This window comes from Eubalaena glacialis, chromosome 6, assembly GCF_028564815.1.
Source record: "Eubalaena glacialis isolate mEubGla1 chromosome 6, mEubGla1.1.hap2.+ XY, whole genome shotgun sequence".
Lineage (NCBI taxonomy): Eukaryota > Metazoa > Chordata > Mammalia > Artiodactyla > Balaenidae > Eubalaena > Eubalaena glacialis.
The window spans coordinates 119,054,366-119,339,033 of NC_083721.1; the positions used below are offsets into that span (position 1 = coordinate 119,054,366).

The following is a 284,668-nucleotide window of genomic DNA, read 5'->3' on the forward strand; positions in this document are numbered from 1 at the left end:
TTCCTGTTTGCCCAATGGATCATTTGTATGTTAACCACTGTATGTAACCAACCTTATCTGGCAACATAATTGCAGCACAGTAATGATTTGCATGATACCTTGAAATTTGGGGGGAGGGGGCATGCCAAGTTGGGCATCACTTTGTCTTAGCAATTAATGGGATATTGATTACTAAAATAAGTTAATATTAAGCAAGGTGCCGGTTGTACAATCTCTAATTTGATCAGTGTCTTTCAGCACTTTGAGCATTTACTTAGCTCATTTAGTCTTCCTTTTGTAGCGCATGGTTGGGAGGAAAAAGTGCATGCGTCTTTCCTTCACTCCTCTTTTCCCACCCCCTCCCTTCGCACATAGGTATTTGGTTTGCTTCCATCTTCTTTTATGCAGTGCCTGGTTTATTTAACCAATTAATATTCCTTTTGTTGATGAGCTATTGAGAGCTGCAGTAGTTTGCTTTTAGTATTGCTGTTGCACTTGAGTAAAGACAAATCTTTTTTCATAGTGTCTACAGGACATATGACAAGTGCAACTGCAAAACAAGAGCAAAGGCACTTCCTCCCATGACCTTATAGTAACCATACTGATTGAATCCCCAGGGACATTCCATCATTGCAATAGCTCACGTTTTTGTTCCTCTTTTTCTTTGCACACCAGCTCTACTCTTTAGTAAAATTGTAAAAGGCTGCCATTATGGACATTTGGTATCCCAACATAACCATCTGGAGTGTGTCCAGTTTGTTCTTCACAGGACCAATTTTTATTTGCAGCTTGAGTTTTTATATGAAGTTGCATTATTGTGGACTTGGCTGTCTTGTGATGAATTTTTTTCATATGTATTCTGTGCCATACAATTGTTAAAATGAACTGTTGCTATTGTGAGATGGATTTTAACTGACCTCTTAAAGGTTTCTTTCGAATGGCACTACTTTAGGGACATTCTAGTATTTGCTTCTATTGTTTGGGCCTTGTGGATAATGTACAGATTTAAAAACAAATCTTGTTGCTGATTTGTCCATTTCTTTCCCTGCACTTTGTTACATCTGGGATACAGTCTAACTCATCTGATTTAATATGCATTTAAAAAAATGCCATAACTATTAAACACCTTGTTTACAGACAGATGAAATAAATTTATTCCAACCAAATATTCTAGACTCCTGTTGTTTATATAAATTGTTAGCTTACTGTTACAGTTGATTTTTGATACAATGGCAATATACTCTGCTACAAGCATAAAATTAAAAAAAAAATTCAACTGATGGCCTACTCCATTTCCTTTAGTATTTATCATAAAATGAGTGCCTGGGAATTTATTTTCAATAGGCTTTGCTCTATTAAAAATGGCTTGTAGTCATTTCAGGCTCATTTTCAGGCTTATGAGGCAAAAATTGACTTATCCACTAGAAATTAAATATTTTTGTCTTGTTGCTGGTCTCTTGATGTGAAATCTAATGAGCAGTAAGGGGCCCAATACCAAGAAGGGTTTCTGCATTGTGGATTCTTCTGTGTTGAACTGTCATGTGACTTCTTTCAATTTGGAGGCTATGTTGGCAGGCTGAAGTCAGCCAGCTGGGACTCTCATATAAGGGAAGACATTCCTTAAAAAGCATAAAAGATAATTGGGATGTCTTGCAGTTTCTGGCTTTGGAGTGACATGTTAACTATGACTAGGTAATAGTTTAATCCCAGATGTCATAAGGTCCCTGAGATGTACTGAAGTTTAGTAAATATGTTTAATACTATTCAGATAAGTGATTATCACGAACTGTCAAGCGGAAGCTCCAAGTTCAAAAGTTGGTGGGTCTAAGCAAAACTGGGGAGCTGGTTATAATGCAGATTCTGGGCTCTGGATTTCTACCCTGGTGATGAAGATTCCAGAAGTCCCTTTAGAAACAGTAGGTCGGTCTTGATTCATTTTAAGTGAACTGTATGCTACCTCTTTGAGAAAGGGTGGGTTTAGGGAATGGGAGTTAATCTCTTTGCCTTACTTAAAATATACTGTGCATAATTAAATTTTTTTTCTTTGACATTGTTGTCAATTCTGAATTTGATTGTCCATACAGGGATGTAAAGATATGGAGGATATGGATTTGGGGCTACTTTGATAGCTGGGTATACCTTAGAATTGTAAAACAACAATAAAACTTCTTGACCTGTTAAGATCCTTGTTAGGAACAGGAGGTGGGGCAAATGAAAATCTGGTGGTTGGGTTGTGATGATTTATGATTTTATGGTAATATATACATTTATACTTTAGTTGTAAAGAACTGTTAGGGTAACTAATTAGAAAGCAGTAACCAGACTTGTGAAACCCTTACTGTGAATGAACCTGTAGTAAGTAGGTGAGGGGACTGTGTATATGCTGGAGGTGTGGGTAGGGGAGTAGAGGATGGTAGAGGGCAACTGTATCATTAATGAATGAAACTAGTCATTGGCCCCCTTCCCACAATTTCACTTGAAGAACACTTATGAAAATATATACATGTGTCTTTGTGTACTTAGTTCTAGGAATTTAACCTAAGGAAGTGGAGCTATATAAATTCGTATAGCAGAATGTCGCTACCACAGCATTACTTAGAATAACTAAACTTGGAAAACTACAAGATTTAACTTGCAGGGTTATGGGTCGAATAAAATGACTGTATGTCCAAAAGATAAAACAGTCATTGAAGAATTACGTAAGAAAATGCTCACCAATGAATTTTATATAATAGGATAAATATATGCAGTATATAATGTATTTTACATATGTATTTCTGAAGGCAAAATATAAACTTTTCTCTCAGGTAAGTTTCCAGGTGACTACTAAAATCAGAAAAATTTTAAATTAGGAATATATTTTTTAATAGAAGTGGGATTTTAATTTTATTCAACGTCTTAATTAAAAAAGCTGTATAGTTATACCATAGAGAAATTATAAGAGATTTCAAATGACTATTAAGAGAACTAGTAACAGTCCTAGACAGTGCTGTTAAGTATATATATTTTTAACAACTAAGAGTTTGGAGTTGCAAAAAAAAAAATTTATTTTTGCCTCAGAAAAACTCATTACTTAAATTTGAAGGAACCAAGTCCTTGATTTGAACTGTGGATTAAAGACTGAGGGAATAGAACATCTGATACACGTTACACTGACTTTTAACTTCTTCCCTCTTAAAAAAAAAATAGTATGATGTTTTTATTATTTACTTCAATAATTATAAAAACTATTACTTATTTTATATTTATGTGCCAGGCACTGAGCTCAGTGTTTTGTCCTCACATCCTACTTTACTTTAGGATAAATGAAATTAACACAAATTACCAAACAGGTTTAGAAAAGTTAGGATCATACAAGTGTGTCAAATTCCATAGCTTTGGCTTAACTACCATAGTAAACTAATACTCTGTTTCTCAGGCGTGTTTTTATTCCTGTGGGGCAGGGTGGGTGTGGGAGTATGATGAAGAATTCAACTTTTGATTTTCCTAAGTGGAAATAACTCATTTTTTGTTGTTGTTTATAAGAATTAAAAAAAAAAAAGTTCAAAAAAGTGAAATTTCCCCAAATAGTGTTACATTTAAAAAAAAATGTATTAAAAATTTTCTTTTTACAACAAAAGGCTAATATAACTAGTATACTTAACTATTCTCTAATATGCTTTTGTTCACTATCAATCAATCAATTTCCCATGTCAATACAGATACATCTAGATGTTTACCTTTTCAAGGCTGTACAGCAGTCTACTGTAAGGGATGTATCATAATTGCAAGAAGGTACCATAATACACACTATTGTTGGAATGATTTTGGCTGCAGTTTTAACTTTTGGGGGGATTACCTAATTGCTTGTGAGCAGTTCCTTTGTAGAAAATTCTAAGGTGATGTGCATTTATCTAACCTAAGTTACCTTAATCATTATACCGTTAAAAAGTGCTGTGCATATAAATACGGTTAATGTAGGTAATACTATAGCAGAACAAATATTTGCCAGTTCTTAAAGTGGAAAACGTGTTTATTAACATTCAAACTCCCTTCATACAAGGCCATATAAAAATTCTTAACATTTTGATTATACATAAGTCTGTATTTTCTACATAGTTACAATAATGTATAATTTAGCTTTTCATAATACATTGTTTAAATACATCATTAGTTCTGTTAAACATAAGCAATATTTGCAAATCCAATACTTGAACAATTTCCCCTGTACATAGTTTAGCAGGGCTAATTAGCATAAGATGCTCTTTATTAAGAGGTATATGATCTGAGTATTAACAATTACTGAAGTCTGGTATTTTTATACAGCATTTTCTTTTTCCTTTGATCACAACAACACAAAATCCTTAAGGATACTGAAATTCAGTAAGTAAAGTCCAGAGACATTAGCCAATAAGTCAAGTTCATACATAACACTATATAGTATTAAAAACCTTAAAAAAAAAAAAAAACCTTTTGCAATCTGCCCTAGTACAGACTGTTCCTATCAGGATAAGACTACTTGGCAATAGAAAGGAAAAAGATAGCTTTGAGTCTCTGTGGTGCTGATAGGAAGAAAAATGCTAACTTACCTTGTCGCCTCTCACTAATGATGGCAGAAATACCAGAACAAGCATATTCCAGCTCAACAACTCTAGGTAACTTTATGGAGATGGGAGTTGGCTTAGCTCATGCTAGGTGGCCACAGCACTGACCTTGTGTGTAAAAACAGGAAACATTTGCATACTGTGATCTAGGTTTTAATTGTAAGCTATACCGAGGAATTTTTTTTTTAAATGTTTTGGCTATATTTCATTCCAAAAGAAGAGCTGATTTGATGCCTGAGTTACAGCACCAGTCTATATTAGTTATTAGTGAAACGAAGTACACTCCTGCAGATAAATACCAGATCAAAAAAACCTGTTTCAGTAATCTGATTAACCTGTAGAATACTAAAAAATAAGTTATTTCTACAGAAATCTCTGAAGGGAGCAAAAAAACTATATGCCTAAATAAACATTTTAAAGGGAAATAACCCAGTACCCTCTGAAGGTCAAACAGTGTTTGCTATGTTGTAATCCTGTTCACCATCAGGCTGCAGTTGGACCACAACACTATGTTCATTAATTTCGTTTTCTGCATCACTACTGTCGGTATCTTCATTGTCCTCTTCCTCATAGTCTGAAGATTCTGTCATGTTCTGATGTGAGCGGGATTCCGACAAAGCCCCAAATGACTGGGTGCTGACAGAAGCCAAAGGTCTGAGTAAAGGGGTATGTTCTGACACTTCATTTTCTTCTTGACTACTATCTGTGTCAGAGTCTGAATCGCCTTGAGAAGGAACAACTTTTTGCTTGCAGACTGGACAGGTTTTTTTGGTTTTAGTTAGCCAAGGATCTACACACTTGCAATGATAAGCTGTTGAAGCAAAATATACATCTTTTAGGTAGTATACTGTAGTTGAGAACATTATTTTTAATGTTTATTCATGTTCTGATCTATATGTATCATATAGGAACAAGAGAAGAAAAGCTTGTAAATTTTTATAAACACAGCTCCATCCCTTAATGAGATCACTGATTAGTACAGGGCCTGGCTTATGGTGTGCTAATAACTATCTTCTGTCTCTCTAATACTGAACCTAAGTATAAATTACTCTCTACAGAAATTCAAAGCAGTATGTAATTATTCATACCATGGGAACACGGAAGGATTCTGAGCTTGTCTCCATCTTCATATTCATCCAAACAAATGGCACATACATCATACTCATCTCCTATGACAGAAAATAGTAAAACTAATTAAAACATGTAGAGGAGTATTCTTAACTTTTTAAACTTTTCAAGTTCTTCCTCAGTCAGTTATTTTAAATGCCTTCTGGTTTATCTTTTAAATGATACCTCTTTGTTTTCTCTCAGATCAGGGAGCTGCTTCAAGTTGAAGTTCAGGAACCTGAAGTTTTAAATTAAATAATTAACCTTTTACCTACAATAAGAAATTAAAAATGGATGTCAAATTTGTTTACCTTGATTACCTTTGCAAAAGATTTTAATGTAATAATTCATTACTGTTTTACATAACTATTCAAATGCTAGTTTTGAAATATTTTATGCTAAAGATGACAAAATTTCACTATTTAGATATCTTAAGGTCTCTGAGTCGTTTAAGTAAAAATGGAAACATGTTAGAACATACTCAAATTTTAAAAAATATATTAGTGAATAAAAACGTTTAGAATGAGATATACTGAGCTTCAAATCTCTTCCAACATTTATTAGTTTTGTGGTGCTTGGCAAGTTACTTAGCCTCTAACATACAGTTCTTTTATTGGTAGAAAGATTCCATCTACCTCGCAGAATTGTGAGGATAAAATGAGATAAAGGGCCAAGCACAGACGTATTCACTAAATGGTGTTTGTTATTAATATCACTGCCTTTTTAATTCCTTATTGTTGAGCTGATCACCTTTATAAACAAAAGACAGTTAAAGTCATTGCCTGTCCCACACTCAGGGCAACCACATTGGGAGGCTTGTCAGAAATAAAGCCATTGTCTGGATAGATAGGCTGGATGAACATAACGCAAAAAAAAGAAAAGAACAGGGACTTCCCTGGTGGTGCAGTGGTTAAGAATGTGCCTGCCAGTGCAGGGGACACAGGTTCCAGCCCTGGTCCAGGAAGATCCCACGTGCCGCGGAGCAACTAAGCCCATGCGCCACACCTACTGAGCCTGCGCTCTAGATCCCGCGAGCCACAACTACTGAGCCCACGTGCCACAACTACTGAGCCCATGTGCCACAACTACTGAAGCCTGTGCGCTTAGAGCCCGTGCTCTGCAACAAGAGAAGCCACCGCAAGGAGAAGCCTGCACAGCTGCTCGCCGCACCTAGAGAAAGCCCATGCACAGCAACGAAGACCCAACGCAGTCAAAAATAAAATAAATAATTTTTTTAAAAAGAAAAGAATAATAGTTCTAATTGAAACAATCCCTTTAACATCCATAGTCATTTAAAATAGCACATTCAGGAGAAGTCCTAAATAGAAAGCTTTAATGAAGATTACTAATTTTTGTTCAGTATCTTGAATTTGGTTACTGTAGTATCACCTATCAAATACATTCTATAACAAATGCAGGGTTCTCTTAGAACCTCCTGTGTGGGATTTGGTGAGTGATTATACCCACCTCAAACTATTAAAATACTAAAGGACTCCCACATATCTATAATTATCTGTAATTACACAGTTGATCCATTTACCTGGGCTTTGAGGACAGTTTTAATATATTAAGCAATTCAATCATGTTGATTTCTCACACAAATCAAACTTTCAGTCTCAGACTTTGTGAAAATGCCCATTCAAAACAGATTCCGTTAAAGTAACTGATCAGGACCAAACTGGTCCAAAGCTGTGCCACAGCTCTAAGCCTCATTTTATTAAAGTAGGGAGGTTATCCTGCATTATCCAAGTGGGCCCAGTGTAACCACAAGGTCCTTAAAACTGTGAGGAGGAGGCAGAAAAGTTCAGAGTCAGAGGGAGATGTGGAAGGTGTCAGGAAGATACAGTGTTACTGGCTTTGAAGACAGAAGCGGGGAGTCACAAGCCAAGGAACATGGAGGCCTCTAGAAGCTGGAAAAGGCAAAGAAATGGATTCTTTCCCCTAGAGCCTCCAGAAAAGAACGTTTGATTTTAGCTCAGTGAGACCTGTTGGACTTCTAACCTACAGAACTGTAAGATAAACTTGTGTTGTTTTAAGCTGCTACGTTTGTGGTAATCTGTCACCACAGCAATAGGAAATGAATACAAGTAGTATTTGGGTTAGCCTACACATATGGAATTGATGCTTTACTGTCAATCCTTTGAATTGTTTCAAGTGATAGATTTATGTGGATCTCCCGTGTTTTCTAGCCACAGCACTTACTTTGAAGATTGAAAGGTGTGATTTGTGATCATGGACCAGACTGGAGCCTAGTGCTCTGTAGAGAACTAACCCCCATGGCCTTGGACTTGTGATGAAATGGTAAAGCATATGTTAGAATGCCTGATCATTTTATTTATTAGCTATGTAACCTTGGGCAAGACACCATCTTTATGTTTCAGTATTCTCAAAGGCAAAACAAAAATATTAACATATCTATGTTTTAGGAATGTTGTGGATTAAAAGAGAATCGAGTAGAGTACTTTACATAGTGTTTGGCACATACAGTACCTCTTAGCCAATCTCCACCTGATCAAACTGGCTCTGTAGGCATACTGGCTTATGAAGGCTGTGGCTAGGAGGCTGCTCTCTAATACCTCATGTGCTTGTTAGTGGCAAAGATCTAGTGGCAATGGTCAGTGAACCTGTTGGCTGTACTTAGGGTAATTAAGTATTCAGCAGCCCTTGAACTGTGAGTGTAAAAGACTTTCGCTTTTATCTGAAAGGTTGACAGACACTTAATAAAGCTAGTTCCCCCAACCCCTCTCCAGCCAAAATGTGATTAAATGAGGTATGGGTGAGAAATCTAAAAGACCAGACAAACTTATGTATCAATAAAAAGCAAGAATGAAAGCAGAATCAAATTTTTGTCCCATTTTAAAATACACAAAACTCAGAATGGTAGAAAGTGCATCATGTAACATGACAACTTGGAAATCCAGTCAATAGATTCATATTCAAGACAGTGGCCCAACATCAAACAATTGTTAAGTGGTTTTATATTTAAGTTAAAAACAAATTTAAGGCATTTATATATCTTTAAAAATAATTTTCAAATTTAGCAGATTTTTAAAATTAACCAATTTGTCCAGTGGTTCTGGTAGCATAAGATAAAGTGGCTATAACAAGTGCTAATAGATGTTAGTTTTGTTACGATCAGCACCATGCTAGAAAGTTCTGTTGCTTATTATAAACCAGTGGTTCTCAAATGGGGAGGATTTTGCCCCCCAGGGACATTTGGTGATATCTGGAGACATTTTTGGTTTTCACAACTGGGAGTTGGTACTGCTGGCATCTAGTAAGCCAGGGATGCTATTAAATATCTTATAATGCTCTAGACAGCCCCTCAAACAAAGAATTTTCCTATATAAAATGCCAATAGTGATTAGCTTGAGATAACCTGATATAAAAACCCCTTCCAGGCTTTCTCAAACAAAGACTTAGCTAATTCACTAGTGGACAGATGTTCAGAAGCTGCAGGAAGGGTGAGATTCATGTCTGTTATGTGCAACAATATGGAATGCTTCTGTCTGGAATGTTATTCATATTATTGTTATTTGAATACTGTTTCAGAAAATTTTCATCCAGACACTTAAGTCTCATCAATCTAGGAATATTATAATATGTAAGTGGGCAGAACTCTTGATATTCCCCTGTAAACCTGCTCCTCCCTAGTTTTTCCCCAAAACCTTGAGTCATCAGATACAGCAAAGGCACTGACCCATCAGAATAGGAAGCACACAAGACTTAAGGCAGCCACTGCAGTAGCATGAACTGATTATCAGGCCTGGGCATGTCCTTGATGCTTCTTTCCCTTAGAGCTTACATTCAGCGTCACCAAGTCCTGTAAACTTTTATCTGTAAAACATCCTCAATCTGTCCCCTTTTCTCTTGTTTCCTCAATTACGCTGGTCCAGTAGCCTGGATTACTGTTAAGAGCCTCTTCTGTTCCTACCCTTCTATTCCTGCCCCATATGGTTTTTCTCCATAGCAGCCAGGGTGATTTTTTTAAAACTTCAGTCACATCACATCAGTCCTACTTAAATGGTCCCCCATCTCACTTAGAATAAAATCTGAGCTCCTTGTCATGGCCTTCATATAGCTGAATATGATCTGATATACAGATCACCCATCTCATCTCACACCACTCTTACCCCCCCTTCACTCATGCTTCAGCCACACTGGCCTTCTTTCAGTCTTGAACAAACTAATACGAAAGTCAGGTGTGCACCTGCATTTAGCCATGTTATGACAAAAAATTTGCACATAAAAATAGGTATAGAAAGAGAAATCACTATTTCTAAAGATGACTTAAAAAAGGAACTAGACTTCAAAAATGAACAAAATGAAAAGACAACTACTGAATGGGAGAAAATATGTGCAAATGTTATGAGTGATAAGGGGTTGATATCCAAAATATATAAACAGCTCATATAACTCAGCATCAAAAAAACAAACAACACGATTAAAAAAAAATGGGCAGAAGACCTGAATAGACGTTTTTCCAAAGAAGACATACAGATGACCAACAGGCACGTGAAAAGATGCTCAATATCGCTAATCATCAGAGAAATGCAAATGAAAACCACAATTAGCTATCACTTCACACCTGTCAGCATGGCTATCATCAAAAAGTACACAAATAACAAATGTTGGCAAGGATGTGGAGAAAAAAACCCTCCTACACTGTTGGTGGGAATGTAAGTTGGTGCAGCCACTGTGAAAAACAGTACGAAAGTTTCTCAAAAAACTAAAAATAGAACTACCAAATGATCTAGCAGTTCCAGTCCTGGGTATACATCCAAAGAAAACAAAAACATTAACTCAAGAAGATATATGCACCCCAATGTTCATAGCAGCATTATTTACAATGGCCAGGATATGGAAGCAACCTAACTGTTCATCAAGAGATGAATGGATTAAGAAGATGCAGTACATATATACAATGGAATACTACTCAGTCACAAAGAATGAAATTTTGCCATTTGCAACAACACGGATGGACTTGGAGGATATTATACTTAGTGAACTAAGTCAGAGAAAGGCAAATACTGTGTGATATCACTTATATGTAGAATCTAAAAAATTAAAACAAACTAATAAATAACAAAAAAGGAAACAGACTCATGGATATAGAGAACAAACTAGTGGTTACCAGTGGGGAGAGGGAAGGAGAGAGGGGAAGATAGGGGTAGAGGATTAAGAGGTACACTACTAGGTATAAAATAAATAAGCTACAAGGATATATTGTACAGCACAGGGAATATAGCCAATATTTTATAGTAACTTAAATGGAGTATAACCTTTAAAAAGTGTGAGTCACTGTATTGTACACCTGAAAATTATATAATATTGTAAATCAAATATACCTCAATTAAAAAAATAAGCTAGTTTGCAATAATCTAGTAATAGTGTATACAAATTGATGTAAAGCTTAATTGTTCAATTTAATAACAAACTAGTCTGCCTTAAGTCAACCAGAATAGGTTTCCTCAAAGTAAAAGAGAATGAACATTCAGGGCTAAACACATACCATTTTCATGAGAGAAAAGGACTTAATATACATTTTAAATAATGTGCCCAGGGAAGATACAGTATTGGATTCATGAGCTTCAAATCACAAATAACTGTTCTTGTAGAGACAATGCCTTGCCACTCATTCCCCGCTTTGCCAGTAAAGAAAACAATGGCAGCTCTTTCTAGCAAATAAAAATAAATCTTATCTTTTGTTTTCCCCTCCTCCATACCAATTCCCAAGAAATCTGAACAAAAGACAACAGGATAAACTATTTTGTAAGCCAGATTTGCTTGAGAATTATTCCTGATTATTTTTAAGCCCTGAGCAAAGGAACTAATATTTACTTTTAAGGTTAAAGGCAGTTAAATGCAGTAATAAAAATTAGGCATGTCTTCATAGATAGATTTAAGAAATAAAAAATTATAAAAATTAAATATTGCCCCATTTTTCTGTAATCTGCTGTAAAATGTTATATTCCTTTTTTTCAATCTCTGAAATAAAAATCTTTCTCCTTCTATACATATTATCTTGGAAAACCTCAATGATTAAGCTATAAAAGAAAAAAGCTGGTAACTTAAAACTTCAAATATAAAACCCACTTTTTTATCATTTACATCTCAGGGATCTGGCTCCTTCACATACTAATGGGGTAGAGAGACAGCTCCCACAGAGACTACCTTAAATACTTAGTTGGGGGACTATTAAGTGAAAACATAAGGATTTTTCATCTGCTATGAAACATGGTGTGTGGTAACCAGTCCTTACGGTTATAGACTTGGAGAAATGCGTTAGCTGGTACAGGAAACTCAGGAAACCACAATTTCAACTGAAGAGCTATTTTTGAGGACCATAACGAGTAATGAAGAAATTTATAAGAAAGTTGGTGGCTTCAAAAGCAAGAAAATAACTAAAAGGCTATTACTATTTTATATGTGCTAGAAATGGCTAAATCAGTATTTAAAACATTTAAGTGTTAATCAGCACAAACATTTCTGAACAAGTTGCAAAGATGAAGATCACTAAGACGGGAAGATTTAAGATGATCATGTTCCCACAGTACGGTAAATGAGTAAGAGCGCCAGCTAAACTTTACAGATATTTTACTTGTGCCAGGGCCTCAAGTTGCTGATTTCTGTGGGTCTGATTACAGACTATGCCTATGAAAGACTTCCAAATGCCAGATTCTTTTTGGTTTGTTGGTAAATATTTCCAAAATGTTACAGATTCCCCTAACATAAACATTAACATTTCCACTATATTCTAAACCTGTAAGAATTCTTTTAGGACTTCACGGTTTGGTGCTATGACTCACTGGGAGTGATGAGTACCCACAGAAATATTCTACACTTCCCTTCATGTTTTCAATCATAGTTGTGTCTACAACTATGAAAAACTGCAATAATTAATTGGGATTTTTTTTTTCTTTCTAACATCTATGCATACTTTGTCAAAACCATTAGAGTACACTAAAATGCATAACAAATATACCTCTTTCTTTTTACTTTAGATGTCAAGTCTCACGATAACCAAAATACTCTAAAACAAAAATACAAGTGGCTCAAATTCATGGTTACTGGGAAGAAATTTCAAGAGTAATATTTATAAAGTTCCATACTTTTAAGCTGCTTCATGATTTTGGCAATCTTCTATTTTTTCATCATAAAGAAATGTTTATGGACTAAATATTGATGGCACTAATATTTAATTTATGATTGTTGCTTAAGGGGTGGTTTTGTTTTGTATAGTAATTGCTACCATTTGTCGAGCTGTTGCTATGTGCCAGGCACTGTTATAAGCATATTTCACATATTGATTTAAATCTCCCCACCCACCTTATGAAGAAAGTTTTTAGTCACATTTACACGTGAAGGGATGTATGGAGAGGTTAAGTAACTTGTACTAGGTCACACAGCCAATAAAATGGATGATCTAGAATTCCAGCCCAGGTCTGTCAGACTCTACTGCTGGTAGACCTGAAACTTTAGGAAATTAGTTTTTTCTCAAAAATGTTCTTTCTCTTTGACATAGTGAATTGAGGAGGAGAGGGTAAGTGCAGGTGGCGGTGGGGAGAGGAGGATTAGAAAAGGGGAATGGTAAGGATTAAATCTAGGAGGCAACTGATTTCATTTTGAAATGGTAGTGACTGAAGAGGAAAGACAGGGTTGGGTAGTATTTACAAGCCCAATGTTTGGAGTCAAGAGCCCTGCTACTTACCTAGCTATGCACCCTCAGGTAATTTACTTGACTTTTTTTTTTTTTTGGTCGTGCCCCATGCATGGGATCTTAGTTCCCAAACCAGTGATCGAACCCACACCCCCTGCATTGGAAGCGCAGAGTCTTAACCAATGGACCACCAGGGAAGTCCCTACTTGACATTTCTGAGTCTCATTTTCTTTTTCTATAAAATGGTCATGACAATACTTTTCTAATTGTGCTTCTCTGAGAACTAAATGAGATCATTTATGCAAGGTACATGGTTTGCTTTTATACTAAATAATAGGTGTGTTATATGCTTATAAGATTATCAATTTTTTTAGTTGGGTGCAACGTCCATTCCAATCCAATCTAATACCGATAAATTCATTTAGTATAAATTACACTGACTTCTTCAGTGAGAAGTTAGTTAGGAGACTGAAGGTACAGTTCTCTATAGAAATCACAGCTACAGGCAAATGATAAAGGTCAAGAGTGCCATGATACAAACCAACCTAAGGATCAACTCTCTCAATCCCCTTCAGTCCATCTCAAGACTACAGTGCAGACCTTGGGCATGAAATAATAAAATAGTTCATCTTCAAGTAACTCAGGAATACAGTGATCTCACAGGAGCCATAGCCATAACAGTAACTTCTACCCAACTTGGAACCTCATTTTACTGCTTTGTGGCCATTATAAAAAAGTATTCCTTTAGAGGAACTGAGGATGGTCCCTTTTCTGATTTGCTTTTTAAGAGTAAACTCAGAACATTTTCCCTTGAAATAGTTCAACAAAGAACAAATATCAACTACCACTGGTTGGACTGAACTCTGGTTATAGATTCTTAGTGTATGAGGAGATGGACGATGTCTTTTACTCACCATTATGTCCCTAGTATTTAATACTGTGCCCGGTACAGAGTAGGCTCCCAATAAATATACGCAGAATAACAAATGCCGCAAAGCATCTGTTCATTTCCTGATGGAGAGTTAACAAGCATCCACCTCTCACATGGACCCTGCCCCATGGACTCTCCCTGCTTCACTGTCAACCCCTAGTCTGCTCCCCATTCACCAGCGTGAGGGATCCGTTTCCACAGTAATCTTAGCATGTCATTCTTCTGCTCAAAACCCATCCAAGTTTTACCATGGCACGATCTAGCTCCCCATGTGTCTCTCTGATCTCATCTCTAACCACTCTCCCTCTAGACCACTACATATATTCTAGTTATGTGCTCTTTTTACTGTTCCCTGAATAAATCAAACACACTGTTGCCTTCAGGCCTCTGTACTTGCGGTTCCCTTCTCTGCCTGCAGCGTTCTCCCCTCCCCCTTCCCCCCACTGTTTAGTCTCTCACTTCATTTGGATCTCTGTTCAGAGTGTCCTTCTCAGAGAGGTCTTCTTCCTGGTCTTATCTAAAACAGCATCCTGCCCCTCCCCTGTCACTCATCATTTGTTTTCCTCGTTGCACTTACTGCTGTGTGACGTTACTGCTTTCCTTGTCTGTCTGCCCCCCCCAAAGCTCCACAAAGGCACGAGGTCTTTTTCCGTTTTATTTACTGCTGTTTCCCTACCACCTAGAACAGTGCCTAGCACATAGTAAAAGTATTCAGTAAATATTTGTTGAAGTAATGTATGAATAACTACATAAGTTATTCCCAGGAAATCCTGACTTCTGCCTCCAACTGCTAATCAGAGGACCTAATCAGACAGATCTAAGTACAAAAAGCTAATAATGTAGATAAAGTCTATATAGATCATGACTGATTGAGTTAAACTGGCCTCAGTCTTCCTACTTCAATGTTGAATATTCTGGCCAACTCTCAGGACAACAGAAGACCATATACAACAAAGTACTATAAGGAGTATAATGTTTGCACAGTGGCAATATTCGATACTGTGTCTACTGATAATCAGAAGATATCCAAGAAAAGAAGAGTTCACTGTACCAGGAGATATTGGAGAAGAGTGCTTAGAGAAGAACTAGGATCAAGTCTTAAACTGAATTTAGAAAAACTAAGGAGGAAAAGACACTATTGGGAAAGTAAACGGCTGAAAGACTTTTGCAAAGGGAAAATAAACATGGCAAAATCAAAGTTATGCAAAGCTAGAAATACAGAGCAGTGGAAAGTAAGGGTGGATGAGTTGGGTGGAGCCAAATTATGAAAAGCTTTGAATACCAAGATGCAGACTCTGATCTTGGAATAACTGATGTATGAAAACAACATCTTAGAAATTCTTCATCAGGTGCTGAAGGGACCCGGGCCTGTGATGTAGAGGTGAGCCTGGAGACGGTTAAACCGACCTAATGTTTAGCACTCCCAAAAATCAAGTAATACACTGATGTTGGCTTGCATGATAAAGTGACCACAAGAATGGAAAGAAATGATTAGATCCAATAATCATTTTGAAAGAACAACTCACTGCATTTGGAGACTAGATACTGGTAATAAAAGAGAAAGGGTGAATCAAAGATAATGCATGTAATCTTAAGTGATGGCTATTTTCATTTAACAAAAGTTTAAAAACTTTTAAGTGTTTTGCTTGACATTATTAAGATACAACATGTAAAAGGAGCAGGAAAGGGACTGGGAGCAAATGAACTGTATACAAGCTGCGGATTTTTTTTTTTAACTAAGAATTGGTAAGTTAATTCTAAATGTTCAAGAGATGGTTAGTGTTTTGTGACTATATTTTATCCTGAAATAATGTAACTATTACCAAAGACTGATTATAGTCTGAACAATATGTGCAGTTTATTTAGACTACAGTGTGTCAGAATGTAATATCTCTGCAAAGATGGAGTACTCTTTCTGGACCACACACTTTATTGTAATGCAAGAAATACAGTACAGGTTTCCCCTGCTACCTGAAAGTAGAGTTTTATGAAAACTTTCATAAGCCAAAATGGCACAAAGAAGCAGTTACCTTAGGACACATTTTGCTAACGGATGCATGTAAGCTGAGATAAAGCGCAGATGCTCACAGCGGCAGTTCACACTGGCTTGATGCTGAGATGCTGAGTGTAGTTCCCGGGGAAGGAGCTGGGGGTGCCACTCTCAATGCTCGGAGTGCATGCAGCCTTCTGCAACAGCTCGTTGCAAAACAAAGGCTGAACACTAGTTTTGCTTTTCACCCTTTTTTTATAAAAGCGAAAATCCTCTTTGGATTTCTTTCAGTTAGCAAAAACAGGTACTAACATAGGTCTTTCAAAAAAGAAAAGTGGCATTAAGCAAACTTTCAAAAAGCGGGGTATACCTGTTTTGTGGTGGAAAGTCATACTTTCTACGGAAATATATATAAATTACATTTGCCCTATCTCCACTGGATTGGAAATTCCTTGAGAATGAGGGTCACATTTCTTTCTAAGTTTTCTAAAATGTCCATTACAACAACAGGTACATATTGACATTTACTTGGCAAATACCATGAACTATACTAAGGCAGAGCTTAGAGGAAGAACCGGGACTTCAAGGTTAACAAAGCAGGGAAAGGAATTAAAACTCCAAAAAAGCTACACAGAAGTATGTGGGTGGGGGAACAGGAGGCAGTTCCTCAGGCTAGAATGTAAGATGCAAGGAAGCGAACAGGGGGTGAGGCTGGGGGTGGAAGCAGGGGTCAGACCATGAGGTCCCTAGGCCATGCTAAAGTGTAAGTCTGACTTTATTCTTACATATAAATGAGGCTCAGAATAAACCACAGAAGTTCTCTTACTGTATATAATTATGGACAGTAAGCTGCTATCTCTAACGCCAAGCACAATGGCTGGTCAAATACATGCTGACGAAATGCGAAAGGAAAAGCAGTTCTGGACATACTGAATTTGAAGACTGTGTATCCAGGCAGAGATGTCTATTAGTTAACTGGATATGTGGAACTGGAGCTTAGGAGAAAGGTCTAGGCGGGAGATAAAGTATGCAAGCCGCCAGGAAATAGCTCACTAGGAAAAGGCAAGGGCTAAGGAGATAATAACCTGAGATAAAACCCATAGATCTGTGCCTGACACACAGAAAGCTCTCAAAAGTGTGCTATCATTTTAAGCAAGCAGTGACCCAAAGGGTAAACGGCAGCAAAGGAGATTCCTACTTCACAGAAGAAGAGGACTAAAAAGACTGGTGACTGACTGCAGCAGCGCTCCTGAGTGCCTACCCCACCCACAGGCATCCAGGGTTGGAAACACGGCGCAGAAGAAGACGGGTTACTGAGGGCAGTGAGTTGCACGTGTCAGTTCCAGGGAGGCAGAAAGCAGAAAAAAGCTGAGACTATCTGAACCACAAAAAAGTTGAGACTATCTGAACCACAACATACCTTTTTTTTTGAGGGCAGAGACTGTAACCTAACTTTATAAAATAATTCTTTATTGCTTCTTTCAGAGCGTAGCCACCATGAAACCGTTTAATAAACATTTCTAAATTAGTAAAATAAGTCTTAGAGGATGATCAGCCTATGAAAATTTGCTAATATAATACCATTTGGGAGAAAACATCTTTAAATAAAAAGTCATACAATAGGTCATGGATAAAGAAGCCAAATGAGGCAATATATGTGAAAACATTTCCCATAACACGGAGTATTAAAAAAATGTAATTTTACAGTTAGAAAAAGTATAATTCAGAGTAACTGTAAGAAATAATCCAGTAGGACACAAAGGAGACACTTATATAACAACTTCAGATTTCTTTTTCTTCAGAAGCTAAGGCATCCTGAACATCTAAGCTGGCCGGTGAAATTGCATAGATTTTATAGCTAGCATGAGACTAAACTTGCTTAGTTTGGGTCCATAATAATTTGTATTTGAAAAGACATGATTTTGCATTACTTTCTTCTCATATCTTAGTGAGGTACTTTCAGCAGGTATTATCAGAGAGGTAGGTTAAGTGCTCAAGTCATACATTTAATCACCAACAGAACCAGGTCTTTTGGTTCCATATCCTGTATTCTTTCCACTGTATCATTTTGCTGATCCTCTAAAAGTTAACTGCTAACTTCCTCACTGCTATGGGGTTCATAAGAACTACTTACATTACTTACATAAACCCACCCCTCCAACTAGTATAGCTTTGATACGAATTGCTAAAGTTTACCTGTGGTAGAAGGAAGCCTAGGAACCAGCTATAGGGAAGGAAATGACTTGTGATTCTAGTGGAGTTTTAGAGCTGTCTATAATTCCTAAAATGGAATGACTTCTACCGGGAGAAGAGGTAAAATAATTAACATTCCTCACTGACTTCTACTGGATTTCCCTTTGGACATAAGATCCAGTGAGAGTAGGTAGTTTCTTTCTTACTTTACTTTTTTTAAATTAGAAAAGTTTCAAACATACACAAAAGTATAATGATATATACCATTATACCACCTCATGTACCATCACTGAGTTTCAACAGTTTTCAATATTCTACTATTTTTGTTAGATCTGATAACTTCCTCTACTTTTTTCCCTGAAGTATCAATATTTAAAGCAAATTCTGAGACATATCATTTTACCAACACATGCTTTAGTATGTATCTCTAAAAGATAAGGATTTTTAGAATTTGTAATCACAATACTATTACACACCTAACAAAATGAACAGTAATTTCTTAATATCATCCAATACCCAAGGCATATTCAAATGTCCTCAGTTGTCTTAAAACTGTCCTTTTGCAGATAATTTATTCAAACTAGGATCCAAACAGGGTCCAAACATTGCATCTGCTGATGACTTGTAAGTCTCTTTTAATCTAAAACTGCCCTGCCCTCTTTGTACACCTTATTTGTTAAAGAAATGGATCATTTGTCCTGTAAATGTGTCTGCATTTGGGATCTGGGTGATCGCATAGCAGATTGTTAAGATGGCTACAGCACTGCATCAATCATTCTATGTTCACACCAAAAATTCTACTGGCTCAATGACACCCTGAAGCAAATCAGAAAAAAAGCAACACTTCCTCAAGGTACTTTATTGCTCTTTGCCCCCCAAATAATTGTTATCACAAATATAAAAATCTCTGATAACGAAGAACGAATGAAAACCTCCCAGAGTTGTGCAATGTACAACCTGTACAATCGTATGTTGCAGCCTGGATTGAGAGTTCTTGGTGAGATAACTTCCCACAAGTAAGAAAAAGTGGGTGGGATTTCTTTTGGATAAACTGGATTATTTCAGTCTTTACACTTGAAAGGCATAGAGAACATCAGTTTTCAACACTATCATTATCCTTTGACAGTGATGAACTTGACAGGCTTTTCATACTTTCAAACTGTGTAGCGCCAAGCATCTGGACTAAGAAAAAAATTCAAGGTTAAGGCTTTTGGCAAAGGATTAACTTTTTAAAAAAATTTAAATGGTCTCCAATGCTATGTTCATGTGGAAACCATCTTGATTCTATCCTTTTCATAATTATGACAGAACAGTTTGACTTTTTCACAGACAATAACAACTATCAAAATGTGTTTAGTCTGCCACTTCTAAAAAATTCATCCAGTGATTGGTTCTAAATTTCTCATAATTTGGCTTACAATGAAATGATCATAGGTATGCTGAGAACAAAGTTTTACACTGTCAAATCTTTTGTGCAAATTGAAAACTACTGTCAGTGGATACAAAAGAGGGCATATTAGCAAAGGTTTGGAACTCTACCAGCTGCTGGAAAGTTTAATATTTTTAGGACTAGGATAACTGAATTTAAATGGTTTGTGACTTAATTATAATTTGGAGCAAGTAGCAAATATCTGAATTCCTACTAAGTAAGTGCCGTGCTAGGTATGAATGTTTCTTAAAAGTTAAAAAATAATAACAACCTATGCGAAGAAAAATATCTTCAAGATGTAGACTAATAACAAATAATTTAAAAATGTGAGACCCAACTCATTTATGTATTAGGAATTCACAAAAAGATGCATTAAGTCAAAATGTTTTCTAAACTAGTAATTCAATAGTTAAAGAAACCAGTGTGAGATCTTTTGTTAAAACTTGGAATGACAGTTCCTTTTTGACTTATACTCACTACTGCATCCCCAATGTTTAGGTAGAACAGTGTGTCCAGAGCACAGCAAGTGCCCAGTATATATTTATTGAATGCATGAATAGATATTTAAATCTGGAATTTACCATACAAGTTAAGGTATAAGTTACTTAAGGGCAGTATTTCTTAAAATACTTAAAAAGTATTAATACTTTAATACTTAAAAGTATTTCTTCAAAGCAGCTTTATATATCAAAAATAATATTAACAAATAATTTTGTTGGCACTAAACTAAATGAAGACCTCATGAAAGACAGGTAGATCTCATCAGGCCTAAACCTTTCTAAGAATACTGGACTGACCTGGAAATGTGTAAAGTAACAGGAATTCTCATTTACCTCTTGTAGGATGGCAAATTGGTATAAACACTTTGGAAATTAACTTGGCACTATGCAGTAAATTTGATGATATACATACTCTATGACTCAGCTGTTTCACTCCTAGGTAAATAAATGATCTAGAAAAACACCTACAACCAAGGTGGTATGAAGCAGAAGTAGTAGTAGAACTAGAAGGGCAAAGGGGAGACTTCCAGTTTCTGGTGTGGCACATAAGGATCTTGGAAAAAGCTCACAACAAGGAAAAAGCTAAAAAAACCTGAAAATCAACAACTCTTTTTAGATCTATTGAAGGACTAAGGTCACAGAGAAAACTGCCTCCCCCCGAATTGGACAGACAGATTAGCAGATATAGAGAATCACAACCTACTAGAGCAGAAGCCCAGAAGCAAAAGACTGTGGAAAACAGCACCAGGTAGAAAATCATAAACTGTAACTGATAAATTGCTGGAGGCTCAGTGTAGATGAGTTTGAGAGTCTAAAACTCTAGGGGAAGTTTTCTGGTCTTGCACGTAAGAAGCAGAAGTCATGATTCTGCCATAACAAGTAAAAAACTGAGCAAACTGAAAAATCAATAATTCTTCTTAGATCCATCAGAGAAATGAATTCACAGGGCAAACTGCTGCCCCCCACACTGGAGATACAGACAGGTAGATACAGAGAATCACAACTTATCAGAGCAGAAACCCCTGAGCAGAAACTTCCACAGGAACCAGTACCAGGGTAGGAAAAACTGAACTGTAATTGATGAACTGCTAGAGGCTCAGTGTGTACAAGTCTGAGAGTTTAAAACTCCAGCGGAGCCTGAACATTTTTTGTGAGTTTTATCTTGTGGCACTCTACCAGGTTCTCACAGTGAATGGTGGAGAAAAATCCCCTTGGGCTTCTGGAAGGGGAGGGGAAAAGCAGCCACTTTAAATTATGCCAGGGCATTCTGTTCTTAACAAGCCTGCCCTCAAGGATAAACTATCGTAACCTATTAGGGTTTTTATCAGAGTCTAACCAACATGGAGGAAGGGAAAAACCCAACTCCAACCTCTCCAGCCATCAGGTCACACTAAAGGCTGGGAAAAAACCAAGAGGCACTTGTGAAGTTCACAGCCCAAAGCTGACAGGCTCACAAAAAGATTGAGACCTACTCATAGGATTATAGAATGCTTCCTGTCCCCCACATCTCACCACCACACCACCAATGGCCTACTTAATGGAATTCCTTTCACTCAGAATATCATGTCCCACTTTTCCAACAAAAAATTACAAGGGATACTAAAAGGCAAAAAAAAACACAGTTTGAAGAGAAAGAGCAAGCATCAGAACCAACCTCAGATTCGGCAGGGATGTCAGGATTATCAATCAGATCATAAATTTAAAACAACTCTGATTAATACGATAAGGACTTGAATGAATAAAGCAGACAATATGCAAGAACAGATGTAGGTAATGTAAACAGAGAGATGGAAAATCTAAGAAAGAATTAAAAAGAAATGCTACAGATCAAAAACATAAACAGAAATGAAACATGCCTTTGATGGGCTCATTAGTAGACTGGACACAGCTGAGTAAAGAATCACTGAGCTTGAAGATATGTCAATAGAAACCTCCAAAACTGAAAAGCAAAAGACTGGAACAAAACAAAACCCAATATACCCAAGAACCGTAGAACAACTAAAAAAGAAAGGTGTAGCATGTGTGTAATGGGAATACCAGAAGGAGAAGAAAGAGAGAAAGGAACAGAAGCAATATTTGAAGAAATGATTGAGAATTTCCCCCTGTTAACGTAGGACAAAAAACCACAAATCCAGGAAGATGAGAGAGCACCAAGCAGGAAAATGCCAAAAAACATGAAACCTAAGCATATCATATTTAAACTGTAGAAAATCAAAGATAAAAAAAAAATTATCTTGAAAGAAGCCAGAGGGAAAAAAATACCTTACCTTTACAGGAACAAAGATAAGAATTACACCTGACTCTCCTCAGAAACCAGGCAAACAAGAAGACAGTGAAGTAAAATATTTAATGTATTGAGGGGAAAAAAACCCCACCAACCTAGAATCCTGTACCCTGCAAAATTATCCTTCAAAAGTGAAGGAGAGGAGTGATGTCAGCAAGATGGCAGAACAGGAAGCCTGCCCTGGGTCTGCCTGCCACCATGGAGACTTAACATTAACAAACAGACCAAATGCCTCTCTGAGAAATCCAGAAAACAGTTAAAAGGTTCCTGCAACAAAGGCAAGGGTGAAGCCAACAACATCAAAGCCCGCTAAGAAAATTCATTATACTGTCCACTCTCTTGCACCAGAACCTCTCTCCCCTGGGAGGAAACCCCCAACTCCTGTGTTCTACCTGGGAAGGGAAAGGTATAGAATGTATGTCCAATGTCAGAATTTTAGAAGGGCTGCCCAAGGGAGCGGTTTCTATCTTGATGTATCCAAGTACTGACAAGAATGGGGTGCCAGACTGGGGATCTCTGAGAACAAAGATGATAAACTATGCACTAGGATCTGCAGTACCACAGACACACACTAGATAGAAGCTCCAGTATCACAATTTACTACAGCTCCAGAGAGGCTGCAGTCTTACATGCAGACACCGGGGGAGCTCCTGAGTAGACCCTATCCTCACTTGAAGACTTAACTATAAGGCTACCACAATCACAATATGGAATTGGTGAAAAACATACAGATAAATGGGGCAGAATAAAAAGCCCAGAAATAGAGCCACATAAATGTAGTCAACTGCTCTTTGACAACAGAGCACGAGAGAAAGGATAATCTTTTTAAAAATGGTGCCAGAACAACGAGGCATACCAAAAAATTCATCTAGATAAAAGAGAACTTTATCAGGGACTTCCCTGGTGGTGCAGTGGTTCAGAATCCACCTGCCAATGCAGGGGGCACAGGTTCAATCCCTGGTCTGGGAAGATCCCACATGCCGTGGAACAACTAAGCCCGTGCGCCACAACTACTGAGCCTGAGCTCTAGAGCCCATGAGCCACAACTACTGAAGCCCGCATGCCACAACTACTGAAGCCCGTGCACCTAGAGCCCATGCTCTGCAACAAGAGAAGCCACGGCAATGAGAAGTCCGTGCACCGCAACGAAGAGTAGCCTCCGCTCGCCGCAACTAGAGAAAGCCTGCACGCAGCAACAAGGACCCAACACAGCCAAAAAAAATAAATAAACAAAATTTTAAAAATTCACCTTTAAAAAAAAAAGAGAGAACTTTATCATTGTGATAAATGGCATTTTTTTCATTTTTCTGATACTGAATATAGTTCCCTATGTTATACAGTAAATCCTTGTTGCTTATCTATTTTATGTACAGTAGTTTGTATCTGATAATCCCATACTCCTAATTCCCTCCCTCCTCTCCCTTTGGTAACCATAAGTATGCTTTTTATGTCTGTGACTCTGTTTTGTATATAGATTCATTTGTATTATTTTTTAGGTTCCACATATAAGTGATATCATATGATATTTGTCTTTCTCTGCCTTACTTCACTTAGTATGATATTCTCTAGGTTCATACATGTTGCTGCAAATGGCAATAGTTCATTGTATTTTCATGGCTGAGTAATATTCCATTGTATACATACACCACATCTTCTTTATCCATTCATCTGCTGAAGGACACGTAAGTTACTTCCACATCTTGGTTATTGTAAATAGTGCTGCTATGAACACTGAGGTACATGTACCTTTTTGAATTAGAGTCTTCGTCTTTTCTAGATATATGCCCAGGAGTGGGATTGCTGGATCATATGGTAGCTCTATTTTTAGTTTTTTAAGGAATCTCCATACTGTTTTCCATAGTGGTTGTACCAATTTACCTTCCCACCAACAGTGTAGGAGGGTTCCTTTTTCTCCCCTGCCAGCATTTATTATTTGTAGACTTTTTGATGATAGCCATTCTGACTGGTGTGAGGTGATGACTCATTGTGGTTTTGATTTGCATTTCTCTAATAATCAGCGATGTTGAGCATCTTTTCATGTGCCTCTTGGCCATCTGTTATACCTTCTTTGGAGAGATGTCTATTTAGGTCTTCTGCCCATTTTTTCATTGGATAAATGGCATTTTTGAAAATCATACAACTAACATCATACTCAATGGTGAAAAACTGAAAGCTTTCCTACTAAGATCTGGAACAAGATAAGGGTGCATGATTTCACCACTGCTATTCAACACTGTACTGGAGGTTGTACCCAGAGCAATTCACAATGAAAGGAAATAAAAGGAATCCAAAATTGGAAAGGAAAAAGTAAAACTATGTATATTAGCAGATGACATGATCCTATGTATAGAAAATCCCAATGAATCCACAAGAAACCTACTAGAGCTAATAAATTCAGCTAAGTTGCAGGTTACAAAATCAACATATCAGTTGGGTTTCTATACATCAGCAATATACAATCCAAAAAGAAAATTAAGAAATTAATTCTATTTGCAATAGCATCTAAAAGAATAAAATACGTAGGAAAAAAATCTAGTAACAAAGGAGGTGATAAGACTTGTATACTGAAAACTGTAAGACATTGATGGAAGACACTAAAGAAGACCTAAATAAATAGAAAGACATCCCATTTTCATGGATTGGAAGACGTAATATTGTTAAAGTTTCAATCCTACCCTAAGCAATCTACAAGTTCAACACAATCCCTGTCAAAATTCCTACAGCCTTTTCTGCAGAAATGGAAAACTCAAACCTCAAATTCAGATGGAATTCGCAAGGGATCCTAAATAGCCAAAACAATCTTGGAAAATAAAGAACAAAGTTGGAAAACTCACACTTCCCAATTTCAAAATGTAGTGCAAATCCAGAGTAATCAAAACAGTGTGGTACTGGCATAAGGACAGACATAGAGATCAATGGAATAGACTTGAGAGTCTAGAAATAAACCCATTCATCTATGGCCAATATTTCTGACAAGGGTAAAAGACCATTCAATGAAGAAAGAATGGTCATTTCAACAAATGGTGCTCGGACAATTGCATTTCCACATGCAAAAGAATAAAGTTGGAGCCCTACCTCACACTATATATAAAAATTAACTCAAAACTGATCAAAGACCTAGTATGGGCTAAAACCATAAAATTCTTAAAAGAAAACATAGGGGTAAATCTTCATGAGCTTGGAATTGGCAATGTATTTTTTTTTTGATTTGATTTGATTTTTTTTTATACAGCAGGTTCTTATTAGTTATCTATTTTATGGCAATGTCTTTTTTTTTTAACGGATCTTTATCGGAGTATAATTGCTTCACAATACTGTGTTAGTTTCTGTTGCACAACAAAGCGAATCAGCCATATGCATGTCCCCATATCACCTTGCTCTTGAGCCTCCCTGCCATCCTCCCTATCCCACTCCTCTAGGTCATCACACAGCACCGAGCTGATCTCCCTGTGCTATGCTGCTGCTTCCCACCAGCCAACTATTTTACATTCGGTAGTGTATATATGTCGATGCTACTCTCACTTTGCCCCAGCTTTCCCCTCCCACCCCGTGTCAGGTCCATTTTCTATGTCTATCTCTTTATTCCTGCCCTGCAACTAGGTTCATCAGTACCATGTTTTTTGTTTTGTTTTTAGATTCCATGTATATGTGTTAGCATACGGTATTTGTTTTCTCTTTCTGACTTACTTCACTCTGTAAGACAGACTCTAGGTCCATCCACGTCACTACAAATAACTCAATTACGTTTCTTTTTATGGCTGAGTAATATTCCACTGTATATATGTGCCACATCTTCTTTATCCATTCATCTGTCGATGGACACTTAGGTTGCTTCCATGTCCTGGCTACTGTAAATAGTGCTGCAATGAACATTGTGGTACATGACTCTTTTTGAATTATGGTTTTCTCAGGGTATATGCCCAGTAGTGAGATTGCTGGGTCATACGGTAGTTCTATTTTTAGTTTTTGTTTTTTTTTTAATTTTTATTTATTTATTTATTTATTTATTTATGGCTGTGTTGGGTCTTTGTTTCTGTGCGAGGGCTTTCTCTAGTTGTGGCAAGTGGGGGCCACTCTTCATTGCGGTGCGCAGGCCTCTCTCTGTCGCGGCCTCTCTTGTTGTGGAGCACAGGCTCCAGACGCGCAGGCTCAGCAACTGTGGCTCACGGCCTAGTCGCTCTGCGGCATGTGGGATCTTCCCAGACCAGGGCTGGAACCCGTGTCCCCTGCATTGGCAGGCAGATTCTCAACCACTGCGCCACCAGGGAAGCCCCTATTTTTAGTTTTTTAAGGAACCTCCATACTGTTTTCCACTGTTCACAGCCACTGCACTGTTTCACATTCCCAGCAACAATGCACAAGGGTTCTTATTCTTCCACATCGTTGCCAATGTTCTTTGAAGCACAAAACCTTTTAATTATGATGAAGTCCAAATTCTCTATTCTTTTTTTGTTCATGCTCTTGGTGTCATAATTAAGAATACACTGTGGAACAGTATGGCAGTTTCTCAAAAAGTTAAACGCAAAATTGCCATATGATCCAGCAATACCTCTCTTAGGTACTTACTCAAAAACTGAATGCAGGAACTCAAATATACTTTTACACCAATTTTCAGTGTTATTCACAATGGCCAAAAGGTGGAAGTAACTCAAGCGTCCATCAGCAGATAAATGGATATACAAAATGTGGTAAATTCATACAATGGAATATTATTCAGTCATAAAAAGCAATGAAGTTCTGATACATGCTACAACATGGGTAATCCTTGAAAACATTATGCTAAATGATATAAACTAGACACAAAAGGACAAATATTGTATGATTCCACTTACAAGAAATATCTAGAATAGGCAAATTTGTAGTGACAGAAAGTAGACTAGAGGTTATCAGAGACTGGTGGGAGGTGGGAATAGGAAGTAATTGTTTCAGAGGTACAGAGTTTCCAGAATGATGAAAAAGTTTTAGAAACAGATAGTGGTGATATCTGCAAAAACATTGTGAATGTAATTAATACCACTGAATTGTACCCTTAAGATGGTTAAAATGACAAATTTTATGTTATATACATACTTTACCAGAATAAAAAGAAATATTAAAAAAAAGAATCTGGACATAGATGTTACACCATTCCCAAAAATTAACTCAAAATGGATCATAGACCTAAATGGAAAAGGCAAAACTCTAAAACTTCTAGAAGATAACATAGAAAATCTAGGTGACCTTGAATTTGACAGTGAGTTTTTAGGTACAACACCAGAAGAATGAACCATGAAAGAAAAAAGCCGATAGGAGGGACTTCATTAAAATTAAAAACTTCTTCTTTGAGAAAGACATTGTTAGAGAATGAAAAGACAAGCCACACACTGGGAAAAAATGTTTGCAAAATACATATCGGATAAAGGCTTGGTATCCAAAATATACAAAGAATTCTTAAAACCCAAATAAGAAAACAACCTGTCTTAGTCCACTTGGGCTGCCATAACAGACACCATAGACTGGGTGGTTCAAACAACAAACATTTACTCCCCACAGTTCTGAAGGCTAGGAAATCCAAGACTAAGGGGCTGGCCAATTTGGTTCCTGGTGATCGCTCTCTTCCTGATTTGCAGATGTCTGCCTTCTTGCTGTATCCTCACATGAGAGAGAGATCATCTCTCTTGTGTCTCTTCAAGTATGAAGGCACTTAATCCCATGCATGAGGGCCTCATCCTCATGACCTAATCACTTCTCAAAGGCCCTACCTCCAAATATCACCACATTGGGGATTATGGCTCTAACATATGAATCTTGGAGGAATACAAACATTCAGTCAAGTGTACAACCCAATTAAAACATGAGTAAAAGATCTCATCAAAGAAGATACACAGATGGCAAACACAAATAAGCATATAAAAAGCTGCACAACATCATATGTATGAGATACCACTACACACCTACTAGAATGGCTACAATACAAAACACTGACCACACCAAACGCTGGGGAGGGTGTGCAGCAACAGAACTCTCAGTTATTTCTGGTGGGAAAGCAAAATGGTACAGCTACTTCGGAAGACAGTTTAGTGTTTTCTTACACAGCCACACAGTGTCTTACCTCATGATCCAGCTATCATGCTCCTTGTTGTTGACCCAAATGTGTTGAAAACTGATGTCCACACAAAAACATGCACACAGAAGTTTACCGCAGCTTGATTCTTAACAGCCAAAACTTGGAAGCAACTAAGATGTTCTTCAATAGACAATATGGATAAACATACTTTGGTACAGACATACAATGGAGTATTATTCAGCAACAAAAAGAAATAACCTATCAAGCTACAAAAAGTCATGGAGGAACCTTAGATGCATATTTTCTATTCCAACTATATGACAGTCTGCAACAGGTAAAACTATAGAGACAGTAAAAGATCAGTGGTTGCCAGTGGTTTGTGGGAAGGAAAGAGAAAGGGATGAATAGATGGAGCACAGGGGATTTTTAGAGCAGTGAAACTATTCTATATGATATGGTAGATACATGACATTACACATTTGTCAAAATGCACAGAATTGTACAATGCAAAGAGTGAACTCTAATGCAAACTATGTACTTTAGTTAATAATATTTCAACATTTATTCATCATTTGTAACAAATGTACCACACAAATGAAAGATGATAATATTAGGAGTATTTTAAGAGGGGAGGGGCATATAAGAGCTCTCTATACTTTCTGCTCAATTTTTCTGTAAACCTAAAACTGCTCTAAAAATAAAATCTATTAAAAAACAAAAATATTTTTTAACAAAAGGCAGGGGCACTGTGTTATTCTAAATGTCAATGTCACAAAAGACAAAGGCTGAATAACAAGTCCAGATTAAAGAAACCCAAAGAAATATGATAACTACATGCAATAAGTGATACTAGATTGGATACTATACTGGAAGAAAAATTATTATAAAGGAACCTACTGGAACAAATGACAAAACTAGAAAAAGGAATGAATTAGATTAAAATAGTCCATCAACGAATTTCCTGGAGTTGGTGACTTAAATGCAGTACCACAAAAGAATCTCCTTATTCTTAAGAAATACACATGAAAATATTTAGACATAAAGGATCATGATGCATATAACTTACTCTCAAATTATTTAGATGAAAAATTTTATATACATACATACATATGTAAAGAAGGAGAGCAAAAATGATAAAGCAATAGGTTGCCTCCAAAGACTCATGTCCACTTGGAACCTGTGAATGTACCTTATTTGGATATAGGTTCCTTCCAGATGTAATCAAGTTAAGATGAGGTTACAATGGATTTGGGTGTTCTTATAAGAAATTGAAATTTAGACACACATACACACACAGGGGAAAAAGCCATGTGAAGATGGAGGCAGAGATTGGAGTTATGCTGCCACAAGTCAAGGAAAGCCAAGGATTGCCAGCAACCACCAGAAACAAGGAAGAGGCAAGGAAGACTCCTTCCCTAGATTAGGAACAAAACAACCCTGCCAACACCTTGAGTTTGGAATTCTAGCTTCCAGAACTATGAGAAAATAAATCTCTATTGTTTTAAGCCACCTAGTTTGTGGTACTTTGTTATAGCAACCCTATGGAAGCTAATATAGTAAGTAATAGGTAAATCTGGGTAAAGGGTATATGGGTGTTTTTGGACAATTCATGCAAAGTTTTTTTGTCCTCTTAACAGACTCTTTCTCAGAACAAAAGTTTTTTAACTTTGAAGCAAAGTTTTTCTAAGTTTGAAATTATTTCCCAAAAGGTTAAAGACAAATACAACCAAGGACTTGAACAGACATTTCTACAAAGAAGATAGACAAATGGCCAATAAGCACATGAAAACATGCTTAACATCACGAATCATTAGGGAGATTTAAAGCAAAATCACAATGAGATACCATGTCACATCCATTAGCAGATGACTATGATCAAAAAAACCCTGGAAAATGACAGCGTTGGCAAGGATGTAGAAAAACTGGAACTCTTGTGCAGTGCTGGTGGGAATGTAAAATGATGCAGCCACTATGGAAAATGGTATGGTGTTCCTCAAAAAATTAAACAGAGAATTACCATTTAATCCAGCAATTCCACTTCTGGATATATACCCAAAAGAACTGAAAGCAGAGACTCAGACAGATATTTGTACCTCTATGTTTATAGCAGCATTATTCACAATAGCACCCAGGTATCTAGCAACACATGAATGGATAAACAGTATGTGGTATATACATAGAATATTATGAATATTACTCAGCCTTAAGGAAAGAAATTCTGACACATACTACAACATGGATAAACCTTGAGGACACTATGCTAAGCGAAATAAGCCAATCACTTACTATTTTACTTACATGACGTACCTATAAAAGTCAAATTCATAGAGATAGAAAGCAGAATGATAGTTGCCATGGGCTGATGGGAGGGGAAAATGGAGAGTTATTGTTTACTGGGTGCAGAGTTTCAGTTTGGGAGGGTGGAAAAGTTCTGGAGATGGATGGTGGTGATGACTGCACAACAATGTGAATATAGTTAATGTCACTGAACTATACACTTAAAAATGGTTACAATAGTAACTTTTATGTTATGTCTATTTTACTACAACAAATACAATAGTTGTATGTATATGTTTAGAGGTAGGGTGGCCTTGACAAGCTGATTTTAAATTTACATGGAAATTCAAAGTGTCAAAAACAACTAAAAATTGTTGAAGAAGAGCAAGGTGGGAGGACTAACTCGATCAGATATCAAGACTTACCATAAACCTATAGTAACTGAGATAGTGTGGTATTGGTATTAGGACAAACAATAAGACCAACAGAAGTCCAGAAACAAACTCACACACACGGACACTTGATTGTGTCAGAGGTGACCAACACTGTGAACAGTGTATTTTTCATACTTAGCTCTGGGACAACTGGATATCCTTATACAAAATATCAAATTGGAAATAACTTAAATTGGGCCCCCATTTTACATAATCAATTTAGGTAGACTAAATACCCAAACATGAAAGGCAAAACTATAAAGCTTTCAGAAGATAATATAATATCTATATGACCTTAGAGTATGGAAGAAGTTCTTTTAAAACATGCAAAAACACTACCATAAAAGAACTTTAGGGGACTTCCCTGGTCATGCAGTGGTTAAGAATCTGCCTGCCATTGCAGGGGACAAGGGTTCGATCCCTGGTCCGGGAAGATCCCACATGCCGCAAAGCAACTAAGCCCGTGCACCACAACTACTGAGCCTGCACTCTAGACCCCGCGAGCCACAACTACTGAGCCCACATGCCACAACTACTGAAGCCCGCGCACCTAGAGCCCGTGCTCCGCAACAAGAGAAGCCACCGCAACGAGAAGCCCGCGCACACCAACGAAGAGTAGCCCCCACTCGCCACAGCTAGAGAAAGCCTGCACACAGCAACAAAGACCCTACACAGCCAAAAATAAATAAATATATTAAAAAAGAACTAAAAAAGAACTTTAGTCCTGTGAAAACATAAGCGACAAACTAGAAGACAGTTAAGACACAAAAAATCAGTGAAGAACTGATTCACCACACACCACAACTCCAGGGTAGGGTTGTGAGAACATCTGAAGAATTCCTCCTACATGTAAAAAGCAGGGGAGGATAACCCAACAGGAAAATGACATGAAAGGTGCTTCACGGAAGTGAAAATCTAACTAGTAAATAAAAATATAAACAGGCACTTAACCTCAATGACGAGGAGGGAAATGTAAATTAAAACCACTATGAGCTATCTTTATAAACCCATTGGATTGGCTAAAATTTAAAAGGCTGTCAGTATAAAATATTGGTACATATGTGGGACAACAGGAACTCCTATACACTATTGATGGGAATATAAACTGGTACCATCATCACTTTGGAAAAAACTTGGTATTATCCAATAAAATTGAAGACATGTATATCCTAAGCCAGCTAATCTACTTCTAGGTATATACTCTAAAGAAATTCATGCTCTCCCTCTTGCGAGAGCACCAGAATCACAACTGGCTGCTGGACAATCATCGACAGGAAGACACTGGACTTCACCAAGGAGGATACCCCACGTCCAAGGACAGAGGAGAAGCCACAGTGAGACGGTAGGAGGGGCGCAATCAGAGTAAAATCAAATCCCATAACTGCTGGGTGGGTGACTCACAGACTGGCGAGCACTTATACCACAGAAGTCCACCCACTGGAGTGAAAGTTCTGAGCCCCACGTCAGGCTTCCCAACCTGGGGGTCCGGCAACGGGAGGAGGAATTCATAGAGAATCAGACTTTGAAGCCTAGTGGGAATTGATTGCAGGACTTCGACAGGACTGGGGGAAACAGAGAACCCACTCTTGGAGGGCGTACACAAAATAGTGTGTGCATCGGGACCCAGGGGAAGGAGCAGTGACCCTGGGGGAGACTGAACCAGACATAACTGCTGGTGTTGGGGGGTCTCCTGCAGAGGCGGGGGCTGGCTCTCTTTCACCGTGGGGACAAGGACACTGGCAGCGGAGGTTCTGGGAAGTACTCCTTGGCGTGAGCCCTCCCAGAGTCTGCCATTAGCCCCACCAAAGAGCCCGGGTAGGCTCCAGTGTTGGGTTGCCTCAGGCAAAACAACCAACAGGGAGGGAACCCAGCCCCACCCAGCAACAGCCAAGTGGATTAAAGTTTTACAGAGCTCTGACCGCCACAGCAACAGTCAGCTCTACCCACCTCCAGAGCCTCCCATCAAGCCTCTTAGATAGCCTCAACCACCAGAGGGCAGAGAGCAGAAGCAAGAAAAACTACACTCCTGCAGCCTGTGGAACAGAAACCACATTTACAGAAAGATAGACAAGATGAAAAGGCAGAGGGCTATATACCAGATGAAGGAACAAGAAAAAACCCCAGAAAAACAACTAAATGAAGTGGAGATAGGCAACCTTCCAGAAAAAGAATTCAGAATAATGACAGTGAAGATGATCCAGGACCTCGGAATAAGAATGGAGGCAAAGATCGAGAAGATGCAAGAAATGTTCAACAAAGACCTAGAAGAATTAAGTAACAAACAAACAGATGAACAATACAATAACTGAAATGAAAACTACACTAGAAGGAATCAATAGCAGAATAACTGAGGCAGAAGAACAGATAAGTGACCTGGAAGACAGAATACTGCTGACTGGATACAAAAACAAGACCCATATATATGCTGTCTACAAGAGACCCACTTCAGACCTAGGGACACATACAGACAGGAAGTGAGGGGATGGAAAAAGATATTCCATGCAAATGGAAATCAAAAGAAAGCTGGAGTAGCAGTACTCATATCAGATAAAATAGACTTTAAAGAATGTTACAAGAGACAAGGAAGGACACTACATAATGATCAAGGGATCAATCCAAGAAGAAGATATAACAATTATAAATATATATGCACCCAACATAGGAGCACCTCATTACATAAGGCAATTGCTAACAGCTATAAAAGAGGAAATTGATAGTAACACAATAATAGTGGGGGACTTTAACACCTCACTTACACCAATGGACAGATCATCCAAAATGAAAATAAATAAGGAAACAGAAGCTTTAAATGACACAATAGACCAGATAGATTTAATTGATATTTATAGGACATTCCATCCAAAAACAGCAGATTACACGTTCTTCTCAAGTGCGCACGGAACATTCTCCAGGATAGATCACATCTTGGGTCACAAATCAAGCCTCAGTAAATTTAAGAAAATTGAAATCATATCAAGCATCTTTTCTGACCACAACGCTATGAGATTAGAAATGAATTACAGGGGAAAAAGCATAAAAAACACAAACACATGGAGGCTAAACAATACGTTACAAAATAACCAAGAGATTACTGAAGAAATCAAAGAGGAAATCAAAAAATACCTAGAGACAAATGACAATGAAAACACGACAACCCAAAACCTATGGGATGCTGCAAAAGCAGTTCTAAGAGGGAAGTTTATAGCTATACAAGCCTACCTAAAGAAACAAGAAAAATCTCAAGTAAACAATCTAACCTTACACCTAAAGAAACTAGAGAAAGAAGAACAAACAAAACCCAAAGTTAGCAGAAGGAAAGAAATCATAAAGATCAGAGCAGAAATAAATGAAATAGAAACAAAGAAAACAATAGCAAAGATCAATAAAACTAAAAGCTGGTTCTTTGAGAAGATAAACAAAATTGATAAGCCATTAGCCAGACTCATCAAGAAAAAGAGGGAGAGGACTCAAATCAATAAAATCAGAAATGAAAAAGGAGAAGTTACAACAGACACCGCAGAAATACAAAGCATCCTAAGAGACTACTACAAGCAACTTTATGCCAATAAAATGGACAACCTGGAAGAAATGGACAAATTCTTAGAAAGGTATAACCTTCCAAGACTGAACCAGGAAGAAGCAGAAAATATGAACAGACCAATCACAAGTAATGAAATTGAAACTGTGATTAAAAATCTTCCAACAAACAAAAGTCCAGGACCAGATGGCTTCACAGGTGAATTCTATCAAACATTTAGAGAAGAGCTAACACCTATCCTTCTCAAACTCTTCCAAAAAATTGCAGAGGAAGGAACACGCCCAAACTCATTCTATGAGGCCACCATCACCCTGATACCAAAACCAGACAAAGACACTACAAAAAAAGAAAATTACAGACCAATATCACTGATGAATATAGATGCAAAAATCCTCAACAAAATACTAGCAAACAGAATCCAACAACACATTAAAAGGATCATACACCACGATCAAGTGGGATTTATCCCAGCGATGCAAGGATTCTTCAATATACGCAAATCAATCAATGTGATACACCATATTAACAAATTGAAGAATAAAAACCATATGATCATCTCAATAGATGCAGAAAAAGCTTTTGACAAAATTCAACACCCATTTATGATAAAAACTCTCCAGAAAGTAGGCATAGAGGGAACCTACCTCAACATAATGAAGGCCATATATGACAAACCCACAGCAAACATCATTCTCAACGGTGAAAAACTGAAAGCATTTCCTTTAAGATCAGGAACGAGACAAGGATGTCCACTCTCACCACTATTATTCAACATAGTTCTGGAAGTCCTAGCCACGGCAATCAGAGAAGAAAAAGAAATAAAAGGAATACAAATTGGAAAAGAAGAAGTAAAACTGTCACTGTTTGCAGATGACATGATACTATACATAGAGAATCCTAAAACTGCCACCAGAAAACTGCTAAAGCTAATTAATGAATATGGTAAAGTTGCAGGATACAAAATTAATGCACAGAAATCACTTGCATTCCTATACACTAATGATGAAAAATCTGAAAGAGAAATTATGGAAACGCTCCCATTTACCATTGCAACAAAAAGAATAAAATACCTAGGAATAAACCTACCTAGGGAGACAAAAGACCTGTATGCAGAAAACTATAAGACACTGATGAAAGAAATTAAAGATGATACCAACAGATGGAGAGATATACCATGTTCTTGGATTGGAAGAATCAACATTGTGAAAATGACTATACTACCCAAAGCAATCTACAGATTCAATGCAATCCCTATCAAATTACCAATGGCAATTTTTACGGAGCTAGAACAAATCATCTTAAAATTTGTATGGAGACACAAAAGACCCCGAATAGCCAAAGCAGTCTTGAGGGAAAAAAACGGAGCTGGAGGAATCAGACTCCCTGACTTCAGACTATACTACAAAGCTACAGTAATCAAGACAATATGGTACTGGCACAAAAACAGAAACATAGATCAATGGAACAAGATAGAAAGCCCAGAGATAAACCCACGCACCTATGGTCAACTAATCTATGACAAAGGAGGCAAAGATATACGATGGAGAAAAGACAGTCTCTTCAATAAGTGGTGCTGGGAAAACTGGACAGCTACATGTAAAAGAATGAAATTAGAATACTCCCTAACACCATACACAAAAATAAACTCAAAATGGATTACAGACCTAAATGTAAGACTGGACACTATAAAACTCTTAGAGGAAAACATAGGAAGAACACTCTTTGACATAAATCACAGCAAGATCTTTTTTGATCCACCTCCTAGAGTAATGGAAATAAAACAAAAATAAACAAATGGGACCTAATGAAACTTCAAAGCTTTTGCACAGCAAAGGAAACCATAAACAAGACGAAAAGACAACCCTCAGAATGGGAGAAAATATTTGCAAACGAATCAACGGACAAAGGATTAATCTCCAAAATATATAAACAGCTCATGCAGCTCAATATTAAAGAAACAAACACCCCAATCCAAAAATGGGCAGAAGACCTAAATAGACATTTCTCCAAAGAAGACATACAGACGGCCACGAAGCACATGAAAAGATGCTCAACATCACTAATCATTAGAGAAATGCAAATCAAAACTACAATGAGGTATCACCTCACACCAATTAGAATGGGCATCATCAGAAAATCTACAAACAACAAATGCTGGAGAGTGTGTGGAGAAAAGGGAACCCTCTTGCACTGTTGGTGGGAATGTAAATTGATACAGCCACTATGGAGAACAGTATGGAGGTTCCTTAAAAAACTAAAACTAGAATTACCATATGACCCAGCAATCTCACTACTGGGCATATACCCAGAGAAAACCGTAATTCAAAAAGACACATGCACCCTAATGTTCATTGCAGCACTATTTACAATAGCCAGGTCATGGAAGCAACCTAAATGCCCATCAACAGACGAATGGATAAAGAAGTTGTGGTACATATATACAATGGAATATTACTCAGCCATAAAAAGGAACGAAATTGAGTCATTTGTTGAGACGTGGATGAATCTAGAGACTGTCATACAGAGTGAAGTAAGTCAGAAAGAGAAAAACAAATATTGTATATTAACGCATGTATGTGGAACCTAGAAAAATGGTACAGATGAGCCGGTTTGCAGGGCAGAAGTTGAGACACAGATGTAGAGAACAGACATATGGACACCAAGGGGGGAAAACAGCGGTGGGGTGGGGATAGTGGTGTGCTGAATTGGGCGATTGGGATTGACATGTATACACTGATGTGTATAAAATTGATGACTAATAAGAACCTGCAGTATAAACAAACAAACAAAACAACTAATACTAAACTTTCATTGGGTTATTTGTATGGAAATATGTTAATATAAATGTTTCAGACATTACATGAAATTTCTAAAAATCTTATATGTTCTGGTACAATGTTATAAGTCATAATCCTAGTTATTACTTTAAAATGTATATCTCAGAAATAAAAAAAAAAAAAAAAAAAAAAGAAATTCATGCTTATATACACCAGGATATATTTACAAGAATGTTCTTAAAAGTATGGTCTGTAATGGTCCCAAACTGGGGAAACAAAACAGAACATTGAATATCAACAATACTTCAATAAAAAATAAATAAAAAACAAAACAAAAAACCCAAATGTCTATTAATAGTAAAATGGATAAATAATATATTTATACAAAGAAATAAAAGTGAATGTGGGCTTCCCTGGTGGCGCAGTGGTTGAGAATCTGCCTGCTAATGCAGGGGACACGGGTTCGACCCCTGGCCTGGGAAGATCCCACATGCCGTGGAGCAACTAGGCCCGTGAGCCACAACTGCTGAGCCTGCGCGTCTGGAGCCTGTGCTCTGCAACAAGAGAGGCCGCGATGGTGAGAGGCCCGCGCACCGCGATGAAGAGTGGCCCCCGCTTGCCGCAACTAGAGAAAGCCCTCACACAGAAACGAAGACCCAGCACAGCCAAAAATAAATTAATTAATTAATTAAAAAAAAAAAAAAAAGTGAATGAACTACATATACATGTAATAAAGTGGGTTAATTTCACCCAAAAAATTGTTAATAAAAGAGGTAGACCAAAAAAACGCAATTCAAAAATAGGAAAAATTAAATCATATTGTTTTGGAATCCATACATAGGTGACAAAACTTAAGATAAAGGCAATGAAATGATTGTCATAAGCCAGCATAGTGATTATTTCCAGTGAGGAGGAAAGGATTACAATCTAGAAGGGGACACAGTAGTTTCTGCGATGCTAGTAATGTTCTGCTTCTTGAACTGGATGGTTCCAGAAAAATGTCTTATATACTTTTCTGTATACATGTTATACTTCACATTTTTTAAAAAATGTGAAGGTATGGTAAGGATAAACACCACTCCATGCAGATGAACATGGCTAGAGAAAAACACACAGTTATGCTGACTGGTTCGTAACTATGAACCTGAAAGGGAGGTTCAGGCTCCCAGGCAATGTTTTATATTTCCCTAGTCCATCTGCCCATCTACTCTCCCAGAATAACATTTTATACTTTTCTGTTCTTAAACCTCCAAAATCTCCTCCCCCATCCTCATCTTTGTTGATGATTGTGTTTCCTACTTCATTGAGAACAATGGAAGTAAAGAATATTTCCACAGTCTGACCACCATAAACACTACCAGGATTTTGCACCCACATATTCTACTTTCCCTTAGCTCAACTCTCCATGCTCCTATGTAAGGCCAATCCACCTATTTGCACACCAGATCCCATGCCTTCTTGCCTTCACAAAGACATTATTATAGCAATTCTCCCATCTATCACCTACGTCATCAATTTCCTTCAGCAATACGCTATTATTTCTTAACGGAACTTCCCCTACCAGCTACTACACTATTTCTTTGCTCCCCTTTGTAGTTAAGTTTCTTGAAAAAGTTGTCTATAGTTACTGTTCCTCTCCTTCCATTCTCAAACCCACCACAATCAGGTTTTTGGACGGACCACTCTGTCAAAACTGTACCTCACGATAATAACTTCTAATGGTCAATTAGTTCTCATCTTACTTATCTATCAGGAACATTTGACACAGGTTATCTATCACTCCTTGCTCCTTAGAGATTTGCATCACTTGGTTTCTGGTAAACCACTCCTTCTGATTTTCCTCTGTATAACTTAGTCATCCCTTCTCAGTCTCCACTGCTGATTCCTCTTCTTCCTTACTCAATGTTGGGATACCCCAATATGTCTTTAGTATTCTGTCCATCCATACTCATTCTCTCGGTAATCTCATCCAGTCTTATGATTTAAACACATCTTTTTATATCAATACTTCCAGTTCAGACCCCTCTCTTAAACTCTAGACTCATTTAAATGTCTAGTGAACATGTGAAATTCCACATGTCCAACACTGATTTCCCAAATCTCCTCCCCAAACCTGCTCCACCATCCTTATTTCTATTTAAGGCAATGCCATCCTTCCAGTCACTGAGACCAAAAAATCTGGAGTCATCCTTGTTTCCTCTCCCCGTAACTAGTCCATCAATAAATCCAGTACATTCCACCTTACAAATGTATCTAGAATCTAAGATTTCTTCACCCCCTCTACTGTTGCCACTCCAGTCCAAGCCACATGCGTCTTTCAGTTGGATTACTGTGACGGCCCCCATCTGGTCTCTGCTTACACCCTGACCCTCTGCATCCTATTCTTAACATAGCAGCAAGAAAGGCCCACTCAACTTTTAATTTAGATCTTATCTTTTCTCTGCTCAAAATCCTACAATGGCTACTTATCTTACTTAGAAGAAAAGCCAACTATGCATGCCCTTTTTTAGCCTAGGACAATATCAACATCATTTTTTTACTCTTTTTTTCCCTCTGGTTTTAGGAAACATAAAAATAAACACACAAAATGGAGCCTCAAAAAGTGATTCCTAAAGCCAGTCCTCAAATTGGTTTATGAAAAACTTCTACTTAATCCACACTGTATGATGATAGCACACTGCATTTTTATGAATGTCGTTATTTATTTTTTAACATGTGATTTTCCTATTTATTTGTTGTTACATTTTATATTTTTCATAAAATATGGCTATTATAAATGGTAGGTTTTTTAAACATTTTGTTACTTGGAAAAATAAAAAATTTGCAGAACTAATTTTTTTTTATTGAAGTATAGTTGACAGAATTAAGTGTTAATGCCTTCTCTATTTCTCCTTTCCACTCTCTATGCATTTTCTCTGAATTAAAAAACACAACATTTTTACTGGTACAGAAATTGAAAATTCTGGGGACTACTGGCCAGAAAGATTTAATAAGCATGGACCTACACTAAAAGCTCACCAAGCATAAGCAGGAGAAACTACATTGGCTAGAGTATTAGACCCATGCCCCTCCCCAGCTCTCTTAGTGCTGGCTGTGAGACATTAAATTTTTTGCCTTTCTGACCCTCTATTTCCTCATCTATAATGCCCATTATAGTACCCATTTCATAGAAATATGAAAATTAAATGAGATGATACATTTACAATATATTGACACATAATAGCTATCTATTGTGTTTAGTTAACACAACACTATAAACTATGTGTTTAGTTACTGCAATGTTAATACAGTGGTGGTGTAGGGTGGGAGAGAGAGTGGGAGGCAGACCAGTGGGAGCAGACCACCCAGGTGGAGGGAAGTTATTTTACCTACTGATGTTTAGAACTTCTGGCACATGGGGATAATAAAAAGCATTTTGGTCAGTTTCATTATTGTTTTTAAATTCTCTGAAGACCATGTACCCCCTTCTTGCCTTCACCAGGATAAACCACAGCAAAAGACCATCTTCCACATTCACTCATTCATTATTAACTGAGTGTTAGGCATAGGGTATGGCAAGGACTCAGAAGGTTGCATTAGAGTATAATCACCATGTATTATTAAATAAACTAAGGGTTTTTATTTAGAAAATAAAAATATCCACTTACCTTTTTTGAATTTATGTATAGGGAGTTTCTTAAGTTGATCTTTACGAAGTCTGTTTCTTCTAGCTCTATGTCTATCCTGGACAAATTTTGTGATCTAAAAATAAAAGAGAAAAAAAGGGAGTCAGATATTAAACATGCAAATAGAAAATAACCATTAAAATAACAAATGTCTTTTATGTTTCTAGATAGCTGCTACAAATCAATTCAATTTATTTAAACCCTAGTCATGAGACTATTAATTAAAATATCCATGATTAGTTATCATTAGTGATTAGTTAGCCCATAAATTATCCTTTGAATTTTTATTCAATGACCGAAATTATCTTTAATTTACTCTGACAAAAACATTATAAATAACATGTAACTATTTGTTTGCAAAAATATAAATGGTAGATTCCAGGTTACAAAGACTCCACTGGATCAAAAATGGGGGGGGGGGGGGTTGGAATTTCTGTAAGTTACAAACTAATAAAATTTTCAAACATAACATGCATTAAACTGCACTTTCAGTGGTTCTAGCAGCAAAATGGACAGAACTAATACAGAACACCTATACTACAAATATTCAGAAATATCAGATAAAATATACAAAATATTTTAAAATATAAATTGCTATGCTTGCAAGAATAAAAAAGAAGTCCATGGGACCAGAACCAAATGCCAAAAACAAAGTCCATAAAAGAAAATTTTGACAAATTTGACTACATCAATGTTAAGGACTTCTGACCCCAAAAGATACTGTTTAAAGATAAAAGACAGTTCACAGACTGGCAGAAAATATCTGCACATTGCACATCTCACAAGGGATTTCTATCCAGAATACATAAAGAATTCAAAATTCAATAATAAGAAAACAAGCAACCCAAGAGAAAAAAATGGGCAGAATATCTGAATATACACTTTGCTACTGAAGATATACAGATGGCAAATAAGCACTTGAAGAGATGTTCAACATAATTAGTCAAGAGAAAAATGAAAATTCAAATCACAAATACCACTATATACCTATTAAAATGATTAAAATGAAAAAGACTGACTATACCAAGTGTTGGCAGGGAAGTAGAACTGGCACTCTGATACACTACTGAAAGGATTGTAAAATGGTACAACCACTTTGGAAAATAGTTTGGTGGTTTCTTATAAATTTAAACACATATTTACCAAATGACCTAATCATCCCACTCCTACTTATATTTAGCCAATAGAAATGAAAGTGTATATCCATATAACAACTTGTATACAAATGTACAAAAAAGTCTATGTCAGCTTTATTTGTAATAGCCAAAAACGAGACACAACCCAAATGTTCATCAGCAGGTATGTGGATAAACAAAACTGTGGTATAGTCATACAATGGACTACAACTTGGCAATAAAAAGTAATGAATATCAATATATTCAATAACATATATGAATCTCAAAATAATTATTCTGAGAGAAAGAAGGCAGACACAAAAGAGTATGTAATTTATGATTCCCTGTATATAAAGTGGTAGAAAATGCACACTAATCTACAGTGACCAAAACCAGACCTGTGGTTGCCCAGGAATGGTGTGGGGGGAGACATGAAGGAAAAATTTGGAAGAGGTGAAAGGGAGTGATTATCACAGAGTATGAGGAAACTTTTCAAGCTGATCTGATATTTTATTATCTTAATTGTGCTGGTGGTTTCTCAGGTATACATACGTATGTCAAAACTTACCAAACTGTACAATTTAAATGTGCAGTTTATTAATATATTAATCAGTAGATGTTTGTTTTAAAATTTTAATAGTAACCAGTAGAAAAAAACAATATAGGCTTTCAAACTAGTAGGAAAAAGGGAAAAAGGGAGAAAGCGAGAGAGAAAGAGGAAAAAAGTTGAGTAATCCAAATCTGTATAGTAGAAAAAAAAACAGAATAAAAAGTAAACAATAGAAATTAGTCCAAATCACAAAAATGCAAATGGGGTAAATTCACCAGTTTTTTTTTTAAAGAGTATATCATATTGGATAAAGAAAAACTTCCAACCATTCACAAGACACAAGATTAAAACTTAATGACACATTAAGACAAAAGTAAAGGTAAAAAATACAGGGATAGCTAAAATTATATCATGACAATACTAAGTAAAAGTTGGCATATAAAGTAGAACAGGATATAAGACAAAAATCATCATTAGGAAATAGTTATCACAATGATAAAAAGGACACTTCACCTAAAAAATGACAAAATTATGGGAGAAATACACAAATTCACAAGCTCAGTAATTTCTAGATCAAGCAGACCAAAAAAAAAAAAAAAGTAAAGACCACAGACCTATGATGCCCAATATGGTAGCCATTATATACATGTAGCTACTGAGCACTTGAAATGCGGCTGGTCTCAATTGAGATTTGCTGTAAAAGTATAAACTACACACCAGTTTGCAAAGACTTAGTACAAAAAGAATGTAAAACATATTTTATAATTATTTATATTAACTGAACGTTGAAATACATTTTAGATTTATTAAGTTAAATAAATACAGTATTTAAGTTAATCTCACTGAAATATTTCCTTTTACCTTTTCCAATTTGGCTACCAGAAAATTTTAAATTACAATAAGTGTGGCTCACAACATCGTTCTATTGCATAACACTGCTTTAGAAAACAGAGGAGTGCAAAAAACCATGGACAACTGCAATGACTGAACAGTTCTGTGAATATACTAAAAACCACTGAACTATATGATTTAAATGGGTCAATTTTATATTATGTGAATTATATCTCAATAAAACTGTCTTTAAAATAATAAAAAAGAAAGAAAGAAAGAAAGAAAAAAAGACTGGACAAGACAAATACCCAAGCTCAAACTAACGGACATATATAAAACTTTGGACCCCACAATTATTTTCACACATGTGGTGGGGAATGTTTACAAAATTTAACCACAATTACCATGTCTCTTCACCACCTGGATTCTAAATAACTTGAAAATAAGATCATGAACTGGCAGATGGAAGCAGGTGGAGCACCTAACTCGGTGAAGAAAGAAATAGAACCTTCTCCTTAACCACTGAATTAGACTGCCTTACCCACCCAGATATAGACAAAGACAATCAGGAATGGAGTAGGCCTTTCCCTCACCCTCCCCTAGAACTGCAGAACCAGTCCTGGAGGAGCTGAAGACAGGTTCACCTCAAGAGAAAGATGAAGCTGAGCCAAGCATGCCTTAATTTATTCTTCCCAAATGTACCACACAGATAAGGTACTTCATCTCTCCTAAGACCAAATGAGTAGAAGAGTAGGGAAGGGCTAGGAGTATTAGTAACTGAGTTTCCCATTCACATGGATGGATACATCAAAAGTGGTAAAGAAATATCCCACATAACAGTGAAAAAATTTTTCTCAATTTAAACCAAATTAAAATAAAAATATTCCTTATCAAAAGTAATGAGTTACATACAGCTAAAGTGATTGTGAAAGAGAAATTTATAACCTAAAGGCATATACTATAAAGAAAAATGAATAAGTATTTAGCTGATCAAGCTAGAAAAAGAAAAGCAACGTATCCAAAACAAGTAGACGAAAGAAAATAATACTGCCAAGAGCAGAAATTCATGAGATAAATTAAAAAGGAGAGTAAAAACATAAGTCCCACTGGAATGTAAAATACTTGACATCAGGAATTTTTACCTATTTTGTTCACTGAGGAAACTTCACACCCTAGAGCAGTGCCTAGGTTCAGGGGTGCAGAATAAATATTTGTTGAATGAAAGAAAAAAAAGAAAATCTCAAAGTCCACTTCTCCGAAAGACAAACTTGTTTTTTGAATTTTTGAATTTTATTTTATTTTATTTTTATACAGCAGTTTATTAGTCATCAATTTTATACACATCAGTGTATACATGTCAATCCCAATTGCCCAATTCATCACACCACCATCCCCACCCCCCGGTGGCTTTCCCCCCTTGGTGTGCATACATTTGTTCTCTACATCTGTGGCTCAACCTCTGCCCTGCAAACCAGTTCATCTGTACCATTTTTCTAGGTTCCACATACATGCGTTAATATACGATATTTGTTTTTCTCTTTCTGACTTACTTCACTCTGTATGACAGTCTCTAGATCCACCCACATCTCTACAAATGACTCAATTTCGTTCCTTTTTATGGCTGAGTAATATTCCATTGTATATATGAACCACATCTTCTTTATCCATTCGTCTGTCAATGTGCATTTAGGTTGCTTCCATGACCCGGCTATTGTAAATAGTGCTGCAATGAACATTGGGGTGCATGTGTCTTTTTGAATTATGGTTTTCTCTGGGTATATGCCCAGTAGTGGGACTGCTGGATCATATGGTAATTCTATTTTCAGTTTTTTAAGAAACCTCCATACTGTTCGCCATAGTGGCTGTATCAATTTACATTCCCAGCAACAGTGCAACAGGGTTCCCTTTTCTCCACACGCTCTCCAGCATTTCTTGTTTGTAGATTTTCTGATGATGCCCACTCTAACTGGTGTGAGGTGATACCTCACTATAGTTTTGATTTGCATTTCTCTAATAATTAGTGATGTTGAGCAGCTTTTCATGTGCTTCTTGGCCATCTGTATGTCTTCTTTGGAGAAATGTCTACTTAGGTCTTCTGCCCATTGTTGGATTGGGTTGTTTGCTTCTTTAATATTGAGCTGCATGAGCTGTTTAAATATTTTGGAGATTAATCCTTTGTCCGTTGATTCGTTTGCAAATATTTTCTCCCACTCTGAGGGTTGTCTTTTCGTATTGTTTATGGTTTCCTTTGCTGTGCAAAAGCTTTGAAATTTCATTAGGTCCCATTTGTTTATCTTTGTTTTTATTTCCATTACTCTAGGAGGTGGATCAAAAAAGATCTTGCTGTGATTTATGTCAAAGAGTGTTCTTCCTATGTTTTCCTCTAAGAGTTTTATAGTGTCTGGTCTTACATTTGGGTCTCAAATCCATTTTGAGTTTATTTTTGTGTATGGTGTTAGGGAGTGTTCTAATTTCATGCTTTTACATGTAGCTGTCCAGTTTTCCCAGCACCACTTATTGAAGAGACTGTCTTTTCTCCATTGTATACCCTTGTCTCCTCTGTCACAGATTAGTTGACCATCGGTGCGTAGGTTTATCTCTGGGCTTTCTATCTTGTTCCATTGATCTATGTTTCTGTTTTTGTGCTAGTACCATATTGTCTTCATTACTGCAGCTTTGTAGTATAGTCTGAAGTCAGGGAGTCTGATTCCTCCAGCTCCGTTTTTTTCCCTCAAGACTGCTTTGGCTATTCGGGGTCTTTTGTGTCTCCATACAAATTTTAAGATTTTTTGTTCTAGTTCTGTAAAAAATGCCATTGGTAATTTGATAGGGATTGCATTGAATCTGTAGATTGCTTTGGGTAGTATAGTCATTTTCACAATATTGATTCTTCCAATCCAAGAACATGGTATATCTCTCCATCTGTTGGTATCATCTTTAATTTCTTTCATCAGTGTCTTATAGTTTTCTGCACACAGGTCTTTTGTCTCCCTAGGTAGGTTTATCCCTAGGTATTTTATTCTTTTTGTTGCAATGGTGAATAGGAGTGTTTCCTTAATTTCTCTTTCAGATTTTTCATCATTAGTGTATAGGAATGCAAGAGATTTCTGTGCATTAATTTTGTAGCCTGCAACTTTACCAAATTCATTGATTAGCTCTAGTAGTTTTCTGGTGGCATCTTTAGGATTCTCTATGTATAGTATCATGTCATCTGCAAACAGTGACAGTTTTACTTCTTCTTTTCCAATTTGTATTCCTTTTATTTCTTTTTCTTCTCTGATTGCCGTGGCTAGGACTTCCAGAACTATGTTGAATAATAGTGGTGAGAGTGGACATCCTTGTCTTGTTCCTGATCTTAGAGGAAATGCTTTCAGTTTTTCACCGAGAATGATGTTTGCTGTGGGTTTGTCGTATAAGGCCTTCATTATGTTGAGGTAGGTTCCCTCTATGCCCACTTTCTGGAGAGCTTTTATCATAAATGGGTGTTGAATTTTGTCAAAAGCTTTTTCTGCATCTATTGAGATGATCATATGGTTTTTATTCTTCAATTTGTTAATATGGTGTATCACATTGATTGATTTGCGTATATTGAAGAATCCTTGCATCCCTGGGATAAATCCCACTTGATCGTGGTGTATGATCCTTTTAATGTGTTGTTGGATTCTACTAGCTAGTATTTTGTTGAGGATTTTTGCATCTATATTCATCAGTGATATTGGTCTGTAATTTTCTTTTTTTGTAGTATCTTTGTCTGGTTTTGGTATCAGGGTGATGGTGGACTCATAGAATGAGTTTGGGAGTGCTCCTTCCTCTGCAAGTTTTTGGAAGAGTTTGAGAAGGATGGGTGTTAGCTCTTCTCTAAATGTTTGATAGAATTCACCTGTGAAGCCATCTGGTCCTGGATTTTTGTTTGTTGGAAGATTTTTAATCACAGTTTCAATTTCATTACTTGTGAGTGGTCTGTTCCTATTTTCTATTTCTTCCTGGTTCAGTCTTGGAAGGTTATACCTTTCTAAGAATTTGTCCATTTCTTCCGGGTTGTCCATTTTATTGGCATAAAATTGCTTGTAGTAGTCTCTTAGGACGCTCTGTATTTCTGCCGTGTCTGTTGTAACTTCTCCTTTTTCATTTCTAATTTTATTGATTTAAGTCCTCTCCCTCTTTTTCTTGATGAGTCTGGCTAATGGTTTACTAATTTTGTTTATCGTCTCAAAGAACCAGCTTTTAGTTTTATTGATCTTTGCTATTGTTTTCTTTGTTTCTATTTCATTTATTTCTGCTCTGATCTTTATGATTTCTTTCCTTCTGCTAACTTTGGGTTTTGTTTGTTCTTCTTTCTCTAGTTCCTTTAGGTGTAAGGTTAGATTGTTTGAGACTTTTCTTGTTTCCTGAGGTAGGCTTGTATAGCTGTACACTTCCCTCTTAGAACTGCTTTTGCTACATCGCATAGGTTTTGGATTGTCGTGTTTTCATTGTCATTTGTCCCTAGGTATTTTTTCATTTCCTATTTGATTTCTTCAGTGATCTCTTGGTTATTTAGTAACATATTGTTTAGCCTCCATGTCCTTGTGTTTTTTACGTTTTTTTCCCTGTAATTCATTTCTAATCTCATAGCGTTGTGGTCAGAAAAGATGCTTGATATGATTTCAATTTTCTTAAATTTACTGAGGCTTGATTTGTGACCCAACATGTGATCTATCCTGGAGAATGTTCCGTGCGCACTTGAGAAGAACGTGTAATCTGCTGTTTTTGGATGGAATGTCCTATAAATATCGATTAAATCTATCTGGTCTATTGTGTCATTTAAAGCTTCTGTTTCCTTATTTATTTTCATTTTGGATGATCTGTCCGCTGGTGTAAGTGAGGTGTTAAAGTCCCCCACTATTATTGTGTTACTGTCGATTTCCTCTTTTAGAGCTGCTACCAGTTGCCTTACGTATTGAGGTCCTCCTATGTTGGGTGCATATATATTTAAATTGTTATATCTTCTTCTTGGATTGATCCCTTGATCATTATGTAGTGTCCTTCCTTGTCTCTTGTAACATTCTTTAAAGTCTATTTTATCTGATATGAGTACTGCTACTCCAGCTTTCTTTTGATTTCCATTTGCATGGAATATCTTTTTCCATCCCCTCACTTCCTGTCTGTATGTGTCCCTAGGTCTGAAGTGGGTCTCTTGTAGACAGCATATAGATGGGTCTTGTTTTTGTATCCAGTCAGCAAGCCTGTGTCTTTTGGTTGGAGCATGTAATCCATTCACGTTTAAGGTAATTATCGATATGTATGTTCCTATGACCATTTTCTTAATTGTTTTGGGTTTGTTTTTGTAGGTCCTTTTCTTGTCTTGTGTTTCCCACTTAGAGAAGTTCCTTTAGCATTTGTTGTAGAGCTGGTTTGGTGGTGCTGAATTCTCTTAGCTTTTGCTTGTCTGTAATGCTTTTGAATTCTCCATCGAATCTGAATGAGACCCTTGCCGGGTAGAGTAATCTTGGTTGTAGGTTCTTCCCTTTCATCACTTTAAGTATATCATGCCACTCCCTTCTGGCTTGTAGAGTTTCTGCTGAGAAATCAGCTGTTAACCTTATGGGAGTTCCCTTGTATGTTATTTGTCGTTTTTCCCTTGCTGCTTTCAATAATTTTTCTCTGTCTTTAATTTTTTCCAATTTGATTACTGTGTGTCTCGGTGTGTTTCTCCTTGGGTTTATCCTGTATGGGACTCGCTGCACTCCCTGGACTTGGGTGGCTATTTCCTTTCCCATGTTAGGGAAGTTTTCGACTATAATCTCTTCAAATATTTTCTCTGGTCTCCTTTCTCTCTCTCTTCTCCTTCTGGGACCCCTATAATGCGAATGTTGTTGCATTTAATGTTGTCCCAGAGGTCTCTTAGGCTGTCTTCATTTCTTTTCATTCTTTTTTCTTTAGTCTGTTCCGCAGCAGTGAATTCCACCATTCTGTCTTCCAGGTCACTTATCTGTTCTTCTGCCTCAGTTATTCTGCTATTGATTCCTTCTAGTGTAGTTTTCATTTCAGTTATTGTATTGTTCATCTGTTTGTTTGTTACTTAATTCTTCTAGGTCTTTGTTGAACATTTCTTGCATCTTCTCGATCTTTGCCTCCATTCTTATTCCGAGGTCCTGGATCATCTTCACTATCATTATTCTGAATTCTTTTTCTGGAAGGTTGCCTATCTCCACTTCATTTAGTTGTTTTTCTGGGGTTTTATCTTGTTCCTTCATCTGGTACATAGCCCTCTGCCTTTTCATCTTGTCTATCTTTCTGTGAATGTGGTTTTTTTCCCACAGACTGCAGGATTGTATTTCTTCTTGCTTCTGCTGTCTGCCCTCTGGTGGATGAGGCTATCTAAGAGAGAGGCTTGTGTAAGTTTCCTGATGGGAGGGACTGGTGGTGCATAGAGCTGAGGTTTGCTCTGGTGGGCAGAGCTCAGTAAAACTTTAATCTGCTTGACTGCTGATGGGTGGGGCTGGCTTCCCTCCCTATTGGTTGTTTGGCCTGAGGCAACCCAACACTGGAGCCTACCTGGGCTCTTTGGTGGGGCTAATGACAGACTCTGGGAGGGCTCACGCCAAGGAGTACTTCCCAGAACTTCTGCTGCCAGTGTCCTTGTCCCCACGGTGAGCCACAGCCACCCCCCGCCTCTGCAGGCGACCCTCCAACACTAGCAGGTAGGTCTGGTTCAGTCTCCCCTGGGGTCACTGCTCCTTCCCCTGGGTCCCAATGCGCACACTACTTTGTGTGTGCCCTCCAAGAGTGGATTCTCTGTTTCCCCCAGTCCTGTCGAAGTCCTGCAATCAAATCCCACTAGGCTTCACAGTCTGATTCTCTAGGAATTCCTCCTCCCGTTGCCGGACCCCCAGGTTGGGAAGCCTGGCGTGGGGCTCAGAACCTTCAGTCCAGTGGGTGGACTTCTGTGGTATAAGTGTTCACCAGTCTGTGAGTCACCCACCCAGCAGTTACGGGATTTGATTTTACTGTGATTGCGCCCCTCCTACCGTCTTATTGTGGCTTCTCCTTGTCTTTGGATGTGGGGTATCTTTTTTGGTGAGTTCCAGTGTCTTCCTGTCGATGATTGTCCAGCACCTAGTTGTGATTCTGGTGTTCTCGCAAGAGGGAGAACACGTCCTTTTAGTCCGCCATCTTGATTCCTCAAGATAAACTTCTGACCACATTGTGCAAGGCATGGATGGATATGAATAAATAGAACTCATCCCACATATAGTAGGAATTCTCTTTGTTATTTGAGTATATAAATATTATAAATCACTTTATACAATACTTGAAACCAGACAAAATAGACAATTTCTTAGAAATATAATTTAGTATGATGAAGTAGACAAGCATTTATAAGTCCAAGTAATTATGAAAAAGATCAGCAGATCTAGATGATTTTACAGGCAACCTTCACCAAAAATTCAAGTAAACGATAATCCCAATTTTATTTAAAAAAAACTATTTTCGATAGTAGAAAATAAAAGAAAGCTTTAGTTTTTTTATGGGGCTAGCTTTATCTTGTCTAATTATTTTAAACTGTGGTAAAATATACATAACATAAAATTTACTATTTAACCATTTTTAAGTACACAGGTATGTGGCAGTAAGTACATTCACGTCGTTGTGCTACCATCACCACCATCCATCCACCAAACTCTTTCCATGTCCCAAAACTGAAACTCTGTACGCATTAAACAGTAATTCCCCATTCTCCCCTCTCCACAGCCCCTGGCAACCACCATTCTACTTTCTGTCTCAATCTGACTACTCTAGGTACCACATAAAAATAGACTCATACAGTATTTGTCCTTTTGTGACTGGTTTATTTCACTTAGCATAATGTCTTCAAGATTCATCCATGTAGTAGCATCTGTCAGAATTCCCTTCCTTTTTAAGGCTGAATAATATTCCATTGCATGTATATGCCACATTTTGTTTATCTACTCATCCATCAATGGACAATTGGGTTGCTTCTACCTTTGGCTTATTGAAAATAATGCTGTTATGAACATAAGCGTACAAATATGTGACTCCCTGCTTTCAATTCTTTTGGGTATATACCCAGAAGTGGAATTGTCAGATCATATGATAAATTTATGTTTAACTTTTTTGAAGAGTTGCTGTACTGTTTTCTATAGTGACTGCTCCATTTAACATTCCTACCAACAGTGCTCAAGGGATTGTCTAGTTTTGATGTCAAGATTATTCTAGCCCCATAAAACTAAAATTTTCCCCTTACCTGGACATTCAGATTGCTAATATTTTATCTAGGATTTTTGCACCTATGTCCAAGTGTAAAACTGGCAGATCATATTAGAGAAATATGAATAACCCAAAATGCAAAGACAAAATTTATATATCATAATCAAAGAGAGTTTATACCCAAAATACAAGGATTTTTAGAATTTACAAAACAAATTCATGTAATCCAATGTAACAATAGAGTAAAAGAAAAAACAATGATTATTACAACAGATAGAAAAAAAGACATATAATGCAGCACCCATTCATTATTTTAAAAGAAAAAAGGCAAATAAAAATTTAGTTTATTTCTAATTCTTATAACATTTTTTCTTGTTTTACCAGAAAATATAGCACAACGTTAAACAGGAGGTACAACAGGCATCCTTTGTTTTTTGTTCCTGACTTTCATGGGAAGGCTTCTAATAATTCACTATTTAATGATGTTCATTTTAAGTTTTCAGTCATTAATCTTTATTGGCTTAAGGGTATTTATTTCTAATTTGCCAAGGGTACTTTTTGTTTGTTGTTTGTTGTTCTAACTTTCCATCCTTGCTTCTACACTGAAAATCCAGGAGAATCAACAAATTGAAATTACCAGAATAGGAGAATTCAGTAAGTTTGCAGAGATAAGATTAATATATAAAAATCAATAATGTCCAGTGTCCAAATGTTGGTCTCTAAATACTACTCTTCAATTAAAAAAAGCAGAGCTCCTTGGAGAAATTGATTCCAGGGCTGGGGCAGAAAAATAAACAATGAGCCTGGAGTTTCTTATAGTACCAAACACTAAAGAAGTACTTACAAAACAAAAGGATGGGTCGAATCAAAGGGACCCAAGACCCAGCCTGCAGAGCTCCCAATCGCCAAAGCTCAAACAATTTAAACAGCAAAAATAATGTAGTATTGGATTATTACCCAAAGTATAAAATAAATATACAGAGTACAAACTAATATAAATAAATGAACAAATAAATGCCAAGAAGAGACAAATCTTCCTTACAAAAGAATTCTAAATAATAAATGTAGATACTTCCCTACTTCCAGGAAGTGGAGCTTAATTCCTGCCCCTCCCCACTTTTAGGACAGGCTATACTTAGTGCCTCACTTCCAAAGGAAGAATAGAATAGAGAAAGAGAAAAAATATTAACTTTATAGTGGAAAAACCTGGCAAACATTACCTAAACCAAGGGATGAAGGTTATCATCATCGGTGATGTCATGCAAATATCATGTACCCCCCTGGCATGTTAGGATGAGAAGGGCACTTGACTTTGCTGATACTCTTTTTAAAAACCCATAACCAACCCAGTCTAATCATAAGAAAAATATCAGATCAAGGGACATTCTACAGGATACCTGGCCAAGACTCTTCAAGGCTGTCAAGGTCATGAAAAACAAGGATAGATTAAGAAACTGTTCAGAGATCAGAGGAGACTGGGAATACATGATAATTTAAAACAATGTAGTAACCTGGACTGGGTCCTGGAACAGAAAGAAAACATTAATGGAAAAACGTAAAATCTATCCAGTCTGGAATTTAGTAATAGTAATGTTACCACTGTCAGTTTCTTAGTTTTGACAAATGTATCATGGTAAAGTAAAATGTTAACGATGGGGGCAACTAGGTAAGGAATGTACAGGAACTCTCTTCTTTGCAATTTTTCTGCAAATCTTAACATTATTCCAAAATTAAAAGTTTATTTTAAAAAATCAACAATGTTCTTATACCCTAGTAATAACCAATTAGAAAATGAAATTCCAAAAAGGTCTAACAAAATACATGCAAAATGTTTACAGAAAAAAATTATTAAACTGATGTATATGAAAGACCAAAATAAATTAAAAGAAAGACCACAACATCATAGGAAGACTGAATATTTCAAAGACAGTGTTTAATCTTTAATCTATGAATTCAATACAATAATAAACTCACTGGATGTTAATATAAATACTCTTTATGAAAAATAAAAAGGTTAGAGACAATAATGGGATTGTTTTATATCTTTGTAAATCTCTTTTAATATCTATCTTAATAGAATACAGAGGGATTCTCATATCTGCTTCTGCATTCAATTTGTTTTGATATCACACACCATGTAGCCTCTAGAAACCTCTTCTATAAACCCTAAGAGAATCCCACTATCTACCCATCAATACATCTTTTTCTCTTTATTTTTTACAATGCATTTCAAAGTAAGCTGCAGATATCAGTATAATTCTCCTCAAATACTTCAGCACATAAACTCATTACTTAGAGTTTAGCATTTTTTTATTAGTTCTTTTTCTCTCTTTATGTAAAATTTACATACAATGAAATGCACAAAATTTAAGTATGAATTTGGTGATTTGGGCATTGCGCAACCCAAACGTCTCTCAAGATACAGAACGTGACTCTCACTCCCCAGGAAATTCCCTTATACCCTTCTGAGTAAATTCCCCATCCCTCTCTAGCCCCCCAGAAGCAATCACTGTTTTGATTTTTTTTCTACCCAGATTATCTTTGCCTTTTCCAGAACCGGTCATATAAATGGACTCATACAATACGTACTCTTTTATGTAAGGCTTCTCTCACTCAATACAGTGTGTTTTAGAGCCATTCATACTATTTTTTAAAAAGTATTTAAAATTATTTTACCTACCATGAAAATGACTATCAAGATGAGACAGATGCCCACTATGATAAGGAAGGGGATTAAGTAGTATTCCAGAGGAAGGCTAAATTCTGGAACTAAGATAATGTGGCCCCTGGAAGAAAAGAAAAATTAATAGTTGGGAAGTATTAAAAGTTGCCAAATTATGATATTAATTGAAAACAAAAATATTTTTAAAAGGCATTTAGACATTACAATTCAATCCACTAGACACATCTCATTTTCTAACATATGATTTCTAATAAGTTAAGGGATGCTTTTTCCAATGTTAAGTCAATTTTACATACCGGCCAAAATAATTTGCCTATACAATTAAAAGAAACTTTTAGACTGGGTAGAGGAAATCAGCCAATCAATACTTACTGTGTCCATCCTGGAAACACGTATTTACTGAATTTAGTAACCTGGGTAAAAGTTAGCATATTTTACATGCAAAATCAGCATTTAAAAAATGGCAGTGCCTCGGGCAGCATGTCAACAAGAACCCCCTCCCCAACCAAATCACTGTTCATAAATTCCTCCCATGAAAAAAATCTCTGGAGCCACTGTTGATGAAAATATACTCCCCGTTCCCTTTATGCTTCACATGAGCTTGCTGTACCAAGTACAACAGATATAACCCCTGTACTCCACATTCATCTGTGAGATATGGAATGAAAGAACCGGCAACAGAATTCACAGGAGTTGTAGCTTCTCTCTTCTCAACCTTCTCCACAGCTTGAATGAAAAAAAAAAACGCTACAAAAAAGTGTATGTTGCGCGTGGGGACGGGGGGTAGAGAGTACCACAGGATTTATTCTCCTCTGTTACTAACCATGGTTAATACGTTATATGGTTATTAACCATACAATACTGCTATTATAAAAATTCACTGGGACTCATGAAATGAAACGGAACAGAATAAGCACACTATCTGTGTTGCGTGAGCAAATTTTACATGGCAGCAAAATCCTGCAATAGAAAATACCCTCAGTCTAGGGAAGGGTCTGTATAATGGTCAGTGAGATGACTGATTTCTCCATAATATTCCTGTGCTACTCAACTAGTATGGTGCCAGCAACACTACTTTGTTACCCACTGCTGGCTGGTTTTTTAAGTAGTGACTCCAGGTACTTCGTAACACAAGGGTTAAATGCAAAACAAAAATTCTCCACGTAAAAGGAAATGAAAACAGGTTGACTCGTTCCCCCATGTAGAAATGCTTAGGATGCCCTAGTACTCAAGAAAAATAACATGAAAACAAATTATTTCTATTCCCAAGCGATTTTTAAGTCTTCATGCTATTAACAATTTTATTCACATCCAAAGAGCTCTATCAATCTTTAACAAAAAGAAGAACAAAAAAGATAATACCAGGAATTTCCCCCAATAATTTAAATATTTTCCAAAAACTGCTAAGATTGCTAAAAGTAGCTTTTTACTTCACTTTCCAGCAGAATGACAAAAAATTTATATGCATTTTTGTAACTTAATATAAAATACTGAAGTGACTGATACATCATCCGTATAAAAAAGAGAAAAGCAAGCCTGGGCTCCTCTATTTGATACCATCTCTTCCAGCATGAGGCCAGCTCTGTAAACAATGTCCCTGTTCTTGGTACAAACCCTCTGAAACTGCCCCAGGGCCACGGCTGAGATACAGTAACAAATGGTGCCACTTTTAAGTAGAAGAGCCTTTCAATGAGATGCTGATCCTCTGCAACCTCCCTAACTACTTCCACCAAACTGCTATAAATTAACTGTTAGGGTTTAGAAGCCAGATTAAACTATATATAGATAGAGATACGGACACTGAGCTTTTAAGATACTTAGAGCCGTCTATCAACTGTAGACCCTTTAAAGATCTTCACAATATATCTTGACAGTAAACTAAAATGGTTTGAGATATAGCAGGCTATATAAACGAGATAGCTTATAGTTTACTGCGTTTTCTTAACCAAATTGCTAATGGTGAAGGTGGTGATGGCGATGATATAGGGTGGACAACTACAACAGAATATCAGTCCCCCAGCTTTATTTCTATTCCCTCTGCCCAGGTTCCCACAGCTGAGGCTGCAGACTCATCCCTGTCCTAACCCCAGATCAATCTGTATTTGAACGAGGAGATATTTAAACAGCTTTTAGTAAGAATCTTCCCATACTACCTCCATGTCCACCCCTCAATATAGTACAATATAGTATAGTATTCCATGTGCTCTGCAGCTAAGACTCCATCATTGAAGCAGAGTCCTAATCAACCTAGGAAATAGTGTCTCATTCTCCTTTGCATGAGTTCCCAGGCTACTTTCAAACCAGGTGTTAGGCCTAAACTCTAACTTCAATAATAATCTAACAGTAACAGTAATCTCTAATTTCCCAACCCCTCTGTTGACACAGGAGGTCTTGCCTTGTCTGTTTCGTTATCCAACCCCCATCATGAATTGGGAGATTGGGATTGACATATATACACTAATATGTATAAAATGGATAACTAATAAGAACCTGCTGTATAAAAAAATAAATAAAATTCAAAAATTCAAAAAAAATACTTTAAATATATATATTCAATCATCTTTGGCAGATGCTAGAAAACCAAATCATTTTAAAAACAGTAAATAAAGGGAAAGAATCAAATGTTTATCCTATCTTTCCTAAGCAGACTGTACATCAAGGTAATCAAATAATTGATAAGGTGTGAGTCCTCTTTATAGAAGTATTTCAGCTAATAAATGAAGAAGGAATTACAAAATTAGATTACTTGCAAATCCTAAAGAACTAATGGATCTAGACAATGATCATTAATGATTGCTGCCCTCGCAAAGACAGAACCAAATATTATGTCTCCTGATGGAAATACATAATAACACACATAAATTACTCTTGCCTCACCTATCCTCCTGGCCCTCCAAGCACACTTGAATTTGAACAAACCTCTAGGTCTAATGAGCAATTTACAGGGAAAATAAGTAACAAAGGAATACTCTAGGCAATACACCAAGGATGCAGTCAGGAAAGTCTGGACTGTGGTAAAACCTGTACAGGACAAATGACCCTGTTGCTTCAATAAATAAATGACTAGGAAAAAAGAAAAGAGGCATAGCAAGTGTATGGATTAAAAATAGGGTGATCACATGCCCTGATTTGCTCAGAAACAAATCTAAAGACTGAAATATGGGTTGATATTGAATTAATGTTTACTTTAAAAAAAGAAAAAGGTAAAATAATGATAATATCATTATATTTTTTATATATAACCTATCTTCTAGTGATATATTCTGAGATATTTACAGTTGAGATGATAGGATATACAGTACTTGCTTTAAAATAATCATGGTGTGGGGAAGAAAAGTGGCGGGTGGCGCTTCAGAGCGGACAGTCCAAACAAAATTGGCCATGAGTTGATAATTCTGAAACTGAAGGATCAGATTCATTATACTCACCTCCCTACTTTTAAACAGTAGAATAAATTAATGGGTAGGTAGGTAGGCAGGCAGGCAGACCGACCAGCCAGCCAGCCAGCAGATGGATGAGGCAAATCAGTATGTACAGGTCCACAATCCCTTAAGCACAATTCTGAAACCTAAAAAGCTTTAAAAAGTAATGTTTGCAATTCATTTGCTAGTCAACCTGAACCTAACTGACATGATAAAATACTCATACATTTATTGCAGATATATATGTAATGTGATTATGGGATGCTGCCTCAAATGCTATTTGGATGTTACGTAACTTTTAAAAATCTGAAAATGTTACAATTCCATGTTACATCTGTCCCCAAGAGTTGGGATAAGGGATTTTGTGGCCTTGCATTAACATGGGAAGGGTCTAAATATTAAGTAAATAAAGTATGTTACAAAATACTAAGTATTGTATGGTACTATTTTACGAGCACATTATCCCTAATTAATGTCAGCATTCAAACATGTGGAAAAAAATTAAAAGCTTTTTAAAAAACAGTAGCTGTCGTTAGAGAACAGCATCATAGGGACTTTTGTTTAAATGCTTTATATTTCTGAATTTTTCCACATTTTACCAGCAGGTATGTATTACTTTTTTAATGTAAAAAGATATGACTTTACCATTAAAAACAGAAAAAGACTCTTAAAAATACATATTAAAATATACAGACTTTTTCTAAATGAAGCAATAATACTGAGGTAAAAGCAAGTAGTAGTTCTCCACCCCCCATTAACTACATAAATATGGCTGACAAAATAGCATCTTGCCTAACTATTTTTAATACAACATCCAAAATTATATTCCCTAACTTCATAAAAATGTTCTGAGCACAGAATATGTGAACAGTATTTTAAATATCAAAACTGTATAGGGAAAATGACAAAAATAATAAACAAAAAATCCTTCCCTCTCTTTTTTTTATTCATATCCAAACTCAAATATTCCTGGATTTTTTTCCCCCCTAAATAATTAGAATTGCATTTCATTGTGCCAGTTTCCTCTTTTGGCAAATGTAGATAGTAAGAGATAATAATAACCTCTAGAGGGTTGTTTGAGAATTATAAATGTAAAGGCCTTGTTTCATGAGTGCCTGGCACTTGCTAATTCCTCAATAAATACTACTGCTTTTATTATTAATACTGTTGTTATTGTTCCTCTTAGTCAAAAGGCTGTTCCTGTCCACTATGTTTTGGGGAGCTGTTTCATGGAAGAAGCTCTGAAGTGTTAATTTAATTGCACTATTTCTATATAAGATAAGACAGCTGTGCCTTAAGTTAGTTTCACTCTATTTGTTACCATGGTAATGAGATTTTGGGGAGAAATTCCATAAGAAGTTTCTAATTCCAAATCAAACTTTTTACACTTGATAACAAACTTTCTGTGTTTGTAAAAGTTAGTCACTTAACACACTGTGTTTTGGATTCTTTGTTTATAAAATAACATTTCTTTTTAATAAAATACAAACATGTCTTAATGAAAAGTATCATATAAATGTAAATCAGGGACTTCCCTGGTGGTCCAGTGGTTAACAACCTGCCTTCCAATGCAGGGGACAGACGTGGGTTCGATCCCTGGTCGGGAACTAAGATCCCACATGCTGCGGGGCAAATAAGGCCACATGCCGCAACTACAGAGCCCACACGCCCCAATGAAAGGTCCCGCGTGCTGCAGCTAAGACCCAACACAGCCGGAAAAAAAAAAAAGAAAAGTAAATCACATTGCTTCTAAATACCAATGGTTTGATTAAACTATAAAAGGGAAAGTTTTTTTTATCTTTTTAGCAACATGGGTGGCTTAATCTCTCTAGCATAAATGTATTTGCAATATGCAATCATACACAGGACAAACAGTACAATACAGTAAGTCTTAAAATCATGACTTAAGAAGATATCATTTAGCACGATAGAGTACATTCTAAAACAGAACTTTGATTACAACTAATCTTATATAATTCTACCCTAATAAAGAGAATAATTTTAAGTTACATGATTATTTCTTACATCCATTACTTACCCTTTTTCATATGTGAATTCATCTTTCAGGGAATTAGCTGATGATTCGCCAATAAAGACAGATGGAATGTCAATTTTCTTTAGTACCTCAACTGTATAAAACAATAATAAAATTATTCTTCAAAGGCCATACTTAGTGTAAAATCAACTTAACCTTCTTCATAATAACAGCAAATACAACTGGAAATAATTACAATCAACTTGAATTGTATTATTTGATTTTCCAGATTGCATATTTATACCACCATCAAAATGGCTGAGAAACATTATTACATTTACAATAACAAAAGCTAACATTTTGCATATAACATTACCACACTACCTCAGTAGTCCTGAGATTGAAATATAATTCTTATTTTATTTCCATTTGATTTATTTGATTTATTCCTCTACAAACACAATTAACTATTAGAAAAGGAAGAAGAGGAAGAAATGTAAAGTGTTTTTTCCATTCATAACTTAATTCCTAAATGAAAAAGTGAAAAAAGCTTTTTTTTACATACCCATTCCCACGAGAGGTGTAAGCCAAAGAAGGTAAGAAAAGACCACTTTACAACAGTCTGAAAAATGACACCACACATCTAAGGCTTTACAGAGTGAAGGGCTGACAGTTCAGAAAGGGCACAGGATAGGGAAGCTGGGTAAATTTCTACTTCCTCCTAAGCCTGGAGTTCATGATAAAGCACTGTGTTTTGATTCGTGTCTTACGAAAGTTTAATTTTATATCTATGTTAAAAAACCAAAATCAAATGCCAACAAAAAAAGAACTTTGCAAAAATTACCCAGTACTCAAGATGAGAAATAAAAAAAATCATCTTACTCTACCTATAGAAAAAGCAGCCATATTTTTAACTGCGAGTTATTTTAACAGATTTGGCTTTAGAGGAAGTCCATTTGTTTTCTTTTGTTACATTTTTCACAACAACTTTGTTCTACATTTCTTTTAAAAATGTATATTTATTATTTATTTAAAAGAGGGGGGTGGGGGCTTCCCTGGTGGCGCAGTGGTTGAGAATCTGCCTGCCAATGCAGGGGACACGGGTTCAAGCCCTGGTCTGGGAAGATCCCACATGCCGCGGAGCAGCTAGGCCTGTGAGCCACAACTACTGAGCCTGCGCGTCTGGAGCCTGTGCTCCGCAACAAGAGAGGCCACGATAGTGAGAGGCCCGCACACCGCGATGAAGAGTGGCCCCCGCTTGCCGCAACTAGAGAAAGCCCTCGCACAGAAACGAAGACCCAACACAGCCAAAAATCAATCAATCAATCAATCAATAAATTTAAAAAAAAAAAAAAAAAAGAGGGGGGTGGATACAAGTAAAGAAGAACAGAACACAGCCATAATCCTTCCCACCCAAAGACAAGGCTTTCATTTGAAGCAGTATAAACAGTTCTTTAAGTTTCGACAAATGCATACAATTATGTGAGCACCACCACAATCAAGATAAAAAATGTTTTATCATCCCTCCAAATTCCCTCATGCCCCTTTACAGTCAACCCTCACCACAACCTCGGCAACCACTGATGTATTTTTCTTTAATTCTTATAAAGACAAGTTTTAAAGTTTTAAAATCTTGGTATCCTTAGTAGAGTACATTTTTTTTTTCGTTTTCAGATTGTTTGGATATATGCAAATAAAATCATTCATTCCGTACGTTCTCTCTCTTTCTGTCTCTCTCTCACACACACACATACACACATGCCCATATCATATAAACCCTAAGAGGGAAGAAACCAAAATGGTTAGCAGAGGAACACTTAATCACTATCTTTATATTACTAAGATCAATAAATATTTAAATTTTTGTATTAATGGGATCGTATAATAATGGGAAAAAGTATAGGCTTTTTCCACTTAATAGTATACCTCAGATATCCTGTCATGTCAATAAATAAATATCTACCTCATAATTTTTAATAGCTACAGAGGTACTGTTATATAACCATATATATTTTAGGGAGATATTTTCTGTCATGCTAAGAGATCTTTCTCTTTCACGTAACAGTTTAAATTTTAATTTATTTGATAATTAAAACTTGGAATTGTATACCCTTTGTAAAATGCTTTACTCTTTCATGAAGATACTCTGATAAACTCGAGGAGGAATTTTTGGCTTGTAACTACTGGCTTAGAATTATTGGGAGCAACAGAACTTCCCTGAGTTATGATATCTAATGACATGGTGAAAGCTCCTCACTTTAGTCAGAAGATTAAGAAGGGGGAAATGACGTACACAAATATGAACAGCCATCCTGGAGACTTTGCAACATCATTTATCTACTGAAAACAAAACCAAATGTTTTAGTTCACAAAATACTTTAAAAACACGAAATCTTAATTCTGATCCACAAAACAACTCTGTGAAGTATGCGTGCCAAGTAGTATTATCGTATCACAGACAGATTATAATTTAAGCAGCCAGCCCTAACCTCTCCAGACGCATACGTCCAACTGCCGGTTCAGTTTCTCCATTTGACTGCCTAGCAGATGTTTCAGCCTAAAATGTTTCTCAAACGGAATCCTCAATATCTCTTTTCCCTTAATCAGTTCTACTTCTACTCTTTCTCATCTCTGTAACTAACTATTCACCTAGTTTCTCAAGTTAAACATCTTGGAGTTCTCCTTGTCTCCTCTCCTTCTTTTATTCCTTATATCAAACCCTATCAACCTCAAAACAGATCCACAATTCTATCACTTCCCATCACAGTCACCGCTAATACTCCAAACTGCCATCACCTCTTGCCTGGCTGCTGCACCAATGTTCTAACTGGCCTCTCAGTTGGCACTCTTGCCCATCTCTCACCTTCAGTCTATTCTGCAAAGAACAACCAAAGTGATCCTTTAAAATCTGTCAGATCACCTCACACCTCTGCTTAAAACCCATGTAAAATAAATTTCAAAGTCCTACAAGACCCAACATGATCTAGCCCCTGGCTCCCTCTCCAACTTCATCCCCTGCAACTCTCTCTCTCCCTTGTTCACTCTACTCCAGCCACTGTGATTTTCTGCCACACCTTGAAAACACCAAGTATGCTTTATCTTTGAGCATTTGCATTTGCCTGATGTTCCCTTTCCTCGGAATATCCTCCTCCAGAAATCTGCATGGCTCAGCCTCTCACTTTAGACCTATGCTCAAATGTCAAAGCCTCATAGCAACCTTCTCTGATCACCCTATCTAAAATAGCCATCCTCCTCTCATCCCTGTCACTACGTATCCCTTTAACCTGGCATGTTTTTCTTCATAGCACTTACCACTACTTGACATATACCATACCTCTTTGATTATGTGTTCATTTCCTCTCTCTCACCCTAGAATGCAATAATAACAATAATAATAACTGCAGCAATAATAATAGCAGCTAAATAACCATTAAATGATTACTAAGAACCAGGCAGTCTTCTAGATGCTTTATATGTCATAAGCAACAAACCAGTGAGTTGAGTACTATTATCATCCCCATTTAACATATCAGAAAAGTGAGGCATAGAGATGTTAGGTAATGTTCCCAAGGTCACATAGCTGGTAAGTGGTGGAGCTGGGATTCAAACCTTGTAAGGCAATACTCAGAAACCATACTCTTTAACTACTGCATTCTGCTACCTCAATGAAAAGTATGAGCAAAGCCTTAAAAACTGTATCATTTCCTGCTGTAGTCATGATGCCTAAGAGAGTGCTTGATGCAGAGTAGGCTGACAAAAAATATTTGTTGAAGGCAGAAAGCAAGGAAAAAAGGAGAAGAAACAAACCCATACTGGTAACTTGCCCTATTTATACAGCTAGAAATTTGCACAGCCTAGACCCAAACTTGAGGCTCAGACTCCTAATGTAGGCTCTTTCCACTCTGCTATGGCATGGGTTTTCTCATATACCTTCTTTCATATGATCTTCAAAACCTTGTCAGGTCAAATAAAAATTAAAATTATTCACACTTTTACAGACGAAAATAAAGGGCCTGGAAAGGTTAGTAACTTTTCCAGCAGCACAGGTCAGTTCATATATCAACTAACTTGGAATAAACCCACATTTCCTGGTCTTGAAGTTCGTATTCTTCCCCACCACATTCTGCTGCCTCCTGAAGATGACAAATGTGATTGACTCACTGAGCTAATCGATCATTCTATGTCCTAGATGAAATAAGAAACAGATACATTCCTGTGTGAAATGTTGGCAAGAGGCCTTTAAAACTTCCTTTTGGGTCCAGATATTAGAACCTCTGCTCTTAGGAGCACACATGTGGCTATGATCTAAGCCTAAAAAGCGCGAAAGATACATGCTTCTTTTAATAAATCTGTGCTTCCTTTTCCTCTACCAAGTAACAGCAAAGATGAAAATGGTAAAGATCTTTACAACGTGTTGGATATATGAAATGTTCAAACACATACACACTCAAGGACAGAGCGAAATGTCATGGAAAGTAATCCAAGCAATGAAGTCAAGAACCAAAATTCTGAACAATCTCTGAAATATAATAACTCAGTTGGAACATTTCCATAGCAACAACAGGATTATATGGTTATGTGCTACTTCTAATATTTAGCACACTTTCCTTAGGAACTGATATGATAATCACAAAAAGGTTTTAGTACAAAGACAAAACAGGTGTTAAGGGGAACTGACACTTTCATCTTGCAAATTTTTTATTAAAAGCCTGTCAAAAGAGTAAATAGTTTACAAATACTAATCATTTTATTCAACCCAGAACCCTTGAGAAGGTCTTGAGGGTTGCTAAAACCTAGGCCCAGGCCTTCAGCAAAACACACAAAGAGTAGGTAACTTGCTCAAAATTATACATTCAAAACAAGTAGGAGCACACATTTGAATTCAGGCCTATTTTTAGAGTGTGTACACTTTCCGTTTTGCCAGTAATGTATACAGGTCACAAAAGTGACTAGCCTGGGAGGTACTGTGTAGGATAATAATTTTTTTTTATGGGAGGTGATTAAAGGAAGAGAAGACAACTGTGTCAAATCTGTAGTAAAATGGTACTAGTTTATTTGATAAGTAAAATCCCTTCATCAATTCCTCTAATTCCTAAACAGTGGTTATCAAACCTTTTGTGAAATGCTAGAACCTCTTAAGGGTACTTCATGCATTCTACAGTTATGATTTAATCAGCTAGAAGATTAAAATAATAATTTAAAATATAAAGAAATTAACTAATGAACTTAACGCTAAGTTTTACTTTTTATATATTGTAATTTTGCCCCAGATTATATTAGGGGTAAGAAGGAAAAGAGTTCAACTCACCAACAACAAAAAATACTGTCTCATGTTATAAAAAGATTTTTTTGGTCAAGGAATCCAAAATATTTCCTATTAAGGATGCAGTTATTTAAAGTCCTAAATACATTCCAATGGAGTATATCAGTCCATAGCTTTAGGTCTGCTCTTTGCTGAAAACTCTTTCTTGCATATATGACTCAATCCAACTTAATAACAAGAGGTATTATTGTTATATACTAAAAGAAAAAAAAAAACAAAATATTTAATCCTGAATGTTGGCAGTGTATTTATTTAGTGTATTCTGGGTTCTGAACCCAATTGCCAATGTGTGTGGGGATCTTCCCACACCATCAAACAACTCAACTCAATTCTGACATTGTCTACCTGGAGATATAGCATCAGATTCCACAGGGTTAGGGTTCAGTCTCACAAGAATCCCCACCCCCCACTTCAGACACCAGCCACAAGTCCAAGCTGTTACCTGTGCTTCTGACCCACCCACCAGCTACGGACTGGAGGTTCCAACAACCCTTACTCCACAGGTTCAATTAATTTGCGAGAGCAGCTCACAGAACTCAAAGAAACACTTTATTTACTAGACTACCAGTTTGTTATAGAAGGATATAATTCAGGAACAACCAGATGAAAGAGATGTATAGGGCAAGGTATATGGGAAGGGGTGCAGAGGTTCCATGGTCTCTCCAGGAGTGCAACTTTCCCAGCATCTCCACGCTTCCACCAACGCAAAAGCTCTCTGAACCTGTCCTTTCAGGTTTTTACAGAGGCTTCATTACATAGGCATGACTGATTAAACCACTGGCCCCTGAGGTCAGGGGGTGTGACTGAAAGTTTCAACCTTCTAATCACCTGGTTAGTTCTCCTAGCAACCAGCCCCATCCTTTGGTGGAGTCCAAAAGTAGTCTCATTAACATAAAAAAGACACCTTTAACACTCTCACTAAATTAAGTGAAAGGATACAGCTTAAAAATCAGTCTGATTAAAGCCAGTTATTTCATTAAAATTGGCTCATTTTCTGTACGAGCTAATATTTAGTAAAGAATAAGGAAAGACATTCCCATTTTGAATGGAAAGCTATAGGCATGCCAATATACGTTAGGGGGCTAATAATAACCAAGTGGCGTAAGAGAGCACAAGTATGTGGCTTTGAAATTCCACAAGAATACAGTAGCTACTTAGTATTTCTGCATATCCTAAAATTTAACGTTGTGAATCTCTAAATAAATCACAAAAATTCTCCTATGGCATCCTTAACTCAATATGCTTATCTATTTAAAGCTTTGGCTTTCCTTTGGTTTTTTACCATAATATCAATACATCCTCTAAAATGAAACACATAGGTTAAAAAAAAACAGCAACAACGACAAACTGTTCAGAAAAGAACAAGTCAATTCCACTTATATTGTGAACAAAATTATCCCAAGATGATTAAAAATTGGAAATTATCTTTCTGATGGAGAAGAAATTTTGCTTTTTAAACAGAAAATGAAAGAAAAGAAATTCTGGTAAGTTTTAGTTTCGAATGATTGGTCAAACAGGAGAGAAGAAAAGTGATACCTGTACTTACTGTCGTTGGATCCCATGCTAATGAGGTCATCAGAATCAACATTGTGAACTATGGCTGCTTTGTATCCTGCTCTCTGTGCATTTAAAACCTGTAAGTCAGAAAACAGTCATGATATGAGGAAGAAAGTGCTTTGTCATAAGGCCCCTCAACTTCAGCAAACATAAATCAACGAGCCCATAACATACAAATAGAACTAGATTATGTATATATACAAGAACAGATCTCAAGTGTGTTCTTGAAACATAATGTGTTTTATAATTGATTATCAAGGACTTCTTTAGATATCTTCTTGATTTCACTCATGGTACTAAATGAAATGAGAGGCAAATAAAGGACAGAGATACAAGCTACCAAACCAAAAGGATCCAAAGCAATAAACCTGTCTGGCTCTAAAGAGGTAGAGGCCTGTGATCAGGCTCTTGAGTCATGAGCCCTTGAGAAGTCAAATCTACCTCTGCTACTTACGAGTGCATTAAACTTGGGCAAATTCTTTTTCTTCCTTAATCCTCAGTTTCCCCAACTTTAAAATGAGAATGGCAACAATATTTTTCACATATGTAAAATAATTTTTTAAATGCTTAATACCATGCCTGATACATAGAAATGAATCAAATAAAAGCTATTCTCATTATTAGCTTGATCATCAACGATTTTCTTTAAAAATCCTTTCTAAAGCTTTGAAAAAATTAAAAATAACTCCAGCCTGAAGTTGCTTACTTTGGTTCTACTAGCTATATAATCTTTCCTAAAACTAGTCTCCAAAATAGTAAGCTTCGTACCATAAGAATATGGCTAGATGTGTGGAAGAATTTTCGTACATGAAAGATCTGAAAAGTATCCACACATGTTACCACACCTCACTTTTAAAATAACAATCTGTTTTAAATAAAAATAAACCCAGACCTAACTCCTTTGGACTGTTTGGTAAAAATGAAGGATCAGATCATTATTTGCATACTGGTTAAATAAAATGAAAATTGGGTATGCAAACATATATATATAAAAAAAGTTTTGAATACTTGAAATACTTTTGAATACTCTGGATATAATTCTGGATACTTAATACGGTAAGAAACTCTTGAAACACTGTTTTAGTTATCAGCATAATAATGATTCAAAATTCTACCGTAATTCAATAAAGATAAGACCTGAGTCAAGCTCTAAAGAGTAAGGGAAAGCCCAAAAAGTCGGGTTCCTGAGAGTAAAAGGAATGCCCAAGTGTTCAGCAGACTGGATTTGAATGCTAAGTAAGAAAAATGAGGTTCATGTATTCAACCCCAATCAGGTAAGAGTAAAATTCTCTTCTACATTACCACCGACTTCTCTACAACTACCTCACAAATGAAAGCTGGAATTCTGAAAGAGACAATAATGTGCATTAATCAGGATATTTTTATCCTATCATCAAAAAACCCCTGAATCTGCAGTGCCTCAAAGAATTAATATTTTGTTCATCTTTATAGTCTCTACAGAACCTACGAAATAATATCCTGACAGAACAGGCACTCATTACATATTACTAGAATGAGAAAATGTATAAAATATGTGCTTAAATTAATAGCTCATATTATAACATTACAAACACAAGAGAGAAAATAAGGCAGTTTTTTTTTTAATGAATTAAAATAGCATAAATAGTTCAACAACATAGGACCTACTGCTCTAATGTTGGGAATAATGGCAAGAAAACCAACCGGCCAACAAAATTGTTACAAGGAATGTTTTGCAGTCATGCAAAGAAAAGTCAATAATCAAAAAAGTAAGTTTACTATTTTTTGCCTATGTGTGCATGTTTTATTTTTAGGTGGATTTTGTTATACAACTAAAATTTAAGAAAATGCCAGCCTCCACAGCCTCTTCTCCGTAGATTTTACTGCTTTCCAAGGGTAGGGGAAAAAAAATCTCTCAAGAAGAATACAATAGCTTCTAAACTTTATTTCTTATTTATTACTTATATATTAACCTATTATTTATTCATTATATTATCATAGCAGAACAGACTTCACTTAGCTTTTACTGAAACAAAAGTATACTTGGTTGGGGTTGCTATTAGTTTATCTGATGCTTTAATGACCATTTAACTGTTCCCCAAAAAAGCTAACCAAGTAACTAAGGAGAAATGTTTCTTTCACAAATCCAGAAAACAACTGTTTCCAGAGATACAATTTAAGAAATGTAAAATTTATATCAAAAGTTGTTCTCTCCTAATATAAAACTTAAGTTTTACATTTCTTTTTAAAGCCAACTAATACACAAAGTCATTGAAATTACATGATTTAACTTGTTTCCCTGAGAAATATATATTTGTGAGCAAAGATACAACATGTTAAGATACAGAGAAGGTGGTCTCAGGAGCCATGATAAAGTGTATGTAAAGAAACATAGTTCAATTCAGTAAGTGTTTGCTGAATTTACATAACAAGTAAGGTACAGTGTGCTGGGCACCATGCAGAACTCAAAGGTGAATCAGAAACAATCACTATCCTCAGAGATCTGGATACTCATGAATATCCAAACAGATCGGGTGCTTTCTAGCCTATCTGCTCATGCTATCATCTCTGCTTGGAATAGGCTTTGTCTTCTGAATTCCTAATCAGCCCTTTAAATTCCATTACCTCCATGAAGCCTGCCTGTCCTGTTCCATGCCCTGTTCCACATACTGTCCCAAGCACCCATATAACTGCTTCCTGCTTAGTATTTATATCAATTTGTTATCTTATATAGTGCCTTATAGTTGTTAGGGGAAGCACTGACAGAAACCGCCCGCCCTGGTCAGGCAAGGTAATAGCCACTTGCATGAGTTATCTCACAACAGGAGATCCTGGTAAGGAACATGGAACTAACAAGCTACCACCAACCGCAAGAATTCGGGAAGGGTCAGAAGGAGAGAAGAGACGCCAGTCCACATGTCCTACCAACCTCCCAGAATCCTTCTTGATGGAATCCATCTTGGCTGAGCGATGCGTGTGCCACCAGGAAGGACCCTGAGTCAGAATGACTGGCCGGAGACAACCCAGAAACTAACCCCATTAACCATAAAACCCGAGACTGTGAGCCATGTGGCAGAGCAGTTCTCCTGGGTTCCCTGACCCTGCTGCTCTCCACCCAGGCGCTCCCCCCACCGAAAAAGTCTCTTGCTTTGTCAGCACGTGTCTCTTCAGACAATTCATTTCCAAGTGTTAGACAAGAGCCCACTCTTGGTCCCTGGAAGGGGTCCCCCTTCCTACAACATACTTACACATTATATGTACCATCCCATTTACAAAACAAGCCTTCATGGGGTCCTTAAATCTTCTGCAGTTGTCTATGTGTGAGTTTTTCCGGTAAGAAGGGACAAAATAATCATCAATTTTACAAGCGGCTTTCTGAACTGCAAATTGTTAAGAATGTAAATTAATGGATTTACAACAATCTGCTATGTGTGTAACTAAATCTAGTCATTAGATTCTTAAAACTGCATTGAGCAACTGAGGAGAACGGTTTCTTTCACACATCCAAAATGCAATTGGTTCCATAAATACAATATAAAATTATATCAATATCAAAGGCTGTTCTCTAATAAAATAATAAAATTCCTTAAATAGAAAATGACTAAAATAGGAAGGAATTCTGTAAGCACAAATGTGAATTACAAAAAATAGAAACATGTTTTCAAAATTTTAACAAGAAGGCTTCCCCAAGGTTTTTGTTGTTGTTATTGATTTTTAAAATAATGAAATTAAATCAAAGAAACACGTTAACATATGGATCAACAGGCTTATGAATACAAACAAGGAAAATATATCCATGTTATGAACTATAAAAATCATGTGTCAGTCAAATTAAATTACATTTTTAACTAAGCAGCAGCTGGTATTTTCAAAAACACATGAGGCAGAAATAAGACCTAAATCATTCAGTATGCATGTGCAAGGTTTCACATTCATAAAATGCAACGTCAAACATGTTGTCAGATGGAGGCAAAGAATTCAAAGATACATAAATAAAAAGTGGGCACAGGGCTTCCCTGGTGGCGCAGTGGTTGAGAATCTGCCTGCCAATGCAGGGGACACGGGTTCGAGCCCTGGTCTGGGAAGATCCCACATGCCACGGAGCAACTGGGCCCGTGAGCCACAATTACTGAGCCTGCGCGTCTGGAGCTTGTGCTCTGCAACAAGAGAGGCCGCGATAGTGAGAGGCCCGCGCACCACGATGAAGAGTGGCCCCCGCTTGCCACAACTAGAGAAAGCCCTCAAACAGAAACGAAGACCCAACACAGCCAAAAATAAATAAATAAAGTAAACAATGCATTAAAAAAAAAAAAAGTGGGCACAGTTAACAAACCTAAATTCTAAAACAGCCATCAACACTGAAAATTGCATGAAAAGGCCTTCTGAATTGAACTACAAATCTGCCTTTTTAAGGAAACTGATTAGGGAGCCATTAGCTCAAATTGTGGTAAATGTACTAGTTTACATCTAATCAACAAATTAGCTGCAATTAAATTACGTAGACCAGGTAGCACCTAACCAAGAGTTTTAAAGAAATATGGGACTGCTGGCTTGTTATTATAAATAGCCAGTATGCCAGAAGATAGCGGACTGCTAATGGAAGAGGCTTCAATAAGACATGTTCTAAAAGGAACCCTGGGAATGACACAATAATTCATCTTATTTCCAGACTGGATGAATTGGTAAAACACTAATAAAAGAGGCATTGTAAGAAGAAAAAACTGATTGCACTGTCAAGATGTCCATAGTTCATTAATGACATAAATGTATACTAATCTATCCTTGTTCTCAAAAAGATAACAAAACCAAAATCCTGCTGCCTTAATGGAAATCATAATACTAGAAATCTAAATTTATGATATTTATATTTTAAAGTATTACCTTAAAAATTAACCAAAGATAATTTTTTCATGCATCTTAGTAAAAACATTAATTATCAGAAAACTAAGCCTGACATCATTGTGAAAAAAGAGATCTGAAAAATAACATTTAGAGCATTTTGAATGCCAGACTTTATGTTTCTTAAGGAACTACCTTGTTTATTGGTATATATCTCAAGCCTAGAAGAATCTCTCTCATGTAAATACTTGTTTAATCAAACTAAATTACAACTAAGATAACTATTACCCAGTCTTACCCAGAAAGATATATGCCACAAAAATGAAATTGCCTTATATTTATTGCTTAGTTCCCCCTTAAAAACATGCCAAAAATTTTACTTCAGTCATTGTGGATAAAAATTTTTCTAAAGCATTTTCCATTTTCCTAGCTGTCTCAATTAAAAGACACCAAATGTGATTTGACTTTTTCCAGTGACTTGGGGATTATCATGAACATGCTTTACTGGACCCTAGCGGGTTTTTCTCCTTCATGTTAAGTGTCAATGTCACTTCCTCTCTCTCTGTGCTTAGACTACCAGTAGTCATTCTAACCTTGCTCCACCCTTATATTCTTTTCTATAATAGAGAAACAAAGAAGTAAACCTGATAAGAATTCTATGCTTTAAAGAAAAAATTAAGTACATAAAAAGTTCCAAGAAAAATCATCGGGAAAAGTATATGGTTTCAAAGCTGAAATTTTGTGACATTTATTATGGTGGTACAAAGGCATGTTTCCGTCTCTTATTTTAGGTTATGTTCTGAGAGCGTTGACCTTTTGATAAATGGCATATTACAAATGTACATGTTTATTTATTATTTAGGCTTAAAGATAAGTTGTATTTATTTCATTAGAAAATTCTGGTGGTAGGGCTGGTAAAATCTGTGTTTGTATGCAAAGCCATACTTACCTGTTTCAAGTAGAACAGAAAACAGAAGCCAGAATCCTTGGAACTTTAAAAATTAATTAAAGATTTTATGTTATGTCCCAGTGGCAGCATTTTAAAGTCAATCTTAGTACATGGGAAAGCAATTTTTAAATATCGAGGGTATTGAAAACTGTAGGTAATAAAACAATTTAGTGGACCTGGGTGAACTTTTTTAATAAAAGGAAATTTCATTACCAGAGTATCATAGCTAATACAGGTAAGTACTGTTTCATGAAACTTTATTACAGGTCTTTGAATGTGGCTGTTTCTAATGAAGTTTTAATATTATATCTAGCACATGGTTAGTACTAAAGATTAAAACCAAAAATGATCCTTTTTACTTAGTGACATTAAGAAAACCCAAATAAACCTTTATGTGTAGCTATTTCGAATGCTTGCTATTGATTTAAAGATGTTTTTCTTTAAAAAAAAAAAACTTTTACTTTTATATAATGAACTATACCAGTTAAAATAAACTATATCAGTTAAAAGCTGTCTAGAATTTTACTTTTGAGAATTGCAATTTAAATTTAACAAAGGTATCCATAAAATATTCTCTAGTTACCTATGTATTGACTATATTAAAGTACAAATTAAAATGAAGGATCCAACCTAAGTTCATATTTTTGGATACTGATAGGATTCATATTCCAATCAAATCTTAATTATTTCTCATCCTAACACAGCAGAAGCTCCATTTTAACCCACCCACCACTGTTAATAAAGCTTTTTGGAAGAAACTGTGCAACAAAAGGATACATCTAAACTTGCTATCAGCCTACTAGGAATTTCCAAGTAATGACAAGGATTCATACTGAACTTGAAAAACAACTGATGGGGCAATGAGAATGTGATGGTCAGCGCCACCCAGTGACAGATCTCTGACCATACTCCTCCCTTCACTGCCTACTCATTTTGATGTTCTAAGCACTATACTGTAAGCTCAGCACACAGAACTGCATAAAACATAAGTCCTACTCCCAAGAAGCTGAAGTGAGAAAAGATATACCCATGGTGTTTTTTTAGGCTAGAATCAAGCGAGAGAACGAAAATATTACAGGGCAAAAAGAAAGAATCTATAGTAAAGAAATAGGAAATGCATAGTACTGCTGGCTGGGGTTTGCCCTGGCCTCAGCAAAGAATCTTTCCTATCACAAGCTTTTCAAACACAAGACAGAAAATGAGCAGCTTTAGTTAGCGATCACTTTGTGGTACACTTAACATCACTTCATTAAAACATTTGAAATTATTGTAAAAATATTCCAAATAGGAAGCTCCTTCATGAAAATAAGATATTAATACTAGTTTAACACAATCTGTAAATGAAATAAAATCTAAAAGATTTACCTAACAAAGTCTTCAATGAAGTCTGGTTAAAGTAATTAACAACATTAACTAATTAACATTAGTAACAGGTCTCTCTTAAGCTGAAGAGTACTCAGATATTTATTTTACTATTTAAATTGTACATACATACATTATGAATACTTTTTCTGTGAATGCTATGTTTTAAAACACAGAAGGTAAAAAGCCAAAACAAAAAAGCATAACACAGATACTGATGGTTTTGGAGCCTGGCCTCTTCTGTCCATCTTGGCTATACAGTGGGTTTCCGCACTTCCAGCAATCTGAAAACTGGAGGTTCACTTTACTGTCCAACCTCTATGGATCCTCTGCAAAAAATGTAGTATAGCTCTGTTTCTAAATCTTTCCAAATGCCAACTGAAAAAAATTCTCTGGAAAACTAATTTTCTTTTCTTTCAGAACTGGCAACAGAAAGCAACCGTAACTCAACCATCAGCCTGGGCACAAACTACCCTTTTTCCCAACTTGGATATCTAACACAGAAAAAAAGTTGTTTTCCCTATAAGGGAAAGAGATGAAGTAAAGAAATTAATGGAGGACTTAGAGAATAGAGATAATTTTCAAAACCTAGCTATGATCTTCTTTCATCTGAAGAACTAAGAAGAAATTAAGAAGTAAAATCTCTTTCTCAAATGATCAAAGCAAGGCAGATGAGAATGGAATAGTAGAGAATTCAGAGTGTGAATATAAAAACTGTTAATTCTATCTATAGGATAAAAATTCCTGGAAACATTACAGTACAGTAGGGAATAATCAATTGTTGAAATAAGATCCAGAACTGTGGCAAGCAATCCTGCCAAGATTAAATCCAACATAATTCTTTCCTGCACGTTATTTTAGGATCACTACAGGCCATGTTGGGAAGAGCTACTCTATGGAAGACAGTATTAGACCCTAATGACGTTTTCACTCTCATTAATAGGAGTTCAATGACATAAGCCATCTTTCCCTCTTTAGATCCCATCTTTCTTCCTTAACTAGACATTCTTCATTTAATGCGTATCTGAGTAATATGAATAAATTGATTTTGAAGCAAAACAATGTGTGTGGAATCTATGACAAAGGAGGTAAGAATATACAATGGAGAAAAGACAGTCTCATAAATAAATGGTGCTGGGAAAACTGGACAGCTACATGGAAAACAATGAGATTAGAACACTCCCTCATACCATATACTAAAATAAACTCAAAATGTATTTGAGACCTAAATTTAAGAACTGAAACCATAGAACTCCTAGAAGAGCACACAAGCAGAACACTCTTTGACATAAATCAGATCAATATTTTTTGGCTCTGTCTCCTAAGGCAAAAAAATAAAAGCAAAAATAAACAAATGGGACTGAATTAAACTTAAGGCTTTTGTACAGCAAAGGAAATCACTGATAAAACAAAATGACAACTCACTGAGTGAGAGAAAATATTTGCAAATGATATGACTGATAAGGGGTTAATATCCAAAACATATGAACAGCTCATACAACTCAATATCAAAAACAAACAACCCAATTTGAAAGTGGGCAGAAGACCTGAATAGACATTTTTCAAAGAAGACATACAGATGGCTAACAGGTACATGAAAAGATGCTCAACATTGCTAATTATCAGGGAAATGCAAATGAAAACCACAATGAGATATCACCGAACACCTGTCAGAATGGCTATCATCAAAAAGCCTACAAATAACAAATGTTGACAAGGATGTGGAGAAAAGGGAACCCTCCTGCACTGTTGGTGGGAATGTAAATTGGTGCAGTCACTATGGAAAACACTATTGAGGTTCCTCAAAAAACTAAAAACAGAACTACCATATGATCCAGCAATTCCACTCCTGGGAATATACCCGAAGAAAACGAAAACACTAATTTGAAAAGATACATGCATCCTGATGTCCACAGCAGCATTATTTATAATAGCCAAGGTATAGAAGCAACCTAAACGTCCGTCAATAGATGAATGGTTAAAGAAGATGCGGTATATAACTGAATATTATTCAGCCATAAAAAAGGATGAAATTCTGCCATTTGCAACAACATGGATGGACCAAGAAAGTATAAAGCTTAGTGAAATAAGTCAGACAGAGAAAGACAAATACTCTATGTTATCACTTATGCATAGAATCTAAGAAAATAAAACAAATGTATATTACAAAACAGACACAGATTCACAAATATAGAGAACAAACTAGTGGTTACCACTGGGGAGAGGGAAGGGGCAAGATAGGGGTATAGAATTAAAATAGGTAAGCAACAAAGATATATTGTACAGCACAGGGAAACAAAGCCAATGTTTTATAATAACATTAAATGAAGTATAATCCTTAAAAATTTTGAATCACTATGTTGTACACCTGAAACTAATATAATATTGTAAATCAATTATACTTCAAAAAAAAAAAGAATGTGTGTTGCAGAGCTATGTAAATAAAGTTACTGGCATTACATTCTTTCATTAGGTTAGGGTAAAGTACATGTAATTTACTATTTTTCATCTTTATTATTCATTGAATGTTACTTTCCTAGTAAAAGAAGAGAATTTGCTTTGTTGTTTTAATACTGAATAAATCTGTATATAAAGGAATCTAATTATTAAAACACAGATATTTTTATCAAAGGGTGGAAGAAAGGAATAAATGAATAAATTAAAGAACTAGTAGCACAAAGCTGTTTGAACCATATACGGGTAGAAATGTTTCCATCCACCGAGTGTCATTTAATTAGTGAAAACTTTGATACAGGATTCTGAAGTAGATTAGTAACAAATGCTATAAGTTACTTTGTAGAAATATAGAAAAGAGTAAGAAAATTTAAACAATGATATTAGATGACTTTGAGATATTTGAGAGTTTAATTTCTACTCAAGCTCACATCTACTTGCTTAATACCACTGAAGTAAAAGTGCAATTCTGAGAATACCATGTAAATGTATCAGCCTGGAGGCCTGAGACAGAATAATGAAAGGTAAGCCTAGAAAGAAAAGCTGGATGCCTATTTTGTAGGATGATAAAATTTCACTCCAAAAATTTTATTCCTTGTTATTATGATAATAAAGTCACACAAATAATCCAAAAAATGTTTATGTTAACTTTTTAATTCTCATAAAAATTGGGACCTAGAGAAAAATGTTTGTGGGATAAATGAATGTCTATATTTAGAAATACTTCCAAGAGCATTAAGTGAAATGAACGTGAAGCCAATAAAAGGTTCCAATAATACTGTTTATTCCCTAATCCAGTTAAATTTAATTGTAAGCCTTTAGGATTTTCTAAATTAGTTCATTCAGCAAATATTTATTAATCATCTACCAAGGGCCATACAATGTATTAAGCATTTGAGTTGTAGAATCTAAAACACTATCTTTTCCCTCACAGAGACGGACATGGGATTAAATAAGTAATATATAAAAGAAGAAGTGATCTATTCTGCCTTGAAGAAAATCAGGGAAGGTTTCAGATAGGAGATGAAACTTCATCTTAGACCTAAAACAAAGTCAGACTTCCCAGACAGACAAGCAGAGGGAAGATATTCCAGATGAAGGACATGGTAGAAACCAAGACAGACGGGGAGAGACTGCTCAGCACGTATGGGGATTTGTAAAGTCTTGACGATTAAGGTAAGGGGGCAGGCAAAGTACAGATCTGACTTTAGACAGAGACAGAAGTCAGGTCAAGTAGGGGTTTGTACCCCAGCTAAGTTTTGTAAGTGTCACATTCCAACAGAAAATGAGTACCAATATATTCCTTATCATCTTTAATCCAAATGTAACTCCATCTAAGCCCCCCCACCCAAAAATGCAGAGGGAACAATATCTAAGTCCTTTCAGCCTCCTGCAGCTACGTTTTTCAAAAATAATCACTAGAAAATGGTAACATAGAAGTAAAGAGGTCAGTTTGAAATGTTAGTGAGTCACATTGATTAAAGAAAAGGGTCAATTTGCAGACAGTCATACAAAGAGATTATTGAAATGATTACTCAACAGCACATTTACTCTAAAAAGTAATCTCACATGGGTTGAATTTTTAAGATCAGAGTATCATAATTTTGACCAAAATTTTATACCTTAGGTAACTTAGAGCCAGATTTAACATCATGTGGCTTTGTCTCTACTACCAACATGTGGAACTGTAACCAAATATATCACTCTTTAAAAAATAACTTTCGCTTGTTGATTGCAAAATACAGTTCTATAAACAAAACCCATATACATATATATATATAAATGTTAATTTTATTGCAGAAGTTTGGAGATTATAATGATAGCATTTAATTTAAGTTTGAGTCTGTGTTGGACAAATATGCACTATGCTTTTCAAATGATTGGAAAATCAGTTTTATTTGCCTCCTTTTTTGACAGTGGTTTGATTTTTTGTTTGTTTGTTTAAGCAAAAATCACTAAACTTGTGCAATGGTAGCATGGAAATTACCTGAGGTGTCTTGTATGATTGTGCTTTGGCCAGGGTGGACGTAGCTTAAATTATAAAAACTAAAGATTAAAGAAAAAGGAAGTATAAGTTCATGTTGCCTATTTAGAAGAGAACTTTCATTCTTCATAACTATATAACATTATAATGCCACTGATTCATAAGGGGTTTAAATTAATTCTGTGGTGTAGGACACCGGCATTATTAGTGTTCATTTTATATCTCTAACGTTCTTGGTCGTATTGAAACATTTCAGTATACAAAAATACTGCAGTATTAATACCCAAGAGAAAAACCATCATAATGTGTATGCTGGTCATTACGATCAGTGTGGTACAATTTTTTAAAATAAACTATCATGCCCTTCAAAAAAAAATCACTAGAGCATAAAGTGGTAATAAAACTCAGAAGAAGTACATGCATTGCACCATTTCTGTTTACCAAGCTTCCCTTGAGTTCAGTTAAAATAAAGTAAATTGACTATTTGAAGAAGTTGTTGACTTAGCATTAAAACCATAAGGTAGAAATATCTTGGACTGCAATGACAGATTTCTGATAACTAATGTTTATTTCGCTATAAACACAGAACTCTGTATAGTTTAGAAAAGTTCTATTTTAAGTGATTATTTTAATGTTCTTGAAATAACCAGGTATTTTTACAAAATTTTTAAAAATTTTATTTCCCACTGGGATGCCAATTCAAGTCTTCTGAGAACTCTCTGCCTCAGAATGCTATGAAGTCATTTTTCTAACTAAAAGATTTAATGAAGCCTTGACTTATTTACCAAAGAGCCAGCAATGTTTTCTTAATTTCAAATACTCACCAAAAACTAACATTTCCAAACAATTATATTTTGTCACAGTGAAGAACAACTGTACAAAGATAAACAAGATAACATTGTTTTGCTTTTCCTCTAAAGCCAGAGGTCCCCAACCTTTTTGGCACCAGGGACCAGTTTCGTGGAAGACAATTTTTCCATGGCTGGGGAACGGAGGGGTGGAGGGGGCTCAGGCGGCAATGCCAGCGATGACTCAGGTGGTAATGCGAGCGATGGGGAGCGAGCGGCAGATGAAGCTTCACTCCCTCGCCCTCTGATCACCTCTTGCTGTGCGGCCCAGTTCCTAACAGGCCTCGGACCCTGTCCACGGCCCAGGGGTTGGGGACCCCTGCTCTAAAGAGCTGTATTTTTCAGAAGATACAGTTTTTGTCAGTGTGAGTAAAAGTAACTGTTTTCAGATTAAGCAGCTGGCATGCAATCAACAGTTCTTACTGGCCTTCTGGACATTCCACATATCCAAATACTGACTCTGAGTATGAGTTTTGCTGTATCTCTCCAAGGCAAGACAGATTAAAAGGCTCAAATGTGCTTCTCTTGACAAAAGATAAAAAAATTAAACAGTACTCTATCTTAAAATGTTACAAATGATTCAATTTCCTATCCTCCAAAAACTGTTAATTGCATTTCAGCTGTATTATTGGCTACCTTGAGTCACAAACCACTTGGGATAGTTTGTATATAGAAAATCTGCCATTTCCTTTATTGTAACACACAACTTTCACTTCATCATTTACTTCTAAGAAAGAATAAGAGAAGTCTAGGTTTCTTTAATTACAGCATAATATTAGTCTTCAAAAAAATCGAAAGAATTATAAAAAGTAAACCCTGAAATGTCCATCACCATTAATCATTTGAAATATCTTGATACAATTTTATTTCTTACTTCTTTTCTCTTCTGCTATCTACAACGGAAAGAGTTCCCTTCTCCAAGGAAAGCTCTGTAAAATAGAGCCAATTCTCATTTGTCTGAGATAATCTGGGTATCACTTTGGATAGCAGGCATGACAAAAAAACAACCTTGCAACTACTCTCAACTGTAGCACACAGTATGGTGCTGAATTAAGCTTTTCTCAGTACTCAGTCCCAGGACGCTACATCAGGAATAAGAAAATGAGCTGTTTTCTTAAGTCAGTGTATTCACATAAAATTGTGGCTAAATACATGAATGAATCACTATTGATTATCTACAAAGAGCTATTTATTTGCAATTCAGAAGAGAAGTACCATACATAAATTGTAAACAATTAGGTTCTGTAACATACTTAATACAAAACTTAATCATCAATTTAGAAGTCCAAAAAATACAGTCATAGATTTCTGATCTGAAGATTATAGCTAATAAAGCTAAGAGCCAATCCACCAGTGACCACCCTTAGAAAGGAAGTTTTCTTTGGGATGAGACTCCAGATGTTTCTCCAGTAATCATGATGAATTTATCCTTATCCATTCACCCTACCTTGATAGGTGATCCATAATTCTTATCCTTGTATATTTATGAAACTTATTTTTTATACATTACACACTGGCATGATTAAACTGTCCTTTATAAGCTAAATTAAAAATTTTACATATCAACTGACATGAGTTACTATATCACAGGGTGACTTATCAGCCAATGATTTAGTTTCTGAAAGGTTAGAACTAAATTTATGTCTCAATTTGACTGGGCTAAGAGATGTCCAGATAGCTGGTAAAATATTATTTGGGGGTGTGTCTGTGAGGGGGTTTTTGGAAGTGACTGGCATTTCATTCAGTAGACTGAGTAAAGAAGATCCACCCTCACCAACGTGAGTGGGCATCATCAAATTCCTTGAGGTTCCAAACAGAACAAAATGTGAAGGGAGGGCAAATTCCCTCTCTCTCTTCTTGACATCCACCATCTCCCGCCCTTGGACATCAGAGCTCTTGGTTCTTGGGCCTCAGGACTCCAGGACTTAACACCATCAGATACCCCGGTTCTCAGGCCTTCAGACTCTAACTGAATTATACCACTGGCTTTCCTGATTCTCCAGCTTGTAGACAGTAGATTATGGGACTTCTCAGCCTAATACAGTCAGCCATCTTTACCCTTATTCTATTTTACACCAGTAATGAAAAAAATCAATAAAACATTAATGGCTAATACCTACTGCCTACTTACTGTGTGCAAGGCATTGTTTGGTAAGCATTTAACAGTGATTATTTCATTTGATCCTCATAACAATCCTCTGATGTAGGGAACATTTAAAATTCTATTTTACAGATAAAGAAATTGAGGCACACAGAGATAAAACAACTTGCCTAAGATCACACTGCTAATAAATGATAAAGATGGGATTCAAATGTATGCAGCCTGTTTCCAGACCTTGATTAAAACCAATATGTCTCCCTTGTAAATTAATGTCTCGTAAACTTAATATAACTGAGACAAAGACAGAACTCATTAGGAACAACATGAGTATGAAATCTTTAGCCTTAAATGGCTATAACAGACCGTGTTGGATATTTGTGAAGGACAAATAACAAAGTTAAAGAACATGTACAGAATAGAACTTTATCCATTAAGACTACGTCTACATGGTGAGTTATAATAAGAAAATTTTTAACATTTTCCCTTCTAAGATGAGAATCCTCAATCTAAACATTTTAACATATTTTTTACATGTACATACTTTTAAAGAATGCAATATACATGTAAGTAGAAGGCTTACTACACTAGTTTGATTTAACAAACCTTTATTGCTCTCCTATTATGCTCTATGATACAAATTAGATATTTAAATATAATTCAAACATGAACTCTAAACACAGTAAGCTTGCATATAAGTGAAATATATATAATAAAAAATAATATTGTGATAAAGAGATATAAAGGAGGTATTCACAAAGTGGAGGGTGGCACATTGAACTGGAATCATTCATTCTGCCAGAGAGAGGGTAGAAAGAAAAGTAAGGCTTCCAGAAGAGGTAACTTTCTCAGCTAGCACGTAAATGATGAAACAGTCAGAAATATAGGTGATAAAGGTCATCTTGGACAGAGATCTTGGACAGAGAAAATAACGTGTGTAAAGGCACAAAGACACAGCAAGTTGAGAGATTTCAGTAGGTGCTACGGCTACAGCATAAAATTCAAGGCAGGAAGTGGAAAGAGATGAGCTGGAGTAATAGCTAAAAAAGGAAATTCCATTAGAAGTACTCAGACTCATGATGAGGATCCACTAAAGGGATAAGAGGACAAACAAACCCTCCTATTCATTCCTGGGTTGGGTTTTCACCCTCAAAAATAAATATTCAATGACAGTATTTCCCTAAATTTTACAGTGAACCACCTCCTTTCCCCACCTAAAAGAAGAAAGTTATTATAAAAAAAAAAGAGATATATTCTAGTTTCTAGTTACCGAAGACTGGAGACAAAAATTACATACCTTAATGATGCAATAAACCTTGAAATCAGCAGAATTAGCTTACTTTTAGTTTCTTAGTGGCATGAAATTAATGAAATATTACAATAATATTTCATTTTTGTTGGAACAACCTGTAATTATCATAGTTTAGTTCTGGATCAAATCTTAAAATGGTTTAAATTCAAAAGACATAAGAACCCTGAAGAGAAGGAAATCTAATACATTTGACTTCAAGCTCTATTTTCCCATTTAAAGGCAATTGAGAGTTTAAATTTGGAATTAATATACAATAGTAACAACACTTATTATTTACAAAGTGCTCTACATTTTCAAACCCGTTCACAGTTATTACTTTATTCATTTAATAAGTTTATTATGGAGGTGTCATTTCTTTCATGAAATGAAAGGAGCAGAGACAAAACTTCAGGCACAGCAGGAGTCAGGGCAGCCTTTCCTACTTAATAGACAAATCATCTAAGATCAAGCATGGAAGGTACATGAAATAATATCCCACATCTGTTCTCTAAGATACATGCGAGACACTCAGGTTTGAGATAGTCAGGTAAAAGTAACAGGTCTCAATCTGGCTCTCTTAACAAGGCCAATCCAAAAACAGAATTGTAAAGACAGTACTAAAAGTATCAAAAAAAAAACCCCCCAAAACTAAAACCCCATACCTTTAGAGCAGCACTGATGATAGTGAGGGAAGTTGTATGGCAAACTTTGTTCTACTATCTGAAATGCCAGCTGAACCCACTCCATGGAGACAAACTTTATACAAGTGACAGAGTCAGCTTATTACAAGAGAGAAATCCCAATATCAACAAAGATACAGATACAGATGTAGTAGTTATACTGGAAGGGTGAAGGCATGAAACTATAGATTAACATTTCCATTCCTAGGTTAGATCAAGCAAGACCACTATTAAACCACAGTTCAAGATGCCCAACCACCACGTGAAAATTCTTAGAACCAATAGTAATTATTCATGTCCTAGTCAATTTATTTATTTTCAGTCTTACTAAAACTGCGAATCATAAAACTGATGGTGTCTTCCTCTTTGTACTGGCAGCTAAAAGCTTAGAGTAAATTTTATAGCAAATGAATAAGAATTAAGTAAACTCACTGCTGTCTTTCTTGCCTTCACCATCTCCTCATTTTCTTTCTGTCCTTACTGTTTATTTTTTTTAATCTGAATGAATTGTGTAAACTTTCTTAAAGGCCTTCTGAAACAAGGGAGTATTTAAACTAGCTAACTAAACAAACAGTAACAGAAAAATGAAAAAAGAAACATTACCTTTTCATCAAAATTACAATCAAGTCTTCTAATTAACACGATGAAAGTGCCAGATGAATTGTCTCTTAGTGGCGGAGGCACTATGGGTTCACAGGCATTCTCTGGTTTTGAGTTAATCAAAAAGCCCTAAAAAAAAGAATGAGCAATAAGTTTTCTCTCTGTTAAACTCAAAAAAATGAATTCAACTTACTTCTATAAACACCTTTTGAACCTGTTCCATGTGTTTTGCATTATGCTAGATGAATTATCTGGCAACTACAACAGTTCCTACCCTCCAATTGCTCACAATCCCAGAACTTCTAAAGCAGTATTTGGCTTCCTAAGCATTTTGCTTTTTTTTTTTTTAAGTAAGTTCCATTTTTACTATTAAAGTTAAAAAAAAAATCACACATAAGCCCATCACCCCAGAGACAACCACTGTTAGCATGTTGGTATATTTTCCAACAATGACTGACATTTCTAAACCAAGCAAACACTTCTTAAAAATTAACTTTTAAATTTCTTTCCTCAAATAATGAAAATGCACAGCATTTCTAGGAATTTATTATATAGAAACACTAGCCTGGGTATATAAAGGTATATGTAGAAAGATGTCCCCTGCTACATCATTTTTAATAGCAAAAACTGGAAATCATGCACATCGATAAGACAGCTATTTAAAAAATTATAGTATATTCATGCAATAGAAAAATAATAGAATCATTAAAAAGAATAAGATAAATCCTTACATACTAAACTGAAAAGACATCCACAAGATAACTACTAATTTAAAATGAAATAGCAAGCTGCTTTCCCAGAGATATAGGATGGTTTGACATCTGAAAATGTATTAATAGTTTAAAACAGAAAAACCAAATGACTATCTCAATAGGTGTAAAACACTGAATAAACACATAAAAAGATTATCAAAATCATTAAATTCATTTATAAGGAGGAGTGAGCAATTAAAGTTATGACCCAGTGCCCAACAACAGTCCTGTATGGCACATGAATTGGTCACACCAACCGTCTATTCCACAGGATTTGGCAATTTTGGCAAGTTGCATTGCTTGGCTTTTGATAGGGAATGCTTTTGCACACGTTTCAGGAATAAAATGCAGCATATCTTCACTTACTCAAAGAATAGCTCCCATTCTTGATTCCATAAAGCGCTTGGTTTTTACTTTGCAAGGAAACAGAACTGTGGTTATCCTTCCAATAATGAATATTTGCTTCACTCATATTAAATTTACTCCCTGCTGCCTTTTCTGTGCCTTTCTGCACACAAACTAACTTTTTGCCTTAAAGCCAAGTCACATAGTGCAGTTCTTTTCAAGACACTTATAACAGCAATTAAACTCAAGCCATGTAGTACCAACAAGGTATGTAACTCAACTGAAGTGAAGACAATACGAACAGCTATGACCAAATTTCCCACGTCCGGGAGATGACAACTCCATCGTGACTGCCACCTAGCGGATAGCTAGGGAAAGACACATCCCAATTTCAGATATGTTAAAATATGGGATAATAAAATGCATCTTAGAATCAATAAATTTATGGTATGTATAGACACAAAAAAGGGTCTACAAGTGGAACTAGAAAAAGCTTTTTGTTTTTAAATCATTTCTGTATTGATGAATCTGTTATGACAAGCATGTATTATTTTTAGACATAAGAAAATTTATAAAAATTAAATACACATAAGCTAAAAGTTAAAAAAAAATCTATTTGCATTAATGGAAATTGAAGCCTAAAAAAAACAGGTTTTTTTTGTTTTTTTTTTCCCAGCCACGCCGCACAAGTTATAGGATCTCAGTTCCCCGAGCAGGGATCGAACCCGCGTCCTCGGCAGTTGAAAGCGCAGAGTCCTAACCACTGGTCCGCCAGGGAATTCCCAAAAACAGGTCTTAAATTCTTAAATATTATCTTTCCTGTGGACTATGCTAAAAAGAATAACTTGATAAAACAGCCTACTAATTCCTATCCTTCCCCCAAATGTAAGTCACTTAAAACTGCAAATTTACTTTGTTTCATCCACAAAGTCTACAGGGTAGTGTAATGGGTTTTGCCAATTAATTTGCCAGCACTCTCTGGTCCCTTAAATAAGAGTGACCAAGAAGGTGCTGCCTTAAGCCAGGTCCGCATGCCTCATGTCACCCTCCAGGGCCAATCCTTTTTATTAAAAAGGATTTTAAAAGGACTTTTATTAATCCTTTTTATTAAAAGGATGCTTGCTCTGCGATCAAGGATCCTCCTCATCCTTATTTACTGACAGGGGCGATTTATGCCAATATGTAGGAAGCCCAAGAAAACTACCAATGTCCAGGAGACTCAGAAAGGATGCCCACCTTTCTGCCCTTTGTTGTTATAATTCTCTGATGATTAAACAAGGATGCTGGGGACTTCCCTGGTGGTCCAGTGGCTCAGGCTCTGCGCTCCCAATGCAGGGGGCCTGGGTTCGATCCCTGGTCAGGGAACTCACTCCCACATGCTGCAACTAAAGTTCCCGCTTGCTGCAACTAAGACCCGGAGTAGCCAAATAAATAAAAAAAATTAAAGTGTTTAAAAAAATAATAAATAAAATAAACATAACAGATAAATAGGGGTATTGGGAAATTAAGAAAAAAAACCAGCTCATCTAAATTAAGAATTCATCTCTGACTATTAGATTTCCACAACTGTATTCAATTATGTTCAAATCAAATTTATTTAAAAAAAAAAAACAAGGATGCTGGACAAAAATAGTGTATGCAGACTGGCACCTCAATATCATTGAATGTATAATGCAATAGGTTTGTGGTATATATATTTGTGGATATTTTTAAAACTTTTATGACTATACATGAAGCAAAGTACACAAAATATAATTTTTCAGCTTGATGAGTTTTCCCAAACTGAACATACCTGTATCAGGAAACAGAATATTAACAGCACTGCAGGAGTTCCCTTCATCCTCCCTGCCAGTCACTACTCCCCCACCCTATCAGCAATGTCACTACATGGACTTCTAACAGCTTAAATTAGATTTTGCCTAATTTTATAACTGACATAAACAGAACCAGACATACAGCAAATTCTCTTTTAGACTTCTTTCTCTCAATACTGTATTTGTGAGAATCATTCCTACTATTCAGCAACCATACTGTGGAGATATACTTGGCAGATCTTTCATTTTCATTTCTCTGTAGTATTACATTGTGTGAATATACGAAAATTTATTCTACTGTTGGTGAGCATTTGGGTAATTTCTAGTAGGCACTATTACAAATAGTGCTGTTATAAACTTTCCAGTACAAGTCTTTTCATGAACACATGCATGATGTTTATGTACACAGGAGACCCATAGGATATCAAGCTGGATCATAGAGTATCAAGCTTTAGTAAATACCACCAAGCAGTTTTCCAAAGTGGTTTGGGTTACCACTTTTTAACTGGAATATTCAAATAATCTAAACTTAAAAATCATACTGAATATAATTTTGCTTTAATGCTTCCAAAGTATTTAGAACTGCAAAACTGCAGGGTAAACGTTATGAAAAAATTACTCTTGTTGAAAAATTACACTAGTTAATGAAGTCATAAAGAGATAGATCATTCAATAAAGTGGCTTTCTTTAAAAGACTGTTTCAGGCTGAAAAGCCTTAGACTTTCCTCCCTTCAGTTTGAACTGAATGGCAAACTATACAATGAATAAAATTAAGAAGAGTATATGCAGTGATAATGTCAACAAAAATGCTGAAAGCAAGGCAGCAGTGCCTTTTTCCCTTGGTAAGAATATAAAAGTAAAAGCAGGGAGAGAAAAGTGGTAAGTTGTTTTGTTAGTGGATACCTGAAGTTATTAATAATTAATAACTGCAGCAACAGCAAGCAGTTAACATTTGTTGAGCCATAGCACTTAGCACTGTGTGTCAGGCACTATGCCCTTTAAATGCTCTAATTCAGTTAATCTTTGCAATAATCCCACGGTAACTTGCCTAAAGGTATACATAGCAGGCATGTAATCCCAGGAAGTCTAACTCCAGACCCTACATTCTCAACCACTATGCTACACTGCCTCTGCTAGACAAAAAAAAACACAGGTGAAGAACAAAATGGGCAACAAGAAGAGAAGTGGACATTTACAAAAATGAACAAACCAAAATGTTAGTCTAAAAGGCAGTTAAGGTTGATTCCAAAATTTGATACAAATATTTCAAATGATAAGTTGTCAATGGTACCTGTCATTATTTTTACATTCAAACACAGACCAAAAAGAGTTACACTGATCAATCAGACTTTATCAGCTAACATTCTCCTAATGTGTGACAGATTAATTTGTTTATATCAACAACTTTCTAGAATGTTAAAAAATATCCACTGCCCTTTTCTCTAATGCTTTGTTAGATCATTCTTCTAAAATCTACCAGTAACTTTCACATACAGGCCACATTTAATTCCTTTTTCACAAATAGTTGGAGATTACTCTCCTCTTACGCAATAAAACATCCTTACCATTCATTACTCATTATTTTAAGCTCCTTTAACATTCTGCTCTGAATACACTTGTCTCATTTCATGTGGGGTCTATTTAAGTACTAGGATGGATAAATAAGAACTGAGTCCCCACTCAAGTACTTAATATCTGGAAAGAACTAACAGATCCAACTAAGACAAGAGAAAACAAAGTAAAAACAACATGCAGTACAAATGCACAGAACAGAGAAAATTATTCTATGTGAGGCAGTAACAGAAAAGGTGATGTTTGACTTGGTTCTTAAACTTTACTATACTTCACTTTGGTGCCAAAAACTAAATATACGACTGTAAGTGATATGACCAATATAACAACAGAGAGGAACTATCACACTTTAACCTATTCTAGATATTATATGTCTATTGATGCACTGTAAAACTAAATTAGGTTTCTAGTGAACACATTACAGTCATTTCAACAAATTTTTGACATGTTGCTACTAAGCTATATTTCTCCTCTTTTCAGTACCTATCTTTTAAGACTCGAGGGCAAGGGACTTCCCTGGTGGCTCAGTGGTTAAGAATCCGCCTGCCAATGCAGGGGACACGGGTTCAAGCCCTGGTCCGGGAAGATCCCACATGCCGCGGAGCAACTAAGCCTGTGCACCACAACTACTGAGCCCGCGCACCACAGAACCCGTGCTCCGCAACAAGAGAAACCACCGCAATGAGAAGCCCGCGCACCGCAACGAAGAGTAGCCTCCGCTCGCCGCAACTAGAGAAAGCCCGCTCCCAGCAACGAAGACCCGACACAGCCAAAAATTAATTAATTAATTAATTAAAATTTAAAAAAAAAGACTCAAGGACAAAACATTAGTATATTAACCATTCCAAGCTTCAGGACATCTGCCAATTTGATAGCCAAAGCTTGCATGTCTTTCTGTACATCACTGAGAGTTATATACTAATTAAAAGTTAAGCCTTTAACTGGATTAAAAGGAAAGGTTTTTAAAATCCTCCTCACAAATTAGATATTACATCTATAGCATTATTCAGAGCAGTAACTAAATATCCTTCATCTCAAAGTTACATCTCACTTTGTACACTCTGCTAGAATTCTCCCCAGTAACCTTTTCTGGTTATATATTTTATCAGTGACTTAGATTTTAGATTTAATAAACTCTGATTAAAAGATGTCATAAAAATATAATAAGCCCATTAATAACTAAAAACGTTAAAAGAATACTTAAAAGTGCTAAGTCAGCAATGTAATAATTTAGACCAACTTTTTTTTTTTTTTTTTGGCTGCGTTGGGTCTTCGTTGCTGCGCACGGGCTTTCTCTAGTTGCGGCGAGCGGGGGCTACACTTCGTTGCTATGCACGGGCTTCTTACTGCGGTGGCTTTTCTCTAGGCATGCGGGCTACAGTAGTTGTGGTTCGCGGGCTCTAGAGCGCGGTCTCAGTAGTTGTGGCGCATGGGCTTAGTTGCTCTGCGGCATGTGGGATCTTCCCAGACCAGGGCTCGAACCCGTGTCCCCTGCACTGGCAGGCGGATTCTTAACCACTGTGCCACCAGGGAAGTCCCGAGACCAACTATTTTTAAAACATTATTTCTGAAAAAGCTCACAAGCATTAGAAACAAAATTTAACTCATTTTAATATTCTAAAACTGTCAAAGTTTTAATTAAAAAAAGTCCCAGACTACTATACTTGTTTATTAATTGCACTGAGATTAAAAGTGAACAAAAAAAAGAAAGCATATTTACACAATGTTGATACGTAGTTCTAAAATCACTCATCTTAATAATTTCCTCAAATGAGAATTTTTGAGTGATTTGTTTTAATGGATTTGATAATTAACCTTTATCAATTCCCTACTGGATGCTAAGCTGAACTTCCACTTCCCAGCCATGATGGAATAACAAGGGCTAGTTTTAACCTCTTGCTTTAATTAACTAGAGAACCAAAAAAAAAAAAGATATGAAACATCAGCTTTCAAACACTGGACAACAAATAGCACAAAACAGTGATTCTTGAGAAAAGGAAACAAATGAGATGAGCCCTATAAAAACCTTAGCTCACTGCCTGGAGAGATTCCAGGCCTCAGAACAGGGCAGGGGAACCCAACAAGAGTCTGGTAGTCTCAATAAGTTGAGGAGACAATTCATAACCTGGGGAGGTCAACGCAGCTAGATTTTGTGGGACACAGCACTGGGGAGGAGCGAACTGCAAAGAGAGCTCCAGATATATGTAGAGGCATCCACTCAAGTCGTTGGCTGAGTAATAATCTGCATACACATGTGAGGGAACTACCAAAACTAAGAAAGAACCATGAGAAAGGAGTAAACAGAACAATCCCTGGAGTTCACACAGGGCTGGGAATAGTTTTACACATAGCATGAAATAGAGTCCTCAGAAGACTCCTGCCTCAGAAGTAAGCCACATTAGCCCTAAACATTTGAAGCAAATGAAAATAAAGTTACAACTTACCAAAATTTGTGGGACACAGCTAAAATAATACTTAGAGAAAAATTTATAGATCTAAATACCTACATTAGAAAAGAGGAAAGGTTTCAAATTAATGACCTCAATGTTCATCTAAAGAAACTGGAAAAAATAAGAGCAAATTAAACCCAAAATAAGAGAAGGAAGGAAATAATAAATAGCCACTTTCCTCACACTAGTCTACTGGATATGTACTATTACAGACAAATAGGTAGACCTAAAGAAGTTGAATAACTTGCCCAGTGATAGAACCAGAATTTGAAGTCCAGTAACTCTGACCCAAAAGTCCAGCTTCTTCCCATTTTAGTACACTGCTCATCTTCACAAAGATATGAATTAAACCAAAACTAAGTTCAAAGCTTCCCTATTCTCAGCCCAGCACTCTAATAATTTTGGCATTGTGCTAATATTATCACCACTTCTATGACAGAACTTATGTGCTTATTAAAATCATTAGCATTCTGTTTATATTTTTTTCTTCTTCTTCTTATACCTTCCTATTTTCTCCTAAAATCCCAGCATCTTTCATGAGATGGTATAAAAGTCCACAAGGTGGAACACAACTGGTGTTCCAAGTTATTTGTTGCTGTTGTTAACTATCATTACTAAACTGAAGTCCCAGACTACACAGATAGCTTTATAGTTACAACTGAGGATCACAGATCACAAAGGCATTATCATTCCCATTTCAGAGAAGACACTTAAGCGTCAAAGAAGATAACATGCCCAATTAACATTCCACTGTTAATCTGAGTCAAACCTAGAGCTGACGCAAATGATGGTCCTTTTCTTCAAAACATTGTCTTTCAAATTTAATATAAACACAAAAAGAAAATGATTTTGGTGAGATTAGTGGGACTACAAATTATTCCTTAAAGTTATTATTTCCATTATGATATTTGTGCTAAACAAATACACTTGGAAAAGAAAAAAAGCTCAAACTATTTAAAGAGGAAAATACCAGGTGCCAAGAAGGGAAATGGTAGCATCGAACCATTTCGATGTAACTAAAGTACTTGTTACTCTCGAGTACATCCTACTGTAACATTCCCCTTCCTGGTTTTATATTTATCAACTTTTCAATTTATAAATACTGAATATAACTCTTACATCTACTCATATTGGTAAAATTGTTCAGACAGGACTGAGAAAAAATACTCTCACAAAACTGCAATGATTTTGAGTGCACATACTTCCACAATATTTGATATGGTTGGTAATCACTCAATTTTTATAAGGTGAATCACATAAAGAAGGCTCAAATTAGAAATCCTCTTAACTAATGGGACCGAATCAAACTTAAAAGCTTTTGCACAGCAAAGGAAACCATAAACAAAACACAAAAACAACCTACAGAATGGGAGAAAATATTTGCAAATGATGCAACTGACAAAGGATGCAACTCACAAACAGCTCATACAGCTCAATATCAAAAACAAACAACCCAATCAAAAAATGGGCAGAAGACCTATCCTAAACAGACATTTCTCCAAAGAACACATACAGATGGCCAAAAGCCACATGAAAAGATGTTCAACATCGCTAGTTATTAGAGAAATGCAAATGAAAACTACAATGAGGTATCATCTCATACCGGTCAGAATGGCCATCATCAAAAAGTCTACAAATAATAAATGCTAGAGAGGGTGTGGAGAAGAGGGAACCCTCCTACACTGTTGGTGGGAATGTAAATTGGTACAGTCAGTATGTAAACTGAGACACAGTATGGAGGTCCCTTAAAAAACTAAAAATAGAACTACCACATGACCCAGTAATCCCACTCCTGAGCATATACCCAGAGAAAACCATAATTCGAAAAGATGCATGCACCCCAATGTTCATTGCAGCACTATTTACAATAGCCAAGACATGGAAGCAACCTAAATGTCCACCAACAGAGGAATGGATAAAGAAGATGTGGTACATATATAATATACAATGGAGTATTACTCAGCCATAAAAAAGAACAAAATAATGCCACTTGCAGCAAATGGATGGACCTAGAGATTGTCATACTAAGTGAAGTTAGACAGAGAAAGACAAATATCACACGATATCACTTACATGTGGAATCTAAAAAGAAGGGTACAAATGAAACTTACTTACAAAATAAAAACAGAAACAGACTCATAGACATAGAAAACAAACATGGTTACCAAAGGGGAAAGAGGGGGAGGGATAAATTAGGAGTTTGGAATTAACAGATACACACTACTTTCTACAAAATAGATAAACACCAAGGTCCTACTGTATAGCACAGGGAACTATATTCAATATCTTGTAATAACCTATAATGGAAAAGAATCTAGAAAAGAATACACACATACATATGTATGTATCTATGTGTAACTGAATCACTTTGCTGTACACCAGAAACTAACACAACATTGTAAATCAACTATATACTTCAATTAAAAAAAAGTAAAAATACAAAATAAATTTAAAAAATAAAAAACAAAAATGTACTGGCAGTTCTTTTCAGGGCAGTGAGGGGGAAAAAAAGAAAAGGTATCCAAATTGGAAAGGAAGAAGTAAAATTATCTCTATTTGCAGATGGTATGATCTTGCACATAGAAAATCCTAAGAAATCCACTTAAGAATAATTAGAACTAATAATCAAGTTCAGCAAGGTTGCAGAATACAAGATCAATATAAAAAATCCATTTATTTGTATTTCTATATACTTACAATGAGCCATCTGAAAAGCAAACCAGGAACACAATATCATTTATAATAGTAAAAATAATAAAATACATAGTAATAAATTTAATAAAAGAAATGCAAGACCTGTATACTAAAAGCTACAAACCTTGTTAAAAGATATTAAAGAAGATCCAAATAAATGGAAAGGGTTTATGTTCACAGATCAGAAGACAATATTGTTAGGATGACAATACTCCATAAATCTACAATTTCGATGCAATCTGTATCAAAATCCCAGCTGGATTTTTTTTTGCAGAAATTGACAAGGTGATCCTAAAGTTCAAATGGAAATCCAGGGTACCCAGAAAGGCCAAAATAATCTTGAAAAGGAGAACAAATTGGAGGATCCACACTTTCCAGTTTCAAACTTACTAGTATATAGCCATGTAATCAAAACAGTATGGTGCTGGCATATAGACAGACATATAGATGAATGGAGCAGAATACAGATTCCAGAAATAAACCTTCATATTTATGATCAACTGGCTTGTTTTTTTACCACGGTGTCATGATAATTCAATGGAAAAAAATAGTTTTTTAAACAAGTGGTGACGAGGCAACTGGATATACACATGCAAAAGAATTACATTGGATCCCTACCCAATACTATATATAAAAACTAAATCAAAATGAATTAAAGATCTAAATCTGAGAACTAAGACAATAAAAGTCCTGGAAGAAAACATGCATAAATCTTCATGACTTTGGATTAGGCACTGGTTTTTTAGACATGATACTACCAAAAGCATAAACAGTAAGAGAAACAACAGACAAACTGAATTTAATCAAAATTTAAAACTTTTGTACTTCAAAGGCCACCATCAAAAGCCATTGAAACAAACTAAATGGATGAATTTATGGTATGTGAACTATATCTCAATAAAATCGTTACTTACAAAACATGAGGATGTGAGGCTGGTCACTGAATCAGACGGTTTTTAGCATGACTTATGATTGTACCTTAAATACTCCTGTTTTTACTATTAATGTTGTTTGTTAAATTCTTACCCAAAAAAGTAACATCTGTTGAATATATATATCACCTAATACAAGGTCATCTAGAAACACATGTCTCATGAATGCTCTTGAAGTGGACAGTCCCTCTGCACAGGCTCCAGTCCACTGTAACCAGTGATAACTACTGTTTTTGCAGATAACAAGACATTTTTATCTGATGGAGATGCATTCCTCTTTTTTCTTTTTTGTTTCCTAGATCACACTGGGTAAGTAGAAATATATTCCAAACGCTTAATTGATCACCTCTTGGTTTTAGAGTATTGGCCATCCTATCTAAATATAATTTATCTTGCTAAACATCTACAATATCTTTCCTTATGTCATCAAAATAACATTAACTTGATTGCAAATAGAATTTCACATTTAATGTAAATTAACAAATATCTTCTCCCAAAGTTTACTACTTCAAACTAATCTGTAGACATAAATAATTTGCTAGTGATCTTATCGTTAAAAAGAAAAAAAGGAGACGAGGGGCAATAAATCATGGTGTCTAGGATAAAGCTAGGAACTAAGATCAACAATTCCTTTTTCACTCAAATTGATGTTGAAAGATTTAAATAAAGAGAAATCATAAGAGATCTGGTTGACAATCCTTTGGTTTTTCTATTACCAAATTGAAATCTTAAAAATTACAACATAATTGACAAAAATTTAAAGACTGTAGCCTTGAGCTTTACTTAACATAGAAGTAGTTGTTTGTCAGGATTTTGATTTTACGATAGTCAAGCTCTATGAAGAAAAGTCCATCTGGTACATGCTTCTCATTCAGCATATACAGATATTGCTTCACTCAGTGGATATTACCTTGACATTTTAGAAAACAAAATGCGCCCTCTGGTGGACAATACCCTTTAGTTAATATGTTACATACCGCTCCACCAGCATACCCACGGCACACCATTATCATTCTTAAGAAAAAAAAAACAATCAAGAATTCTCACTTCAGTCTGAACCAACAGAGTCGAAATTTAGAAGATCAAAACACTGGTATACTTGTAGGACTTGCTACATCCAACAAGATAGTATCTTTAAAAACAAGAGGAATTTTAAGTGGATTGAGCTTACACTGTAATTACATGTCCTGTAAGATGGCCTTCTAAACTGCCATATAATCAATACACGCCAGTAAGGAATATTTATTAGTATTTTGTATTCTGTAGTGCTTGGCAGATCCTCTAAGAACATAAAAGCTTTAAATGTGTTAATTAGTTACAGAATTCTTAACAAAATCTTTGATAACAAAAAAGTTCAGAAACAAATACAGAAAGTAAATCTGTGAAAACTTAAGAGACAGCAAAGAAATTCTCCTTCAGTTTTGCAAACAAAAGTGAAACCTGAGTAAAAGGAATTCTTTCGTAATGAAGCCAAAAACACACTGTTTTCTAAAAAAAGAAACAAACACCTTCGATCATTCATTACTCACTATATCGTCTGCTGTTTGCAATGTTATCATCATAACTCAGTCATAGTTGAGCACAATCTATTGATAGTTAACTAAAGTTGAATACAGTCTGGTTATGAATCTGATTAAGGGGGTCAGGACTTAAAATTACTGATGGAAATGGTCAGATCCTAACTACAGAAATTATTTCAATATTCGGTATTCAAAGAGAATGGCAAATAGCACAAAGGGGTAGTGCAGGTAAACAGATAAAAGTAGGGAGAACAATACAAAATAATAAGTGTTGGTACTGGTATTAGTTTTTCTGTTAATTTCAAAGGTGATGATCACTGACTTATTTATTAAATGAAATAAGAAATATATTAAATGTGGGAAAAATAAATTATTTCATCACGGCAAACTCTCACTTACAGAAGAAGGAATATACTATCAAAATCTCCAAATTGGTCAGAAACTCATATACCAGCCATACACAAGTTTCCCATTTCCTTGCTAGCCACTGAAAGATTTTTTTTTTCACTAACCTGATGAATGTGAAATGGCATTTAGTTATACTGTACACAAGGAGACATTTTTAAGGACGTTCACTGCAACACTATATAGCAAAAAACTGACATCTTACATATCTACTAACAAAAGAATAAAAAAATAAGTTGTGGCATATTCATTAAACGGAGTACTATTCTTTAAAATGAATTAAGACTATATAATAACATAAATTTCAAATATAGTGTTAGATGAAAAAAGCAAGTTTAAAAGCCTGACCAAACAAAGTTTAAAAGCAGGCACAATAGTGTTTATAGATGCTTATATAAGGTAACATGTTTTATAACATTAAATGGAAAATATATACACAAATTTCAGGGTAATGATTATCTATAAGGGGGAAGATAAGGGAATGGAATTGGAAGAATAAAAATAATGTTCCAATGGAATTGGTAGCATTTTATTTCCTCTTTAAAAAATGGTAAAATATTAACATCTAAGTATCAATAGTAGGTATATTGGATGTTCTATTATTCCCTTACTCTATTCTATGTTTGCAATATTTCATAATTTTTAAAAGTTAAAAGCAATCTAAATGTCCAATGACACAGGGAATTGGTTACATTACGGTATAATTCAAGTGTTACAATAAATTGCAGAATTTCTACTGATGATATGAATACATATATTTTTACACAAAAAGATATCCATGATATTGGATATGTCATGATATTGCCAAATTTTAAAAAGTTGCAAAATAACACATATAAATGCATAAAATAAAGGCATAAATGTATCTATGAAAACTCACATAGTTGGACTATGATCTCTTGGTTGTGGAATTATTTATGATTTTCATATTCTTCTTTATACATGTCCTATATCATCTTAATTTTTATAGTGACCATATATTACTTTTTCAGAAAAATATTCTTTCATGGGCAAAAGAATTAAAAAATTACCTTTTTACCATATCAGATTGAGAAAGCCAGCAAGAAAATCTAATGAAAACTACTAAGTGAACAAACAACAAAAATGCCCAGTAATGAAACAGGGATGTATGCAGGGGAGCTGTGTTGATTTATGGTATCAGATACCTAAGCCTCCGCTGACTTCCAAGGTGGTAGGAGAGTAAACAGAACAAAGCGGGTACGTCCAAGGAGGGTGGAAGAGACTAGGGACCAAACTGTGGAACAAAGGAAAATAACCAAGGTTGGATTTTGGGAATTCCACATAAGACGGGTGGGATACGTGTAGATTTTCCCATGCATGCTTTTCAGGCCTTCCACTTTATGCTCTCTCCCTGCCTCCCCACTTCTAAGTGATAAACTGTCATAATGAAATAATTCTTCATTATTTTCTACATCTCTCATAATAAATGAATGAGCAATCATCACTTTTGAAATTAACAGGAAAAGGTTTATTTTATAAGTTCAAAAGTCACTGAAGAAGCATTCTTTGAATATGATCTAAGTTTGTACATTTGAAAATGTCTTTATATTTTAGAATTCTCATTTTATGTACAGCCAGGTGGTTTTACTCCTTATTTTGATGGTGCTATTTCCTTATTTTTCCTTTGAAAAGGAGACTCTGACCTCTGTTTTAGTCTACAAATAGAAGGTGACACTGCAATAGTTAATAGTTCCTAGGAGTGAGGAAGCCAAGCACATTCACCCTTAACCGAGACTTCTTCCTATCACAAAACTGTCAAGCGTTCTGGGAGGGAAAATACAGTAGCTGGTATTGAACATCTTCCCTACAAAGAATGCAAAGGAAGTCTCACAAATAAGGCATCCAAACAACCACTTTTCCTTGCAATATTTGCATTTTCCTTCATAGCAAAAAAAAAACTCTTCTAATCTCAAGCCTTTGCATTAAACAAAATCATTTCTTATAAAATAATCCTAAAACTAACTAGTAAATTAACTTTCAAAGAATAATATAGTTTGTGAAAAATTAACTGGTGACGATATAGGGTATTAATTTAAGAATAATGATGAGGAAAAATAAATCATTTATCATATAAGGAAACTTTTATTTGTACCTTTGTTCTATATATTAGGAATGATAGTCAAGGACAAATCTGCATGTCATGACCTTTATCCTCTACGCCTTCTCATCCACATGAAGAACTTAGGCTGAGTACCAGATTACAAAAACACTGTATACAATGATCATGGTAAATCTAGCCCAAAAGGTATTTTGCTGAAAACAAGATTTACCATTGATAGGAATACTCAGGAAATCTGATACAAGGCTTACTTATCAGAGATAAACCTTGGTTTGAATTTTTAATAATCATTATTATTCCCTCTACCTATCAAGGCACTTCTTAAAAGTACAGAAACAAGAAACCTAGAAAAGCTTGATCTTCCTGAGACTGGCCTTCAATGTATAACTGAATTATTCCATGATATTGATAATAAACAGAGTCTAGCAAGAAACCTTGCTAGCATTACAAATCTACATGGTAAAATCTTGACTATGCAATAATGATGCTTTAGTAGTTGGTTATTCATTTCAAAAAGGTAAAAATAGAGGCCTATTTTACACTACACAATAAAATAATTCTGGGTACATTAAAGACCTCCTAAGCATGGAGTTGAGGGCATGGGAAAAATTTACAAATTTTGGACTAAACAGAGGAAAGTATTTCAAGACCTCAGGGTAGAGAAGGATTACTTAAGATACAGAAAATGCAAAACATCAAAAAGATGTCCACATTAAAATTTAAACTTAGGCATAATTTTAAAAGGCACAGGGCTTCCCTGGTGGCATACTGGTTAAGAATCCGCCTAGCCAATGCAGGGGACACGGGTTCAATCCCTGGTCCGGGAAGATCCCACATGCCGCGGAGCAATGAAGCCTGTGCACCACAACTACTGAGCCTGTGCTCTAGAGCCCGTGAGCCACAACTACTGAAGCCCACGTGCCGCAACTACTGAAGCCCACGCGCCTAGAGCCCGTGCTCTGCAACAAGAGAAGCCACCGCAATGAGAAGCCTGCGCACCGTAACGAAGAGTAGCCCTGCTAGCCACAACTAAAGCCCATGCACAGCAACGAAGACCCGACGCAGCCAAAAGTAAATAAATAAATAAATAAATTTATTTTTTAAAAAATACATTAACCAATTAAAAAAAAAATGTGAGCTGTTATTAAAAACAAAAAGTTAAAAGGCCCAAAGAAGAAAATATAAAGCAATATAAATAAAGGATTAGTGTCTGGTTTCCTACAAATCAGTACTTTAAAAATTAACAAACCAATACAAAAATGAGTTAAAAAAAAAAAGACAATTTAAACTAAAAGAAACCTGATTGACCAATAATACTATAAAAAGATGCTTGATCTCACTAATAATTCAGGAAATTCCAAGTAAAAGCAGTAAGATACCACTTCATTTCCATCAAGTTGGCAAACATTTAATTTTGACAATACCAAGTCTTGGCAAGGATGTGGCAAAAGAGTAACACTTACATGTAGGTTTTTCCTTTAGTGAGGGAGGAGAGGGAATGGGGTTACAACACCAAACCTAGAGGTTAAAGACCTTCTGAAGTGGACTCTCAGTAATGAACTCCTTGTGAGTATCTAATTCTGGACAATGACCACACCATATGACCATACGGTATTTCATTGCCAGGTCTCTCATAAGGTATTTAGATTTAAAGGAACACACTGATGCCATACATCTTCCCTTTTGATCTGAGCCATTCTCAAAAAAAAAAACAGAAAAAAGAAAAAAAAGGTTTTCTGGAAAAGGTACCTGCCAAAACAGCCAATTAAAATGTATAACTGAAAACAAAGAGCTTCCCTCAGGTAAAAATATCAAATCTTTCTTTTAAAACTTCTACAACACTAACATGCCGTATTTTAATCCTTGCAAGATTCACATTTTTACATTAAAGCTCAAATAGCTAAAATTTTCTTTGGTTACTATTAGCTTAATATTGGGGCATACGTAAATGGAATGTAAACACAGAATTTCAACTGATATGTGTTATACTATATATATCTGATCTCTGATAAATGGTGGAATCCAGTGATACTATAAAATCTACAGAATACAGAACATAAGCCTACAAAAACTATCCCAACTAAACACTCTGGACAAAGTTTAAAAGTAAAAATATTTCTCAGCTATATCTCTTAATAACCATACAATATTTTTAAATTAACTTGGTTATATTTTTTTTTTTTTTTTTTTTTTTTTTGGCTGCGTTGGGTCTTCGTTTCTGCGCGAGGGCTCCCTGTAGTTGCGGCGAGTGGGGGCCACTCTTCATCGCGGTGCGCGGGCCTTTCACTATTGCGGCCTCTCTTGTGGAGCACAGGCTCCAGACGCGCAGGCTCAGTAGTTGTGGCTCACGGGCCCAGTTGCTCCGCGGCATGTGGGATCCTCCCAGACCAGGGCTCGAACCCGTGCCCCCCGCATCGGCAGGCAGACCCTCAACCACTGCGCCACCAGGGAAGCCCTTGGTTATATTTTTAACACAGTCATTTAATTAGTTTTATAGACATTACACTACAGTAAGCCATCCCCACTTTATCATCAAGTCCTCCTTGTAAACAATAAGAAGTAGGCTAGCATTTGTGAATTCTGATTCTGGGCAATGGCAAGCCAGTCACAAAAAATATAAAAGCTACCCATAATGATCCAACAGTTTATTAGAATACTCTCTTTACTATCACTGTATTTTACCTCCTGGGCTCGCCCTATATTGTCACAGTACAAAAGCAGGCAGACATTTAACACTATTTTTTCTCAGGCAGTGAATAAATACAGTTGTCAAAATTCCTTTTAAATGTAAACTAAATTTACAATAACATAGAGGAGCAACAATAAGAATATGGTTATAAGGAGTTTATGGAACTCTTTAAAACAAGCTTACTAAGCAGAAAGGTTCTTCAGTGAAAAGGGATTGTCTGACTCCTTATGCAGAATGGAAGAAAGGATGCCAGCTCAAAATCACTGGTAATCAGAGAAATGCAAATTAAAAGAAGATAATGCTTTTTGCCCATCAGATTGGCAAAAGTTAAAAAGACTGATAATATCCAGTGTTGGCAAGGGTGTAGGGAAATGGGTATTCTCATACCCATTAGTACAGCTTTCTGGAAAAGTAATTTAGTGTATCTAAGAAAATTTTAGATATACATACCCATGGAATCATCAATTAACACTTCCAAACCTCTATCCTAGAGAAATAACTGGACTTTGGATAAGAAACTGAAATATCGGTTAATAGAAAATGACTAATAAACTATGGTCATGCATATTACAGAATACCATGCAGTGCTCAACAAGAACATTCTTTCCACAGCTGTGGAAAACTCCCTAAGACACAATGCTAATGTGGGGAGGGGGGGGTGTCAGATACAAAGTAACACCGTAGTGGATACCTTCCATTCACAGCGCCCGCATCTTTCCCCATGCTAGGAACCCCACCTTCCCAAAGCAGACTAAAACAACAAAAATAAAACAACAACAACAACTACTATGTATTGCCCACCCTCCCTCATAGCCAGGTATTTCACTAAAGTATATGGCTAACTATGGAGAACAGTATGGAGGTTCCTTAAAAAAAAAAAAAAACCTAAAAATAGAACTACCATATGACCCAGCAACCCTACTACTGGCATATACCCTGAGAAAACCATAATTCAAAAAGAGACATGTACCACAATGTTCCCTGCAGCAGTATTTACAATAGCCAGGACATGGAACCAACCTAAATGTCCATGGACAGAAGAATGGATGAAAATGTGGCACATATATACAATGGAATATTACTCAGCCATAAAAAGGAACGAAATTGAGTTACTTGTAATGAGGTGGATGGACCTAGAGTCTATCATACAGAGTGAAGTAAGTCAGAAAGAGAAAAACAAATACTGGATGCTAATGCACATATATGGAATCAAAAAAAAAAAAACGGTACTGATGAACCTAGTGGCAGGGCAGAAATAAAGATGCAGACGTAGAGAACAGACTTGAGGACACAGCAGGGTAAGGGGAAGCTGGGACGAAGTGAGAGAGTAGTACTGACATATATACACTACCAAATGTAAAATGGATGGCTAGTGGGAAGCGGCTGCATTGCACAGGGAGATCAGCTCCGTGCTTTGTGACCTCCTAGAAGGGTGGGATAGGGAGGGTGTGAGCGAGGCTGAAGAAGGAGGGGATATGGGGATATATGTATACATATAGCTGATTCATTCTGTTGTAGAACAGAAACTAACACAACATTGTACAGAAATTATACTCCAATAAAGATATTAAAAAAAAAATGGGTGAAGGAAAGAAAGAAAGAAAGGAAGGGAGGGAGGGAGGGAGGGAGGGAGGGAGGAAGGAAGGAAGGAAAGAAGGAAGGAAGGAAGGAAGGAAGGAAGAATATGGCTAGTAACTATGTGGTCTAGAGTCTGTCAATTAGAAAAATCCAGGTGTTAGATCTGAGGAAAACAGTTTGGCAAAGGGTATCTCTTTGATTAGCTTGGGTAGAAATAGAGGCAGATTGTCTTAAGACCACAGAGGCTTCCTGATCAGAGACAAGGTGATGTGTTTTTCTCTGGGGGTCAGTGGCTGCCATCAATCTTTCATCAAGCCAGTTCTACAAGGTGCTTCTGGGTTTTATTCCTGAAACAGTTTGGAAAATGCTTCTCCAGGCTATGACACTCTGAACATCTTTATCCCTTCATAAATCCCTTTCTAGATAAATTAGCTAGAATGGGTTTCCTTATAAAAATTAAGAAACCTTTCTTATTCACAAATGATAACCATTTATGAACTTTACAAGTTCATAAACTTATGAACTAAAAAGCACTACATATTTAGAAAAGGATCTAAGAGCACATTAACACCCTGATGCTGAACTCTGAAGAGGAAGTGGCATTAATATGTATAGATGAGGAAGGGTCACAGGAAGGTTTTTTCCTTTTTCCTCTGTATACTTCTTTTCTGTTTAAATATTTTTACAGGGGACTTCCCTGGTGGTCCAGTGGTTAGGAATCCGCCTTCCAATGCAGGGGACATGGGTTCGATCCCTGATCAGGGAACTAAGATCCCACATGCCATGGGGCAACTAAGTCCACATGCCACACCTAGAGAGAAGCCCACGCACTGCAACAAAAGATCCCACGTGCTGCAGCAACTAAGACCCGACACAGCCATAAATAAATAAATAAATATTATTTAAAAATTTACAATGACAAATAGTTACACAACGTTGGGAATTTTTTTAATAATTTAAAATGTTAAAAAAATTAAAAACTGATGTGTCCCTCTTGGAGATACCTGCTATCCTGAGAATAACAGTTTTATGCTACTTAAATAAGGAATTTTAAGAAAGTTAGAAGAGGAATCCATCTTGGCTGAGAGATACATGTGCCACCATGAAGGACCCTGAGTCAGACCAAATATGGGCCAAGCAAGATAATTGGCCAGAGACAACCCGAAAACTAACCCCATTACCATAAAACCTGAGACCTCGAGCCAAGTGGCTGAGCAGTTCTCCTGGGTTCCCTTACCCTGCTGCTCTCTACCCGGGCTCCCCTTCCCAATAAAGTCTTTTGCTTTGTCAGTTAAAAAATAAAGAAAGAAAGAACAAACTGAAAACTTTCTGTGGTACATATATATACAATTTCATGTATTCTAACTTACATAACATAAAAATCTTATATTATCTTGGAATAGGGAAGGAACTTCTAAGCATGACTCCAGAGGTAGAAGGGAAAGATAACAATATTTAACTACATAAACAAAACTTCTGACACTTTAAAATTAAAAGATGAAGGACAAACTGAGAAAAACGATCTGAGGCATATATGGCAAACAACAGATTGGCACTTTTAATATATAAAGTATTCTTACAAATCAATAAGAATGGACATCTTAATTTAAAAATGGGCAAAGTGTATTAGCAAAAACTGGACAAGCTAAATATCCACTGTAAAAAAAGTTAAACAAAACAATGTTCAAAAATACACAGTATTTCATGATATGGCAAAACCATGCAGCCACAGCAAATAAAAACGCAGATCCTTGTCTATTAGCATGAAAAGATGTTCTAGATTTACAATAAAGTAAAAAAGGCAGGTAACTAAGTGGTATATTTCTATTAGCATTAAATATAGATTCATTATATATGTACATAAATATATATGCAAATATATTTGTACCTATATATGCACATGTATATCTACAAACACACACATGGCACATATTCTAGAAAACAGGTCTGAAATATATACCAAATGTTAACAGCAGCTAGTTCAGAATAATACAATCATAGGTGATTTTTACTTTCTTCTTCATACCTTTTGAATAATCTTTACGAATAAACATGTATAAGTTTTATGATAAGTAGCAGAAATATTTTCATTCTTTAAACAAATAAAGAGAAATAAAGATCACTTTATTAAATATCCTGTACCTTTAATTATATATTACTATTTTCTTACCTTTAAACCTTCAGCTGGAAGTCTATAACCAAATCTTGCTGGAAGGTCATCAAATGTCTGAGACACGTTTTCAAAATTATACTAAATACAAAATTAAAAACAATCAGGTTACAACCAATGTACACATAACATTAAAAACAAAAAGTCTGTCAAATTATTTAAGTTGTCACTTCCACGATTTTGATTTACTATCACAGCTTATCACAATAAAATCAACTTTGTAAATGCACATCCACTAAAATAGAAAGGAATGTATACAATTTACTACATAAACAACTGCTTAAATGGGATTCTGATTTCATGTAATTATTATTAAACAGAAGCAATAATTGTATAACATTAAACCACCTACTGTTTTTCTGAGTTTTTCCCCATAGACAATTCCCTAACAAGAAATTTTCTAGACAGATTATTTTCCAGCAAGAGTTCCATTTTATTTTCTCTATAAGGGTCTGATTTAATAGAAGAGATTTACAGGATTTCTGACAATAGCTTTGAAAGATGCCTTTCCCCCAGAGAAAGAAGGAGTATCAAATCATACTTTTAAGATACTGCCATTTTTTAAGTAATCTGAACACTTTTATCCAGGGCTGAACAATGAAAGGACTAAACTCAATGAAATACATACATAGAGAGAGCTGAAGGTATTCAAGCTCTTTAACAACTTTCCCCTTCCTTATAGATACAGATTCCTATGCTACAATATTTATCAGTCCTCTACCTGTGCTGTGCTTTTAGAAGATAATAATAATAATTGTGAAGTGAGCTTGCTGTATTATTTAAGATGCTATATTCAATGTGCTTTAAAGAAAACAAGAGAAACAAGGAAGATAGATGAACGAAGCAAAGATAGTAAACAAGTAACTTTTGAAACACAGGTGAAATTTGTATGATATATCAGAAGTTAAGATACTTGTCAGTAAACTATAGGCCAAAGACAGAAAAACTAGAACTCATTTGTTCTGAATATAGATTAAAAGGATGGAACAAAGCAAGAATGTTATGTATAGACAGCAAAAGATGGAAGGATGAAGCAAACCTTAAATATTCACAAAGCATGGATTAGGTCACACATCCAGATTGATAGCTATGTGGTCCTTAAATCAAACACCCACTGGTGATCCTCATTCTAGCCTCATGTGCCATCTGCCTGAGACACCCAGATAAACAGCCCTGTAGGTTAACAGCCAACTACAGCTGTGTTCAGATGTAAAAACCTCAAGTCTCTCCACCAGAGCAAACAAACACTGGATCCAGACACCTTCCATCTGTCAAGTCCCCTTGCAAGTCATCCTCAATTCAGGTCCTGGTAACCACACTGTCACCAGGGAAAACTGATACAGCATAGAGACTAGACAAACTAAAAACAGAAAACACAGGATTCAGGTAGTGTGGCTCTTGCCTCCCACTCGCATCCTAACCTGAGTGTATTAACATACCCATCTTCTACCTATGCTTATCACTGTATGTTTGTAATTAATTCAATAAATTGTGTGATTCAAGCATCTGCATTTGATTGCTGAAACTATCCATTCTTTTACCTCTGGGATAATCAGCCTGGCAGTATACCTGGAGGCCAGCAATGTTTCAGAGTAATTTCCTACTTTAAAAATAATTCATATTTGCAGAGTGCTCTACGGTTTACAAAATGCTTTGGAGTCAAAAAGTGCTTTCATATTCATTATCACAATGTATCATTTAATCTCTTAATTAAAACATCTTTCTTTAATTGATTCAATTAAATTATGATCAGCTTTGAACTTGACAAAGTCATTTAACTCCTCCAAGGCCAAAGACACCACTGTAAAATAAGTAAATAGATCTAGATCAACACAGACAAACCAAAAAAAAAATACAGATGTGTACAGGCAGTACTTTTTTAAAAATGTACTTTTAAAATTTGGAAATGGAGAGGACCTGAGGGTGGAAGGGGAGAGGCAGCACATCCGAAGGGGGTCCTCTGGGGTGTGGAGTTCTGGACTTTGGAAGCTGATAAAGAATTCGTATGGTCTTTGCGGAAACTTCTCCAGGTGACAAACCCAGATTGCACACAAGCAGTCAGTTTGGCTGTGGAAAGCTGTGTGGCTGACAGGGTCTTGGTGCTCTGACCGGGTGTCAGGCCTGAGCCTCTGAGGTAGGAGAGCCGAGTTCAGGACTTTGGACCGCCAGAGACCTCCCGGCCCCATGTAACATCAATCGGTGAGAACTCTCCCAGAGATCTCTGTCTCAATGCTAAGACCCAGCTCTACACAACGGCCAGCAAGCTCCAGTGCTGGACACCCCATGCCAAACAACCAGCAAGACAGGAACACAACCACACCCATTAGGAGAGAGGCTGCCTAAAATCATAATAAGTTCACAGACACCCCAAAACACACCACCAGATGCGGTCCTGCCCACGAGAAAGACAAGATCCAGCCTCATTCACCAGAACACAGGCACCAGTCCCCTCCACCAGGAAGCCTACACAACCCACTGAACCAGCCTTACCCAATGGGGGCAGACACCGAAAACAACGAGAACTGGGAACCTGCAGCCTGTGAAAAGGAAAAAGAGACCCCAAACATAGTAAGTTAAGCAAAATGAGAAGACAGAGAAATACACAGCACATGAAGGAGCAAGGTAAAAACCAACCAGACCAAACAAATGAAGAGGAAGTAGGCAGTCTACCTGAAAAAGAATTCAGAGTAATGATAGTAAATATGATCCAAAATCTTGGAAATAGAATGGAGAAAATGCAAGAAACATATAAGAAGAACATAGAAGAACTAAAGAGCAAACAAACAATGATGAACAACACAATAAATGAAATTTAAAATTCTCTAGAAGGAATCAATAGCAGAATAACTGAGGCAGAAGAATGGATAACTGACCTGGAAGATAAAATAGTGGAAATAACTACTGCAGAGCAGAATAAAGAAAAAAGAATGAAAAGAATTAAGGACAGTCTCAGAGACCTCTGGGACAACATTAAACACACCAACATTCGAATTATAGGGGTCCCAGAAGAAGAAGAGAAGAAGAAAGGGACTGAGAAAATATCTGAAAAGATTATAGTTGAAAACTTCCCTAATATGGGAAACGAAATAATCAAGTCCAGGAAGTACAGAGAGTCCCATACAGGATAAATCCAAGAAGAAACACGCCAAGACACATATTGATCAAAATATCAAAAATTAAATACAAAGAAAAAACATTAAAAGCAGCAAGGGAAAAGCAGCAAAAAACATATAAGGGAATCCCCATATGGTTAACAGCTGATCTTTCAGCAGAAACTCTGCAAGCCAGAAGGGAGGGGCAGGACATATTTAAAGTGATGAAAAGGAAAAAGCTACAACCAGGATTACTCTACCCAGCAAGGATCTCATCCAGATTTGACGGAGAAATTAAAACCTTTACAGACAAGCAAAAGCTAAGAGAATTAAGCACCACCAAACCAGCTTTACAACAAATGCTAAAGAAATTTCTCTAGGCAGGAAACACAAGAGAAGGAAAAGACCTACAATAACAAACCCAAAACAATTAAGAAAATGGTAATAGGAACATACATATCAATAATTACCTTACATGTGAATGCATTAAATGCTCCAACCAAAAGACACAAACTGGCTGAATGGATACAAAAACAAGACCCGTATATATGCTGTCTACAAGAGATCCACTTCAGACCTAGGGATACACAGAGACTGAAACTGAGTGGATGGAAAAAGATATTCCATGCAAATGGAAATCAAAAGAAAGCTGGAGTAGTAATTCTCATATCAGACAAAATAGACTTTAAAATAAAGACTATTACAAGAGACAAAGAAGGACACTACATAATGATCAAGGGATCAATACAAGAAGATATAACAATTGGAAATATTTATGCACTCAACATAGGAGTACCTCAATACATAAGGCAAATGCTAACAGCCATAAAAGGGGAAATCAACAGTAACACAATAATAGTAGGGGATTTAACACCCCACTTTCACCAATGGACAGATCATCCAAAATGTAAATCAATAAGGAAACACAAGCTTTAAATGACACATTAAACAAGATGGAGTTAATTGATATTTACAGAACATACCATCCCACAACAACAGAATACACTTTCTTCTCAAGTGCTCATGGAACATTCTCCAGGATAGATCATATCCTGGGTCACATATCAAGCCTTGGTAAATTTAAGATAATTGAAATCATATTAAGTATCTTTTCCGACCACAACGCTATAACACTAGGTATCAATTACAGGAAAAAAAAACTGTAAAAAATACAAACACATGGAAGCTAAACAATATACTACTAAATAACCAACAGATCACAGAAGAAAGCAAAGAGGAAATAAAAAAACCCTAGAAACAAATGACAATGAAAACACGACTACCCAAAACCTATGGGATGCAGCAAAAGCAGTTCTAAGAGGGATGTTTATAGCAATACAATCCTACCTCAAGAAACAAGAAAACTCTCATAAAAACAACCTAACCTTACACCTAAAACAATTAGAGAAAGAAGAACAAAAAAACCCCAAAGTTAGCAGAAGGAAAGAAATCATAAAGATCAGATCAGAAATAAATGAAACAGAAATGAAGGAAACAATAGCAAAGATCAATAAAACTAAAAGCTGGTTCTTTGAGAAGATAAACAAAATTGATAAACAACTAGCCAGATTCATCAAGAAAAACAGGGAAAAGACTCAAATCAATACAATTACAAATGAAAAAGGAAAAGTAACAACTGACACTGCAGAAATACAAAAGATTGTGAGAGATTACTACAAGCAACTATATGCCAATCAAATGGACAACCTGCAAGAAATGGACAAATTCTTAGAAAAACAAAACCTTCTGAGATTGAACCAGGAAGAAATAAAAAATATAAACAGACCAATCACAAGCACTGAAATAGAAACTGTGATTAAAAATCTTCCAACAAACAAAAGCCCAGGACCAGATGGCTTCACAAGCAAATTCTATCAAACATTTACAGAAGAGCTAACACCTATCCTTCTCAAGCTCTTCCAAAATATAGCAGAGGGAGGAACACTCCCAAACTCATTCTACGAGGCCACCATCACCCTGATACCAAAACCAGACAAAGATGTCACAAAAAGGGACTTCCCTGGTGGCACAGTGGTTAAGAATCCGCCTGCCAATGCAGGGGACACGGGTTCAAGCCTTGGTCCGAGGATCCCACGTGCCGTGGAGCAACTAAGCCTGTGCGCCACAACTACAGAAGCCCACGCACCTAGACCCCGTGCTTCGCAACAAGAGAAGCCACCGCAGTGAGAAGCCCGCGCACCACAACAAAGAGTAACCCTGCTCACCACAACTAGAGGAAGCCCATGCGCAGTAACACAGACCCACTGCAGCCAAAAATAAAATATAAATAAATTAATTAATTAAAAAAAAAAGAAAACTACAGGCCAGTTATCACTGATGAACATAGATGCAAAAATCCTCAACAAAATACTAGCAAACAGAATCCAACAGCACATTAAAAGGATCATACACCATTATCAAGAGGGGTTTATCCCAGGAATGCAAGGGTTCTTCAATATATGCAAATCAATCAATGTAATACACGGTATTAACAAGTTGAAGAATAAAAACCATGTGATCATCTCAATAGATGCAGAAAAAACTTTTGACAAAATTCAACACCCATTTATAATAAAAACTCTCCAGAAAGTAGGCACAGAGGAAACTTACCGCAACATACTAAAGGTCATATATGAAAAACCCACAGCCAACATCATTCTCAGTGGTGAAAAACTGAAACCATTTCCACTAAGATCAGGAGCAAGACAAGGTTGCCCACTCTCACCACTATTATTCAACATAGTTCTGGACGTTTTAGCCACAGTAATCAGAGAAAAAAAGAAATAAAAGGAATCCAAATTGGAAAAGAAGAAGTAAAACTGTCACTGTTTGCAGATGACATGATACTATACATAGAGAATCCTAAAGATGCTACCAGAAAACTACTAGAGTTACTCAATGAATTTGGTAAAGTAGCAAGATACAAAATTAATGCACAGAAATCTCTTGCATTCCTATACACTAATGATGAAAAATCTGAAAGAGAAATTAAGGAAACACTCTCATTTACCATTGCAACAAAAAGAATAAAATACCTAGGAATAAACCTACCTGAGGAGAAAAAAGACCTGTATGCAGAAAACTATAAGACACTGATGAAAGAAATGAGAGATGATACAAACAGATGGAGAGATATACCATGTTCTTGGATTGGAACAATCAACATTGTGAAAATGACTATACTACCCAAAGCAATCTACAGATTAAGTGCAATCCCTATCAAACTACCAATGGCATTTTTCACAGAACTAGAACAAAAAATTTCACAATTTGTATGGAAACGTAAAAGACCCCAAATAGCCAAAGTAATCTTGAGAAAGAAGAACGGAGTTGGAGGAATCAGGCTCCCAGACTTCAGACTATACTACAAAGCTACAGTAATCAAGACAGTATGGTACTGGCACAAAAACAGATATATAGATCAATGGAACAGGATAGAAAGCCCAGAGATAAACCCACACACACATGGTCACCTTATCTTTGAGAAAGGAGGCAAGAATATACAATGGAGAAAAGACAGCCTCTTCAATAAGTGTTGCTGGGAAAACTGGACAGCTACACGTAAAAGAATGAAATTAGAACACTCCCTAATACCATACACAAAAATAAACTCAAAATGGATTAAAGACCGAAATGTAAGGCCAGACACTATAAAACTCTTAAAGGAAAACATAGGAAGAACACTCTTTGACATAAATCACAGCAAGATCTTTTTTGATCCACCTCCTAGAGTAATGGAAATAAAAACAAAAATAAACAAATGGGAACTAATGAAACTTAAAAGCTTTTACACAGCAAAGGAAACCATAAACAAGATGAAAAGACAACCCTCAGAATGGGAGAAAATATTTGCAAACGAAGCAACTGACAAAGCATTAATCTCCAAAATATACAAGCAGTTCATGTAGTTTAATATCAAAAAAACAAACAACCAAATCCAAAAATGGGCAGAAGACCTAAACAGACATTCAAAGAAGATATACAGATTGCCAACAAACACATGAAAGGATGATCCACATCATTAATCATTAGAGAAATGCAAATCAAAACTACAACGAGGTATCACCTCACACCGGTCATACCCAGCAATGCCACTACTGGGCATATACCCGGAGAAAACCATAATTTAAAAAGAGTCATGTACCACAACGTTCACTGCAGCATTATTTACAATAGCCAGGACATGGAAGCAACCTAAGTGTCCATCGACAGATGAATGGATAAAGAAGATGTGGCACATATCTACAATGGAATATTACTCAGCCATAAAAAGAAACAAAGTTGAGTTATTTGTAGTGAGGTGGATGGACCTAGAGTCTGTCATACAGAGTGAAGTAAGTCAGAGAAAAACAAATACTGTATGTTAACACATATATATGGAATCTAAAAAAAAAAAAAAAAAAAATTGGTTCGGAAGAACCTAGGAGCAGGAGAGGAATAAAGACCCAGAGATAGAGAATGGACTTGAGGACACGGGGATGGGGAAGGGTAAGTTGGGACGAAGTGAGAGAGTAGCACTGACATATACACACTACCAAATGTAAAAGAGATAGCTAGTGGGAAGCGGCTGCATTGCGCGGGAAAATCAGCTTGGTGCTTTGTTACCTCCTAGAGGGGTGGGATAGGGAGGGTGGAAGGGAGCCGCAAGAGGGAGGGGATATGGGGATATATGTATACATATAGCTGATTCACTTTGTTACAGAGCAGAAACTAACACAACATTGTAAAGCAATTATACTCCAATAAAGATGTTAAAAAAGAGAAGATTAACCAAGATGGTGGAGTAGAAGGACGTGCTCTCACTCCCTCTTGCGAGAGCACCAGAATCACAACTGGCTGCTGGACAGTCATCGACAGGAAGACACTGGACTTCACCAAGGAGTATACCCCACGTCCAAGGACAGAGGAGAAGTCATGGTAGACGGTGGGAGGGGCGCAATCGGAGTAAAATCAAATCCCGTAACTGCTGGGTGGGTGACTCACAGACTGCAGAACACTTATACCACAGAAGTCCACCCACTGGACTGAAGGTTCTGAGCCCCACATCAGGCTTCCCAACCTGGGGGTCCGGCAAGGGGAGGAGGAATGCATAGAGAATCAGACTTTGAAGCCTAGTGGGAATTGATTGCAGGACTTCGACAGGACTGGGGGAAACAGAGACCCCACTCTTGGAGGGTGCACACGGAATAGTGTGCGCATTGGGACCCGGGAGAATGAGCAGTGACTCTGGGGGAGACTGAACCAGACCTACCTGCTAGTGTTGGAGGGTCTCCTGCAGAGGCGAGGGCTGGCTCTGTTTCACCGTGGGGACAAGGACACGGGCAGTGGAGGTTCTGGGAAGTACTCCTTGGCGTGAGCCCTCCCAGAGTCTGCCATTAGCCTCACCAAAGAGCCCAGGTAGGCTCCAGTGTTGGGTTGCCTCAGGAAAAACAACCAACAGGGAGGGAACCCAGCCCCACCCAGCAACAGTCAAATGGATTAAAGTTTTACAGAGCTCTGACTGCCACAGCAACAGTCAGCTCTACCCACCACCAGAGCCTCCCATCAAGCCTCTTAGATAACCTCAACCACCAGAGGGCAGAGAGCAGAAGCAAGAAAAACTACAATCCTGCAGCCTGTGGAACAGAAACCACATTTACAGAAAGATAGACAACATGAAAAGGCAGAGGGCTATATACCAGATGAAGGAACAAGAAAAAACCCCACAAAAACAACTAAATGAACTGGAGATAGGCAACCTTCCAGAAAAAGATTTCAGAATAATGATAGTGAAGACAATCCAGGACCTCGGAATAAGAATGGAGGCAAAGATTGAGAAGATGCAAGAAATGATTAACAAAGACCTAGAAGAATTAAAGAACAAACAAACAGAGATGACCAATACAATAACTGAAATGAAAACTGCACTAGAAGGAATCAATAGCAGAATAACTGAGGTAGAAAAACAGATAAGTGACCTGGAAGACAGAATGGTGGAATTCACTGCTGCGGAACAGACTAAAGAAAAAAGAATGAAAAGAAATGAACACAGCCTAAGAGACCTCTGGGACAACATTAAACGCAACAACATTCGCATTATAGGGGTCCCAGAAGAAGAGAGAGAGAAAGGACCAGAGAAAATATTTGAAGAGATTATAGTCGAAAACGTCCCTAACATGGGAAAGGAAATAGCCACCCAAGTCCAGGAAGCGCAGAGAGTCCCATACAGGATAAACCCAAGGAGAAGCACGCCGAGACACATAGTAATCAAAGTGGCAAAAATTAAAGACAAAGAAAAATTATTGAAAGCAGCAAGGGAAAAACGACAAATAACATACAAGGGAACTCCCATAAGGTTAACAGCTGATTTCTCAGGAGAAAGTCTACAAGCCAAAAGGGAGTGGCAATGATATACTTAAAGTGATGAAAGGGAAGAACCTACAAGCAAGATTACTCTACCCGGCAAGGGTCTCATTTAGATTTGATGGAGAAATCAAAAGCTTTACAGACAAGCAAAAGCTAAGAGAATTCAGCACCACCAAACCAGCTCTACAACAAATGCTAAAGGAACTTCTATAAGTTGAGAACACAAGAGAAGAAAAGGACCTACAAAAACAAACCCAAAACAATTAAGAAAATGGTCATAGGAACATACATATCGATAATTACCTTAAACGTGAATGGATTAAATGCTCCAGCCAAAAGACACAGGCTTGCTGAATGGATACAAACACAAGACCCATATATATGCTGTCTACAAGAGACCCACTTTAGACCTAGGGACACAGTCAGACTGAAAGTGAGGGGATGGATAAAGATATTCCATGCAAATGGAAATCAACAGAAAGCTGGAGTAGCTATACTCATATCAGATAAAATAGACTTTAAAATAAAGAATGTTACAAGAGACAAGGAAGGACACTACATAATGATCAAGGGATCAATCCAAGAAGAAGATATAACAATTATAAATATATATGCACCCAACATAGGAGCACCTCAATACATAAGGCAACTGCTAAGAGCTATAAAATAGGAAATTGACAGTAACACAATAATAGTGGGGGACTTTAACACCTCACTTACACCAATGGACAGATCATCCAAAATGAAAATAAATAAGGAAACAGAAGCTTTAAATGACACAATAGACCAGATAGATTTAATTGATATTTATAGGACATTCCATCCAAAAACAGCAGATTACACATTCTTCTCAAGTGTGTACGGAACATTCTCCAGGATAGATCACATCTTGGGTCACAAATCAAGCCTCAGTAAATTTAAGAAAATTGAAATCATATCAAGCATCTTTTCTGACCACAACGCTATGAGATTAGAAATGAATTACAGGGGAAAAAACGTGAAAAACACAAACACATGGAGGCTAAACAATACATTACTAAATAACCAAAAGATCACTGAAGAAATCAAAGAGGAAATCAAAAAATACCTAGAGATAAATGACAATGAATACACGATGACCCAAAACCTATGGGACGCAGCAAAAGCAGTTCTAAGAGGGAAGTTTATAGCTATACAAGCCTACCTAAAGAAACAAGAAAGATCTCACGTAAACAATCTAACCTTACACCTAAAGAAACTAGAGAAAGAAGAACAAACAAAACCCAAAGTTAGCAGAAGGAAAGAAATCATAAAGATCAGAGCAGAAATAAATGAAATAGAAACAAAGAAAACAATAGCAAAGATAAATAAAACTAAAAGCTGGTTCTTTGAGAAGATAAAATTGATAAGCCATTAACCAGACTCATCAAGAAAAAGAGGGCGAGGACTCAAATCAATAAAATCAGAAATGAAAAAGGAGAAGTTACAACAGACACCGCAGAAATACAAAGCATCCTAAGAGACTACTACAAGCAACTTTATGCCAATAAAATGGACAACCTGGAAGAAATGGACAAATTCTTAGAAAGGTATAACCTTCCAAGACTGAACCAGGAAGAAACAGAAAATATAAACAGACCAATCACAAGTAATGAAATTGAAACTGTCATTAAAAATCTTCCAACAAACAAAAGTCCAGGACCAGATGGCTTCACAGATGAATTCTATCAAACATTTAGAGAAGAGCTAACACCTATCCTTCTCAAACTCTTCCAAAAAATTGCAGAGGAAGGAACACTCCCAAGCTCATTCTATTAGGCTACCATCACCCTGATACCAAAACCAGACAAAGATACTACAAAAAAAGAAAATTACAGACCAATATCGCTGATGAATATAGATGCAAAAATCCTCAACAAAATACTAGCAAACAGAATCCAACAACACATTAAAAGGATCATACACCACGATCAAGTGGGATTTATCCCAGGGATGCAAGGATTCTTCAATATACACAAGTCAATCAATGTGATACACCATATTAACAAAGTGAAGAATAAAAACCATATGATCATCTCAATAGATGCAGAAAAAGCTTTTGACAAAATTCAACACCCATTTATGATAAAAACTCTCCAGAAAGTGGGCATAGAGGGAATCTACCTCAACATAATAAAGGCCATATATGACAAACCCACAGCAAACATCATTCTCAACAGTGAAAAACTGAAAGCATTTCCTCTAAGATCAGGAACGAGACAAGGATGTCCACTCTCACCACTATTATTCAACATAGTTCTGGAAGTCCTAGCCATGGCAATCAGAGAAAAAAAAGAAATAAAAGGAATACAAATTGGAAAAGAAGAAGTAAAACTGTCACTGTTTGCAGATGACATGATACTATACATAGAGAATCCTAAAACTGCCACCAGAAAACTGCTAGAGCTAATTAATGAATATGGTAAAGTTGCAGGATACAAAATTAATGCACAGAAATCTCTTGCATTCCTATACACTAATGATGAAAAATCTGAAAGAGAAATTATGGAAACACTCCCATTTACCACTGCAACAAAAAGAATAAAATACCTAGGAATAAACCTACCTAGGGAGACAAAAAGACCTGTATGCAGAAAACTATAAGACACTGATGAAAGAAATTAAAGATGATACCAACAGATGGAGAGATATACCATGTTCTTGGATTGGAAGAATCAACATTGTGAAAATGACTATACTACCCAAAGCAATCTACAGATTCAATGCAATCCCTATCAAATTACCAATGGCATTTTTTACGGAGCTAGAACAAATCATCTTAAAATTTGTATGGAGACACAAAAGACCCTGAATAGCTAAAGCAGTCTTGAGGGAAAAAAACGGAGCTGGAGAAATCAGACTCCCTGACTTCAGACTATACTACAAAGCTACAGTAATCAAGACAATATGGTACTGGCACAAAAACAGAAACATAGATCAATGGAACAAGATAGAAAGCCCAGAGATAAACCCACGCACCTATGGTCAACTAATCTATGACAAAGGAGGCAAAGATATACAATGGAGAAAAGACAGTCTCTTCAATAAGTGGTGCTGGGAAAACTGGACAGCTACATGTAAAAGAATGAAATTAGAATACTCCCTAACACCATACACAAAAATAAACTCAAAATGGATTACAGACCTAAATGTAAGACTGGACACTATAAAACTCTTAGAGGAAAACATAGGAAGAACACTCTTTGACATAAATCACAGCAAGATCTTTTTTGATCCACCTCCTAGAGTAATGGAAATAAAAACAAAAATAAACAAATGGGAACTAATGAAACTTCAAAGCTTTTGCACAGCAAAGGAAACCATAAACAAGACGAAAAGACAACCCTCAGAATGGGAGAAAATATTTGCAAGTGAATCAACGGACAAAGGATTAATCTCCAAAATATATAAACAGCTCATTCAGCTCAATATTAAAGAAACAAACACCCCAATCCAAAAATGGGCAGAAGACCTAAATAGACATTTCTCCAAGGAAGACATACAGACGGCCACGAAGCACATGAAAAGATGCTCAACATCACTAATTATTAGAGAAATGCAAATCAAAACTACAATGAGGTATCACCTCACACCAGTTAGAATGGGCATCATCAGAAAATCTACAAACAACAAATGCTGGAGAGGGTGTGGAGAAAAGGGAACCCTCTTGCACTGTTGGTGGGAATGTAAATTGATACAGCCACTATGGAGAACAGTATGGAGGTTCCTTAAAAAACTAAAACTAGAATTACCATATGAACCAGCAATCCCACTACTGGGCATATACACAGAGAAAACCGTAATTCAAAAAGACACATGCACCCGAATGTTCACTGCAGCACTATTTACAATAGCCAGGTCATGGAAGCAACCTAAATGCCCATCAACAGACGAATGGATAAAGAAGATGTGGTACCTATATACAATGGAATATTACTCAGCCATAAAAAGGAACGAAATTGAGTCATTTGTTGAGACGTGGATGGATCTAGAGACTGTCATACAGAGTGAAGTAAGTCAGAAAGAGAAAAACAAATATCGTATATTAACGCATGTATGTGGAACCTAGAAAAATGGTACAGATGAACCGGTTTGCAGGGCAGAAGTTGAGACACAGATGTAGAGAACAAACGTATGGACACCAAGGGGGGAAAACTGCGGTGGGGTGGGGATGGTGGTGTGCTGAATTGGGCGATTGGGATTGACATGTATAAAGTGATGTGTATAAAATTGATGACGGATTTTTAAAAAAAATGTTAAAAAAAAAGGTGTACATAATATTTTTTTAAAAAAATTTAAGTTATTGACAGAGAAAGAATTTATGGGTGCGTTTTATAAACTTATGAGCTTTATGTCTCTTTTTGGTGATGTAACTAACTCCTTTTCCACATCGATGTTTCCCTGAGTTGCTGAATTTGACTGACTTTTTACTGCACCGGAGGATGGATCAAGGGAGGTTGTTTGGTGGGAAGGACAGCCTGTAGATCACAGGACATAGAGCAATGGTTTTACGTGAGTCTACTAGAAACATTTCTAATTGTGTGGGGTAAAGTTATCTTTTTCATTTTGGTTTCAATGGGTTGAATGACTTTTCACACTTATTATTGATTTGAAATTAGGTCTGAGAATGTTAACTAGATTCTTATGTAGATTGCTGGTTTGGATTATATCTCGAGAATTAGTACTAATGCATTTGTTTGATTATCATGATAATTATACTCTTTCTCCCCATTTTCAGAAATTATTCCAGAGATGAGAGCATAATAAATTATGTTTAAGTTGAAAAGTAAAAAAATTAGGAAATGGAAAATCTACAACTGTACTAAAGTACTCTTTTATCACTTCCTATTACTTTTATTATTTCTTATTACTGAGTTCACTTTTTTGGTTAGAATTTCAGAAATAAAATACCTAGCTTTAACTACAGTACTTGTAACACTAACTTGGAATAAGTTTTGTTATTGAGTGAGACTCATTTTGAAACTGCTTTGTCTTTCCTCAGGAAAGCAATTGTTAACTTTGCTCACACTGCTTTTTACAATCACATTGTTTAAATTAAAAAAAACAAAGTTTCTATCATGAACAAGACAAACAGAAACATCTTTAATACAAAAGTGCTTTCTTTTTTAGTATGGTGGGGGGCAGAGGGAACGCTGCTGCTCATGAAATTAAAGCACACTCACTGTTAAAATTTTTGAAACAGAAAAAAAAATTATTCCTCTCTGGAATCCCACTCTCAGTGATTACCATGTTGCGACTTTACTTATTTTGAAGAGGTCTTTTCTTAACCTGTTCTCTTTTTTGACAGCAGCCTTAACAGAAGGTTTAATTCAATTCAGAAAGTAACAAATAGCTAACAATTATGGAGCATTTATGACATCATGCTAAACACCTGACAGGTATTCACTTATTTAATCCTTATGACAATCCTATAAAGTCAGCCACTATTATCATCATCCTCATTTTACAGACTGACTGACTACAGAATAAAAATACTCCGCTTGAAAATAACTTGCTCTAGTAAATAAGAACCAGGATTCTAATCCAGGCAGTCTGGCCTCAGATCCCTGGCTCTTAACCCATTGCCCTACACTGCCTCTCCTCCAATCCCATTTTCATAAGTAAGCTGAAATTTAAGAGATGTTAGGTAATTTGCCCAAGGTCATGGAGCTAAGGAGTGGTAGAACTGGAATTCAACCCAGACTGTAACACCCATTTCTGGAGCTCTTAACTACCTTGCTATATAATCCAATCCATTCACACCACCAACCACTGGGTGCTTCTCTCCTAACTCTGTCCACTGACCCCCACAAACACCTACCAAGCAACGAAGTCTCTAACTAATCCCTACAAGCAACGAAATCTCTAACAAATCTCTACAACAGAATCAAAAGGCAGATTGGGAGTAAACAAAAATTGGATTGTTTGACTCTAAAACTACATAAGACAGATACTACTTCTCAATAAGATCATGGCTCAGCTCAAAGCTAACAAGTCATTGTAGCCTATGGACCTCAGAATATTCAACACTGATCTGGTTATTTCTAAAGTATCATGCCCCTGCCAATTCTAAAGCTCCACGTTTCTAGATATGAACTTATATAATTAATAACTTCATGTTTCCTTTAAGGGTTAAAGAAAAGAGAAACGATGAGATAAGAGATGAAAAGAGAATGAACTGCTAATTAAAAAAACCCAATAATCTAAAGTTCCAAGGAATAAATGCTATTAAAAGAAAATATGAAGGACTTCCCTGGTGGTCCAGTGGTTAAGACTCTGCACTTCCACTGCAGGGTGCACAGGTTCGATCCCTGGTCAAGGAATTAAGATCCTGCATGACGCGAGGTGCAGCCAAAAAAAAATTAAAATTAAAAAAAAAAAAAGAAAGAAAGAAAAAATATGAAAGAACTAAATCTCCAAGGAAAAGCTATTAATCAACTCAAATATTTATTGAATTCCTACTGTGTAACTCTTACTAGGTACCAGAAACATAAAGTTTAGTAAGACACAGTCCTGCCTTCCAGGTACCCATGATCTAAGGGGCTTACTGACTAGTCAGCAACACACTATACAGTAGCATCTCCATATCCTCTTAAAACTCACCAACCAGTTGGACAAATACTGTTGTCAGGGAATTAACAGTCAAGTGGGAGAATTCAACTGCCAAAAATAAAATCATCTGGCATACCAATAGCATGACTGAAACTGACTTTACCTTTTCAAAAGCAACATCCTAATGCCTGTCCAAAATAGAACTAGAATCAACCTGATATCCAACATACTTAAATTTTATTATTACAAACCCAGATTTCAGGGATGTTCTTATTCAGCTAAAAGAGCTAATATTTTCTACCTCTTGAATCACTTCCTTTGAATGATTGTGTTACCACATCTAGTTCTCTGCCTCAATTTTTAGTTCCCCTTTTTCCCAGTTACATGACTCCACAGCCCACTTGCCACCAGCTATCTCTGCATTCCTGTCAGCCTCTATTTTTAGTGTCAACATAAAGACCAGATTTAAGCAGCTCTCAGGGATAGTTCCTTCACTAGATGATAACATACATTCCACACCTACCTGCCTGAGGCACAGGGAACACTGCTGGCAGGGACTGATTGTTCTTCTATATCTTTTTGTTTTGTATCTACATTAAAAAATACAACTTAGGCAGTCACACACACTGCTCAAGGGAGTGAGTGAAAGATGATGAGAATGTTAATTATAAAGAAGATAACAAAGATAAAACATTTATTATGTGTCAGGTACTGTTCTAAGCAGTTTACCTTATTTAATCATCACTACAACACTCCAGTTTACAAATTAAAAAACGGAGGTACTTATAGTGACTAAGAAATTTGATCCATATCACATAGCTAGTCAAGTTCCCAGAGCAGTTCACTGAAAATCATTTAACCCATCACGTAGCTGAACTATAGAATAACAGTTCACTTCAGGTGAAAAAGAAAGAAGACAAGGAGTGGCAGATGTTAGAATCAACAGAGGAAAAAAGAGAGAATGAAAGAAAACAAAGGAGAAAAGAGAGACAAGGAGAACTCCATTCCCTGTTCAGTGTATAAATCCTCTACCTCATTTCAAAAGTCATCCTAAGACGATTCCAAGGACTTCGGGGACCAATTTAGAGAAGAGATTTGAATAGCAATGGACTCAGTCCTTTAAAGGTTCTACTTCCACTCCATCTCAAAAAGATCCAGACTATTCTAGAAAAATCTGATCAACCAGTTTCCTACTAAAGAGGGTAACAGAGGGTGAGAAATCTCATAGGGATTAGATTTGCTATGCCTTCAAAAAGCTATGGTTTAGAAACCAGCCTGGGTCTCTCAAGTTCTACAATGATTCTAGGCCCTTCCACAAGTGCTACAGTATGAAAAAGCATGGCTGAGGACCACATTAAGCTTTGGTCAGCAACAATTCTGGCCCTTCTATTTCTCACCTAATGTCATTAAGCAAATCGCTTGCACCCAGAAAGAAAAACCAGTAAATCCTTTGCATAGTACCTAGAGTATAGGCGTACACATACACACATCACACGTACAGATACAGTTAATTCTTCTTTTCTAGCTTCACATAAATGAGAAATAGGAAATATATACATTTCCTAGTGTAGAGGACAGTAAGACAGTAGCCCAGAAAGGACTACAAAGGTTTTGAGGAGCAACCTTCTTCTCTAAAAACTCTGCTATCCACCATCAAACATAAGGCCATTATGCTGCCTGCATCTGCCTCACAAGATCGGGTGTTGCTCCAGGACCTTGCTTCAGACATACATCATGGGAGACTTACAGAGGAATACCCAAGCCCCAACTCTCCCATCCTTTCCCCAAGTTCAGAGGACTTGGCTTAAGTACCTACTGTTAAGGATTGAATGCTTGTGTCCCCTCAAAATTCATATATTGAAGCCCTAAGGAAATGTGATCGTCCTAGGAAGTGAGGTCTTTGGGAGGTAATTAGGTTTAGGTGAGGTTATGAGGGTGGAGTCACCATGATGGGATTTATGTCCTTATAAGAAGAGGAAGATAGACTAGAGCTTCCTGCTTCTGTCACCACCTGAGGACACAGCAGCAAGGTGGCCATCTGTAAGCCAGGAAGAGGGCCTTCACCAAGAACCAAATCTGCTGGCACCTGGATCTCAGACTTCCCAGGCTCCAGAACTGATCATATGGAGGAAATGTCGGAGGAAATGGTGAAATGAAAGATAATTTGTTAACTTGGCTGAAAGGCTACACAATTGGTCTGCAAGTTTTTTCAAACTGTCACAAATCTAAAAAAAAAAAAAATTCCAATATATCACTGGAAAAAATTTTCATGTAAGTGGACCCACGCAGTTCAAACCTGTGTTGTTCAAGGGTCAACTGTATAAAGAAAACTCCAGGCTCAAAGTGGATCGATGGCAGAAAACCAGAGTGAACAGTCTGGATGGAAACCAAGCTCTCAAGATTAAAAAGTCAAAAAAAAAAAAAAAAAAAAAAAAGTCAAGATGGAAGGAAAAACTCATCAGGTTTTTGGTGACCCTCAGCAGAATTCGTCCAAATGGAAGCCTGTCCAATAAGAAGAGCAAATCCACGGGTCTGTGAGGAACCATTATACCAATTTCCATAGTGGCTGCACCATTTTATATTCACACCAACAATGCCAAGGGTTCCAGTTTCTCCATATTTGTCAATACTTATTTTCTGGTTTTTGATAACAGCCATCCTAATGGCTATGAAATGATATCTCATTGTGGTTTTGATGTGCATTTCTCTAATGATTAGTGATTTGAACATTTTTTCTTGTGCTTACTGGCCATTTGTACATCTTCTTTGGAGAACTGTCTATTCAATTTTTTTGTCCATGTTTAAATCTAGTTGTTTATTTTTTTTTTGTTGTTAAATAGTAGGAGTTCTTTTTATATTCTAGATGTTACCCCCTAATTAGATATATGATTTGCAAATATTTTCTCCCATTCCGTGGGTTTCCTCTTCACTCTCTTGATATGTTGTTCTTTGAATGCACAAACGTTTTAAATTTTGATGTAGTCCAATTTATCTATTTTTTTCTTTTTTTGCCTGTGCTTTTGGTGTTATATCCAAGAAATCATTGCCAAATCCAAACTCATGAAGCTTTTCCCATATGTTTTCTCCTAAATGTTTTTTTAGTATTAGCTCTTAGGTTTAGGTCTTTGATTTACTTTAAGTTAATCTTTTGTATATGGTGTAAGGTAAGAGCTCAACTTCATTCTTTTGCATGTGAATATTCAATTTTCCTGGCACCATTTGCTGAAAAAATATGGAACACTTTACAAATTTCCATGTCATACTTGTGCAGGGGCCATGCTCATCTTCTCTATATCATTCCAATTTTAGTTTATGTGCTGCCAAAATGAGCATTAGATGTCTTTCAAAATTAAAATTATCTTTGGGATTTCTCAAAGAGCCCCTGGAAAATCACAATGATTTATACATTTATCTTATAAAAAGAGAGACGCCAGAAATATTTTAGGTTACTTTGATATACTTCATATTCATGAACTAGCTCATCACTATATAAGGAATTCATGAGAATTATCAAATGAAAAGATAATTTTGTACAGATTAAATGTTATTCATATAAAATTTTCTGAGATTGTACATCGTGCAAAATAAACTGATAAGGTCAAGAGATCTGTTAATGTCTTCGTTGTCCATGATGTAATCTAAACCAAGGAAAAGTATTAATAAAACTCTTAAGAAAGGAAAAGAAAGATAAGACCATTATGTTTCTCTTCTGACTCATTAATGTTAACTTTAGGTTGAAATTTTCTATGGACATCTTGTACAATTTTTTAAAATATCACTATCAGAGTCATTACAGATATACCAATTACCAAGAAAAACAGTAAGATTCTACATAAAACACACAGCATTTAAATATATGTGCTCATCAGCACTCAAGACAGCACACACTCTCAAGAGCAACATTTATCACACACTTATTGTACATGAGATCTTATTAAACATCAAGCAATAAAATAACGAGCAAGGTCCCCCGCTTTCAAGTAACAGCTATGCACGTGCACCTGTGTGTTTGTAAACACTTTGTAAGATTCCATTATTTTGTTATTGTATAACACTCCATCATTTAGGTCTTTTTAAAAACTTTTCTTTTAAGGGATGTTTTTAGACATGAATAAATTTTACTGTTTAAATTTACTTACTGCTAAAATGTCCGCTTCTACAGGCAGTAGGTTTAGGAATGCAAAGAGCTGGACAGTCAAGATGGTATAGACTTGTGTGGCCGACAGCATGAGCATCCCGATGGAGAGCAGCATCTCGCTGTAAAATCACCTGGAAGACAAGTAGATGAGTAACAATAAGTTCTGGTGCACTGTCCCTGAAAATAAGTTATTTGATATATTAGTTCCTGATGTCCAAAAATATCTCTTACATGCTCTTACAAAAATATCTCTTACAGGGCTTCCCTGGTGGCGCAGTGGTTGAGAGTCTGCCTGCCAATGCAGGGCACACGGGTTCGAGCCCTGGTCTGGGAGGATCCCACATGCCGTGGAGCGGCTGGGCCCGTGAGCCACAGTTTCTGAGCCTGCACGTCTGGAGCCTGTGCTCCACAAAAGGAGAGGCCGCGATGGTGAGAGGCCCGCGCACCGCGGTGAAGAGTGGCCCCTGCATGCCACAGCTAGAGAGGGCCCTCGCACAGAAACGAAGACCCAACACAACCATAAATAAATAAATAAATTTTTAAAAAAACTCTTACAAACATGGATTAAGATTAAAATGAAACTTGTACTTCAAAAGCGTAATTGTTTACACAGATTTGGACATTTAGGTAAACACCCAGTGTTAGTCAATACCTACACAACTCATGGTGACTAAGTTCTATGTTTTAGTCACAAAATAAAGATCCTCCCACAGTTCTCAGTTTATAGCACAGCTTGTCTACCAACTCAATTATGGGACAAGCAAGATTTCAATCAAAATAATGATTAAAAAATGCACAAGCACCTTTGATTTAAAATGTTTTACAAAGAATTTTATAATTTGTAAATTTACTTTTTATTTATTCTTGAATATTGTACCCACATTGGAGAATACTTTTTAAAAATGGCCATTTATTATAAAGTAATACTTTTTGCCCTTTTCCTCCTAGCAATATATACACACCTTTTTGCCTCTCTACATCCCAATGGCAATAGTGCAGCTACCTCTCCCAACCTCATCCAATTTTCTACGTGAATCCCTATCTATCTTACAGAAAAAAGATACCATGAAAGAACTCAATGTTAACCAAATAAGTAACAAAATTCTCATTGGTAAGCCTCAACCAATTGTATAACATACTTCTTAAATGGTGAGAATGAAGTTTACAAAGACAAGGGCCTTTATGATGAATTATTTCATTAAATACCACAAATTCATGTAATAGCAATTTGGATGATGATTGCTGTTGGTAAAGCTCTGGACTTAGAGACTACCAGAGAGACTCACACTGACTCTTTGACACACACTGAAAGAGAAATACCCTTGAATAATTTCTGAACTACCATCTTACAAAGCCATTAATAACAGAGATGAAATAAAGGTGAAAATACGTTAAAAATAGATTTATTCCAGAGACAGAAAGTAAATTAGTGGTTGCCTGGGGATTGGAGTAAGAATCAGGGAGAGAGGGGGGACAAATAGAAATGGGAATGACTACTCATGGAAATGGGGTTTCTTTTCGGGATGATGAAAATGTTCTAAAATTAGATTGTGCCAATGATTGCACAACTCTATAAATAAACTAAAAATCACTACACTTTTTACTTTAAATGGGTAAATTTTATGGTGTATATCTCAATAAAGCTGTTTTTAAAATGCACAGATTTGTTGGTATTAGTTTCTTAGGTAAAATACATTTTACAATATAGCTCTGTTGAGAAAAGAGTTAACACAGAAGGCCTGAGACTGCTATCCTTAGAAAGGCCTGCTTGCAAGGTTGGCCCTTCACTGGCATCTGAGAACTTAGATTTCAGGAGGGTTCCCATCATTCTCTGATAAGAACAGCTCATTGTGCCTAAATTCTGCAAACAATGTGGTTTATGTTGAATACTTACTTTCTTTCTGGGAGTCTGAAACTTTGGTATATGCTAGGTGGAGGGCGCCTACCTGAATAGCCCCCAATATAAACCCTGGGCACTGAATCTCTAATGAGCTCCCCTGGTAGACATTCCACATGTGTCATCATAACTCACTGCTGAGAAATTAAGCATATCCCCTGTGACTCCACTGAGAGAGACTCTTAAAAGCTCACACCTGGTTTTCTCTGGATTTTACCCCATACGCCTTTTCCCTTTGCCGACTCTGCTTTGTATCCTTTCACTGTAATAAATCATAGTCATGAGTACAATCATATGCTGAGTCCTGTAAGTCCTTCTAGTGAATCACTGAACTTGGGGGTGGTCTTGGGGACCCCCATCATAACCACATTATACAATTTCTAGGCAGAAATCATACCATAAAAACATATAAATCCTTATAAAATAAGGTATAGTTGCTACTAAATTTTGTTAGAAAAAATAAATACACGGTATATTGACCACTGACCTGTTTGGGAAACTTAACCTGAATAAGAACTATGACTTCCCTTGTAAAGTTTTGGAATTCCCAGCTAACTCTAGGGGAGAGAGATGCACTGAGAGTTTAGAGGTGAAATAACTCTTAAGGATAGGAATGATAATAATCACAATAACTATAATTGACCACTTACTAACCAGGCATTGCTCTAAGCATGTTATTGAATTTAAGTCATCTAATCCTAACAACACCCTATAAGGTATCATTTCATAGTTGGGGAAAACTTAGGCCTTATTAAGTACCTTGTCCAAGATCAAATAATGAATAATAGCAGAGCCAGTATTCAAACCCAGGCAATCTGCCTCTGAAGTCTACATGCTAAAGCCCAAATGAAAATAGCATCAATATCCAAGGTTGATGTCTAAAAGGTAGAGTAATGGACCTATGCTTACACAGGTACTCAAGGGCTTCAAACCAATGTTCATGGCACAGCAGCCACTGGAGTATTTACTTCTTTTGCTGTGTGTGTGTGTGTGTGTGTGTGTGTGTGTGTGTGTGTGTGTGTGTGTGTGTGTGTGTGTACTTAATAATATGCAGTGAGTTTTGGTCATATTTTTTATTGCCTTTTTTAAAATAACACATTCAGGACTTTTTAAAGTCTCTATTTACAAAACTAATTCTTGTTCACTGTAGAAAATGTGTGAAAAATTAAAATCACTCATAATCACCAAAGAAAAGAATAACCAGTGTCCATATTTTGATGTATAACCTCCCATTCTTTTAGTTATGCATAAATTCAAACATATATTTAGCAAAATTGGGATACACTATACATGTTGTTTTGTTAACTATTCTCTTCACTTACTGTATTATGAATATTTTTCTAATTTATTACTATATTTGAAAAAATTAAAACTTTCAAACCCTGTACCATAACATCCCCTCAAGAACCCTTACAGACAGCAGTCCATGAGACCCGCTAGGGCTTCCACCTCTTTCAAACACTACTTTTTAAAAAAATCTATCTCATATACTGGGTTCCCATATATGACTTTGATATACAAAATGAAAACTACTGGTCTAAAACAGGATGTATAATGACCACATGATATTTCGTATAAATGTTCTATACTGGATTTATTGGAATCCCTATTATTGGAGATTGAATTTGCTTCTTCTTATAAACTCTGTAATAAATATTCTTATAGTTAAACCTTACAGGTACATCCTTAATTTTTTTAGATTAAAGTCACAGAAGTGAGTGGTAGTAGTATAACTGTGGTAAGAATTATGAGATCTAGTATTAGACAGACCTAAGTTTATATCTCAGCACTGCCACATGCTAACAGTGTGATTCTGAGGCAAAATTATTAAATTGCTTCATCTGTAAAAGGAGATTATTTAGGATTTAAAAGACAACTGTGGTGAATAAATACAAAAATGCATATAAGGACTTAACACAACAGTGAAATACAGGAGGAAAAGAGTTTGGGTGGTGATGCCAGTAGATGAGAGAAAACACAGAAGGAGAACTACAGTTAGTGGAAGTGAGAGCAATTTGGGAATTTTTTCACTTAATGTTTGTAAAACATTCTAGTGGACATGTAAACAGTGATAAACAGAAGTCAGGAGCTCTACCAAGGCATAAGAGAGATTTAGGAATCATCAACAAATAGGTGATAACTAAAGTGATCTTAATGTAAAAGTAAAAATTAAAAAGAGAAGAGAGTTAAAGAAAACTCTGAATATCTAAATTTAAGTAGAAAGGGAAAGCAGAGAAAAGAAAGAGAGAAAGAGATTGATTTCACAAAAGCCAAGAAAAAAAAAGAACTTTAAAATGAATGTGGGGGAAGGAAGGCAGTTAGTCAACAGAAGTAAATGTTGGAGAAGATGCAAAAAGGTCTACAATTTTCACATTTTAAGAGTCTGTCCAGGGAATTCCCTCGCGGTCCAGTGGTCAGGACTCTGCGCTTTCACTGCTGAGGGCCCGGGTTTGACCACTGGTCGGGGAACTAAGATCCCACATGCCGCGCAGTGTGGCAAAAAAGAAAAATTGTTTAAAAAAAAAAAAAGAGTCTGTCCAAACTAAACAATTTAAATTTCCAGTAATCAAACGGTGCCCTTGCTCTTGCTCTGATCAACTCACTGTTTCAAGAATGCACCCTGCTGTTGCCAGCACTAAATCTTCATTAGTGTATTATCCAGAAAATAAAATATACTCTACCTACAAAGAAAAATTTAGGGAAAAACTATGAATCCTATAAAATTGCATGCAAAATTTTATGTATGTATAGATACATGCAGTTTCTTGAAAAAGGTCCATGGTTGTTAATGCAGTCTCCAAAAAAAGCACAATAGGGTTTTTTTTGTTGTTAAATCTTCCCTTCTCCAAGAAGTTTTCTGGAAGGAAAGGTTAACGAGCTTAAATCCTTTGTTACTTTCTCCCAGCACTTAAACTACTGGGTTGGGATAAATATAGACTGTCAACTGTATCACTAGGCAACATTATTTATTGTAAAAATGACTTTCTAATTGGTGAAAACTGTCAAGACTGTATGTAGGTTAACTGTAAAACTCCTTGAGAGACACCAAGCAGGTTTCTAGAGATGTATCCATTGCCACCATCTCTGATCATATCTAATTTTGCCTTCTATTTGACAAAATTCTACTACTAATTATAAACAAACATTTTATATGAAATTAGCTACTTGACTCTGTCTAAAGGGTTTTCCAACTGGCAAATTCTCATTCTACTTTCCATCAGTCTATATCACCTAAGATGTATTCTTGCCAAAATTATTTTAACCCAGTTCTAACAAGCCTTTAGCTCTAACTTCAAGTTTACAAGAAATACATGGAATAGAATTAAATAAGTAAAATAAGATGGATGTGTTACTTGAGGGCATTGCACCAATTTCTATAAAATTAAATGGAATAAACAAAACAGTGTAGGGGGACAGAATGGGAGAACAGCATGAGACTGTTGTACATTAAAAGAGATAAAAAACATTACATCCAAATGCCAAACACAGGTTCAAGCAAACCAACAATAAAAATACAATTTAGGAACAAGAGGGACAATGTGAATGTAGTCTAGATATTAGATAAATTTTTTAAAATAATTGTTGATTTTCTTAGGTATGATGACAGTTTTGTGGTCATATGAGAAAGTCCCTATTTCTAGAGCTGCCTACTGAAATGCTTAGGAATGAAATGTCATGATATCTGTAATTTACTTTAAAATTCTCCAGCCAAAAAAAAATAAATAAACCAAAACACTAATCAACGTTAAATCTAGGAGAAGATTATATTGAGGTTCATTATACTATTTCTCTACTTTTCTAGATGTTTGATAATTTGTATAATAAGTTTTATTAATTCAGTGAAGAAATAACTGTTTTAACTCTTCAGTGACCTTTTTTTAGAAGGCCTTCAGCCTCATTTTTTTTAATATGGTATAATACACACAACATAAAATTTACCATTTTAAACATTTTTAAGTGTAAAGTTTAGGTTAGTGACATTAACTACATTCAAATTGTTGTGCAACCATCACCACCATCCATCTCCAGAACTTTTTCCTCTTCCCAAAGTGAAACTCTGTACCCATTAAATACTAATGTCCCATTCCCCCTCCCCCTAGCCTCCAAGCAACCACTATTCTACTTTCTATCTCTATGAATTTGACTACTCTATATCAGGTGACTGATATAAGTGGAATCACTTTACGTCTATTTATGTCTGGCTTATTTCACTTAGCATGTCTTTAAGATTCATCCACATTGTAGAATATGTCAGAATTTCCTTCTTTTTTCAGGCTGAATAATATTCCATTATATGTACTTACCACATTTTGTTTATCCACTTATCCATCAATGGATGCTTTGGTTGCTGCCACCTTTTGGCTACTGTGAACAATGCTGCTTTGAACATGGGTGTACAAATATCTGAGTCCCTGCTTCTTTTGGGTATATATCCAGAAGTGAAATTGCTGGATTATATGGTAATTCTATATTCAATTTATTTGAGGAATCACATACCATTTTCCACAACAGCTGCACCATTTTACATTCCCACCAGCAATACACAAGGGTTCCAATTTCTTCATATCCTCAACAGCACTTCTTATTTTCTGTTTGATAACAGCCATAGTAATGGATATAAAGTGGTATCTCATTGTGGCTTTGATTTGCACTTCTCTAATGATTAGTGATGCTGACCTCTTTTCATATGCTTATTAGCCTTTTGTATATCTTCAATGGAGAAATAATTATTCAAATCCATTGCCCATTTTTTAAATTGAAGTATAGTTGATTTACAGTGTTGTGTTAGTTTCTAGTACAGCAAAGTGATTCGGATGTGTGTGTGTGTGTGTGTGTGTGTGTGTATGTATATTCTTTTTTCAGATTATTTTCCATTATAGGTTATTACAAGATAGTGAATATAGTTTGCTGTATAGCCCTATACCATAGGACCTTGTTGTTTATCTATTTTATATATAGTAGTGTGTATATGTTAATCCCAAACTCCTAAGTTATCCCTCCCCCTCTACCTTTCCCTTTTGGTAACCATAAGTTTGTTTTCTATGTCTTTGAGTCTATTTCTGTTTTGTAAATAAGTTCATTTGTATCATTTTTTTTTTTTAGATTCCACATATAAGTGATGTCATATGATATTTGTCTTTCTCTGACTTACTTCACTTAGTATGATAATCTCTAGGTCCATCCATGTTGCTGCAAATGGCATTACTTCATTCTTTTTCTGGCTGAGTAATATTCCATTTGTGTGTGTGTGTGTATATATGTATATATATATATATACACATATATATACACACCACATCTTCATTATCCGTTCATCTGTCGATGACACTTAGGTTGCTTCCATGTCTTGTTCTTTGCCCATTTTTAATCGGGTGGTGGTTATTGTTGAGTTCTGAAAGTTCTTTATATATTCTGCATATATTTCCCTTATGATATATATGATTAAAAAATATTTTCACCAATTCCATGGGTTGTCTTTTCACTCTGCATAGTGTCCTTCAATACCCAAGTTTTTAATTTTGAGGAACCAACTCTTGATTTTGTTAATTTTCTACTGGCCTTGTGAATTTGAGAACCTTTGAACTGGGGCTGGTACATGTGGTTATCCATATGGCTTAAGGGCACAGATGCCAGTTACTCATCTAATGCTGTTTTGGTAATTGCAAAATTTAAAAACTTCCCCAAGCAGCAGAGTAAATCCTAATCTCACATTTAAGTTTGTGACAATACCATGCAACTCATCTACACAAAACTACATTTTAAACTTCATTTTACAGATGGGGATGCATTTAGTAAGTGTTTAAGACCAACATTACTTTCAGGAATTTGCTTTCCAAATAATCTTTAATTCTGAAGATGACTCACATTCTGACATCAGCTAGTTCAGTACCAAATAACACTCATAAAACAGCTAACCATCGCCATAAGAAAGCCTCTGAATAAGCTCATATTCCATTGGTTCTCAAGCTACTCTTGTGTATCACTGGGATTTCAAAAACTTGACCAAAAGGCCCCACTGCTAAAATAATGGTAATCTTTTCCTAATTTGAAAAAAGATTTAATAGGTAGTAATTTCAATTTATTTTTCTCCATAAATGTATCTTATACTACAAAATACATCAAAAAAATATGTACTATAGAAAGCATTAACAGAAAAAATACCTGAACAGCTAGTTAACTATTTTAGTGTAAAATTTATAATAGCCAAATCACATTGCATTTAATAGATGGGTTTTTTTTTTTACAAATGTGCTCATGGTCATGTATGTTTATTACATATATAGGATACTATAAAATTTCCTCCAAAACAGTGTTCTCAATTCATACAAGTGAATATATCAATAACTTCATAGTACTCCTTAAAAAGCATCATGATTTCCAAGAGTTCAACTGAGAACTACTAATATATACTACACTTAAGTTTCCATAAAGCATAGTTTTTTTTTGTTTTTTTTGTTTTTAAGTATTTGTTTATTTATTTATTTATGACTGTGTTGGGTCTTCGCTTCTGTGCGAGGGCTTTCCCTAATTGTGGCAAGCGGGGGCCACTCTTCATCGCGGTGCACGGGCCTCTCACTATCGCAGCCTCTCTTGTTGTGGAGCACAGGCTCCAGACGCGCAGGCTCAGTAATTGTGGCTCACGGGCCCAGCTGCTCCGCGGCACGTGGGATCTTCCCAGACCAGGGCTCGAACCCGTGTCCCCTGCATTGGCAGGCAGACTCTCAACCACTGCGCCACCAGGGAAGCCCAAGCATAGTTTTTAATGCTTTTAAAGAAACGGTTGAGAGACTGTCATGAGGAAAAGTGAAAAAAAAACGACAACAGGGCTTAACTTTTTAAGCAAAAATAAGATACCCAATAGTTCTTTGCAAGGAAACTGAAGGTTGCCCAGCTAATTTCTCTAACATGAAGCCATCTAAACTAAAAAAAAGTCTCATCTAAGATGTTTTACTTTTACTGTCAACCAATTTTTTTCAGATTCCACAATTTGATTTTTCCAACAAATGAAATAAGCAAAATTTTAATTTTAAAAGGTTAGCAAACAGGTTTCTCCAAAACATCAATTCTTTCCAACCTCTGAGACTCATACAAACTATTCCCAATGCTTAGTGTGTACCCTGATCCCAAAACCAGACAAGGAAAACACACACGCAAAAAAAATTATAGGCCAGTATCTCTGATGAACATAGATGCAAAATCCTCAACAAAATACTAGCAAACTGAATACAACAACACTTTAAAGGATAATCATAATCAAGTAGAATTTGTTTCAGGGATGCAAGGATAGTTCAACATTCACAAATCAATGTGATACATGACATTAACAAATGAAGATAAAAACCATTTGATCATTTCAACAAATGCAGAAAAAGCATTTGACAAGATTGAACACCCATTCATGTAAAAACTCTCAATAAAATGGGTATAGAAGCAATGTACCTCAACATAATAAAGGCCATATACAACAAACCCACAACTAACATCACACTCAACAGTGAAAAACTGAAAGCTATCCCTCTAAATTGTGGAATAAGACAAAGATGCCCACTCTTGCCACTCTTATTCAACATAGTACTGGAAGTCCTAGCCAGAGCAATTAGGCAAGAAAAAGAAATAAAAGGCATCCAAATTGGAAGAAGTAAAACTGTCACTAATTGCAGATGACATGATTTTATATATAAAAAACCCTAGGGGACTTCCCTGGCAGTCCAGTGGTTAAGACTTCACCTTCCAATGCAGGGGGTGCAGGTTCGATCCTGGTTGGGGAGCTAAGATCCCACATGCCTCGCGGCCAAAAAACCAAACCATAAAACAGAAGCCATATTGTAACAAATTCAATAAAGACTTAAACAATGGTCCACATCAAAAAAAAAAAAAACAAATCTTAAAAAAAAATCCTAAAGACTCCACCAAAAAACTATTAAAAATAATGAACTAATACAATAAAGTTGCAGAGGACAAAATCAATATGTGAAAATCTACTGCACTTCTATACACTAAAAACAAATTAGCAGAAAGAGAAATTAAGAGAACAATCCAATTTACAAACACAACAAAAAGAATAAAATACCTAGGAATAAATTTAACCAAGAAAGCGAAAGACCTGTACACTGAAAAACACTGTTGAATGAAACTGTAGACACAAAGAAATGAAAATATATTCCATGTTCATGGACTGAAAGAATTAACATTGTTAAAAGATTCATATTATCTAAAGCAGTCTACAGATTCAATGCAATCTCTATCAAATCCCAAGGATATTTTTCATAGAAATAGAACAAAAAAATCCTAAAATTATATGGAACCACAAAAGACTGCAAATAGCCAAAGCAATTCTGAGTAAAAGAACAAAGCTGGAGACGTCACGCTCCCTAATTTCAAATTATAATACAAAGCTATAGTAACCAAACAGCATAGTACTGACAGAAAAACAGACATAGATTAATGGAACAGAGCTGAGAGCCCAAGAACAACTCCATACCTACATGCACAATTAATTTATGACAAAGGAGCAGAGAAACACAATGGAGAAAGGATAGTCTCTTCAATAAATGTTGGGAAAACCAGACAGCCATATGGAAAAAAATGAAACTAGACCACTATCTCATACCATACAAAAAAATCATCTCAAAATAGATTAAAGACTTAATGTAAGACCTAAAACCATAAAACTCAACCGAAGAAAACATAGGCACTGCACTGTTTAATATCACCCTTAGCAATATCTTTCTGAGTATGTCTCCTCAGGCAAACGAAACAAACAAAAACAAATGGTACTACATCAAACTAAAAAGCTTCTGCACAGCAAAGGAAATCACCTATAAAATGAAAAGACAACCTAGTGAATGGGAAAATATATTTGCAAATCATACGTCGGATAAGGGGTTAATATACAGAATATATTAAGAACTCATAAAACTCAATAGCAAAAAACCAAACAACCCAATGTAAAAATGAGCACAGGATCTGAAACGTCAATTTTCCAAAGAAGACACACAGATGGCCAAAAGGCACTGAAAAGATAATCAACATCACTATTAGGGAAGTGCAAATCAAAACCACAATGAGGAGACTACGAACAAAGATGGCGGAGTAGAAGGACGTGCTCTCACTCCCTCTTGAGAGAACACCAGAATCACAACTAGCTGCTGGACAATCATCGACAGGAAGACACTGGAACTCACCAAAAAAGATACCCCACATCCAAAGACAAAGGAGAAACCACAATGAGAAGGTAGGAGGGGCGCAATCACAGTAAAATCAAATCCCGTAACTGCTGGGTGGGTGACTCACAGACTGCAGAACACTTATACCACAGAAGTCCACCCACTGGACTGAAGGTTCTGAGCCCCACATCAGGCTTCCCAATCTGGGGGTCCGGCAACGGGAGGAAGAATTCCTAGAGAATCAGATTTTGAAGCCTAGTAGGATTTGATTGCAGGACTTCGACAGGACTGGGGGAAATAGAGACTCCACTCTTGGAGAGCACACACAAAGTAGTGTGCGCATCGGGACCCAGGGGAAGGAGCAGTGACCCCAGGGGAGACTGAACCAGACCTACCTGCTAGTGTTGGAGGGTTGCCTGCAGAGGGGGGCGGTGGCTGTGGCTCACCGTGGGGACAAGGACACTGGCAGCAGAAGTTTGGAAAGTGCTCCTTGGTGTGAGCCCTCCCAGAGTCTGTCATTAGCCCCACCAAAGAGCCCAGGTAGGCTCCAGGGTTGGGTTGCCTCAGGCCAAACAACCAACAGGGAAGGAAGCCAGTCCCACCCATCAGTAGTCAAGCGGATTAAAGTTTTACTGAGCTCTGCCCACCAGAGCAACAGTAAGCTCTACCCACCACCAGTCTTTCCCATCAGGAAACTGACACAAGCCTCTTAGATAGCCTCATCCACCAGAGGACAGACAGCAGAAGAAAGAAGAACTAAAATCCTGCAGCCTGTGGAACAAAAACCACATTCACAGAAAGATAGACAAGATGAAAAGGCAGAGGGCTATGTACCAGATGAAGGAACAAGATAAAACCCCACAAAAACAACTAAATGAACTGGAGATAGGCAACCTTCCAGAAAAAGAATTCAAAATAATGATAGTGAAGATGATCCAGGACCTCGGAAAAAGAATAGAGGCAAAGATCAAGAAGATGCAAGAAATGTTTAACAAAGACCTAGAAGAATTAAAGAACAAACAAACAGAGATGAACAATACAATAATTGGAATGAAAACTACACTAGAAGGAATCAATAGCAGAATAACTGAGGCAGAAAAATGGATAAGTGACCTGGAAGACAGAATAGTGGAATTCACTGCTGCGCAACAGACTAAAGAAAAAAGAATGAAAAGAAATGAAGACAACCTAAGAGACCTCTGGGACAACATTAAACGCAACAACATTCTCATTAGGGATCCCAGAAGAAGAAGAGAGAGAGAAAGCACCCGAGAAAATATTTGAAGAGATTACAGTTGATAACTTCCCTAACATGGGAAACGAAATAGCCACCCAAGTCCAGGAAGCGCAGCGAGTCCCATACAGGATAAACCCAAGGGGAAACACACCAAGACACACAGTAATCAAATTGGCAAAAATTAAAGACAAAGGAAAATTACTGAAAGCAGCAAAGGAAAAATGACAAATAACATACAAGGGAACTCCTATAAAGTTAACAGCTGATTTCTCAGCAAAAACACTACAAGCCAGAAGGGAGTGGCATGATATACTTAAAGTGATGAAAGGGAAGAACCTACAACCAAGATTACTCTACCCGGCAAGGATCTCATTCAGATTTGATGGAGAAATCAAAAGCTTTACAGACAAACAAAAGCTAAGAGAATTCAGCACCACCAAACCAGCTCTACAACAAATGCTAAAGGAACTTCTCTAAGTGGGAAACACAAGAGAAGAAAAGGACCTACAAAAACAAACCCAAAACAATTAAGAAAATGGTCATAGGAACATACATATCGATAATTACCTTAAACGTGAATGGATTAAATGCTCCAACCAAAAGACAAAGGCTCACCCAATGGATACAAAAACAAGACCCATATATATGCTGTCTACAAGAGACCCACTTCAGACGTAGGGACACTTACAGACTGAAAGTGAGGGGATGGAAAAAGATATTCCATGCAAATGGAAATCAAAAGAAAGCTGGAGTAGCAATACTCATATCAGATAAAATAGACTTGAAACTAAAGAATGTTACAAGAGACAAGGAAGGACACGACATAATGATCACGGGATCAAGCCAAGAAGAAGATATAACAATCATAAATATATATGCACCCAACATAGGAGCACCTCAATACATAAGGCAACTGCTAACAGCTCTAAAAGAGCAAATCGACAGTAACACAATAATACTGGGGGACTTTCACACCTCACTTACAGCAATGGACAGATAATCCAAAATGAAAATAAGTAAGGAAACAGAAGCTTTAAATGACACAATAGACCAGATAGATTTAATTGATATTTATAGGATATTCCATTCAAAAACAGCAGATTACACTTTCTTCTCAAGTGCGCACAGAACATTCTCCAGGATAGATCACATCTTGGGTCATAAATCAAGCCTCAGTAAATTTAAGAAAACTGAAATCATATCAAGCATCTTTTCTGACCACAACGCTATGAGATTAGAAATGAAATACAGGGAAAAAAAGTAAAAAACACAAACACATGGAGGCTAAACAATACGTTACTAAATACCCAAGAGATCACTGAAGAAATCAAAGAGGAAATCAATAAATACCTAGAAACAAATGACAATGAAAACGACGATCCAAAACCTATGGGATGCAGCCAAGCAGTTCTAAGAGGGAAGTTTACAGCAACACAAGCCTACCTCAAGAAACAAGAAAAGTCTCAAATAAACAATCTAACCTTACACCTAAAGGAACTAGAGAAAGAAGAACAAACAAAACCCAAAGTTAGCAGAAGGAAAGAAATCATAAAGATCAGAGCAGAAATAAATGAAATAGAAACAAAGAAAACAATAGCAAAGATCAATAAAACTAAAAGCTGGTTCTTTGAGAAGATAAACAAACTTGATAAACCATTAACCAGACTCATCAAGAAAAAGAGGGAGAGGACTCAAATCAATAAAATCAGAAATGAAAAAGGAGCAGTTACAACAGACACCGCAGAAATACAAAGCATCCTAAGAGACTACTACAAGCAATTCTATGACAATAAAATGGACAACCTGGAGGAAATGGCCAAATTCTTAGGAAGGTATAACCTTCCAAGACTGAACCAGGAAGCAATAGAAAATATGAACAGACCAATCACAAGTAATGAAATTGAAACTGTGATTAAAAATCTTCCAACAAACAAAAGTCCAGGACCAGACGGCTTCACAGGTGAATTCTATCAAACATTTAGAGAAGAGCTAACACCCATCCTTCTCAAACTCTTCCAAAAAATTGCAGAGGAAGGAACACTCCCAAACTCATTCTACGAGGCCACCATCACCCTGATACCAAAACCAGACAAAGATACTACAAAAAAAGAAAATTACAGACCAATATCACTGATGAATATAGATGCAGAAATCCTCAACAAAATACTAGCAAACAGAATCCAACAACACATTAAAAGGATGATACACCATGATCAAGTGGGATTTATCCCAGGGATGCGAGGATTCTTCAATATACACAAATCAATCAATGTGATACACCATATTAACAAAGTGAAGAATAAAAACCATACAATCATCTCAATAGATGCAGAAAAAGCTTTTGACAAAATTCAACACCCACTTATATAAAAACTCTCCAGAAAGTGGGCATAGAGGGAACCTACCTCAACATAATAAAGGCCATATACGACAAACACACAGCACACATCATTCTCAATGGTGAAAAACTGAAATCATTTTCTCTAAGATCAGGAACAAGACAAGGATGTCCACTCTCACCACTATTATTCAACATAGTTTAGGAAGTCCTAGCCACGGCAATCAGAGAAGAAAAATAAATAAAAGGAATCCAAATTGGAAAAGAAGAAGTAAAACTGTCACTGTTTGCAGATGACATCATACTATACATAGAGAATCCTAAAGATACCACCAGAAAACTACTAGAGCTAATCAATGAATTTGGTAAAGTTGCAGGATACAAAATTAATGCACAGAAATCTCTTGCATTCCTATACACAAATGATGAAAAATCTGAAAGAGAAATTAAGGAAACACTCTCATTTACCATTGCAACAAAAAGAATAAAATACCTAGGAATAATCCTACTTAGGGAGACAAAAGACCTGTATGCAGAAAACTATAAGACACTGATGAAAGAAATTAAAGATGATATCAACAGATGGAGAGATATACCATGTTTTTGGATTGGAAGAATCAATATTGTGAAAATGACTATACTACCCAAAGCAATCTACAGATTCAATGCAATCCCTATCAAATTACCAATGGCATTTTTTACAGAACTAGAACAAAAAATCTTAGAATTTGTATGGAGACACAAAAGACCCCAAATAGCCAAAGCAGTCTTGAGGGAAAAAAACGGAGCTAGAGGAATCAGACTCCCTGACTTCAGACTATACTACAAAGCTGCAGTAATCAAGACAATATGGTACTGGCACAAAAACAGAAATATAGATCAATGGAACAAGATAGAAAGCCCAGAGATAAACCAACGCACCTATGGTCAACTAATCTATGACAGAGGAGGCAAGGATATACAATGGAGAAAAGACGGTCTCTTCAATAAGTGGTGCTGGGAAAATTGGACAGCTACATGTAAAAGCATGAAATTAGAACACTCCCTAACACCATACACAAAAATAAACTTAAAATGGATTCGAGATCTAAATGTAAGACCGGACACTATAAAACTCTTAGAGGAAAACATAGGAAGAACAGTCTTTGACATAAATTTCAGCAAGATCTTTTTTGATCCACCTCCTAGAGTAATGGAAATAAAAACAAAAATAAACAAATGGGACCTAATGAAACTTCAAAGCTTTTGCACAGCAAAGGAAACCATAAACAAGACGAAAAGACAACCCTCAGAATGGGAGAAAATATTTGCAAACGAATCAATGGACAAAGGATTAATCTCCAAAATATTTAAACAGCTCATGCAGCTCAATATTAAAGAAACAAACAACCCAATCCAAAAATGGGCAGAAGACCTAACTAGACATTTCTCCAAAGAAGATGTACAGATGGCCAAGAAACACATGAAAAGCTGCTCAACATCACTAATAATTAGAGAAATGCAAATCCAAACTACAATGAGGTATCACCTCACACCAGTTAGAATGGGCATCATCAGAAAATCTACAAACAACAAATGCTGGAGAGGGTATGGAGAAAAGGGAACTCTCTTGCACTGTTGGTGGGAATGTAAATTGATACAGCCACTATGGAGAACAATATGGAGATTCCTTAAATAACTAAAAATAGAATTACCATATGACCCAGCAATCCCACTACTGGGCATATACACAGAGAAAACCATAATTCAAAAAGACGCATGCACCCCAATGTTCACTGTAGCACTATTTACAATAGCCAAGTCATGGAAACAACCTAAATGCACATCGACAGACGAATGGATAAAGAAGATGTGGTACATATATACAATGGAATATTACTCAGCCATAAAAAGAAACGAAATTGGGTCATTTGTTGAGACGGGGATGAATCTAGAGACTGTCATACAGAGTGAAGTAAGTCAGAAAGAGAAAAACAAATATCGTATATTAACGCATGTATGTGGAACCTAGAAAAATGGTACAGATGAACCGGTATGCAGGGCAGAAGTTGAGACACAGATGTAGAGAACAAACGTATGGACACCAAGGAGGGAAAGCCGCGGGGTGGTGGGGATGGTGGCGTGATGAATTGGGCGACTGGGATTGACATGTAAACACTGATATGTATAAAATTGATGACTAATAAGAACCTGCTGTATAAAAAAATAAATAAAATTAAATTAAAAAATTTAAAAAAAAACTAATACTAAACTTTCTTTGGGTTATTTGCATGGAAATATGTTAATATAAATGTTTTAGACATTACATGAAATTCCTAAAAGTCTTATATGTTCTGGTATAATGTTATAAGTCATAATTTTAGTTATTTTTTTACAATGTATATCTCAGAAATAACTAAGTTTCCTTGTCAATTGCATTATTATGAACTTTCATCAAATCTTTAACCGTGGTCATGTTTAAGTCTTTTGTCATTTACAGACAGTTCTGGGTGTACTCTGATGCTTTTGCAAAAATGCTCCTATAAAAGGGTTTCATCTTCAAGGAATTCGTGGAAAAGACTCCGACAAGCACAGGTTTCTGGTAACTGACTATACTGCTGAACTGAATGAATAAGCATTTTCAGAACTCTAATGCAAAACTGATGAATTCATAAAAGTGCTAACAAAAGATCAAGATGAAAAAAAAAAATTAATTACATGGGACTGAGTGAACTGATGAGGATGAGTATAATTTTTGTGACTTTCTGTTTGAATAGAAAAAAAAAAAAAAAGACTATGCAGTAGCTGGAAACCATAAAAATAGAATGCCCTGCATAAATATTTTTGCTTTATCTTAATACTGAATAAAGTATCATAAAGCATTTCATTCAGAAAAAAAAAAAAAAAACCACAATGAGGTAACAACTCACACCCATTAGAATGGCTATTATCAAAAAGGCAAGAAATACTAAGTGTTGGTGAGGATGTGGAGAAAAGTGAACCCTCAAACACTGTTACTGGGAATGTAAATTGGTGCATCCACTATGGAAAACAGTATGGAGAGGCCTCAAAAAATTAAGAAGAGAACTACCACATGATCCAGCTACTCCACTTCTGGATGTTTATCCAAAGAATATGAAAACACTAACTCAAAAAGATATATGCACCTCTATGTTCATTGCAGCATTATTTACAATAACCAAGCTATGAAACAACCTAAATGTCTATCAACAGATGGATAAAAAAGATGCGGTAAACACACAGAATGTTGCTTGGCCATAAAAAAACGATGAAATCTTGCCATTTACATGACACACATAGACTGTGAGGGTATTATGCTAAGTGAAATAAGTCAGACAGAGAAAGACAAATACCATATGATTTCATTCATATGTGGATTATAAAAAAACTAACTAACTAAATAAAGGAACAAACCAAACCAAACCAAACCAAAACATGTAGATATGGAGAACAGATTAGTGGTTACCAGAGTGGAAGGGGGTTGAGGGAGGGCAAAATGGGTAAAGAGGTCAAATACACGGTGACAGATGGAAACCAAACTTTCAGTGGTGAGCATGCTGTAGTGTATACAGAGATCGAAACATAATGTATACATGAAACTTAAATGTTATAAACCAATGTTACCTCAATTTAAAAATACATATATCAGACATAATTGAATCAAGGATATTTCTACTGTTAAGTGGCAAAGGTCATGCCCTGTTCTTCCCCAAAATATAGCCTCCCTTGTCCTTATGCAGACATAGGCAATGAGTTACCCTTTTTGATATTAAACTTTATTGAGCATTATGCATTAAAGTAGAATTAATATATTTTTGCATGTGCATATAATGTAATTCTCTACAACCATGAAAACAAATGACAGCTATATGACCAATATAGATGAATTTCCCAAGAATAACCCTAAGCAAAAGAAGCAAGTCACAAAGAATGCAAATACTACGATTCCACACACATAAAGCTCTTTAAAAGGCAAAACAGATATTATGTAGAGATTCACAATTAAGAGGTAAAAATGTAAAGAAAAATGAGGAAGTTATCATCATAAAAATCAAGATAGTGATTACCTTGAGGGTAAGAAAGGTAAGGAAGGGGAGTGTGACCAGGGAAAAGGTGCTTCTGGGATGCCAGGAATATTCCACATCTTGACCTGAGCTGTGATGAGATGGGAGTTTGCATTATAATTGGTCTTTAAACCATACACAAATGTTTTATGCATTTTCTCCATCTATGATAGCTAACTATTTTCAAAAGGAAAAAAAATAAGAATAAAGCAACCTGTCACTCAAAACAAGATTTTTTTGTTTTGTTTTTCTGACTACATGGAGATATTATGAAAGCTAGCAAGCAGGAGCCTGCCAAGATCACACACAACACACTAAGCCCGTCAACAAATAAGCAACTATTAAAAACCAGACTCATGTTCAACGCCAGAGTTCTATCTTCTCAATCAGTGGACATGAGATGGGATCTAGCAATCGGTATTAAGTATATAGCACATACCCAGGGGCTTGCGGTAAAAATAAATGTTCCCAGGTCCCTCCCCTGGAGATTCAGACAGGAAGCCTATAACTTTACTTTTTAAAAACGTCCCCTAGTCACTATGATCAAGCCAAATTTGGAAAACACTGCTCTCGACCATAGATTGGCAAATGGTCATTTGGCAAATACCAAGTCATTATTCATAAACTTCTTATAAGTCAAAGAAGGGTGGGGTAGAGGGTCAAATTAGAGCAAGGAAAAAAAGAGAGAGAGAGAAATAGGAACGTTAACAAAAATACACATCATAATTCTCTCAAATACCACTGCTGTCACCAGTGCCATAGGTTGTCAACCCCAGCAAGAAGCCATGCAGCAAATAAGGAAAAGACAATTGACAATGAATTGCTTTCATAATATTAGAATCTTAAGCATCATTTAGGGAAACATGCCAGAAAATTCTGGTTTTCTAGGTTATCAAAAATATCATGCCCAGTGTACTTCAAAGTATCAATCTCCTGAACCACAATTTTTTTTATGATGCTTCACACAAAACTCAGTACCACCATCAGTACCACTATAAATAAATTGGTACAGAACTTATCAATTTGGAGCCAGGCACTCTGTTAAGCATCTGACGTGAATGTTCCTCCGTCTAATCCTCAGAACAACCTTGTCAAGTAAAACAAAAACAAACAAACAAAAAACAATGCAGGGAAAAAGTAACTTTTTCCCATATCATTCCAGTTTTCCTATTTTAGGGGACTTAAGTTCTACATGTAAGTACCAGAATACATGAACCAATTCCCTTACCCATTATCCCCACCCCCATCTCTTTTTCTTTAAGTTATGCATAATTTCTGAAGAAAAAGCTGAGCATGCCCAATGCCCCATACACAGTTTGGGTGTTAAGCATGACATTTAGCCTACTATATTAATGGTGGAACAGTATGGGGTGCTAGATCAAGTTATGCCATTCCCACTGATGATTACAACTGTTTCTTTAAAGTATCACCCCAAGACTCTGTTCCTGGCCTCTTTTCTGTATATTAACATTAAAAATATTTCACGTATACATTAAAAAGATGCATAAATACTATGAAACAAAACAATTTGTTAACATGTACATGTAAACTCTGGGTGGTGGACTCCGTATTTTTTTTATATTTATCTGCATATTTCAGAATAAACAATTAAAACTTTCTAAAGTCTATTTCATTTTATATAACATATACCAAACAAAAACCTAGAAGAAAACACACAGAAATCTTAACAGAAATCTGTTCCACCTACTCAAGTTCTCTAAGCATGCATTACTCTCATACAAAAACAAAAACAAAAAAACAATGTTTTCTTAATGAGCAAGCCACAAGGTTTTATAATTCACAAGTCTATTCACAATCTGGAGAAGATGAAATTATTTCTTCTTAAGTGAAGTGTGCAATAAAAAACTAGTGAAAAAAAGGGCAGATCTTCAGCTATGAGTTAAATCCAAGCCATCATTTTCTCTCTTTAAGCACCCAATTACACTCAAAAGATTCCATCCTACACTACAGTCCTTATAGTTATCATTATTGCTGTAAAGGTCAAATGTAGCAGCCATGTGGGCTCCCAGGCATTTGGGTCAATTGGCAATATATCACAATCTGTCAGAGATGATACCTTTATTAAGTATGATGCCATGGATTACTAGCATCCCCTTTCCATTGGTAAAGAACTCAGCACTGTGCTCAGGTCCAAAGGCATGACCAAAGCAATACCAAAACCTCAAATTTTTAGGTCTATTTCCTGGAACCACTCTAGGCACCAACTCTGTATCAACAGTTCAATCAGGAAAGAGAAACTATAGTAAATTAAACAGAGTGTTTAACACAAACAATAATTAAACTATGATAGGATAGTAACTATAAAGATATAATGAGGGGTGGCAAGAGGCAAGAGAGAGGGATTCCAAAGGGGCATGAGGAAACCTCTGGGAGCAATAGATATGTTCATTAACTTCATTATGGTGATGGTTTCAGAGTTATATAAATATGGCAAAACTAATAAGGATAAACTTTAAATATGTACAGTCTGGGACTTCTCTGGTGGTCCAGTGGTAAAAAATCCACCTTCCAATGCAGGGGACACGGGTTCGAACCCTGGTCAGGGAACTAAGACCCCACACGCCACGGGGCAACTAAGCCCGCGCACCACAACTACAGAGCCCACAGGCGCTGGAGCCCGCGCGCCACAACTAGAGAGAAGCCCGCGTGCCTCAACGAAGTGCCCACGCGCTGCAACTAAGACCCGATACAGCCAAAAATAAATAAATATGTACAGTTTATTATATGCCAATTATAAGTCAATAAAGCTGTTTTTAATTTTTTTAAGATAAATAATTATTAAACTCTGATGGGAAAAATAAGGCTGAGGGAGAGTATCCAAAAAGGATAAACTTGGAAGAAGGGTCCCCTCCTCAAGGCTGGAGTTTCTCATTGGAGAAGCTATGGTTGCAGCACACTAGATAACAGAGAATTTCACTGGATTGTCCAAATCAGAGCATGTCCAACGTTGCCAGACTAGCAGGAAACAATTCTCTGGAGTGCAGCTGTTGAGGCTGGTGAGCAGGTGTGCAGAGGTAGTCAGGACACTGCTGCAGGCACAAGGCCTAGAATGCACAGTATCCATGTCAAGAGAACTGCAGGAAACTCCCTGGGGTACAGGCAAGCCGAGGTTGGTGGGCAGGCACGTAGAGGTCCAGTCAGGCACTGGAGGCATGAGGCCTGAGGTACATGGTGTCCACTTCAGAAGGGCCGTGGCAAGGTGGTCACCAGGTCTAGACTGGGACTGTAGGATCAGTGACGGCCTGTTTACTCTGGGCACATGGCTGAGGCAGAGCACCACCAGATGTCCCCAATGTCCCTGGAAGTGGGGGGGGGGGTAGTGTGTGGAGGAGGGGGGACAGGACAGACACAGCTCAAGGGAACTAGAAAGGAAAAAACCCCTTCTCCTCCAGCATCTGACCCCTTCAGCACTTAGTAAAGCTTAACATCATGCTCTTTATAAAGGAGAAATGCTTCGAGTCCAGTCCATTACTGCAGAGCAGGTATTGAAGGGTTAGTTTGGAGCAGAAAGAAAATAAATTGATAATTTACACAGTCATCTTTCTGTTCTCAACAGTATTTAAATAAGACAGTGTTTCTCTCACTTAACAACAGGGGAAAAAGGAAAGTGAATATATGGCCATTAGTGTTTATCACAGCCATTAGTGCAGAATCTGAAAGAGCACCCACAGTCTCTCTGAAGTGTCATTTATTTTTAAAAGTCACACAAATTTCTTATTCTAGTCTAGGCTATTATCCATGTATGCTTTAAACATTTAAAATAAAATGTTTTAAATTAGACAATAATTGATTGTTATGCTTATCAGCTTCTAGGGGCTGCCCACATTCATTGGCTCACAGGCCCTTTGCTCCCTCTTCAAAGCCAGCAATGGTACATTGATTCCTTCTCACATCACATCATTCCCAACTCCTCTTCTTCCACTTTTAGGAAATCTTGTGATTACGTTGGGCCTATCTGAATAACCCAGGATAATCTTCCCACCCCAAAGACCTTAACTACATCTGCAAAGTTACTTTTGAATATAAGGTAATATATTCACAGGTTCCAGGCATTAGGATGTGGACATCTTCAGGGGTCATTATTCTGTCTACCACAGGAATTAACCCATTTCTCATCAAATTTTCAATTTATTCATTTATATTAGTATGGAATCATGGATTACTGTTTTAATCAATGGGTTATACATATTACAGTAATTATTACTTTGATGTCCAACTGTCTCTAATTTAGCTGGTGGAGGCTCACTCAAATGGGTTTCTGTGTCTTTCTGACGTGGCCCCATCATTCTTGAGCACTTCTTTGTTTCCTGGCACAAGATTTTCTAGTCCCATGCTGTACTTTTTTTGCTGTAGCCCCCAAATCAGCCACTTCTCCAAGGATAATATCCTTGTTTGTAGGAATCTTACACTAAAGTATTTGGTGAGTACAGAACATCAGGTCAACAACTTACTCTGAAATAATTAAGGGGGGAAAAAAAGGTCCCTGTACTGTTCTGAAACCTTGTGATCATTTCAAAATTTAAAAAATTATTTTACATTAATCAATACGTCTTCCAAAGCTCAAAATAAATTATTTGAGGCTTGTCTAAATATTAGTAGTGCAGATAACTGAAAATTTACCAGCTATAAAAATCACTGGTTTCTCTCAGAACCTGACAAACTGAACTTAGCTTTTAAAGTGTAATTGCAAAGACTATAAGGAGAGCTGTAATACATGGATCAAAGTTCTAAGCCTGGTAAATCCATCATTTACTGATTTAAGTTAATGCTATTGTAATCAGGCTCTAACCCTTATACATTATTCACTATATTGTTATCTAATAAAATGTTTGATTTTTTTTCTAATATTAAAATTAATGCTCATTAGAAGGTATAAAGAAAACACTAATTACCCATAATGTTAACATTCATAGATAACATGAGTGTTTGTCCTCATGTGTTGTAGTTCGTTCTCACAGGTTCTAACATATCCTAGCTCTCCCAACCTCACTTTCAGCTCTCCTTCCTCACTGCCATCCAGCTGACCCATAATGGCCCAGCTCACCCAACATACAAGACACAACGGCAACAGCATTGTAATATACTTCTTAACCAGCTTCCAGAACTTCTTAAAGTCTAATCCCTTATTCCATATCACCCATATCATTCAAACTGATTCTGCTTCTCCGATCCAACCACTAGTAGCAGTCTTTTTTCCAGCCATATTTTACATCATTTGTATATTTACTGTATTATGATTTGTATGCTGTTTTACTTAAAGATGTACCATTTTCCCTTGTTATTAAAACTCTTCATAAACATTTTGTTAATAGCTGCTTAATGTCACATTATATGGCTAAATCATGACTTTGTCTAACTATTCCCCTACTGTTTAATACTAAGTTGAATCCAACTATTGCAATTACAAATAATTCTATGATAAATATAAATCTCTTTCCACATTTCTGATTATTTCCTTAGTATAGATTCCTACATGTGGAAACTCTACACCAAAGAAACAATTTAAAACTTTATACATATTGCCAAATTGCTTTCCAGAGAGAATATTCCTATTTATACCTCCAAATAAATGTGCATTTCAAGCACTGATTATCCTTTTCTCATCTTTGTTGGCGTGAGGTTAGAAGTTACATATGCTATAAATGATAAAAATAGCTAATGTTTATTGAGTGCTTACTACATTTCTGGCTAAGTACTTAATATGCATTATTTCTTTTAATCCTCACAACAGTATCCACTATCTTTCCATAAATATAGAAAACTGAGGCTTAGATCAATAGCATAAAGTGCTTATAACAGTGCCTAGGATATAGCAAGCACTTTAAAAGTATTGGCCCCTTCAATTAACTTGCTCAATGGCACTTACCTCTTAAATAATGGAGCTAGGATTCAAATACAGGTGTATGTCATGAAATCCCAGCCCTTTCAGACCATCTGATTACTGTATAAATTTGCACTACGTGTTAGATTGAAATTTTTAGTATGTCTATTCATAACGAAATTTTAAGGCTAAATATTTGAAAACTTCTTTCAAGGAAAACTAGGAAAGGTAAACTAATGTATATAAATGATAGTTTATATATTCAAATCAGCTTTCATTCCAATCTTATTTTTATTATTCATGGATCTTTGAATCAGATTGAGTGATAAATATGGTTTATCCCTAAGATTTCTCCATAACATCAGAATTAAGTTGCAAAAAAATTAACTTTTAAAGTAAATTATATATTCTCACCTTTCTTCAAGCTTAAAGAAAATGAAATATTCTATCTATATTATAATGACCAAGTGTATGTAATATGATACCAGGAATGCAGTAGTATAAGTAGATAATCATTCAACACTATACTAAAAGGACATACCATACTATTAATATTCAGAATAATCATACATCATAGAGATCAAAATTCTTTAGTGTTCCACTTCCCACTTTCTTATTTACCTATATAATCCAGCTCATAAAAGTAAAAAAGAAAGTAAATGACCATTAAAAGTAATTAATGCTACACACAAAAATCAGTTGTGCTTCTATATACCAGCAATGAACAATCCAAAACTGAAATTAAGAAAATTCCATTTATACAAGTATCTGAAAGAATAAAATACCCAGGAACAAATTTAATAAGTGAAAGACCTGTACAAAGAAAACTACAAAACATTGCTGAATGAAATCAAAGACCTAAATAAATGGAAAGATATCCCATGCATTTTAAGACTAAATATTGTTGGGGAGTTCCCTGGTGGCCTAGTGGTTAGGATTCCGTGCTTTCACTGCTGTGGCCTGGGTTCAATCCCTGGTCAAGGAACTGAGATCCCACAAGCCACACAGCGCAGCCAAAAAGAAAACTAAATATTGTTAAGATGGCAATACTACCCAAAGTAATCTACAGATTCAATACATTCCCTATCAAAATTCCAATAGCCTTTTATGCAGAAATGGTGAAGTCAATCCTCAAATTCATATGGAATTGCAAGGGGCCCTGAATAGTCAACACAATTTTAAAAAAGAAGAGCAAAGCTGGAGGACTCACACTTCCCAATTTCAAAATCTTACTATAAAGCTACAGTAATCAAAACAATGTGGTATGGGCATAAGGACAGACATATAGGCCAAAAGAATAGAATTGAGAGTCCAAAAATAAACTTATACTTCTATGGCCAACTGATTTTCAATAAAGGTGCCAAAATCATTCAATGAGGAAATAATATTATACTTTCTTCAACAAGTGGTAATGGAACAACTGTATACCACATGCAGAACAATGAAGTTGTACCCCTAAACTCACACTATATGCAAAAATTAACTCAAAATAGTTCAATGACCTAAATATAAGAGCTAAAATGATAAAACTCTTAGAAGAAAACATAGGAATAAATCCCCATGACCTTGGATTCCACAATGGATTCTTAGATATGATACCAAAAGCACGAGCAACGAAAATAAATAAATAAATTGAGCTTCTTCAAAATTTAAAACTTTTATGCATCAATGGATATTATTAAGAAAGTGAAAAAACAACCCACAAAATGGAAGAAAATATCTGCAAATCATACGTCTGATAAGGGTCTAGTACCCAGAATACATAAAAACACTTACAACTCAATAATAAAAAGACAAACAACCCAACTTAAACATGGGCAAAAAATCTGAATAGACATTTCTCCAAAGAAGATATACAAATGGCCAAACAACCACATAAAAAGATGTTCAACATCATCAGTTATTAGGGAAATGCAAATCAAAACCACAGTGAGATATCACCTCATATTCACATGGATAGCAACAGCATTATTTTTTTTTTTTTTTTACTGGAAAACAAGTGTTGGTGACAATGAAGAGAAATTGGAACCCTCGTACATTGCAAGTAGGAATGTAAAATGGTTCAGCCACTGCGGAAAACAGTTTGGCAAGTCCTCAAAAAGCTAAACATAGGATTACCATATGATCCAGCAATTCCACTCCTTATATATACCCAAAAGAAATGAAAACTGGGACTCAGAAAAACCCTTGTAAATGAATGTTCAGGGCAACAATATTCACAATAGCCAAAGGATGGAAAGAACCCAAATGTCCCTCAACAGATGAATGGATAAAGTCTGGTGTATACATACAATAAAATTATTTAGCTGTAAAAAGGAAGAAGTATTCATACATACAATAATGTAGCCTGCAACAACACTGCAGAACCTTGAAAACATTATGCTAAAAGGTCACATATTGTATGATTCCATTTATATGAGATTTCCAGAATAAGTGAGATATCCAGTAAATCCATAGAAACAGAAAGCAAATTAGTGCTGCCAGGGGCTGGTGGCAGCAGAGAATGGTGAATGGGTATGGGGTTTTAGTTTTGAGTGATAAAAATGTTTTGGAACTAGACAGAAGTGGTGGTTGCACAACACTGTGATTTACTAAATGCTACCCAATTATTCACTTTAAAATTGTTAATTTTATGTTGTATGAACTTCACCTCAAAAAAATTTTAAGCAATTAATATTTATAATACCTGTTACGTAAATGTATAAATTACAAGCACAGGTCTTCCTTTTTGAAGGTCAAACATGTAAATTACAAGCACATTAATTAGGCAAATAAACTACTCTTCATATTTAATGAGTAGTTTTACATCTAAGCAAAGTAGAAATTCAACTCCTACTCTCTTATGACTTGATTCAGAAATATTCACCTATCATCAGGTGGGATTATTTCCCCTCATTGCCTCTAAAAGTTTAACTGGATATCTTGATCATTAGAAAATGAGCCTGAACTAGAGTCATATTCAATCAATTAAACTTCGACAAATTTCTAGCCCCTCAGAAATGATTCTAAATCATAATTCTTGCATCTGACTGGAAGCTCTCAAAGTTCAATAAGCAGAATACCCTAAATTTTCAGTTGTCTTCTCAATTTACATTAATGTGGCTGTGAACATATAAATGTTTTAATGTTCAAATATTTCATGGTTACTGATACCCTAAAACCACAAAATTAACACTGTTCCTCAGACTTTATTTCAGAGTTAAAAGACAGATTTCCTCAAGCAGGACTACACAGTTGAAATAACTGTAAATAACATAAGTATCTTCCTCATGGATCGTTCTCTTAAAAGGAATGTAAAGGTAGATATAAAAATGCCTGATCAGGACTTCCCTGGTGGTGCAGTGGTTAAGAGTCCACCTGCCAATGCCGGGGACACGGGTTCAATCCCTGGTTCGGGAAGATCCCACATGCTGCAGAGCAACTAAGCCCGTGTGCCACCAACTACTGAGCCCGCGCGCCTAGAGCCCGAGGTCCACAACAAAAGAGTCCACTGCAATGAGAAGCCCGTGCACCACAATGAAGAATAGCCCCCGCTCACCACAACTAGAGAAAGCACGCGCGCAGCAACGAAGACCCAAGGCAGCCAAAAATTAATTAATTAATTATTTTTAAAAAGGCTTATCATGTTACTCCCTGCATAAAATTCCTTAACAGATTAAACAACTTTCAGAATAAAGTTCAAAACTAAATTGTGACTTAGCACAGAAAGTTCATAAACTGTCTCTGCCTATGTCTCCAGCTTTTTCCCTTGCCATTCCTCCTTTCGTCTAGTCTTTCTTCTCTAACCATTTGAACTTTCTTTTCTGTCAGCCTCTCATTATGTGCCTTCTCTGTGCCACCGCGGTGTAACAAAACGTTTAACTTGTTCATCACTCCTTGAAGTTAGGGACCATACAGTTTCAGATTTGGTATACTTAGCACCTAGCACAATAATCAAAGGCTGTTGTAAAATTAAAGTATGAAAGTATGGACAACTGGTAAGATCCATTACTGGGGTCTAAAATACTGTGGCATATTTTTCCTTCATAATGGCAAAAGGGGAAACCACATATTAGGTTATATTTTGCTTTATTTTTTAAAATTACAACATAGTCTTATTAGTAAATAACATCAAATAGATAACATTAATTTTGTAGATATTTTTTAAACATCTAGTTTGTTAACTAAATGCATAAATTTAGTCTGATTATTATTCAATGGAAGCTCATGATCAGCTCTGTTTGGTCTACATTAGTAAAGTGAAACTGCAATAGACATTTTGTAAGTCTTAAAAGACATTTTTAACAGGAAAATTCCTCATTTTACAAATGAGGAAATGAACCGAGAGGTCGAGTTATTCATGCAAAGTCACACAGCTAATTACTGGGCAAGCTGGGGAACACCCAGATACCCAGATTCCCTTAATGGTGATGCTTTCAGCTTTCAGCTACAATATAACCTTATTTCCACTTCAACCTCATAGGCAAGCCACGCACTGCAATTCATAGCACACTTCTCTTTCTTCCTACCCTCAATCTAGTGAGTACATGAGCCCTTAATACTTGTTACATTTAACTGATTTCTTTACCTTTAAGATCTGGCCCTTGCCTTAACACAACTTTCTTCTCTCCATTATAAATATTTAATGAGTACCTACATTTGCTGAATATTAAATACATCTAAGTCATTTCATTGGGAAAAGGGGAAATGGGGAGACATACATGAGTCAGAATGATATAGTCCTTTCCTTTAAAGTGCTCTACAAAATTAGTTACAATCTGGTATAGTACTCTTATTGTTATCTGTTTAGAACTGTGATTTTATAAATACATAGTATAAGAAAAATCTAATTACTTTCCACTATTAAAATAAACCTTGGGCTTCCCTGGTGGCGCAGTGGTTAAGAATCCGCCTGCCAATGCAGGGGACACGGGTTCAAGCCCTGGTCCGGGAAGATCCCACATGCCTTAGAGCAACTAAGCCCGTGTGCTACAACTACTGAGCCTGCGCTCTAGAACCCATGAGCCACAACCACTGAGCCCACATGCCACAACTACTCAAGCCTGCACTCCTAGAGCCCGTGCTCCGCAACAAGAGAAGCCACCGCAGTGAGAAGCCCACGCACCACAACGAAGAGTAGCTCCCACTCGCTGCAACTAGAGAAAGCCCTGCGTGCAGCAACGAAGACCTAACGAAGCCAAAAATAAACAAATAAATAAATTTATTAAAAAATAAAATAAACCTTATTTCTCTCACTAGAAAATAAGCTCCATGAGGGCAAGGATTTTTTGTTGTTGTTCACTAATGTAGTCTGCATGCCTAGAACAGTGCCTGACATAGAAAATACTTAATAAATATTTGTTGAGTGAAGAATGCTATAGAAAAATGTGTAAGTAGTAGAATCCAAGTAACGTTTCCAACAATGGTGTGACAGATGACAGAATATGTAAACCTTCCTTGTCCTAATGCTTGTGCCTAATGTCCAATTTTTTATTTGATTGGTCAGTTACTCGGAACTTGCATTACAGGAAACTAAAAACAGTTCGGAGATGGATAAATTACTATACTGCTAATTTAACATCATGCCCTATCCAACTGCACCAAACTATAGAAAATCTGCCAAGAAAGGAAACCACAGGCCCTTCTCCTACTTAGACCTGAGCCCTTTTTCAAGTATAAAGGGGCTCTAGATGTTTCTCTTGCTTACAACACACCAGAACTGGTATTAGCATCATCATCATTTTACAGAATGAGGAAACAAGCCAGAGAATGGGTGGTACAAGGATTCAGTCATAGAATCTCTATTCTTCCCACCACACTATGCAGCCTTCTCCTTTCATCCTTTGAGGTTCTTCTCCCACAGTCTCAGCTATAAGTAAAATACAATCTATCTAGGTCGCCTCTTCATTGCTGCCCCATAACAAGCACACAGACTCTCTGATTTTAAAGGTTATCCTATTAATCAATTCAGGGTAACAAAGGGGATGACACAAATAAAAAATCTGGAGGCGTTCCAACAATTCAACATTCAACATGTGTGTTTAAATGTCTGGTACTGTATAAAAATCACAGCGTCTTTCCAAGTTCTTAATGTGAGAATCCCTAGGCTCCAATTTACTGGCTCTCTTTTGAAATAATAAATGGGAGGTTTGCTAGGTTTCCAAAATTTTCCCTCCCCACTACCTTATTCCTGTCCTCCCAGGAATATGTTACAGGGAAAAATACTGGATATAACCCTATCAAGTAAGAAATCTGCATTTCTGAGGACTTTCTGGAGTCACATCCTTCCTGTGAAACTTTGACCCACAGAGGGATGATTGCTTTAGACCATTTCCTCACCATGTGAGCAATTGGTCTCTTACCTTTTTATGGAATACACAGAGCTCTCAGCTTCCATCTTACATTTCCAAACATCTGAACAAACCCTCTGCTCCAAAACCAAAGACTGTATCATAAATCCTTCTCCTAAATCCCCTTCCACCAACATCTGTTCTTCATCATAATATCCTCCCCAAAATAAGGCCCATACTTATGTCGGTTCGCAATGTCAATGTTAACATTTCTCAATTCTATACCCTTTACAACAATCCCACCGTCATTCCTTCCTGCCTCAACCAACCTCAACTGTAATTAAACTCCACGACATTCCTACCTCCAGGCTTCCACTCCTTCACTGGACTTAGTTCCAGATTAATATCTATAAGGAGGGATTCTTCTCAAGTAAGAATCACGTACAAAATTCTTAACCTGGTTCCTTTAAGTATTCCCGTAATCTGTATCCATCTACCCTTACCAGCCTGTTCCTTAAACATACTACCTTGGCAAATGTCCTCTGCTTTCCTATTTCTATACCTTTGCTTCGGCAGTGTCCTGAGGTTAAAATCTTCTCCCATCCTCCTCTAGTTGCTAACAAATTTTTCAAATGGCCACATCCTCGGTATGAAAGGAAAAAGGCTGAGGCATATGATTTATTGAACACATATTCTGTCTAGGGCTTTACAAATTATCCTTATCCCCACAAAAATATAATGGCTTAATACTATATTTTTGAGGAAGGAGTTGAGGAAACCAAGGGCCAAAGGAGCTTACCCAAGGTCATCCACATCAGCAAGTAAAGAATCCAAAATAACCCCACAGTATTCTGTATTTTTAAATAAAACATGATACAAGACAGGCTTTATAGTCAAGATGCCTAGGTTCAAATTCCAGTTGCTCCACTAACCACCTGTGTGAACTCAAAAAGTTATGTATTTTCGATGCCTTCATTTCCCCATCTATAAAAAGAGGATTACAAGACAATATTAAGTGCCTAGAATTGTTTGGCCTATAGTAAACAATCAATGTTAGTTATTATGACTATTATTGTTATCTATGACTGTTATTGTTATCTATGTACTATGATATGTAAACTGACAATACCAATTATATGTTCTCATTGTTCCTAAATTAACTTTTGTGTAAAAGGATTATAAAAACTTTGTATTTTTTTATATATGCTTAGTAAATATTTGCAGAATACATGAATTTTTAAACAATGATTATCCACCATGCTCTAATTAAAAAGAAATGTCTATTAATTCTGTTTCCTCTTTTGAGAAAACTAACAATGCTTACTTTCTTCCCTTTTTTATGTCATGTGAAACTACTATGTACAATGCCAGATGGCAGTAATATGTCAAACAGTACAAAATACTATTTTGATCTGAACTCATTTTGACTTCTGCTAAATATTCCCAGATTTTAAAATGTCCAAAATCATACTTTTTACTTAAACACCAACCGTTTTCAGGTCATACCAACATGAAGTAAGCATACCACGATATTTGACCAAGCCATTTCATTTCATACATCTTTATGGCAAAAACTATAAAACATAAAATGCCTTCCTATCCAATTTAGTTCGAAGAGATAAATCTATCATACCCTTAGTCCTGCCCTTACTTAGCTAAAATTGTGCCTGAAAAACTTCTGATAAATCTATGTTATTCTGGGATGCAGAAAAATATCAAAGGAAGGGTGCTGAATGCTAATAACAGTTTAGGCCCCTGCAAAATGCGTGAGAGAAATGAGCTTTAAACAAGGATAAATGAGAACTTACTCCAAATCCTTCAATATTAAACCCTGTAAATTAACATTTTTGTCCACATGATTTACTATTACACATGGAGACATGAAGCTGCTGGCTTCAAATAAAGGGAGAGGTAAAAAAATATATTATTAAACCAGTTGTCATTCCTGACACAGAGAGAAATAACTGGGCTCCTAACCAAACATTTCCAAAAATCAACAACAACAAAAACAACTACTACTTTGAGGCTTAATTATGTAACAGACATATTTTATTTCAATTAATTCTTACAATTCTTCCCTTATTTACAGATAATCTCACAGAATTAGTAAGTGGCAGAGCTGAAGGGTGAACCCAGCCTGACTCCCAAATTCAGGATCCAGTGTTTTGCCATAATCCACAATAATATGGTATACATTTACATCTTCCTCTTCACACTCATATATTCTTTTTAAAAACCTGAAACAAAAGCTTCATGAAATAATATTTACTCTTACTCCATAGGATATTCTCTGATATTTTTTTTCTTTCTTTCTTTCTCATGTGAATGCCAATGCACTAAATTGATTCCCAAATCCCCACGGGCCCTGCACGACACTTCTTACCTCCTGTTTAAAGTTCTTTTAAACTGCTACCACAGTCCAGTTTTGCTACTCTGAAGTGGAGCTAATCTCCTCGACCCATTAAAATTTGTCCTTAAATAGATGAAATCCTTGAAAGCCCTTCCTTAAACCTTGAATTGATGTTTCTCTAACTAGAACTCTTTGGCGGCACACCCATCTTAGCTATTTATATTGTATCAAAAACTGCAGATGTTCTCCTTGGAGAACAACAGATCATTGTTGAAAGGAATGCATTAGTTTTCAGAGTTCCTGCTGCATCACTGACAAGAGTTGACAAGTGTGGGGCAGCAACACAGGACCTGAGCAGCTGCCCACGGTGCTGAAACTGAAGATGAAACGATAGTTTTGGAGATATACTATTGCCAGATTAGGACAAAGTAGAGGAATTTACCAAAACGCAGGCAGAGAACACTCAGTGGCTGCCACCAAATACGCGTGAGTGCTTCTGGGATCGCTTGGCTTCGGTGTCGACCCACTCCCTCTCTGGGACAGAGTTCTTTTATCGGTGCGGGTCAACTCAATAAGGGAGAGCTTCCAGCTTTAAGGGGGCAGAGACGCGGTATCTGTCCCTAAGAGAGTCACGTCCCACCTTCTATCTAGCTTCCGGGGTGGGGGTGGGGGAAGGTTGGAAAGAAAGGAGGCGCCTGCCCTCTTTTTTCCAAAATCTAAAGAGTTCCCCCAACTAAAGTCAAGCGACTTCGCCCGGGGACGCTGCGGCAAGTGCTGGACCAAGAGAAGCCCGCCGAACATCTTCCCAGGTTCCAGCCACCTCAAGAGGGGAATGTAAGAAGCAAAACGAATAACCCAACAACTTCAGATACACACAAACTCATGGGGTGGGAATGCGAGGGGAACTCGGCCCTCCGAGAGCAGGGCTTTTTATATTACCTTTTGCAAAAAAAAACCTAGTTTCTTCCGCGCCCAGCCTGGAGAGGAGCAGCCAAGAGCTCAGCGGCGGAGCCGCCTCGGAGCTCCAGGGCCGGAGAGGGGGTGTGTTCTCTCGGCCAGGCCCCACGGGGAACAACCCGCCGCCCGGCCGCCACGACGCGGGAGAGGCTCTTACCTGGAAGCCTCACCCCGCAACACAAATAGGCTCGCCAGCCGCGTCGCTGCGGGAGAAGTCCCTACCGCGACTTCATGACTGAATCTCCACACCGACCCCCACTGCCTGGAGTCGGAGCACAGACGACAACACCGAGGCGAGGCGGAAGTCCCGCCCCGCGCGCCTCATTGGCCCGCACCCGAAGGTAGAGAAAAGCCATTGGGCCACAGAGCTGCTCGCTAAGGCTCCTTCCCAGTCTCACGCCGGGTCTAGCTGCTTGCTCAGGTCCAGCTCGGAGAGATGCCCAGTCCGAGGAGTCGCGTTCTTGGCCTCGTGACCGGTCCTCTCTGGAAGGGCAGGGCAGGGCAGGGCAGGGTGGGGCGGGCTTCTGGAGCAAGGCTGAAGGATCTGCTTTTGGCGGGGAAAGGGGTATGATGGCTGAGGGGCTTGGCTGTGGAATACTGCCGCCTGCCGTGTGCCCCACAGGAGTGGAGGCCGTGGGGTCAGAAGGGTATCGGACCTAGCGGCCAGAGCTAGCTGGCCTTGCCCGTTCTGGCTGTTGGGCCGAAGCATCCCGAGACCCAGCTGGCGGGCTACCCCTGGGCGGGCCTGGCTTTGGCGTCGTCGCGCCTCTTTCCTGCACCGCACTCACCCGACCCGCAGAAGAGGTGAGGACGAGGCCTCATCCCTTCTGCACCGTGTCCAGGCGGAGATCGAGATGGATGGGGCCAAGGACAACGCCTTAAAGTCCGAGTCGCGTTGTTAGAAGTGCGAGCAGCCCGAGCGCTGAACACTAGTCCCCCGACGCCTGAGTGGGAGCCATGCTGACGTCAGCACTTTGGGCCTGACACGCGCGCGCCATCCCGTAGACTCAGCAAAAGTCAAACCGTGTGATTAAACCCTAGGTCAGCCTTTTAAAACCCTTGCCTTCTTTAATGAACCAAAAAAATCTCGTTCCCTACCGCCTTTCTGATAAGACCTCCGAACCCCAGGTATTCCAATTTCAAACCAAGCTACTTTTAAACTTAAATTACCCGGACTGGAACATCCATACTGATAAACCAGTTACCAACTAGAAATTTTAAAGAGGTAATGTGGCTTACTGCAAAGATTACAAAGAGTTATGAACTAGAATGTCAGGAAACCTAGATTCTGGCCCTGCTTCTGCTTCAAAATAAGGCGCCTTTAAGAGCCCATTATAGGCTTCACATCCTTCAACCTCATCTTCTAGACAAAGGAGGGGCGACAGGAAGCTATCACTTAGAACACCTGTAGAACACCCTTGGCTGTAACTTGTAACCTTGATTGATCTGGGTAGACCTGAGGAATAGGAAGAAGACTCCCTATTGTGTATCTTTTTGTGCCTTTAGAATTTTAAACCTTTTGAATATTACCTACTCAAATAAAATTTAAATACAAAAAAACTTTAAATCAAATTACAATAAGTAAAGGCCATCAAAGGTACTTTCCTATTCTCTGTATCCTTTGACTATATATTCTATATATCCTTAGACTTTCATCAGTTGTAAAGACAGTCAATAATACAGTCCTGCCTTTAAGAAAGTCATAAGTAAAAGTCAGAATTGGGAATATTACTATGAAGGCTAGTGTAAGCATAGTTAGAATATCTCTATAAGCATTTCTTCATTAAATTATCTCAAATTGGCTTTATATTAAATCAGAGATTTCTTGCATGACATTGAAAAAAGTAAAAAATAACATCCGCATTTTACAGGTTAAAAAAAAAAGTTTTGTTCATTCCTTAAATAAAGACATGTTGAGTACAGAACATTTTAATCTGACTTTATTCTGCTCTTCAGATCACAATAGGTATAGTTCTTTCAGTTACAAACAAGGTAATGTGTTATTTGTACTGCATTTAGGCAGAAGAATTGTGCTACACCCTGCAGAAGCATTTATTCTCCCCACTGTGATGAATGAAGTCAAACTGAAAGAAAACAGATTGGGAAAATGTACTAATTTTCTTTAAGTAGGTTAGAAAGTAAGGTTGATAGACATCTTAATTATGGTTTTCAAGAGCATGAAGGGTTAATATGGCACATGATACTAATAGCCACTAATTATCTCCTTGGAAAGACAAAAGAAAATTAGGACTTTGTGTCTGACAGTTTTTTATTTTTTATATCCTCCTAAAAGTACAAATAGCATATAAAATTGTAGAATTTCCTACCTCCAATATATTGTAAGACAGCAACAACAACTAAAAAGACAAGACACCCAATTACCTAATTGTCTAAAATGGTTTAGAGTAGTTTTCCCTGAATAATGAAAAGAATGCAGGCAGTTTCTTTAATCACTGAGATCAACTAGAGACATTAAAATTACTCTAGGCATTATTATATTTAGAATCAGAAAAAAGTAATTTTAGACTCAGATAAAAAGATACTTTCATTTTGAAAAGAAAAACATAAAATTATTACTGTGATAAAAGAAGGAATAGAATCCATAAAGAATCCATAGAAATCCATATATGTATGGAATACACACATTTGAAAAAGTACTAAACAGAACTTCTAAAAATTGTCTCAGGGAATTTTTGGCTGAAGATTAGAAAGTCTCCCATTTCTTTACCAAATTCTAAGCTAATGAATAAATTCATCTTGTAAGAAAATAAGTGAAAAGTTCAGAACACACAAAAAAAGATATCAAAAGGATTTTTCAACAAAGTTTAAGGAATTGAGAAAGGTCAGACCAAAAAAACAAAAAAAAAAAGTTCTGTTTAAGTCTAAATGCCTTAAAAATGACCTGGTCATTGTTTCCCTTGAGATGAGTTGCTTCCTGGTCTTATATATAAAATGACTGACATATGATTTCAACTTTTCCTTTTTTATTTGGTTCACTGAGAAGCAGTCTTACTCTATTTGCTGACAAAGTTATTACAAAATAAGCTGCAAAAATTCAGATGACATAATGTAATATAAAGATGTAAGAACTCAGGAATGTGGATCAAGACAGTCATTTTGGGAAACAATTTGGCATTATCTGAAAAGGCTGGAAAATAACATTTTCTATGACATAGCAATTCCAATCCAGGAATATACTCTAAAGAAACAAAAAATAAATTTATAACCAGGTACATTGTAGTGAAATTTAAAGAAGATCAAAGAAAAACAGAAGTTCTTAAATAAACAAAGAAAAATAAAATACAAAGGAATGGCAGCTGACTTCTCAATAGCCACAAAAGAAACTAGGAGTCAATGAAATAGCTTCAAATACTAAAATAAAATAATTGCAATTGTCAACCTAGAATTTGTGCCAAGTTAAGCTATCATTTAAAAGTGAAGGCAAAATGAAGACATTTTCAGAGGAAAAACAGCATTTATTCCTAAGACACTTTTATTGAAAGAACGATGTTTCTTCATTTAAAGGATGTCTTCAACAAGTTGAAAATTGAACCCAGGAATAAGGGGTGAGATGCAAGAAAGTATGGAGAGCAAAGAAGTTGAATATAATTTTCAAACAAGTAGATGTAAAAAGGGGAATGAAGAAAACATAATTATTCAATAGAAAACAGGGGAGTAGGGGTGGGAAAGGAGCAAATAAAGGTTTTGTAAATGGCAAATACAAAATGAGATAGAGGAAATCATCAATAATCTCTAAAAGAGGTAAATGGGGTAAACTTGCCAATTAAAAGATTGTCCGTTGTATTCTTTTTAACAAGACATAATATAACAACTTAAAGGATACCAAAAAGTGGTAGTAAAATGAGGGGGAAAGATATGCAAAGGGAATAACAACCAAAAGAAAGCTAGTGTAGCTGTATTACTATCAAGGGGGGAAAAAAAACAGACCTAAAGTCAAAAGCATTGTTAATCAGGATAAATAGAACTATAAAAGAATGATAAGTGGAAAAATTTGCAAAGAAGTTATAACCAGCTTGAACCAGTATGCATCTAGAAACATAGCCTCAAAATATTTAAAGCAAGAATTGACTAGCTTACAAAGAAAAGTTGGCAAATCACAATCAAAGTAGAATTTTATACACCATTTTAAGTACCTAATAAATCCAGCAGACAAAACATTAGTAAGAATATAGAATATTTAGACAACACATAAAACATGTAGAGAACCCTGTAAATATTCTTTTCAAGCACACATGGAATCTTTCCCAAAATAGCAGCATATTATGCTGTAATGCAAATCTCAACAAATGTAAAAGAATACATGGCATACAGCCCATGTTATACGACCAAAATATAATATTAGGTATCAACTATTGATAGAGTATTTTTTAAAATTCTAAGGAAATACTATGAACAACTTTAAAAAATATGAAAAAAATACCCCCCCAAAATAGCAAATAAACAATTTCCTAGGAAAAAAGTTTTAATTTACCTAAACACCCGAGAAGATATAAGAAACCTAAGCAGGCTAGGGAAATTGAAATAGCACTCAAAAAATATCTACAACCCTTCCCTCAAAAAATCAACTCCAGAACGTTTTAAAGATAAGTTCACCATACCTTCAAGGAATAGATAATAAAATTTTTACAAACCATTTCATAGAATAAAAAGTGAAAACTATTCAACTAATTCCATGAGGGCAGTATGCTCTTGATACTAAAGCTGAACAAAGACAATACAGGTAAGAAAAATCATAGGCCAATCTCACTTTGAATGAATATGCAAAAATCCCAAATAAAACACTGGTAAACTAAAACTAGCAAAGCTTTAAAAAACAAACAAAAAAAACTATGACCAAACAATGCTGAATTTAAGATAACATTATAAAATTTATTAATATGATTCACCATATTTAAACTAAAAGCTTATCTTAATATATGTAGAAAAATCATTTGAGAATTAAAGGAGGGACCTATATTATACATATTGTCAAAGAAACCTTTCTGAAAAGCTGACATAAGTTGAGGCTTAAAGAAGAAGGCTTCCTGGGTTGTAAGCCACAGGAACCAACTCTAGTCAATTTAGGTTAAAAAAGGCAATTTACTTGAAGAATATGACGATACTCCCAGCATTAAAAGGATGCCAGTAGTACAGTCTTGTAAAGATCAATAATCGGTGGCTCTAATTGTCCCACAGAATCAGTATTCTCATCCTGGCAGCACTACCCTGGCCATTGTCATCACTCTGCTCACAGCTCAAGTTCCAGGGAGGGAGTCTTCCACTGGCTTATCTTCTGACACATGTTCATCCCTTGATGCCTTAATTAACTGTTTCATCAGATCACACACCAAAGGAGAGAAGTAAGGAAATCAGGATGATGTCATCAAAAGAAGATAGAATAAATGCTAGTAAGGGCACGCAGAATGAATTGAACAGCATGTTCAAAGGCCCTGAGACCGTAACAAGCCTAGCATAATTGAGGATAAGGAAACCAGTGGGGCTGGAATGTAGTTAGGTAAGGGAAGGGTGGTAAGAGATGAGGTTTAATTGGGCATTACTATCCAAGGTGTGGTCCTTGACTAGCCAGACCAGCCTCATCTGGGAGCTTGTTAGAAATCTCTATTCTCAGCCCAGGCAGAGAAATCAGATTTTCTGGGAGTCAGGCCTAGGAGTCTGCATTTTAACTCCAAGTGATTCTTAAAAATGCATAAGTTTGAGAATCACAGATATAGAGGTTTGTAGAGCATAGTAAAGGTTCCAGTTCTTTTGCTGTTGTTTTGCTTGTTTGTTTGTTTGTTTGTGGCCACACCACATGGCTTGTGGGATCCTAGTTCCCCAACCAGGGATTGAACCCAGGCCCACGGCAGTGAAAGCGCCGAGTCCTAAACACTGGACAGCCAGAGAATTCCCAAAAGGTTCTAGTTCTAGCCTAAGGGCAATTAGGAATTTCAAGCTGGGAATGACATTATCTAATTTGCACTTTAAGAGAACCATCCTGCAATTATGTAGGAAATAGACTGAAGAAAGACATAAGTGAAAACAAGAAAGCCAGTCAGGAGATTGTTGCAATAATCCAAGAAGAAAATAATGGCCAGGACCAAAGCCATGGCAGTAGGGATGGAAAGAAATGGTCAGAATGAAGATATATTTTGGAGTTCAAATAATGAGGATTTGATGATGGATGTGAAGGATGAGGGAAGAAGAAAGAACAATGACTGCCACATTTCTGGTTTGAGCAGCTGGGTGACTGGTGGTATCATTTATGACGCAGAGAAAACTGGGTGATGAAGAAAGAGAAAAATTTGGAGAGGAAAAAGCACAAGTTCATTTTTGTATATGTTATGATTGAGATATCTAAATGGAGATGTCCAGGAGGCATCTGGATATAAAGAGGAGTGGTTATAACACGAGATATAAATTTAGGAATCTTTATTGTAAAAGTAGCATTAAATACACAGGAATGTATGAGATCACTTACAAGCAGCCTCCTTTGTAGTATTTTAATTAAACAACTAAACTAATATTTAGAGCTAGCATTTAGCATAAATCAAGCAGGTGGCCATCTACATATTATGTTCTGAGGAATCCTTAGCTCCTGCCCCCCAGTTTTTTCCATATGGAACCCTTACAATGGTATCTTAAATTCCCACACTAATTATTTTCCTTAGATTCAAAAAGAAGGGCAGATATTAGAGATTTAATTGTCAGCCACTGACACCTCATATTTCATAAATTCTCCCCTCCCCTGCCACTCTCTTGCAAATTGCAAGATCAAATACATTTTTCAGGCAGAGAAGGAAACCCTACAGAACGGAAAATACAGCAGAAAAGATGAGAACCCAGAAGATCTGAGAGGGCACTGTCCTCATCTGTGGGGCTTGAATGAAAATGTAAAAGTTTTCTCCACAATTTAGACACAATACAGGAGAAATAACAACAGCATGTGCTAGCAGAAGGGAAGAGACAAGCATGATACGTTTGATTTTACTAAATGGGGCAGCGGTTAAAGTTAGAATTTAATTTAAAAGATCCGTATTCATATAAAACTTTCCAATCAACACAATGGTACTTAAACAGTACTTTAATTAGCCTACTGTTTGTTCTGTTTCAGTTAAGTTGACAATAAGCTGTGTTTTATAACTGCTATTTCCCCCACTATTGCTTGTTTTCCTAATTGTAGATTTCTTTTCTGTTCACTGCGTGTTATTTCCTGTTTCATGCATGAATTTATTCCAGCCATCAATCACACAATTTCACTTCCTTGAAAAAGGCTTCGCATCTGGTGATGAGCTCTATAGTCTGGAAATTCTCCCGGCTTCCGACCTGATTATGGTAAAGTCTTATCTATCTTGGCAATTTAATGAAATGCCTCTGCCACTTGTTTGTTCATTTCCAAAAATAAAGATGTGGGGAAACTGCTGAATTACACTTGCATGTGTTCAGATGATAAAATTAAAGCACTAGGTTTGTCAGATAGTAATAATAACCAGTTAATGGAAAAAAAGACAGACATTGTATGAGAATTGCTAGAATTGATTGCTATTTTTAGACTTTCCCATTTTTACTTACAGTCTTCCTTCTCTGTCTTACCTCTCTGCTACTTCATAATTTTACTTTTTATCATTGATCTCTTTATATTCAGTGCTAAGTAAAATGTTTAATTAGGCACACTTTACTCTCAAACCTTTCCAATCTTTCCTTTCAACATTGTTATTTCCCATATCAGACTCTCTATCCCCAGGAGACCAGTGCTCTCAAAATATTCCCAGACTTTTCCTTGGTCCCCCTGCTCTCCTCATTACTAATAATATCAACAGCAGTAGCAGCAAGTACTAAGCTCTTTTATACATTATTTTATTAATCTTCATGACAACCTTAGGTCCTACTATAGTGTTTATTTTTACAGATCAGGAAACTATGGTTCCAAGAAATTAAATAACTCATCCAAACTCACGCAGCTGGTGGGAAATGAAATAGACCTCTTGGGCTCTGGAATTGCGATTTGAATGCAAGTCCATCCATATGCAGAGCCTGAGCTTTGAACCGAGATGACAAACAATGAGTAGCCAGTATAACGAAAGAGAGGGCTCAAGTTGGAGCCAAATGACTCTCTCCTGTGTTATCTGGGGCAAGTAATGCAACCTCTTGTTCCTAGATTTCACCACATTCTATCTATGCCTGGTTGTCCTGCCTGAATTGTACCCTTTATCTGAGCCTACCCTTCGCTCTCCAACACCTAAAATTTACCTGTCTTAGATCTCCAAAGCTCTGCTTCCAGCTAACTGTCATTTAGAAAACTTTTAAGTAAATGAATACAGGAGTATTAGCCATGTAAAAGATACATGTTTTATAGAGTAGCTTTCAAAACCACAAAACCTTAAATGAAAATGAAATTTTAGATACTGAAATGAATGAGTGAAAAACTTGGTGGTCAAGAGAAGTCTTCCTAGTATCCCTCAACTATGACATCATGTAGACCAGTGCTTCTTAAACTATTATACATAGGAACACCTGGGCATTTGTTAGAATGTAGATTCTGATTCAGTAGGCTGCGATGGAGCCTGAGACTCTATAGTTCCAGCAAGTGCCCAGGTGATACCGATGCTGCTGATCACCAGACCAAACTTCTAAATCATCCATTCCTTTTAGAGTTAAGTCCATCTTCTTTAGTCTTTGATTCTGTTCCTATTTTTCTTTGCTAAATAGCAAATATGGGAAACTGTAAGATCTGATTTTTAGTTTCCTCTTTGTTTGACCCAAGAGGATATCCCTTACTGTTTTGCAAGCTCTGCACTTATGAAGATGTATTATATTTAACAAATATCTCTAGGTGTTTTAGGATTGCCCAAACCTGCATAATGGTTTTTCCAGTTAAAATAAAAATAGTAATAAATTACTTTCTTAAAAAAACTAAAACTGTACTTTAAAAGAATCAGGAATAATATAAGGACAGAAAGAATATTGAGAATTAAGAACTCTACTTCCTTTTTTCAAACTTGTTTTTATTCTCAAAAGGCTGGCCTATTGCAACATAAGGTCCAACCTGGCACTGCAGACAAATGCTTTCTACGAAAGCCTTTTCCAGTTAACAACAGCTACTCAAAAGTGGTAGCAGTACAGTAAATTATCATACCTATTCATAGTCAAAACAAAGACTACTAGTTCTTAAACTTTTCAGGGGTTGAGAAATGTGAAACAAGCTTTGTGGTCAAAATAAGCTTGCATCTTTTTTTGATAAAAAAATTATTTTTTAATAAACATGACTTTAAAAACTCATGAATTTTAAATTGAAGGTAGCTCATTTTACTTTTATTAATTTACAAACGAAAAATGCTTATTGGTATCAGTCATATCAAAATAGATTGTTTTATTTATATCTTTTATCATATTCAAGAAAATTAAGGAATGCAAGATTGAAATCACTGTTTTGTAAGACTATTTTTAATGAAATTTTAAATAATAATTTTCTTTTGATTTTCTTTGTATTTAATTGGGAGGCCACTGAATCAAAATATGTTTTTCTTTATAATTACTTTTTAAAAAATCTCCATATAGTTTCTAGTTCCTTGCCATTTAAAGTATAGTCCAGGGAGTCTGTTAGAACTGAAAATCTCAGGCCCACTTTAGAACTACTCAGTGAGAATCCATATATTAAGAGGATTATCAGGTGACTCAAATACACATTTATGCTTTCTTAGATGAAAAGATTGGAACTCAGTGACAAATTTTAAAAGTAACAATCATAAAAGCATAATTGTATATTAAAAAAAGATGCTATACATTTTTCTCAACACATCAGCATTGAGCATTTTCAACCCAAAGCAGATACTCCTAAGGTAAAAATTATTGTAAAGGGCCACCAATCACTCAGCATTCCTTTACAATACTATTTGCCATGTGACATTAAATTCTATTTCTTGTTATTTTGTATATATCATATAACATGTATGACATGTATCAATATATCATAAATCAAAATATATATTTTAAAGTCAATTCAAATATGTAATTATTTCAGAGCTTTAAAAGGAAACTAAAGTAAAGGGTTAAACTGTAATAGGGAGACTACCATAACTTTAAGTACAGAAATAAGAATGAAATCACTAATTTCATCTTTGAAATATATGAGAGATCAGAGGACTAAAATATATTCGTCACTGATTGTGACATAGTTGTTTCTTTTTTACCCTAGTCCTCATCTTGTAACATTACTGTTCTCTTTCTCTTTCTCCCTTGGTATGTGTCATCTTTCTATTTACTTGTTTTCCCTGCATATAACCTAATTCTTTCCTACCATTATTACTAGCAAGCAATTCCTTTCCTATTTCTCTACATTTATTTTGTCTTATTTATTTTTACATGCTATCCTTACTATCTGATCATTCTCTTTAAACAAGCTTATTTATTTGTTGCTCCACCCTCAACACATGCACACATTCACACTAGACTGAAAGCTTCATGTCTTGTTCACTGCAATGGTCCAGCACAGAACAGTGCCTGGCACATGGTAGGGCTTCAGTGTATATGTACTGAATGAATAAAATTAATAAACAGTATATCTTCATTTCAGATCAAATGTCTTTTCACTTTCATATCATTTATTTTGTTTGTGCTGCTTTTCACACTTCATCTTATAGTACAGTTTCTGGCCCAGGTATTTCGGACAACTACCATCTTCCTTACTCCTGGCAAATCCCTTAAGGTCACATTCATCATCAAATCTTCCAAAGACCTAGCATATCCCATTGCATGTACAAGGTACCCAGTAGGCTAACTAAATTAATTTTAAATTCCTAGAAAATAAAAAAGCGAAAAACAAAAAGGGCCTCTAGATGCTAAAGCAAGCTGTTCCTAGATTTCAACTAAGAGTATTTTTAAGTCTAATTCTTATCATTTCAAGCTTTCCCTACATTCCTAAGCGGGTTTTCAAGGCTGCTTATCATTTCACTGTTACAAGGCAATTTTTAATGATATCAATCTACAATAACCTATGTTGTTTATTCAATCACTGCAAGGCACTGAGCTATGCCACTGGGTATTCAAAGGTGATTAAGACACTGTCCCTCCATCAAAAAGCTCCTAGTCAAATGGGGAAGGCTGACACTGACATAATAAGTGGAATGCAGTATAAAAGGTTCTACAGGTAAAGAATATATGATGCAGTGGAAGAACAGATGTCAACTTTCGGGGGGAGATAAAGAAGGCTTCTTGAAAGACTGAGTTGGGCTTTTTATTTTTGGATTTTATTTCTAATTTAATTTTTTGACTGGTTTATGCATCCACATGGTTCAAAATTTTAAAAGAATTAAAAGATAATACAAGCATTGACAACAGCAAATGCTGGTTAGGATGTGGAGCAAAATCATTGCTGGCAGAAATGCAAAATGGTACAGCCACTCTAGAGGACAATTGGCAGTTTCTTACAAAACTAAACATATTCTTACCATACCATCCAGCAATCACAATCCTTAGTATTTACCCGAATGAACTGAAAACTAATATCCACACAAAAACCTGCACATGGATGTTTATAGCAGCGTTATTCATAAGTGCCAAAACTTGGAAGCAACCAAGATGTCCTTCAGTAGGTGAATGGGTAAACAAACTGTAGTACATCCAGATGATGGAATATTATTACCCACTAAGAAGAAATAAGCTATCAAGCCATGCAAAGACACGGGGGAACCTTAAATGCATATTACTAAATGAGAGCTTATCTGAAAAGGCTACATACTATATGATTCCAACTATATGACATTCTAGAAAAGGCAAAATTATGGAGGCAGTGAAAAGATCAGTTGTTGCCAGGGGCTGGGACAGGAAAGGATGAATAGACAGAGTAGAAAGGATTTTTAGGGCACTGAAACTATTCCATATCATAATATAATGTTGGATACATGTCATTACACATTTGTCAAAACCCATACAATGTACAACACCAAGTGTGCACCCTCATGTAAACTATGGACTTTGGGTGATAATGATGTATCAGTGTAGGCTCATTAATTGTAACAAACGTACTTCTCAGTTCAGGATTTTGATAGTGGGTAAGGCTGTCCTGTGTGGTGGCAGTAGATATGTGGGTACATGAGAACTCTATGTACTTTCTGCTCAATTTTGCTGTGAACCTAAAAGTTCTCTAAATTAAATCTATTTTAAAAAACGATAATACAGTGAAAAGTACTGTCCTCATCCTTGATGCCTGGCTGCTCAAGTCTCCTCTCCATAGGCACCAGGGTGCTTTCTAGTTTCCTGAGTGTATTTCCAGAGATTTTGAGGTATATGCAAACTATATCATATATCATATCTATAGATATGATTTCCCCCTTTTTTCCTCAAATAGTAGTGTATTACATACTCTGTTTTGCACCTTACTTTTTGCCTTATTATAAAACTAACTTTTCATAGTTCTATTTTTTACATTTAAATCTTTGATGCATTTTTAATTTCTCATGATGCTAGGTAAAAAGTAGAGCTCCACTTTTTTTTTTTCAGGTAACTACTGGGTAATTCAACACTATCTTATTTCCCCACACCATCACGACTGATACAATATGCTACATTTTTTTATATTCTTTTTTTCCTTCCAGTTTTATTGAGATATAATTGACATACAGCACTGTGTAAGTTTAAGGTGTACAGCGTAATGATTTGACTTACATACATCATGAAATGATCACCACAATAAGTTCAGTGAACATCCATCATCTCATATAGATACAAAATAAAGAAAAAAATATTTTTTCCTTGTGATGAGCACTCTTAGGATTTCCTCTCTTAACAACTTTCATATATAATATACAGCAGTGTTCATTATATTAATCATGTTGTACATTTCATCTCTAGTACTTATTTATCTTATAACTGGAAGTTTGAAACTTTTGACCATCTTCATCCAATTCCCCCACCCTATGGTAACCACAAATCTGATCTCTTTTTAAAAAGGAACCCTTTTACACTGTTGGTGGGAATGTAAATTGGTACAACCACTATGGACAGCAGTATGGAGGTTCCTTAAAACACTAAAAATAGAACTACCATATGATCCTGCAATCCCACTCCTGGGCATATATCTGGAGAAAACCATAATTCAAAAAAGATACATACACCCCAATGTTCATTGCAGCACTATTTACAATAGCCAAGACATGGAAGCAACCTAAATGTCCACTGACAGATGAATGGATAAAGAAGATACGGTATGTGTGTGTGTGTGTGTGTGTGTATATATATATATATATATATATATATATATATATATATATATATACACACACATACACACATATATATACAATGGAATATTACTCAGCCATAAAAAAGAATGAAATAATGCTATATGCAGCAACATGGAGATTATCATACTAAGTGAATTAAGCCAGACAAAGACAAATATCATATATCACTTATATGTGGGATCTAAAAAAAAAATGATACAAATGAGCTTATATACAAAACAGAAATGGACCCACGGACATAGAAAACAAACTTATGGTTACCAAAGGGGAAAAGCAGGGGGGGAGGGATAAATTAGGAGTTTGGGATTAACATACACACACTACTGTATATATAATAGATAACCAACAAGGATCTATTGTATAGCACAGGGAACTATACTCAATATTTAGTAATACCCTATAAGGGAAAAGAATCTGTAAAAGAATATATATATATGTGTATATATATACATATATATATATATATATGTATGTATATATATACACACACACACATATATATATAGAACTGAATCACTTTGCTGTACACCTGAATCTAACACAACATTGTAAATCAACTGTACTTCAATAAAAAAAAATCTGATCTCTTTTTCTATGAGTTTGTTATTCATTTTCTGAAGTATAATTAATTGACCTACAACCACTATATTAGTTCCTGGTGCACAACATAGTGATTCAACATTTCTATACGTTTCAAAATGATCACCATGATGAGTCTAGTTACCATCTGTCACCATACAAAGATATTACACTATTACTGACTATATTTCCCATGCTGTACATTTCATTCTTGTGACTCAAACTGGAAGTTTGTACCTCTTAATTTGCAAGATGCCACTTTTATCATATACTAAATTCTTGTGAGTCCATTTTTATGCTTTCTATTTTTCCATTGATTTTTCTGACTCTTCATATGCCAGGATCACACTGTTTTAATTTTATTGTAGCATTATAATATATTTTAACATCTTGTAGGTGAGTGCTTTTCACAACTCTTCTCTTCCAGAGCTTTTCTAGCTATACTTGCTTATTTTTCTACGTTAATTTTAGAACATCTTGCCTAGTTTGGAAAAATCCTGTTGGTTAACAATTCTGTATTGTATAATTGAAAGTTGCTAAAAGTAGATCTTAAATGTTCTCACTTCCAAAAAAAAAGGTAACTGTGTGAGGTGATGGATGTGTTAACTAATCTTATTGTGGTAACCATCTCGCAATGTATACATATATCATCACATTGTACACCTTAAACTTACACAGTGTATATGTCAATTGTATCTCAATAAAGCTGGAAAAAGATCCTGTTGGGATTTTTAAATTTATATATTAACTTAGGAAGTTACTTTTATATTGACTTAAGAAGAATTGATGACTAAATCGTTTTGAACCTTCCTTCCAAAGTTACGGTATGCCAGTCCACTTGTTCAAGTCTTTTATGTTTTTTGGTTATGTTTTTACATTTATTTTATACATTTCTTACATGTTTCCTGCTAAGTTTACTCCTAACATATTATCTTTTTTCTCTTTTATAAATGGAGTATTTTCTTCCATTATAGTCTATATCAGTCATTTGTTTCTAGAAAACTATTAATTTCTGTGTATTACTTATAAATACAGCCACCTAGTTGAATTATTTCATTATTTGTAGTAGTCTTAAAAATTTGATTGCCATGATTTATTGGTTTACAATTATGTCTCCTATGATAGGGATAATTTTACTTACCCTTTTCAACTTTTAATTCTCATATCAGAACGTTTTGGCTAGATGGCCAAGATGGTAGAGTAGGAAGACCCTGAGCTCACCTCCTCTCATGGGCACACCAAAACTAGAACTATTTACAGAGCAACTATTGATGAGAAAGACCAGAATCTAGCAGAAAAGATCTTCTACAACTAAAGATACAAAGAAGGAACCACAAGGAGATGGGTAGGAAGGCTAGAGATGCGATATAGTCAAGACCCATACCCCTGGGTGGGTGACCGACAAATGGGAAGATTATTACAATTGCAGAGGTTCTCCCCAGGGAGCAAGGGGTTCGAGTCCCACGTCAGGTTCCCCAGCCCGGGGATCCTGCACTGAGAAGACAAGCCCCCAAAATGTTTGGCTTTGAAGGCCAGTGGGGCTTACTTTCAGGAGAGCCAGAGGACTGTGGGAAATAGAGACTCCACTCTTAAAGGGCACACACAGAATCTCACACAGTCCAAGACCCAGAGCAGAAGCAGTAATTTGAAAGGAGGTTGGGTCAGACCCACCTGCTGATCCTGTAGAGTCTCCCAGAGAGGCAGCAGGCAACTGGAGCTCCCCCTGGTGGCAGCCATTCTGGGGCGCTCCGTTCGGCCAGGAGGACACCGGTGCTGGCAAGTGCCATTTTGGAATCCTCCCTCTAGCTTACCAAAACTGGGACCCAGCCCCACGCACCAGCCTGTGAGCGCCAGTACTGGGACGCCTCGGGCCACGCGGCTAGCCTAGAGGGAACACAGCTCCACCCACCAGTAGGCAGGCTGCCTTAAGGAACCCTTGAGCACCCAGCCACCCTGGGACACACCCTGTCCATCAGAGGGCTCAGGACCCAAACCCACACACAAGTGCACTGGCATTAACCCCGGGACCCCAAGGTCCCTACAGCCAGAGACCACGGGACTTGGCTCCGCCTATCAGAGGGCCAGTATCAGCCCCAGGACCAGCATCACACAACAGTGGGCATTAGCCCCAGAAACCCCTGGGCCTCAGGTCTGTCCACCAGCAGGTTAACACCAGCTCCAAGACAGCTTGGACCCCTCAGCCAGCTGCCCTGGGATCTAGCCCCACTCACCAGTGAGCCAGACCAGCTTTAGGATACCCCAGAACCCACAGGCAACCATTTCAGGAACTGACCCCACCCACCAGCATGCCGACACTAGATCCAGGAACCCTGGCCCCGCAACCAGTTACTCCAGAACCAGGTTCCACCCACCAGTGGGATAGCACTAGCCCTGGGACCCCCCTGGGGCTCTGCAGCCAGCCACCTCAGGACCCAGCCCACCAACCAGTAGCCAGCAGCTCCATACAAGTCAGGACCTGGCAACCAACCAGACCAGGGGCCAGCCATGCCTACAAGAGACGGGCATTTACTCCAAAAGGCAAGTCTACTGCAGAATATAAAAATATACATGTGTAAGAAAACATGCAGCTCAGGAAGCTATAAAGCACTTGGTTGTGATTTCTTAATGCCTATGAGCTTCTTTAAAATCCTCTGCCCTAGGTTAGTTTCTCTAAAAGCAGAGCCTGAGACAGGGATTGGGATGTATGCCAATTACTGAGGGAGAACTCAAGAAAAACTTAGTAAGGAAGAGAGTTAAGCAGGATTCGGAAAAAGAAAGAGCTGAAGAAGGATGTAGTCTCAGGTAAAGTCCAGCTATGGCCTGCTCTACAGAGACCCTCTGCAGAATTTTCACCCCTTAATATAAGAGAGTGGGCGTTTTGTAGCCCCTTTGCAGTCAATTATTGAGGAGGGGTGCATAGCTTTCCTGGCAAGGCAGCTCCCATCAGCTGAGGGCAACTCTTTGGAAAAGGGGGTGTAGCTATAAGCCTTTAGCAGTAAACAGTAAAGGCAGCTGGAGGGGGTGAGGTAGGGTGAGCAAGACACCAAAACAGCATTAACTATGTCGTATGTTAATACTCTTTCTATCAAAATGCTGACAGCATAAGAAGATATCATTGTGTTACAACACTTGAAAAACATGAGGCCAAAAGTATTAGCTTTGCAGTGAAATCCTTTGCCTTTTTTATGTTTTCCATTTTCTCAAATTTCTTATAGTTGGAACTCAGACTGTGAATGAATAGAATCAGTTAACCGGTATAATAAGCACCTATCATGTGACTCACATTATGCTAAGTGCTGTTAAGAATAAAAAGAAATGAAAGATAGGGATTCTGTCCTAGGTCTGTCTTCAGGAAGAAGACAAGATTTACAAACACTAAAAAATGATCAGGGCTTCCCTAGTGGTGCAGTGGTTAAGAATCCGCCTGCCAATCTTCCCGGACGTGGGTTCGAGCCCTGGTCCAGGAAGATCCCACATGCTGCAGAGCAACTAAGCCCATGCACCACAACTACTGAGCCTGCGCTCTGGAGCCCGCGATCCACAACTACTGAAGCCCGCATGCCACAACTACTGAAGCCCACGCACCTAGAGCCCGTGCTCTGCAACAAGAGAAGCCACTGCAGTGAGAAACCCGCGCATCACAACTAAGAGTAGCCCCTGCTCGCCACAACTAGAGAAAGCCCGCACACAACAACGAACACCCAATGCAGCCAAAAATAAATAAAATAAAATAATTTTTTAAAATGATCAGACATAATAGCATTAGAACAAGTGTATAATACTGGGGATTTCAGAGGAGAGTCTTAGAATTAAGTTCCAGTAAAATATAAGCTTGCGTAATGGTGATTAATATCTTTGCTCATTTTTTGAGGGTGGTTTGAAATATTTTCCACCGACACTCATTAAGGGAAGTTGAAGGAAATAACAACGGTAAATTGTTCTAAATAACATAAGGGCAAGGACGAAAAGAAATACCAACTATATTGTGTCGTTATTGGGTAGATTCCATTACGCAGAGATGGAAAGGGAAAACCACAGAGTCATTTGCCTACACATTAATCTCCCTAGTGCAAGTGGATATTGTTCTGTACCCTGTGGCAGGATTAGAAATACCGCCAGGGAACAAGTACACAAAGTTGCTATGGAAACCAGAATGCTTCAGCTCAGAGTTATTTACAGAGAACTTCCAGGATGATTACCTTCAATAAAGTCAACTCTGTTTTGCTTCACTCTGTGCCAGTGCATCCCAATTCAAATATCTAGTTCTAAGGGTCCTTCCATCAGCTGTACTTGGATGAATATGGATTCAAGTATCAGTGGATGGTGGTCACATTACCAAGTATAATTTATGTGTGGCATTTTTGTATTACATGCTTGACGCTTGTTCACACTTGCCTCAACCATTGTCAAGTTTTCTGGTTTCCGTAATAGAGGAACAGGTGGCTGTTGACTAATGCCACTGGCAGAGAAACATTTCCTCCAATGTAGCTGCTGTCAGTTTCACCGGATACTGTGGTACTGCGGGACTTCTCTCTCCACGTTCTCTCAACTCGCCTTTGAGGCTAGACAGTGACAGCTGCCTCTGGCCATCACTTTTGTCCTTAAATGTGAACTGGGATTCTCCCAGCTATCCAATAGGATCTTTGAAAACAGCTTCTTTCTTTTTTTGACAAAATGAGGATTTTCATAGCTTTTGAAGGATCTTTTGAACCATTTGATGTTTCAGCAGATGAAACTGTGGAGGCTGTCAAGCTGATGATAAAGGTACATACTTTGTCCCTGAGCCACTAAGATGTGCATTAATTTTAACTATGCAGTGAAGTTTAAACTGTACGTGGGGTAGAGATACTATTGGGTGCATTTTCAGCAAACAGGGAACTAAAACTATTTGAAAATATCATTGTTTGCTTACATAATTGTTTGTTAGAAGATATTAACTCTGGAGGTGTTAGACAGGAAAATTCTCAGGGGAAAAAAAGTTTAGCTTATCTTTATGATATTTGTAGATTGTGTATTGGCCAGATAGTATTACTGAAATTCTTCATAAAAGGAGAAAAACAAGGCACTAACTCTAGGCCAGGTAAAGTGGAGCATACCAGTTGTCAGATAGATGGCCTGTGTGGTAAGCAAGCAACTATAAAGAACCAAAGGATTTTGGAGGTGGAGAGGACTTCTGGGCTATAGCCTCATTTTGCATCCAGGGAAAACTGAAGCTCAGATAGATTGACCATTTAACCTGGGATCACAGAGCCAGAATAAAAAATAATTTGGGTGCAGTACTTTTCTTACAAATTTCTTATAAATACTCAATATGAAATGGAAAATTAAGACAAATATTTAGGAACTGACCATCAAATGGTATTTAACTTGGAGATGATTTATTCCCAGTTACTAAGGAGCATTTACTGAATCATAGTTACATGATATATAGTAAATTACTATGATCCCTAAAATCTATATCTTCTAACACAGAAGGTCTTAATCTTTATGTATCGTGGATCCCTTTGGCAGTCTGGTGAAGCCTATGGACTCCTCAGAATGTCTTTAAATGCATAAAATAAAATACATACCCCCAAAAAGGAAACCAGTTATACTGAAATACAATTTTAAAAAATTTAAAAACATATTGTGATATTGTGACGTGGGTTTCCTTATTAACACATTAACAAGTGTTTGCAGTGTATCTCATAACTATTACAATTTCAAAGGAGATCAGTATAAATAATATTTCGAGATATCTGCAGCAACTATAATGGGATATGAAAATATCCGTGATTTCTATTGGTGACAAAGTCACAGGAACAGTCAATTACTGCTACTTTAGCTTGTTGTCTATATACATAATGAAAATCCCAATTTTATTTGGAGTTAATAAAAAACAAATGTAGTTTTTTGCCACCTAAGTTCTAACCATCAACTTTTGGGGATGTCTAAAGACTTCAGATTAAGAACCCCTGTCTAATACTTCCTCCTTCTGTCCCAATTTTATAATACTCAGTGGAAAATGTAAAAGATAAGAGATTACATTGCTGGTCTAGTAATGTAGAGATATGCTGTTTTCATAATATGCTATTGATTTTCAAGGATTATTTCCACATTCCTCTCTCTGAAGATGAACAAGGCAGGAGGTATCTGGAGCTGATGTACGCTGGAGCAGCCCTAAAGGACACCTGGAGTCTTACTGATGTCGGAATATCTTTTTGTTCAACTCTCAAATGCTTTGTTAAGGTATGACGGATGATCAGAGTAACATTTGTCCAAGATGTCTACCTCATTTCAGATAAAGTTATGAATAATTCAAGCAAAGTATTTCACAACGTAGGAAGAGGTTTTCTCTTCTTGCCTTCCCCTCTCTTCCACTTGCATAACTAGACTTAGGCACAATTTGTGCTGTAAGGGGAAATAAGGCATGGAGACTGGATAGAGCTCCCTTTGTTTACTCTTTCTCTCCCTTCCCTCCTCTATCCCCCTTGTTGCCTGCCCCAAAACAGTCATCACAGAGCAACCCATAAACCAATATAGGATCAAGGCCAAGGGGCTGATCTGGAATACTGATGTGGGAGAAAGATTAGGTCACTTCCACAGCCTTACAATGGATTAGGGGAATGAGGAAAGGGAAGAAATTCTCAGTAACAATAAGAATGAAATGGCAGTACCTACATTCAAATCCAACAGCGCAGCCATTCATGAATTACGTGTACACGTAACAGAGACAGCATTTTCCATTTATACTGTCCTTAATCAGTGGTGCTTAATTTGGGGTCCATGGCTGGCTTTAGGAACAAAACCCTAAAACTGCAAAATATGCAAAATTATGTACCTGGAGACTTTCTGGGTGAAGGATCCTTAACTTTTCACAATTTCTCAAAGAGACAGGTAGCCTAAAGAGTACTAAGAGCTGCTCTTTAGGATAGAAATAGTATTCAGTACTAGTTCTCTACCCCATATGAAAACACGAGCCTCAAGGAACTTAGTAAAGTACATATTCTCTGCTAAATGGGGCACTTATTTTCTCATAGTTAGCATTAAAAAAAGTTTATGGTAGCTAAAGCTAACTCTTTTTCTTTTCATGTATTTTACTGATTGACTAAGTGAGAAGTCTATTTTTTAAAGGAATTTTCTAAAATATTTATTATCAAGTAGTAAAGATAAGTCACAGAAAAAGAAACATTGTATGATCCCATTTATGTAAATAAAAAGGCCATATTTTATACATGTTTTAATGTCTTATAAGCATTTATTCATGTATTTATTTTTTTTAATCTTATTATGCTTTTTTAGATACATTTTTAAAGTTTATTTTTTATTGGGGTAACATTGGTTTATAACATTACATTACATATCTTTCATGTGTACAGTATTATATTTCTACTTCTTTATACTCTACAGCGTGCTCACCACTAGAAATTTAGTTTCCATCCGTCTCCACACAGTTGATCCCCTTTACCCATCTCGTCCTCCTCCCACCACCCCTTCCCCTCTGCTAACCACTATTCTGCTCTCTATATCTACGTTTTGGTTTGGTTTGTTCAATTTTTTGTGTTAGTTTGCTTGTTTTTTATATTCCATGTATGAATGAAATCATATGGTATTTGTCTTTCTCCATCTAACTTATTTCACTTACCATAAATTCCTCTAGGTCCATCATGTTGTCACAAATGGCAAGATTTAATCATTTTTAAGCCTGAGTAGTTCCATTGTATGTGTATATATATATATATATATATATATATATATATATATATATATATATATATATATATACGTTGTGTGTGTATATATACATACACATACACACCACATCTTCTTTATCCATTTGTTCATTGATGGGCATTTATGTTGTTTCCATATCTTGGCTATGGTAAATGATGCTGCAATGAATATAGGGGTGCATATATCTTTTTGAATTACTGTTTTGCTCTGTGGAATCTTTTTAGTTTGTTTTAGTACCATTTGTTTTCCTTTTGTTTCCCTTGCCTGAGGAGACATATCTAGAAAGATATTGCTAAGACCAATGTCAAAATGCATACTGCCTATGTTCTATTCTATTGCATTTTATGGTTTGGTAAGTTTTCTTAAACTTACATTTAAGTCTTTAATCTATTTTGAGTTGATTTTTGTGTATGGTATGAGATATTGATCTAGTGTCTTTCCTTTTTCTTTCTTTCTTTTCTTTTAATGTGGCTATCCAGTTTTCTCAGCAACATTTATTGAAGAGACTATCCTTTCTCCATTGTATGTTCTTTGCTCCTGTGTTGTAAATTAATTGTCCATATATGTGTGGGTTTATTTTGGAGCTCTCAATTCTGTTCCATTAATCTATACATCTGTTGTTCTGCCAATACCATGCCATTTTTATTACTATGGCTTTGTAATATAGTTTGAAATCAGAGCGTGTGATACCTTCAGCTTTGTTCTTTTTTCTCAAAATTGCTTTGACTATTCAGGGTCTTCTGTGGTTCCATATAAATTTTAGGATTTTTTTGTTCTATTTCTGTGAAAAATGTCCTTGGGATCTTGATAAGGATTGCATTGAATCTGTAGATTGTTTTTGTTATTATGGACATTTTAACAATGTTGCTTCTTACAGTCAATGAGCATGGCATATCTTTCCATTTCTTTGTGTCTTCTTCGGTTTCATACAACAACGTCTTATAGTTTTCAGTGTACAGGTCTTTCACCTCCTTGGTTAAATTTATTCCTAGGTATTTTATTCTTTTTGTTGTGATTGTAAATGGGATTGTTTTCTTAATTTCTCTTTCTGCTAGTTCATTGTTACCATCTAGAAATGCAACAGATTTTTGAAGGTTGATTTTGTACCCTGCAACTTTGTTCATTATTTCTAATAGTTTTTTGGTGGAGTCTTTAGGGTTTCTCTATATAAAATCATGTCATCCATAAATAGTGACAGCTTTACATCTTCCTTTCTAATTTGAATGCCTTTCCTTTCTTTTTCTTGCTTAATTGCTCTGGCTTGAACTTCCCAATATGTTGAATAAGAGTGGCAAGCGTGGGCATCCTTGTCTTGTTCCTGATTTTAGAGGTATTATTTTTAGGTTCTTGAAAAATGTCTAGTTATCAAAAAAGGAAATAAAAACAATTCTAATTTCTTCTGCTTTTCTCCCTCTGATACTCAGAAAATTGTAGTATAATACTTTTTTAAGCAGACCTAAATTCTATGTCATTTCTTAAATGTCTCATGTCTTTAAATATGTATACACATACTGTGTTTTTGTTACTGTACAGTATAAACCTGCTAAAATTTCCTGGAATTCTCCAATACCAATAATGATGTTCAAGACTTTTTTGTTGTTTGCTTACTTGGAGATAGTGGTATAAGATCAATACTAATATTTGAAATAGCTAGAGGAATCTAATTGAACCATAGCTATTCAGGGATGTAGACAAAGTGTGTTAAGAGTATGAATAGAATACTTTTACTCAACTAAGCACTGACTTTATTTTATTATTTAAAAAAATTTTTATTTATTTTTGAGTAGGTAGTACATTCGCATGGTGCTCAATTCCAGTGGTACAGCAGGATACACAGTAAAAAGTCTCTCTCCTACCTCTGGCCCCCAATTTTCCTCCCCAAAGTAAACTGTGTTCATAGTTTTACTTACAAAAATATTTCATAACTTCTGCCAATTAAGCATCATCTGTCACAGTGATGCAAGCTGCCTTTGCACTGAACTCTAACCTTTCCCTGGAGTTCTAAACTGCTAATGACAAGAACAGAATGTAGAGGTAAAAGACTATTCTAGAAAGCCCAGGCAGAATATAATTATGAGTCACAGGACTGGCCGACATGAAGGGTTTAATTAAAAACTCTCAAGTTCCATAGAATTTTTACTGATCTTCATCTTCACCTTCTCTGGCAGAATCACATTTAGAGAATTTATCACTAGTTTTGGGAAGGAAAACAGTATCTTGAATCTGAAGGAAGAGAATTACCTGCAAAGCCATAAATACTGGTTTCCATCCTAACTCAGTTCCTGTTAAATTAGATGATAAAACAGGCCTATTTCAAAAGTCCACACTATTCACTGTTTATGTATGATAACGTCCAAATTGGGTTTGTAACAACGAAAATACTTTATGAAAACATCCCTTGCTTCAAAGAATGAAGTCATATCAACTCTATACTGTTTGATCTATCTTAGGTAACCAAAGGCTACCTTCTAAGTCATATTATTGCTTTATTGCATAATTAGATGCATACAAACTTAAGTAGTACTTTTCCTATCTAACTATGTTACTTCATGCAATTAGTTCTATTTTCTGAGAATCTAGGAAAGCTAGAGTCTCAATTTATTTTGGTACAACTTAGAAATAGCATGATATGAACCAAAAACTTGGCAAGTAAGCAATTTTTTCTTTTTAAAAAGATGTAAGTAGATACCATGTGTCATGAAATAAATCCGGACTATTTGGTTTCTTTATTGCCCTTATATTTTTGTATGGATTACAAGGTTTTGCTTGTGTGAAAAGCAGGAAAGACGTTAGATAAATGGAGGTGTTCTATTCTAAAGAGTCAATAGATTTTCCAGTTTCTCTGCTAATTACACTTTCTCCTTTAATGGTAATGTAGACACATTTGGAAAAGTGAATGGGGGATGGCATAAGAACAGTGGGGAAAGAACATTGCCTTAATTTTTCTTTCTTTGGAAAAGAACTCCTATAGAAGCCATAAGAAATATTTTCTCTGGCATGTATCTCCATGTTCTATTAGCACAGGTTTCAGCCCTGCCCATTCATTGCTGATGCTGTTGCAGTGTTCCTGTAAACCACGCGTGAGGCATTGCAAAGGCCTGGGTCACTGTGTGGCATGCAGAGGTGCTATTGCCATTTACCTCCTTCATTCTAACCCACGTAACTGTGGAAACTATTGCTTGAGTTTTGTTCATTGTTGTCACCCAGTGCATAGAATAATACCTGGCACACAGTAGGCTCTCCATAAATATGTGTTGAGTAAATAAGTTGATGAAGGCTTGAGGGATAAAGTATGAAAATAAACAAGAAGGTATATGATTGTTGTGAGAAACGTCATAGGTATTGAGATGCATTTCGGGGTTTGGGTTCCCTCCCTTGCTGTGGCATCTCTCCTCCCCTTCTACCCTTGAGGTAAAGTGCTCCAGTCTTAGTGCTTTTCCCTATCCACCATCAGGGTTCTTAGGTTGCAAGCAGCAGAAAGGAACCTGGACAATTAAAGAGGAAAACAAACATATAAGAAAGGCTATTGTGTAGTTCACAGTCTTGACAGGAAGATTAGAGAATCAGGCTCAGAGATTATGCAGCCAGAAATAATTTCTAAATCATGACCCACAACTAGTCCAGGAAGGCCCCCGGCACAGCCACCCTCAAAACAGGCACTGGACGCAGCTGCCAGCCCTGTTGCCAGGCCAGCAGTGCTTCAGATCTGCCACTGCCAGGGAAGAGTCCCTGTGTATGCTGCTTCTCTGCCTTCCTGGCTCTGAATTCAAAGTGGAGGTGGATGGGGAGGCTTGACTGGGCAGCACCCTGGTCACACATCTGGGTCGCACAGCAAAGGGGGCTGAGAAGCAACCATCTGGCAGTTTGTATCTTCTAAACTGTGAGGGAGACTCATTCTCCCTAACACTCTTTTTTTTTTTTTTTTGCCACACTGCACAGCTTATGGGATCTCACCAGGGATTGAACCCGGGCCACAGCAATGAAAGCCCGGAATCCTAACCACTAAGCCACCAGGGAACTCCCTCCCTAACACTCTTTATGGCTTCCCCTGCCTCCTTCTATCACAATACTTCCACCAACGGAAGGCTGCAGTTAAAACTTAGTTAATTCTTTCTGGCATCCTTGGAAAGTTGTTTTATGGTGAAAGATTGTGTTATTTGTGGCACCATTGAGTAGATGTCTATCAGACAAATTGGAGAAGTTTGAACTATAGTAGTAGGTCTAAAATTGATTCAAAATCATATACATTTTAGCTTTCAAAAGGCACTTTTAAAACACCGAAATCTAGGGACTTCCCAGGTGGTGCAGTGGTTAAGAATCCACCTGCCAATGCAGGGGACACGGGTTTGAGCCCTGGTCTGGGAAGATCCCACATGCCTCAGAACAACTAAGCCCGTGCGCCACAACTACTGAGCCTGCGCTCTAGAGCCCGTGAGCCACAACTACTGAGCCCACGTGCCACAACAACTGAAGCCAGCGCGCCTAGAGCCCGTGCTCCACAACAGGAGAAGCCACTGCAATGAGAAGCCCACACACCACAATGAAGAGTAGCCCCCACTCGCCGCAACTAGAGAAAGCCTGCGCACAGCAACAAAGACCCAATGCAACCAAATAAATAAATAAATTTATAAAAAAAAAAAAACACCAAAATCTATGAGATGCATATGTGAATTTAGATTTTAAACACAATTTAAACACAAAAACATGTATAAACATGCTCCTTAAGATGTATAATTTACAAATAAAAACATGTTTCTAAATAAAATGGCTATTTTTTTCTAATCTTAAAGCCTTAAAGAATAGTATATAAAGAATTTGGTGGGGAATTCTCTGGCAGTCCAGTGGTTAGGACTCCATGCTCTTACTGCTGAGGGCCGGGGTTCAAGCCCTGGTCAGAAACTGTGGGGAGCTAAGATCCTGCAAGCCATGAAGCGCAGCCGAGGGTGAAAAAAAAAGAATTTGTCGAAGAAAGTTGTTTCAATTCACTGTCCTAGACTGCAAGTATAACCTCTCCAGAATGACTATCATAAAAAAGGAGAAGTTCATGAGGCTAAGATGTTTATGAAGACATCTCAACTTGCAGTTTAACAAAAACAAACATTATTTCCCCTTTTGGTCTACTCTGGAACACTTGGGGCATGTTTCTGCTTATTTGGTGCTGCAACTCCAAAATAGCAAAATATATTAAAAAAAAAAAAAAAGGGGGGGGGGAACCAAGAGGCAGAGTAGAAGGACGTGCTCTCACTCCCTCTTGCGAGAACACCAGATTGTCTGCTGGACAATCATCAACAGGAAGACACTGGAACTCACCAGAAAAGATACCCCACATCCAAAGACAAAGGAGAAGCCACAATGAGATGGTAGGGGCACAATCACAGTAAAATCAAATCCCATAACTGCTGGGTGGGTGACTCACAGCCTGCAGAACACTTACACCACAGAAGTCCACCCACTGGAGTGAAGGTTCTGAGCCCCACGTCAGGCTTCCCAACCTGGGGGTCCAGCAACGGGAGGAGGAATTCCTAGAGAATCAGACTGTGAAGCCTAGTGGGATTTGATTGCAGGACTTCGACAGGACTGGGGGAAACAGAGACTCCACTCTTGGAGGGCACACACAAAGTAGTGTGCGCATCGGGACGCAGGGGAAGGAGCAGTGACCCCAGGGGAGACTGAACCAGACCTACCTGCTAGTGTTGGAGGGTCTCCTGCAGAGGTGGGCGGTGGCTGTGGCTCACTGTGGGGACAAGGACACTGGCAGCAGAAGTTCTGGGAAGTACTCCTTGGCCTGAGCCCTCCCAGAGTCCGCCATTAGCCCCACCAAAGAGCCCGGGTAGGCTCCAGTGTTGGGTTGCCTCAGGCCAAACAACCAACAGGGAGGGAAGCCAGCCCCACCCATCAGCAGTCAAGTGGATTAAAGTTTTACTGAGCTCTGCCTACAGAGCAACAGTCAGCTCTACCCACCACCAGTCCCTCCCATCAGGAAACTTACACAAGCCTCTTAGATAGGCTCAACCACCAGAGGGCAGACAGCAGAAGCAAGAAGAACTACAATCCTGCAGCCTGTGGAACAAAAACCACATTCACAGAAAGATGAAAAGGCAGAGGGCTATGTACCAGATGAAGGAACAAGATAAAACCCCAGAAAAACAACTAAATGAAGTGGAGATAGGCAACCTTCCAGAAAAAGAATTCAGAATAATGATAGTGAAGGTGATCCAGGACCTCAGAAAAAGAATAGAGGCAAAGATCAAGAAGATGCAAGAAATGCTTAACAAAGACCTAGAAGAATTAAAGAACAAACAAACAGAGATAAACAATACAATAACTGAAATGAAAACTACACTAGAAGGAATCAATAGCAGAATAACTGAGGCAGAAGAACAGATAAGTGACCTGGAAGACAGAATGGTGGAATTCACTGCTGCGGAACAGAATAAAGAAAAAAGAATGAATAGAAATGAAGACAGCCTAAGAGACCTCTCGGACAACATTAAACGCAACAACATTCGCATTATAGGGGTCCCAGAAGGAGAAGAGAGAGAGAAAGGACCAGAGAAAATATTTGAAGAGATTATAGTCAAAAACTTCCCTAACATGGGAAAGGAAATAGCCACCCAAGTCCAGGAAAGGCAGAGAGTCCCATATAGGATAAACCCAAGGAGAAACACGCCGAGACACACAGTAATCAAACTGGCAAAAATTAAAGACAAAGAAAAATTATTGAAAGCAGCAAGGGAAAAATGACAAATAACATACAAGGGAACTCCCATAAGGTTAACAGCTGATTTCTCAGCAGAAACTCTACAAGCCAGAAGGGAGGGTCATGATATACTTAAAGTGATGAAAGGGAAGAACCTACAGCCAAGATTACTCTACCCAGCAAGGATCTCATTCAGATTCGATGGAGAAATCAAAAGCTTTACAGACAAGCAAAAGCTAAGAGAATTCAGCATCACCAAACCAGCTCTACAACAAATGCTAAAGGAACTTCTCTAAGTGGGAAACACAAGAGAAGAAAAGGACCTACAAAAACAAACCCAAAACAATTAAGAAAATGGTCATAGGAACATACATATCGATAATTACCTTAAACGTGAATGCATTAAATGCTCCAACCAAAAGACACAGGCTTGCTGAATGGACACAAAAACAAGACCCATCTATATGCTGTCTACAAGAGACCCACTTCAGACGTAGGGACACTTACAGACTGAAAGTGAGGGGATGGAAAAAGATATTCCATGCAAATGGAAATCAAAAGAAAGCTGGAGTAGCAATACTCATATCAGATAAAATAGACTTTAAAATAAAGAATGTTACAAGAGACAAGGAAGGACACTACATAATGACCAAGGGATCAATCCAAGAAGAAGATATAACCATTATAAATATATATGCACCCAACATAGGAGCACCTCAATACATAAGGCAACTGTTAACAGCTCTAAAAGAGGAAATCAACAGTAACACAATAGTAGTGGGGGACTTTAACACCTCACTTACACCAATGGACAGATCATCCAAAATGAAAATAAATAAGGAAACAGAAGCCTTAAATGACACAATAGAGCAGATAGATTTAATTGATATTTATAGGACATTCCATCCAAAAACAGCAGATTACACTTTCTTCTCAAGTGCACATGGAACATTCTCCAGGATAGATCACATGTTGGGTCACAAATCAAGCCTCAGTAAATTTAAGAAAATTGAAATCATATCAAGCATCTTTTCTGACCACAACGCTATGAGATTAGAAATGGATTACAGGGAAAAAAAAGTAAAAAACACAAACACATGGAGGTTAAGCAATACGTTACTAAATAACCAAGAGATCACTAAGAAAATCAAAGAGGAAATCAAAAAATACCTGGAGACAAATGACAATGAAAACACGATGATCCAAAACCTATGGGATGCAGCAAAAGCAGTTCTCAGAGGGAAGTTTATAGCTATACAAGCCTACCTCAAGAAACAAGAAAAATCTCAAATAAACAGTCTAACCTTACACCTAAAGGAACTAGAGAAAGAAGAACAAACAAAACCCAAAGTTAGCAGAAGGAAAGAAATCATAAAGATCAGAGCGGAAATAAATGAAATAGAAACAAAGAAAACAATAGCAAAGATCAATAAAACTAAAAGCTGGTTCTTTGAGAAGATAAACAAAAGTGATAAACCATTAGCCAGACTCATCAAGAAAAAGAGGGAGAGGACTCAAATCAATAAAATTAGAAATGAAAAAGGAGCAGTTACAACAGACACCGCAGAAATACAAAGCATCCTAAGAGACTACTACAAGCAACTCTATGCCAATAAAATGGACAACTTGGAAGAAATGGACAAATTCTTAGAAAGGTATAAGCTTCCAAGACTGAACCAGGAAGAAATAGAAAATATGAACAGACCAGTCACAAGTAATGAAATTGAAACTGTGATTAAAAATCTTCCAACAAACAAAAGTCCATGACCAGATGGCTTCACAGGTGAATTCTGTCAAACATTTAGAGAAGAGATAATACCCATCCTTCTCAAACTCTTCCAAAAAATTGCAGAGGAAGGAACACTCCCAAACTCATTCTACGAGGCCACCATCACCCTGATACCAAAACCAGACAAAGATACTACAAAAAAAGAAAATTACAGACCAATATCACTCATGAATACAGATGCAAAAATCTCAGCAAAATACTAGCAAACAGAATCCAACAACACATTAAAAGGATCATACACCATGATCAAGTGTGATTTATCCCAGGGATGCAAGGATTCTGCAATATATGGAAATCAATCAATGTGATACACCATGTTAACAAATTGAAGAATAAAAACCATACAAGCATCTCAATAGATGCAGAAAAAGCTTTTGACAAAATTCAACTCCAATTTATGATAAAAGCTCTCCAGAAAGTGGGCATAGAGGGAAACTACCTCCACATAATAAAGACCATATACGACAAACCCACAGCAAACATCATTCTCAATGGTGAAAAACTGAAATCATTTCCTCTAAGATCAGGAACAAGACAAGGATGTCCACTCTCACCACTATTATTCAACATAGTTTTGGAAGTCCTAGCCACGGCAATCAGAGAAGAAAAATAAATAAAAGGAATACAAATTGAAAAAGAAGAAGTAAAACTGTCACTGTTTGCAGATGACATGATACTATACATAGAGAATACTAAAGATGCCACCAGAAAACTACTAGAGCTAATCAATGAATTTGGTAAAGTAGCATGATACAAAATTAATGCACAGAAATCTCTTGCATTCCTATACACTAATGATGAAAAATCTGAAAGAGAAATTAAGGAAACACTCCCATTTACCATTGCAACAAAAAGAATAAAATACCTAGGAATAAACCTACCTAGGGAGACAAGAGTCCTGTATGCAGAAAACTATAAGACACTGATGAAAGAAATTAAAGACGATACCAACAGATGGAGAGATATATCATGTTCTTGGATTGGAAGAATCAATATTGTGAAAATGACTATACTACCCAAAGCAATCTACAGATTCAATGCAATCCCTATCAAATTACCAATGGCATTTTTTACAGAACTAGAACAAAAAATCTTAAAATTTGTATGGAGACACAAAAGACCCTGAATAGCCAAAGCAGTCTTGAGGGGAAAAAACGGAGCTGGAGGAATCAGACTCCCTGACTTCAGACTATACTACAAAGCTACAGTAATCAAGACAATATGGTACTGGCACAAAAACAGAAACATAGACCAAGGGAACAAGATAGAAAGCCCAGAGATAAACCCACGCACCTATGGTCAACTAATCTATGACAAAGGAGGCAAGGATATGCAATGGAGAAAAGACAGTCTCTTCAATAAGTGGTGCTGGGAAAACTGGACAGCTACATGTAAAAGAATGAAATTGGAACAATCCCTAACACCATACACAAAAATAAACTCAAAATGGATTAGAGACCTAAATGTAAGACCAGACACTGTAAAACTCTTAGAGGAAAACATAGGAAGAACACTCTTTGACATAAATCACAGCAAAATCTTTTTTGATCCACCTCTTAGAGTAATGGAAATAAAAACAAAAATAAACAAATGGGACCTAATGAAACTTCAAAGCTTTTGCACAGCAAAGGAAACCACAAACAAGACGAAAAGACAACCCTCAGAATGGGAGAAAATATTTGCAAACGAATCAACGGACAAAGGATTAATCTCCAATATATATAAACAGCTCATGCAGTTCAATTTTTAAAAAACAAACAATCCAATCCAAAAATGGGCAGAAGACCTAAACAGACATTTCTCCAAAGAAGATATACAGATGGCCAAGAAGCATATGAAAAGCTGCTCAACATCACTAATTATTAGAGAAATGCAAATCAAATCTACAATGAGGTATCACCTCACACCAGTTAGAATGGGCATCATCAGAAAATCTACAAACAACAAATGCTGGAGAGGGTGTGGAGAAAAGGGAACCCTCTTGCACTGTTGGTGGGAATGTAAATTGATACAGCCACTATGGAGAACAGTATGGAGGTTCCTTAAAAAACTAAAAATAGAATTACCATATGACCCAGCAATCCCACTACTGGGCATATACCCAGAGAAAACCATAATTCAAAGAGACACATGCACCCCAATGTTCATTGTAGCACTATTTACAATAGCCAGGTCATGGAGGCAACCTAAATGCCCATCGACAGATGAATGGATAAGGAAGATGAGGTACATATATACAATGGAATATTACTCAGCCATAAAAAGGAACGAAATTGGGTCATTTGTAGAGACGTGGATGGATCTAGAGACTGTCATACAGAGTGAGGTAAGTCAGAAAGAGAAAAACAAATATCGTATATTAACGCATATATGTGGAACCTAGAAAAATGGTACAGATGAACCAGTTTGCAGGGCAGAAATTGAGACACAGATGTAGAGAACAAACGTATGGACACCAAGGGGGGAAAGCGGCAGGGTGTGGGGGTGGTGGTGTGATGAACTGGGCGATTGGGATTGACAGGTATACACTGATGTGTATAAAATTGATGACTAATAAGGACCTGCTGTATAAAAAAATTAAATTAAATTAAATTAAAAAAAAAAGAATTTGTGAAAGATACTGCGGTGTTCAAAACTTGCATTACCTTCTCTTTTATGTCTCCTTAACTTTTCCTATTTAATGCACATGTGTGTATTTACAGTGAGTTTGCATTTATTTTTTGTTTTGTTTGTTTTAATTAATTAATTTATTTGGCTGCATTGGGTCTTAGTTGCAGCACACGGGATCTTCATTGTGGCATGCAGGATCTTTTTAGTTGCAACATGTGGGATTTAGTTCCCACATTTGACCAGGGATCAAATCCGGGCTCCCTGCATTGGGAGTGGGGTGTCTTAGCCACTGGACCACCAGGGAAGTCCCCTGCATTTTTTTTTTGAAAACAAAAGTGGAATTATTCCCATGAAATAGATCTATGTATTTTTTTTTTATTGAAAAGTAAGACACTTTGTATGTACCTCCTACCATGGTGTCTTGGTTTGTTTGTAAAACAGAAAATATAATTTTACATTTGTCCAACAGTGATTTGTTTATGGGATTGCTTATTTAATAGCATCTGACTGTCTTGGGTATAACTACCAGTGTTCCCCCATTCAGAACATTTGGGGAGGGGTATCACATAGATAGATGCCTTTTTTTAAATAGATAAGGTGAGTTAGCAAGTTGCTGGTAATCAACAGCTATCTGCTCATTCTCTGTATAAGCAACAGGAAGAAGTGTCACCAACTGGTGTGCTGCACTAGAACTTAAAATGGGTTTCCCACAAAAACAAGGTTTATAAAATGGTGAATATATAGAGTTAAAATAGCACAATGAGAACTATGCTCCAGATATGTTATGAATTATTTACTCAATACATATTTATGGACAGTCTACTCTGTACCAGGTACTATTCTAGGCACTGGGTGACAACAATGAACAAAACTCAAGCAATAGTTTCCACAATAACACAGATTAGAATGAAGGAGGCAAACGTTTATTCATATTCTGAGAAGCATCTTTTAAACTTATTTTTCTAACATCAAACAGTAGTTAGTTAACTGTTAAGGGTGACTTGAGCCTTTGCTGCTTTGTTTGCGTGTTACACATTTAATTTTAAATATAAATTAGAACCTATACCAAGGGCTAACTTTAGGGAAATCAGAGTAATCATAAAAGAAATAAGGAACAACTATTACATAAAATATAATTTTTCTCTCTTCCTCACTATCTTTTTATTCACTTTTCATAGGAATTTCTTCCTGCCCATATATACCCCATGGATTAGGTCAGGCAGATACCTGCCTTAATGGAGTCATAGGAAAACATGAGCATGGTGAAAGGGAAAGGGTGAATCCTTATGTCCTTTCAATTTTTATTGAGCGGATTTATGAGAAGCTGTTGAGAAAAACTGTCCTAAGCACTTTAAATTCAGCCAGCAGCTCAGCTGGCTAATGGCTTTATGCTCAGCAGAAGACATCGGAACCTCTCCCAGTGATCTGGGACACTGAAATGGACCCCAGATCAAAGCACTGCAGCCGAAACTTTCATCAATAACACTACGTACTCCTTAAAAGCTCTTTTAAAGAGATCTGCATGTTGATCACATTCTGGCAATGTGTTATCTGGTAGGTGGGGAATGAATTTAATGTATTATAAACCTGAAGTAGGGAGGGGTCCCTGCAGAAACCCTAGATGAATTTGATGGGAGAAAAGGGGAGGGTAACGGGCGGGACAAGGGAGCAGTGACTGGCTGGAGTCCCCTTGAGGAACCTGGAGGCCAGGGGTCTGCTTCTCAGTTTTGCTCAAGGTCCCACGTTACTCTTACCGGAGCCCTCGGTGGCAGCTCCCGGCACCTCACATCTGCCACACCAGCAGCGCACTAAAGAAAAACATGATCGTCCTGAATCCACTAAAGAGGAAGTAAAGCCAGTTTCTTTTTTGTTGTTGTTGTTAGAAAAGTGAACATTTTAATAACCTTCCCTCCCTTCCCATTCTCCCCTTTTGCTGTGTTTTTAGTTTTAGTTTGATTGATTTAACTGTTAACAGAAGAATAAATACTTTCCCAAACTTTCTTTCTTAACTCTTTCAGATATCTCAGTTCCACCTGCTTTCTTATTTAGATTCCAAAATAAAAGGAAAAAAGGAAACTTTTTTCACTTACATCTAGTACTTTCCTTTTTAAATAGTAAAAGTAAATACATGTGGTTATTAAAAAAAAAAAAAAAAGTCAAACCATACAGACAACGAAGACCATAAAATGATAAGCAAAACTCTCCTCCCACCCTGAGCTCACTTCCACTCCCCAGAGATAACCTCATAGAAATAATTTTTTCAGTTGACTGAGGTTTAGAATCCACAGTATTTCCAAATTAAAGTGCAGCATGATGGAGGAGTTGTTTCTAAACTAACACCTCCATAAGCACAGCATGGATATAAATTCTCACCACTCCTCTTGTGTATCTGGGTCCGTAGACTAAGAAGTAAGAAGAAACTCAAAGCCCTGCCACGTCTCCTTCACTTTTCTCAAAGAAGGAGGACTCGTAAATTTCCTCAGGACAGAAGTGTGAGACTCAGACCAGAAGTCAGGGAACTTAACTGGCCTTTGCTTTCATCCTTAGCACCCATGTTGTGGGAGCTAGAGGCACTCAGAGCCACCTTCCAAGATGTTTGTCCCTTGTCCCAACCCCCAGACAGCACTTATTTCTGAGTTCCCTTCTTTTCTCTTCCCTTAGGAAGAAGATAAGCCCACTCTCTGCGTGTTCAATGCTGTGACCCAAGAGACAATGCCCATAATGGAGAGCATTTCCCTTCCTGGTAAAAAGGTGTCTGATCTGAGAACACTAATAGCTCTGAGATGTGGATTCCCTGTGAGTGTCTTCTGTCTTCGGACCCCAGAGGGACTGGAGATGTACGACTGCAACACGCTCAGGGACTACCAGACAGACCTCGGTACCGCCCACTATATGTGACAGCAGCTGCTACTCAGCACTCAGGTTCTTTGATACCAGACTCACAACAGAAGGAAGAGTTGTTTCTAAACTAAAACCTCTGTAGGCGCAGTGTGGATGTAAATTATCAAAACCCCTTTTTGGTGTCTGGGTCTGTAGGCTAAGAAATAAGAATGGTCACATACCCCTGCCATGTCTTGTTCTCTCTGCTCAAAGCAAGAGGACTTGTTAATATCCTCAGGATAGAAGACCAAGACTCAGATCTGTTTATATTTTTCTCTTTCAAAATATATTTCAAGCACATATAGAAGCAAGTTCTAGTAGATATTCTTTTTCCTCTTTTTAATGCAAGTGGTAGCATATGATACATATTGCTTGAACCTTGCTTTATGCGAACTCATTTTGAAATATTGTCAGTTATATTAAACAATCTTTTATTTAAACAGTATGAAGCCAATACTGTGCAGGCCGAACAGGTGCCTCAGTGAGCACCATTCATCCCTGATGGACAGATTACAACCTCTCTTTAAATACTGTACTTCAGTCATGTCTGCTGCAGCCATACATTATTAAGCCAAACTCAGAGGACTGTCAGATTTGTTTTAACCATGTTGGCAAACGGTTCAAACTTTATAGAGATTCTTGCTTGAGGTGAATAAGTTTTTGCTGACAGCACATCTTTAGGTAACATTGTCCTATAATGTTTGCTGCAGTGGAATTTGATTTCTCCCAATATATAATAGGGCCTGTAGACATCCATGAATTAAGCAGTTTTGCTTTTTATAACTGCTAAATTTGCATTTATTGTTACTTTCCTGACTATTATGTTTGCTTATTCTTTCATGTTATTTTTAACTGAGGCTCTCAAAACTTTGACACCAATTACCATCCCTGTTTTTGATCAGAGGAAGTGATGGTCTAGGAGTCGTCCTCAGAGTACCTTACTGTAAACACATATCTGCTCTGTGTGCTTGCTGGGGGGTCAGCCCTGCGCAGAACATGGTGGCGGCTGATTTAAGTAAGGGCACACAAGTGGCATTTGTCTTTGAGCAACTTATGACCTAGTTATTTAATGAAATGCCAAAGGATAAATGAGAAAACTAAGGTGACTGTTCTGCAGGCCTGTGTTGCTCAGATCATGATGTGACATTTTAGAGCACGAAGAGAATTTAGAAATGGCTTGGCCCAACACCTAATTTTTTTTTTGGTCATGCTGCACGCCATGCAGCATCTTAGCTCCCCCACCAGAGTGGAACCCATGCCCCCTGCAGTGGAAGTGTGGAGTCCTAACCACTGGACCACCAGGGAAGTCCCCCAACCCCTAATTTTTACAGATACAAAGACAGCAAAAAGGTTCTGAATGGTTAAATGACTTGCTCAGGGTGTGTCAAGGATAACGCCCCTTAAAATGACCCTCTAGGAAGGAGGTTTTTCAGATGTAAGGTTAGAGGCTCCAGCATGACCTGGGTAGATGGCTTTGGCCACCATGAGAACACAGGGCATGGGAGGAGGGGCAAGGAAAGAGGGACCTCAAAGGAAAAGGAGGAAGAGCCTTTGACCTGCTTCACACCTTTGCCTAAAACACTCATACAGTCTTTTTTTTTATTTAATTTAATCCTTGTAAACATTTTATTTTATTTTATTTTATTTATTTTATTTATTTATTTATTTTATTTTTGGCTGCAGCCAGTCTTAGTTGCGGCATGCGGGATCTTTCGTTGCGGCGCGTGGGCTTCTCTCTAGTTTTGGGCTTCTCTCTAGTTGTGACGCGAGGGCTCCAGAGCGCATGGGCTCTGTAGTTTGCGGCACGCAGGCTCAGTAGTTGTGGTGCATGGGCTTAGTTTCCCCATGGCATGTGGGATCTTAGTTCCCTGACCAGGGATCGAACCCATGTCCCCTGCATTGGAAGGCAGATTCTTAACCACTGGACCACCAGGGAAGTCCCCCTAGCAGTCTTTAAGTAGCCAGCCCACCTTTTTAAACTACAGGGTAAGGGAATCTTTGATCCGCCTCTCTTCCAGATTCTCCTCTTTCCAGTCAATGAGTCATCCCCGATGCTGTCAGGAGTTGAACCTTGACCCCTTTCCAAAGGCAGTGGAAAGTCAGAAGGTTTTGGAGAAGCAGTCAAAGAAAATCAAAGATTTAAGTAGCTCAATTAGTCCCTGCACATACTAGCTCATACAGTAATATATAAAACTGCCTCTGCACTCTGGGCATTTATAGTAAAGTGGTAGAAATGAAGCATGCACATTTACTCAGTTATAATCCAATAAACCAGCTCCTTGTAGGCTGAAGGGCTCAGGGAAGGCTTTTTGGAGAATGTTGGACTTGAGCACACAAATATGCGAGAAATATGCATCATCTGAGAGGAGGAAGGGAAGACATTCCAGGCTTCTAGGCCAGGAGAAAAGCATGAGCCACAGGTTCAAGAACATGGGCTTACATTTGCAGCAACATGGATGGACCTAGAGATTGTCATACTGAGTGAAGCAAGTCAGACAGAGAAAGACAAATATCATACGATATCACTTACATGTGGAATCTTAAAAAATGGTACAAGTGAACTTATTTACAAAACAGAAATAGAGTCACAGATGTAGAAAACAAACTTATGGTTACCGGGGGGAAGTGGGGGTGGGGAGAGGGATAAATTTGGAGACTGGGACTGATATATACACACTAGTATATATAAAATAGATAACTAATAAGGACCTACTGTATAGCTCAGGGAACTCTGCTCAATACTCTGTAATGACCTCTATGGGAAAAGAATCTAAAAAAGAAGGGATATATGTTTATGTATAACTGATACACTTTGCTGTACAGTAGAAACTAACACAACATTGTAAATCAACTATACTCTAATAAAATTTTTTAAAAATCAAAAAAAAAAAAAAAAAGAATGTGGGCTTAATCCAGGGAGGACAGAAAGCAGGAGACTGTTCTAAAGAGTGGAGGAGCCTCATTGAGACCAATGGGAATCACAGCTGAGGTCATATTGAGGAGGGTCTTAGAGGTGAGGCAACAGAGCACAGGTTTCATGTGCTTGCAACCACAGCCATGTACATTCTGGAACAGGAGTGTTTCAATAGAAGTTTAATCTCGTGGCAGGCAGCATGAAATATAGAAAGGAGTGAGGAGAGCCTGGAAGAAGAGTGATATGCTAACTGGAGCTTTTGATAATCCCAGTATTAATTAATTCCACTAGGAATGGAAGAGACAAATCTGAGAAATTCATGAGAGAGAGACAGAGCGTCATGCTGGGTCACATCTAAGAAGAGGGAAATGCCAAGGCTCTGATGCTAGGACAGCAATGGTGAAATTGGGAAAAGGAGCTTATGCTTTGGGTCTTAAACTTTAGATACAAGGAAACTCAGAGAGTACATTTTTTTTTCCTGAAAATTACTCAGCTAGTTAGTGGCAAAGCTGTAAGTACAACTGAGTTCTTCTAATCCTCCTCCATGACAAATATGGAGCTAGGGCTTGAGTGATGGGTTGGGTTAGCAGATAGTGCTATAGGCATCCTGCCCATGGAGTTGGGGGTACAGCACTGTGAGAGGTGCTTTCCTCAGACAGTAGATACAGAGAGGGACATGTCAAGGGCCAAGGGCCAGTGCTCAGGACATGCTGAAGTCAGGATAAGTAGACAGAAGAGGAGTCAGAAAATGAGACACAGAAAGCTGTCAGAGTCGGGAAGAAAACACAGACTTTGCATTGTCACAGATGATGAAGAGACTGTTTGTGGGATGCTCGTAAAAGGCCAAAGACAGTGTCTGAGAAAAACCTTTTGATTTTGCTTAGAGGTCATTGGTGAGCTTAGAGAGAGAAGTTTTAATAAAGCGGATGGAGACGGAAAGGTTGTAGGGATTAAGAAGAAGACACGTAATAAGGGGATAAAGGGCTTTTTTGGTGATAGAGTACTTAATAATTAACTTATCAAGAACTTATCAAAGCTAAACATCCCCTAATGTTTGTGATTTTGAAATTTTGTGACTTGAGGTTTAGTGACACATCATATAGGTCCAATATACACACAACACATGTGCGCGCATGTCTGCGCACGCGCACACAAACGCACACACACACCTTTTCTTGAATCAACCTATACAGGACAGAATGATGCCATTGGTACTTTTCACTGTGAATGCCTCATGGCATGTATTCATGGCCAGACTGAGAACATCACATCTGAGAGACTATTCCAGGAGAAGGGTCTTGTCAGCTCAGACCCTGAAATCTAGGCGGGCTCCAGGGTCCCCCACTACCCCTCAGGCCCCTTAGAGACCTACTGTGCCATTTTAATTCCTTTTATAAATGAGAAAACTGAGGCTCAGAGAAGTTAAGTGACTTGGTCAAGGTCATACTGGTAATAATTAGTCATCCTACACTCAGGATGGGGTTCTTTCCAACAACTTATACTGCCAACCCAGTGCGTCTTTATTGATACCTATTTTTATTGATGCTCTTTAAGTACTGATCAATATCTTGTTTTGATTCCCACTAAGGGAAACCCAAACCAGAGAAATGGTTTCCACATTCAGAAAGAAAAAGCCCAAATCAGATAGGCAGATATTGATCCCAGAGTATGCATGAGGAATCCAGAAACTTGGGATATGGGGACCACAGCAGGAGAGGTTGGAGACGATTCCCTAGAATAGGCACTGTTGCTTGCACCTGCTTTCCTGCACAGCTTGGGCATGGTAGGTGGATTTGTAAGTACAGAGTGGGTGAATCCAGGTTCTGTAAATATATACAATTTGGGGAGGCCACTTTAAAAAATTAAGAATAAAGAATTAGAAAGTTCATATAGTAAGAGGCCTTGACGCTTAATTCTCATTAATTTTACTTTCATTTCAGTTATAAATTTTAGTTGTATTTTCTGGAACAACATAGCATTTTTAAAATAAGTTTCTATTTTCTAGCAGAATGCCTAAGCTTATGAAGGAATTTAATGTGTGACAAAGGAGGCCTTACAAATCAATTGGAATGGAAGGATTATCCAATAAATGGTGCTGGTTAACTCACTTAGAAATTCTCTGGATATTCAAAAGTTGAGCATTAAGAGAAAAACCATCCATTGTTAACTTTGATCTTTGAGAATTAAGACTGCTTCATTGAAAAAAACTGAAATTGATAGTTATAACACCTGTAACATCTGTTCACATAAAATACAGGGCTTGTTGGAGGTGCCCTAACTGATAAGAACTTAAATCACATAGTATTCTCTAGTTTTCAGGGCTCATCAGTAGTAGACAGGTTGAGCTAGGGAGAGCTGAGACCCTGAGGCTAGGCAACCACCTAGGGAAGTGCAGATGGGCCAGGAAGACCCCACCCGTAGACATCTAGCAAAAGGAGGTTAGCCTTAAATAGGTCCTGCTGGTGGGGGTCCTGGAACAGGCAGGTCAGTCTGCATTAGCAATTGGTAAGATGGAGGAAGGCAGAGGGGGATCCAGGGAGATCCAGCAGGGACCTGGTAGGTGAACCATAGCATCAGAGCATCAAGGTAGTGAATGAACCAATGAATGAATGACATAAAAGGTGGGAAATGAGACAAGCTGGTTGCTGACACGGGAGCCTCTGTCAACATGTTACAGAAATCTAACCCCAGAGACTGGGGTTCAGAATAGGAACTCTCTGAGTTCCAGGCTCAGAGAACAGAGATGGGGCCTCAGTTATGAAACCCAAAAGGTAGAGTAGGATACTGAGACTTGTGCTCTGAGGCACAAGGTGGGGGCTTGGTCTCTTATTCCTGGAGGAATAAGGCAAGTTACTAGAACAGGACAACACCTGAGCAGGATGAACAGGAAGAGCAACTTCCCACCAAACGTCTGAGCAGCTGGCCTGGACTCTTAACAAATCCCCTACAACTGAAATTAAGACTGTTCCGTGGGCCTAAGACTGTTCTGGTCATTCAAATGGAGGCTATGCGGCTTCAGCTGTGGAGGACCAGGGAGGCTGGAGTATAGTGCCAGGCTAAAGCTTTCCAACGCTCATCTTTGAGTGATCTTCATAATAAACTAAAAACATAGTAAGTCACTTTAGTCAGGAGATGAAATAAATGCACTTGGAGCACTGTTTAAAGTCTTTTGTTTCCAGTGCTATTCATAGAAATCAAATATTTTACAAGAAAGTTTAAGTACAACAAGAAGCTTTAGAGAAACTAAATCTATTATGTCATGGATGATCCATATTTTGGAAGATGTTTATCTAGGCATTTCTAGAGTGTATTTGCAGAACTGCTACTTGGTCTCTACAGAATAACTCCATAATTCTCCAGCAAAAAGAGTGAATTCTCCTAGCTGAGGCCAGACTTGTGAGGGTTAAGGTAGGTTAGGGCCTTGATGGCATTAATGCAGATCAGGCTCTGTGGGTAAACATGCACAGCAACTAGGAATCAACCCACAAAGGACAGTGAGGCCAAGGTCAAGAAATCCCAAACCAGAGTCAAGAGTAAGGGAAGGGCTTCCCTGGTGGCACAGTGGTTAAGAATCCGCCTGCCAATGCAGGAGACACGGGTTCGAGCCCTGGTCCGGGAAGATCCCACATGCCGCGGAGCAACTAAGCTCGTGCGCCACAACTACAGAGCCTGTGCTCTAGAGCCCGCGCGCCACAACTACTGAGCCCGCACACCACAACTACTGAAGCCCGCGTGCCTAGAGCCCGTGCTCCGCAACAAGAGAAGCACCGCAACGAGAAGCCCGCGCACCGCAACAAAGAGTAGCCCCCGCTCGCCGCAACTAGAGAGAGCCCGCGCACAGCAACGAAGACCCAACACAGCCAAAAACAAAAATAAATAAATTAATTAAAAAAAAAAAAAGAGTAAGGGAAGAAGAGCCCCATTTCAAGATTACAGGTTGTAACGTAGGACGTCCAAAAAGAGAGGGATCAGTAGAAAGAACATATACTTGGATGTGTGTCTGCCTGTGAAGTGGATGCAAGAAGGGCAAGAGCCGGGAAGCAGAAAGGAAAGCAAGAGAAAGGCAGGGGAAAAGAGGAGGCTTCCGAAGCATTAGAAAGAATTATAGAGACAAAAATTTCAAGCCAAATTCTACTCCCAGCTTGCTGAGTAGCTTCAGGCAATTCCCCATGGGCCTCAGCTTCCTAGTGTATAAAAGGAGACAATGGAGTGGGCTGGTCTTTTAGGATCTTTTTATCTTCAGCATTCTGTGACTCTAAGATTACTGCTGTTATGTTATCCTTCCTTCCTTCTCACCTGCAGGTATTTATGATGAACCTGTCTGAGCCTGAGGATATGTGTGGATAAGCCAAGTCACACACTGTCCCATCACAGCTTTGGCATGCAAATTCTGGGGCCACCATATTGATTCAAAGGCAGCCAATCCATAAGTTGTCCAGTGACACCACCTCTCCTAGCTGAGACAATTAGAGTCTTGCTTGGAGATGAGTATAACACAGAGGACAGGCACATGGGCCCAGCAGCCAGATTGTCCAGGTCCAACTCCTGGTTCCACTATTTACTGGTTATGTAGAAGCTGGGGAAGTTACTTCGTCTTACAGCGCCTCAGTTTCCTCAGCTGTCAGATGGAGAAAATAATATAACCCATCACTGAGGGTTGTTGTGAATTTTAAATTATTAAATTGTTCACGTACTTAGAATAATCTAGAGCATATAGTAAGCATTCAATGACTATTAGCTATTCATATTCAATATATTACTGTTTTTATTATTAATTATTAGTCTTGTGAATTCAAATTGGGAAATGTAGAGAGACAAAATTGGTTATCAGTAGGGTTGGAAAATGAAGAGTGTCAAGAAATAAGGTTGGGTCACGGCAAACGCATGTTGCTTGCATGCTAAAGTTGTGATAGGACACAAACTGTAAGTAAGCAGGGCAGCCTGTCAGTAGAGAAAGGGAGAAGACATACAAAGAGACCTAAAGGGCATGAGAGAGAGTGAGAGAACCTGGGGCCCATGGGAGAGATGGGCAGTGGTCTATCTTGAGAGCTGTCTTGGTTCCTAATGCATGCTAGATGTGGTCATTGTCTCAGTATAATAAGCCTCATTTTCTTGAGGGTCACCTTGTGATCCAAGAGCATAACTAAAACAGAGCCCATAGACTGGATGAGACATAATGCTTGTGCTCAAAGAGTTCTTTTAGTGTTTGTCAACTGGCAATTCCAAAGCAGAAACGTATGTTCAATAACAAAGACTTTCAAAGTATACTTTGCAACCAGTTGAGCAGTCATTTACCCTATCTGGGGAGGTGAGAGGATGGTGTAGTCAAGGAGGGCTTCTTAGAGGAGGTGATGCCAGGATTGCATCATAAACTATTGGTAGGAGGATGGGGGAGTCAGAAGAATTCAGACAGAAGGGACAGCAAAAGAAGATGCCCCAAATCCAGAAACAGCCTGGGGTACACATAGAAGTACAGGCCAGCCTGCTGAGCTACTAAGGGTTAGGAGGGTGCCACATGGCCAGAACGGGTTTGAGAGGTGGCTCAGAATTTCATTTAACACGTATTTACTGAGCACCCACTGTGAGCCAGGCACTATTGGGGAAAGCAAGCATAGAGCTGTGAGCAAGGGTAGCAAGGTCCCCACCCTCTTGAAGCTTGCATTTCAGTGGGGAAGGCAAGCATCATCCCATAAACAGAAAAATATCGAATTTTAAATAAAATTAAGGAATATGAAGTAAAAGAAAGCAGGATAAGGGAATAGAGAGGGATGTGATGAGGTGGGGAAAGGCTATTGCAGATGGCTGGCCAGAAGAGGAGATGGCATCTGAACAGAGACATGAATAAAGACAGGGGGAGGCTGTGGGGAGCTTCTCGAGGTAGCTTTAGGTGAGAGATTATCTAGGCCTGAAATAGGGCGGCGCTGGTTAAGATGAAGGTGAAGAAGCAGAGTTCTTCAACATTTGGGAAATAAACTTGTCAGGCCTTAGCGATTGTACAGATGTTGGGGGCATGAGAGAAAGGAAGGGATGAAGAACAACTCCCAGATTTCTAACTCAGGTAGCAAGGAAGATAGTGGTGACACAAACCGAGACACAGAATACAGGAGGAAAAGCAGGTTGGGGATGAAAGGTGACAGGTTGTCCTTCAGAACAGTGGGGCCCTAGCATGATCCCTTAGATTGTGGTATCCCCAGCAGGGGGAATCCCGAGCTGGAGCAGAGGCCTGGCTGGAATTTGGACTCAGGAGTGACTGGCCCATGGGTGAGTTTGTGTTGCAACTGAGGTTGCCTGTCAGTCAGCCAACAAGTATGTAGTGAGCACTCGGCAAACGGCAGGCAGTGTGGCAAGTCCTGAAGGAGCATCGTTTGTAGTGGGTCGTGAACAACAGTCTCCAAACAAGTAAAATGATTTCAAGTACTGATGATAGGGGCTATGAAGAAATTAAAATAAGGTCACGGCATAAAGAGTATTGGAGGGGAGGAGGGGGTGGTGGCAGAGATTGCTTTAGCCCTGGTGGCCAAGAAGGTCCTCTGTGAGGACACAATGCTTGAAGGGAAAGCTGAGTAAGAAGGACACTGCCCTGTGAACTCTGGATAAAGACCCTTTGAAGCAAAAGAAATTATGTGTTTAGGTCCTCAGATGGGCGTGGGCTTGGTGTGTCTGAAGGACAGGTGAAAGGTCAGAGTGGCCGGAACAGAGTGAGTGAGGCAGGCTGGAGGGACAGAGGTCAGAGTGGGCCACATGGGGAGGAGACTGGGTTTTATCCTGAGGGAATGTGTAGAGTTAGAAGAGCAGAAGCCTGAGGAAAGGTTCCTGGGAAACAACAGCCTGAAGGACGAAGGGAATGTAGTTACAAAACCAGGAGAGGGTAGGCTTTTGAGGAGCAAGTGATAAATCCTCCAGCAGCAATGAACATATCACTTTTATGTTCATAACACAGAATGGCTCCTGTTTTGTGAAGAATGGAATGAAAGGATCATTCAACTTCACCCACAGCCCACTTGTAAGCTAAAGGCCCAAGAAATGCATATGTCCTGCCACAGTTTCTCGAGTTTCTCTTCCAACATAACAGCTTTTGTCTACCTGGTGATGTGTAGATCAGCATGGAATCGACGTCCACAGAAATGTTTTAAGATAGCTGCAGAAAGTAGTTCAGCATTGTAGGCTTTCACTGTGCAGATGAGAAAATGCAAGTGCACAGAAGCTAAAAGGCTTTTCCAAGTCAATATAGGCCTAAGCTCAAGATAGCATCCCTGCCCCTCTCTCTCTCTCTCTCTCTCTCTCTCAGCATCCCTGTCTCCTTATTCAAAGGTTACTTTTCATTTGGCACCCAGCTCATGTCTGTTGGGAGAAAGCTATCATTAGAAGTTTTTGGACCACCAAACCCCAGGGATGGCCTGGAACCATCACCACCTCTCTTCATCCACAGGCACAACACTTCGCTTGGACGTCTGGGATGGATGGAAGGAATTTCTGATGGGCTGTCTCCTCGGACAAAAACTTAAAGTCCAACGCTATTTATCAAATGAAGGACCAGTACTCAAGTACGAGATAAAGCAAATGCTAAACTAATTAAAGTAATTTTTGCTAAACTTTCATAGGAACTTGAGTCTGCAATTCACTCTTTAGCTGGGGTGCTGCTCCAAGGGAGTTCCCTTGAGACATTTTTATTGAGATATTTGCTCGAATAAGATAGCAGGGAGGAGAGATTGGGGGACTGACAGCCTTTGATGATGTATTGTAATTCAGGTAGACTTTCATCAGGAAACATTATCTAAATGCACGACTTCAGTTTGGTTTGGATATTAGACTTTTATCGGCACTTTTTAAAGGATATCAGAATAAGTGCCTTGCCAGTCTCACATTCAATTATTCTAAAAACCACTAATTGCTAATTGATTGGCTGAAAACATTGCCTACCTCTTCCTAAGCTATCATGTAACTTTTCAAATCGCATCTAATACACACATTCATACTTTTGCCATACATGAAGTGTTACACATGCTGCTGGAGCAGTGGAGGAGGGTAGGCTCAGAGAAGCAGGTGGACATTTTAACAAATCTCTGCAGCCAGCAGCTTCCCAGGTGCATAAGCTGCATTACCCTTTAGGTTTTAATTCAGTGGTATTTTAGAACAGTGCCCCCTTGTGGTGATTTAGTCATACTTTACAGAAGCACACCCACTCAGCAGGAGCTCTAAGGGCTCTGTGAAGTGACAGATTGGAAAACAAGCTTTTGCAATTTTATAAAATATTTAAATATTTAAAATTAATTTCTATTTGGGGATAATTATAATTCTCTCTTTTCACGCTCTGAATCCAAAGAAACAGCTGTTGCATTGTTACTTTTAATAGTGCATATTTACTGAGTACTTCATAGCATTGTGTTATATTTATTAACTAATTTTATACTTATAACACTTTTATGAGATGGATACTATTTTATCTTATTTTACAGATAAGGAAACTGATTTAGGAAATCTGCCCAATGTCACACAAGGGCACAACTGGGTTTTAGATCCCCACAATTTAACTCTAGAGCTCATGTACTTAACTATTTCTACTTAATCTTTAAATAAAACCTAAGAGCTCAGAGAATATAAATACGATATGCATATGATCAGAGTGAAAAGCTCCTTTTATTACTCCACCCAATCAACAATGTATGTACTATGTACTATGAAAGCAATAAACAAGATATGGTCCCTGCCTTTAGCAAATTTATAGTCCAGTAGGGGAAACAGAAAACAAGTAACCAATTCCTGGAGAAACAGAATTGCAAAATGTCTGGGAGTACAAACTCCAGTGCTCATCTACCTAGGTTCAAAGCCCCACCCCCTCAGTGTTTAGTCGTGTAAACTTAAGCAAGTAGTCATCCTGTACCTCAGTTTCCTCTTCTATAAAATGGGGAAAATAATAGTACCTATCTCATAGAACTACTTTAGAGATTAAATGAGCTAGTATTATAAGGAACTTAGAGGGCCACCTGGCACATGGTAAGGAGGATACAAATGTTAGGTGTCGCTGTTATCATTCAGTGTGAAAATTGTTATGTGGGCATTGTGCAAGAAGATACGGGAATGTATAGTATGGACAACTGTAGGGAATCAGGTAAAGCACCCTGAGAAAGGGACTTGAAGGGCTGATACTCAGGGAAACAGTAGGGAGAAGAATAAAAATGTTTCAAAACAGATGGAACCACGGGTACAAAGACCCAGGGGGCAAGAGAATGGATTCAAAGAACTGAAAGAAGTTCCACATGGTAGATTACAGAGTAAGAGGAAGCTAGTGGCCAGAGGCTGGAAAGATAAGAAGAGGCCAGCTCATGCAGGCCCCTGTAGGAATGTGAAGGAATTTGGATTTTATCGTTTAAATGTTGGGAAGACAGTGAAGGTAGAGAAAGGCCATGATGAGATCTGCATTTTAGAATATTGGCTCTGACTGCAATGTGGGGAATAGAGGCAGACAGGGAGACAGGAAAATAGTCAAAAGAAAACGGCAGCCTGAGCTAGGCTTATGACAGCAGAGGTGGGGCTAAGAGGACAGACTGTGAAAATATCATTTAGGAGGCAGAATCAACTAGTCTTGGTAACAAGAGTGCTCTAGTTCCCACAACATGGGTGTTGAGGATGAAAGCAAAGGCCAGTTAGTCCACGCAGGAGGGGCTCTTCTCCCCAAATCAAATTCAGAGTTGCTGATCTGCACTAATGAATTTCAAACGAAATTGATATGTGAACCAAAATGCCAGCATATTAATGTATAACTCTAATTAGTTATAATCTGTCAGAGGGTCCTAGAAACCTACATGTTCTGGGCAGACCATCTCTCTTATACAGGAAAATTACATGGGATGCCACATACACTTGAAAATTATGGTGTGGTGAGCACGCAGTCAGAGACAGGAGAGTTAGTTATACGCAGATTTTGGATGATACCAGGCTAGCTGGCCTCCATCTCTACCATGGGGTCACAGAGAGCCTTGCCCAAGTAAATCCTGGACAAAACCTGATGGAACCCTGTCTAGCTTTGCCTCCCTAATTCTTATTTCTCTGAATAGTCTTTACCCATCATTCAATTTGTGCCTGATGGGGTATTGGAAGGATAGGGATGGCAGGAAGGCCAGTGTGGCTATAGTTCAGTGAAAGAGAAGGGGAGTGGTGGGAAGTGAGGCAGGAGCTGGGGCAGGGTCCAGGTGACAGGTGCCCTGAAGGCCAAGATGAGGAGTTAGAATTTCAATTGCAGCCAGAAGCTACTAGAGGGTTTGGAAGAGAGCATAGGCCACCTCCAACGTATGGAATAAAAAGATTGCTAAGCACTGTATGAGGAAAAGCCCACAGGGGGATAAGAGGAGGTGGGAGACCAGTTAGGAGACTGTGGCACGGGTGGTCATGCTGGTGGGGGGCAACCTAGAGGTTTCGATCAGAATAGCAGTAGAGATTTTGAGAAGCCAGAGAACAAGGACTGTTAGAAAAGACAAAGCAAACAAACATACAAACCATTCAAATTTCTAAAATGTACTGAATTCCTTCCTGTGCTTTCCCAGTGAATATAAAGCTTGATATTTATCTTGAGCATTAGATTTTCGTAAGGAAAAAACTGCTCCAAGGAAACCAATTTGAATTATTTATATGTACACAATAGGACAAATGTGTATAAGCAGGACCTGTGCAGTTTAACCTGTGTATTACTATAGACCTTTTCTGAAAATATTTTTAAAAGTTAGGAAGGTAAAAGTTAGGAAGAAATAAATATTTTAACTAGAATGTTTTGTGGGTATTTAGTGTAACTACCTTTGCCTGTTTGCTGACTTACTAAACAGCCCCCCTCTCGCTTGTTTCATTCATTCAGGTATCAGAAAAGGGTTGCCCTGTACATCGCCGCCTTTTATGGGCACACTGAGCTCACTGAATGGGCCCTGAAGCAGGGTGTGCGGCCCCACGAGATGGTCGGTGTGCACCCCTACCGAGCTTGGTGCCATGAAGCCCTTCACGCAGATGTCTCTAAATGCCCCATTCATGCAGCCGCAGAAGCGGGCCAACTGTTGACTCTGAAGGCTTTTGTCAACTGCAGCGTGCTGTGCCTGGAATGCAAAAACGCAGCGGGACAAACTCCCCTTACCATTGCGTCCAAACACAAGCATAAAGACTGCGTATTATATCTACTGAGTAAAATGTGGTCCACTGTTTCTTTTCTGAAAATCTCAGTCCCCATAAGGATTTATATTAAAATAAAACAATGGGTACTCAGAGCTCAGAGTCACAACTTTAATAAAAGCCAGCTTTGCGGAGCAAGGGTCTTTGGAGCAAAAGTTGGAGACATTGTGATGGTGGATGGTTTCACCAAACCCAAAATGACCTCCAAGAGCTGGCATAAGGCTGAGAACAAGGACTCACACGGCACTGCAGGCAAACTACCGCCTCTCAGGGAGCAAACTGTAAGCAGGAAACGTGTCAATCCTTTGGCAATTTCACAGCAGGACACAAGAGAACAAACACTCAAATTTCCTCCGCTGGTAGATGCAAATACGTCCTTTGAATTACAAAAACAACAAAATCGGAAAAAAGTTACTGCCACAGCTAGGAAAAAAGAAAAGCTCATAAAAAATACATATCTCCCCCAAGTCCCCCTCCCTCCAGTTTCAAGAGTGAGCTATTCACACCCATCTTTTTACTATGCAACACCCAGTGCCAACTTTTTACTCAGATCCTCCTTTGCATCTTTCTCAGAGCACAGTGGGAGGACTCCAAGGGAGAATGCCATCTACTACTTAGCTGTGGCCAGGTAAGGTTTTCTCTTCAAACAAACAAGGACAAACCTTTAATAGGGCAGGTCTAGGGGAGGAATGGTCCGTGAAGCCATTACACTACCATGCCATGTAGTATAACACAGGTTGTTCCTGTGCATCAGTACCCAGCTTCAAGGACCTAGCCTTGTTCTAGGACAAAATGAACTGATTTTATTGGCCAATCCATGTAGTATTCTACTCGTCAAATTTTCAGGAAGAAAGGAGTTGTATCAATTAACAAAGTCCCTTGCTTGTTTTTTCTTTAAAGTAAAAGAAATTGTTAATTATAATTAAAGGGATAAGGGGGAAACTTGAAATCTGGGAGACATCAAAAGTGTCATGGAAGCCTGGATGGTAATGAAAGTGGAAGGAAAGAAAAGAACAATTTAATGACAAACTGAATCATAAAGACTTCAGTTGACTTATAGACAAGAAATACAGGCCGGGGGAGAGGTATACTGGATAGGGTGATAGAATTGATACTAATATTTAAGGTAAGTTTAAAAAGTAATCCATTATCACATTTAAAGACATAAACAAGTGTGTTGGAAGTGGACTTTTTGGGCACATTCATTTCATAAAATAAAATTTTATATATTGGTCATCAGATTTCACTGAAAACACAACTCTGATTAGATCTCAAGATAAATACTTATGAGGTATTATTGGGTGCCAGTATTACAGTGAAAATATAGATTTATGAATGGTTTTTCCCCTTACTCGATATAATGAGAAGGAAAGAAAAAATAAGGCTAGATTGTTTCAGTTGCCTTTCTGTATTGGTCTTTATTTCAGATCTACTTTATTTCAGTTAGGTTGTTGCCACCTAGTGGTGAGAATAATTTGAGCTATAAAACGCAAACTTCAGCATACAGCATGATGAGGTTGAGAAAAGATGAAGAAACTGCTTAACAGCTTCAATCTTTCTAATTTGTGAGGTATCTCTGACTAGAATGTATAAAAAGATAATCTAAAATTATAGAAAAATACCAGAAAATTATTAATTGAAAAAATTATATACTCCATCTTAAAATCAGCCTGTAAACATAAGGAAATACTGATCAGTTTTATCAAAAGATGCACATTAAAAATGATTTTATTTTTTAAACATCCAAAAAAATGCTTATTATGGCCCAGTGCAGTGCTAGGCAGAATGGAAATGTGCATAAGTATCTGTGGTTAAGGTGGCCATGTATGTGGTTTTGGGTGAAAGGCTGCCAGTGTCTATTGTGTGTAGTGCTTTCTTGGGGAGGAACTGAGTTGTGATATATAGAGTTAAATGCATAAAAAGCACTAATCTCACATGTATGGCTTTTTGAATTTTATTTTTAAAATTTATTTATTTTTTATTTATTTGGTTGCATCAGGTCTTAGTTGCGCAGGCTGACTCTGTAGTTGTGGCTCGTGGGCTCCTTAGTTGTAGCTCGCCAGCTCTGTAGTTGGGCACGTGGGCTCCTTAGTTGTGACACGTGAACTCTTAGCTGCAGCATGCATGTGAGATCTAGTTCCCAGATCTGGGATCGAACCTGGGCCACCTGCATTGGGAGCGTGGAGTCTTAACCACTGCGCCACCAGGGAAGTCCCTGAATTTTTATATTTGCATACATCCATGTAACAACCACTCAGATCAATTGCAAAATATTTCTAGCACCCCCAGAAAGTTCCTTCATGCTCCTTGCCAGTCAATGACCCCTCCCAGGTATGACCATTATTCTGTTCTCTATCAATGAGATTAGTTTTGCCCCTTCTTGACTTTTCATATAAAGGGCACCATATGTTATGTATCTTTCATGTCTGGCTTTTTTGTGCAACAAATCGTCTATGAGATTCATTCATGTTTTTGCATGTATTGATTCTTCTTATTTCTGTATAGCATTCCATTTCTATGTAGTATTCCACATCTCTATCCAATCTCCTATTGACGGGCATTTGAGTTGTAACTAATTTGGGGCTATTTTGAATAACACTGTATGATTATTCTTGTATATGAGGTTTGGTGGACATTTGCATTCATTTCACTTGACTCTATACCTAGGAATGGAATTGCTAGGTCATAGGGTTAGCTTTAGTAAACACTTCCACACAGTTTTCCCAAGAGGTTACACTAGTGTGCTGTTTTTGCAGGTACACTTCGTAAGGATTGGAGTTATCAAGGGGAAGCAATTTCAAGGTTGAGAAGGGACTTGCTGGGGAAAACATTTCATTCAAGAAAGAGGTTAGTGCAGGGAATTCTCTGGCAGTCCAGTGGTTAGGACTCCATGCTTCCACTGCAGGGGACACGGGTTTGCTCACAGGAGGAGGGGTGGTCAGTCTGATTGTTCACTTCCTCTGGTAAAGTTACTCCTAGCAAATCTTTCCAACCATATTGTTTCTCTTTTCCCAATACTTTTCTCTTCCCTCTATTTGTATTCTCTACTGCCTTCCCATCTGTTTTCTCCCCTTTCCACTGCATCTATCCCAGGATCTGTCCCACGTCCCTCTGCTGGTGGGCTGTGGAGGGATGGGGGGACCTGCACGCCTCATGCGCCTGCACGGCTCTTTCTGACCTGGCTCATTGTCCCCTCATAGGAGTCATGAAAGCACCCATGTCCACCTGAAGTCACCAGTCAAGCCAGGCAGCTGGGTGGTCTGAGCACTTACCACTAAAGGACAAGTACAGCTCTTGTGCCAAAATGTGAGGAGTGGACATGCGCTATCTTGAAGGCTGGGTCCACCGTCATCAAGGTAGTATCATAGCCAGGAGATGGGGAAGAACCTAACTAATCCTTCATGGTGCTAACCTGGGGGAATTGGGTCAGGGTGGATCCATCGGATGCTGCTGATTGTGTGGGAAGGGTGACCTCCCAAACCAGGACCCCAGACATCTCATCTGGTGTCATGTGAGAGCACTTGCTGGAACTCCACCTTTAGATTCACGAAAATATACCTGTGAGGGTTGACTCAAAGAGAGTATTGCTGCAGTTAGCTCAGATCCAGTACTAATGTGGGTCTGGGTTGGTGCACGTGGCTGGTGTGGAGATGACAGTAACTCAGGCCAGATTGAGTCTCATTCCCCAGAAGATGGTGTCAGCTTTATACAGATCAAAGAATATTTCCAAGGTGTGTCTAGAAAACTGTCCTCCTTACTGCTTATTGTCTGATTCCAGTGAGGGTGATGCAACTTGGAAGTCCAGCTTAGTAAAGATTCAAATATGGAGGATTGGTCCAGAAGGTTCAGTGTCCTGAGTGCACTGAGAATAGATGATAGTCCCCAATGGTGACTCTGATGGGCTCCCACGCTCCTGATAAAAGTAGAGCTCTCTGTGTTGTTCTGTTTTGTTTCACTTTGATAAAAAGTACCAAGGATGGGGCAGGGGACCCTTGCCACAAGTTTAAACCACTGTGGTTGATGAGGGTGTTTGCCTCAGCCTTGGAAGGTGAATACAGGGAATAAACCTGCTTGGCCTGGTCATGCCCCTAAGCCCCACTCTTGATATAGGAGTAACTCCTCCCCAAACTCCTTTTGATAAGTGCTCTATTTGTTGGGGATTGCAGAAGCAAAGGAGAGTCTGAAGGGAGATGAAAACAAATGAGGAGGCGGAGCAGAAGTCTGTTTGGCCTGAAGGCAGTGTTGGTGCAGAGCAGAAAGCTGGGCAATGTAATATTTTCCCTTAAAAAAAGAATTTTAAGGGACTTCCCTGGTGGCGTAGTGGATGAGACTCCGCACTCCCAATGCAGGGTGCCCAGGTTCGATCCCTGGTTGGGGAACTAGATCCCACATGCATGCTACAACTAAGAGTTCACATGCCACAACTAAGAAGCCTGTGAGCCACAACTAAGGAGCCCTGGAGCCACAAGTAAGGAGCCCACCTGCCGCAACTAAGGAGCCCAGGTGCTGCAACTAAGGAGCCCGCCTGCCACAACTGAGACCCCATGCAACCAAATAAATAAATAAATATTTTTTTAAAAAGAATTTTAATTAGAAAATACAGTAATTTGTGCTTTCTGGGAAGCATCCGAACAACATGGGAATGTATAAAGTAAACATGAAAGTCTCCATCCATCCTCCAGCCCCACTCCTCTCCCCTCTCATGAATCCCATCCGTCTCCCCAGAAGGCATCATTATTACTATTTGTAGCCTCCTAGAACTTTTCCATGTATCTCAATATATGTATGTGAGATATGTATATGTGCATGCCCTTTTCATCCTAAAAGGGATTTTACTGCATTTATGTTCCCAAATATATATCTCTTAGACATAACTGTCAAATCTTTCTATGCTAGGGAGAAGGAACTACCTTGTCCTTTTTAATGGCTGCCTGGTATTCCACTGTGTCCATGTATAATAAGTTATTTAACCAGTCCTCTCTTGATTTACATTCAAGTTGTTTCCATTTTTCACCATGATAACAGTGGTGCAATATATCCTTTAATGTGTAATACTTAAACATTTATGGAAGTATTTCTATAGGACACTTTCACTGAAGTGAAACTGCTTATTCAAAGGACATATACATACTAAGTTAACTTCCTGAAAGGTTGTAGCAAATTATACCCATCTATACAGTATGAGAGGCTACTTTTGAGTGAATTACATATCTACAGCTAGGAGGGGCCAAGGCTCAGAGGGACTTGTAGTGAAGGAGTGAAGGAGTGGACCTGACAAAGTCTCTTAGGATCAGTTTGTGTGCTACTGTGTTATAAGTCACCCTTCCCTGAGAAGAAACTGCCAGTAGTACCCCTGCCCCAAGAACAGTTTGGTACAATTCAGTTGCTGGCCCTTGTAGAAAAAGGCTTGCCCTGTACTTTCCAAGTTTACCTTGTAATGGGTATGGGGCAGGTATTTTCTCTCTTTGATTCCTCAGGGATATAAACTACCCTCTCCCTCTCCCTGTCTCTCCCCCAACCCCGCCCCCTTCATAAGGTGCTGGGGTACAATGGAAGCAGGGGCTAAGGCTCTGCTGACCTCCCTTTACTGGCAAGCCTGCCATTTTGCATAGATGAGCATGTGAGCCCTAGGAAAGCACAGGCATTGAGCAGGGCACCGTTCTTGTGCATTCCTGAGCACTGGGTTTAGGAGACCAGTTGCATCACATCATCTCCTCAGTTCTGCTTTGATGAGAGAGCCCACAAGAACAGCAAAGGGAGACATGAGCTGGACCTTCAGCTTACACAAGTCACAGAGTTGACTGAAACCTGAGGGTTCAGCCTCCCAGCCTAGCTTGTCCAGTACTGCATGCCCAGGCCTTGCCCTCCAGTTGAGGATCTTGAATCCGTGACCCATTCAGGTGGGCAAGAACCTTGTTTCCTCTGTTCACTTTTATTATCTTTAGCACAGCGCCTGGCATACAGTAAGGGCTCAATAAATAGGTGTTTAATGAATGCATAGAAGCCAGGGAGAGGTGGATATAGTTATACCATTCTTTCCTCCCTAAGCTGGGACTTCTATGCTGAAAAGGAACACTGAGATTCAGTTAGGTGGTTGGGCTGATGGCCCAGTTAGTGGTTACTAATGGTTACTCATTCAACCAACATTTATTGAGCTGGAGATATGGTAGTAACTTTCCTAGTTTTAGCACTGAAAGTTCTGTTTCCTGAGAAATCCCTCAGGCCTGGGCAAATCAGGACAGTTGGTCACCCTATTCAGTAAAGAGCAAACACAGATACAGTCCTGGTCTTTGTGTAGCAAACCGTTTAGTTGGTATGATGAGCATTATCACACAGGCTAACTGGGGAAAGTGCTATGAAGGAGAGGAACTTGGAGAGAGAGGTTCTATGGAAGTCTGACATAGACCTTGACCTCCCTAAGAAAATGTCTGAGCTGAGATCTGAAGGATGGGAAGGAAGAATGCAGTGCTCCAGGTAGAGGAAAGAGCTGGTGCAGAGGCCTTGTGGCTGGAGCTTATGGGGAAGTTATGAAATAGGAAGATATGCTAGAGCAAAGGGAGAGAAGAGAGGTACAAGACAAACATGGAGAGGTAGGCAGGGCTCCACAAGAATACCTGGGCTATTTTACCCTAAAAACAAGGAAAGAGCATTGAACGGTTTGACCTGATCAGCTTTGGATTTTTTAAGACCACTTTGACTTCAGTGTAGGAGAACTAGAATGGATTCTGGAAGTCTAGATAGGAAGGAACTGCAGGAGTCCAGGGCAGAGATGGTGGGAGATTGCACTATAGGGGTCATAGAGAGAAGTAGATGGGTTGGAGACAAATATAAGAAAGAAATTGATAGGATGTGGTGGTAGATTGCACATGATAAGGAATGGGGGGCAGGGTGGATGCAAGGACTCTTGTCTTTGGAGATAATCAAAGCAGGGGTGAGGTTCTGGGCTCACAGAGACTCCCAGCCACTGCTGAAGCAGCACTGCCCATAGTTCTCTTTAGAGAGATATGGGCAGCTGTAGGAAATCCCAGGTCTTCCCAGGAGCTTACAGACATATTTGCAGCAGGGCCTAGTGTTCACAGAGTCCAAGTGAGAGCCCAGTTGATGGAAGCAAAATGATGCTGTAGCAAGGCAACCCTGTTGATGAGTATGCTTGTTGTCTGCATGCCAGACTGATGTAACCACATTTGGCTTTCCTGGGTAAGTTCCAGGAACCCAGAAAATGATGACTCAAGGACAAAATGCCTAAGTTAGGCCACTTTCACACATTCAGGGGGGTCTGGGCTGACAAAAAGGCAGAGGCTGTTAGAGAAAAAACTGACCTGGGAGGTGCCGGCCTGTACCCCCTCCTGCCAACCCTGTCTTGTTTTTATTCACAGAGCCATCACAGTATTATATTAGCCTTCTGTTTGCCTCCCCACTAGAATCTAAGTTCCATGAAGGCAGGGACCTTGTGTGTTTTGTTCACTCTTTGTTTCTTCAGCACATAGAACAGTGCTTGGTATTGTTAAAAAAAAGAGACAATAGGCCCAAAATGGAGTCCCTGTGCTAAGCCCCACATCAGCAAACCAAGACTTAATACCTAACCTAATTGCAATGTCAACCTCTCTCCTAGTCTTAAAACAGTCAATCTGGAATTTCCTGGTCAGCAGTAGTAAGGTAATCTATCTGATAAAACCCTGCCATCCCCCAAAGAAAGATGAGGTAATGGCTCTTTCCTTGTCCCTGACCCCTTCTACCTATAAAAGTCTCCCATATTATTCAGCTCTTCGGAGCTCCTTTCTGTTTCCCACATGGAATGCTGCCTGACTCATGAATCGTTGAATAAAGCAAATTATATCTTCAAATTTACTCAGTTGAATTTTGTTTTTTAACAACATATAGTAAGTGCTCAATAAACAGTTTTTGATTAAACACAGAAAAGCCAGAGTTCAAATGCCAGGGAGAGAATCAAGACAAGCACTAAGCTTAGGGAGGAGCTAGATATGCAACAGAAAAGGAGAGAGAGGACTTTAAATCACTTCAGGTGGGATACGGAGAAAGGCTAAAGGTGTCTGAGTTATTTCCTTACGGCATAGGACTTGAATATATGGACAGCGTTGATGAGTTAACCCCATTTAGAGGGCCCAAGGAGACACAGTCATTGAGGTAATGCAAGGAGTTAATCCAGAAGATTAAAGATGAATCAGCCAGACTTGGATCAGGTTCAAATGTCTGAAACACTAAGGTACTTTTACACAAGGTTGCTCCTAATAGATTGAGTGAAAGCCCTTTAAATCTATGAGACTTTCCACACGAAAGGGGTGGTGGTCAGAAAAAGGAGCCAGGTAAAGGTGGCTACATGGTCTAAGACACTGTTTTGTGAAAGGGTAAGAAAGAAATTTAGTTTTCAGGAAAGTAAGTGGATTTGCAAAAGGCATTTTAGGGGATAGGGAGGAACTGGCTGGAGATGAGACTGGTAAGGTAAATTACACCTACACTAAGAGGCATTTTGTGGGTCCAAGTGGACAGTTTGCTTCTTATATTTTTCCATGGGGGAGGAAGTAGGTAGGAAGATCACAGAAGTTCTTTTTTATCAAACAAATCACATAATCAGTTTTTGTTTATTTTTGAAGACGAATCTGGTGGAGATGTGTAGAAGAGTCACTGGAAGTAAGTAATACTAAGGGTGTGGAAGGACTACAGTAGGGTTAGGAGACTTTGCAATAAGAGAAACAAGAGGCAATAAAGACCAGGACTGGAACAGTAGTAGTTAGGGAAGAGGGGAAAGGCCAAACATGACAGATATTTCTGAGGAATAATCTACAAAATGTCATCACTAATTGGGCTTAGTGGTGGACAGAGGAGGAATGAGCTTTGTTTCTGGCTTGGAGACGGTGAGAACAGCAACATCACTGTGTTAGAACAAGGATACTGAAAGGGACAAGTTTAGGAAGAAGATAAAAGACATGGAAATTGGAAGTGTCTGTGGGATGAGCAATTATCAAATGATTTTATTTGATAATTGGAGATATGCATCTTTTCAGAAAGGTTGTGATTTGGGAGTCATGGCTATGGGAGTTGAAGCAATGAGTAAATAAAGCCTCCCGGTGAGGGTGCAAAGAGAGAGAGGAGGACAAAGGATAAAATCTCAGAGGACCCCAACATTCAAGGAAATGTAAAACCCCTCTGTAGTAAATCACATTCACATCCTACAAAGTAGGAGCAATCATATTCAAATTTATGTCTTTGTTAGTATACAGCCAGAGAATAACTATCACAAAACGTTGTTTCATTGCATTTCAGTTAAAGGCTATCAAAATATCTAATATCTTATCAATGAAAAAATGTATTTGTGGTGGGAAAGAAGGAGAGGGAGAATAGGTCAGTATGTATAGGGATGCCTGGGGGAATAGTTAGAAAAAGGTTAGGGAGTTCCCTGATGGCCTAGTGGTTAGGATTCTGGGCTTTCACTACCGTGGCCAGGGTTCAATCCCTGGTCAGGGAACTAAGATCCCACAAGCTGTGCAGCGCAGCCAAAAGAAAAAAAGTTTCAACCCAGAGAATTCTATGACATTGAGTGGCTTTCTATTTCTAGCTGTGGGTGCTAAGCTTCCGGTATTGCCTTGGGAAAATATCATTCCCACTGTTTCACAAGGAACTGGTTTTAGAAAGATTCCTCTTTCCTATTTTACCTCCTCATATGACAAGATAATTAGCCACAGCTACAAAATCAACCTAAAGATTTCCATCATTTTAGCTATAAATGGGGACAAGAATGGACCTCCTTATAAATTATGTCCTGTTTTCTTACAGTGCCTTTAAAGAGAAACGATGGCTTCAGCAGTTAGGAATAGCAAGAGTCCTAGCGAAAAAGAGCATTTCTAACCTGACTACCCAAGGAGGCCTGACAGCGTGTGAAAATCCTCCGGAAATTTTGCTTTGAAAAGTCATGACAACCCCAGTTTGGGTGAAGACCTGGTCAAATAGAACTTCTAGTTCTAATACTAACATTTCTAATAACAGTTCTAATGCTGGAATTTCTAACAACAGTTCTGATGCTACACGACTATCAACAGGTTATTTAATGTTTAACACCATGTTTTCTTGGACTCCATCACGCAGAGTGAAAATTTAGGGCATTTGTTTTTGCATAAAATGTCTGAGGAAGAATTCATAAGAAACTAAGAATAGTAGTTGCCAACAGGGTAGGGCAACTGGGAAGGTGGGAAACAAGGACATGAGCAAGAATGTTTACTTTCTCCTTTTTTGCTTTCCTGGGATTTTTTAAAACACTTTTTGTTTTTTAAACCACATGAATGTAGTACATAGTAAAAAATTAATTTAAAAAAATTCTATATAGGGCAAGTCCCTAGGAGAGTTATAAATACCATCTAAGTCTAACACTGGCCTCAGACATCTTTTGAATTTCTGCTAAAACACTGCTTACTACTAATTTTTAAAAATTGAGGTAGAGTTTTCATACAGTAAATTGCAAAGATCTTAAATCAACGGCTTTAACAAATGTATACATTTGTGTAACTAACAGCAATCAAGATGTGAACACTTCTATTACCCCAGAAAGTTCCTTCAGGCTCCTATCTATCTTAATCCATATAGACACCTGCTATTCTAATTTCTTTTTATTTTTTTAATAAATTTATTTATTTTATTTATTTTTGGCTGCATTGGGTCTTTGTTGCTGTGCGCGGGCTTTCTCTAGTTGCGGAGAGCGGGGGCTACTCTTCGCTGTGGTGCACGGGCTTCTCATCGCGGTGCCTTCTCTTGTTGTGGAGCACAGATTCTAGGTGCGCGGGCTTCAGTAGTTGTGGCATGTGAGCTCAGTAGTTGTGGCTCACCGTTTCTAGAGCGCAGGCTCAGTACTTGCGGTGCACGGGCTTAGTTGCTCTGCAGCATGTGGGATCTTCCAGGACCAGGGCTTGAACCCGTGTCCCCTGTATTGGCAGGCGGATTCGTAACCACTGCGCCACCAGGAATTCCTGCTATTCTGATTTCTACCTCCATGCATAACATTTCCCAATTAAAGGAATCATATAGTTGTTTACTTTTATGTCTGGGTTATTTTGCTCAACTTAATCTTTTGAGACTCATTTACATTGTTGTATGTATTAGTAGTACATTGTTTTCTTTTTTCTCTATGTAGTAATATCCCTTTTTTCATTCCTGATATTTGTATCTTTTGCCCTCTCTATTTTATTTTTGCCATGAATAGTCAGTCTTGTAATGATTTTGTCAATTTTACTAGTTTTCTACAATGAATCTTTTGTTTATTCTTTATATTGTATATTTGATTTCTAATTTGTTAATTTCTTGATGGTTTCTACTTCTCTGATTAAATACTTTATCTGTCATCTAATGTTTTGGACATATTATTCAAGTTATTTTAGAGTCCAGGTCTAATAACTCCAATATCTGTACGTCCTCCATACAAGTCTTCCGTAGATCTTTTTTCACTATTGAGTAGTATTCCATTGTGTAGGCACACCATAATTCATTCAAATGTATGTACCTTTGGGTTGCCTCCAGTTTTGTGATATTGTGAACAAAGCTGCTTTAAACATTACTGTAAAGGTCTTTTTCTGGACATATGCTTTCCTTTCTTTTGGGCAAACACCTAGGTGTGGAATTGTTAGGTAATAGAGTAAATGTACATTTAACATTATAAGAAACTACCTAACAGTTCTCCAAAGTGGTATTACAGTTTTACACTTCCACTAACAATATACAAGTATTCTGGTTGCTTCACAGACCCACCAAAATTTGGTGTTATTAGTACTTTTGATTTTTAGTTATTCTAGTGGGTTTGAAATGACATTTCATGGTTTTAATTTGCATTTCCTTAAGAACTAATAATATTGAATGCTTTTTGTGTGCTTATTGGCCATTTGTACATTTTCTTTTGTGAAGTGTCAACTCAAGTTTTTTGTCCGTTTAAAAAATTGTGGTGCTTTCCTGGTGGTGCAGTGGTTAAGAATCCGCCTGCCAATGCAGGGGACGTGGGTTCGAGCCCTGGTCCAGGAAGATCCCACATGCCGCGAAGCAACTAAGCCCGTGCGCCACAACTACTGAGCCCATGTGCCACAACTACTGAAGCCCACGCACCTAGAGCCCATGCTCTGCAACAAGAGAAGCCACCGCAATGAGAAGCCTGCACGCCGAAACGAAGAGTGGCCCCCGCTCACCCCAACTAGAGAAAGCCATGCGCAGCAAGGAAGACCCAATGCAGCCAAAAATAAATAAATAAAATTTTTTAAATTGTGTTGTTTATCTTTTAATTATTGGTTTATCAGAGATTTCAATATACTCATGATACAAGTTGGTTTATTTTTGGCTGCACTTGGGCTCAGTAGTTGGGCTCTAGAGTGCAGGCTTCAGTAGTTGTGGCGCACGGGCTTAGTTGCTTCGCGGCATGTGGGATCTTCCTGGACCAGGGCTCGAACCCGCGTCCCCTTCATTGGCAGGCAGATTCTTAACCACTGCACCACCGGGGAAGTCCTGCAAGTTCTTTGTCAGATACATGTATTGCAAATATATTTTCCCAATCTGTGGCTCTCTTTTTCATTTTATTAATGGTGTCTTTTGATGATGAAAGTTTTTAACTCTAATGAAGTACAGTTTATAATTTTTTTCTTTTATGGTTCATGCTTTCTGCTTCCTAAGAAATCTCTGCCTACCCCAAATTCATGAAGATATTCTTGTTTTCTTCTAGAAGTTTCACAGTTTTAGCTCTTATGTTAGGTCTATAATCCATCCTTAATTATTTTTGTGTGTGTGATGTGAGGTGAGAGTCAGAATTCTTTTCCATAAGTTTATCAAATTGTTCTAGTACAAGTTGTTGAAAGTTCCTTCCCCTCATTGAATACCTTGGTATCTTTTTGTCAAAAATCAATTTACAATATATGTATGGATCTATTTCCAGACTCTCTATTCCATTCCATTGGCCTATTTATTTTTCCTCACACTAAAACCACACTGTCTTAATTACTATAGCTTTACTGTGGGGCTTGAAATCAGGTAGTATGAATAACTTTGTCCTTTTTCCTACTTTGTTTTGGCTATTCTCAGTCCTTTGAACTTCCAAGTAGATTTTTAAAATAAACCTGTCGTTCTCTATAAAAAAGCCTGTTGGGATTTTGACTGGTCACAACTGACATCTTAATAATAGTGAATATTACAGCCCACGATATATTTCTCTATCCATAGTATATGTCCCCATTTAAGTCTTCCATGATTTCTCTCATCAATGATTTTTAGTTTTTAGTGTAGAAGTCTTACAAATCACTTATTGTTTTCTTAAATATGGCATATTTTTGATGCTATTTGCTAGGAAGATTTTTAAGATAGATTCTGTTACAATAGTCAGAAGCACCTAACATCTAAATCTCATTTAAAAAAATAACTTTAGGTTTCTAGTTTGGTATTATGGGGTTGGGGCACATAGAAGGTTAATACAAAAGAAAATACAAAGATGATACCAAAGAGATGTTGTAAGGCAGCATGTATATAGGTATTAGCTCATTGTAGAGACAGCAGAGGGGCCACGGACTGGAAGAGGGCACAGCAAAGGTTCTGGGGTACTGGTAACATTCTATTTCTTGACCTGGGTTAATAGATGTGTTCAATTGGAGAAAATTCAACAAGAAGTATTTTTTTAAAATTTGTTTGCTTTTCTGTATGCATTTTATCATCCAGTTGAAAAAGTTAACTAAAATAATGAAAAAAAATTCAGGAGCTAATTCATGCATTTAACGGCAGCCTCAGACTCATGAGAGGGCAATTCATGTGAGTGGTGGGTGTCACCATGCTTCCTTCCCCTTGACAGTGTGCTGAATTGAACTGAGATTCCTTGCAAGAGATGATACTATTCTATGTATCATTGAAAACATCACCAAGGAGATGCCTGGTGCAAAGATTCTGGGGCAGGAGTGTCTATGAAGAAGAAAGAAATATGGGGAAATATGAGGGGAAAAAAAGGAGGTGGAGGATGATAAGGAGAAAATGTGAGAGGACAATTGATATGAAGCCTGGTTCCTTGCCAGAATCAACTGAAAAATTACAGAATATTTATCCTTTCTTCACTTTAGCCCTAGTAAGATAGCATGAAGTGACATTAAGATCTTATTTTCTTATAATATTATACAGCTGTAAAGCATTATTATTAGCATAGACAGGATACCATGGGACATTTATTCTAAACCTGAATCTTATTTAAATCAAAGTTAAGTGTCACCTTCTCTTTGCTCCAGGTCATTTTGTTCCTTCCTGGGGTATTACCACTCTGTATTCTGTGATATACTGTATATATACTGTATATCACACTGTATTCAAATTACTTGACTGTCTCCTTTACTTTACTATCATCTCCTAGAAGGCAAGGACAGTGTTTTATTCATCTCTAAGTTGCCAAGGCATAGCATATGCTTGAGCTTTGAGTCATTGCTCTATAAATATTTGTTATATTAAATGAATGAATTTTAGGATGATCATGCTCATGGAATTCTCAATGACCTGTGCACACAAAATCTGCTCGTATAAAATATAAATGTTTCAGTTAACAAATCATTTGTTAATGCTAATTTATTGTTTAATTTGATCATCAAAATCAATTTCTTAATATGAATTTATTAATTCATCTGAGCATCATAGCAGCCCTGCATGGCACAGAAGGACAGTCATCATTAAAATACCCATTTTACAAATGAAGAGGTTAAATTTGTAACATATAAGAATAACTTGTTGGAGGCCCTACAGGTAGTGAGTGTCAGAGCCAGATCTGGAATCTAGACTTTTGACTTTTCGCTCAGGTAATTACCTCTAAACAACTACATAACATTTGGTAACAGAAAGTCACTCTGTACGTTATCCTAGGAAGTTTTAACTCCCAGGCTGGTTCCCCCAGCTGTAACTTGGCTTTTTGACCACCTTCCTTGACCACCCCATTCTGTTAATCCTTATTTCCTACCTTCACCCCTGCCCCGCCCCTGCCTTCACTCCCACTTCAGTTCCTGAGATCACAGGGAAGAAATGCTATTTTATATTGGCATAATATTACACCTATTTGTAAATTCATTTCGGCATTCCTTATTCCCTATATATGATGGACATTTTCTCAATAATGCATGTATAAAACCTTCTTCAGAAAATGCCATTTTTGCTGATCTGCAACATAGTCTAAGTAAGAATTGGGCTCTCTCTGCAAATGCTGCTTCAAGACCTAACTGACAAGTTTAAAGACCTGCCTTTCTGTGCCCCAGTATCGGAAACAATTTCAGTTTCAGTCAGATGTAAGGGATGAGGTAGACACAGACAGCAGAGCTGAAAAACTTTTCCAGTTTTCGCTTCTGCTCAGGAGACTCGGAATATAGAAAGCTTGGCGTATAGATAGACAGCTTTCTATCTATATCCCTAGATATAACAACCATAGATGTGAAGTCTCTCTCTGTTTCTCTCTCTCTCTTTTCCCCCATGCTTTCCCCCACCAAGACAGTGAGATTTGAAGACTATCAATTAGCCATTCTGTAGTCTCTTATATTTGAACCACAACAGGTAAGAAGAGCGAGTTGGTAAAGGAACCAAATTCTCACACTGCCCCCAACACATAAAAATAGAGACAAGCGTGGTCGTCGTCTTCCTCTTCCTCATTGTCTTTATCCTAATTTATAATCACTCACAGAACTTGTTACCAACCTTCAGCTTTCAGCCTGCTGTGCAGAATGATGGGTTTTGGAGCAGGTGATCAAGGGCTCTGGCCTTCTCCTTCCAGCTCTGTGACTGGCTTATGACATAGTCTTTGGAGCTTGGATTCTTCATCTGTACAAACGATGGCCCGCACCGTACAAACGATGTCATGGCTATTCAGCGTATTAAACGAGATAAATCAAGTAAGATAACATATACAACAGCTCTGTACAAACTAATAGCTCTATAAAAGCTACTTTCAACTGCTTGACCTGTCTCTCAGTTTCCTTGTCTCTAATGGGAACAATAATGGTACCTACCTCACAAGGTTCTTGTGAACTCTAAATAAGTTAAATGTAAGAACAGTTCCTGACATAGTGCTTAATAAATGTTAGCTATTGATATTATTAATGTAAGCTCCACGGGGCGGGGGCGGGGGGGGCGTGTCGAATTTTAAACTTCTTTTCATCTTCCTCAGAGCATAGCATTCTACACCCGGCAGGCTACAACTGACTGGCGAACTGAAGAATCTTCTCATCCCCGTCTGCCCCGCGGAAGGCATTTGAGTGTAGGACGGCGGTAAGCCGGAACCGAAAGCTCGGGATGTTGAGACGCCGGAGCCTTTTTAGGCTTGGACTCAGGGCCCGGAAGTGGCGAGGGCGGGGTCAGCGCTGCGGGGTGAAATCGGCCAGCCAGAGAAGATGCTGCTGGACCTGTCGGAGGAGCACAAGGAGCACCTGGCCTTCCTGCCGCAAGTGGACAGCGCGGGTCAGGGGGCCCGGCGGCGGAGGGTGGTGCTCTGCGGTCTGGGGAGGGGGTCGGTGGGAGCGCCCGGTGCTCAGGGTCTCCTGGCTTCCGTTGCAGTGGTCGCTGAGTTTGGGCGAATTGCGGTGGAGTTCCTGAGGCGTGGCTCTAACCCCAAGATCTACGAAGGCGCTGCGAGTAAGAAGGGGGGAGGCACAGCGCTGAAAACTGCGCGGAGAAGTGCGTTCTCTGTCCCCGTGGAGGGGAAGGGGTTATTGGGACTCTAAAGGTCTTATTCCCATTGTGGCGGAATAAAAGCCGAAGGGCTCTTCAGTCAGGGTGCAAATCCTGCCCGTCCCCTAAGTATTGTGAGTTTTTAAAAGCTTGTGTTAAGTCGATTTCCTGACGTGTTAATGGACAGAATACCATCTGCCAGAATACTGTGATGCCTACCTGCATCCAAGTGTGTGAAATAGCTGGGTGAACCATAAATATACAAGTGTTTGGTTATTATTCGTTGTTCAGACATCTACTTTTGCTGAAGTAGTTTTACCCCGATGGACGAGGGACGGTTTCTATTATTGTCCCTTCTGCCAGGCTTGAAGTAGCGGCGCACTCAAGAGAAGGACTGTGCGCCTGGTATTGTCTCCACGGGTCTGTTTTTGTAAAGGTTTCATGGTGGGAAATACTGAAAGCATTTGGCTGGGAGTGGAGAATGAACAGGAGGCTATTACCAAGTAATTATTTTTTATAATAATTGCAGTGTTTGAAAACATGGAATAATAGATAACATTTACTCTTTAGAGTTTGAGTAAAAGAATAAATACCACATAATTTATTTGCTCATTTTTCCTCTTTTTTCAGGAAGACTCAGCGTGAGTAGTGACACTGTCCAACATGGTGTGGAAGGATTAATACACCTCCTCACTGAAAGTTCAAAGCTTATGGTAAGGGCTTTTGTGGACTGTTTTGTATTAGCAGGACCTTAAGGAGGTTCAGTATACTCTACATCAGTCCTGGCAGGATCTGCTCATTTCAGTAATGTTGTTACTGGTTTATAATGGATTTAGTGAAGCCATGCCTAAGCAATCTGACTATAATGTGATCTGCTGGCATGAATACCTCTTGTTAGTATAAATTAGAATTGCCTCTAATTCTGCATGTTATTAAACCATATACTATAGTATGTATCCCAAGAGGAGGGAGAAGGAAATGATTTAATTTTTTGCATATTAGCAGTATATAGCTTGTTGGAGAATTGAGAAAATTTTTTCCTTTTTTTTTTTTTTAAGTGTTAGTTTCCCCTTCCTTAATACTAGCTGAGGGATCTTGTACCAGTCTTTGTTTCTTCATGCTCCTAATAGAAAAAATATTTGAAAAATTACAGGTGGCTGCATGGGGCTTAATTTACATATTATCCATTCTACTGTGTCTCAGATTTACCTTTTTGTAAGAATCACGTGTGACCCTTGTTAACCAGATTCCTGGTTCCTACCTCAAATCTACTGAATCAGGCTTTCCAGAGGAGGGGCTTGAGAATTTATCTTTTCCCAAGGTGCTTCAAGTGATTCTTTTTTTTTTTTAACTTTTTAAAAAATTTTTTTTTAAATTAATTAATTTATTTTATTTATTTTTTTTTATGGCTGTTTTTGGTCGTCGTTTCTGTCCAAGGGCTTTCTCTAGTTGTGGCAAGCGGGGGCCACTCTTCATCGCGGTGTGCGGGCCTCTCACTATCGCGGCCTCTCGTTGCGGAGCACAGGCTCCAGACGCGCAGGCTCAGTAATTGTGGCTCACGGGCCCAGTTGCTCCGCGGCATGTGGGATCTTCCCAGACCAGGGCTTGAACCCGTGTCCCCTGCATTGGCAGGCAGGTTCTCAACCACTGTGCCACCAGGGACGCCCCAAGTGATTCTTAAGATCAGGCAAATTTGGGAAACTACACTAGAGGCTCAACATTTTGATAGTGAATCCTAATGCTGGAAGTGATAAAAGATGCAGTGTGGCTTACTTGAGTTGTTTTCACCCTAACAGATTATTTGAGTGGTTATGAACAACTACATAAAAAATTTATTTTATAGATTCCTTTTGTCGGGCTTCTTAAAATATTACACTTAGAGGTGGTCCACAGCAAATGCCCTGACCCATAAATCCATGTTGCATTAATTGATATGGGGAACTCATTTTTGCTGCCCTAAGCGATCCTTTCTGGCCCTATCCAGAGCTTTCCTGGCTGCTCTCCTCCTGAGAGTAGATCTCTAGCCTCTTGCTCTTCTGTGTAGTCAAACTGAGTCTTCTGACAGACCACCTGGCGTGACTGGTCAGCTAACCTAACCTGCCTGGCCCCAAGGACTATAATCTCCTCCACAAAGGCAATAAGCCTGTTTGTTTTGTTCAGCTCTGTCTTCCTAGCACAAGACCTATCCCACAGTAGGATCTCAGAAAATATTTGTTGAAGGGATAAAATACACAAGCCTATGCTATTATAAACAGAAACAAGTCTAATGACATTAACAAACCTGAAAAAAGAAAGGGTGGCATGCAGAAATTGGAAAAGAGCAAGGAAAGTAGAGTGTTAAAGTGGCTGAGGTGAATACAACGAAAGGAAGAGGAGCAAAGAGAAAGACTGTGCTTTCTCTACCTTTTCTCTACCTTTTTATCCCCTCCTCACTTCAATCATCCAATAAGGGAGTAAAAGCAAGGCTGCTGTTTGCAGCTTCCTTTTATCCTATTGAGGGTCAGTGCCAGTGTTGGGATTGGTCCCCAGTAATGCTGAACCATTGGACAGCAAAACTGTGCCTCCATGCCCTTCTCTCCCAGCTCCCTTTCCTGGCCAAATATATGATTTCTTTGTGTCCAGTCAGCATCTGAGTATCCCACTAGGACTTACCCAAACCAGGAGCCCTCATTCTCTCACTAAGGCTTTTTTTTAAAAGTCTTTTGACACCATTCACCCATTTCTCCCATCCCACCTCCTACCCCCTGCCTCTGGCAACCACCAATCTGTTCTCTGTATCTATGACCTTGGTGGGTTTTTTGTTTTTGTTTTTTAAGATTTGACATGTAAGAGAGATCATACAGTATTCTTTTCTCTGTCTGACTTAGTTCACTTAGCATAGTGCCCTTGAGTTCCATCCATGTTGTTGCAAATGGCAAGATTTTATTCTTTCATTTTTTCTTATGGTGGATAATATTCCATTGCGTATATATTCTACAATTTCTTTATCCATTCATCCATTGATGGACAATGAGTTTGTTTCCTCATCTTAGCTATTGTAAATGGTGATGCAGTGAACATGGCGGCACATATATCTGTTCAAGTTAGTGCTTTTGTTTTCTTTGGATAAATACCCAGAAGTAGAATTGCTGGATCATATGGCAGTTCGATTTTTAATTTTTTGAGGAACCTCTGTACTGTTCTCCATGGTGGCTGCACCAATTTACATTCCCACCAGCAGTGCAAGAGGGTTCCCTTTTCTCCGCATCCTCACCAACACTTGTTATCTCTTGTCTTTCTGATAAGAGCCATTCCAACAGGTGTGAGGTGATATCTCACTGTGATTTTGATTTGCATTTCCCTGATGATTAATGATGTTGAGCATCTTTTCATGTACCTGTTGGCCATCTGTATGTGTTCTTTGGAAAATGTGTATTCAGATCTTCTGCCCATTTTTTAATTGAATTGTTTGGTTTTTTGGCTATTGAGTTATGTGAGTTCTTTATATTTTTTGGATATGAACCCTTTATCAGATATATGATTTGCAAATATTTTCTCTCATTCAGTAGGTTTTCTTTTTATTTTGTTGATGCTTTCCTTTGCCCTGCAGAAGCTTTTTATTTTATTTATTTTTATTTTTTATTATAAACTTATTTATTTATTTATTTATTTTTGGCTGCGTTGGGTCTTTGTTGCTGCGCACGGGCTTTCTCTAGTTGCGGTGAGCGGGGCTTACTCTTCGTTGTGGTGCGTGGGCTTCTCATTGCTGTGGCTTCTCTTGTTGCGGAGCATGGGCTCTAGGCGCTCAGGCTTCAGTAGTTGTGGCTCGTGGGCTCTAGAGCACAGGCTCAGTAGTTGTGGCAGGGGCTTAGTTGCTCTGCGGCATGTGGGATCTTCCAGGACCAGGGATCGAACCTGTGTCCCCTGCATTGGCAGGCAGATTCTTATCCACTGCGCCACCAGGGAAGCCCCCAGAAGCTTTTTAATTTGAAATAGTCCCACTAGTTTATTTTTGTTTTTGTTGCTTATTTTTATGTATCAGAAACTTGAAATTTGGAATAGTGGGCAAGGGTTGCCTTTTACTAAGGAGTGTTATTTCTTTTACTAGACAGAAAAGAATTAAGGGATTTCATATCCTTTTGCAAATATCCAGTATTTCAGCATTTCCTAGACAAAAATAAATTTTGATGTTCTGTTAAACTCGATTCACTTCCAGATTTCTGAACTGGATTTCCAAGACTCTGTTTTTGTTCTTGGATTCTCTGAGGAATTGAACAAATTGTTGCTTCGGCTTTATCTGGACAACAGAAAAGAGATCAGAACTATCCTGAGTGAATTGGCACCAGACCTTCCCAGTTACCACAGCCTTGAATGGCGACTAGATGTACAGGTATGACTATTTTTTTTAAACCTGACATAGAATATAAGATTTATTTTAGGTTTATGTCCTGAGGCTTGTTGTATTCTTTACCATCTTAACCAAACTGTGGTTTGAAACTTTAGTTTTTTAATGTTCATTTTTAGACCATTTCCCAAATAGTTCATTTTCTTGTATTTTTAATGTGTTCACATTGGTTTAATTTGTGAAGTTTATAAGAAATACGTTATTTGGAAAAGCAGATGGCTATCCGTATTTTTAAAGTGGTGCTTAGCTTTTTAAAAACTTTCTGTCTAAATAAAACACATATGAAAAAAAGTACACAGGTCAGTATACAGCCCAATGAATTATGTGGTGAAAACACCCATGAAACCAACACTTACCCATGACCAGCACCTCAGAAGCATCCTCCTTGCCTCCTACCAGTTACTTCCCCTGTCCTTCTTTTCAGAGGTAACTAGCATCCGGACTTGTAATGCACAGATTACTTTTTCCTGCTCTTTAACCTTCTATACATGGAATGATTCAGTAAATATTCTTCTGCGTCTGCCTTCTTTTTGTGAGATTGAGTTTTTTTTTTTTTTTTTTTTTTAATATATTTCTTTTTTTTTTTTTTTTAATTATTATTTTATTTATTTTTGGCTGTGTTGGGTCTTCGTTTCTGTGCGAGGGCTTTCTCTAGTTGTGGCAAGCGGGGGCCACTCTTCATCGCGGTGCGCGGGCCTCTCACTATCATGGCCTCTCTTGTTGCGGAGCACAGGCTCCAGACGCGCAGGCTCAGTAGTTGTGGCTCACGGGCCTAGTTGCTCCGCGGCATGTGGGATCCTCCCAGACCAGGGCTCGAACCCGCGTCCCCTGCATCGGCAGGCAGATTCTCAACCACTGCGCCACCAGGGAAGCCCTGAGTTGTTTTTAAAGCCACATAAATAACCAAAAGGGATATTTCAGACTATCACATGAAGCCCTTTCTCAAGCAGTGACAGATAAGTTAGTTAATAGATGTTTGCTGAATGTCATCCACTCACTAATCAGCTCTAATCAGAGCTGTTCTGAATGCTTTGGGACACAAAAGAAGTGTAAGACACTTTCTCAGCTGGAAAAGATGTTATCTGGTTAGGGATATTAGTGTTCTCAAAATAACTAGTAATTAAAGATAGTTGTGAAATAAGGTTCTGGAGAGGAAAAAAGAATAGAATTGTATAAATGAAGGTACAGCTGAGTATTTCAAAAAAGCTTTATAGCTCAGGTAGTTCAGTGTACACTGGCATGATCCAGAAAAGCTTCAAGAAAAGGAGGTGAAATTTCAGAAAAATGAATGGTTAGAGAAAACCAGGGTAATATTCTTGACAGAGGAGACAGCATAAGTTGTAAAGGCCCACATGGATATGGGAATGAACAAATGAATATGTGGGATAGCTCCCTAGTTCCCAAACTTGATTGCACACTGGAATAACCCAGGGAACTTTAAAAATTCTGATGTCTGTGTTCTACCCTAGAGGTTCTGATTTATTGGTGTGGAGTTTGGCCCGGGCATCAGGATTTTTAAAAGCTCCCCTGTCACCCAGGTAATTCTAATGTGCAGTAAAGTTTGTAAACTACTGTAATAGTGGATTCTTCCTGATTTGAATGGCCCAGATAGGTTATAGAAATTCAGTTAGAGTTTAGCAATTATATCCCAGCGTGTTGAGTGCTTGAATATATATTAACACAGGAGAAGGTATAAACAGATTATAGGCTCCTTGACGGCAGGTGCTGTGTCTTGTTCACTACTGTGTCTCCAACACAATGCCTGACACAGAATAGGCATTCAGTACTGAATATAAATAAGGAGAGGTGGTCAGCAGCTTCTTAACCGTGTTATTTATTAAATATTTCTTGTACACCTATCATGTGCCAAGTGGTGTGGCTACAGCAAAGAACTTGACACAGTTTATGCTCTCGGAGACCTTAGAAGCAGCAACTCCTGTGGGGCTCACGGGGAGGAAGAGATCACTGTGGTTATGCCTTTCAGTCCTCTCATAGTAACCAGGTGGAGGAGATTTGGGGATGGTCATGTTGATGAACTGCAACATTAGTTTATCTTGTATCCCTCTCTTATGTGGAGATAGCTTCTGACTTTTGGGTTCCAGTAGCCCTTAGAGGTTCTTTTTTTGGCTTTATTGATTGGCTTTGAGTTTTTCCATTATTAAGACATTTTTAGAAGTTAGAAACTTAGGCAATTGAAATTTCTAAAATTAGACTCAAGAGAGTTCATTTGCCCGGTAAAATGAGTTTGAATTGCTGTGTTACTGCAAGGACTAATACAGTTTAATGTTGAGGGTATATTGAATGAATATTGCCATGTGGTGAGGTGTATTTAAGGGCTAAAAAAGCTACTCAGAGAACTAATGGATTTACTGAGCTCAAGGAAGGAAGGAAGAGAAGAAGTCCTGTCAGATGAAGACCAGATAAATGGCTAGGAAACTAGTAACAGGATATAGAACCTTTCATTTTTGAGTAGCTAACTCATCTCATGGAGTCTGGTAGCGAATGGATAGTTACCAGCTAATTATTGTGCAGTTGCTGATGGGAAATAAATGAATCATCATAGGTTAGTTTCTAATAGAAGCATTTCCCATACTTCATAAATTGCCAGCACTTGTTAAATAGCATCAGTAAATTGAATGCATCTGAGACCGGTGCAGGAGAATGTTACCTTTAGGGCTGATCCTTTTAAAGTTGCTGCTGTTATTTTTACAGGGAGAAGGACAGAATTTCATCCCCATTAAAAAAATAAGTCCATATCAAGAACTTTGTGGAAAGAAAAACTTTGTGGGCTACAGTTTTTTATCCTGTAGTACTGTCATTCAGTACCTTTGAATCACCCTCCCCAAATTACAACCCCCTCCCAGCCCCCTAAGGGTAACCATTATCCTGAATTTTCTGTTAATCTTTTCTTTATAGTTTTTTTAACATATATTTTTTCACTAAACTGTATAGTTTTTAGATTTACATGTATTCTTTTGCAACTTGCTTTTTTGATTGAACGTTTTCTTTTTAGATTTATTCATGACAATTCATGTTGCTGTAGTTCACTTCTTTTTGCTGTCATTTAGTAAGCATTTCACTGTATGAATATTCTCAATTTATCCATTCTGTTAAAGAATATTTGAGATTTGTCTAGTTTTGGACTCTTGGAAGCAAATACTATTATGAATATGTGTATATGTGTAAGAGTTTAAGGTAAATACCTAGGAGTGGAATTGCTGGTAATGTATACGTTTTCCAAAGTGATTGTCATCACTCTCACCAGCAGTAGATGAGAGTTTTCATTACCATCACTTTACAGTGCTCCGTATGGACAGGTTTCTAATTCTTGCAAGTCTGATAAACAGTATCTTACGATTTTATTGGCCATTTTACTGATTTCTAATAAAGTTGAACGTATTTCCTATGTTTATCTATTTGTGTTACTTCTGCAGAGTGCTTAGATAGGTCTCTGTACAATTTTTTCTTGGTTTTGTGGGGTTTGTATTAAATCAGAGCAGTTCTTCATACATTCTTGATACTAACTTTTTTTTTTTGGTTGTATGTGTTACAAAATATCTTTTCTCAGTTTGTGGCTTGTTTTTCCACCATTTTTAGGTATCCTTTGAAGAAATTTTAGTGATTGTTTAATGTATCAGTTTTTTTCTTTATGGTTTTTTTTTTTTGTATCATGTTTAAGAAACCCTTCCATGCTGACTATACATCCTGATTGACTGTACATTCTGGTTTCTTTTTTTTTCCCCAAAGGTTTTTTTTTTTTTTTTAGAAATTTATTTTATTTATTTATCTTTGGCTGTGTTGGGTCTTTGTTGCTGCGCGCAGGCTTTCTCTAGTTGTGGCGAGCGGGGGCTACTCTTCATTGCAGTGCACGGGCTTCTCATTGCGGTGGCTTCTCTTGCTGCAGAGCACGGGCTCTAGGCGCGCAGCCTTCAGTAGTTGTGGCGCACGGGCTTAATTGCTCCGCGGCATGTGGGATCTTCCTGGACCAGGGCTCGAACCCGTGTTCCCTGCATTGGCAGGCGGATTCTTAACCACTGCGTCAGCAGGGAAGTCCCTCTTTCCAAAGGTTTTAAAGTTTACTTTTCTTTTTGAAGTCTGTGATTCATCTGAAATTAGATTTTTATGTATGGTATAATGTAATTATTATATGTTTAGCATGATTATTAAATAGCCCTTATGCTCTTATTCCATTTAAAATCAAGCTTGCAAGCAGAAGCCTCAGGCAACAGATGAAACCATCAGTGACTATAAAGCTACACCTTAATCAGAACGGAGATCACAACACCCAAGTTCTGCAGACAGACCCAGCCACCCTGCTCCATTTGGTTCAGCAATTGGAGCAAGCCTTGAAAGAGATGAAAACAAACCACTGTAGGAGAGTTGTGCGCAATATCAAGTAGTCCCAGCTTGTTTTCTTCCCTTAGAATCACTTGTGAATTGATGATATGCAGCAGTTACTTTTCAAAATAAATTTTTTAATTGATAGTGATAAATACATAGAGATTTCATAACATTTCTTTTCCTGTGTGAAGATACTGCGGTCATGAACAAAGGCTAAGTAAATTTCCTTTCCTGGTGCTAAATGTGGTCAGCTTCTTGACAATTAAGATGTATTTTGGCTCTGTCTAGCTGTGACCGGCTGAGGCGGCACGGCGGCATAGGGACGGTAGCCTTGCCCGGCTACTGCAGCACTAGGGTGTCAGTTGGTCCCGCCCAGAACACTTCAGTTCTGCCCTGCAAGGATATATTTAATAACTGATTGGTGTGTCCCTTTAATACAAGAAAATGGAAACTGAACAGCCAGAGGAAACCTTTCCCAACACCAAAACCAATGGCGAATTTGGTAAACGCCCTGCTGAAGATATGGAAGAGGAACAAGCTTTTAAAAGATCTAGAAACACTGATGAGATGGTTGAATTACACATTCTGCTTCAGAGCAAGAATGCTGGGGCAGTGATTGGAAAAGGAGGCAAGAATATTAAGGCTCTCCGTACAGGCTACAATGCCAGCGTTTCAGTCCCAGACAGCAGTGGCCCCGAGCGCATATTGAGTATCAGTGCTGATATTGAAACAATTGGAGAAATTCTGAAGAAAATCATCCCTACCTTGGAAGAGGGCCTGCAGTTGCCATCACCCACTGCAACCAGCCAGCTCCCGCTCGAATCTGATGCTGTGGAATGCTTAAATTACCAACACTATAAAGGAAGCGACTTTGACTGCGAGTTGAGACTGTTGATTCATCAGAGTCTGGCAGGAGGAATTATTGGGGTCAAAGGTGCTAAAATCAAAGAACTTCGAGAGAACACTCAGACAACAATCAAGCTTTTCCAGGAATGTTGTCCTCGATCCACTGACAGAGTTGTTCTTATTGGAGGAAAACCTGATAGGGTTGTAGAGTGCATAAAGATCATCCTTGATCTTATATCAGAGTCTCCCATCAAAGGACGTGCTCAGCCTTATGATCCCAATTTTTACGATGAAACCTATGATTATGGTGGTTTTACAATGATGTTTGATGACCGCCATGGACGTCCTGTGGGATTTCCCATGCGGGGAAGAGGTGGTTTTGAGAGAATGCCTCCTGGTCAAGGTGGGCATCCCATGCCTCCATCCAGAAGAGATGATGATGATATGAGCCCTCGTCGAGGACCTCCTCCACCTCCTCCTGGACGAGGTGGCCGGGGCGGTAGCAGAGCTCGGAATCTTCCTCTTCCTCCACCACCACCACCTAGAGGGGGAGATCTAATGGCCTATGACAGAAGAGGAAGACCTGGAGACTGTTATGATGGCATGGTTGGTTTCAGTGCTGATGAAACCTGGGACTCTGCAATAGATACATGGAGCCCATCAGAGTGGCAGATGGCTTATGAACCACAGGGTGGCTCTGGATATGATTATTCCTATGCAGGGGGTCGTGGCTCATATGGTGATCTTGGTGGACCTATTATTACTACACAAGTAACTATTCCCAAAGATCTGGCTGGATCTATTATTGGCAAAGGTGGTCAGCGGATTAAACAAATCCGTCACGAGTCAGGAGCGTCGATCAAAATTGATGAGCCTTTAGAAGGGTCTGAAGACCGGATCATTACCATGGCAGGAACACACGACCAGATACAGAATGCACAGTACTTGCTGCAAAACAGTGTGAAGCAGTATGCAGATGTTGAAGGATTCTAATGCACGATACTTTTTCTTTTTTATAGCGTGAAGCAGTATTCTGGAAAGTTTTTCTAAGACTAGTGAAGAACTGAAGGAGTCCTGCATCTTTTTTTTTTATCTGCTTCTGTTTAAAAAGCCAACATTTCTCTGCTTCATAGGTGTTCTGCATTTGAGGTGTAGTGAAATCTTTGCTGTTCACCAGATGTAATGTTTTAGTTCCTTACAAACGGGGGTGGGGGGGGTGGGGGAGGGTGTGCAAAAGCTAACATTGAAATTTTGAAACAGCAGCAGAGTGAGTGAATTTTAATTTTTGTTCGTTGTTGGTGGTTTAAAAAAAAAATCCCCCCATGTAATTATTGTGAACACTTTACTTTGTGATCACTGTAACATTTGGGGGGGTGGGACAGGGAGGAAAAGTAACGATAGTCCGTATGTCCCTGGCATCTATTCAGAGCAGTGTGCAGAATGTAATGCTCTTTTGTAAGAAACATTTTATGATTTTTAAAATAAATTTAGTGAACCTGTTTTTGGTGGTCATTTCTTTTTTAAGACGGTCATTTTTCAAATGGCTGAATTCCCCCTGACCTGCCCCCAAACTAAACACTATGTTTAATTTTCAGTCCTCTGTTGGATATAAATAAATGCGTCTCTTCTTGGACTTAGGCGAAATATCTTGACACATTCAGTTCTGGTGATTTCTTAAGTGATTTGGAAGTCCATTGCTTGGGAGGAAATTCCACCACACGTTCATGCTTATAATAAGCTGGGGATTTTTGTTTGTTTTTGCAAATGCTTGCCCCTACTTTGCAACGATTTTGTTTGTAATTGTGAAGAACCAAGGTGGGTAGCAATACAACAGATGGAGTAGTTGGTATAAGTATATACCAGAAGCCTAATGGCAGCAAGTTTTATTAATCAGAATAATACTTGGTTATGGAAGTGACTGATGCTAAATAAATTCTGATTATTTTTTATTAGATAATTTCTCACCTATAGACTAAACTGTCAGCTTGGTAGTGTCTATTAGTTAAACTTTGTAAAATATATATATATATATATATATTCTTCTTTTTCCATTGTATGCAAATTGAAAGAAAAAGATGTACCATTTCTTTGTTGTATGTTGGATTATGTAGGAAATGTTTGTGAACAATTCAAAAAAGATGAAAAAAGTTAAAAAAAAAAAAAGATGTATTTTGTACTTTAAATGTGTAAATAGGATTGAATCAACTGGAAGTGTATCTATACTGTTCAAATCCTCTGTATATATAAATGACTGTACTTTTTTTGATACTTCTTCTGACTACTTAACTTTATTATTTTCCTCCTTATTGACCTAAATTTGACAATAAAGTTCACAATGTAATGCTGTTACTATTCAGAATATTCCTAGACAGTTTGTTTTTGACCTTTAAAAGCACTCCATGATGTTAACAGCCACAGAATAGTTGGAAGTGAATATAAATTTTTTTAATGCTATATTTAGGCAGTTCTTGCATTTTTCTTTGCCTGTGAATATAGTAGGTATTTACCATGTTGTTTAAGTTGCCATGGCTAAAGAGCTTAAATAGTACTCAAATTTATGTGAATATATTCCATTTTATTAAGGACTACTTTTTTTCCCTATTATCCAAAGCATCTAAGAGATATACTGTCATTTACATTTATAAACAATGGATGCAGACATAGTGTAATCAATTCTTAATTATCTGGATATAAATTATAGTCACTTTTTATAATTCTGTTCGAATAAAGTATAAAGAGGGCAAAGAGAGGCCATGTTTACTACATTACAAGCAAATATCCCTTCTTCCTTACAAACTTGATTTTTGTTTTGTTTTGCTTTTTAGTGGGTAACTATAAGCTGTTAGCCTGAAAAATTGAGATGCTGATGTGTCAGGTCAGCCTCATAGAGTACAGGGACACAGGGAAACTTGAGACAAGGAGGCTTAAGGAGTAACAGACTTAAGGAGAAAGTCATATGGAAGGGTAGAAACGGGTTCAGTCTTAAATATCTAGCCAAGACCTTATTCTGAGAATCTCATCCCATGCAGCAACTAAGGAAGGTCTTTAGAAATGTCAGACTCTAAACTGTACTCTAAGCTCTATCAATACTTTGCCTTCTAAGAGTTAGAGATTTTCAGGTCAGAGTGACATCATGTTTCTTCTTTCTCTTAAAGGAGAGGCCAGTGGAAGAAAAGCACAATTGATATTGCCACCCATCATCCCCCTGCAGGCATCTGGGTCACCCTTTTCCCATACATATATGTTCTGCAGTTGCAAAATAACTATAATACCAGATATTAGCAAACTATAATCAGATAATTTTTAATTATAGTGATAACTTGATTAATGAAGCTTTCATATTAACAACCTCACAAACAAAAGGAAACTATATATTACATGAAATAGTAGGATATGTCATCAGGTTTAAAAGCAACATGCCTGCCAAGCTTATATGATGGAAATAGCTCTGTGAGGCTTCTTTGTCCGCATTTGGTGGGAGATAAGCAGGGCTGACTCCAGCCAAGATTGAAATAATATCCCTGTGTCTCCTTAGGGCAACCTTTCTTCTTCCTCTGTATCCACTGTTCTTACCCCAGGCAAAACAACAAAGCACATGTTAGTCTTTTTTTATTTGTATCAAACTCCCCTGGTCTCCTTTGGCTGTACTTGGTTATTCTTTCTGATGTTCTGCCTTTTTTGCCTTTTTGGGCCAGAGTGTTGGGAGCAGTCTCCTAACTTCCTTTTGAATCTGGGACTCACCTTTTTTTTTACAGACCATCTAATGAGCCTCTTCCTTTTCTTGTTTGGACACTCCACACCCTTATGCATTCCTCTGCCTTGTTTGTTTTATGGCACATTTGATTTTTTTGTAACTTGTATATGAACATATTTTTTGCAGATGCAGTCACTATTCTACTCTCCTATATGACCAGGTTTCTTGACTCTGGGAAGTGCCTTTCCATCTGTAACTGTCTAAATGTTTGTTAAAACATTTTGGATTATGAGTATGCTGATTTTTTAGGATTTGCTGATGCATGTTTAGACAAGTGTAATAGCTTTTATGTCTCAAAGCCAGAATAGTAACATCTCGTCTCTCAGATCAGAGCTGTGAGTAGGAAATAATCAATATGTATAATCGCAAAGTCTACATATACTTCACCCATTGGAAGTCTCCTTTGTGTTTCACAAAATTCCATGAGCTTGTTTTGTTATTGATGTTTCCAAGCTCAGGTAAATATAAAGCAGCAAACTAGAAAAGTGGTGGGGATACCATAAGAAGAAAATATACTTCTTTGAAAACTGAAAAGTGAGAACCTGATACCAAGGAAAGTTTGAAAAATCATTAAGTGTGTTTAAGGGATGCATGTGTGGGAGCCCTTAAAATTTATAGCAGTATGTGGCCCTTTAGTATATAATCCTATGAGAAGGTTAAGCGGTCAGTCTTTGGAACTGGACAAAAGGGTTTGAATTTTAGGCTCTGTGGCTTCTTTTGGGTCCTTGATAAATTCCCAAAGCCTTGTTTTCTTCATCTTTAAAATAGGAGTAATAACACCTATCTCATTGGCTTGTAGAGACCAAATGAGACCACATATATAGAATGTTTAGCATAGTATTGGGCTTTAGAAAATACTTGTGTAGACTGAGGATCTCATTATTTTGTAGCCTTGAATTCTGTCTCATATACTCTATTTAAGAAACAGAAAATGTTACCTGATTTCTATGCTGAGTTTGAATAACTCATATTAAAAAATTTTTTTTGAAGTCTAAAAGAAGAAGAAAAAAGATCAGGGAATTTAAATACCTTTTTAGTAGTACCTTTATCGAAAATTTTAATTCTTAGAATGATATAACTCTCCAGAAAACTCAGCTATTCAAAACTGCCTAGTCCCCATAGGACTCAGGTAGACAAGCTGAGGGTTTTTACCTATAGGCTTGGTCTAGAGTCCCTTTTTTCTGTCTTTTTTTCTCCACACCAGTGAAAGAAGCATGGGAATCTCAAGATACTAGCTAAGCCAGGTCTCTTTTTATAGGTAATATATCTAAATGGAGTTGTTTTTAATCTCCAGGAGAAAACACATAATACTTCTTTGTAGTTTCTCACAGCCTTCATGGTCAGGAAGATCTGTCAGCTGCTGTATAAAATCTTCCTGCTATAATGTATGCACTCTTCTCTGTACTTTTTTTTTTTTAATATATGTTTAAGTCTCTCTTTAGCTTACCCTTCCACAGTTTCCATAGTAATAGGTTACTGTCATCCCTTTTCCTTTCTTTCATTAATGGTAGAAAATATTTTGGTAAAAATGGTATCATACTACATTGCCTCTAGTTTAAATATATTCGTTTTTAAAACCACCATGACCATTGTGTTCAAACCTAAATACTTTCCTTAAAAACAAAACAAGCAAGCCCAGCTTCACCATTAACGTGGTTACTTCAGTGAGCTTTACAAACTTCAAGAGCAATGTTTTAATTATAGAAGCAGAAGGAACCCATTATTTCTCAGCTTTGCAAAATAGTATGTACTATTTCGAGATGAGAAAACGATGTACTTTATGGCAATAAAATATATATATTTAGTGATTCAATCACTGAATACTAATGGCTCTTTGTTTTATGTTTGTATAGCTCCAGTCCTCTCTGCTCAGGAACTCAAATGACTTAATTATGTTTGGTAGCCACGAGTCCATAAGATTCTACTTACCATAATGGGGAAATATAGGAAAAGTAATTTTATTTCCTTACTGGACCTAAAGTAAAAAGGAGCATCAGGGATACAAATATCCACATTCATGTATTCTGAAACTTGGCTTCTACTCAGGTTGTTGCCATTTGAAACCCAATTAACTTTTTATAAGATAAATTTTTTAATAATTATAGTGTAAATTATGTTATTAGAAATATTGCTAATTATGTGGCTATCAGAGTGGGAGGCCATGTACTTTTATTATACTTGCACCTAAATTGATGCTTTTTAGTTGCAAAGACTGCAATTTTCATTTTCCTCTCCTGCAGTTACCATATCTTCTGCAGAAGTCTGCCCAACCATCAGCTAAAAAGAGAGGCAACGCCAAGAAAAGGATCGTTGCCCTTTTTCACAAACCATGTGAGAGCTTTTACCTCTTTTATTCTTAATTTTTCTTACTCTTTCACTTTGAGCTATAATCCACCCATTTATGTATGGCATTGTGCTGATAGGAAAACAAAGCAAATTTTAAAACCTTTTCTAGCTCTTTTTTTTTTTTTTACAAAGGTACTGACTCCGCTGCATTAAATATTTATTAAATACTCAGAATGACCCATGTTGTGTGTCGAACAAAGGGTGAAGTCCTAAAGTTTAGAATGCTCTCAGGCCATTCCATCCTTGAAAATAGTTTAATTCATAAGCTCATCAGGCTGCAGAAAGGAGTATCCTAAGGGGGCTATTCTGAAGAAGGGAAGGGAAGCTGTCTGTTGGAACCACTTTTCCTTGAAACTCCACCTTCTTCTGGAAAGCAAAACTCTTAATATGGCTAAGAGTTGGCAAGAGGTGTAGAAATGTACAGAGGAAAGGACAGATCGCTACAGAATACTGTGGAGTACTTGGACATGGTTTGGATGACAGAAATTATCTTTACCCCTTTTCCACTGAAGAGGGGTTCCCTGAGGTCACCAGAGGTGTGATGGGAAAAGCAAATTGAGTTTTTTTAATACCTGCATGCCAATGTTGTGATTGTCATAAATCCAATGAGAAGTGGATGCCTGTGGTTTTGAAGGAATGTGCTTAGTTCACAGAACGAAAAGGCTTCTCAGTTAACTCAAAGGCTAAAAACACACAGATTAAAATTCAGAGAATGAGGAAAAGAAAATCCAGGGAAGTCTTTGAGTTTCATTGGAACAAGTATAGATGGTTAGGATTTGGTTTCCTGGCATGGTCTGCAAACCATAAGCTTTTATTCCAAATAAAAAGTTCTTACAAGGCTCAAGTGAGTGTAAGTGCTGCAACATAATAAAATTACTTGGTTTGCAGCTAGGCTGTTGTAACAATGCATAGACTAAAAGAACTAAAAAAGGTTGGAGACGATGTTTTGAGTACCTAAAAAAAATAAATGAGCGAGTCACCATATACTTTCCAAAAAGGCAAAGATGATTGTCTCACAATATAAGCAATGCAATTAAAAGCTTTTTTTTTTTTAATGTTTAGACCCTTAAGGGTGTAATGATGGGGTATTCTTTCCTATGCTTTTTTGTTCCACTCTTTGCTTAGACATAAAAACCAAATTCCGTGCCTTTCTTCGGCCCTTAGAACGATTTCTTTTCATGCCAAATCTCTTAAGCCTCCTCCCTCCCATTTTAAAAAAATTTTTTTGAGAAATAATTCACATAACATAAAATTCACCCTTTCAAAATGCAATTCAGTGGGTTTTAGAATATTCACAAAGTTGTGCAACTGTCACCAGTATCTGATTACAGAACGTTTCATCACTCCAGAAAGAAACCCATATCCATTAGCAGTCCCTCTCCCTTTCCTCCTCCCTCCAGCCCCTGGCAACCACTCATCTGCTTTCTGTGGATTTGCCTCTTCTGGACACTCCATATAAGTCGAATTATACAATATATGGCTTTTTGTGTCTGGCTTCTTTCACTTAGCATAGTGTTTTCAAGGTTCATGTTGTATGTAGCATGTATCAGTACTTTATGCATTTTTTATGACTGAATAATATTTCATTGTATGCATATGCCTTTGCTTTTTCCTGTATTTGATTGAGTCTTATTCCTGGTCTCCCTATGGAATTAATCTGTTGCATTTTATTTTATAATGTTTGTAAAAGAACCTCTGACAGATTCAGTAATGTATTTTCTACAATGATGGCTTTTTAAAATTACCTTCCCAGGTACAAGTTAGAAAAGTCTGAGAGCAATTTCTTCCTAGCCAGTTATTAGTAGAGTTATTCTCCAGTGAACTGAGCATTTTATTTCCAGCCTAATTCAAAAGTTATACCAAGGGGCTTCCCTGGTGGCACAGTGGTTATGAATCTGCCTGCCAGTGCAGGGGACATGGGTTCGAACCCTGGTCCGGGAAGATCCCACATGCTGCGGAGGAACTCAGCCCGTGCACCACAACTACTGAGCCTGCGCTCTAGAGACTGCAAGCCACAACTATTGAGCCCGTGTGCCACAACTACTGAGCCCACGCACCTGGAGCCCGAGCTCCGCAACAAGAGAAGCCAACGCAATGAGAAGCCCATGCACCGCAACCAAGAGTAGCCCCCGCTCGCCGCAGCTAGAGAAATAGAGAAAGCCTGTACACAACAACGAAGCCCAATGCAGCCATAAATAAATAAATAAATAAATGTTTTTTTCTTTTAAAAAGACAGTGGATTTAAAAAAAAAAAAGTTATACCAGGTAAGGAGCTAGTTGGCCAAACTATTGAAGGGACTCAGCTGAGTCAACTCCAAAGAAAATGAGATTCGTATTATATCCTTTTTAATTTTAATTTAGAAGATTTCCTACTAAAATGAGGGATGTTCTGTGGGCATTTTACAGATTTAGAGAAGATAGGAAAGCAACTAAGGAGGATTCATGTCTTTCCATATTCATTTTGTATTTTTTTCACATTAGAAAGGTAAAACTATTAAAAATTTATAAAAATTGTCTATAATGGAATAGAGAAAAAGGCATTTACTTTCGCTTAAGTTCACTCCTCAGAATATTTTTTTACTAATTTTGAAATAGAGCACTGGGGGCCTCTAGGACAGCATTTTCTGGGTGATGCAGCTGCTGCAACCACTGCCTTCTGGGCTTGTAAGCTAGTGGAGGAAAGGAAAAGGTATGTAAACAACATCGATTCAATCAGAGTGTGATTAGGCATAGGAGAAGATACAACAAATAAGGAACTGTGCATACATAAATGAGGGAGGGGGTAATTCTCACTAGGGGCATCAGGAAGGCACTTTTCTCCCCTTGATCGTTTTTTGCTGCCTTGGCAATTGTGCCCCAATTTACATTTGGAGAACAATTTCTTTCCAATTGAATACAGTTCGATGGGATGGTCAGACAAGAGACCATGTGCCCTCCGCTATTCGTGCTGAGCCCATAAGTCTCTCTCCTGGGACTCTGCAGCCTGAGGACTCAGAATGGTTGGCACAAGTTCATTTTAGTGGCAGCCCCGCCAGTTGCTCGATGACTTGTTACATGGCCTCACAAAGATGCTCCTGTTCTTGTTCTTTAAGGACCTGGCCTCAGAGCTGCCCCTTGATTCTGCAGGGTGCCTAATACAATTCCAATAAATTGATTCTCTGCTTCAGTTGGCATCTTAATAATCCTAAATGCTACAGAGGATAACAATTAGATTTATTTTGTAAAATTGCATACTTTATTTCATAAAATGAATTTTTGTAAAATAGCTCTGCAAATTGTCATGCATCTAAAACGTAGGCATTATTTTAGGATATAGATTGACTGCAATATAGGATCTCACAGTCTAATTAGAGAGACAAGATTCAAAATATAAAACCGTTTTCCTGGGCTTCCCTGGTGGCGCAGTGGTTGAGAATCTGCCTGCCAATGCAGGGGACACGGGTTCGAGCCCTGGTCTGGGAAGATCCCACATGCCGCGGAGCAACTAGGCCCGTGAGCCACAATTTACTGAGCCTGCGCGTCTGGAGCCTGTGCCCCGCAACAAGAGAGGCCACGACAGTGAGAGGCCGGCGCACCGCGATGAAGAGTGGCCCCCACTTGCCGCAACTAGAGAAAGCCCTCGCACAGAAACGAAGACCCAACACAGCCATAAATAAATAAATAAATAAACCCAAAAGTTTAAAAAAAAACCAAAACTAACACACACACACACAAAAAAAACCGTTTTCCTTCTAATACTGTAGTTTTCCTTTTATCTGCTTTCCCTGTCTCCTCTATCGTGTCTATAAACTATTTCCTTAGAACTTGCAATAATCTAGTGGTTTCACTGTAATCGTTTTAGTTATTAGTATATTACAGTTTGCTTGTAGAAAATAAGATGAAAACAGGGACTTTCCTCGTGGTCCAGTGGTTAAGACTCTGTGCTCCCAAAGCAGGGGGCTCGGGTTCAATCCCTGGTTGGGGAACTAAGATCCCACGTGCCACATGGTGCCACAGTCAAAAAAAAACAAAAACAAAAAAGATAATAACAAAACAGTAATTGTCAAATGAAGCAGTGCTTGGAATACTACCTGGTACATCATAGTTAAACAAATTAATGAACAAATGAATGAGTAAATAAGAGTGGTGAGTGAATGGTATATACTATATTCTCTGTGGAACTTGAGGGTAGGGAAAAAGCACTTCAGCCTAGAGTGGTCAGAAGAAGAATGATTCTGAGTTGTTGAGAGAAGGGCAGGATTTGAGCAGATAGACAAGCAAGGTGGGCACTCTGAGCAGGAGATGAGGATGAACAAAGGCACAAAAGCAGAAAATCAGAAGCTGCACTTTTATAAGCTGGAGCTATGGAGTGGACTGTGGCCGCTGCTTTCATGGGCCCCTGTGCAAGATGAACCCCTGTCACTGCAACCTTAGAGCTACTTCTCCCCTCAGGACCTCATTTTCCTTTTGCCTTTTCGAGTGGGGTTGGTGTTCTCTGGAGCCTTGGGTATCTTCAGGAATGGGACAGGGCAGGGGTTTGCCAGTGTCATTTACCGAATGTGTCTTTCAAACTTTCTCCTTTCACCCTTGTTTCATAGCCCTACTTCTGGGAATTCCCTGGTGGTCCAGCAGTTAGGACTCTACACTCTCACTGCCCAGGGCCTGGGTTCAATCCCTGGTCAGGGAACTAAGATCCCACAGGCTGTGTGGTGTGGAAAAAAGAAAAAAAAGAAAAAGAAAAAGCCTACTTCATTAGAATTTATGCTGTTCAGCCATGCCCTCTTTATCATTTATAGCTGCCTTTCATGTGCTTCCTTGATCCTTCCTCTTTTCTGTTCATCTATCCATGCAACGAGTACTTATTGAGTACCTAATGTATTCCAGAATCTGTTTAGATACTGAGAATACAGTGGGGACAAGAGAAAATCACTGCTCTCATTGAGCTTTCAGTCTAGTGAGGTGATGGATAATTAAGAAAATACATGTGTACTATAATTTCAGGTGCTAAATGCTCTGAAGAAAAATAAAAAAAGATTAGGGGTTAAGAGTGAGGGGTCAGGGCTTCCCTGGTGGCGCAGTGGTTAAGAATCCACCTGCCAATGCAGGGGACACGGGTTCAAACCCTGGTCCGGGAAGATCCCACATGCTGCAGAGCAACTAAGCCCGTGTGCCACAACTACTGAGCCCGCGCTCTAGAGCCCACGAGCCACAACTACTGAGCCCTCGTGCCACAACTACTAAAGCCCGCACGCCTAGAGCCCGTGCTTCGCAACAACAGAAGCCACCACAATGAGAAACCCGTGCACCGCAATGAAGAGTAGCCCCCACTCGCCGCAACTAGAGAAGAAGCCCGCATGCAGTAACAAAGACCCAACGCAGCCAAAACTAAAATAAATAAAATAAATAAATTTTTTTAAAATTCTATTTTTAAAATCTATTTAAAAAAAAAGAGTGAGGGGTCAGAGGGATAAATTGGGAGATTGGGATTGACATACACACACTACTATATATAAAATAGATAACTAATAGGAACCTACTGTACAGCACAGGGAACTCTACTCAATACTCTGTAATGGCCTATATGAGAAAAGAATCTAAAAAAGGAGTGGGTATATTTATATGTATGGCTGATTCGCTTTGCTGTACACCTGAAACTAACACAACATTGTAAATCAACTATACTCCAATAAAAGTTTAAATAAAAAATGTCAAAGAACATCTTAACCCTCTAAGGTGATATCAAAAGGGTTACAATGTCCTGATCCATATTCCTTCGGCCAGAAAGTTGAAAAAAAGTAAAATTTCTTTTCAATCAAAAAAAAAAAAAAAAGAACGAGGGGTTGAGAGCTGCCATTTTAGGTAGACTGGTCAGAGAAGGTTCTGAAGAGGTGATGTTGGAGCAGAAACCCGAATGAAATGAGGGGTGAGGTTCACTAGATATCAGGAACTGGAATCACTAGAGTGTTTGTTTATTAGAAGGTGAAATGACTTGTCCTCTTCACTGACCTGCGGGGACTGTGGTCTGGAAGGCGTCGCACAAAGCTTTCTGGCATGAATCACATTTTGTGGAAGTTACTCAGGTTTGTCTGTGTTTAGTAACAATAAAGAAACTGCACAGTTTTGAATAGGAAAAATGTATTCTATAGATTTACAGATTGAATTTAGGGACGTTTCGGTGAATCATAGTAAAATAAGTCATCGTGATTTACAACAGCTATCAAGAACAAGTTCTTAGGGCTTCCGTGGTGGCGCAGTGGTTGAGAATCTGCCTGCTAATGCAGGGGACACGGGTTCGAGCCCTGGTCTGGGAAGATCCCACATGCCGCGGAGCAACTAGGCCCATGAGCCACAACTACTGAGCCTGCGCGTCTGGAGCCTGTGCTCTGCAACAAGAGAGGCCACGATAGTGAGAGGCCCGTGCACCGCGATGAAGAGTGGTCCCCGCTTGCCGCAACTAGAGAAAGCCCTAGCACAGAAACGAAGACCCAACATAGCAATCAATCAATCAATCAATAAATCTTAAAAAAAAAGAACAAGTTGTTAGAAATCACTCATCTGTGATAGAAAATAATTTTACAGTATTAAATTGCTTTATTACGGTTTTAGAAGTGAACTACATTGGGAAAAAAAATGTGGACTATTTGGAAGAAGAGTATTCAAGACAGAAGGAAAAGTACATGCAAATGCCCTGAGGTGAGACTGAGCTTGACACATCTGAGAGTGTGCAAGGAGGGTGGTGTGGCTGGAGTTAAGTAAGGATAGGAGTGATCAGAGGAGTGGGCAGTGGCAAGATTATGCGGGGCCTTTAGCTTCCAAGTGTTCTGAAGTCCTCCCACCAAACTGGGGTATGTGGATGATCCATCCAACACCTTGGCTTCTTGTTTCCTTGATCTCATTTCCTAAGGCCTTCCATGTTTCTTTCAGCCACTTGCTTCCACTGCTACACTCTGGCCCTTGTCTCCACCTGAACTGTTCTATTTCTGAAATCACAATATCAAACATCCCATGCTCTGAAACTGATCCAGTTCATTGGTCAGTTACCTCCAACAACCCAGTTCTTCAGCTTCAAAGAGACCTTCAATTTTCTTACCTTAATCCTCTCTATTTAACAGCCTCTGCCTATTGGTATTTCCCTCCCTCACCAGCTTGATTCACAACCCATCACTTCAAACAACCTATCACTGCCAATATTCTAAATCCTTTCTTTTGCACCTTCCATTGCACCTATCTTGCCCACCATATATGAATGCAGATGTCCATCTTTTTTCTTGCTAATTCATGGCTGCTGAGACCCACAGAAGAAATATGCTGAAGTACACAGACTATCCCGGTTTTACATTAATGGTCATCAATCTCAGTGAAGCCCTTACCACTGACTGACTAGCCTACTGTTTCCCTAGTTAGCTGTCTCCCATTTTCAACAACTATTTCAAAACTTCTCCACTCCCATTAAACCTCTCACCCACCCACCACCCCCTCTCATTCTCTGTTGATGACTGCCTCCTCCTTCACAGAACAAATAGAAGTGATCAGATAGGAATTCTCTCCACTTCTGGCCAACAAACCTACAATCGCTTTCTCTACACCAATACTGTTTCTCTTATTCCAGTCCAAAAGGCATCCGTCACGTGTCTGGATCCCATTCCTTCCAGTATCCTGACACTTTCGTATTTTCTACTTTATCCATCTTCCTGATTTCCTTCCATTAAAAAAAGAAAGAAAAAAAAAAAAGCATTTTCCAGTCTATCTCATCTTTTTTTTTTTAATTTATTAAATTTATTTTATTTTTGGCTGCGTTGGGTCTTCGTTGCTGCGCGCGGGCTTTTCTCTAGTTGTGGAGATCAGGGGCTACTCTTCGTTGTGGTGGTTGGGCTTATTGCGGTGGCTTCTCTTGTTGCGAAGCACGGGCTCTCGGCGCGTGGGCTTCAGTAGTTGTGGCACGCGGACTCAGTTGCTCCACAGCATGTGGGATCTTCCCGGACTAGGGATCAAACCTGTGTCCCCCGCATTGGCAGGCAGATTCTTAACCACTGTGCCACCAGGGAAGTCCAAGTCTATCTCATCTTAATATCCCTTGACTCACATCCCTCTCCAGTTACCATACACTCTGTCTCTTCTCCATTTCAGTAACTTCTGAAAAATTTTACCTTCCCTTCTTAAGCCACTCATGGTAACATTTCCAAGACCTTCCATGTTGCTAAATCCAATATACATACATTTTTCAGTCCTCATCTTACTAGATCTTTCATCAGCATTTGACATGGTTGACAGCATGTGATTCCCTCTTTCTAAAAAATATACCCGGGACTTCCCTGGTGGTGCAGTGGTTAAGAATCCGCCTGCCAAGACAGGGAACACGGGTTCGAGCCCTGGTCCAGGAAGATCCTACATGCCGTGGAGCAACTAAGCCCATAGCCACAACTACTGAGCCTGCATTCTAGAGCCCTCAAGCCACAACTACTGAGCCTGTGCTCCACAACTACTGAAGCCCATGAGCTCTAGGGTCCATGCTCCACAACAAGAGAAGCCACTGCAATGAGAAGCCCGTGCACGGCAACGAAAGGTAGCCCCCTGCTCACCGCAACTAGAGAAAGCCCGCGTGCAGCAACTAAGACCCAACGCAGCCAAAAATAAACAAACAAACAAATAAATAAAATTTGGGTTCCCTGTGTTTATTGAAAAAAAAAAAGAATCTGCCTTCCAATACAGGGACACAGGTTCCATCCCTGGTCAGGGAGCTAGATCTTACATGCATGCCACAACTAAGAGTTCACATGCCACAGCTAAGAGTTCACATGCCACAACTAAGGAGCCCACCTGCCGCAACTAAGACCCAGCACAACCAAAATAAAAAAACAGAAAATATACCCTTTTTCACCCTGTTTTTTTTCAAACACTCTCCTGTTTTGCCTCCTATATCTCTATCAATGTGTTCTTGTTATTCTTTGCAAGACTCTGTCCTCCACTGCCCTCTTAGTTGTAGGTGGTCCACAGAGCTTTATCTTAAGTCATTTCTCTCTACAGACTTATACCAGGTAATTTAGTTCATTCTCTTGCCTTTATTACCATCAATTTGCTGATGGCTATCAACTGTAGATCTCTAACTCATATTGCTCTCCTGAATTTGAAACACATGTATCAGCTGTCTGTACTTAGATGTCTAACAGGTACTTCAAACTCAAGATGAACAAAATTCAACTCATCTCTTACAAACTTGCTCTTTTCCAGTGTTCCTTATTCAACAAATGACATTGCCATCCACACAGTTGCTTAAACAAGAGACATATGTCACTCTTAGCTTCTCTCTCTCCCCCTCACTCATCACAGCTGGTCAATTACCAAGCCCTATCAATTACACCTTCTTAAATGTCATTCAAATTAGCCCACTTCTCTCCATCCAATGGCCTCCTTGCTCTTGCCTGCCTGGGCTACTGTATCTGCCCCCAGTTAACTGGTCTCCCTGAGCCTCTCTTATTAAGTTCCCCTTTTCCCCATATGCGCCCCTCCCCTCCAATACATTTCCTACACAGCAGCCAGAATTATCTTCCAAAGAGAAATTACATCCTTTGACTGCTTAAAACCCTTCAGTTGATTTGCACTGCTTTGGGGAGGAAGTCCTGGCTCCTGCCTTTCTCTCTAGCCTCATCTCTCTCGCATTCTTCTCTGCCCCTGCTATGTTCTTTCAGTTCCTTTACTTCCGCTGTCTGGATCCTCTTCTGTCATCTATGAAGGTAACTGATATGCATTCCTCTGGTTTCAGAGTAAACATTTCCTCCAGGAGGTCAGGAGCCCCTGTTCTGTTTACATGGCGCCCTGAGCTGCCCTTATCATAGAGTCAGCAGGTTTTGTTGTAATTACTAGATTAATTACCTATTTTTCCTGGATTGTAGGAACTGTGTTTTTCCTTGTTTTCCTGTTGTCTGTCACTGTGACTGGACATGGTAAGCTCCTATTAAATGTTGAAGGGAGAAAGGAAAAGAGAAGAAAGAATATGAAATGGAGTAGAGTACAAAATTTGCATACATTTTAAAGGTAAAACAAGACTCTAAATAAATTTTGCTTTTCTGTCATACAAATATGCTTTGCATTAACCTTGCAAGTTACATGTCGGATTTTTTCTCCCCCTTTAGTGGAAAGACATATTTTGGACATTTAGTCTGCAGATACCATTAAATGGATAGAGCTAGATATTTACTTAGACTAGTGGTTCTCAGTGTAGACTGCCCTTTGGAATCCCTTGGAGGGGTTTTAAAAATTCTGTTTCCTGAGCCCCACCTTCATAGATTTTCATTTAATCCGCCTGAGATTTTTAAAAGCTCTCTACATAATTCTGACGTACAGCAAAAGTTAAGAACATGACAGTTACTGGAGTTTTTGTCTTTGTGACTTGCTTCACTGACTGACTTTTGAGCCTATCGGAAAATAAGAAATTCAAACAATCCAGGTTCAGCAGTGCCCTGATTCACCCACTAGTGCTTTCAACTACAACTAAAAATGGTTGAAACAGTGAAAAGAATTCGTTGGTACAAGTAACTGTCAAGTCCAGAGGTAGTGTTGGTTTCAGGCAAACTTGGTCCAGTGGCCCAGTGATGTCCCCAGTCACTCCATATCTTTTTGTTTCTCTTTCCTGTCTTGGTGTGGGCTTTCTCCTAATTTAGGCCCTCCTCATGGCCAAAGATGGCTGCTAAAGGCGCCTGGAAAGTGAGCCCGGGGTTTCCCTGGTGGCACAGTGATTAAGAATCCACCTGCCAATGCAGGGGACATGGGTTCGAGCCCTGGTCCGGGAAGATCCCACGTGCCGGGGAGCAAGTAAGCCCGTGTGCCACAACTACTGAGCCTGCACTCTAGAGCCCACGAGCCACAACTACTGAGCCCACATGCCACAACTACTGAAGCCCGCACGCCTAGAGCCCATGCTTGCAACAAGAGAAGCCACTGCAATGAGAAGTCCGTGCACCGCAACAAGAAGAGTAGCCCCTGCTCACCACAACTAGAGAAAGCCTGCGTGCAGCAACGAAGACCCAACGCAGCCTAAAATAAATAAATTTATTAAAAAAAGAAAGAAAGAAAGAAAGTGAGCCCATCTTTGTCCAAGTATCATTATTTTTACAAAAAGTTCTCAGATTCACTCTGATTGGACTGGTTTAGGTTACAAACGAATTGCTGTGTTCAAGGGGTTGGAATGTGTTAGCACAAGACTGTAGCCCTCTTCCCAGGAATCGTAGCAATCCCCAGGTGAACAGAGGGTCTTTTGGAAAGGAGGAGGGGAGAAAAATCAATGCTGAGACCATCAGAAGTCTGCTGTAACCACACAGTGGTTTGGCCTAGCGGCAGAATTTGGTCACAAAACTGTAGTAGTACTTTATAGTATTGTACTGTATGCTATACTATAAAGTACATACTACTGTATAAGTAGCATAGATACATTTCCACATTGAGTCCCACAGTTAGTGACTAATAATAAACTAAATAAGGTTATATTCAACACAAAACTCTTTAGTGAGAAAAAATTTGAGAACAGAAAATTTGATGTGGGTCCAGCAAATGTAAGTTGCCTCATGTATGGCTTCTGCTTGGTGCCTCAGTGAACATATTTTCTTGCCTCATTTTGAAAAAACAAAAAATCTTAGACCCTCCAGAGAGTCTGATTTGTGGATTGCCACCCTCCAAGCTGAGTGTCACGAGCCAAGAAGATTCTGTTGAGCTTTGCCTTTTATAATTGTCATTAGGAAAGCAATAGGGTTTAAATTTCCCCCTGAAATCTATTATTGAATTATAATATTAGTTATGTCATTTCTAATGACATATGCTAAAAAAGAGAAAACAACAGCTCAGCACACACACAAGTTTCCCTAAAAGCCCCCTTCCCTTTACCCATCCCCCAGGGGAAGTTAACTCTCCCTAGTTGAAAATTCACTGTTCTAGAACTTGCTCTCCTCAAACACTCTTCTGATTATAATTTGCTTTGCATAAAAATTTTCCCATAGTAGAAAATGTGCTAACCAGCAAACATGGATTTGGGGTCTGCTCATAGCTATATTTTCCATTGCAAGTTAAGTTATTGGCATTCATCAGCCCTTAGAGTCTCATTGTGCCTACGTGTGCTAATATTTAAGTTTCTGAGTTTATAAAACTGAGGATCACATTCCAGAACAAGGCCCCTGCCATAAACTTTACTAAGACCAGAGATGTTATCCTGTCCTGGTGGCCAGCCATTCTTTCAAGCCACCCTCACCAGACTCCTTTCCATTCACATTGTACCAGTAAAATGCATTTTTTTTAAGTGGAATAAAATGGCACAGGTAAAGTTTCTTTTACCATTTAGAAATACAGTGCCTGAATCCTTTGTCTATATACCTAGAGTGATGGCACACATCCCTAGACATGGTGAAAGGAGAACAAGACCTTCGGCTATCATCAACCTAGGGCTAATTATGAGAAGTTCCCTTGAAGGGAGTGCTTGTGATAATGAAGAACTCAGTAGCTACAATGTGAGCATTGAGTAATTAATGGCCCTAAAATCTCTGGAATCGTCTGCGGAGAGGGGAGAAGAAGCTTATTTGCAGGAGGTGGAGACTGAATTCATCTGCAGGGCTACAATTTCTGTTACGCTGGAAAACAACAAAGAGAGATCTTCCAGTGATGAAATATCATGGGCAAGGGGCTTCCCTGGTGGCGCAGTGGTTAAGAATCTGCCTTCCAATGCAGGGGACATGGGTTCAAACCCTGGTCCGGGAAGATCCCACATGCCGCAGAGCAGCTAAGCCCGTGCGCCACAACTACTGAGCCTGTGCTCTAGAGCCCACGTGCCACAACTACTGAGCCCGCACCACAAGTACTGAAGCCCGCACGCCTAGAGCCTGTGCTTCGCAACAAGAGAAGCCACCATAATGAGAAGCCCGCGCACCCCAATGAAGAGTAGCCCCCGCTCTCCGCAACTAGAGAAAGCCAGTGCACAGCAACGAAGACCCAACACAGCCAAAAATAGAAATAAATAAATTAATTAATTAAATTTAAAAAAAAAAAGAAGAAAGAAACATCATGGGCAAATCCTCTGCAGAGATGCTGTTATTGTTTTTAACTATAGAAGATTTCAAGCATATACAAAAGTAGATGAATAGTACAATGGAGCCTCATGTATCCATCACTTAATTTCAATAACAATCAATTCATGGCCAATTTTGTTTCATCAAAACCCCTACCCAGGGGCTTCCCTGGTGGCGCAGTGGTTGAGAGTCTGCCTGCCAGTGCAGGGGACACGGGTTCGAGCCCTGGTCTGGGAAGATCCCACATGCCGCGGAGCAACTAGACCCATGAGCCACAGCTACTGAGCCTACGCGTCTGGAGCCTGTGCTCCACAACAAGAGAGGCCGCGATAGTGAGAGGCCCACACACCGCGATGAAGAGTGGCCCCCGCTCGCCGCAACTAGAGAAAGCTCTCGCACAGAAACGAAGACCCAACACAGCCAAAAATAAATAAATAAAATAAAGAATTATTAAAAAAAAAAAAACAGAGCAATGACCAAGAGAAATTGTTAAAAAAAAACCCTACCCACTTTGTGTCACCCAGTCCCGCTCCCATGTAATTTTGAGTCAAATCTCAGACATCATTTCTGAGATGGAGATTTTTCAGTTGAGGAGCAAAGTTGTTTTGGCCGCTAATATGAAAATGATCACTGTGGTTAGAAGACACGTACTTCTTCAGATAATGATTCCCTTACAGTAATGTGTCTTCGTAAATATGGGATTAGGCTGCATTATCCCGGTAAAATTTCACTTGTTCTTGGGGAAGTGTAATGTGTGCTGTTATTTAAGGGACTGTTCACAAGAAATCAAGAGCAAGACTGAGGACTCCAGGAAAGGTGCTCAGGCCAGAACTTCACCTTGAGCCTTAGGGAACTGGCCTGGGTTTGACTAGGTTTGACCCATAGTGGGCCACAGGAGACCCTTCCTGCCACACATGGTTTTGTTCCAAGACTGAAGAATCCAAGCTGTGGAAAATGTCCTGAGTTCTGACTACCTTTGGGTCAAAAGCACACTTCCCTGAGTGAAAAGGGAAAGACATTCCCTGAAGGAAGTGAACATTCCCATTTTCATTTGGAGATGGACAGTCATGGTGGGCTTTGACTGAAGTTAAGACCTATTCCTTTCTCTCATGGCCTGAGGGAATCTGGGAGCCTGGATTCCAGTTAGGAGAAACAGGCCCAAAGGCCACCTGCCAGAGGGAGGAGACTTGGCCCCTGCCTTACTATGACTGGCTGAGAGTCAGGCAGAGAGAGGCTGCCAGGCTCTGGGGCTGAACACTCTGATATAGGCCACCCCTAGTAAGAATTGTAAGTGGTCTTTTGTGCTGTATTTTCCTTCTGTTATCTCTGAAACTTCAACAAAATCATGTTAGAAGTTGTAGTCTGGTTTCACCAGTCTGGTGTGAGATTAAGAAAAGAGGTTGAGGGGCTTCCCTGGTGGCGCAGTGGTTGAGAATCTGCCTGCCAATGCAGGGGACACGGGTTTGAGCCCTGGTCTGGGAAGATCCCACATGCCGCGGAGTGACTGGGCCCGTGAGCCACAACTACTGAGCCTGCGCGTCTGGAGCCTGTGCTCCGCAACAAGAGAGGCCGCGATAGTGAGAGGCCCGCGCACCGCAATGAAGAGTGGCCCCCGCTCGCCACAACTAGAGAAAGCCCTCGCACAGAAACGAAGACCCAACACAGCCAAAAATAAACAAATAAATAAATAAAATTTAAAAAAAAAAAAAAAAAAGCGGTTGAGCACACACGTAAGAAATCAGTACCAGGGAGAATATTAGCAACCTGCTGTGAGAGGCCAGTCCTGACATCTCAGGAAAGTCTGCATAGAGGTTTACGGCCTGGAGCCAGATGCAATGACCATGATGGTCCTATGGGACAGGAGAATGTTCCCAGGGATTCTTGGGGCTATTTGGGAGGTAAACCTGGTAAAAGACTGGAATTCCTGTTACCCTTCGGGTAGGAGGGAAGGAAAGGAAACGTCTTTATGTTAATCTCCAAGACCTGTGAGTCCTGAGACTACCAGAGATAAATAAATATTGACATATATAAATGTTTGATGTGGATAGCAAATTTTTAGAAGGTTACATAAGAAACTGTTAACAGAATTTTCTCTGGGATTTCACTTTTATTCTTCTATACAGGTAATAAAATGTTCATAAATATATGTATTACTTTTATAATATAAATTAATTAAAATAAGGTAAATATATATATTAAAAATATATTATGTATTACCTAAAACCTATATCCCAGATGAACCAAGAAGTTGATGCTACATTAGGAATTAAATAGTGGAGAAAAACAGCATATTTTAAATATTACCCCAGGGTGGTTTACATTTGCCAAGTTCCTTCTAAATTTTCCTTCTGAAATTTTCCTGCCTTAAAAAGAAAAAAGACAAAAATATATCTGTTATTGAACTACAAGCTGTGGAACAACTTTAGTATTCTCCCAGGCTTCCACCACTAGTAATGATCTTAGTTCCTTGCACATGGCATCACAGCAGGATTCTCATCCCTGGTTGCACACCCAGAAGCCTGACCCCAAAGTCAGTAAACCTGGAGCAGGCTGATATGAGCCCACCTCTTTTCAGGATTTAAAAAACTCTATAGTCGATTCTGATGTATGGCCACAGTTGAGGTCCAGCACTAGAAGAAGAACTGGGGAGAATGATACAGGGAATATCAACCCAACCTTCTACGCAAGGTGAGTAAGCATGAGTTCACTGCTCCACCCCAAAGATTCTCCACAAATGAGCAAAGAGCAGAGCTGAACGTAAATTGAACCCTGACAAAGAAGCATAGACACCTTTGCAGCTAAAATATACTTGTTAAAAAGTTATTTTGGGGGCTTTCCCGGTGGTGCAGTGGTTAAGAATCCGCCTGCCAATGCAGGGCACATGAGTTCGAGCCCTGGTCCGGGAAGATCCCACATGCCGCAGAGCAACTAAGCCCAAGCGCCACAACTACTGAGCCTGCGCTCTAGAGCCCGCGAGCCACGACTACTGAGCCCGTGCGCCACAACTACTGAAGCCTTCCCGCCTAGAGCCTGTGCTCCGCAACAAGAGAAGCCACTGCAATGAGAAGCCCGCCCACCGCAACGAAGAGTAGCCCCCGCTCACCGCAAAAAGAGAAAGCCCGCGCACAGCAACAAAGACCCAACGCAGCCAAAAATAAATAAATAAAATAAATAAATTTAAAAGAAAAAGTTATTTTGAATTAATTTTTCAATTCCAATCTGGTTTCTGAGTCTGTTAGTATTTTTCCTCCTTGCATTTCATGAAAATCCAATGTCCCACGAATAAAGAGAAGGGAGGAGACGGAATGAGGTGTGCTGAAGAAGGTATTTTTAGAGTGGGTTTTAGGCCTATTTTGGAGTTGGTATTAATCCATGTCAGAGGGGCAGGGAGGTATTCAGAGTTAGCATGAGGTTAGTGTGACAAATGTTGGCAGAGCCTCTGGTTCTGTTGCTCCCACTCCAGGATTTGTGGCCAGCACGTTAGTTCTTTATGTCTAGTAGCCACAGTAACACAATAAAAAGGGGGTGGAACTGAATGCTTCCCGCCTTACAGTTCTGTGTATCTGTGGAAGAGAACCACATGAGAACGGCCAGGCAAGGAAGGGGGAATCTACCTTTTAGAGTAGACAAAAACTGGGATTCTTAACCTGAGATCTTTGGAGAGCTTCAAGGTGTCCATGAACCTCCTGAAATTGTATGTAAAATTATGTGTGTGTCTTTTTTGGGGGGGTAATTATCCATGATTTTCACCAGATTTTCAAGCCATTAAGAAGGATTAAATGCTGCTTTCTTTTTCCTTTTTGGTTTTTTTAAAAGGCACCTGGGGCATAGGGGTAGAGGGTATAAAAATTAGTCAAGTTAAGAAGATAGAAAAGAGGGCTAGTTGATTTAGTCAGGTACTTAGAGGAGTCCCCTTGGTTCTAGGACCTGGAACAGAAGGCAGGTAATCACATTGTTTGAAGCCAGGCATGGAGAGAAGGACAGGGAAGAGATGGGTAAGAAACCCTTGGTGGAAATTCAAGGTGAAAGAGCCAGGTAGTTGGTAATTGTTGAAAGTTCATGGTGGTACATAGGAATTCATTATATCATTCTCTTCACTTTTGATTAGGTTTGAAATTTTTCACAATAAAATGTTTTTAAAAATAAAGGAGAGGATTCTGAGTTGATGGCAGAGTAAGAAGCACCAGAGACCTATCTCCTCACCTACACAACAGTTACACCGGCAGAATCTGTCTGATGTAATTATTTTAGAATTCTCAAGTCGGAAGCTTGCAAATTCCAGGGAAGTGGTTAGATGATAAACCGTGGTTAATTTTGATCATTTTCAGCTTTTAGCAAGTAGCACCTACCCATTTGTCACCCATCAGCCCTGTGGCAAGCAGTCATGTACTTGTTCCTGGATTAGCTTGCACACAATTTGTGGGAGCTAGGGTGGGCATAAGGGACCCTATCTTCCAAATATCGGGGATCTGTGCTCTGATTGCTGATTGCTACCTCTGATCACAGAGGTTCAGACAAAAAGGTGGCACCCATTGTTGCACCTCCCTCATGTTGCAAGCCCCTCCCCTCTGGCTGTAGCGACCTCCAGGAGATTTAAAGGGCCAGTACCTTCCCCCCCCAACCCTTCAGTTTTCTCTTTTCCCCCTTTTGGGAGCCAGACATTGAAGACTAGGACATTCAAAAGCAACTGCATATATGGGGAAACTAGAAAAATCACCACACATCCCCAGGGGGAGGTGCAGGCTCAGAAAAGACCTGAAAAGACCTTAAGTTTATATCTCAGGCTGACCCCCAAGGATCAGCCTATAACAGAACAAAAGAGAACAGCCACAGAGACAGCCTGCAACAAAAAACAAAAACAAAACCCAGCAAATCTTGGGGAAGGGGGAGAATCTGATTTTCAGTTACCACATTATTAGATTCAGGTGTCCAGTTTTCAACAACAACGAAACCACAAGGCATAGAAAGAAACAGAAAAGTATGGCCCATTGAAAGGAAAAACAGAAACCAGCAGAAACTGTTTGTGAAAAGGACCTGATGATGGATCTACTAGACAAAGGCTTTTAAACAACTGTTTTAAAGATGCTCAACAACTAAGGGAAGATGTAGAGAAACTCAAGAAAACGATGTATGAACAAAATGGAAATATAAAGAGATGGAAAACCTAAAAAGAAAAAAGAAATTCTGCAGAAAAGTACAATAATTAAAGTGAAAAATTCACTAGAGGGATTCAAAGGTAGATTTGAGCAGGCAGAAGAAAGAATCAGTAAACTAACTTGAAGATAGGACAATGGAATTTATAGCATATGAAGAACAGAAAGAAACAGGTATAAGAAAAGTGAACGAAGCTGAAGGGGCCTGTGGGACACCATCAGTGGACCAACATATGCATCATCAAAGTCGCAGGAGAAGAGAGAAAGAGGCAAAGAGAACATTTGAAGAAATAGTGGCCAAAACTCTCTAAGAATTTGGAAAATTCACAAATTCATGGACATTAAACAACACATACCTTAAACAACCAATGGATCAGAAAAGAAATTAGAAAATACATAGAAATGAATGAAAATAAAAACATAACATACCATAACTTATGGGATACCTTGAAAGCAATGCTAAGGGGGAAATTTATAGCTACAAATGCTTACATTAAAAAAGAAGAAAAATATCTCAAATCAACATCCAAACTTTACAACTTAAGGAACTAGAATGAACAAACTAAACCCAAAGCTAGCAGAAGGAAGGAAATAATAAAGATTAGAGCAGAGATAAACAAAATAGAGAATAGAAAAATAATAGGGATGGAAAGTAGAACGGCAGTTGCCAGGGCCTGGGGGCAAGGAGGAATGGGGAATTATTGTTTAGTGGGTACAGAATTTTGATTTTGCAACATGAAGAAAGAGTTCAGGAGATGGGTGGTGGTGATGGCTGCACAACAGTGTGAATATAGTTAATGTCATTGAACTGTACTCTTAAAATGGTTAAGATAATAAACTTTGTTATGTTTATTTTACCACAATAAAAAAAAATGAAAACATTTTAAAATAAAGGGCCCCAGGTGAGATAGCAAGACCCTGAGAAAAAGTCCCTGGGAGCCACTGAGCTGGTGATGAGAGCAGAGGTGGGTGGCCCATGGTACCCGATGGCTGGTACTCTATGGCTGAGTGAGTGGTTAGTAATGATCTCTCACTTCCTGCCATCTGCTTACTTTTCTTCCTCAATTCCCTTTTTCTGATCTGCTTCCGGAGAGAACAGTCCCACTTCCTTGAGATCTTAAATTCCAAGTTTGATGTGATTATGAAAAAAAAAAAAAAAAGGAGGGGAGAGTGTGAGGTTACTTTGGAAGGCCCTTTAATTTTCTGACAGTCACAAAGACTTTTTAAAAAGTCTCTAGGGCCTGGTAACTTAGTAGTTTCAATACAGATGCATCAGGCAAAAGAGCAAGCAATTTTGTGATATATTTGGGTTGATGGCCTATTTCTCCTGAGTATGCATTTCAGGGAGGAAATTTTGTATAATTCCCCCATTCACTTATTTTTCAGTATAAATACAATCTTGACAATATGATAATTTCTGTTCTTTCCAAAATGAGGATAATAATGTTACTTGTTTTACTAACAGTAACATAAAATCTTGGGGAGAAACATAAATGCTTAGAAAATGTCTGAATACTCACAAGTTACTAATTTTTTTCTAAACCTTAAGTGAGATCTTCCAAATTATGTCTTTACCTCAAACTGAGAATACTCTCCTTCACTACTATCCCCTCCCCACACCTAATCAGGGAGGTAAAGTCCTTCACCGTTGTTCACATTTACAAATCGGTTACATTGGAATTGTCACCCTTGTCCTTCACCTCTTGGGCACCAGAGGGCAGACATCTAAGTCTCACTTTATCTGGGACACAAATCCTTTTTCCCTCCACAGCAGTTTTCTCCTCTGGATTTGCTCCAGCACCTTGAAGAAGCTTAAAGGAACAATTCAACTTTGCTCTTCCTGATAATTAACGTCTTCCCAATGGTTCAACACACCCACCAGAGACAAAAAGTAGTGATTACTCAGAAGGCTGCCACCCTTTATCAATCAGCACAATCAAAAGAATTGTTCTTGTAAATAGTCTTTGTAAACAATCAGTTCATAATCTTTTTTGTTGTTGTTCTTGTTAACTTTTCATTGTTTTTAGGCTAAAGACAATCTAAAATTCTATTCGTTACTCTAGCCTTCAAAGCTTATAAAGTGAGGTAATAGAAGTGAAAACTGCTTTCAAAGGGAAAGAAACCCCATATAATTGCAAAGTAGACTTACCTCTAGGAGATAGTTAACAAGACCTGGCCATTTGCCAAACAAGTAATCAATAAACGGTCCATAATAATTGCTAGGGACACATTTTTAAATTATTTTATTTTTTAAATTTATTTCATTGACGTATAGTTGATTTACAATGTTGTGTTAATTTCTGCTGTACGGCAAAGTGATTCGGTTATACATATATATACATTCTTTTTAATATTCTTTTCCATTATGGTTTATCACAGGATATTGTATATAGTTCCCTGTGCTATACAGTAGGACCTTGCTGTTTATTCATTCTATATATAATAGTTTGCATCTGCTAATCCCGAACTCCCAATCCATCCCTTGCCCACCTCCCCTCCCCCTTGGAAACCCCAAGTCTGTTCTCTATGTCTGTGAGTCTGTTTCTGTATCCTCGATAAGTTCACTGGTAGGGACACATTTTTTAAAAAGAGAAAAGTTAATATTTGGTCTTTGTGAATGTAGTTCTCATAATTTTATTTTTTCCTATGATTTCTCTGTTGAGCTTCCTTTATGAAAAATTTTCATTTTCTAAAGCAGTTAACTCTTGCGGACTTATCCTAAAAAGCACATTTAGAACCATCCAAATAGCCATCTGTACACGTTTAGGATGTTGTGGATATTAAGAAGTCTACAAATGAAAATTTAAAAATATATGTGACTTTTTTGTTTACTGTGAGAAACCTGGTCTCAACCATCCATGAGTAAATGGTCCCAAGAGAAAATGTAAATGTACAAATATGTATAAATACCTTTTTTTCCATCTAATACCAAATAAGAATATTTCTATTTTCCTTTGGGCCATCCCTCAATCACAGTATGCTTAGTTTTCTAATTTCTTGGGATTTTTAAAATCTGTCTTCTTTGTCTCTTTGACAAGCATAATTAGATTTAGCTGTAAGTGTCAGAGACTTCAGAGCATCAGAACAGTCCTGAGTTCAACACAAATAGCCTTCAGTGGTACAGAGCGTTTATGCTCAAAATTTTGTCAACATTTTCTTTTCTTCTAAATTTATTTTATTCAAGTATAGTTCATGTACAATGTTGTGTTCATTTCTGCTGCACAGCAAAGTGATTCAGTTAAACATATATATATATATATATATATATATATGCTTTTTCATATGCTTTTCCATTATGGTTTATTACAGGATATTGAATATAGTTCCCCGTGCTCTACAGTAGGACCTTGTTGTTCATCGTCAACGTTTTCTTTGTAAGCAAAGTTGGGACCAATATTCCTCGGAAGATGATGTTATAAATGTTGGTGGGGCTCCCCAGCTCACTTCCAGCAAAATAAAACACATTGAAACGTTATAAATACATTGTAGTTCCCTCCGGGATCCGCACCACTCTTTGCTATTGTCATTTTGACTGTTTCTGTGATAAGTATAAGTAATGCGGAAAGAAGTTAATATTTGTAGAGAGCTTTATTCACATGCACCAAGTTGTACTTATCATCCATCTCCCAACTCCCACATGAGATACATCCTGGAGGTACTGTTATCTCCATTTTATGGGAGGGACAGCTGCCTCTGGGAAGCTAAATAAACTGATAAGATTTTAAAATTCAAGATGCACCTCATTACAGGAGAGAATTCATTTTTTTATTTTTATTTTTTAGAATAGGCACAGGTAGTCCTGAATTTCTAACCATTTATGGGTGGAGGTTTTTTTTGAAGCCAAATATTTGAACTTGAAATATATTTTTATATTAATACTGAGTACATGGCAAAATAGGTTCTGAACTTCAATTCCCCCAGTCCCAGCCCAACCCCAGTCATAAGTTTCAGACCCCCTTCTCTTTTCCCAGTATTACCCTTCCTCTCCACCCACATACCCTGCTCACCAGGGTAGTCACTCTCATCTACAGGAAATGTCAAACCTGAAGTGTGGGTGGAGGGAAGCATGCAGCCTTGGGCATCAGACACCTCCCTCCCCCACTTATTTATAACATGACCTTGAGCAAAGGTTGTGACTTGACTGAGCCTCAGTTTCCACCTCAGCAAATAATATAATAATAATACACACCTCTTAGAGTTATTTTGAACATTAAGTGAGAGGTCACTTGTATTGTCCTGGAGTGTGATTGGTTCCCAAATACTTCCTAAACTCTTTAGTAGTAAATTGGGTAATATCTATCAATAAATTATTTGGCCATTTCAGTTGTGGTTTAGAGTAGTGAGAACAGTGAGGAAACCTAAGCCTGTTGCTACCTTATAGGAATTAGCTTTCGGTATTAGCCTCAGGCGAACTAATGTCTACTTTCTAAAGATTTCTCGTTCCTAAGACTCAAGAATATGAAGGTGGGTTACACAGTCCTACTTGTGCAGGCCACACCTGCTTTTCCTCTTGATGTAAGCTTCTGTCAGCAACTAAAAACACCTTGAATGGTAAAGAAGTGGGATCATATCATAACACAGAAATTGTTGTGAATTCAGGAGAATTCAGGAACAAGAGAATGTTGGGAAAATAGTAAATCAAGGACTGAACATGAAGAAAGCCATAGCTAGAAAAAAACCTAGCCACTATCATCTCTTGCCTGGAGGACTGACATGAGTTCCTACCTCTAATCATTACCACCAGGGGTCCAGAGCAGTTCTTTCAAGCATTAAGCAGATCACTTAAGCAGATCCCCTTAAAAAGCTCCCATATAAAATTCAAAACCTAATCACAGTCTAGAAGGATTTTCACAACATGTCCCTCCCCCCCCCCCCACCTCCCTCTCTGACCTGGTCTCCTACCACTCTCCCCTTCAGCCTGTCCTGTTCTGTTCCTTTCAAGAGACTAAATTCATTCTCAATGCAAAGTCTAGACACAAAGCCTAGACATTTGCTATACTTGATGCTCTAAAAGGTCTTCTCTCAGATCTTCAAATGGCTCAGACCTCATCAGCCTCGTCTCAGTGGTTGAGAAGGTGAGCAGTAGATGTCTGGGAATAGGGTGTAGAAGAAGAATTAATGTGACTTGCTAATGGATTAGATACAAAGCAGCAGGAAAAGGGAGGAATCAACCAAGACTCCCAGGGTTCTGGCCTCAGCAACTTGGAGAACGGCATTGCCATTGCTGAAATGTTAAAGATGTACACCAAGAGTTCATTTTTGGTCGTATTAATTTTGAGATTCCTTTCAAATACCCAAATGCAGATGCCAAGCAGTCAGTTAAATATATGGTTCTGAAGCTCAGGAGAGAGAATAGAGCTGGAAATATAATGTGACATTTGTTGGCATGGAGATTGAATCATTTATTTTAAAAATATATACTGAGTGCCTATAATGTATTAGTGGATATATTCTATACTGATGCTAGAGTAGTCAATTATGTAGTATCCTAGAAGGTGACGAATGTTATAAAAAAGAGAAGAAAGAGGAGAATTAGGATTGTGAGGGGTGGAATTGGCTTATGGTCTTAAATAGGGAGGTCAGGAAGGCCTTGGTGAGATTTCAAAGAAGTGAGGGAGTTAGCACTGTGGACACCCAGGAGAATAGTGTTCCAGGCAGAGCCAGTGCAAACTCCCAGAGATGAGGACATACCTGGCACATAAACAGCAAGCAGTGCAGCAGGGCTGTGAGCTAGGTAGTGCAGAAATCCCTGTGGGCCCTGGGGCCACAGTTTGGGAGGAAGATGGGGGGAGGTGGGTCTTTAAGAGGTCAGATAGCTGGGAAGGGAAGCTGTCAAAGAAGGCTGAGAAGAAGAGCCCGAGTGATAGGTAGAAAATGTGGTGCCACAGAAGCCAAGAGAAGAAAGTGTTTCAAGAAAGAGAGACTAGTCAACTGATGCTGCTGAGAGTGATCAAAACCACAAGTGACTATGAGAGTAGGCCTTTGGTGACATGGGCAAAAGCAGGGTCGGGAGGGTGACTTGGATGGAAGCCCAGGGGTTGAAGGTTGAGAGGAGACGTCTGCAAAGGACGGAAACCAGTGGTCAGGCTGTGTGTGCCCAAAAGCAGAGGTAGATTTTTCTCTGTAAAACAGGATAACAAGTTCCAGTGCCCCTCTCTCACAAATCACACACATCTTGCAGCTCTCTTGGGTGTAACTGCACAGCCTTTTGTGGCCCTCGGTGAAACATCTGGCCGGGCCGAACCACTTTCACTCAGAATGACCACACCACCAAATTTATCCATGAGCCCGTCTTCCTGGCAGCCTAGAGTGTAATACTAAGCTCTCTGAACAGGTCACTTATCTTGTGTAAGTTCTCCACGCGATAAGCAGGATTACTGGAAAACTTGTTAGCGGTTTCTATGACTGTTGCAAGCATTGCCGTAAAGAAAGATAAGTACTGAACTTAAAGGCGTGATTTAGTTGTAAAATATTATTGATTGAAGATGTTACACATCCTTCTCCGTTTTAGGCACTTATTTCTTATAAAAGTGGTCTTCCTATAAGCCCCTAAGGAGAGAAGGGAGAGAGAATTAACTTCGTAGTGAATGTCAGATGGCCGATGAGGTGAGGGGAGCCAGAATTAAATAGCGTCCCACCTCCACTTCCGGGCAACACACACACATACTCTCACACCCTCACTCCTACTTACAGACACACACCCTGGAAGAAGCTGCTGACAGTTGGCAACTCAAAAATAAAACAGAGGTGAATCTACTTGGTTTCTATCACTTTTGATGTTGTACTAGTACTGATAATAGAATTATTTGTTTCAGTTTTACTACTGATTTCATGTACTATTTTTTTTAAGTATTTATTTTACTTACTTATTTATTTATTTATTTACTTTTCGCTGCGTTGGGTCTTCGTTGTGGTGCGCCGACTTCTCATTGCCGTGGCTCCTCTTGTTGCAGAGCGTGGGCTCTAGGCATGCAGGTTTCAGTAGCTGTGGCACGTGGGCTCAGTAGTTGTGGTGCACGGGCTTAGTTGCTCTGTGGCATGTGGGATCTTCCCGGACCAGGGCTCGAACCCGTGTCCCCTGCATTGGCAGGTGGATTCTTCTTTTTTTTTATTATTATTATTTATTTTATTTTTGGCTGCGTTGGGTCTTCGTTGCTGCGTGCAGGCTTTCTCTAGTTGCGGCGAGCGGGGGCTACTCTTCATTGCGGTGCATGGGCTTCTCATTGCGGTGGCTTCTCTTGTTGCGGAGCACGGACTCTAGGCACACAGGCTTCAGTAGTTGTGGCTCGCGGGCTCTAGAACGCAGTCTCAGTAGTTGTGGCGCATGGGCTTAGTTGCTCCGGGCATGTGGGATCTTCCCGGACCAGGGCTCGAACGCTTGTCCCCTGCATTGGCAGGCGGATTCGTAACCACTGCGCCACCAGGGAAGTCCCTGATTTTTTTTTTTCTTTTTTTTTTTAAGTCCCTGATTTCATATACTTTTGACTGTTATAACAAGATTCTGATTTTTTTTTTCCAGGTATGTAAGCCTTCCTCCCTTTCACCTCCCCCCATCTTCCTCCCAAACTGTGTGCATGTAATTGAATCAATATGTAATCAACTTGGGTGGAATTCATCAAAGCTGGGGAGTGAAATCACTTTGGCACTGTGATAAAGAAAACAGACTTTGGCTATGAACCTGAATTTATATCCTGGCTCTGCTCTTTACTAGATATGTGAACTTGGGCAAGTTACTTAACTTCTTTATGCCTCAATTTCTTCCTGTGTTAAAAGGAGATAATGATAATGTTTTGTAAGTGTTTTGCGGGTATTAATTCATCAAATCTTCACAATGACCCTGTAGGTACTATAATTAAACCTACTTTACAGATGAGGAAGCCAAAGCACAGATGTTAAGTAACCTACCCTAGGTTAAAATCTAGTAAAAATAGATTTACCATATAATCCAGCAATTCTACTTCTGACTATATATCTATAAGAATTGAAAGCAAAGTCTCAAAAGGATATTTGTACACCCATGTTCATAGTAGCATTATTCACAGTAGCCAAAATGTGGAAGCAAGCAAAGTGTCCATCGACAGATGAGTAGAAAAACACAATGTGGTATATGTGTACAGCAGAGTCTGACACATGCTATAACATATTAATAGATGAGCCTTGAAGACATTATACTAAGTGAAATAGGCTAGTCACAAAAGACATTGTATGATCCTACTTATATGGGGTATTTAGAGTAGTCAAATTCAGAGAGACAGAAAGTAGAATGGTGATTGTAGAAAATAGAAGGGGCTGGGGGGAGAGTGAAATGGAGAGTTGTTTAATGACTACAGAATTTCAGCTTCGCAACATGAAAAAGAGTTCTGGAGATTGATTGTACAACAGTGTGAATGGACTTATTTCTACTGAACTGTACATTTGAAACTGGTTAAGCTGGTAAATGTTATGCTACGTATATTTTACAACAATTAAAAAAAAAAAACAAAAAAGGAAAAAAAATTAAAAAACCAAGAAAAAACCCACCAGCCTTGTTGAGAACATAGTGATTCTGTACCGTTGAGAGTGACAGAGAGTTGGGAAAAGGATGCCTATTGGGTGGGGAAGACATGAACTCAGTTGTTGACAAGCCCAGGTACAGTGGTCTTTAGTGACCCAAATAGAAATATCCAGTCATTAGTTAGGGATGCAGGTCTGAGGTGGGTGATCTGTACCATGGAGATTCTAGGAAGACAAAGCAGTAGCCCTTTACTACAAAGGTGGATTAGATGGGGGAGGATGGAAATGAAGACAAAGGAAACATGGAAGACGACTGCCATCATTCTTGTTTAGGAGAATGGTGATGGTACTGCCATACACCAGGAAGGGGAGGCTGGAACCTGAGCAGGTGAAGAGGCAACTGTGAGTCCAGGAATGGACATGTGAGGTTTGGGGATATGCAAAGCTGTTCTGTTGATGGTGAGTTTGAGGTCTGAGATGGTGATTGGGGCAGAGAAGCCTCTCGTCCTGCATTTCCTCAGGTGAGCTGTAGTCCTCTGAGAAATGGTTTCCTCCAATATTCATGATGCACGTGAACATTTCAGAGTTCCTGAGAGTACTTTGGGAAAGGGAATTGCTTGACTTTGTTTAACCTGGGTTTTTCTAAACTCATTTGTCTGCCCAACTTTTTTTTTTTTTTCATAAAACATCTATTAATTAACTGAGGACTGCACTTTGGGGAATTGTTCTCCGGTCTATGCAGATATTTTTCCATGGACAAAGTAGAACAAAGGAGAAGCTGGTTAGAGGGTTGATAGATCTGTGGGTATTCAGTGTGTCCCTGTTAAGTCACCAAAATAGTGAGGAGGGTTCCAGAAATCCCAGCCTGACCTGGGAACTGAGGACACTGACCCCTCTGCGTGGGCAGCGGTGAGGAAGGCTGCTGGGGTTTTGATCAAAGCCAGCTTGCTGGTTTGGCTTTCTACCTGCTCTACATGTGCCAGTAAAGCCCTGATCCAATCCCTCCCCTGGTTCTTTTTATCTTCTACATTGGCTTCTTGTCCTTGCTTTTCCATTTGCATAACTAATGCACACAACACAGAATTCCCGCAATTTTAAAGACAGCTGGCCAGCACATCTTGGATGCTGATGTCAGGAAACATCTGGAAAAGAGCTAAAGTTACTGCAGCCCAACTGAGAACAATGGAAACACATTAATACGGAAAATTCAGTATGGGGGGGCTTGTGTACATAAAAATGGCTGCCAGGATGACTTATAAAAGCCTTGTACAAAACTCTCTTGTTAGTTTGGGCATTGATGCCACTGAGTCACTGAGTGGTAGGTCAGCTAAAACGAATATATTGCTACTCTCTTGGGGACCCTTATCTTTGAGGCTTTCCTTTTCTTACAAGGTTTCCTAGAAATCCTGCCAGCTAATCAAGACATTCTTTTCCAAAAAATCATGAACTAAGATTTTTATTTTATAACTTTAAGCTAATCTCCCTCTTATACTATATCTCTCACAATACAAAGATATAGAGTTCTCACATACATATTTTTGCTGTCTCTAAGCAGTCAGTGTTGGCAGAAATATTGAGCTTTATAAAAGCTGTGATTGAAATATTTGAATATGAAGATTATGTCCCAAGGCTGCATGGCATAGTGGTTAAAAGAATGGGTTTTAGAGTTTGGATTCTGGCTTCTCCCGTTAACCAACTATGTGTGGCCTTGGTAAATTACTTAATGAACATAAACTAATCTGTAAAATTCCCTTAGTTATTTTTGCCTATTTGGATTGACACAAGGAGGACACAAGCTAATGTGTGTTAGAAGTGCTTAGTGAGGAGTGTGGCCCAAGTTAGCTATTATGATTGTAGTTTTGTTGATACCCAAGGATTAAGAGGGAATTTCTGCTATAATCTATTTCTCAATTCAACTTTAAAACATTGAGCACTTGCTTCCGTTCCCTGTCCTACAGATGTATGTTTTGGAATTAGGGTTTCTCCGGCAAGCATTCCCCTAGAGTACCACCTACTGTTTCACTTTATTTTGTAGAAACTGAAGTGGTATCCTGTCTCTTGTGTGGATTAATAATTACCATCTCATACTGTTTTCCAATCTTTGGACTCCTCCTAGTCCTTTGTATGACACCCACTTTTTCCCTCTAAAAGCTGGTTGGATTTTCTCCTATCTCTAGGGTTCTGAAATTTCTCAGTGATGTGCTTTGGTTTTGGTCGGTTTTAATCCATTGTACCAGGTGTTTGTTGGACCCTATCGATCTGGCAGCTCGTGTTTCCTTGGTTTTGGAAATCTTCGTGAATTGTTCATTTATTATGAGTTCCTCCCCATTCTTAATTCTCTCCTCTCTTTTTGGAACTCTTATTCATTAGAATATTGGACCTTCCAGACTGATCCTCTGATTGTCTTCTCTCCTCTTTCCTATTTTCCTTTTCTTTGTCTTTTGACTTTATTTTCTGAGAGTTCCTCAACTTTATCATCTTACACCTTCTGTTAAGTTTTAAAAATCTATTATCATATTTTAAATTTCCAGGAGTTCTTTTTTGTTTTCTAATGATTCTTTCTTTTTTTCTTATAGCATCATATTTGTATAATATCTTTTTACTTCTCTGAGGATGTTAGTAATAGCTTTGGGGGCAGGGGGAGCTTTTATTTCCCTGCATAGTCTGTTCCCTCTCTAGTTGGTTTTTTTCACCTTGTATGTTGTGTCTCTATATTCTTTGGTAGAGGCTTGCTTTCTTCAGATGTATGGTAATCGTTACCCTTCACTCATATTTTAAAGCTGATGGGAAACTCTGTGCCATGGGCAAAGCTCCTCGAATTCAGTCTCTACTCTAGGGGGAGCTGACTGGGACCTTTATATGAGGGGAAATGTCATTGCCCTTAGGTCTTTTTTCTTGGTCTGTTTAAGTTTTTCAGGGAGGAAACGTCTACTTTCCTGCCTAAAGGGCTTAATTATACCTGGCTGCCAGTGTTCTGAAAGTTGAATGTGAGCTGGGGAATTATAACACTTTATTATACAAACGTTTTTTCAAATCTCTCTGCTTTCAGTATAGTATTCCCAATCTTAATCATGCCTAGTGCCCTGAATTCTGGCTTAGAGACCCTTATCCCCTGCAGAGGAAAACCTCAAGTCTTCTGCTGTTTTGGAGAGAGGCAGTTGACTAAGCTGCATTTGGGGCTTTGGGGTGGCCGAACCTGGGAATTGAGTTGCTTCTTGGTTTTCCTCTTTGCTAGTTTAGGATTTAGCTTTCTCAATTTGCTAACTCAGATACCAATTCTCCTATTTTTCAGCTTCTAACATTTTGTTGCTATTGTGATTTCCTCCTCTTTTTAATTTTTAAAAATCTCTTTATTTCCATTTTAATGGGGGGGTGTAAATGCATTTGTTCAGTCAGCCAACTTTAATCAGTATTTTTTAAAGAAAGATATTCTTAATGTAATGAAGTGTTCTAAACAATTAGATTTTCTGTGCCAGAATTCCAAGTCAAAGAATGCTGATGAGATCAACTAATCTAGAATAGTTTTGTAAATGTATTCATTAATTTCTACCAGTTCTTAATATTCTGGCCATTATAACTGCTGCGGGGTAAATGTTTCTATTTGTTGGCAAAACTCGCTTGGGTTGTTCATCACCTTTTATGTGGTTATAGATGTAAACAACATGTGTGCCCCAGATGGGCTCTGAAATCCAGGCTCCCACTTTGTGACAAACCTTCACAACACCAGAGGCTTCCAAACCCAAGTCCCTAAATCCACTCATTTCAGCTCACATTCTGGCAACTCAAAGAGAGAAATCTCTGAGTGACTAAAATCTCTATAGTGAGAAAACTTTTACATTCAATATAATTTTGGTGGGAGACTTTATATTCTACCTTCTTTCTGTAGAGTGAGGTGTGGAGGTAGATTTGGACTTAGGGCGGATGGAGGCAGGGGAAGCAACAAGATGAGTAACAGGATGAGCGAGGATTTAGGTCCATGGTAAATGTCATGTGCCAGAGTGAGGATTCCTGCAGCTGATACCCTCCCGGCAGAACTGATGTCACGGGAGGCGACCCTGGCGGTAACTTGAGTGGGCCTGGGCTGGGTGGCATGTGGCCAGTCTAACAGCAAAACAGAATCAGCAGAGCCCTTGCAATCTCAGAAATGCCATGACCAGCCTGTTAAGCAATAGTCAAAACTGAAGTTCCTTAAACTGATTTTTGACCTCCATAGTTAAAGGAAGCCTAATCTTCCTTGATATTTTATTAGTCAAACAGAATGTATCCGTACATTCTGTGCAGAGCTGTTGGATATTGAACTGCTTATGACATTGGGCAGAGCTCTTGGACAGAAATGCTTGGGACACTGCACAAGGCATTGTAACCTCTCTAAGTGTCAGGTTTGTTTTTTTTTTAACATCTTTATTGGAGTATAATTGCTTTACAATGGTGTGTTAGTTTCTGCTTTATAACAAAGTGAATCAGTTATACACATACATATGTTCCCATATCTCTTCCCTCTTGCATCTCCCTCCCTCCCACCCTCCCTATCCCACCCCTCTAGGTGGTCACAAACCACCAAGCTGATCTCCCTGTGCTATGTGGCTGCTTCCCACTAGCTATCTATTTTACGTTTGGTAGTGTATATATGTCCATGCCACTCTCTCACTTTGTCACAGCTTACCCTTCCCCCTCCCCATATCCTCAAGTCCATTCTCTAGTAGGTCTGTGTCTTTATTCCCATCTTACCCCTAGGTTCTTCATGACCTTTTTTTTTTTTTTCCTTATATTCCATATATATGTGTTAGCGTATGGTATTTGTTTTTCTCTTTCTGACTTACTTCACTCTGTATGACAGACTCTAGGTCCATCCACCTCACCACAAATAACTCAATTTCGTTTCTTTTTATGGCTGAGTAATATTCCATTGTATATATGTGTCACATCTTCTTTATCCATTCATCTGTTGATGGACATTTAGGTTGCTTCCATGTCCTGGCTACTGTAAATAGAGCTGGTTTCTCACTGGCAAAATGGAGTAAAAGATGGATCGAGCTTTTCGAGAGCAGTGACTGCATGCGTGGAGCCGCCCCAGGAGATGGAGCTGTCGTATCCCCTCCTCTTGCAAACAATAAATGTCATTGGTACTGTAGTAAAAAAAAAAAAAAAAAAAAAAATCTAAATGGGGGTAATATAGTATCTACCTCATAAGGTCATCATCAGAATTAAAGAGAGAATTCCTGTAAAGACTTTAGTGTAATCCCCATATATACTAAACATTTAGAAAATGTCAAGGGGAAGGGAGGAACCAAGTATGTCTTCCTGGTTGCAACCTGAGTGGTTGGTGGTGCCAGTCTCTGAGTTGAGAAGCACAGGAAGGACATATTTGGGGGAGGGTGATAAATTCAGTCTGCATTTGTCTGGTTCCAAAGCCCGTATCTCTTCACTATACCAGTCTCCTTACAGACACTGCCACTTCCTAGCTGCAAGATCTGGGTAAATCACTCAACTTCCTGTGCCTTGGCTTCCTGTTCTGCAAAATGGGAATTATAATAAATGGTCCCTTCCTCAGAGGATTGTTTTAAAAATTAAGTAAATTAACACATAAGTCTGGCACATAGCACCATTATTAGCTGCTGTAATTGTGTACAAAAGTGTGGAAGTATCTAATGGTATAAAGTTTTTCTTCTTTCCCTTTAATATTACATATTGAGCATCAGGCATGCCACTTCTTTTCAAATGGATTCGAAACTAAAAAAAAAAAAATTTTTTTTTAAAGAAGAAATAAAAGATTACGTACTGTGGTTACATCACTAGACACACACGAGGAGATGCACTCTGCTTTATCTGCACATTGGATGTCTGGTTGTGATGTCTAAATCTCTGGCAGCCACCTTATAACCAGAAGGGCAGCTGGCCTGAAGACGGATGAAGAGAAAGAACAACCGGGGTTCTTCATCATGTTGTTCAGCCACCCAGCCTCCCAGTTTTTGAGCTTGTATCATCAGGAGAATAAAGGCACTGACCAGAGAAATGAGGAAGGCCAGAGGAAAGGAAGGATTTAGAGGAAGACGATGAATCTCTCAGTGTTATAAATGTTGAATGTGAAGAGTAGTGGTGTTTCTTGGTGGAAATGGCCAGCACCTAATTAGAGGCATGGAAATAGAGCTTGAGGGTGATATCGGAGCCCCAAATGTCAATGTGAAAGTTATTTGCAAAAACTGGTATGTGCAAGGGGAAGAGGTAAAGAAGAGCATTGCCCCTGTCCTAATGTCCCATACCTAACTCCTGAAAAGTAAGCAGTCTCATTCATCTTATTAAGAACTGCATATTTAATAACATTCTACTTTTTATGTTTAATGTTTATCTTAATTTGTCATATATGTGGGTTATTTTGATCAATTTTATACTGCTAATAATTATAATGATAAAATTTTTTTTGACACTTTAGAGCCTGACCATGGTAGCATTGCTGAGCTGCCTCCCCACATTTGTTCTCCCTGTTTTTTTTTTGTTTTTTTTTTTCTGGCTGTGCCCTGTAGCATGCGGGATCTTAGTTTCCCAACCAGAGATCAAACCCGGGCCCCCTGCGGTGGAACACCGAGTCCTAACCACTGGACCACCAGGGAAGTCCCCCATGTTCTCCCCTTCTTGGATGCACAGCCAGCCTACATTTCCCTGTCTCCCTTGCTGCAAGGGGTGGCTATGTAATTGTTCTGGGCAACAGAATGTGAGTAGAAATGATGTGGGTCACTTCCAGGCCTGTCCCTAAAAACCAGTTCCTTGCACTCTTTGCTTCTCCTTCTGCAAGCTAGATATAGTCAAGAATAAGGCTCTAGGAGAAGGTTGGCAAACTTCAGCAAAGGACCAGACAATCACTATTTTAGGTTTTGTAGGCCACACAAGGCCTCTGTCTCATATTCTGCTTTTTTTCTTAGTAGTCCTTTAAAAACGTAAATCTAAAAAAAAAAAAGTAAATCTACTGTAAGCTCCCAGGACATCTAAAAATGGGTCCACAAGCTAAACCTTTGTTCTAGGGGATGGCAGAGCCATTTGATGGAAGGCACTTGGGTCCCCTAATCACTCTTTGGAGGACAGCACCTTGCTTATTTGAGCACCTCACCCAAGACTATCACGAGAGAAAGGAAGAAACTTTGATTGTGCTGAGCCAATCAAACTTTGATTGTAGCTACAGCTCAACCCAACAAAATTACAGGAATTTTACAAATTTAATTTACAAACATTTATATTAACAGAATGAATTATAAGACCGTTGAGCATCCTAATATAGTATATTAGGATAAAAGTAGATAGGGGAAGTGGGATAAAAATATGAGCTTAAGCAGACTCACAGATATAGTGGTTACCAGTGGGGAAAGGGAAGGGGGGAGGGGAAACTTGGGGTGGGGAATTAAGAGGTACAAACTATTAGGTGTAAAATAAGCTACAAAGATATATTGTACAACATGGGGAATATAGCCAATATTTTACAAAAACTGTAAATGGAGTATAACCTTTAAAAATTGTGAATCACTATATTGTACACCTGTAATATACAAAATTATACATCAACTGTACTTCAATTTAAAAAATTTAAAAAGGGACTTCCCTGGTGGTGCAGTGGTTAAGAATCTGCCTGCCAATGTTGGGGACACAGGTTCGAGCCCCGGTCCGGGAAGATCCCACATGCTGCAGAGCAACTAAGCCCGTGCGCCACAGCTACTGAAGCCCGCATGCCTAGAGCCGGTGCTCCACAACAAGAGAAGCCACTGCAGTGAGAAGCCCGTGCACCGCAACGAAGAGTAGCCCCTGCTCGCCTCAACTAGAGAAAGCCCGCACGCAGCAACGAAGACCCAACGCAGCCAAAAATAAACAAATTAAATTTATTTTTAAAAAAATAAATTAAAAAATTTTTAAATATGAGCTTAAGGAGAAAGAGGAATGATGTAAAAGTTTTGACTGTTACAGAACTTGTTTATATATTTTTAAATGGATGATGGTGGGCATCACATTGCTTGGATTTTAGTTTCAAGTGGATCTTTTAAAGAGAGTATTGTGATAGTTTATTTTAAAATACATATATTAAGAATATGTTAGAAATCACAACCTTTCCAATTACTCAAATAAAAGAAACATTTTAAGCATCAACTAAAAATTTTGCAAAGGTTTACATGTTTATAAAAAATTGTTTCAGGGGGCAGGTCAAAAAACGTCTCTTCAAAGAACCTTTAAAAACTCAGAAACAAACCTCTTATGAAAGCTTCCTAGATTCATTGGGCTGGAAGAAGGAGCAGGGGCTTTTCTGGTTCACCTCTGCCCTTTTCAAAATCCTGGGTCTAGGTCATCTTAGACAGTGTTCCAACACAGGAATGTCATTACAGGTCAGGAATCCTGCCAGTGGTGTCTCTCTGCTAGGTGCGGACTCATTTCTTCTGACCTCAGATTTCGCATTGAATCATGAGGATGAGAGCTGCTTTCTTTCTTTCCTTTCAAAAGTTTTCCTTTCTTGGTTGTTCTGAGGATTCATAAGTTAAACATTTGTTAAGTCCTCTGCAATATTTGTCTGAAAGTACAAAGTCTTATTTATTATTGTTGGATGGGTGAAAGGTATACAAGTGCAAAGTATCATTTTCTTTCCTGAGCACAGCGCATTATCATGCTTAATCTCCAGGAAATTCATGACCCCACTCTCATGCAGTGCATCCTCATTTACATAACCTGCCACAAACTGAGCTAACAAAGGACTCCTGGGAGGGGATTTGCAGTTTCTTCTGTTCTTCAGAGAGTTTCTATTTGCCTGAGAGGTGTGATAACTTTTTTGTCTGGCTGGACTAACAGTCCTTACTTAGTCCTTCTTTAGCAGGAGTGAGTGGCAGGGAGGAAGACCCTGGGCAGTAAGGGAATCAGGAGGATTTGAATCAGGAGAAATTGAGCTCTTATTTTGATCTGTGCTTGTCTACTCATGTGACCCTGGACAAGCCACTTCACTTCTCTGAGGTTTATTTTCCTCATCTGAAAAATGAGGGAGTTGGAATAAGTAATTTCTATGATTCCTTCATATTTAAAATCTCCTCTCAACATGTCAAAATGCTGAAAAACTGCCCTGAAAATTTCAGCGTATTGGTGTGTATCATTTGGTAATATGTGATACGCACCAAGAAAAGTACAAGTGAATTAAATGCATAAGAGATGCTATTTTCCAAATAACTTTAGGGTGAAGTTCTTTATTTAATTCCAGTTTTCACGGTAAATGCTGTTAGATCCATGTGGCTGCTGATGGTTGTGGTAAAGGTGGTAAGTGTGGTGAGGGAGGTGTGGAGGTGATGTTGATGGTGATGGTGGTGGAGATGGTGGAGATGGTGGAGGTGGTGATATAAGTAACCTTCACAGTAACCTTGAATGAAAACACATATATTAATGCTTTCGTCACAGAGTCTGTTCATCTTCATGATTCCCATATATCTTTAGCATATTGCCTTGCACTAAGCAGGTGCTCGATACCTGTTTGATGAAGAGTAGCTGGCAGATAACTACAAATGCGCCTTGTCTTAATATCTAGGGCAAAAACTAATGCTCCTGTAAAGATCTCAGATTTAATTTCACTTGATTAACAGGCTTTCTTAGAAAGCTGTGAAAATACTATCACTGAACTTATTTTAATTGATGTTGCTCATGCTTAACTCTAGGGAAGGATGAAAGCTTATGCGGATTATAGGAGGACCTTTTTTCAAAAGCAGTGGGAAGAAAGCCATTGAAGTAAATCTACTCAACAAGGGATCAAAATTTCATAGGAAGAAGTTTGACTTAGACTATATCTGAAAATGAAAACTAAAAACTATAAAAATAATTTAATCTTATATGTAACAAAATTTAGGTTACTGTAGAAACTATGGGCTGGTCCTTGAAATGTACAAAGACTGAATCAAGTATTATTTTTTGTTGTTGTTTGTTTGTTTGGAGGGCACGTAATTTTTTCAACAAAAGTTAACGACACAGAACACTCATAACGTAGAAATACTCAAAGAGTTTCAATGATTTTTCCCTAATGCCTTTCTTTTTAAAAAAATATTTATTTATTTATTTGTTCGTTTGTGGCTGCGTTGGGTCTTCATTGCTGGGCGCGGGCTTTCTCTAGTTGCGGCAAGCGGGGGCTACTTTTCCTTGCAGTGCATGGGCTTCTCATTGCAGTGGCTTCTCTTGTTGAGGAGCACAGGCTCTAGGTACGCGGGCTTCAGTAGTTGTGGCTCGTGGGCTCTTGTTGCGGAGCACGGGCTCTAGGCACGTGGGCTTCAGTAGTTGTGGCACGTGGTCTTTGTCGCTCCGCGGCATGTGGGATCTTCCCAGACCAGGGCTCGAACTCGTGTCCCCTGCACTGGCAGGCAGATTCTTAACCACTGTGCCACCAGGGAAGTCCCCCTAATACCTTTCTTAATCTTTGGATTTTTAAATAGTTCCATTGACACATGATCATCCTTACTGATTTTTTTCTTCTCTAGTTGTTAGCTGCTCTACCAGTTACATAAGATTCCAAATATTCTCTAAAAATAGTTGACTTGGGACTTCCCTGGTGGCACAGTGGTTAAGAATCTACCTGCCAATGTAGGGGACACAGGTTTGATCCCTGGTCTGGGAAGATCCCACATGCCTCAGAGCAACTAAGCCCATGCGCCACAACTACTGAGCCTGCACTCTAGGGCCCACGAGCCACAACTACTGAGCCCACGTGCTGCAACTACTGAGCCCACATGCCACAACTACTGAAGCCCGCGCACCTAGAGCCTGTGCTCTGCCACAAGAGAAGCCACCGCAATGAGAAACCCGCGCACCGCAATGAAGAGTAGCCCCCGCTTACCGCAACTAGAGAAAGCCCGCACCCAGCAACGAAGACCCAACGCAGCCAAGAAGAAAAAAAAGAAATAAAAATTGTTGACTTAATGAAATCATTTCTTTTTTGCAAGACTGAACCCTTTCATTTTGTATTGTATGGGGGGATATTTACAACTTCCAATAATCAGAAACACTGTCAGGGTTAAGAGGGAAGAGATGCTTGAGTACAGTTAGGGAATATTTTCATTATATGGTGACTTTTGCTTTCCTATAACATAATGTTTCAGTGGAGGTCCTGACATTAATATTCATATAACAAAAACAACTTGTTTCCACTCAGCCAGCATCTATTCAGCATTATTGAAAGAAACTTACTGTGGCAGGTAATATTCTCCAAAGATGACTGTAACAATATTTCTCATCCCACATGCTCATTTGACCATGCAACCTTGCTCTTCTCAGATCAATAGAGGGCATCTGTAACACTCCCATTGAACCTGGGTGGACTTTTGTGACCCTTCTGCCAACAGAACGTGGTGGAAGTGACTCTGATTTCAGAGGTTAGATCATAAAGGGTGATACTGCTTTTGCCTAGCTCTCGTTCTCAGGACACTATTCTTGGGACTGAGCTACCGTAGTGTGAAGAGACCCAGGCCACGTGGAGAGGCCACCTGTAGGCGTTCCAGTTGACAGTCTCAGCTACGGCCTCAGACAACAGCCAGAATCAGTACCAGACATGTGAGTGAGGCAGCCTTTGAGATGACTCCAACCCCAGCCACCACCTGACACCAATTATATGAGATCCCTTGAGAGACGACCACCAAGCTGAGCTCAGTCAACTCCCAGGACCATGAGAGATATAATAACAAACCACTTTGATCATTTTACACCACTAAGCTTGGGGTGGCTTGTTTTGCAGCAAGAGATATCTGAAACACTTACTTTAATATCATTGGCCTTTTAAATGCTTTTAATGTAAAAATGCTTTCAAATGATAACCCTGGAACCATAAGGATTCCAGAGTTCCTGTACCCAGGTCTGCTGCCCAACCCTAAATACTCTTAGAGTGGTGGTGAGAAGGCCAAGAAATGGGTCTTCATTTTCCTGAATATCCAGACATTCCCATGAGGCTCTAAAAATGATAGCAAGGTGACAGGAGTGTGGTTAGTGCTATTAAGGTCTGTCTCCATCTAGAGACACTTCTAAGAGGGTGGGACTGAATAGGTAGGACTGAGATGCTCTGGCTATAAGGAAGTTAAGCCCTCCATGATTTTTATCAGGAAATATTCCATTTCTCATACTCTAGCTGCTGGCTGCTGAGGGAAGCTTCCCTCCCATTTTCCAAGCTTGGCCTCTAGACACAGGCCAAGACCTTGCCTCATTAGACTTTGTTCTTGGACCCATTTTACTCCAGGTCAGGGACCTAGTAAATGTGAAGGACCAGTACTAAAAAAAAGATCTATATCAGAAGGAAAGGAGCCACCATCGAAATATCAAAGAGGATGAATGGTGAAAAAAAAAAGTAAACATGTTAGACAAAAGAAAACATACAGAGCAGAGGGGAGAATGGCCACCTGAGGTATAGCCATCTGTCATGTTCCTTCTGTTCCTATTAATTAGGCATGGATTTCTCCGTAGTGGAGGAGTAGGGTGCAAGGATGATAAAATTCAGGGGCTGAAAATGGCTGTGTGGCGATATGCTTGTGGTTTTTTATATTAAAAAGTACTTCCTTGAATATGCAGGGCCTCATTAAAATCCTTTTGTGTCACAGAGGAACTAAAGGACCATGGTGGGCCCCAAATAGAGGAAACAGGTAAGTTTATGGCTTTTTCTAAGCTTAAGGAAAGGGGATAAAGAGGCATTTAAGCGGGTTTTTTTTTGGTTTGTTTTATTCTAGGTATTGGTCATCAGTTCAGTTTCAAGTAACAGAAATGGACTCAAATCAGTTCATACAATAATAGGAATTTACTGGTCCTATAACTGATAGTTGTGGATTTCAGGAATGGTTATATCCAGGAGCTCAAACAATATCTTTGGAGATCTATCTCTTGTCCTGTCCTTAATGTTCACTTGGCTCTAATTGTCTTTATTCTACACTGGCTTCTTGCATGTGGAGTACATGGTTTATGCTACAGTGGCCAGACTTGTACCTTCCTTGCTTGTGGCTTCAGTGTAAAGAAGCTAAGTCTCTAGACATTGCAAGTAAAAAAGACCTAGGCAGAACTCTGATTGGCCAGGCCTAAGTCATAGTCCTACTCCTAAGGCTAGAGGGCTAGGGTGGGGGTCAGTCTCACCTCATCTCCTTGGAATGGGTCCTCCTTAGGAACAGAAGTGCTCTATTTTCAGGAGGAAGGGGGAAGTGCAAGACAGATGAAAACATCAGATGTCCATTAGAACTGTCCAGCTACTTTGACCAGGATTGGAAAGGGACTGAGACTAGGGTCAGATGCTGTCCCCAGGAGTAAAGGCCAAGCAGTTGGCTAGAACTTTCATATGCTGTATAATTTAGGAAGCACTCTGAAGTGGCTAGAGTGTAGGAGGCTAAGAAACCCAGGAATGCTTCTTTGACCATATTCTGCTATGGATGGTGAAAACCCACCTGGTCAGCCTCACCCTGCTCCTAACACGCTTAAATTACTGTTCTCTACCCCAGCGGTTCTATAGGTTGGGGAAAGGGTGACTGTGATGCTTCTCAACATTTGGGAACTACTGATTTACATTAAGAAATCCAAAAAGTTGTATTCTGAAGTTCTCCTTCGGTATCTTGTGGCTTTAAATATACATTTTGAACTTTTTGTTGAAACATGATATACTACATACAAAAAGTGCACATATCATGAGTGTACAGTTTGATTAACTTTCACAGGTTGAACATAACCATGGAACCAGTACCCAGATCAAGAAGCAAAACATTTCCAGTACCCAGAAGCACCCCACTCCCTGTAATCCCTTCCGGTCACTCCTCTCCTGCCAAGGGTGATCACTATCTTGACTTCAAACAGCACAGATTTGCTTTTCCTGTTTTTATAATTTATATGAATGTAATTCTACAGTATATATACTTGAATGTTTACCTTCTTTTGTTCAATATTATATATGTAAGATTTATCTGTGTTATGTTTGTAGTTGTAGTTGTTCAGTCTAAAATATTCTACATTCTATTGCTGCATAGTGCCTCATTGTTTATTTATTCAATCCACTCTTTAAGGATTTTTGGGTGTTTCCTATTTGAAGTTTTCACTGCTGTGAACAATGAATATTCTAGTTCATGTCTCTGAGTGAACATACATAAACATTTCTGTTTGGGTTGTATGTAAAAGTGGAAGTTCATGGCTTTAAATATTTTGGACTATTAAGTAAGATTGCCTTTTAAATAAGTCACCTTTGACATTTAATGATAGCATTTAAGGTATTTCATAGCCTTCTTCACATTCTAGGTGTTGTCCATAACCTGAAGGGTACTACTTAATATCTACAATCAGAATAAGACAAGAATGAAGGAGCAGAGGGCTGAGACTCTTGGCCCCCATAAAAAGTCACGATCTCTCGCTCAGTTCCTGGGTCTGAGCCAATTATTAATCAGTAATCCATTGACTGAAGAGGTAGCCACATCTTCAGGAACCCTGGAACAAACACCATGACAAGTAATGCTGTAAGGATTCTCAATCATTTCCAAGGGAATCTATGGCTATTTTCTTGGAGAAAGGAGAATACTCAAACACTTCAAGGATAATTGGATACAGGTTCTGAGTTGGTATTGACATTTGGAGACCTGAAGCATTGTCATGCCCCTTTTCCCACAGTTAGAATAAATAAATAAAATGGAGTTCTGGCAGTCTGACTTACAGTGGATTCCCCGGTCTGCAGACCCACCTGATGGCCATTTCCTCTGTCTTTGAGTATATAATTGGGATTGATCCTCTTGGCAGTTGGACTAATCTTCCCATTGGCTGTTGGCCTGTGGGGTAAGAGTTATCACAGTGGGGAAGGTCAAGTACAGTCCTCTGAAATGGCACCCTGAGAAACTGTCCACTCCCAGCAAGACAGCAAATCAAAACCAATGTTGCATCCTGAAGGTAAGGGTGGGAGTGGGGAGTGGTAAAGATAAGTGCTGTCATTAGAGATCTAAAGGATGCAGGGGAGTGGGTGGTCCTGATTATATTGCTGTTTAATTCACCATCTGGATCACAGAAAATAACTATTGACTACTGTGTGCTCAACCAAGTTGTAGCCATGATTGCAGTTGCGGTGCCAGCCACGTGATCCTTGCTACAGCAAATGAATAAGGACTCAGATACATGGTGTGAGGTGTTTGATTTGTCAAATGAGTTGTTTTGCATTCCAGTCAGAAAAGAGGATCAGCAAGTGGGATTTATCCCAGGAATGCAAGGATTCTTCAATATACACAAATCAATCAATGTGATAAACTATATTAACAAATTGATGGAGAAAAACTATATGATCATCTCAATAGATGCAGAAAAAGCTTTTGACAAAATTCAACACCCATTTATGATAAAAACCCTCCAGAAAGTAGGCATAGAGGGAACCTACCTCAACATAATAAAGGCAATATATGACAAACCCACAGGCAACATTGTTCTCAACGGTGAAAAACTTAAACCATTTCCTCTAAGATCAGGAACAAGACAAGGTTGTCCACTCTCACCACTATTATTCAACATAGTTTTGGAAGTTTTAGCCCCAGCAATCAGAGAAGAAAAAGAAATAAAAGGAACCCAAATCGGAAGAGAAGAAGTAAAGCTGTCACTGTTTGCAAATGACATGATACTATACACAGAGAATCCTAAAGATGCTACCAGAAAACTACTAGATCTAATCAATGAATTTGGTAAAGTAGCAGGATACAAAATTAATGCACAGAAATCTCTTGCATTCCTATACACTAATGATGAAAAATCTGAAAGAGAAATTAAGGAAACACTCCCATTTACCATTGCAACAAAAAGAATAAAATACCTAGGAATAAACCTACCTAAGGAGACAAAAGACCTGTATTCAGAAAACTATAAGACACTGATGAAAGAAATTAAAGATAGTACAAACAGATGGAGAGATATACCATGTTCTTCGATCGGAAGAATCAACATTGTGAAAATGGCTATACTACCCAAAGCCACCTACAGATTCAATGCAATCCCTATCAAACTACCAATGGCATTTTTCACAGAACTAGAACAAAAAATTTCACAGTTTGTATGGAAACACAAAAGACCCCGAATAGCCAAAGCAATCTTGAGAAAGAAAAAGGGAGCTGGAGGAATCAGGCTCCCTGACTTCAGACTCTACTACAAAGCTACAGTAATCAAGACAGTATGGTACTGGCACAAAAACAGAAACATAGATCAATGGAACAGGATAGAAAGCCCAGAGATAAACCCATGCACATATGGTCACCTAATTTTTGATAAAGGAGGCAAGAATATACAATGGAGAAAAGACAGCCTCTTCAATAAGTGGTGCTGGGAAAACTGGACAGCTACATGTAAAAGAATGAAATTAGAACACTCCCTAACTCCATACACAAAAATAAACTCAAAATGGATTAAAGACCTAAATGTAAGGCCAGACACTATAAAACTCTTAGAGGAAAACATCGGCAGAACACTCTTTGACATAAATCACAGCAAGATCCTTTTAGACCCACCTCCTAGAGAAATGGAAATAAAAACAAAAATAAACAAATGGGACCTAATGAAACTTCAAAGCTTTTGCACAGCAAAGGAAATCATAAACAAGACGAAAAGACAACCCTCAGAATGGGAAAAAATATTTGCAAATGAAGCAACTGATAAAGGATTAATCTCCAAAATTTACAAGCAGCTCATGCAGTTCAATATCAAAAAAACAAACAACCCAA

General features: G+C 38.0%; 5 protein-coding genes and 1 non-coding gene across 12 annotated transcripts in view; 4 read left to right on the forward strand and 2 right to left on the reverse strand.

Moving 5' to 3' along the window:
• Positions 1–1,136, forward strand: part of PFN2 (profilin 2) — a 6,954-nt gene extending 5,818 nt beyond the window's left edge. Inside the window, exon 4 of one of the 2 annotated variants that reach the window (XM_061194569.1) lies at positions 682–1,136. In XM_061194569.1, the coding sequence (XP_061050552.1) occupies positions 682–858 (177 nt within the window). In that variant the 3' untranslated portion in view covers positions 859–1,136. The other variant, XM_061194567.1, reaches the window with a different exon arrangement.
• A 2,859-nt stretch (positions 1,137–3,995) lies between these two features.
• Positions 3,996–159,679, reverse strand: RNF13 (ring finger protein 13). 3 transcript variants are annotated; one of them, XM_061194563.1, is made up of 10 exons: positions 159,569–159,679; positions 125,292–125,421; positions 105,146–105,226; positions 84,148–84,273; positions 67,050–67,137; positions 60,244–60,334; positions 54,781–54,886; positions 41,376–41,469; positions 5,651–5,731; positions 3,996–5,373 (listed from the first exon to the last, which is right to left on the reverse strand). In XM_061194563.1, the coding sequence occupies exons 2-10, from the start codon at positions 125,403–125,405 to the stop codon at positions 5,009–5,011; spliced, it is 1,146 nt and encodes a 381-aa protein (XP_061050546.1). In that variant the 5' UTR covers positions 125,406–125,421; positions 159,569–159,679; the 3' UTR covers positions 3,996–5,008. The 3 variants fall into 3 exon arrangements, with proteins under 3 accessions (XP_061050546.1, XP_061050547.1, XP_061050549.1); XM_061194564.1 differs by lacking the exons at positions 105,146–105,226; positions 125,292–125,421; positions 159,569–159,679 and having other exon boundaries at positions 67,040–67,137; positions 84,148–84,235; XM_061194566.1 differs by lacking the exons at positions 84,148–84,273; positions 105,146–105,226; positions 125,292–125,421; positions 159,569–159,679 and adding an exon at positions 70,288–70,347 and having other exon boundaries at positions 67,040–67,137.
• Positions 124,379–124,485, reverse strand: LOC133094219 (U6 spliceosomal RNA). The gene has a single exon (XR_009701432.1). It is a non-coding gene; the product is annotated as a U6 spliceosomal RNA (small nuclear RNA).
• Positions 159,680–177,902: 18,223 nt separating the features above from the next.
• Positions 177,903–218,907, forward strand: ANKUB1 (ankyrin repeat and ubiquitin domain containing 1). The gene is made up of 6 exons (XM_061193553.1): positions 177,903–177,992; positions 179,313–179,456; positions 194,702–194,918; positions 205,264–205,378; positions 208,681–209,613; positions 218,778–218,907. The coding sequence occupies exons 1-6, from the start codon at positions 177,903–177,905 to the stop codon at positions 218,905–218,907; spliced, it is 1,629 nt and encodes a 542-aa protein (XP_061049536.1).
• A 6,395-nt stretch (positions 218,908–225,302) lies between these two features.
• COMMD2 (COMM domain containing 2) lies at positions 225,303–241,352 on the forward strand. 4 transcript variants are annotated; one of them, XM_061194574.1, is made up of 5 exons: positions 225,303–225,428; positions 225,525–225,644; positions 226,269–226,351; positions 229,834–230,007; positions 241,204–241,352. In XM_061194574.1, the coding sequence occupies exons 1-5, from the start codon at positions 225,362–225,364 to the stop codon at positions 241,321–241,323; spliced, it is 564 nt and encodes a 187-aa protein (XP_061050557.1). In that variant the 5' UTR covers positions 225,303–225,361; the 3' UTR covers positions 241,324–241,352. The 4 variants fall into 4 exon arrangements, with proteins under 4 accessions (XP_061050557.1, XP_061050555.1, XP_061050556.1 ...); XM_061194572.1 differs by lacking the exon at positions 241,204–241,352 and adding an exon at positions 234,225–234,804; XM_061194573.1 differs by lacking the exon at positions 241,204–241,352 and adding an exon at positions 234,225–234,804 and having other exon boundaries at positions 225,525–225,602.
• LOC133094072 (heterogeneous nuclear ribonucleoprotein K-like) lies at positions 234,799–236,381 on the forward strand. The gene has a single exon (XM_061194571.1). The coding sequence runs from the start codon at positions 234,808–234,810 to the stop codon at positions 236,200–236,202; it is 1,395 nt and encodes a 464-aa protein (XP_061050554.1). The 5' UTR covers positions 234,799–234,807; the 3' UTR covers positions 236,203–236,381.
• Positions 241,353–284,668: the final 43,316 nt, after the last annotated feature.

What these genes read in the sequence shown, in the direction of transcription:
- RNF13 (XM_061194563.1), bottom strand. Translation starts at nt 125,405, where the DNA reads ATGCTGCTCTCCATCGGGATGCTCATGCTGTCGGCCACACAAGTCTAT. An exon ending in TAGAAGCGGACATTTTAGCA is followed by an intron (nt 105,227 to 125,291) that starts GTAAGTAAATTT and finishes TTTTGTATTTAG; the next exon opens with TATAATTTTGAAAACGTGTC. An exon ending in ATTGTAATTTTGATGAAAAG is followed by an intron (nt 67,138 to 84,147) that starts GTAATGTTTCTT and finishes TCTGACTTACAG; the next exon opens with GTTTTAAATGCACAGAGAGC.
- ANKUB1 (XM_061193553.1), top strand. Translation starts at nt 177,903, where the DNA reads ATGAGGATTTTCATAGCTTTTGAAGGATCTTTTGAACCATTTGATGTT. An exon ending in GGACTACCAGACAGACCTCG is followed by an intron (nt 194,919 to 205,263) that starts GTACCGCCCACT and finishes CTTCATCCACAG; the next exon opens with GCACAACACTTCGCTTGGAC. An exon ending in TACTACTTAGCTGTGGCCAG is followed by an intron (nt 209,614 to 218,777) that starts GTAAGGTTTTCT and finishes GTTTTCTTACAG; the next exon opens with TGCCTTTAAAGAGAAACGAT.
- COMMD2 (XM_061194572.1), top strand. Translation starts at nt 225,362, where the DNA reads ATGCTGCTGGACCTGTCGGAGGAGCACAAGGAGCACCTGGCCTTCCTG. An exon ending in GCTGAAAACTGCGCGGAGAA is followed by an intron (nt 225,645 to 226,268) that starts GTGCGTTCTCTG and finishes CTCTTTTTTCAG; the next exon opens with GAAGACTCAGCGTGAGTAGT. An exon ending in AATGGCGACTAGATGTACAG is followed by an intron (nt 230,008 to 234,224) that starts GTATGACTATTT and finishes TTTAAAATCAAG; the next exon opens with CTTGCAAGCAGAAGCCTCAG.
- LOC133094072 (XM_061194571.1), top strand. Translation starts at nt 234,808, where the DNA reads ATGGAAACTGAACAGCCAGAGGAAACCTTTCCCAACACCAAAACCAAT.